We start from the raw sequence: 205,683 nt of genomic DNA on the forward strand, positions 1-205,683 counted from the left end.
GAAGGACCGGCAGGTGAGGACGCACATGGAAACGGTCAAGGTAGCCTTGGAGGACGAGCTTGAGGAGACGTACCGGGGAATAAAAGAGGTGAAGCAGAAATTAGAAGAAGTGGAAGAAGGGATGAGCGAAATTAAGAAGCGACGGAGAGGGGATAAGAAAGAGATAAAAGAGGAGATAAAAGAATTGGTCCAAAGTCTGTGTTTGGATCGTGATGATGTGCTCATTAACCGGATGAGGGATTCGCAGGTGATGGAGGAGAAGCGAAGAGGAAGAGGACCCGGTGTAAGTGGTGACCAATATGGTCGTGCGTATGATGCGCCAGGGGATTTAATAAGCTTGGGGGTCGAGATGGACCCGGGTGTTCGTGAGAGGCCACTGGTGAAGTGTGCGACAGGTCTGGTGTGCGAAAAAGGAGGTGTGCGAGGAAGTCCGACTCTGGGGTGTGTGAGGAAAAAGTGCGTGCCAAGGAGTGAGGGTGCTGGCGAGAGTGAGTCGGTCGTAGCGCGTGTGCGAGGGAGCACATGGAAGCGCGGTGTGGTGAGTGTTACAGAGGGTGTGACGGGAGAGTGTGCGCGAGAAAGGTGTGTGACGGACAGGTGCATGGGGAAAGGGTGCGCTGTCAAAAGTAAGGAAGAATGCACACCTGTGGTGAGTGTTACAGAGGGTGTAACGGGAGAGTGTGCGCGAGAAAGGTGTGTAACGGACAGGTGCATGGGGAAAGAGTGCGCTGTCAAGAGTAAGGGTGAGTGCGCTGTCAAGAATGGAGGTGAGAGTAGTGAGAGTGACAAGGAGAGTGAGTTGGGTGTGACAGGTGAGCGAGGATGTACACATGGAATGGAAGGATGCACACCTGGAATGGTAGAGCGTGAGTGGGAATGCACGCTGGAGTTGGTAGTGAGGCACGTGGTTGGGTGTGCGAATGAGAGCACACCTGTGATTGTCACAGAGGAGGTGACCGAGGAAGGGGCGCGAAGAGGTGTGTTGGTGAGGTGTGCGACCGACGAATGTGTGCCAAGGTGTTCGGTGGTCAGGTGTGTGACCAAGGCTGTGAGTGGAATGAGAGTACCTGGGTGTGTAAGGAAAGGTACGAGGAGCATGGAGACGGCTGGATGTAGGAGCACGAAAGGGGTAGCATATGCGTGTAAGAACCCAGGTGAAGCATCGACGGTAACCAGGTTAGAGGTTAGGTCGACTTTTAGCCGAAGCGGGCCCTCGGTGCGTGCTGGGCCTCGCTTTGAACGGCCGCGTCCGTGTTCCACTAGGCGGAGCGGGCGGCTGGATAGGAAGGGTCGTCATGGCGACCACTTTTTGTTGAGGCATTCCGGCAGGTCGAGATCGAGCCATGGGATGGCTCCACGCCGAGGGGGTGCGTGGGATCTCGGCCCGGGTAAGCCCCCGTCTCTGCACCGAGTGCCGGACGCATCCAGCCGCTGGCACAGAACAACCCGCATTCATGGCTTGGCTTTACGAAGCCGGGCTTTGGACAGGAATTGGCGCACCGAGAGGCATTAGTGAGTAGACTGGGTGATGAGGTTAGTGTTTTGGACCCGAAATTAGAGAAAAACAAAATTGGATGATGGGCAGTGATTGGCAAAATTTTTGATTTATTGAAATTTGATGTGCAAAATTGGTAGTGAGCGATGGGCCCGGTGGGTAAGGCTGGCATCCCTGCCACCCTTCCCATGATGGGGGGGCAAAGGAGCACTAGCTTATGGGGTTTGGCAGTGAAAACTAGCCCGGGTGGGTTAGGTTATATTGTCGGGATCTAGCGAAGAGATTGACATTAGGTGACGTTAAGTTTAGTTAGTGACTGATACCTGTAGTGGGGACGCAGGTAGATTAGTGTGGATGATAATGACGTGGGAGCGCAATAGTTTAAAGGGACGACTGGGAAGCGCAAGTTTCAGAAGGGAGTAGTTAGCTGAGATGATGCCGTGTGTGTGAGAATTGAACAGGTGTGATTGCACAGGTGTGCAACTGGACAGGTGTGTGGAGCAGTGTATGAGTAGTGAGTGTTGTGGATCAGCGCGAATGCGCTTGGGGAGAGAAGGGTGCAGGTGGCACCAGGTGTGAGAGCACAGGTGTGCAAGTAAAGGTGTGTGGAGAGAGTTGGAGTAAGTGGTACGGAGTGGTGTGCATGGTGCGAAGGTGTGGATGGGGGAAGAGTGGACCCCTTTCACGAGTACCCGGGGCGGGTAGTGTAAGTGTTAGGTAGAGGGTATAGGTAAATTGTGGTTGGATATTGGCATTTGTGGTGCGGTTGCAGAATGGTGTTGTGGATGGGTGCATTAGTGTCGTGGAAATGGCTGGGCGTGTAGCCTGTTAGTGTGTGTAGTTGGTTGGGCACTCCACCACTGTGAGGATGTCGGCCAGGTGAGGCCGCAGGTGGGCTCTGGGAGCCGGTAGTTGTGAGTGGGTGCCTGAGGATCCCGGGTGTGGATCGGGCAGCCCAGTGCCAGAGAGGGCACCGAGTGGGGAGAGCGCCAGAGGGCCTTCCCCAGGTAGTTAGGTTAGGGTAAGGAGCAGGTAAGCTCGGAGGCAACTGCAGTGGTGGAGGTGTGCAGGTGGGTAGACCCGCTGGGAGAGGTACACGCCACAGCCCAGAAATTGTGCGAGGGCACCGGGAGATGAATCGGGGGAGTGAGACCCCAAATTGAAAAGCACCACAGTTTGGCCAATGGGAGTTGGTTTTTAGAACCCATAGTGTAAGAGGGCCAATGGTTTGGCCGGAGAAAGACCCCGGGTAATGTAAAGTTGTTAAAGTCATTTAGGAAATAGTTAGGATTGATGAACCTGTCGCACCATACGCAGCCACTTACCTGTGGTGATGATGATGACTCCACACCTGTGTTTTCTTGTTTTGGTGCAGGAAATGAGAATTGCTGTGAGGATTTGTGAGACGCATCACGACGTGGATGAGACATTGGGGTGATTCCATCTCTCCCTCCTTAGGAGGGACTGATGATGAATTGGTAATGGCAAATTTTGATGTTCAGTTGGAGATGGCAAATTTTGATGAGAGTTGAAAATGGCAAATTTGATTGGTTAGGAGGGAGAGAAGACGAATTTGGTTTATGGGAGGAACGGGGAAGACAGTAGGGACGTTTGTTGATTAGTAAAATAGATGTTTATGGGTAGTGTTGTGTTTTGTGGATACAGTAAGGGGTAAGGGAGGGGCCATGTAGGTTACCTGGTGGGGGGGGGGGGAGCGTACGGTAGGAACGTACCTGTCTCACCTGGTTCCCATGTGCCCCTAGTGTGCATTACCTTGTGTTGCGTGCACTTTTGCGCCCTTACCACCTTACTCACTTGTCTGCTTCTTTTGTCTCCCACCTCCGAGGATCTGGCTTTGGGGCAGAGGAGAGAGAGGTGCTGGCTTCGCAGTTGTGGGCCTGCACTTTCGCTGCTTGCTGCCTGGATCGATACACCATATGGACCGCAATGGTTGTGGCCACCCACAATGGACCGCAGTTCTTTTGCGGCCAAGCACCACCCATGGATGGACCTATGGGTCAACGTGGCACCTATGCCATACAAGGTGAACCACTAACAGTTGGCCCCCTGATGGCCACAATAGAGAAATGGACGCGGTTGGCGCCTTTCTTTATTTTTTTGAAAGAGGCAAGAACACCAAGTGCACCACACGAAGGCAAGACCAGCGGCAGAACATCGGCCGGCTGCGACACCACCGGTGATTTATAGACACTTTATTGGTGCACCGGATGGTGCTGACTGTGTGATGGGGTGGTGCTTTTGGTGCTGGGAAGGGGTGCTCTGCACATTATTAAAGGCCGTAGGCCACAGAGCACTCGTGGGTTGGTGTATCGATGCTGGCATGCGTGCTCTCTCTATGCATAACATCTGCATGTGTTCCTCCAAAAACAGGTCCTGGATCGTAGTGTAAATATCAGCGTAGTCTTGTGTAAATAATGCTCCCTACCGGCTGTATGTTTAGTTTGAGAATTCTTTCCGGATTCGGTTATCCTGTGGGTGTGTTTCAGTGAGGAGAAGGGTGCAACGTCGCAGGGGGACATATTTACTCATTTGTGAATATCTGTAAAACTGTCGCACTCAGGGTAGAGTTAATAGTAGAGGGAACTACATCTGAGTGCCACACTAAAATAGGTAAAAATTTATCGGGTCGGGACGCCCCGAGGGTAGAGAAGGGTGCAATGTTGCGGATATGGGACTTGGCCTCAATATCCGCTTGTAAATACTCCCCTATTTCCCCAATACTCCCCAACTATCCCCAATCCCCCATTCCCTAGTCCCATTGTCTGTAAACAACACTCTGTAGAACCGACCTTCCCCTTATTCCCCCATTAAATGTCGTGCCCAGGTCCACCGCATCTCACGTAGACAACTTTCGGACATCTTGCTAGTTATTCTTAGTCTATGTCAGTTAAGGACTCGTTTCCATTAATTCTGACTCTTCGTTGCACCAGAATGTGATTATATGGCACCAGTAGTGAGTTTAGGACCTTCCCATACCTCCTCCCATCTTCTTCCCCAAACAACAACTACAACAACAACTACAACAACAACTACAACAACGGCGCGGCGTGCGGGGAGTGTGCGTCCTCACACCGGCGTGGTTAGCCGCCATTGCCCATGCGCTCCACGGGGTTACCACGAAGGGGCTGGCTGTCAGCTCCTCGTCAGGGGCGGAGCCAGTAACCCCCCCCCCGCACCCAATAAGAAGGGCGGACCGATTCCATCTGGGGCGGAGCTAACTAGCCGAGGGCGTGTCACTCCCCGCCGGATATACGCGGCGACTTGCCGGACGTGACGTCAGATGCGCCCCCGACTGAAGAAGACAAGTCGCGACCTTCCAGCGCTGAGAGCGACTTCCCCGCATCTCTAGACCGGACCGGGTCGATCCTGCCCTGAGCCCAGGTGCACCTGGAGCCATCGATTCTGCCTTTCCTTGCCATCAATCCCCGTGTGAGTCAGTTTTTGTCCTGTTTATCTGTCGTCTGTCGGGGCTATTATAAGAGTGTGTCTAAGTGCCTGTCTTCCTATGCTGTCCCTCTTGTCGTTGTAATCTGACCTTCCGCCCTAATATAACCTCCTCCGGAGGTCTTGAGAACTGAACCCTTGGTGTCGTGTCATTTTAATCCAGCCGTTGTGTCTTTTCCATCATTGATTTAGCATAGCGCGATTTAGTCAACGTTCGAGTATAATCGGGTAACTTGTGCGGACACGGCGGCCATTCCGCTCGGCCCACCCTAACATCAAAGTCGTGTCTGTAACAATATATATACAGTATATATATATATATATATATATATATATATATATATATATATATATATATATATATATATATATATACAGTATATATATATATATATATATATATATATATATATATTGTTGCGGATATGGCATTTGGCCTCCATATCCGCTTGTAAATATTCCCCTATTTCCCCAATACTCCCCAACTATCCCCAATCCCCCATTCCCTAGTCCCATTGCCTGTAAATAACACTCTGTAGAACCGACCTGCCCCTTTTTCCCCCATTAAATGTCGTGCCCAGGTCCACCGCATCTCACGTAGACAACTTTCGGACATCTTGCTAGTTATTCTTAGTCTATGTCAGTTAAGGACTCGTTTCCATTAATTCTGACTCTTCGTTGCACCAGAATGTGATTGTATGGCACCAGTAGTGAGTTTAGGACCTCCCCATACCTCCTCCCATCTTCCCCATGCAACAACAACTACAACAACAACAACAACAACAACAACAACAACTACAACAACAGAGGGGGGCGGCGCGGCGCGGGGAGTGTGCGTCCTCACTCCGGCTCGGTTAGCCGCCATTACCCATGTGCGCCGACGGGGTTACCACGAAGGGGCTGCCTGTCGGCTCCTCGTCAAGGGCGGAGCCGGTAACCCCCCGCACCCAATGAGAAGCAATGGGCCGATTCCATCTGGGGCGGAGCTAGCGAGCCGAGGGCGTGTCACTCCCCGCCGGATATACGCAGCGACTTACCGGATGTGACGTCAGATGCGCCCCCAGCTTGGAGAAAGAACGTCACCTTCCAGCGCTGAGAGAGACCTCCCGCATCTCTGGACCGGACCGGGTCGATTCTGTCCCTGAGCCAAGAGTGCACCTTGAGCCATCGACTACCCGCTTTCCTTGCCATCAATCCCCGTGTGAGTCAGTTTTGTCCTGTTTATCTGTCGTCTGTCGGGGCTACTATAAGACCGTAATTAAGTGCCTATCTTACTATGCTGTACCTCTCGTCTCTGTAGTCTAACCTTCCGCAATATTATAACCTCCTCCGGAGGTCTTGAGAACCGTATCCCTGGTGTCGTGTCATTTTAATCCCAGCCGTTGTGTCCTTTTCCTTCATTGATCTAGCGTAGCGCGACTCGGCCAAGGTTCGAGTATAATCGGGTAAACGTGCAGACGCGGTCATACCAAACCGCTCGGTAAACCAACATCCACAACCGCGTCTGTAACAATATATATATATATATATATATATATATATATATATATATATATATATATATATATATACACATACATACATACATACATACATACATACATACATATATATATATATATATACATACATACATACATACATACATATATATATATATATATATATATATTAACATGTGTTTGGACAAACTTCCAAATACTCAAAGGTGCACAAAAATTGGTCGCATTGAAAACTGAGGGAAATGCTCACACATGCCTCTAACAATAATTCAATCCTAACTTTCAATCAGTAATACAATCATTGTTAAACTTACACAGTAGCCTGTGTAAATAATAACCACACTAGTGTTAAATCAAGTTACACTCAGTTGAACGTACTGGTGGAACCACCAGCGCTCCAAGTGATCTTCCGACGCTTCCAGCAAGGAAAGGCAGGCATCGTCAAACTTCTGACACACATTATCCATAATCTCCACCAGTCGAGTCTCACTGTTAAACAGCATGCACACACAGATGCGACATTTGGTCAAACATGATGGGAAACATATGGGAAACATAGGGATGGGGATAAACGGGGAGGTGGATGGGAAACATAAAAAGGGACAAAGCAGTAGCTGATAAACGAACAAAACAAGAAGATGTCATGCAGAGCACGATACTTCCAAATCCACCCTCCCCCACCCCCAAAAAAGGTTACAATTGATCCAGATAATTGTCCATTTCATCAAAATCAAAATTGACGATGATGATCAAAGCTCGGGTCAATAGGATGAAAAATGACGATTTTAGAAGTTTGACCTAGAGTTGACTTTTGACCTAAAAAATAGTTGGTTTTCCAATTTAGTGAGGCACTATGTACTATGCAAATGCTGTTGAATTTGCAAGTAAATCAGATTTAAAATGGCGATTTTAGCAATTTGACCTCAATAACCTTTGACCTCAATCAATAGGCTTCTCAGTTGTAAAAACCTCTACAACTTGGTGAAGTTTCATGACGATCAGTTTAGAATTGTGACCTATAGGCTGGTGACAAACAAACAGACAAACAGAATAACAACAAGAAGTCCAGCAGAGCACGATACTTGCAAAATCGCCCCCCCCCCTCCCTCCCCCAAAAGGTTTCCATTAATCCAGCAAATTGTCAATTTCATCAAGATTAAAATTGACGATCTTGATCAAAGCTCGGGTCAATAGGATGAAAAGCGATGCTTTTTCAGATGAAAAATTATGATTTTTGAAGTTTGACCTCGAGTTAACCTTTGACCTTAAAAATAGTTTGTTTCCCAATTCAGGGAGGCACGATACAAATGCTGTTCAATTTTCAAGCCAATTGGATGAAAATTGATGGTTTGTCAGATGAAAATGGATGTTGTTGGAGGATTGACCTAGAGTTGACCTTTTGACCCAAAAAATAGTACGTTTCCCAATTTAGTGAGGCAATATGCAAATGTTCGATATTCAAGTCAATCGGTTGAAAATTGACGGTTTTTCAGATGAAAATTGATGATTTTGAGAATTTGACCTCGAGTTGACCTTTGACCTCAAAAAGTTAGTTTCCCAATTTAGTGACTCGATGTGCAAATGCTGTTCAATTGTCAAGTCAATCGGTTGAAAATTGACGGGTTTTAAGATGAAAAGATGATTTTGAAAATTTGACCTTGAGTTGACCTTTTAACCTCAAAAATCGTTCATTTCCCAATTTAGTGACGATATACAAAATGCTATTCAATTTTCAAGTCAATCGGATTTAAAATGGCGATCTTAGAAATTTAACCTCCATGTGACCTTTGACCTCAAAATCAATAGGCTTCTCAATTGTGAGGACCTCTACAACTTTGTGAAGTTTCGTGAAGATCGGTTTAGAATTGTGACCTGTAGGCCGGTGACAAACAGACAAACAAAAAGATGAAAAATCACTCAGAGCGACACTTGGCAAACCAGAACAAAGTAGAATGGCACTCAGAAGAGCATCCTTTTGACCTCAAAAATAGTTAGTGGTTGAATTCAGTTAGCCAATATGTAAATCCTATTCAAATTTCAAGTCAATCGGATTAAAATTGAGGATTTTAGAAATTTGAAAAAAAGTGGTTGACCTTTGGCGTATGTTGACCTTTTGACCTCAAAAATATATAGGATTTTGTCTGCCCACTAACTCTACCATTTGGTGAAGTTTCGTGAAGATCAGTTTAAAATTGTGACCTGTAAGCAAGTATAAGTGAGCGGACAGACAAACACACACAAACCGGAGTGATCAACATACTTGTCAAATAAAAACAATTTTTTTTGCCAAGACAAACAGACAAACAGACAGACAGAATAACAAACGCACCCGACCAATATATTTTAAAAATCGTCGATTTTGCAAGAAATAATACTTTGTGTTCAAACATCCCAATAAAGATATGCTACAAAACCTTCACAATAACATAATGACCACGAACACACTCGACCAACTTCAAAAATTATTTTAAAAGCCAGCCATATTTAACCGGTCATTTTATCCCCACAAAATGAATATGCATTCCCAACAGCATTATTTCTTACGCATGAGAGGTATACGAGTATCGGGCCTGATTGGAGTATCGGTAAAAATGCTAATAATAATACAGATGGTAAACATATTATATAAATGAATAAAAATATTACGTTTTATTATAACAACATCAGTAAGTATTAACAAAAATGTAAAATTTGTACAAACATCAATAAAAGCAATAATTGCCATCGCTCCTACTCTGCTCCCACATGGTAGTGATGGGAGACGAGATGGGGGAGGCTCATACTGCTGCAAAACAAAGGCGGATTGGGTAAACAGCACTGATTGGCTCAGTGTGTGCATAATCGAACAAACACAATGGCGGCGGATAGGTTTACTTGGGGAATGGTGCATGCTGTGGATTTGGTGGGAATTGAACAAATAAATAGGTTACCAAGCACAGGCAATTTTTTTGAGCACATCACAAGATTAAAAAATAATAATCAAGAAACATATCAGAAACAGAAACGGATCAAGAAATAAATCCATCCATTAGTCCATGGCACCCCTCCAGTTCTCCCTCATGACGAAGCTTTTTGTTACCTTGACACTCCCTTCCTGCCCCAACAAGTTGTATTCAATCAATCAAATGTCACTCGTTTGCAATTTCCATTCATTGTTAAACTCCTATGAACATCAGTGAACGTGACAATTACCTGCGCTCATACGGCATTGGACGACGCTCTTCCCATTCCGTATTTCCACCACCAAAGTTCTTTTTAGCAGTTCTGATTAGGCCCTGGAGAAAAAAAATATATATATATATATGTGAAATATAAATATATATATATGAAATATAAATATAAATATATATATATGAAATATAAATATATATATATATATATATATATATATAAAATATATATACATAGATGAAAAAAAAATATATATATATATATATATATATATATATATATATATATATATATATATATATATATATATATATATATATATATATATATATAAAATATATATCAGAAATATATATGAAAAATATATATGTATTTCACAACAAAGACAATGCAGTTGAAACACTCAGATCGATGCTGGAATGTTTGTGTCTTACTTCAAACTGTGGACACCACCACCTTCTGACTGTTCACATTGCAATGTTGAATCGTGCAGCATTTCCAATACGAACGCATGTTGTTGCCTTCGTCGTGTAGTTACAAACTTCGACAAATCACAACTTAAATTGGCTTTGACAACAATATTTCAGTTGTAGCAACTAGAGAAATAAATACCGAGCTACCTTGTAGTACCATTGATTAACATAGAGCATACCTGCCTATCTCCAATTAAACATTGTGTACAACTACATTTAAAAAAAAAAAAAAAAAAGGATTCTTTTTTGTGCAATGTTACTTTTATCTATTTTTTTTCTATGCAATCTATGCAATGTTATGACTGTCGGTGATGGTGTTCCTATAAACCTGCTGCCCTTGTTAGCTTATCTGGAATTGGAATTCCATATGAGGAATTCTAGCCTGGTGTTGGCTTAGCGGTTAGGGTGCCGGCTTGGGATCCTAGGATCCTGGGTTCGAATCCCGGTCGATCGCTGAATTAACGCCAGGGGGGTTGACTCAGCCTGTCATCCTTCCGAGGTCGGTAAATTGAGTACCAGCTTGCTGGGATGAATGATCCCGGTGTGTACCCCGATTTAGAATAGGTACACCGTATCTCTGCGCATCGTAAGAGGCGACCAAGGGTTGGCGTCAGGAAGGGCATCCGGCCATAAAAACATTGCCTCAAACAGGGAACCATGATTGTCATGGGGCCCGCAAGGCTAACCCCCACTCTAGCAGGGAAAAATGGTCTCAAAACGATCATTCATTCATTCATTCATTCATTCTGCTTGTCTATTAGCAGCATATATCAAAGTAGTGGACGAATTCAGACGAAACTTGGTGGGAAGGTTGGATGAATCGATTTCGATTTTGGTGAAGACCCAGTTATCAGAATTCTTTTTTTAATTTTCAAGTGATTCTTCACCATTGAGAGATGGGGCCCAAAAACGATACATAGCACGATATTTCAAAAAGTTACAGATTAGTTATGGCAAAACGAAGTGGATGAGTCGAGTTAGTCAAGTGACAAGAACAAGGAGATTCAATTTTTGTTGAGGTCCGAATCCAGATCCAGCCTATCAATAGGATCCAAATGGTAAGCTGTTCAGCCCGACGGAGATATGCACTCTACCAAGTACCGTTCTAGTTCGTTTTGTTGTTTTTGTAGATTATAGCTGATCAATAATTCGAGACATCAAGGACATTAGGTATGAGTGACATCAGGGTATGCCAATAGTCAGATTCAAGGAGGAGCTCGATATGACTAGAAGCAAGGAGCTATAAAAGGTAGTAATGGAAGGAAAGTGGACAAACACGAAAGAGGCCTTGTTGGGGAAGGACTACAAGGTAGGAGCAATGACGGTGGATTCCAGGTTCAGGAGGCAGACAGAAGGAAAAGGATTACGCATTATTGGAACGTCCTGTGATGAGGCCATAGAACAAGGTCTGTTGCTCTCCCACCTACTGGTCGATGGTCTCCGCTTTATACCATCTATTCTGTGATATAGCGCCCTCTGCTCTGTCGTCTGAGCATCCCCAGAAACTGATGCACGAGTTCTTCTACCAACCTGCTCTTGGTCAAAGTTCCAAAATCCAGGCTGACTGCACACCTCAACTCTTTTATTCCTCACTTCTCCATTCTATGGAGAACGCCTCTCGGAAACGTAAGGCAACGACACCGGTGCCCGGGGAATGGCGGTAGCTGGTTTAAAACGGTTGCTAGAGTGAGATGTGCATGGAAGAAGTTTCGGGAACTGAGTGGCGTGCTGACGAGTAGGGGAGTGTCATTGAAGCTGAAGGGAAAGGTGTACGCGGCATGTGTGAGAAGTGTTATGATTTATGGGAGCGAGACATGGGTAATGAACGTAGAGCAGCAACGAAGGCTGGAAAGGGTGGAAATGCGAATGGTTCGACGGATGTGCGGAGTATCGTTGAGAAAGAGGAAGACAAATGATGAATTGCGAAAGATGATGGGAATAGAGCCTGTGATTGATGCTGTGAAGAGGAACAGGTTGAGATGGTTTGGTCATGTGTTGAGGAAGGATGAAAGTGACTGGTTGAGAAGAGTGATGGAAATGAATGTAGAAGGAAGTAGAGGACGGGGAAGACCGAGAAAGACTTGGCTAAAGATGGTGGAAGAAGAAATGCGGGCAAGGGGGTTAACAAGGGGAGATGCAGAAAATAGCGCAAAATGGAGAAGACCGTCATGGGGACCGCAAGGCTAACCCCCACTCCAGCAGGGAAAATGGCCTTAAAGTGCCTATTGTTGTTGTTGTTGTTCTCCATTCTATGGAACCACCTTCAAGATGCTGTTCTGTCTCATTAATTCCAGTTGAAAGTCAAAATAAATTTTGAAGATAATTGCCCAGGCTAACACATTTTTCAAGATGACATATTACCTCCCATTATTCCACCCCACCCAACGAGGACAGCCACCGCACAACAACAACAACAACAACAATAATAATAATAATAATAATAATAATAATAATAATAATAACCTGTTGGAAGGCGTAGACAAACTTCAAACAGGTGCTGCAATGCAGGTTCTGCACATTGAGAACATACCCCAAAGGTGAATGAACCACAATAACCCCTTTATAATGCATATAACAGTTACAACAAGTCAACATCACCACAAATGTCTCACAGCTCGAATTCAGGTATTAAAGCAACGTAACCAAGGCAAATTCAATGGTGCAGTAACTAAATCGAAAGTACAACGATAACCTGTTGAAATCCAGAAGCCAGGTCAGAGCAGGTGCTGCACTGCTGAGTCTGCACCGCACCCATCCGGGGCAAGAGCCAAGCTAACAGGGGCAAAGGCCACATGGACGGCACGGATCTGCTGGTAGTGGTAGTGGTAAATAAAGCAGAACACCCAAACGCCGCACGAAGAATGGATGGGCTGGGTGGACGCGCTCAGACACACATGCGAGATAGACAGGTTGAGGAAGCCACACACCAGCTGAGCCTCGTAGAAGACCCTTTCCTCGAAGAGAGTTGATTGCTCCTGAGGGAACGAATCGGAGCATATGCAATGTTCGACGCTTGGCGCCTTCTCTTTGGCTCCCTCTCCATACCGGAAATGACGACATTTGGCTGAAGTTGTTTGATGAATGCTTGGCGCCTTCTCTTTGGCTCGTTCCCAATACCGGAAATGACGACTTTGCCTGAAGTTGTTTGATGGACGCTTGCGCCTTTCGCTCGTTTTCCATACCGGAAATGACGACGTTTTACGAAAGTTGTTTGATGGACTGAAGTTGTTTGATGAAGGCTTGGCGCCTTCTCTTTGGCTCGTTCCCAATACCGGAAATGACGACTTTGCCTGAGGTTGTTTGATGGACACTTGCGCCTTTCGCTCGTTTTCCATACCGGAAATGACGACATTTTACGAAAGTTGTTTGATGGACATCTATGGGTCCGAAGGCACAACAAATGTTTGACAACGATAGAAATTTCGTTGAATTTGTAAAATTATTCCTTTAAATACAATTCATGCATTTTTTTAATTGGTAAAAGACGTGCGTTAAAAGGTGAAAAGTAATAAAGCCAATAATGTAAAATCTAAATTGATCTTTCACCTGGGGTGTGTTCCATTACCTACATAAGCTTGCTATCGCTTGCCAAGCCAGCCGTTCCTTATTAACCGTTTCGCTGGAGTTCTGAAGCCACGTGGCGAGCACAAAACAAGCTTATTAGCTCGTCCCCCACGCAGCGGAAGATTGGGTTTTGCAATCATGTGTGTGTGTGTGTGTGTGTGTGTGTGTGTGTGTGTGTGTGTGTGTGTGTGTGTGTGTGTGTGTGTGTGTGTGTGTGTGTGTGTGTGTGTCGTTCGTTGTTATCTCCATGTGTGTGTGTGTGTGTGTGTGTGTGTGTGTGTGTGTGTGTGTCGTTCGTTGTTATCTCCATATGTGGGTTTCAGAAGGTAGAACGGAGCGCTCCGAGGTCTCAAAGTATCCGTGTGTGTGTGTGTGTGTGTGTGTGTGTGTGTGTGTGTGTGTGTGTGTGTGTGTGTGTGTGTGTGTGTGTGTGTGTGTGTGTGTGTGTGTGTGTGTGTGTGTGTGTGTCGTTCGTTGTTATCTCCATATGTGGGTTTCAGAAGGTAGAACGGAGCGCTCCGAGGTCTCAAAGTATCCGTGTGTGTGTGTGTGTGTGTGTGTGTCGTTCGTTGTATATCTCCATATGTATGTGGGTTTCAGAAGGTAGAACGGAGCGCTCCGAGGTCTCAAAGTATCTGTGTGTGTGTGTGTGTGTGTGTGTGTGTGTGTGTGTGTGTGTGTGTGTGTGTGTGTGTGTGTGTGTGTGTGTGTGTGTGTGTGTGTGTGTGTGTGTGTGTGTGTGTTCCCTGGCCGTAACTTTTTACCATTTGAGTTTTGCCATCAAATCATCGAGTTTTCAACAAAGCTTTTATTATGATGGTATGGAGAAGACAAATTAATAATTTTGGCAAAACGTCAAAGGTCAGCATCACTTAAAATCATCAATTTTCATCCAAATGACCTTAAATTTCAATTCGCCATTTGAGTTTTTGCCATCAAGTTTTCAATAAAGCTCTATTATGATAATATGGACAAGGCAAATTAATAATTTGTTCAAAAGGTAAAATGTCAATGTCACATAAATTGTCAATTTTTATCCGATTGACCTGAAAGTTTAAGAATTAGCAGACTGGGTCACAGGATTGGCTCCCCAATCAAAATCTAGATGCCGATTATTATTTTTTTCATCAAAATAAGGGTCAAGGCTGCATGAAGAACTCGTACAGCATTGGGTAGAGCACACACCTCCGCCAGGCTGAACAGTTTGTTTTGTATCCCAACGATAGGCCGGATCTGGATTCGGACCTGAACCAAAATCTAATCGGCTTGTTCTTGCCACCCAACCAACTCATCCACCTAGTTTAGTCATAACTCGTCCATAACTTTTTAAAATATCATGTTATACAGTATATCGCTGTTCGTCATATCACTCAATGGTGAAGAATCACTTACAAAATTCTAGTAGCCGGATCCGAATCCGGATCTTCACCAAAATCTAATCATTTTGTCCGTGTCACATACCCTACCTCTCTGCCAAATTTCGTCCGAATCCGTCCACAACTTTTTGAGATACCGTGTTCACAGACATACAAACAAACGAAATATGTCGTGCATAGCACGGTAAAAATAATTTGTGGTTTAATTCCGTGACCAGATATGCAAATTCTCTTCAAATTTCAAGTCAATCGTATGAAAACTGAGGATTTTAGATATCTGACAGAGGTGGTGACCTTTGGCCTATGTTGACATTTTGACCTTTTGACCCCAAAAACAATAGGCTTCTTGCTTATGACCAACTCTACCATTTGGTGAAGTTTCGTGAAGATCGGTTGAAAATTGTGACCTGCAGGCAACTGACACAGACAGACAAACAAACAGACAAACATACAAACAGACAGAATAACGCACAAGACCAACCAATATACTTGAAAAATCTTCGATTTCCCAAGTAACAAGCAGACAGAGGTGAAAACATAACCTCCATCCACCTTTTGTGGCGGAGGTAATAAAGAATGCCTTCAGAGCATCGACTCGGGCTTACAATCCCCACATGCCTCATAGTGGGCCTCCTCTCCACTCCTTAATTATCCTTTCTGTCCCGTTCACATTACCAGATACAGCGTCTTCAAATATCCCATCATCCACGCACAGGGCTCCACCCAGTCCTCCAGAGACACGAACTGCCTCGTCTGCATCCTTGTTAAGTCCCGCTTGCACCGCCAGTCTTCTCTGCCACGCACTTCCGTCCTGCCCATCCCCCTCGTCGCCAGGGTTGTGGTTTCAGGATCGCCACCAGCAGAACTAAGCGATCTACCTCAATATAGATTGTTGTCTCAGATCTGGAATCAATATACAGACTTGGCATTTAATATGGAATATTTTTTTTGTGGGGGTGAACTTACTTTTCAAGATGACTTAGAACCAAAAGTTCATTGGAATTATGTTGAAATTATTCTAGATTTTGTTAATGTGACCTTTAAAAGAAACAAAAACCACATTTGACATTTCGAAGCAAATAAATTGATCCTTGAAAGTGATGTAAACTGATATCGAACTCGATTCACGGACAGTACTGTGTTAAACTTCTGTACGTTTTCCAGAAGTATCTCTTTATTTTGAACATTAGCCAAAAAAAATTTCAACAAAAACAAAAGCTAAATTATGACTGGGATTACGGACAGTAAAATTACAGATTAGTACTTCGCGTAACCCCCACGAGCATTCAGGAGAGCACGTACACGTCGAGGCATGCTGTTCACAAGATTTGCCAAGGTTTGGACAGGAATTGCTTGCCATGCAGTGACAATAGTCTGCTGCACTTCACACACAGAGGTAGGCTGCTGGTCCAAGTTGTCGATTTGACACGTTAATTCTGCCCACATATCGGATTCATATCCGGGACATGGCAGGCCACTCCATATGCTCTACACCACGGTCAGCAGGAAAGTGTTGGATCATGCGAGCACGATGAGGCCGTGCATTGTCATCTTGGAAGACAAAGTTTCCTCGAAAGGCTGCACGAGCAAATGGAAGCAATGTTTCTTCCAGAATGACCCTGTACTTGAACTGGTTCAGGTTTCCATTCAGAACAACCAGGTCAGTTTTGCCCCCTGCATGAAAAGCAGCCCAAACGGTCACCCCACCACCTCGAGCTTGGACTCTTGGCACCATACAATCTTCGTTGTGGGCTTCATGCACTTGTCTGCGCACTCGGACACGGCCATCTTGACGATAGACCAGAAATCTAGACTCGTCACTGAAGGTCACGTGATTCCAGTGTCCTGGCTGCAATTGACGGTGCTCTCTGGCCCACTGCAATTGGCGCTGGCTGTGTTGTCTGGTCAGGCGTGGCTTTCTCAGGGGACGCCTGGCACGATAGCCTGCTTGAACCAGTCGTTGGTTGACTAGCCTTCTGGATACAGGCACATTTGTCAGTTGCTGCCACTCAGCCCTAAGCCGATTAGCTGACTTGGTACGGCCATTGCAGACTAACCGGTGCAGCTGGCGATCATCTCTCCTTGTGGTTCTGCGTGGACGTCCTGGCCTCGGTATTGGAGTAGGGACACCCCTCTGAGCATTTCGTTTCAGGATCTTTGACACCTGACCTTGAGTGATTCCATACTGCCGAGCAATAGCACGCTGTTTCATGCCAGAATTTCGTAAAGCCACCACTCCATGACAAACAGCATTGTCAAGTTGACGGACCATCTCCAGAGGAAGCGGCAATAGCTTTTGTAGACGTGCAGCAGTTGTTTTCCACTAATACAGAACGCAACAACCCTTATATACCCGATTGTGAAGCCAATCGTCAAATGTACCTGTCCTTACATTTTGTCACGCCACCTGTGATATAATCCTGTTATTGACTTCTTGCTGCGAAAGACAATCAGTGACATGGTTCTTTCAACAAAGACATCACCGAAGGGTAAAAGAAACTCACCAGATTGATATACTGAGTTCAGAAAGTAAACCCAAGTGAAGAAAATATATATATTCCATATTAAATGCCAAGTCTGCATATGTGCCTTTCACTGAGGTGAGGCTTCCATCTGGCCACTCTGCCATAAAGCCCAGATCGGTGGAGTGTTGCAGTGATGGTTGTCCTTCTGGAAGTTTCTCCCATCTCCACACAGGATCTCTGGAGTTCAGCCAGAGTGACCATCGGGTTCTTGGTCACCTCTATTACCAAGGCCCTTCTCCCCCGATTGCTCAGTTTGGCCGGGCGGCCAGCTCTACGAAGAGTCCTGGTTGTTCCAAACTTCTTCCATTTAAGAATTATGGAGGCCACTGTGCTCTTGGGAACCTTCAATGGAGCCGAGATTTTTTTGTAGGCTTCCCCAGATCTGTGCCTCGACACCATCCTGTCTCTGAGCTCTGCGGGCAGTTCCTTTGACCTCATGGCTCGGGTTTTGCTCTGATATGCATTGTCAGCAGTGAGACCTTATATAGACAGGTGTGTGCCTTTCCAAATCATGTCCAATCAATTGAATTTACCACAGGTTGACTCCAATCAAGGTGTAGAAACATCTCAAAGATGACCAAGAGAAATGGGAGGCATCTGAGCTAAATTTCAAGTGTCATAGCAAAGGGTATGAATACTTATGTCAATGTGATATTTCAGTTTTTTCTTTTTAATAAATTTACAAAACTTTCTAAAATCCTGTTTTCTCTTTGTCATTATGGGATATTGAGTGTAGATTGATGAGGGAAAAAATGAATTTAAACGATTTCAGCATAAGGCTGCAACATAACAAAATATGAAAAAAGTGAAGGGGTCTGAATACTTTCTGAATGCAATGTAAGTGATGTGTGGGACCGTTACTCGAAACTTGTAGAAGACTCCAATACCATCGTCACAAAGTCCTTTATTAGTCACAGGGGAACATTCATTGAAAAGGTCCAGACCAGAGTTGGAGACTTTTATCAACTTTGTGCAGCCTAGTGGGAAGTGTTCTGAAAGAGAAACACTGCTGTTGCCATCCAAATATACTGGTGCTGCCATATCTAGACTAACATTAACAGATGAAGACGCCTATGAAATGCTAACAAGGCCAAAGTTTGAGCCAAAACAAGATATTTTCCTCTCTTTGATTCACGTTGCCTTGAAACTTCATGGAGATTTGATGGAAAAAAGCAGGGCACTTAGGCTTTGGTGTAAGTGAGGATAGTGCAAAAGCCTGCATTCCTGACAGCCTTTACATGTTCCTGCGGATTTTGTTTGGTGGCCACTGCCAACTTGAGAGAGATCCAGAAGAAGATGAGGAAGAAGCAAAGAGTGCTAAGTAAGGCCCAGGATATCATTTATTGCATGAGTGGTTGAAAAAAATGGACACCTAAGCACATTGGGTTAGCCAGTACACTTCATCAGGTTACTCCATTGAAAGACCTTGCACAAGTGTTCAACCGAACCGGACATGCTCTTAGTTACCACAAATTACTGCAGATGGATACAGCACTGGATGAAAGCACCCTTCAGTCCATGGACCACAACACTGGTTCTATCATTACCACCTAACCTTCTGCCAAATAGGTTTTTGCACGACACAGCAGATAAATAAGTCGTATGTATAATCTATGGCAATGAGAATGTCGATTCTGTAGATGTAATGCGTACCATCATGTTTCCAAAGTATAACAAGCAGTAAATGTTACCACCAGCCAGTGATGCCCTTCAGCTGCACAACAAGCGTGTGCATTATCATTGAAGGAAGCTCACCGTCTTGTGCCATATCTTCCAGATGCTACTTTTGGATGGAAATGGGATGAGATGGGCAACGTCCAATACTTATGACCCTTGATCCTATTCCAGAAGCTTGTTTGGAAATTGTACAATGTGCCTGTCACTCATGATGCCGAACCCTGCACTGCAAATGTCAAAAAGTAAAGCTGACATGTTCAACTGCTTGGATTTAGACAACAGGCTGATGAGAATAATTGCTTCAACATTAGGATTATGTGACTGCCATATTGTCTCGATTGACTGCAGTGGTGGATTATATAGGCCAGACTGTGGAGTAGGTGTTTCTGTTTATATTATATTTAAATAAAAGTTAGGGTTAGGGTTAGTATCGTGTAAGAATCTACTTTTTATTTCACTTTTAGTGGCCATTTTGTTTTAACACCCAAAAGTACCAAGTTATCACTGTTAACAGGAAACGCTCCTGTATGGAACACCAGCATACCCCAAACAATACCATTAAAGCGCGGCGTTACGCGCGCTGCTTGTGAGCAAGGAGGAAGCGGACAAGCGGTAACATATAAATGTCTTTATTGTAAGACTACACTGTAACACTGTACTGTCCCGGGCTGGGCGCCCGGTGTATATCATGAGGCCACGCCTACCCCTGGTGCGTGGCCACCGCCCGCTTGGTGCGCGGAATGATGTCACCACGCCAGTGGGCTTTTGTGTCCGCCACACGCGCCCCCCCAGAATTCCCGCGCACCTGGAGGGCCAGTTTGCGGGGCAGACGAATGACCCGGCCGAAGCGCCCCCTGGCGATCGGCGGCGTCCGGGGTGCAGGGATGCCAGGTGGGATGCCCCTGGCTGCCCCTGGGATGGGTGCAGGACCGGGGGGCGGCGTGGCGGCGGGGCTGGGCGGTGCCGGGGGTCCGCCCGCAGGAGGTCGGCCCCGACGTGGGGGTCGGGCCACTGGCGGTGGATGGTCCACATCGAGGTGGGCCGGCTTGAGGCGGTCGACCGAAACACGGTCAGGAGTACCGCCGATGTCCAGGGTGAAGTGCTTCGCCCCGGTCTCCAGCACGCGGAAAGGCCCGTCGTATGGGGGCCGCAGTGGTGTCCGATGGGCATCGTGGCGGACGAAGACGTACTCCGCCGTGCGAAGCTCCGGGGCGACGTGCGTCGGTGGGTGCCCGTGGCATGCCGTTGGCACCGGGGCGAACCTCTGGGCGGTCTCTTGCAGAGCGGAGCGCTGCTGTGCCGCGGACCATGGTGCCGTGGAGTCGGGGAGGAACTCGCCCGGCACCCGCAGCGGTTGCCCGAAGACCAACTCCGCCGCGGATGCGCGCAGGTCCTCCTTGGGCGCCGTCCGGAGGCCCAGCAGGACCCAGGGGAGCCTGTCGACCCAGCCGCCGTCGCGGAGGGTGGCCCGGAGCGCGGCCTTCAATGAGCGGTGAAATCGCTCACACAGGCCGTTAGCCTGGGGGTGGTAGGCCGTGGTTCGGTGCAGCCGGACCCCGAGCCCCTGCGCAACCGCCCCCCAGAGCTCCGAGGTGAACTGGGGGCCGCGGTCGGATGAGATGTCTGAGGGGGCGCCGAACCGGGCGACCCAGGTGGCGATGAAAGCCTGCGCGACATCGGCCGCCGTTGTCGATGCCAAGGGCACGGCCTCCGGCCACCGGGTGGTGCGGTCCACCATGGTGAGGACGTAGGTGAAACCCCGCGAGGGGGGCAGAGGTCCCACCAGGTCCACGTGGACGTGGTCAAACCGGCGTTCCGGCACCGTGAACGGGGCCAACGGGGCCTGGGTGTGCCGGTGCACCTTGGCGCGCTGGCACGCGAGGCACGTCCTGGCCCAGCCGCGGACGGCCTTCCGGAGGCCATGCCAGACGAACTTGTCGGCGATCAGCCTTTGGGAGGCCCTCGCGCCCGGGTGGGACAAGCCGTGGATGGCGTCAAACACCTGGCGCTGCCAGCCCGCGGGCACGATGGGGCGAGGACGCCCGAGAGAGACGTCGCACAAGAGGGCCGCGCCCGCGCCGTCGAACGGCACCTCGGTGACGCGGAGGCCCGTGACGGCGGTCCGCAAGGCCTGGACGTCGGGGTCAGCGGCCTGGTCCGCTGCCATCCGGGCATAGTCGATGCCGAGGTGGACTGCGTGGGCGACGGCCCGGGAAAGGCAATCCGCCACCGGGTTGTCCTTCCCCGCAACGTGCTGGATGTCCGTCGTGTACTCGGACACGGCCGAGAGGTGACGCTGCTGCCGGGCCGACCACGGCTCGGTGACCTTGCCCATCGCGAAGATCAACGGCTTGTGGTCGACGAAGGCAGTGAACGCACGGCCCTCGAGCAGATGGCGGAAGTGCCTGACCGCCAAGTGAAGTCCGAGCAACTCGCGGTCAAAGGTACTGTAACGGCGTTCGGGCGGGCGAAGCTGCCGGCTAAAGAACGCCAGCGGTTGCCAAGCTCCACGCACCCATTGCTCGTGCACCGCGCCCACCGCGTAGTCTGAGGCATCGGTGGTGAGGGCGATCGGTGCATCGGGCGCCGGGTGCGCGAGCATGGTGGCGTTAGCTAAGGCGAGCTTCGCGCCCGTGAACGCCGTGTCCATCTGCTCGGTCCAGGTAATGTCGCCTTTGCCCGGCTTACCTCGGAGAGCTTCGTGCAGGGGGCGCAGGAGCTGGGCGATACGGGGCAGGAACCGATGGTAAAAGTTCACCATGCCCAGGAACTCCTGCAGCCCTCTGATCGTGCGGGGGCGCGGAAACCCCTTCACCGCCTCCACCTTGGCCGGCAGGGGGACGGCTCCGTGCCTGGTGACACGGTGCCCCAGAAAATCGATTGTGGTGGCGCCGAACCGGCACTTTGCGGGGTTCACAATTAGGCCATGCTGGCCCAGGCGTTCGAAGAGCGTGCGGAGGTGGCGTAGGTGCTCTTCGCGGGACGCACTGGCGACGAGGATATCGTCCAGGTAGACAAAGACAAAATCCAAGTCGCGCAGGACGCTGTCCATCAGTCGCTGGAACGCCTGAGCCGCATTCTTCAGACCGAAGGGCATGCGCAGGAACTCGAAGAGTCCGAATGGCGTGATGACCGCCGTCTTCGGGACGTCCTCCGGCCTGACGGGGACCTGATGGTAGCCGCGTATGAGGTCCACCTTCGAGAAGAAGGACCTGCCCGCCAAACGGGCGGAAAAGTCCTGAATGTGGGGGACGGGGTAGCGGTCGGGAGTCGTAGCGTCATTGAGACGGCGATAGTCCCCGCACGGTCGCCATCCCCCGCCGGGCTTCGGCACGATGTGCAGCAGCGGCGACGCCCAAGCGCTCTCTGAGCGCCGCACGATGCCGAGTCGCTCCAGGGTAGCGAACTCCGCTTTTGCCACCGCCAGCTTCGTCGGCTCGAGGCGGCGTGCCCGGGCGTAGACCGGTGGCCCGACGGTGGGGATGTGATGGGCCACCCCGTGCTTGACGGCCCCCGCCGAGAAGGTGGGCCGCGTGAGGGCCGGGAAGCCGGCGAGGAGGCGGGTGAATGCGTCCGCTGCCGGAAGCGTACAGCCCAACGTGGCCGGAACCGAATCGTTCGGCAAGCCGCTTGGCAAGCCGCTCGTTGAGCTGGGCAACGCGCAAGCGAGCGAGCTGAACGTCTCGGCCTGGACAAGCCGTCTGCGCTTGACGTCGACCAGGAGCCCATTAGCGCACAGGAAGTCCGCGCCAAGCAGTGCCATGGGCACGTCGGCAGTGACGAACGTCCATCGGAAAACCTGCCCTCCAAACCGCAGAGAGAGGCAGCGTTTTCCGTACGTACGGATGGGCGTCCCGTTCGCGGCAAGCAGCGCGGGGCCCCCACCCGCGGCGTGCTTGTCTGACGTGCCGGCGGGAATGACACTCACCTGCGCTCCCGTGTCGCACAGGTAACGTAGCCCGGAGAAGGTGTCCGTTATGAACAGCAGGCTGTTCGAACGGCCGGCGCTCATCGCCACTATTGAGCGCCGGCCCGGGCGTTTCCCGACCCGTGGAAGGAGCACGGCGGATGACACCGCCGAGCTTCGTGGCCGAACTTGGTGTGGAACCAGCACCAGGTGGTGGAGCTGGAGGAGCGCGGCTGGCTCCGCCAGGCCGGTGGAGTTGGCGGGTTTCCCCGCGGTGGCGGTTTTCGCCGCGGCGGTGGGCGGGGCGTGGCGGCGCTCACGAGGCGCGTATCAGCGTGCTGCTGAACATCAGCGTGCTGCTGAACATCAGCGTCGAGGGCCGTGAAGACCACGCCGACGCTCGCCCGCGTGTCCGAAGCGGCGAAATACCTGTCCGCCTCGGCTGCCAATGCTCGGGGTTCCGTTAGCTCGGTCCCGGCCAACGCAAGGCGAACCTGCGCTGGAAGTTGGCGCCGGAAAAGCGCCCGGAATAGCGAACCGGGGGCTTCGTCGCCCAACAGTGACAGCATATGGTCCATTCGGACCGACGGGCGCGTCTCACCGAGCTCGGGGAGATCCAGGAGGCGATCGGCGCGTGCGTCGTCCGTGAGGCCGAACGTGGCTAGGAGTAGCCGCTTGAGTGTCTCGTACTTGTGGCCGTCCGGTGGGTGGCGAAGGACGGACACAACTCGAGCGGCCGTGCCGGGCCCGAGGGAGGCGACGACATGGCAGTAGCGCAGGTCGTCGTTGGTGAGGCGCCGAAGCTGAAACTGGGCTTCGGCTTGAACGAACCAGACCTCGGCCTGGGCCTCCCAAAACTCGGGAAGTTTAATCGCCAATGCCATGGCGTCGTGTTCGGAAGGATCGCTTCGGCGGATCCAACGTCGAGGGTCACCAGTAAAGCGCGGCGTTACGCGCGCTGCTTGTGAGCAAGGAGGAAGCGGACAAGCGGTAACATATAAATGTCTTTATTGTAAGACTACACTGTAACACTGTACTGTCCCGGGCTGGGCGCCCGGTGTATATCATGAGGCCACGCCTACCCCTGGTGCGTGGCCACCGCCCGCTTGGTGCGCGGAATGATGTCACCACGCCAGTGGGCTTTTGTGTCCGCCACACCATATTGGATTATGCACCTTCTACCAAGTATCTTGGTATTACCATCACCTCTGACATGAAATGGAACAAGGCAACAAGCACATTACAAATGCATTGCCGTGTCACCAGCGATTAAGACCGCAGGATGACGGATAGCCGAAACAGTTTTACTCCTGAAGCGGCAGCCCAAAAATGGCGGTATTTTTGTCGCGCGCAGGATGAAGGAATGTGAAGTGTTTATCTGAACAGAACACACGGGTTTATTCTGAAACCACAAACAAGTAAACATGACAGTAAATTCAACAATAATGATATAATAAAATAGTCTAGTCAAATTTCTGGGAAACGTGAATTCATGAGGCATTTTTGAGTAAAAGCAAGCAAACCACTTTTTCTGGGGTAGTTTTTCGTGCTGAATACGAATCTGTTGTTTGCCAAGCCCAAAAATGCGTAATTAGGTCACTAATCAAGGTCAAAGGTCAATGAATGCAAAATTCAAAATTTTTGAAAAAATGTTTTATTTTACATCACCTATCTGTACATTTCAATTATTTTACAGTATTTTGTCTGGTAAGGTTACTACAGCTTTTCACAATTATGAAAGTAAAGGGAATTGTGAAGGGAAAAAATCAGATTTTTGTGAATATATCCGTAATGAAGCAACTTTTCGTTTTTTGACATACTGTTTTAATTCACTTGAATTGTTGCCTTAAATACCATCAGTGAAGTGGTTTACCTGAGTCCTATATAATAGCAAGATTGTTTTCTACACTAAATGTCAATATTTGACTAATTAGCCACTTAATTAAGGCTAACGGTCACAAGGCGCAAAGTGCACTTACATGGCACAAGGCGCAAAATGCACTTCATGGCAAACATGTTTGGAGTGCAGGCAGTTGATCATTATCACATGTATTCTTAATTAATCCTGAATCAATTGCAGTCTGTCAGACTGATTGGCTGGAAGGAGGAGCCATCCAGGGGAATGCCAATTAGCTTAACTGTGTAAGCTCTGACCCCCCCCCCCCCCTACTTTGGCCTGTTTCGACATGGTGTTTCACTGGCATTGCACTTGCAGGCCTCAGTGCAGAACTGTTTCCCCCACTTCCGACAAGAGCAACTATCAGAACTGCAACCTTTCTTGCAACCACACTGAGTAAGTTCTCGGCATCCCTTTGGAATTGATGGTAAAGTTGTAAGAACCGGTGACAACTTGTCATCAACGAGTTTCCATCCACAATCAGTCGGCGGTGGCAGATCTGTCATTGGATTACTGGCCTCTCTCCAAATGAAACTTTGGTAGTTTGCACGCTCTATGTGGAACTTTGCTGCATCACTAGATGGAGGTAGGGTCTCCGTTGCATGGCATTTGTTGAACAGTTTAATGCGGGCTTGATTACAGTTCTCAGATGGTTCCTTGTAGATATGGCAAATGAACTTTTCAGCATCTTCTGTGACCTTCTTTGATGGTGTCGGAAACTGCTGTTGTTGGATCTTTTCAACTGCTGTTGGTATATCCAACGTTGACGTATTGGATGGTTTGATGTCTCCAAGACCGCTTTCAGCAGATGGCCCCCTCTGCCAGGCAGCTAACTGAGTAGCGTGAAATGTATTTTTGCCATCTAGGGTAGAGTCATTGATGTCAATATTGTCGCCAGAAAAATGCACAAATCGTCCCGAAACCAGGTTGCTGGTAACAACTGCCCCAGTTTCTTGATCAAGCGCTTTCAGAGTGTTTTCAGCCATGGCAGTGTCATACCTAAGAACCCGGTTATAGCTGATTATGTGCCCAGCATTATGGAATAGCTCAACTAATTTCTTTGATCGAGTTGACTGGTGCAGCGTCATACCCATTCCAACGTGTTTAGGCGGTGCCTTCTTGTCTCCACATACACCATAGACCATGTCTTGTCCAATGCTAAGGACCCTTGTCTTCTTCACCCAACCAGTTTCAGACATCTCACTTTCGTCAAACTCAGCATCGACACTACTTTGGCCTCCAAGCAAGATATTCACAAACATGAGTACAGATGGTGGTACACTTGCCAACTCTGCTTTTTCGCTTACATCACAACCTTCGAATGCAGGATGTGACATGATATCACTGCGGAGTTGCAGAGCAACGTGCACTAAAGACAGAAAATGATCATCCTGTTGTCTAAATATGGGAATATAGTCTGCACTGTTCTGACCGCACACCATTTCTGAAAGAGGTATGTGACTGAAATGTCGTGGAAGAAGCAAAGTTTGTTTCTCTGAAGGCGCCAAATTTCTTAGCACAAGAAATTCATAAATGTCCCCAATGCAATTTGACAAAGTTTCTTTAAAAGTCCCCAGTCTACTAAGATACGATGTAGGAATTGTGCCGTCGCACTCACTGGCTAACTCTTTGTACCTCTCGAACACTGCAGATAGTTCAAATACGTGCCCTTTCTCAGCAGAGTGACGCAGCTCTTGACACAACCATGATATCGCCATGTCTGCTGATTTGCTTTCAGTTTCCGCCCTTTTGACATCCCTAAAGAATTTACTAAGACAGTTAACATGGTAACATGCCTCAGCTGAGATTAAATCATTCTCATTTGCAGTACGGACTAAGATGTTATGTACAAATTTAGCTTTTTCCGTAATTTCATTACTCATTTTGAAGGTTGTGACACGACTTGTCTTCTGCTTCTTGTCAAAGTTCTGGCAGAACATACACAATGTCCAGTTCATCTTAGTAGTACTACTGCGTAAAAACGGACATGCTTCAGCCGAAACACTCTTTCTTTCAGGATCTTTTTCGTTTTTCGATTGTTCCTTGGCTAGCTTAGCATTTATTTTCCCCTTGTGTGTGTATGCAGAGTAACATAGCTTATGCCATTTAAGTTTGGGGAGACTTTCTGGAGGCTCTGCAAAGAGAGTCGAAAGCCTGTCCACGGCTGATCGAAATTCATAGTGTCTAAGTTTGCATCGGAGCTCGGTCGCCTCTCTGATGGCAGCAATACCCTGGTTTGTCTGGTTGAAAATCGTATCTTTGACCTGGCTAGTTCCCTGACAAATGATACAAAGTTCAAACGACACATCCTCACGCTGTCGCTTGAGGCTGGCAATAGGTTCCATGGTTGGCCTGAGGGGAGAAACAGAAACCAAACTAAGCACCAGGCACGCATGTTCTGACCATGAAAACTACAACGTTGTATGATATACTGCAACAGCCCTTAAATGATCGAATAAGCGCAGGCAGTGTTGGCCCGGGTTTTAATCTTATTCTCAAAGACACAAAGTAAAGCTTCTTCAAGACAAAACATCTAACCGATATCACTAATTCATTAGTGGTAGATGCATTAGGCACTCATCGTCAATGCCCATGCCCTGCCTGTCTTTTTACTACTGTTAGGTAAATGTACATGTATGTAGGCCTGCCTATGATGTGAGATGTCAAGCATACATTACACATTTGTATGTACATGTATCTCACCAAAGAAGAATGCATTCCTTTACTTTCATTTGATTTTATATTTCATTTTTTAACAATCTTAAAAAGACCCTTACCTGTACTCCTGAAATGTTTAATGCCTGATGCCTAGGGTACGAACTAGATGGCTTATGCTAGGCTATTAGATTCATTCTTCATCATTAAGGGTCTATTGAAGAACCCCCTGCTCTGTCTGAATGGAAATGATTTGACAAACATGGCAAATGCATTGGGGTCAGAAAGATGAAGCCACTTTCACTGTTGAGTGAAAGGGATGGTTTCAAGTGCAAGTAACTGTTACGTCATTGCAAGACTTTCGCACTCATTGACCTTTGACCTATGTTGTTTACCGGTGACATTTAGATTCTGTCTTTATAAAATCTATCTCTAGACCATCAATAGGAGCATAAAAACTCTGCCCCATTGTGCATTTAGAGGTTAAACTGCAAGCAAATTACGCAAAAACTAATTGTCGCCCCTTACAGAGATAAAGGCAAATGAGCATAGATGTGTCCTCACGTTTTCCTTTAAAAATAAGATTTTGAAAAGCTTTAGCAACCTTACTAGACAAAATATTGTAAAATAATTGAAATGTACAGATAGGGGATGTAAAATAAAGCATTTTTTCAAAAAAATTGAATTTTGCACTCATTGACCTTTGACCTTGATTAGTGACCTAATTACGCATTTTTGGGCTTGGCAAACAACAGATTCATATTCAGCATGAAAAACTACCCCAGAAAAAGTGGTTTGTTTGCTTTTACTCAAAAATGCCTCAATCATTCTATAAAGGCACATTTTCAGATTTTTTGACTAGGCTAAAAGGAAATCAAAGAATTAAAATGAAGGCTGAGGTAAAGCTAAAATTCTAACTGAGGTACCTCCACACCCGGACTCAAAAACCGACAAGGGGACAGATAATAAAAATATGTTTTCTTTTCAGTGTCGGCACTTAGCTCTGGCCTCACGAGTTCCTCTGCAAGGTTGGCAGCTGTGGACAAGGCTCAGAGCTCGAGGTCCCTCCGGTGGGAACCCGGCACAAGATGGCAGCCATGTTGCGCTCGACGGTGCCCTTGAACGTGACGTGAGCTGTGAAGACAGCCCTCTTGCTTCTCCACCTCTTTGTCACAATGGCCAGCATCTTGTCCGCTCTGCGCTCCAGGCTCTCCTATAAGTCAACAGTCAAAACCTCCTCACGATGGTCCAGTAAAACGCTCTCCCTCACAAGCGTACCAGAACCGCCAGCCTTCTTCCCTGAGCAGAAAAGCACACTCCCTGCTCTCGAAGCTTCTCGCTCTGACGTCACCCCCGGCCCTCTCGCCCAAACACGACCTTCAGGGGCGTGGCCTGCCGGCTCTTTCTTCCACGCCCATTGTACCACTCTAGGGGCGTGGCCTTTTGCCGTAAGTGTTTATTTGGACGGGGCTTAGTTGCCGATCAGCTCTGCTTGGGTTCTGTCGGCGGTTGTTGTCGTTAAATGGAGGTTTTATTGTGGCCGGCCGTGATAAATGTAAAACGTTAGGGAAAATCACAGAGGAGAAATCACATACTGGGGGAAAACTAACCTTAATCCCTAACTAGTTAACACTGCTTCACCCGTCGTGTGAAGACACATAAACAATCTTAAGCTACAGTTTCCCTACTTTAGTACATCGAGATTTCTCCTACGTGTCCAAGGTCCATGCTATAATTATACAATCCTACCTTTCCTATGGGATCTTTTTACCTACCCACCACAAACGTAACAGTATGTTAGAAGGCTAACAACATCTTATCTTTCCTCAAACGGAACTTGAGCATCAACTCTACAGACGTGAAGGCAAAGGTGTGCAAAGCCCTCGTCAGACATGTGGTATAATATGGAGCTACTGTGTGGGACCCTTACACGAAAAAATGCACACACTTATTAGAAATGGTACAAAGAAGAGCAGCCAGATACACACTAAATCGGTACCATAACACATCTTCTGTGTCAGTAATGCTAGAGCAACCTGGCTGTGTGTTTCTTCAATAACAGAGGGAAAACCTCGGGTTGGTGATTATGTACAAGATACACAACAACCTAGTCGCCTTTGACACGAAACCGTACAATGTACATCAATCCTGTCGGAAGACAAACAAGGCAAGAAATGCACATGGTTACCATATTCCACAATCGAGGACCAATTATGATAAACATTCCTTCTTCCCCAGGACAGTGAAGGCATGGAATGGCCTACCTCTTGAAGTGATTACAGCACCGAGGTCATAACCAAGTTCCATGTACCCTGCCCTTTGCTCTCGAGGTACAGCCTAATGCGTAGCAAAACAAGTTCTAAAGGAATCCTCAGGATTGAGGAAGGCAAATAAGGAAGAAAAAGAAGTAGAGGCCACAGCCTGAGGTATATATGCCACTAGGCCTGAGAAAAACGCTACATCTATGAGCGATTTCAGACATTCAATACAGGTATTGTCATCTAGCATTAAGTTCGCATATCATATTCGTAGTCTTTTACGACTTCTTTCTCTTCTGCCTCCTCGTTTATTTTAAAAGGTGCAAAGCAAAATTAGGATTACTAGCAACGGTACCCGCACTACGGGCGTGGCTTCAATTGAGAGGCCCAAATGAAAAGGTAAAATATCAGAAATTTAAGTTTTTTTTATATTTTAAACGATTTATATAAACATCCGTTAAATCATATCACGCGCAAATCATCAAAATCTAAACAGTATCTTTAGAATTTCAATAAAAGCCACATCACTGTTCATATCAGTAAATATTATTCCATCGTGTTTCAAATCGTGATATCAACTGTTGATATCACGATTTGAAACACGATGGAATAATATTTACCGATATGAACAGTGATGTGGTTTTTTAAATTGAAATTCTAAAAATACTGTTTAGATTTTGATGATTTGCGTGTGATATTTAACGGATGTTTATATAAATTGCGCCTCCAAATTGAAGCCCCACCCTTAGGGCGGGTACCGTTGCTCGTCATATATAATAATAATACAACAATTTTTACCGCTTTGCTTTGAAGAACGGGAATGAAGGGGGGGGGGGGGGGGGGAGTGTGTTAATATGTCTGGTTGAAGGCTTTGGGATGTGAGGGGGTTTGAAGCCAGATTTTAATCTTACAGCCGCCATATTGGTGCTCACCATCACTGTGATGCGAAGCAAAAGATGCCTCAGAGCTGTCACATTCACAATCGCTATGTCGTATGTACTCCCGATACGTGTTTCCTTCATTGTAAAAACTACCAAATCAACAGTTAAAAGGATTTTGAGCCGATAGCTGTTACGGCCTTGGCAAGATCGATGGACAGCGATCTGTTAGCGTATACACCGCCCAAATAGCTATGTGGAATTCTCCCATGTATAGATTAAATGTCGTTTGAACTTTGGCTGAGGTCATTATTTACTTTTAATGATGTTTATATACGAATCGAAAAGAAGATAATTGGTTTTGGGTCATCCTTTCCGCATATCTTGTATGATTGTGAGCTGGAGAGATGGCCATGATGGCAAGGAGGGGGTTGGAATTCTCTCAAGCAGGGATTCAACCCATGTCCTTATAAAAGGTCTTTGTCCGAGGTCACCGAGTCCGATCGGTGCAGCTGTGCAGCGATCGGTGCAGCCATTTGTGCGGCACAAAAACTACCAAATCAACAGTTAAAAGGATTTTGAGCCGATAGCTGTTACAGCCTTGGCAAGATCGATGGAGACAGTGATCTGTTAACGTATACACCGCCCAAATAGCTATGTGGAATTCTCTCATGTAGAGATTAAACGTCGTTTGAACTTTGGCCGAGGTCATTATTTACTTTTAATTATGTTTATATACGAATCGAAAAGAAGATAATTGTTTTGGGTCGTCCTTTCCGCATATCTCATGGGATTGTGAGTTGGAGAGACGGCCGTGATGGCGGGGAGGGGGATGGAATTCTCTCAAACAGGGATTCAACCCGTGTCCTTATAAAAGGTCTTTGTCCGAGGTCACCGAGTCCGATCGGTGCAGCCGTGCAGCGATCGATGCAGCCGTTTGTGCGGCACCCGGGAAAACAACATCGTCACAATGAACGTTATGCGAACGCGAATGTTATGCGGGAGTCCAAACCTGAGAATGATGGAGACCAAAGCTGAAATTGGAAAAACTAAATAGCCTATTTTACCCCTGGAGATCCCAGAATTACCCACCCAAAATATCGTTGCGATCGGTTCAGCTGTTTTTGCGGTGCCTTCGAACGGACAGACATAGAGACAGACAGACAGACAGACAGACGGACGGACATTTGGTGAATTATAGTAAGATTTATAGGCCAAACAATGGCGTCTTCCCCTTTGGTTTGACACAAAATGTATATGCCCACTCGTCAGCTGATTGGCCAGTCTTCATTTCACTGTGCATCCGCTGAGTTTGGCAAAGGGTTAAGATAAAGTTCAAGGTCACTTGGTGTGCACAAAGCCACAACACTTTTGAACAAGTAGTCAACATTTTAGAGAACGTTGATCAAAAATGCACCTTCAGCCCTTTTCTCTTCCATAAGCATCAATCGATCTTGTATAAAAAACATCTTCTTTATGCATCCATCCAGATATTTCTTTTTAGCCTTCTGATGGTTTGCAGACATTACTCAATTCAAATGCGGTGCTGTAGTCGTGCACTCTCACATTTACCAGTAGATTCATAACGAATATCTGGAGCCACAGCATTTATGTTATGGCACTGAACATTCGGTTTAGTGCTGCCAGCTCTTACGTTGATGACATCACTACGTGTAAGGCGGCAGGGTCCTGGTGGGGGAGGGCAAGATACAAGGGCAGTATTATCTTAAAACTTGCATGAGTGTGGAAAGCCCTGCGGAGATATGAACTTTCATATTAATGCCTAGCTCATAGGAATGAATGAGGGAATGGCTATAACTTTGATAGCCATTATATAATTACATCTAATATGCTGACATAATACATTTCAGTGCCCAGTGCATCAAATCTTAAGAGCATAATCGCATGATTTGCTTTTACAGCGGTATTCAGAGGGTCAAGGTTTCAAAAGTCTGAGATAGGTATGGCAAGGGCAGTTGGTAACTGAAACATTGAATTTTGGAGCTATCTAATTATTCGAATATCCTCCGTCGGAGTGGCGACCCATCCAGGATCGTGCCCAATATCCTGGGAAACTGCTTCGGCAGCCCTATGCATTTGAAGATGCAAAATGAGTGGTCTTCTCCCATTTATTATGGATGGAGAAACGATGAAAATACCCCCCCTTCCCTCCTTTAAATCACTCAATGTGCACCTCATTGCCCCCCCAACTCCCAACTACATACACACTATGCAACGTAACTTTCTCCCAACAATTTTATACCACATTGCTTAGGAATTCCCTGCATTAAAGTTAAAAAAAATTAACACCGAGGCTAGAGGTAATGGTCCAGCATATTCCAAAATGTCTAACATTCCTGTAAACGATTAAACACTCATAAACATAAGACGGATAGTCATAGGATTAGGTAAGTAGACACTGTATGACAATGGACAGCACTATGAATCATAGTCCCATTATTAAACATTTATAATATGAAAACTCAGCACTGAGACTTGGTGACGGTTGATTAGGCAAACGTCCTCATGCAGTAAAATAAAGAGGGATGGCCTCAGATGGTCGCTTGCGATGACTACGACTACTACAATGGCCAGGCCTGACATTCCACGGAGGTTGATTTAGGCAGACACTGGCCATATGTTCAGGGTGTCGATGATAACTCGCCTACTCTTCACGAAATACAATGTGGAATCTTTAACATACACCAACTGATATGATGCAAGCAGACGGGAAACCTGGTTTAACATCCTTTGAGGATGGTGCCCTGCCTGCGGAGCACCAATCCGTCCCCTGTTGTGTCGGGAATGTACATTGATGTAAGGGATCTGATAGAGATGATCAACATAATGAAGGGAATGGACAAAATAAATGTGGACGTTTTTCAGCAGAGCGGACAGTGACAGGAGCAGGGTCCACATACAGTCATAGAGTAAAGAAGATGATAATTAGGATGGTAGGAAGGCACGAAAGGGGCTTTCACTCAAAAGAGTAGTTAATGTCAGCCTGCTCCCAATTATCAGCAAAGTCATGGAATCCATCATTGCTTCGGATATCAAATCCTTCCTCTTCTCCAATGGCTTGATCTCTGATTATCAATTTGGATTCAGACCAGGTCATTCTACTCTGGACATGTTGCTTCTGCTGTCTCAACAATGGATGGAGGTCCTCAATGCCAAACAGGAAATTAGAGCCGTCTCCCTTGACATATCACGTGCCTTCGATACGGTCTGGCACCCCGCTCTGCTCACCAAACTCTCCTCCTATGGTATTCAGGGAAATCTCCACGCTTGGCTTGCGGACTTCCTCTCTGGTCGTAGTCAACGTGTGGCCCTGAATGGGTTTCTCTCATCTCCCCTCCTGTTCTGGCTGGAGTTCCCCAAGGCAGTGTTCTGGGCCCTGTGTTTTTTCTGATCTTCATCAATGATCTCTCCGACTCTCTGGAAAATCCTCTCTATCTCTTTGCTGATGACTCCACTATCTGCCGCTCCATTCCTCATCCCTCAGATCGGCAGTCTGCAGCCTCCTTACTCTCTGCAGACCTGGACAAAATCACAGACTGGTCAAACAAGTGGAACATGTCTTTCAATCCTGACAAATCTCACACTCTAACGATGTCTCTCCGAAAAGACCGACTGGAGAACCCTCCCATCTACTTTCTCAAAAATCCTCTCCAAGAAGCTCTGTCGCTCAAGCTTTTGGGTCTCTTTGAAATTCCAACTTCTTTCCTGGAAGTCCTTGCAGTGTCCATATGTTTTATACCTCTCCCACCTCCCCCGACGCCATCTCCCTCCCACAGATGTCTCGATGTCCCTGCTCTCAAATGTTGTGTTTGTGTCCTTCCCCCTCTCTCCCCATCTTGTCTACCGCTCCCCTTATTATATGTTTTATGTATCGGTTTGACTTTTTGTGTGATTAATGCTAGCTCTTTCACGAGCCTCGATCTCGTATGCAAAAACAAACAAAAAAAACAATGCATGGACGTCTCTCTGGGAAGGTAGTGGCAGCAAAAACACCAGATATGTTTAAACTGGAATTGTAAGATACTTAAAATATTTGGGGATCCTGTATAGATATGGAAGGACATTAATATTGCCATAACTTGTGACTGGTAACTCATAGCCCATAAGTATGGATCAGTATACATATTTACATCACAAAAGGAGCACACTGACCCCATGGCTTGACATTGATGTTATATGCATTAATTATGCCAATCAGCAGGGCAAAGACAATGTGCTCTTGTGGTAGATGGAACTTGATATGTGCCCTGCTGCCTTGTCAAATTAGGGGGTTCGATTCATATACAGTACGAGCAAAAGTACTGCAATGCGTGTGTTGCCCCGACATGTGTTGCCCTGAAATGTGTGGCCCTGAATGGATTTCTCTCATCTCCCCTTCCTGTTCTGGCTGGAGTTCCCCAAGGCAGTGTTCTGGGCCCTGTGCTTTTTCTGGTCTCCATCAATGATCTCTCCGACTCTCTGGAAAATCCTCTCTATCTCTTTGCTGATGACTCCACTCTCTGCCGCTCCATTCCTCATCCCTCAGATCGGCAGTCTGCAGCCTCCTCACTCTCTGCTGACCTGGACAAAATCACTGACTGGTCAAAAAAGTGGAACATGTCTTTCAATCCTGACAAATCTCACACTCTTACGATGTCTCTCAGAAAAGACCGACAGGACAACCCTCCCATCTACTTTCTCAACAATCCTCTCCAAGAAGTTCTGTCACTCAAGCTTTTGGTTCTCACTATCTGCCATGATCTTTCCTGGGAAAACCACATTTCCAAGCTGGCCTCCAAAGCCAGTCGCCGACTGGGCATCCTCCGTCCTCCGTGCGAAGTCCTTCCTTGGCACACCTGAGCTCCTCACCACATACAAGGCTTTCATCCGCAGCTCAATGGAGTACTGCTCTCCCCTCTGGGCTGGTGCTCCTGCCTCACACCTAGCTCGTCTTCACGCTGTTGAAACCAAAGCTTTCAGAATCATTGGAATCTCCCACGATGACGCTATCTCCGAGGGCCTTTCACTCACTCACCACAGGCAGGTTGGTGGTCTTTCCGTCTTCTACCGACTCCTCTCCGGCCTTGCTCCCCCAGCTCTCTCTGTGCTCTGTCCCCCCAATATTCCTACAGGTCGCACAACATCTGCCTGCAACCCTCTTATGGTTAAACTGCCAAAATCAAGACTCTCTGCTCACCTTCACTCCTTCATTCCTCTTTTCTCCTGCCTCTGGAACAAACTCCCTCACTCCCTTCAATCCCACTCCACCCTCCAGGTCTTTAAAACATCTGTCCAGCACCATCTCTTATCTTCCCCCATCCAAAACCTTGATCTTTTCTACCCCCATTAATTCACCCCAGATCCACTTTTTTGAAATACCGATTTCTTTCCTGGAAATCCGAGCTGTGTCCATGTGTTTTATACCTCCCCCACCCCGCACCCCGCTTCCCATGCCTCCTCCCCCCAAGGCCTCTCCCTCCCATAGATCTCCCGATATCCCTGCTCTCTACTGTTGTACTTGTGTGCTTCCCTCTCTCTCCCCATCTTGTCTCCCGCTCCCTTTATTGTATGTTTTGTGTGTCCGCTTTTTTTGTGATTAATGTTAGCTCTTACACGAGCCTCGATCTTGTATACAAAAAAAGAGAAAAAAATGGAAGTCGCATTGTGACGGGAATATTAAAGGGGGTGGTGAGAGAGGAGGGGGAGCGAGAGGAGAGAGGGGAGAGGGTAAGTTGGGAGGGGAATGGGAAAGTGAGGAGAGGGGAAGAGGAGGAGAGAGGGGAGAGGAGGAGGAGAGAGGGGAGAGGAGGAGGAAAGGGGAGAGGGGGATGAAAGGAGGAAGGGAGGGGGGAGTGGAGCAGGAGGGGAAGGGGGGAGTGGAGCAGGAGGGGAAGGGGGGAGGGCATGGCAGGAAGAAGAGAAGGGGAAGGAGGAGTGGGGGAGGAGGGTAGGGGAAGAGGGGGAGGAGAACAAAAATAGAGGGGTGGGGGGAAAGACAGAGAGGGGTGGAAGAGAGACAGAGAGGAGGAGGGAGGGAGGGGAGAGGAGAAGCAGGAGGGGAGGGGGAGAGAAGGAAGGAAGGGGAGAGGGAGTGGGAGGAGAAGGAGAGGAAGGGGAAGGAGGAAAAAGGGGAGGGTAAGGGGAGAGGGGGGAGGAGAGAGAGATTGAGAGGGGTTGGGGAGATAGAGAGGGGAGGGAGGAGTGCGGGGACAAAAAAAAAAGAGAGAAATGAGGGGTGAAGTTATAAAGAGAATATACGTTATGCCTATTGACTACACACACACACACACACACACACACACACACACACACACACACACACACACACACACACACACACACACACACAGCCAGTCATTATTATAGATAGATATAAACGGATACCGTACGGTGTATACATGTTGGTTGTGATGTCTGTAAAAGAGTCTCATCAAAGGTGAAGGTGTTTTCAGTGTTCGTTCATTCCCTCGACTGAAATAAAGTCGCTGTTCGACTGAATTAATGAGGTGTTGATGTAACATTTGGCATGATGGACTAAATGTCCTGGTCCTGTGGTAAATTCCTTTGTGTACATTATCCTTGTCCATAATCCCCCAAAATTAACTCCCTCAGTCGTCATCAGCAAGTGTTACCTCCTCAAGTGTGGTTGACAGGCTCACTCGAATCCCTTCACACTGAGGCACCTCTTTATTGCACAGTGGTTTGTAGTCACCACCAATATACTAATCCCTCTTCACAGTCACTCGCCTTTCTACACCCGTAGCCATTGTGACCCCTCAGCAAGTTATGTAGGTTCAGATCAGAGGACGAGCAAGACGAGGAGTTTACCTTCGTACAATCGGTCTAAATAATCCCATATTAGCTCCACCGGGTCTCATCCACTCCTGCACGACCATTGCACACTGCACCTCATCTCGTGGTGGCGTTCGTCGTCGTGTTTGGCTGAGGAGATCTCGAATCAACTCCGAGCTTCAGACTTCCCGCGGAATTGAAAATACATTTGGAGGTGCGAGTGGTGTGCGTGTGAATACACCGGAAGGGATAGGATAGGAGGGTGTGAGGAGGGAGGGTATAGCAAGGATGAGAGTATCTGTTATTCTGTAAAGAGGTGTCAGGATGAGAGGCTCTGTAAACGACGAGGAGGGAAGCGTGGTAATGAGTATTAAGGATGACGAGGTGTCAAAATATGTATCGATTAAGGGATTGCGTAAGGAGGAGCGACAATAATCCTCGAAGGAGGTGTAAGGATGAGGAAACGTGATGAGTAGGTGTAAAGACAGGTAATCACAATATGTATGGATGACTGGGCTGTCTAAGGGGGAGGGGTAAGGATAAGGAATTGTGTGATGAGGAAGCATATATAACGACGTATAGATGAAGAGGTGCAAGCATAAAGAGGTGGGATGAGGAAGTATATAACGACGTATAGATGAAGAGGTGCAAGCATAAAGAGTTGTGATGAGGAGGCATATAACGACGTACAGATGAAGCGGTGCAAGGGTAAAGACGTGTGATGAGGAAGCATATAACGACGTATAGATGAAGAGGTGCAAGGATAAAGAGTTGTGATGAGGAAGCATATAACGACGTATAGATGAAGAGGTGCAAGGATAAAGAGGTGTGACGAGCGTATAAAGATGCTTGGATGAATAGGATATAGTTAAAGAGGTGTGATGAGGAAACATAAAAGGCATGTGGATGAAGAGGAGGCGTATAAAGACGTGTGGACGAAAAAGAGGTTGGATGAGGAAATGTGATGAGGTGTGAAGATGTGTGGATGAAAGGGCTGTGTAAGCAGGAAGGTTAAGGATAAACACGTGTAGATGAAGAGGACACATAAGGAAGAGGTGCAAGGATAAAGACGTGTGATGATGAAGTGTATAAAGGCGTGTAGATGAAGAGGACACATAAGGAAGAGGTGCAAGGATAAAGAGGTGTGATGATGAAGTGTATAAAGACGTGTAGATGAAGAGGACACATAAGGAAGAGGTGCAAGGATAAAGAGGTGTGATGAAGCGTATAAAGACGTGTAGATGAAGAGGATACATAAGGAAGAGGTACAAGGATAAAGAGGTGTGATGAGGAAGCGTATAAAGACGTGTGGATGAAGAAGAGGATGGATGAGGAAAAGTGATGAGGTGTGAAGATGTGTGGATGAAAGGGCTGTGTAAGCAGGAAGGTTAACGATGAAGAGGTGTGATGAGGCAGCGTATAAAGACGTGTCGATGAAGAGGACACATAAGGAAGATGTGCAAGGATAAAGAGGTGTGATGAGGAAGCGTATAAAGTCTAAAGACGTGTGGATAAAGATGATGGATGAGGAAATGTGATGAAGTGTGAATGAAAGGTTGTGTAAGGAGGAGGTGTAATTATGAGTTCCGATGTGTGTGTGAAGGCGAAGCTGCGCGATGTAATTTGCTCCTGATGACCCTTATCATGGCCGATCACGGGGCGGCGCTCTCGGCCCTCAACGCGCTCCTCCTGAGTCCAAGCTTTTCCTCAGTTCCTGGAGCGCAGAGATCTGCGAAGGGAGGATCACGTTGTGTCGCTTTCTAGTTTCTACGCTCGAGAGAGAGGCGCCCGCCGGTTTCGATGTGTGGTGCTTTGCGGTGCTTTGTGGTGCGTTGGATACTTTTACTCGTTCTTTCGTGTCGTGTTAAGTGCCAAAGTGATCCCGCGCTCCACACGATCCACGTCACGCCCTTCTCTCTCCCGCTCACACTCTGAGTGCATCCGTCGGACTCTTCTTCTCTTTAGTTCGGTGCGCGCTTCGTGTAGCATTGTGAGCATCATGGCTCCTCCGCACGGTTAGCCCTCCCTGGACCGACCTCTGTCTTCCGCACCCGTCGCTGTTACACCAAGGGTCGGCAACTCCGTCGTAACCTCCTTGATTCCCGTGATCCCGTCTATCCTCGAGGTACGTGCAGCTCATTGGCTTTTTGATCGCGATCTCCGACTTTCTCAAAGTTGTCTCGTGGGGAGTGAAAGTGATCGACGCGAGTTAATGGTGCAGCAAGCTGTGTGTGTGTGCACATGTATGCTCCATTCAAACTCAAAGAGAATTTTCAACGAAGATGTGCACTCATAATCTGGCATCCTTAATGCCGTACCCTTTAGCTTTATCTCGCACCCTTTACCCCGCACCTCTCTACCGGGGACACTTTTACGTGTCCCGCACCGTACCCTTTATCCCGAACCCTTTACCCCGCAACCCTCTACCCCGCAACCCTCTACCCCGCAACCCTCTACCCCGCAACCCTCTACCCCGCAACCCTCTACCCCGCAACCCTCTACCCCGCAACCCTCTACCCCGCAACCCTCTACCCCGCAACCCTCTACCCCGCAACCCTCTACCCCGCAACCCTCTAACTCGCAACCCTCTAACTCGCAACCCTCTAACTCGCAACCCTCTAACTCGCAACCCTCTAACTCGCAACCCTCGACCCCGCAACCCTCGACCCCGCAACCCTCTACCCCGCAACCCTCTACCCCGCAACCCTCTACCCCGCAACCCTCTACCCCGCAACCCTCTACCCCGCAACCCTCTACCCCGCAACCCTCTACCCCGCAACCCTCAACCCCGCAACCCTCTACCCCGCAATCCTCTAATTCGCAACCCTCTAATTCGCAACCCTCTAATTCGCAACCCTCTAATTCGCAACCCTCTAACTCGCAACCCGCTACCCTGCAACCCACTACCCCGCAACCCTCTACCCCGCAAACCTCTACCCCGCAACCCTCTACCCCGCAACCCTCTAATTCGCAACCCTCTACCCCGCAACCCTCTAATTTGCAACCCTCTACACCGCAACCCTCTACCCCGCAACCCTCTACCCCGCAACCCTCTACCCCGCAACCCTCTACCCCGCAACCCTCTACCACGCAACCCTCTACCTCGCAACCCTCTACCTCGCAACCCTCTACCTCGCAACCCTCTAACTCGCAACCCTCTAACTCGCAACCCTCTAACTCGCAACCCTCTAACTCGCAACCCTCTAACTCGCAACCCTCTAACTCGCAACCCTCTAACTCGCAACCCTCTAACTCGCAACCCTCTAACTCGCAACCCTCTAACTCGCAACCCTCTAACTCGCAACCCTCTAACTCGCAACCCTCTAACTCGCAACCCTCTAACTCGCAACCCTCTAACTCGCAACCCTCTAACTCGCAACCCTCTAACTCGCAACCCTCGACCCTGCAACTCTCTACCCCGCAACCCTCTACCCCGCAAACCTCTACCCCGCAACCCTCTACCCCGCAATCCTCTAATTCGCAACCCTCTAATTCGCAACCCTCTAATTCGCAACCCTCTAATTCGCAACCCTCTAATTCGCAACCCTATAATTCGCAACCCGCTACCCCGCAACCCTCTGCCCCGCAACCCTCTACCCCGCAACCCTCTACCCCGCAAACCTCTACCCCGCAACCCTCTAATTCGCAACCCTCTACCCCGCAACCCTCTACCCCACAACCCTCCACCCCGCAACCCTCTACCCCGCAACCCTCTACCCCGCAACCCGCTACCCCGCAACCCTCTACCCCGCAACCCTCTACCCCGCAACCCCTCTACCCCGCAACCCCTCTACCCCGCAACCCCTCTACCCCGCAACCCCTCTACCCCGCAACCCCTCTACCCCGCAACCTCTCTACCCCGCAACCCTCTTTTTTTTTCTTTTTTTTTGGTATACTGAATCGAGGCTCGTGAAAGAGCTAACATTTATTTCACGAACAAAACAACCAGACAAACAAAATATACAAAAAGAGGGAGCGGAAGACAAGATGGGGAGAGAAGGGGAAGCACACAACCACAACATTTGAGAGCAGGGAGAAGTGTGGGAGGGAGAGGGCTTGGGGGGGGGGGGAGGCGGCGTGGGAAGGGGGGGGGGGGGGGGAGAGGTATAAAACACAAGGGGACCGAAATTAGCGGGGGTAGAAAAGATCAAGGTTTTGGATGGGGGAGGATAAGAGATGGTGGTGAAGAGCTGTTTTAAAGACCTGGAGGGTGGAGTGGGATTGAAGAGAGTGAGGGAGTTTGTTCCAGAGGCGGGAGAAAAGAGGAATGAAGGAGTGAAGGTGAGCAGAAAGTCTTGATTTTGGCAGTTTAACCATGAGGGTTGCAGGCAGATCTTGTGCGACCTGTAGGAATATTTGGGGGACAGAGCCCAGAGAGAGCTGGGGGGGCAAGGCCAGAGAGGAGTCGGTAGAAGACGGAAAGACCACCAACCTGCCTGCGGTGAGTGAGTGAAAGGCCCTTGGAGTTAGCTTCATCGCGGGAGATTCCAATGATTCTGAACGCTTTGGTTTCAACAGCGTGAAGACGAGCTAGGTGTGAGGCAGGAGCACCAGACCAGAGGGGAGAGCAGTATTCCATAGAGCTGCGGATGAAAGCCTTGTATGTGGTGAGGAGCTCAGGTGTGCCAAGGAAGGACTTCGCACGACGGAGGATGCCCAGTCGGCGACTGGTTTTGGAGGCCAGATTTGAAATGTGGTTTTCCCAGGAAAGATCATGGCAAATAGTGAGACCCAAAACGTTGAGTGACAGAACTTCTTCAAGAGGATTGTTGAGAAAGTGGATGGGAGGGTTGTCCAGTCGGTCTTTTCGGAGAGACATCGTAAGAGTGTGAGATTTATCAGGATTGAAAGACATGTTCCATTTGGATGCCCAGTCTGTGATTTTGTCCAGGTCTGCAGAGAGTGAGGAGGCTGCAGACTGCCGATCTGAGGGATGAGGAATGGAGCGACAGAGAGTAGAGTCGTCAGCAAAGAGATAGCGAGGATTTTCAAGAGAGTCAGAGAGATCATTGATGAAGACCAGAAAAAGCACAGGGCCCAGAACACTACCTTGGGGAACTCCAGCCTGAACAGGAAGAGGAGATGAGAGAAACCCATTCAGGGCCACACGTTGACTACGACCAGAGAGGAAGTCCGCCAGCCATGTGTGGAGATTTCCATGGATACCAAAGGAGGAGAGTTTGGTGAGCAGAGCAGGGTGCCAGACCATATCGAAGGCACGTGAAATGTCAAGGGAGACAGCTCTAATTTCCTGTTTGGTGTTGAGGACCTCCATCCATTGTTGAGAAAGCAGAAGCAGCATGTCCAGAGTAGAGTGACCAGGTCTGAAACCAAATTGATGATCAGAGATCAAGCCATTGGAGAAGAGGAAAGATTTCATATCTGAAGCAATGATGGATTCCATGACTTTGCTGATAATTGGGAGAAGGCTGATTGGTCTGTAGTTGCTAGGATCTGTTTTTGCACCTTTTTTGTGCAAAGCGGTGATGTTGGCTGATTTCCAAGCAGATGGCAGATGGCCTTGAGCAAAAGAGAGGGTGAAGAGAACAGAAAGAGGGAGTGAAAGAGCGGAAGAACATGATTTTAGGACCCGTGGGCTGATGCCGTCAGGACCAGTTGCAGAATCAGAGTCGAGGGTTAACAGAAACTTTTCCACCTTGTCAGGAGGAAAGGACACAGAGTCCAGGAGCAGCTGGGTACGACTGGGTACGGTGGGTACAGAGAGGGATGGGTTTGGGACACAAGATTTAGAGGCAAACACAGAGTTGAGGCATTCAGCTTTTTCACGTGCGGAGTCAGCCGTTAAGCCGTTTGAGGTGAGGGAAGGGATGGAGGGGGAACAAACACCAGAAACAGATTTGACCAGACGCCACCAGGATTTGGAAGAGGGAGACAGATAAGAGAGTTCGGTGCGGGACAAAGGGTGCCCCTACCCTTTATCCCGCACCCTTTTTCCCGCACCCTTTATTCCGCACCGTCTATCCCGCATCCTCTGTCACGCACCCTCTGTCACGCACCCTCTGTCACGCACCCTCTGTCACGCACCCTCTGTCACGCACCCTCTGTCACGCACCCTCTGTCACGCACCCTCTGTCACGCACCCTCTGTCACGCACCCTCTGTCACGCACCCTCTGTCACGCACCCTCTGTCACGCACCCTCTGTCACGCACCCTCTGTCACGCACCCTCTGTCACGCACCCCTCTGTCCCGCACCCCTCTGTCCCGCACCCCTCTGTCCCGCACCCCTCTAGCCCGCACCCCTCTATCCCGCACCCCTCTATCCCGCACCCCTCTACCCCGCAACCCTCTACCCCGCAACCCTCTACCCCGCAACCCTCTACCCCGCAACCCTCTACCCCGCAACCCTCTACCCCGCAACCCTCTACCTCGCAACCCTCGACCCCGTAACCCTCTACCCCGCAACCCTCTACCCCGCAACCCTCTACCCCGCAACCCTCTACCCCGCAACCCTCTATCCCGCAACCCTCTACCCCGCAACCCTCTACCCCGCAATCCTCTACCCCCCGTAACCCTCTACCCCGCAACCCGCTACCCCGCAACCCTCTACCCTGTACCCCACTACCCAGCAAGCCGCTACCCCGTACCCTGCTACCCCGTGAAAGCTTTAATTAATTTAATTTGCTTTAATTTGAGCTTTAATTTGCAATGAAAAATATTTGAGCCAAAATAAACGCATTTCAAACTAAAAGCATTTATTGTTGGTTACTAAATTATCCCAGGAAGGAGCATAAACCATACAAATGTGTAATAGTGTATGCTTTTTACTAATCACCACCATGTAGTAACTTTTAGCAATAAAAAGCAAGTGTAAGAGAAAGCATGCATGAGTTCAATCAGCAGAGAGTCTGGTTTAAAGTATTATTCATTATTTCCTGTATTTTGAGTAGGTAGCTGGTGGTAGGGCAGATCGCTTAAAAGTGGACATTGCGGCCAAAAAATACGGTATATAGTTAATAGTTCTATAATTCTCCTATAAATTTATGAAAGTAAAAACTGCTTCGTGTTGTTGCTTTAGTTATACATTTCTGGCATATAGATCGTCAGAATATCGACTAAATTCTACTTACGAATGTGAATTTAGGACTTGGATCTGAAGCCCCAACCAAATCATACCAAAGACTATAACTTAGCCGAGGTTTCAGATGTCCATGTACAGTATGTGAGAGGTGTGAGTGGCAGATCCATTAAGAGCCTTAGATCTTTTATGTTAAAAAAAAGATTATATTTTTAATCATCGTGACATTCTATTATTTTTCAAATTTCGACACTGCAGCATTGGTCTCAAAAGATTGAAAACTTTATGAAGGAACATCACCTATCAGGAAATATATATAAATATATATATATATCAGGACCTAAAGCAAACACCAAAAGTAGGAAGATGATGTCTCGACAGTTAAACAGTCTGTAGGAACACTTACTCCAATTCTTGGCCAGTGTAACATCTAGATGGAAACATTATTTGACGTTGTATGAATTTGTATATAAACAGTTTCAAGGTCAAAATGAGAAACAGCAACCTGCAAAACTGCAGGGAGTGATGCAGGATACTTGGGAACAATATTCCACAATCTTGCAATGATTAAACTCATGGCATGAAATGAGGTTTAATGGTTTTCTGTAAAGCAAAGCGCTCATTTTACAAAATACAAGTGTATTGTGCAAACGTGTCCACTTTTTTATTCTGTTTTATTCTGCCCTTAACATATATCTGGATACACGAAGTGTGCGTGTGGGTGTGGGTGTGCGTGCGCATGTGCAGATGTGCCATCAGAATTTTTTTGAGACAGAGTGTACAATATAAATGTTTAATTGTTTATATTAAGCAGGGTTGGCCGGGTGAAGTTTTTGGCAAATGTTGCATGAACCGGCTGGCCGTCTTTCATAAACAATAAGGTTAGGGCAAGAATTTGTAATCTGCCCGTGGTGGCAGCGATAGCTCTCCGCGAAGGACACCGTGGGTCTTTATCGTTCACTAACTAATCAGAAGGGACACCCAGTTTAATGTCCATCCGAGGGACAGCACACTCATTGATGAATCGCCCTGCGTGTGGCAGTTTACAGGTCGGCCGGGATTCAATCCCAGGCTGGACAGCTTAGAGACGAATGTGCGTCTCGGCCATCTAGCTGCCAGCCCATTTATTTAAGGCACAAATAAGCTCATATTTGAAAATTTTATCTCGGCTTGCTCTGCCAGTATTTGTCGTGGAGCATTTGATATGGAACTAAGGCACAAAGTGGTTGCTCCAAATCTTTGTTATTTGACCCAGCTAACATTGTCAACTTCACTATTGAGCTCATCATAGAGATTAAATTGGCCAATTAAATGGGCTAAAGGTTAAACACTGAAAGGCCCATATTAAAGATTCCTTGCACAGTATATCTGTGTTTATATACACGTGTGAAGTATTGGTGACATCTTGTGCATAGTTGAACACTAAGGATTTTTTTCACTTTCAATTTTGCATTATGGTGCAAAGGCAACTTGTTAGTAATGATGGTCATACATTTTAAATATAAATACGGTCTGTGCCACTGTTTGTCTGATAGGATAACACGGAGGTAGAGCACTTACCTGTGAGCTTTCTCGTCTGAGTGCGATCCTCGACACTGATGCGATTGGTGCATCGCAAGCAGGATGGCATTGCATCACAAAGTAAATCACAAAGTAAGTCCTCTCTATCTCTTTGCTGATGACTCCACTCTCTGCCGCTCCATTCCTCATCCCTCAGATCGGCAGTCTGCAGCCTCCTCACTCTCTGCAGACCTGGACAAAATCACAGACTGGGCAAACAAGTGGAACATGTCTTTCAATCCTGACAAATCTCACACTCTTACGATGTCTCTCTGAAAAGACCGACTGGACAACCCTCCCATCCACTTTCTGAATAATCCTCTCCAAGAAGTTCTGTCACTCAAGCTTTTGGGTCTCAATATCTGCCATGATCTTTCCTGTTAAAACCACATTTCAAATCTGGCCTCCAAAGCCAGTCGCCGACTGGGCATCCTCCGTCGTCTGAAGTCCTTCCTTGGCACACCTGAGCTCCTCACCACATATAAGGCTTTCATCCGCAGCCCAATGGAATACTGCTCTCCCCTCTGGGCTGGTGCTCCTGCCTCACACCTAGCTCGGCTTCACGCTGTTGAAACCAAAGCGTTCAGAATCATTGGAATCTCCCGTGATAAAGTTACCTCCGAGGGCGTTTCACTTACTCACCGCAGGCAGGTTGGTGGTCTTTCTGTCTTCTACCGACTCCTCTCCGGCCTTGCTCCTCCAGCTCTCTTTGGGCTCTGTTCCCCAAATATTCCTACAGGTCGCACATGATCTGCCTGCAACCCTCTTATGGCTAAATTGCCAAAATCAAGACTCTCTGCTCACCTTCACTCCTTCATTCCTCTTTTCTCCCACCTCTGGAACAAACTCCCTCACTCTCTTCAATCCCACTCCTCCCTCCAGGTCTTTAAAACAGCTGTTCACCACCATCTCTTATCTTCCCCCATCCAAAACCTTGATCTTTTCTACCCCCGCTTATTTCACCCCAAACCACTTTTTTGAAATCCCAACTTCTTTCCTGGAAGTCCCTGGTGTCCTTGTGTTTATACTTCTCCCACCCCTCCCACGCTGCCTCCCCCCAAGCCCTCTCCCTCCCACACATCTCCCGATGTCCCTGCTCTCAAATGTTGTGTTTATGTGCTTCCCCTTCTCTCCCCATCTTGTCTATCGCTCCCCTTTTTATATACTTTGTTTGGCTGTTTGATTTGTTTGTGTGATAAATGTTAGCTCTTTCACGAGCCTCGATTCTGTATACAAAAGAGAAAAAAAAAGAAAAGTACACCGTCCCTCAGGTGGAGGTTTATCCGGGGTTCCATCTGCTCACATTATTTGCTTGACATTCAGGATCCCACGGTTTGTTTTGTGAAGAGTAACTGAGTTGTTGCGAGCACTCTCAATCAGCCGATCATCCACCATGTCATGATGTGATGTGGCTACAGCAATGACTCCTCTCCAGATCGCTAGGTCAAGTACCATTCTTCTTGCATCTTCTGCAGATAAGCATAGAGGTTCAAATATCCGTTTGATGATTTATTTCCAGCACGTGCGGGGGTGTCCTCCAAGGTGTTTACATTCAGGTGGAGGGGGCATGAAAAAGGAGGTTGCTGTGTCAATTTGTGGATAACGGCAGAGATCATACCATCATAGCTGAGCTTGGTTATCAGAGTGACAAGGCTTATGTGCTCTGCTTGGCAGTTCAGCTCTCACTACATTGGCAATGTGATCTTGCCATCGGATGTGAAGGATTCATCAGAACGCTTTCATATCAAATGCGCTAATGTGGGCATTAACAGTCGCAGTCCGAGTTCAGCTTTCAGAGCCATATGCAAATATCGGTGTTATCAGTGTGCTATCGAGTCTGAGCTTGAGGAGAGTGTTAACCAGCACCGGATTTAGGACTGTGGTGTGGAGGCCCATGGGCAGTTCAGGACTGTGGAGACCCTGGGCAGCGATTGAACGGTCATCCTATGACAATAGTTCTCACTCCCCCTTACCTACTACAATTTGGACCTCTGAGCATAACACAACTTTTTATCATTTAGAACACAAATATGCATCACATCATGATTTTATTGAGTATTTTAGAACATATGGCTGCAGATACAGAAGTAACATATAAACTGAACGAGCTCGACAGATTGGGGTGGGGGAGAGCGGGATGGCAGAATAGGTGCAGTGCCGAAAGCACAAGCCCTTTTGTAACTGCCCAGTCTGCCTTGCATTAAATCAGGCGCTGGTGTTATCCAGGGGTTTCCAGACAGTAAAAAGCACAGATGTCAACGAGTCACTTTAGCCAAGTCCCAAGTCACCGTAGCATTATTTCAATTTGCGTCAAGTCCCACATTTACTTGTATAACTTGAAGTATAAGCTATGAAGGAATTAAGAAACAAGGCTTCATTTATGGCAATGAAAGTTCTGAAAAGATGTTTAACGAGAATTTGTTTTATCTATATCCTGCTTATCCTGCTATCTATATCCTGCTGTTTAACTACATCCACGATAGCACACTGCAGAGTAAAAGTCGTGTTTAACTAGAATTTTTATTTGTCAACATCATAGAGTGGACATTTTTTGCTTTGTTTCTGGCAAAAATAAATTTATGTTAAATTTACTCCTCATATCAAGTGTCCCTACTTGAACATACACTGCCTTCCATACAGCTAAGTATTGGAACGGTTATTATTGCTATGTACTCAAGGAATTTGAATTTGAGATAAATTTTAAAAATGAACATGAGGTAAGAGTACAGAAGATCAGCTTTTATTTATTGGTATTTCTATGCACATATATTTTATCATCGTAGAACAATAGCACTTTTCTATGTTCAGTGCCCTGAATGTTTCTATGTTTCTATGTTCAGTTCAGTACATCCCTGGTGTTGGGCTAGCGGCTAGGGTGCCGGTTTAGGATCCTAGGATCCTGGGTTCGAATCCCGGTCGATCGCTGAATTAACGCCAGGGGGGTTGACTCAGCCTGTCATCCTTCCGAGGTCGGCTAATTGAGTACCAGTTCACTGGTAATTCCCTGTTTGTCGTTAAAGGCGGCAAAAAGGGTTGGCGTCAGGAAGGGCATCCGGCCGTAAAACATTGCTTCAAAAAGGGGACCAAAAAACAACAACAACCACGGTTCCCGAAAAAGGCCAACCCCCGCTTGCGGGGAAAAATGGCCTCTAAAGGTGGTTTTTTAGTGCCCCCATGTTAGGTCAGCATCGGTACTCTAACTGTGACTGCACTGCCCTGATGAATCTGGGCAGCAGGGAAGAATGGGGAAGATTTGGCCCTCGACCTGCATTGGGGATGGGATGGGAGGGGAGGTACAACCACCACGAGGAGGCATACCCGGTCGTTATACAGAATAGTTGTTGTCAATGTTGAAGGAAAGAAGAAGCTCTCCTCACCCATTCAATGGAATTTTGGTCTTATTCCAGCTGACTTTTAGGCCAAGCATGGATGAATGGTGGTATAAATCCTGGAGTGCAGAGATGAGAGAATCAACTGAGTACCACATCATCAGCAAGGTCCAGGTTCGTGTAAGTGTAGTTTTGACCAACACTTACTGCATAGTTGTGGCTACATGGTTGTAGGGTTTTATTCATAACATAGTCCATTGCTGGAAGGAACAATGTTGGAGTGAGACAGTGGCATACACCTCTATTGAATGAAAGCTCACTCCTCACACTAATACAGCTTTCCTAATTGTCATGGAGTGCTTGAAGAACCACATTTAGAGGCCATTTCCCCCCGCAGAGCAGGGGTTGGCCTTTTTGGGCAACGTGGTCACCTTTTTGAAGCAATGTTCTATGGCCGGATGCCCTTCCTGCTGCCAAACCTGTTGGTTGCCTCTTGCGACACACAGGGAATTACCAGTGAACTGGTACTCAATTTGCCGACCTCGGAAGGATGTCAGGTTGAGTCAACCCCCCTGGTGTTAATTCAGCAATGACCAGGATTCGAACCCAGGATCCTAGGATCCCAAGCCGCACCCTAACTTCTAAGCCAACATCAGGCTTTCATTGAGTGCTTCGATCTGGTTAATTATTTTTGTAGAAACTTTGGATGCTTGGAGCAGAAGCCATAGGCAGTCTCTGTTGAGGGAATCAAATGCCTTCTTTATGTCAGCATAGGCTGCAAAGGTTGGTCTGTTGAACTCTCAGCTCTTTTCAGAAATCTAGAGGACGGAAACTATTTGCTCCACTGTTGAGTGCAGGGGGGTGAATCCTGACTGTTGTGGAAAGCATTTCTTGATGAGTGATTTGTGAATTCTGTTCAGTAATATCCTTGCAAAGGCTTTAACATCAACCGATAAAAGGGTGATACCTCTATAGTTGTTGCAGTCAACTTGCGATCCTTTGCTTTTCAAAAATAAGGCTCTGAAGCCACTACCTGTGAACCTTTTGATTTCACAGGAAAGGTGATGAAGTCGAGAGATTGTTCCATTGTCTGCCTTCTAAGCTCGGGCCCTTTTCCACAAATGCCTGGTTTACCATTTTAACGGTATATCCCGTAGAGCATTGCCATCTAGAACAGCATTTGTCTGTCGGTATGTCCCCTCAAATGTGCACCATGCAGAGCATTGCCATCTAGAACAGCATTTGTCTGTCGGTATGTCCCCTCAAATGTGCACCATGCAGAGCTGAGGATCTGGTCACTTGCTTATGTGCATTGCATGCCATTTGGAGTATGCTGCGACCGTATTGGTTTGAGGACGTCAATGGTAAGATGGTGACAGTCAATGGTGAGCGGTACTGCAAGGTCTTACCTTATCTTATTTCATTCTGATCTCGCTCCACTACAGTCTCCAAACCAACTCAGACTTGCATGGTTCATGCAGGACGGTGCCCCACCGCATACTGCAGGTGAAACCATGGACTTGCTTGCTCCACCAGCTGTTTGGAAATCGTGTCATCAGTGTGGACACAGCACATGAGTGGGATTTGAATCCATTGGATTTTTTATTTTGGAGTGCTGCCAAAGGTCAAGTTTATCCCAACAAACCTCAAACCATGGCTTTCCTGAAGTGGGAGGTGGAGGACTACCGTCAGGCTACCACTCCAGACACTTGCAGACGAGTTGTGGAGAATTTCGGAGTCAGGAGCAAAGCCTGTTTGAACAGAGGCGGAGCACACATTGAAAATGTCAATTGCAATCAGTATGAGTGATTTGAAATTGGCATAGTGTATGCTTTCCATCAATGTACCACTGAACTTGCTACCTTTTGTAATTTTTCTACAATAAAACGTTCAAATAGTCCACTTTTTTTGAAAGACCCTGTGGTCGATGATCAGTTGGACAAAAATGCACTGCTTATATAGACGCATATGTTGGAGACAGCTGTTCAACCGCTGTTTACAACAATGAGGTTTATTTCCTTCTTTGTATTGCCGTTGTTGTTATATCAGGTCATACGGTGAATATTTTTGTGTTGGAAATAAGTTCCACACATTTTCAATCCATAAACCAGGCGTGGTTTAATTAATCTCTATCCATTATCATTTCTTATACCTATTCCATGAGATCCAATTGTTGTGACATCCTGTTCTTTCTGAACCCACTTTTGCGTTGAGGTCTCCAAGAACAAAGATGAGTTCATGTTGGTTGGTTTTTGCTATAACAGCATATATGGCTTGGTAGAAAGCATCATTGTCTTCCTCTGAAGCCACATTGGTTGGTATATAACCTGTTATTACTGAAAGGTGGCCAAGGTTGTGTTTGAACCTTGCGGTCATTAATCGATTGTTTATGGGAAACCATGGTATTATGGATTTTCTTGCCCAGTGGTTCATTGCTATGACAACACCTTCCATGTGGATATTGTCCTGGCAGCCTGAATAGATAAACAAGTGGTTATGAGCATGGAGCATGCACTTTCCTGTCCGCTGAGTCTCCGTTATACCAGCAATAGTAATAGATAGCCGCTATTGTTCTCTGGACATTAAGGTGGCAGTTCCACTTGACATCGTCGTTTGGGTGTTCCATGTTGCAATATGGGATGTGTGGCATAATTGTAAGTTGAGGGCCAGTTTGTGTCAAAGATCCATGAATATTATATGCTGTTCCTTAAAGGAAGCGTTTTTAGCCTGGCTCGCTCTCTAAGCCCGTGTAGGCATAGTTACCTTTCCATTTGATTGAAGGAGGGCATACTGGCACACCACTGAGAATTACCCAATATGACCTTGAGGGTGGTCGATCAGCTGGCCAAAGCCCCATTAGCCTGGCTTCTCACTAAACCAGTTACCAGTTTGCACCACTGAAGGTGGGGTTGACTTGTGTGTCCATGGGTCATCAGAAGGCTACTTCATTCACTTATCGTCATTGCTGACCAAAACTGCTAGGGGCGGTGCCGGGCATGAGAACACACACACCTTTCAGACTGCCGGCAGTGAATGACAAATTTCTGCCGCTTTCAGTCCAACATTAGGCATGGAAAGCCAGCTCGTGAAAGAGTTTGGCCAAATACGTTCCCTGTGCTGACCGCACAAGAAGGCAGGAATAATTGGATCCGTTAAAAAAGTAGCCGTGAGACTATTTGCATCATCACTCTTTTCCATCTGCCTGATTGTTGTTAATTTATTGGGGGCAGTAGTGACTTGTGCATGCTGTTTGTAAGAGACCCCAATGACCTTGTGTTTTCCAGCACCAAAATACCCTGATTGTTGAGAATTTGAACTTATATAATCCAATACTGCCACATTCGGAACAGTGAAATTGTCCTTCAGTTGGTGAATTGAAAAAGGGTGCCTTCAGTTGTTCATTTTGCAGGCAAGGGGTACACAGCAACAATATGTCTCATAGCAACAAAGACAATATGTGTTTCATCGTCCTGTGTCTCATATTTCCTGTTACACCTTGTTCTATGATGACAAATGGCTGAATGCATATGGAATTTGAATCCATCTTTGCCTCTATCACTTGCTCAGACTGCTAGGGCTTTACATAGACCTGGTTGGACTGAGTATATTTTTATTTTTTATTTTTTATTTTTTTTAGGCTTCCGGTGAGGTTCCCACTGGAACACTATTACTCTTGTAAGGGTTATTATTCTCACACATGTTGTGAAGCCCATTCCAATAAAACTGTTGTAGTCAGCTCTACAAAACTAACTCATTATAGATACCAATACTAGAACGGCACTCAGTAGAGAGCATACCTCCGCCTGGTTGGCCATATCACTCAATGGTGAAGAATCACTTAAAAAATTCTACCAACTGGATCCGCATCTGGATCTTCACCAAAATTGAATTGATTCTTCCTTGTCACACACACACAGCCTGTCCAACAAGTTTCGTCCAAATCCATCCATAACTTTTTGAGATATCCTGCTATGTATAGTTTTGGCCCGAACTCCCAATGGTGAAGAATCACTTTAAAAATTCTACCAACTGGATCCGCATCTGGATCTTCACCAGAATTGAAACGATTCTTCCTTGTCACACACACAACCTGTCCAACAAGTTTCGTCCAAATCCATCCATAACCTTTTGAGATATCCTGCTATGTATAGTTTTTAGCCTGATCTCCCAATGGTGAAGAATCACTTAAAAAAATTAAATAATTCTCATATCCGAATCCATATTCAGATCTTCACCAAAATCGAATCGAATCGAATCGTTCTTGTCAGACACCCAACCGGTCCACCAAGTTTTGGCCAAATCCATCCACAACGTTTTGAGATATCCTGCTATGTACCGTTTTTTAACTGATCTCCCAATGGTGAAGAATCACTTTAAAAATTATAGTAGCCGGATCCGAATCCGGATCTTCACCAAAATCGAATCATTTCGTCCTTGTCATATATGCAACATCTCTGCCAAATTTCTTCCGAAACCGTCCACAACCTTTTACGATATTTTGTTCACAAACGGACAGACAGGGGTGAAAACATAACCTCCACCCACCTTTGGTGGTGGAGGTAATAACTTAGTGCATCATGAATTTTGTTTTTGCAATTTTGACTTACATTGGTTGCCAGAGGCCATGATGTCATAAACTTTAAACATCTTCTCCAGAACCTCTGAATGGATCAATGCAAAATTTTACAAATATGATCGAGCCAAGGAGATAGAAGTTTGCAAAACAAAACGTCATCGATCATGTGGTTTGGTGGCCATATTGCATTTATAAATTAAATTTAAAAAATCTACTTCTCCAAAACTGCTTCTCCGATCGATATGAAACTTGAAAGATATGTTTACATACCGATGGGGGGAAAACATTTATGAACTATGATGTCATCAGTCATCAGTCATCAGAAGCTCCACACATATGATTGACTACACATGAGGAATTTTTTTGCAAACTATGACATCATCAGTCACATGGTATGGCAGCCATCTTGGATTTAAGGAAAAAAATTGAGAATCTGTATCTCCAGAAACGCTTAACTGATCCAAACCAAAATTTACAGATATGATCGATTACCCATGAGGAAATGTTTTTGAAAATGATGATGTCATCAGTCACGTGGTATGGCGGCCATTTTGCCTGGAAGCCCATCATCACTGCGATCAGTTCTAGTTAGTTTTGTTTTTAGCTCACCTGGGACAAAGTTCAGGGGAGCTTATGCGATGGCGTGTCGTTCGTCCGTCCGTCCCTCCGTAAACACTTGAGACTTTTTCTCCAAAACCGCTGATGGGATTGTGACTAAATTTGGCACAAATTATATTTGTTGTGCTGTGACGAAAGATTGTTCACGGCATTAAAAAAAATCGGGTCTAAGTGGGTCTACCAGGGGTCATCCTGGTTTAACCACCTAAAATAGGAAAAATTTATGGATTTATTTAATCTGGTGCTGGTGTTGCACAGGCATGATGAGCCAAATTGCCTCCTCCTGTGTCAAATTTCCTTGCTATTCACAAACCAACGCCGGCAAATGGGACACCCAGTTCAACGTCCATTTGAGGGGCAGCCCACACATTGAGGCCTTGCTCTGCATGCAAAACACCAGGATGACAGTTTATAGCTAGGCCGAGATTTTAAACTCAGGCCAGACAGCTCAAAGTTGTGTGAATACCTGTAGGCTATCCTGCCAGCCTAACCCACAAAAAAACCTCGACTGGCAAAGACATGAAGAAAAGATAGCAATAAAAGGAAAAATAAAGTTAGAAAGCAAGTAAAGACTGAAGATAAAGACAAAGGGTTTAAAAGAATTGATGTACAAAAAAATATGGAGAAAAAGATACGCTAACAGTTGACTATTTCAGGCTGGATAATTTTCAAACTCTGTAACAGACCACCTCTGTTTTGGTTGGCCTGCTAGCATTCCCATCTGAATCGCTGGCTCATGATGTGGACCACCCAGCTCGGCTTAAATCCCATATACTACAAGTGTTTGTCCATTGTCAACTAATGCCCTTGTAATTAATGCACAGGTATCCACTGTGAAGCTGTGATGAATACAAAAATAAGGAACTAAATAAAAACTTTCATACTAATGTCAAAATGTCAGCACCTCATCAAGCCAAACCTCCGAGGGCAAAACCATGTGGAGGAGGCAAGAATAAACAGGCTTTTCCACCCGAACAGGATCACACAAATACAGTTTATCAAAATGTAGAACTCCAATCAGTTATTTCAATGAAACTTGATGAAACAAATGAAAAAATGAAACTTTCAATGAAACAAAACAAATGAAACATAATCATAAGACTGCATGGTCAGATAATTCAGATGTGAAAAAGAAAACCAAATCCGTCGAAATAATGATCAACCCAAATAATGCTGATAAAATCACTGATATAAGGTCCATGGCTCTACTTCAGCACTGCGAGACCTTATCCTGCAATGCATCTTTCTCCAAAAAGTAATTTTCCTGGAAGGACTTGTCTCAAGGCCGACGAAAAAGGGAGTAATTATAACTGTTGAAGAGCTAAGTTCAAAATTTCCAACTGTGCACTCCCAGGAAACATAAAAGTCAACATGCACAAAACATACAAGATAACATAGAAAACAATAGCTTCATGATAATATGCTAATCTCTCATACCCACATTACGCTCCCTACCACTTTCGGTCAACACAAGGCCTGGACCGGCGCTGTGGCCAAAACAATCTTGCCGAGTGTTTACTGTGCATATGCCAACTGATCTGATGGTTCAGACTTGCCTTTCGCGCAACTTCAATTGGGACTACATTGTAGCAGTAATTCTTGATTAGGACACGTCCTAATCCTACTATTAATTTGCAATTGGTTACTGGCTTTGACACCGATACAAATTGGTATTTCGGACCCAAGGCATCAAAAAGGTACATATATGGAACCAACAGTTTCAAATGGAGCGCTTTGCCACCATCAGAACATTTTAATTTCATCAGATGCGGAAATACATAGGAATTCTTGTTCCCAGCTTTCCGGCTTGACAGAAGACACCATTTGCATTTTTGCCCGCTCCATCCCTACCCTGTCTAGAATCCCGTGCGGGCATGGCAACTTGCTGAGAAGGTAAAGTGATCAAACAGACAGTCAATGCTAGGAGGACAGCCAAATATCTGCTCAATGCATAGAAGGAATTTGGGACTTGGCCAGGGCAAATTTGGAACTTTGTCAAAGGTAGAATCCTTTAACATTCACATATCAATGGGGGAGGTCTGCTTAACATTTCAACATAGGATGACGCATCATCAGATTGTGTCAGAAATGGACCACAGAACAAGAAAGGTCAGAAGCTATGAAAACTTCTGAGTATTCCATAACTCACTATTATAATAATTATGACAAAATATATGGTAAAAATGTGTGTGCCTTGTATAACCATAGAGATCTGATGACCACTGTAGCAAAATACAAACATAGGAGCAATACCCCTGGTGCTCACCTGGTGGAATAAACAGTATACTGCACTGACTAACGGTATTTTAAACCAATTTTAATGGAATGCTAGAAGACAGGGCAGCATGTAGAATCATACTAACATAATCATAAGACTTTAAACAAACAAACAAAAAAATACCTATTTTTGCAGCAACACCCTCTCGCCCAACCCCATATACCTCCTAAGACCCCAATTTTTCTAATGCCTTGAACAAACATTGGGACATCATGGGTGATGAAGGTTGTGGTGAAGTTTCATCAAAATCGTGTGTGTAGTTTCAGAGGAAAAAGCAAATTCCTATTTTGGAGGGTCAAACCTGGATCCACTTTGACCCCGATAAATCCCCTTACACCCCGATTTTTATTTATTATTATTATTTTTTAATGCCGTGAACAAACTTTAGTCACAACACAACAAATATTATTTGTGCCAAATTTGGTCGCAATCCCATCTGCGGTTTCGGAGAAGAAGTTTCAAGTGTTTACAGACTAACGGACGGACTGACTGACGGACTGACGGATTGACTGACTGACGGACGGACGGACAACGCGCCGTCGCACAAGCTCTCCTGAACTTCGTTCGAGCTAAAATAGGATGTATTTGTCATTTATTCATTTATTTATTTATTATAATGTTGAAGTTTGAAATCCCACGTTAACGATTAAAGTGCATGTTAAAGACCCCACTGTGTTCTTCATGAAGCATAAGTGACATGTTGTCGGCTGCCTGGCCACGTTCCAAATTTCCTACTCCAACCTACTTTGTCAAACGTCAGGCTGGGCCAACTGATTTGTGAAAGACTTGAGCCAAACTTTCGCCGGCTGACCCCACGAGGTGGGAATAATTGTGGCCGTGAAAGAACACCAATATCATCCTATTTGTATTCACGATGTCCTTTAAGTCTTCCCTTTGGCTGCTATTAAGGCTGAACATCACTGTTTGGTCGGTCTGACGTTGATGTGAACTTGTGAACAACCGTGTGACTATTGTCATGCGCATTTTGGCTAGTGTTCCATGAAAATGTCCTCGAAAGACCTCTTTTATTGCTGTTTTTCTGCAGTGTCTAATGCTAATGCGGAGGAGCTCAAACAATGCTAATGTGGTGTTCACAGAGAAGAAGTTATTTCTGACTATATCCTAGGTTTCGAGAGCTGAGTTGTGTGGACAGATCAACGCTTCAGAACCCTCTGGGATCGCAGATTATTAAATCCGTGTGCACTTGGCATATAGGAGTTTGGTCCATCGTATCTGACTGTCTGAAGGCACTAAATTATGTGACTGCTAATTCAAGCACAGAACCAGCGGTATGCGTGGGGGGGAAAAAAGGAATAAAAACGCGCAAGAATAAAATGGTTGATTTCCTACAGATTATCAGTCGATACAACGTCAAAACTTTCCTACGGATCAACTTTCTTGGGGATTCATACTAACTAGTTACCTACAAGTGAGCACTTGTACATTGGGCTTAATGTCTAACTTGAGACAGCGTGATCTTGTGATGCAATGTTCTGTTTGCAAAGCATCAGGATGAAAGTTTAATTTCTCCATCAGATCATATTCCTGTTTTTTTTTTGGTTTGTTTTTTGTATACAACATCGAGGCTCGTGTAAGAGCTAACAATAATGATTAAAAAAAACAAACAAACACATAAGACATAATAAGGGGAGCGGTAGGCAAGATGGGGAAAGAGGGGGAAGCACACAAACACAACATTTGAGAGCAGGGACATCGGGAGATCTGTGGGAGGGAGAGGGCTTGGGGGGAGGAGGCGTGGGAAGGGGGGTGGGGTGGGACAGGAATAAAACATGGACACTGCAAGGACTTCCAGGAAAGAAGGAAAGAAACTCTCTGCTCACCTTCACTCTTTCATTCCTCTTTTCTCCTGCCTCTGGAACAAACTCCCTCACTCTCTTCAATTCCACTCCTCTCTCCAGGTCTTTAAAACAGCTGTTCACCACCATCTCTTGTCTTCCCCCATCCAAAACCTTGATCTTTTCTACCCCTGTTAATTCACCCCAGATCCACCTTTCTGAAATACCAACTTCTTTCCTGGAAGTCCTGGCTGTGTCCATGTGTTTTATACCTCTCCCACCCCCACCCCCCTTCCCACGCCTCCTCCCCCCAAGCCCTCTCCCTACCACAGATCTCCCGATGTCCCTGCTCTCAAATGTTGTGTTTGTGTGCTTCCCCCTCTCTCCCCATCTTGACGACCGCTCCCCTTATTAGATGTTTTATGTGTCTGTTTGATTTTTTTGTGTGATTGCTGTTAGCTCTTTCACGAGCCTCGATCTTGTATACCAAAAAAAAATAAAAAATAGAAGAAGAAGAAGAAGAAGTCGGTATTTCAGAAAACTGGATCTGGGGTGAATTAACAGGGGTAGAAAAGATCAATGTTTTGGATGGGGGAAGACAAGAGATGGTGGTGAACAGCTGTTGGAGGCTAAACTCATAATGTGCAACTTCAGGTTAAGTATAACACCTCTGAGCCAACTTGTCAACATACATGGTATCGAAAACCAAGGCCTTTGTTGCTGCATAGAACTAAAATCAGAAGTTTGAATGAAATTTAAGATTTGACTGAGAAATGAAAGAGAGAAAACAGGAAAAAGCTTACAAGTTAGCCCACCATTTAGACCAATCGCACGAGCCAACTAAATGAAACTCGAGCAAATTGAATCGTTAATACATTTCCAGATGATGATATTTCACAGGTACATTATTGCAAGGCTCAAACTCTGTGTGCTGAATTGCATTGTCAGCCCCTGTACGTGTGGGTGTGGTACATGCGTTCACACATGTATAATATGAATGAGCAGGAATTGCATTGTGAGCCTTGAATTCCCCCTCTGCGTGCTTGGAATTCCATCACGTAGTGGAACTCTAAGCGAGGCCCTGTGTGAGAATGCAGCACGAGCAGGAAGCGAGTGGGAGGGGTGTCTTTAAGGTTGCTTGGGCTTGCCTTGCCCGGAGACTTTGCTTAGACACAAAGGCTACAGGAGGGAACTTACGGCATGAGCAGTTAGTTGGCAATACACAAATGGTTTATTTAAAAATGGTGTAAAATGGCGACCATGAAGGAAGGAGGTGATGACAAATCTGAGTTGTGTCTGAATTTTTCACCTTTATTTCTTAAATATATTTGCATGATGCCATTCTTTCTTCTTGGAGTATACTGTCCTTTTGCACATGTTTTGATTGTTTCCTATTCTTTTGTATTTGTGCCCTGGAGTAGATTGATTCTGAATTTGTTTCTGGGTCAGGTAGTGCCACTGACTGAGCTGAAAAGATGGCCTAAATAAATGTGCGCATTCCCCTCTAAGCTGTCTCACCTGGGTTCGAATACCGACACACCTATAAACTGTCATCCTGGTGTTTGGTGTTTCACAGGCAGGATCATTCACCAATGTGTGTGCCATCGCTCGGATGGACGTTAAACGGGCGTCTCGTCTGCCAGCATTCATTGATGGACGTTAAAGATCCCACGGTGTCCTTTGCGAAGAGTAGTTGAGCTATCGCCAGCATCCTGAACAAATTCCAAATTCCTGCTCTAATTGGCAGAGGGCACTGCATCAGCAGCACAGCTCCACCTTCAACCAATGATGCTACCCCGTAGCCTTGTGCTGCATCTGAACGAAGAAGAAGAAGTGTCACTCACTGTGCATTGGCTAAACAGGCTCACACACTATTTTTTTGTCCTTGGCATAATAATTAGTCAATCTCTAATTGGCAACCTAGCCAAAGCCAGGCTGCTGATTAATAGATCCCATGGCATTCTTCACAAAGTATAGGTGATAAAACAAGGATTGAATAGGAATTTCCTTGTACCAATGGAGCAAGGTTTCGATGAGAATTCCCATTCGGCATGTGATGGTTGGTGACCTTTTATCTAAGGAAGGACAGTTGTATCATGAGGTATTAAATTAGAGTTTGTTCAACAGGTTTCCACTGAAATATTGCAAATATTGCTTCATGTATTATGGGATCTTCATGATTTCTGATTTATGGGAGCGAGACATGGGTAATGAACGTAGAGCAGCAACGAAGGCTGGAAAGGGTGGAAATGCTAATGGTTCGGTGGATGTGCGGAGTATCGTTGAGAGAAAAAAAAAAAACAAAAAAAAAACACTGCTTAGAGGCCATTTTTCCCCGCAAAGCGGGGGTTGGTCTTTTTCGGGGACCGTGATTGTTGTTGTTTTTTGGTCCCCTTTTTGAAGCAATGTTTTACGGCCGGATGCCCTTCCTGACGCCAACCCTTTTTGTCGCCTTTTTACGACAAGCAGGGAATTACCAGTGAACTAGTACTCAATCGTTGAGAGAGAGGAAGACAAATGATGAATTGCGAAAGATGATGGGAATAGAGCCTGTGATTGATGCTGTGAAGAGGAACAGGTTGAGATGGTTTGGTCATGTGTTGAGGAAGGATGAAAGTGACTGGTTGAGGAGAGGGATGGAAATGAATGTAGAAGGAAGTAGAGGACGGGAAGACCGAGAAAGACTTGGCTAAAGATGGTGGAAGAAGAAATGCGGGCAAGGGGGTTGACAAGGGGAGATGCAGAAAATAGGGCAAAATGGAGAAGATAGTCATGGGGACCGCAAGGCTAACCCCCACTCTAGCAGAGAAAATGGCCTTAAAATGCCTGTTGTTGTTGTTGTTGTTGTTGTTGTGTTAAACATGTTAATATGGTAAACGGTCATGTTCCATGTGCCATGGATTTCCGTCGAGTATAGTTTCAGAAGCTGAGGCTGGTTACAGGTATATAACTGATGAACATCCAAATTCTACCTGTAGCCTCAGCTTCTGAAACTATACTCAATGGAAATCCTTGGCTTAGAACGCCAAGAAGTAGCTGCTTATAGTATGCACCAAACTTTGCGGATTTGTATAACTCGGTGCTGACGAGACCACAGAGTTCAGGGGTGACTCCAGGTTTCACTGTGCAAAATCTTGGAACTTCGGGGAATGGTGGACAGATGGATGGACGTGGAGGAAGGGTCAAAATTTCACCTTTGTTGCATTATTTTGTAAATAGCCCCTTTATTGTTATTACAAAATACAAGATATACGTCAAGCTTGCTGATATTTGTTGAAGAAGTTGTTTGCATCAAGGCAAACAAATTGATTGTTTAAACTCTTAAGAGTATCTGATGGGAAAACTTTAATCGTTGCCATTGTTGCATTTTATTTATCTCGTGGTTTTATTTGAATGTACGCAAACATCCCTGCAGAGCCTTTGTGGTCCAAGATGTCGCGATTGCTACAACTGGACCTCATAAGGACTTTGCGATAAACTCGTAGCTTTCTCACAAAGATAAGTGTATGCGATCCAACAAGTGTTCCGAGATCCTAGTAACGGTTATCCATCCAGAAAGAGTTTGTGGCACAACAACGATGAGAGGCAAACTTTGTACAGCTGCAGGGCCCACTCAAACTGGACAAAGCAAGTGGGGGAGGAAAGTTTGCTTTCACAGTTGACTTTCCATTGCGATGCGAAACCGAAACGACGAGATTAAAATTGATCAAATATTTGAACATCATTGCAAAACCGGACACTAGGAGCAGTTTGCATCCGCAGGTGGTACACACAATCCAAGGCCCCATCAATTATAGTGTTTGTTCTTACTCCCTTTAAGTCGGTTCACTGCCTATTGATTCGCTCATTCGAAACGATGTTGCCGTTTATTGTTGCCCAAACGTTCCTGCCAACTGGAAATCTCTTTCTGCTGTGGCTTTCTCGTTTCTTTCTGCAGCTGCGTTTATGAGTAATGGGGAAAAAGGGAAAACAAGAGCTACACTGAGTTTGTGAGTAAATTCTTCAGTTTCTTGTCATTCTTGAACAGCTGTTATTATTTACAGTATCAATGTTCATTGTGTGGTGAATTGGTCGACCAGAATCCAAAATGGTGTGGTTTAATAACTTGCGTCCAGCTGAGTGACAGATTCGATGATGGTACCGGTACAGTATTTCCCTTGCTTTGCGGAAGATCTCCACGGCACATGTGGATGCACTGAACCTTCCCACTCCGTTCGTAGTCCTTACTGGCGAGGGCTATTTGGAGTTTATTTTTATGCCTATGAAAAAAGTTTAACTTATAAAAAGAAGGATCCAGAAACTGGATATAAAAGTATCCGCCTCTTTAAACAGATCCCTGAATGCCCAGATGTGGGACCTTCCACTAACTCTACACACTGATCCATTAACATGATGATTACAATCATGGGATAAAGGAAGACTAAGGCCTTCCAAACTTTCCAATGGCTTCTGATTTTACCAACCAACTGGGCTGTTGCATCCGTTATCATTCCCCGTGATCCTTTATAAACACTTTTTAATGGGACATATATCCCCTGGGTGTGTCCTTTATGAGGTTCGTCTAACTTCCCTTTTTTGTTTGGTATGCCTGAAATGATGTTGGTGTTTTTCTTTGATAGGATGAACAATGGCTTGCTCGTTATGGAAGTACGAGGTAAATTGGGATGGGATTGGTGGAAGGTTTTGGCAGAGAGGGTTGCTGTGAGGCCACATGCAGCAAGGGAGGGAAAACCAACATGTAGTCAGGTTCACTATGTTAACAAATATAATTTCGTTCAAAATTTTGGGATTAGCAAACCTGTACATTTTTGGAATCATCAGAGAATGGAGAATCCGCAAATCAATGTTGGCATTTGCACAGACACTTGCATGGCCGCCATTTTGGATTTTCAAAATGGCCGCCATAAAATACATATTTTGCGTTATCTCGGCTTCTAGTCAACCTCGAAACTTAATGAAATATGCTAATCCTATGTTTTCTGGGTCAAGGAATCCAATAAAGGCCTCAAAGTAGTGCTCAGGATGATAGAAAAGCAACAAACAAAGGTGATTGAAAACCATTGTCTTTATATTTGTGATATTACTGTATTACATAATACATGATATTGCAAGTCCTTTGAAGTTATAGGTATAGGTTTATAAAGCAAGAAAGCAGCCTTGTTAGTATCAGATTGAACTTTCAGTCCTATACACAGGATCTACTAGGTCTATACCGTTCAGGAATATGCTTTTACAGATCTTCATCACTGTCCTGAGTGTCATTTTCGCAAAGGTGTCTACGCAAATGCCAACATTAATTTTTGGATTCCTCATGCTCTGAATATTCCAAAAATGTATAGTTTTGCTAATCTACCAAAATTTTGAACGAAAAAACATCGTGAACCTGACTCATAGCAGCGGAGTGGGAGAGAAACAGTGGTAATGAGAGGCATTCTGGGGAGATGAGACTGGAGACTATAATGGAATTAAGTAAAAAGAGGTGGGGGGGGGGGGGGCAATTAATTGTTCTGATTGTTCACTGCAACTTTGCCTTTTCTAGTACAACTGTGGATTTTATTTCCATTTTTATTCCCAATGAGAGGATTTGTCCTGTTTCTGCCTTGCTTGTCTTCGGTACCAATAATGTAAAATGGTGTTTTCATAAGAATAGGCTTTTGGGCTCATAGGATGACCAATGTATGGATTTTCTACAATATATAATGTTTAGTCGTGGAAAATGACACTGATGGAGGGGTTGTGGACCACAATGCCTCATCAGCGCCATTCATGATTTATAACGGCCAAAGTGATTCCATGAGGCTTTGACGAGCTTCAAGCTTGAGCTCACCTCCTCACGCATCTTGTAGCAGATAGAGATGCCATAACCAGTTATGGAAGTGGTAAGACGGGACGGTTTTGTGTAAGAATACAGGGCCTCAGCTGACGACTCTTGTTCCTTTAATTATGTGAAGGGATTTCTGCAAAGGGCAAATGAGATCCCTGGAAGTCTTTCATATTCTGCTTCATAATGGGGAAGATCCCCAAATATTGATGGCCAGCAAGCATTTTCTTCACATTCCAGTCCTATAGTGAGCCCTTAATTGCCATAATCTTAACAGCATACATCTGTACGTGTCCATTATGAACTTTGGCCATGGAGAGGAAAGGATCGGCCGGCTTTTGTTAGCAGAGAGATTTTTGAGGACATTGGTTCAGGAAGCAACTCATTACTGGAGCCAAACCAAAGGCTGCAAATCGTCAACAGGCGGATTTGGGCCACTGTAAGCCAAAATTATTCCAAAGAGACAGATAGCACTGGATTGTTAGCAGTGTGACTTGTACGACCTTCCTGTTTTCATGCAGTTTTGCCCACTAGCTTTCTTCCTTGTGATTAAACTTTTAATTTCTTCTGTCTGTACAAGAGAGCCTCCCTCATTTCCCCCTCCCACTCATCCCCCGCAACCCATAATTCTCTTCCTTCAATCTCGAAATATTCATTGTCCCACATTCCTTACAACCCCATAATAGTTATTTTTCTCATCACTTATGTAGACTATTTTCATTCTTTCAATACCTTTGGCATCATTCTTTCCTCTATCTGAATCTTGCGGTGTTTATTGTTTTCCGATTGGCTACTTGGCGCTTTGCGGGGAGAAGTGGAATCCGAAGAGGAGGACTCCCCGTGCCTCATCCTTTCATCTCCACTTCTGCACTTTCCAAGGAGATACAAGTAAGGAGGAGGCCATTTGGCCCACCATGCCTGTGCTTCACCCACACCAAATCGATTCAATACTGTATACCAGTCTATTCATCCCATATGTTACAAACCCACTTTGACTCTTTGAAAACACTCCATCAAACTGAACTTTGTTTAATTTGAATTCTGTGCTTACTCAGTTGAATCTTTCTCAAGCTTGTGATTTCAGTGCGGCTCTTCCTTTTGCAGATAGGGGGTGAACACTGGTAATAAAGTTTATGTAAGAAAAGTCCACAGATCTTGCAGCTGAGAATATATATATATATATATATATATATTTAAACCAAATTTGTGGTTTGTGATTAGTCGAAATTTGATGCAGAGGCCTTTGTTTGATGGTGTACAAAACGGCTTATTATTGAATCCTGCATCTTCATGAGGCAGCCTGTATAGTTGCCTTAAGACAGGTGATGATAACTGGAAATAGGCACAACATATATATTTAAAGTTTAGAATCCAGTAAGACAGGGTGGTTCAGGTATTCTTGCTATTGATCCGTCTTGTCTGGGGTTCGAATCTTGATCCTCACTAGAAACTGTAGGTTTGGTGCTTCGCAGGCAGGGTGTTGCATTGTTAAGTGTGCCCTACCTCGGATGAACCGTCAGTCGGTTTGCTCATTTAGTTGTTGTATGTTAGATCTTACGGGGTCTCAATGAAGAGTTGGCGAGTTATTGCCGCCACCCTGGCCAAATTATAATTTCCCACCACATTCAATTGACCGTCAGGCCTGGCCAGCCAGTACATTAATCTTTTGGGTTAAAAAAAAAACAAAAAACTTTCCCTTCTCCCTTCCTAATCCCACAAGAATGATTGTGGCCTTTAAAGAAGTAGTTGTAATTTCCAGATAAAGATTTCCACATCTCTGTTTCTCTGCAAACGACACACATCGCATTGGATAGATATGTAATATGCTGCTAATGCACTTGAACATGTAATCATCTTGCCATGTGATGAGTGATGTTATTAGTTGAACATTGTGAAGGATTTTGTAAATGTATGGAAACCTTGGTTAAGAAAAAGATTGTTTATTTCCGAGCGCAACCCATGAGTGTAACTTCCTCTCATCGTTGCATTTTCCTTCATTGTGCTGTGTCTGCACAATGAGCAGATCCCTTGCAGCTGCAAACATATGGTGTAACAACTGGCCACATGCCGTTCACAGCAGGAATTCTTGGGGCCCTCAGAGCATGATAGGCAGGAAGCTGCACATTGAAATTTGGGGTATGGACAGGAAACTACAAAAGTCTATGGCATTGAAAGGCATTGAAACTATGTAAGGGTTTGGGGAACCTTTACTTTAAGGTGTGCTTATTATTAGGCTGGATTGATTATCCTTTTACATATTTTAATCATGGCTTCTGAGCCACCTGCCCAAGAGCTGTGCTAAAATGTCAAGAAAGTCATGCCAAGAGATACATAACTTTCTGAGGCATCTGGGAATAATGCAGGGGGTTGGGTGAGTTGGTGTAGTGGGATCTGGTATCCAGGCCGAAGCGGGTTGGGTGAGAGGGGTGCCACTGGGGGGGCGTTTAAAGGACACCATCTGAGAGATATGTAAGGGTGGGGGTGAAGGGGTCTGAGAGTCAGGAAGGGGAATGGGGTGTGGGAGCCAAGCCAAGGCTGTGATATTTTCTTTAATGGAGAAAATACAAAGCAAAGAATGACTTTAAAGATGATGCTGTTTGCGGAAAGGCACATCACAGCCTCCTCAGGAAGGAAAGTTGGGAGGCAACTGCACCTCAGCAGGAAATCCAAGTGCCATGGAACAATAATTGCCAGTGTTTGCTTTAAAGCTCATGTGAGGTTGTTGATCCCGGAGCAGTCTGCGATAGCACAAGGCCACCGTGGTCATATGTGATGCCATGTTGAGATCGCACAATGAGAATATGGATTTGAGGGCATGATTTGAACATTTATAAGATCGTTGTGCATTGTTCAAAGTTCAAGCATCATCCACATTGAAAGCGAGCGGGTTGGGTACGCCATGCCTGAAATGCTAGTCGGATTAGATATTACCAGAAATGTAATGGGTTGGAGGTGAAAATGAAATCACATACAACTCTTCAATCTGATTATATTGCTATCTGTTTCTACATAATATACTGTATCTTTGTGGCATAACTCGATGAATAATCTTCTTTACTATAATTCACCAAATGTCTGTCTGTCTGTCTGTCCCTTCCCAGGTACCGCAAAAACGGCTGAACCGATCGCAACGAATTTTTGGGTGGGTAACCCTGGGACCACCTGGAGTAAAATAGGCTATATTGTTTTTCCAAATTTTTTCCAATTTTTTTCAAATGTTTCCAATTTCCAATTTTCCAGTTTTTCCAAACACTATGGAATAATATTTACTGATATGAACAGTGATGTGGCTTTTATTGAAATTCTACAAATACTGTTTAGATTTTGATGATTTGCGTGTGATATGATTTAACGGATGTTTATATAAATCGTTTAAAATTTAAAAAAGCCTTCAATTTCTGATATTTTGCCTTTTCATTTGGGCCTCCCAATTGAAGCCCCACCCATAGGGCGGGTACCGTTGTTAGTATACTCAATGAAAAATTGATGAAACGCCCTGAAACTCGAACATGTTCTGTAACTTATCATAATAAAGCCATGTATCGAGTTTCAGTTGAATATGTCAAAGGGTAAGGGCGGAAAGTCCTGAAAATCACAGGTTGTACCAACAGACGGGCGGACATACTGAGAGCAAACCCATAGTCCCCTCCGGTGAAACTGGTAGGGGACTAATAACAATGGTGAACTTGTGTTTGCAAATATCTTGTTAGCATCAAAATCTCCAAGTTTTGTGATTACCGACGGATACTTTGGAAATGCAAAACAAAATACGTGGCTCCTTTTAGAGACAATAAAACTGATGTGTTTTTCAGAATTTGACAAATATTGCATGCTGTTACTTTTAGGTGATACTGCACAGTGCTGTCACATCAGGGAAGTTATGAAGCTCCCGCAACCGCCCCCAGAGTGTCCCGTCAGCACTTTGTGATCCATCTCGGTCATAACTCCCAGGGAAAGAGAAGTGATACAAATGATTTCGAATGTCCATCAACTGATGCGGCAAAAAGCAGAAAGTTCAGAATAACCTCTCCATATATCAAGGCAAAGCAAAATTTTTTGGGAAAACCGTTGATGCAGCCAAAATCATTCGCCATGCCTTTCATTTTTTTTTTGTTATTTTGGAGAAATTATTGGAGAAAGGAGAACTTTTTGTCCTGATGTAACGAGAAAACAAAACGGGATGCAGAGGAATTTTGGTGATATCACATGCGTTGAAACATTGTTTGAGTTAGAAGGATTAGATATTGTGTAAATGATATCACAAAAATCAGGATTTCTGTAACTTCGTTTTGATGTTTTGCTTTGATTGAGTAGAATGGTTAATGATGTAATTATTGTTGCTATGGGACTAAGAACTTAGAAGTTGCATGATTATTATTGTTTTGTCATGGATATGTTTAATATTTGTAATGCTCAGCAACTAAAGAGTAATGAAATATGAATTAAGTTGATGATTGTTGTAAAAATAATATAAGGTACAGGCAGCATGTAATGCAACTCACCATGAAGGTCAGTAGCAGTCATCGTTGAGCAAAGATTTGCTAGCTCAGGTGGGTCGAGGACCTGGAGGCTGTTGTTTGGAATGTCAGCCTTGTGATTGGTCCTTGAGGGTTGAGCGGTGTACCTGAAATGCTAGACCAAAAATGTGAGGACAGAGGGAGAGGCGTCGAGAGCCAGAGGAGTCTGAGCAAGAGAGAAGAGATTGACGCATGGGGTTAATAGCCTTGTGATTGGTCCTTGAGGGATGAGCGGTGTACCTGAAATGCTAGACCAAAAGTGTGAGGACAGAGGGAGAGGCGTCGAGAGCCAGACGAGTCTGAGCAAGAGAGAACAGATTGACGCATGGGGTTAATAGCCTTGTGATTGGTCCTTGAGGGATGAGCGGTGTACCTGAAATGCTAGACCAAAAGTGCGAGCAAAAACACATGGGGCTAATACGGTGATATCAAGGAGCACATCAGGGGAGAGATGATGGTGAAAATGCTCTGCTAGGTTTGCATTACTGTCCTGCTCAGGGAGATTCCCCCTTCAAAACCACGAAACACTCTGAGGCTGTTGTGAGTTTATCGGAACTCCGACACTCCGACAGGCCGACTCAGTTATCAGGAATATCAATATTGCTGGTGTGCACTGCAAGTTTTGTGTGCCTCTGTCAGGCCTTTCATCATGCTGGAGTTCCCACACATGCTGAGGCTCACATATTCCAAAGCGCTGTGGTTGTCATGGAGACTCTAAACCAACCACTCTCTCTTGGCACAATTGTGCTGCACCAATTTTATCACATCATCCTCTGCTACTGCTTCTTCATCTGGTTCACAATTGCCGTCGTTGTAAATTAGTTGTTTGCCTCTACTGCTCACTGGTCATGGTCACCCTGGCCACTGGTCCATGATCACGGTGTGTACCCCGGTTTAGAATAGGTACACCGTATCCCTGCGCATCGTAAGAGGCGACCAAGGGTTGGCGTCAGGAAGGGCATCCGGCCATAAAAACATTGCCTCAAACAGGGAACCATGATTGTCATGGGGCCCGCAAGGCTAACCCCTGCTCTAGCGGGGAAAAATGGCCTTAAAAAAACGATCATTCATTCATTCCTTCCTCTACTGCTCACTGCACCAGCAAGTCGATCAGCAGGCTGAATACAAGATCGTCTCAAAGTCTCTGCATACCATGACTCCTGTCCTGGTTTCAGAGTTCATAGATTGTGAACTTGTGTATTTTGGGAACTGTTGCTTTTATAAACAAACTTAGTTAAGGATAGGTTTTATTTAATTTGAGTAAATTGTTTAGATTGTAAATAATGAGTTCGTTTTCTATCACCAACATTGTGGCACGAGTCCTGTTTCTTTAATATTTGGTTAATCGGCCTGTTTGCTCCAACCGCCCAGAATTCAGGGTTAAACCGGCTACACGACTTGGTGTGGTTCCCACTGCCTTGGGTGTGGCCGAGGGAGTGAGAGCTCTGGGTAGTCACGACCCCTAAAGCATGCCACAATATGATATATTGTTTTCTCCTTAGTTATGTAGAGACATATATTTTATCTTTACATAATTTTCTTTATGTGCTTATTGTATGAGATTGCAACACAATCTTGTCTCATTTGTATAGGGCTGCCGAGAGCCAGAATGGGCCCAAAGGCAATATTATGTCTGGGCCCCCTTCATCCTTGCCCCCTTCAAAAAAAATTTTCTTTTTCAAAACAACCTATATGGAGGTTTCCATATTTTCATCATTGGAATCACATGCCATACTTAAGGGAAATTGGGGTGTTATTCACTTATTCGTATATGTGGATTCATTTCTCAATCCATTTAATCTGGATGGGGCTTGGCCAACACTCCAATGTTCATTTCATTTACATTACGTCATTACCACGATTATTATTGTGTAAATTCTTCCCACAGTAGCTTATTTTACGAGGGAGGGTGTTACAAAATCTTCCCATTTCTTCCCTGCTGGGGGGCAAATCTTCCCCATTCTTCCCTGCTGCCCAGATTCGTCAGGGCAGCACGGTTACGGTCAGAGTGCCGATTGGTCCACATGGACTCTCTCTCTCTCTCTCTCTCTCTCGCCCCCTGCTGGCCGTTAGCTGTTGGGTGTGGCAAGATGGCAGCCGTGCATGTGTGGTGAGGTGTGAGCTGCTCCAACCGTTGATCTTTCTACCCCCCCCCCCCTTGCTCGTTGTCTTTCTTAATTTCCGTTCTTCCACTTTTCTTCTTATCCTCACGTTTGTCTACTCTCTGTCTGCCCCCACCACCCCAGTTCAACAACCCGCTGCTGCAACTCCTCATCCTACCCGTTTCTACCCTCCCTCTGCCCGCTCCCCCCCCCACACCCCTCCCTTCCCCCCCACACCCCTCCCTTCCCCCCCCACACCCCTCCCTTCCCCCCTATTACATCCCTCGCATGTGTTGCTGTCTCGAGTCTTTCTTTTCTAGCTTTTTCTACTTTTTTCCTCTGAGATACAGAGAGAGAGAGAGCCCACACCTTTCGGTGAGGTCGACGGGTGAGTCGTATTCCTATCGACACTCTAAGGAGTTGCGATGGGTTTTCGCCCCTTTCCTCATTAAGAGGTGTGTTTTACCGCGTTCGTTTTCTCGTGCTGGTACATGCCGAGTGGCGTTTTCTTTGCGGTTTTTTTCCCCCCTTTGCTTTACAGAAAACTGTACCCGACCACTCCTCTTTTTTCCCCCGACCCCTTCCTTTTCCCCGACCCCAACTCGGCTTAGCCCGGGTAATTTGAATTAGTAAAATGTCGACACGTTCCCCGTATGCGGCTTTCGAAGCTCTCACACAGAAGCATGGCGTGGTGTGCGTTCCTCCCGATGAGGTTAGTGTGGAACACATTGTTATTGCTATTGGGAATACTAGGGCGTGCCCGTACGTGGGTGCAAAAAAACATGCGTGCAAACAACAACAACAAAAAAAAACTTTGAAACCACGTGGCAGTAACGACCACAGAACCCCCCCCCCTCTATTTACATGAAATGGTTTGGTCCATTCGCAAAGCCAAAGCGAACGGCTTGCGAGTACGGTAGAACCCCCCCCTCTATTTACATGAAATGGTTTGGTCCATTCGCAAAGCCAAAGCGAACGGCTTGCGAGTACGGTGACCATACCTTGGGAACCACTTGTCCGATTAATTTCAAACCTTGAAAAGGCACATCCTCGGGTCCCCAGCAATATACCTGGCAAGTTTCAAGTATATCGGACCCGTGGTTGTCGAGAAACAGCGGTCACAGACAAACACACACACAGACACACAGAGATTACTGGAATTATAGATAGATAATTGGAATGGAAAAGATCCGTGCAGCGTCACGGATGAATTAACGTATCGTTGTTTTTTTAGCCGAGGAAAGCCTCGTGCATGAGGTTGTCGCGGCTGGTTTGTCCACAGACAATGGACATTTCGTCTTAGTTTCCCCACTCGATACCCCAGCTGTCAAAATACTCCTATCCAACGTCCCCCCGTTTGTAAAAAATGAGTCGCTGTTAGCGGAACTATCGCGCTATGGTACAGTCGTGTCCCAGATCAAGATGCTGCCGCTGGGCTGTCGAAGTGAACAGGCGAAGCACGTCATGTCTTTCCGACGCCAGGCATACATTGTACTTCCCACATCCAACGTGGACAAAGTACTAAACGTGGTAATTAAATTCCGTATAAAAGATCACGACTACCAAGTATATGCGTCAACCGAGACATTAAAATGCTTCACTTGTGGAAAGTTCGGACATTTAAAACGTTTCTGTCCCCGAACTGCACCCTCTGTGATCGAGCAGACAGGCTCTCTGGACAATACTGTGCCCCCTCTACCTCTCAACACTGACGGACAAACTACCCCAACTACTGTCCCAGACCCCCCACTACCTCCCAACACTGACGGACAAACTACCCCAACTACTGTCTCGGATGACATCGCACCAAATTTAACGACCGCTGATAAAACGAACATGAACATCTGGGATGGGTTTACACTTGTTTCCTCATTAAGGAAGAGAAAAACACCCCAGGATTCAGTTACACCTCGTAATGAAAAGGTGGTAGTTTTTCAGTCAAACATTGCGGGAATGCCTCTGTCCGACCAAACTACTACCAGCAACCGGTACGAACTGCTCATGCATGAGAATGTAGATCCCCAGCCCTTACCTGAGACTCCCCCACAATGCAACGGAGGGGAATTACATCCCTCCTCAAGGGAAAATTAAAGCTGTTCCGTGTCCTTCTGTGAATGATGCCGAAGTGCATCAAGACCCGATCGTAAAAATAGGAGGAAACGTGATAGCAGAAAACCTGATCGTACTTCCAGCGGCTCCAATTTCTGAGCACAATGAAAATATTCTAACCCCAGCAGTACCTGTGCTGGCGGTCTTACATAACATGCCTGAGCACATTGGTAAAACTGATGGAGAACCTCAAACTGTCTAACCGGTGACGGTTTCCCCCGCACCCCTCCCACTACCCGAAGCTCCTTCAATTCCACTACCCCCTCCTGCTCCTATTAATATGGAGCAGGATGACACCTGCACAGCACAAGTTACCTCAGAGCCCCAAGAACCAGGAATTGAAAGTTTCCCAGACAGTGGTTCCGACATGTCAGATGAGGAATCTTACGAAATTGAGGAGTTCCCTACAACAAGCGAATCCAACGTCTTACCAGCCCAAATATTGAAATTCCTCAACCACACTTTTAGAAAGAGACACGTAGACATTAAAGATCACTTCTCTGACCTGCACGGGTTTATCGACACGGCAAGGAACATCATCCGCCGGCCTAGCGACCACCATTTCACAGAAGCCCAATGTAGCAGGCTGAAAAAGTACATTGTGAGAGCAAAAGATGAACAAAAAAAATGAGATTTGGAAGCTTAAATATAAATGGTGGCGCGAGTCAGTTGCGCAAACTCCAAGTGGTGAACCTTGCACTACAGAAAACATTAGACATACTTTTCTTACAGGAAACCCACGCTACGCCAGCATCCCATGCAGAATGGAACCGGATGATGAAAACAACCAATTTTTTTAGTGATTCCAATTCCCGAACTGCGGGAGTGGCTTTTCTTTTGAATCCCCATTTCCATCCATTAAAACTTTCCTTTAAAAACATAATCCCGGGGCATCTAGCCTCCCTAGAATTTGTTATTAATAACACAAATTTTACTTTGTTGAACGTTTATGCCCCTTCAAATAGCACTGAGCGGCAACGCTTCTACGCTAGATTAGGGCCTTATATGAGGCAAATAGACCTGCACAGGTGTATTGTAATGGCAGGCGACTTTAACTGCACTCTACAACCAAACCTAGATAGGAACGGTGCGGAACCCCATCCCGGACCAGCTAAATTATTAGCAGAGATAATAAGGGATTTTAAGCTTCAGGATCTTTGGCGGCAACAAAATCCCACGACGCATCAATTTACTTGGAGCAAGATCACAAACAACCAAGTATCCCTAGCTAGGCTCGACCGGATCTATATAAATTCACCATTTTTTAATCTCTCCCCTACCACTGGAATTTTGCCTTCTGGTTTTTCAGATCACCATTTAATTACTGTGAATTACCATTCACATCTGTCCTTGAATCGCCATTCTTTCTGGAAGCTTAATGTCACCATCTTAGAAAACCCCTCCTTTAGGGCTGCTTTCAAAGACGTATGGTCTGTTCTATTAAATCAAAAACACCAGTTTACAGATCAGCGTTTGTGGTGGGACAACATAAAGGCCCAATGTAGAGGATTTTGTCAACAATTTTGTTTCCTAAGAACACAAGAGGAACGTAGAACAAAGGCTACTTTAGAAAAGGAAATTCTACATATTCAAACAAATTAAAAAACTCACTCTTCTCCCCAACAAGAACTGAGACTGAAAGAAAAGAAAGCTTTCCTTAATACAATAATTGAGAACCAAACCCAAGGGGCATTAAAAAGATTACGGTTTCAGCAGCTCAATCTTTTGGACACGCCAACCCGATACTTCTTTGATTTTGAATCGAAGGCTCCTCACCCCCAAATTACTGCTCTAAAACGCCCTGACAATTCTGTCATCACTCACCCTGAAGGAATCAAGAGGGAAGCTAGACTCTTTTTCTCCAACCTTTACAAAACAAAAGAAGTTGACCTAAATGGTGTCTCTCACTTATTTGACGGTGTTTCCACCTTAACCCCAGAGCAAAGGCAGAGCCTGGAGAAACCACTCACACTTGAGGAACTCTCCATCGCATTAAAGAGCCTTGGCAAAGGGAAATCACCTGGCATCGACGTCTACCGTCAGAATTTTTCGAATCTTTCTGGGACCTAATTGGCCCTGAACTGCTATCAGTCTTCCAGGAAAGCCTCGAAAAGAAGGAACTCCCGCTGAGCTGCAGAAGAGCAGTACTTACCTTGCTTCCAAAGAAAGGCGACCCTTTACTCATCTCCCAGTGGAGGCCAATATCACTACTATGTACTGATTACAAGATCTTTTCCAAAGCTATTGCCTTACGTTTTTCACCCTTCCTAAAGAACATTGTAGACATGGACCAAACTTATTGTGTTCCTGGTCGTAATATCCATGACAGTATTTCTGTTATTCGCGATTTGATTGATGTTTGTGATATTCATCATGAAAGTGTTGGCCTTGTTTTCCTAGATCAGGAGAAGGCTTTTGATTACGTTTCGCATGAATACTTGTCCGAAGTCTTAAATCGATTTGGTTTTGGACCCTTTATTTTATCATGTATACATATGTGTTACTCAAACGTATCTGCCCTGCTAAACATAAATAATGAGCTTGTGCCCCCCTTTTGTATTAAAAGAGGTGTTAGGCAGGGCTGCCCACTGTCAGGTGCTTTGTACACCCTTTCCCTTGAACCCCTCTTAAACACGCTTCGAAAGTCTTTGACTGGTTTCACTGTGAGAGGTTTAAACCACACTATAAAGACTATTGCCTATGCTGATGATATATGTGTGTGTATCAAAAACTCTGATGATATTGCTAAGATGATGCATGCTTTAGCACTTTTTAACAGAGCCTCATCAGCAAAAATCAATTGGGAAAAGACTGAGGCACTGTGGCTCGAATCCCTTTCCCACCCCCCATTCTCCCCACCCCCCCCCTTCACCCCCGCTTCTCCCCGCAAATATTGCTTGGAGAAGAGATGGGATCAAGTTTTTGGGAGTTTTTCTAGGTCCTGGAGATTTCATCAGGCATAACTGGGAAGGTTTGCCTGAACGCATTGAACTGCTTTTAATAAAATGGAAAGGCCTACTCCGCCAATTGTCTTACCGTGGCAGAGTATTGGTCATAAACAACCTGGTTACCTCCATTCTGTGGCACAAGGTCTTGGCTCTGCAACCACCTGCTGGGTTAATCGACGGAATACAGAAGAGCGTCACTCATTTCTTCTGGTCTGGAATGCATTGGCTACGACCGGAAAGATTAAATTTGCCGATACCTGAGGGTGGTCAAGGACTTGTCAATGTAAAATGCCGAATCATGGCTTTTCGTCTACGTACGATATGGTCCATTTTGCACGAGCCTGTTGTGCTTTGGAGGCAACTTGCATGCTGCATTTTGGGTCGTTTTGAGAATTTCGGTCATGCTAAGGAGCTTTTCCTAATGGACTTGACAATGTTTGATCTCTCTTCACTCCCCTCTTTCTACCGAAGTTTGTTCAATGCATGGCAAGCTCTCAAAAGCCATCGGGATCGTACTACGTACGAGAGATCCATGTTCTTCAACGAGCCACTGTTTTGCAACTCACTTTTTGAAGGTTTTGGAAGCAGCAGGGCCTTCATTCAAAAGTTTGTGGCTGCATCAATAACCAAAGTGTGCCACCTTAGAGACAATGCAAATGACAAGTGGCTAAGTGTTGCTGCTATTGCCTTGGCGACTGGCGTCAGATCATCTCGCCAACTAGACAGATGTCTAAGGGTGGTGCTTCATGCCTACGGTACCTCCCAACCTTGGTTGGTTCGTCCTGTACCTCCCTCTGAGCCGAGCCTCTCTCCTTTCCCCAACCTTCTTTTGTCGGCCTCTGAAAACTTGGAGCCAATAAATTTTGGCCGTTCCTTTTCCTCTTCCAGTGGTAACCGCAAAACCTTATATTTCCAATGTTTAAAAGCTCTTTTCCCCTCCTTGTCTTCCCCAGCACCTTGTAAGTGGTCTGCAGTCCTGCCACACACTCCTCCTTTCTCCCCAAACTGGGGATGGTATTATAAAAATCCTGTGCCAAAACGTGCTGGTGATCTCCAATGGAGAATCGCACATTGGATAATACCCACAAACTCTCTCATTCACCGCTTTTCACAAGCGACAAGTGATCAGTGTCCCTTTTGTGGACAGAGAGAAACCTTGCCCCATGCGTATATTCAATGCAGTCGTTTAACTCCTCTCTTTGTTTTCTTGAAAGTGCTATTTGCACGTCTTTCCATTGATTTCAATTTTCCAATGTTTATTTTAGGGCCAAGTGGCCCCTTAAACATCCAAGCAACAATTCTTGCAAACTTCTTTATCTCCCAAGCAAAATTGGCAATTTACAAAACCAGAAAATCAAAGATAAAGAATGACTTGTACAGTACAGATACTGTAGCAATGCTCAGAGCTTTTTGCAAGAGCCGGATAAAACTTGATTTTTACTGTTATTCGCTTTCCAGCCAACTTGAACTTTTTGAAAGAATGTGGTGTGTAAAGGATTTTTGTGAAATATCTGAGGGTCATTTGGTGCTTTCTCTCTAGTCTTTATTAAATATCCTTCTGTGTTTTTTTGGTAGCTTAACGGTTTGTTGGTTTTGACTTCCCTGATGGTAAAATTGCATGTAACTGTTTTGTTTATTTTGTTTTGACTGTAAAAAATCTTCATTTTATACTTTTGTAATAAAAGGACATAAAAGTCAAGTCTCTCCCTCTCCCTCTCCCTCTCCCTCTCCCTCTCCCTCTCCCTCTCCCCCTAACTCTGTCAAGGTTTTCGATGGGGGAAGATAAGAGATGGTGGTGAACAGCTGTTTTAAAGACCTGGAGGGAGGAGTGGGATTGAAGAGAGTGAGGGAGTTTGTTCCAGAGTTGGGAGAAAAGAGGAATGAAGGAGTGAAGGTGAGCAGAGAGTCTTGATTTTGGCAGTTTAACCATAAGAGGGTTGCAGGCAGATCTTGTGCGACATGTAGGAATATCTGGGGGGACAGAGCCCAGAAAGAGCTGGGGGAGCAAGGCCGGAGAGGAGTCGGTAGAAAACAGAAAGACCACCAACCTGCCTGTGGTGAGTAAGTGAAAGGCCCTCGGAGTTAGCTTCATCGCAGGAGATTCCAATGATTCTGAAAGCTTTGGTTTCAACAGCGTGAAGCCGAGCTAGGTGTGAGGCAGGAGCACCAGCCCAGAGGGGAGAACAGTATTCCATTGAGCTGCAGATGAAAGCCTTGTATGTGGTGAGGAGCTCAGGTGTGCCAAGGAAGGACCGCACGATGGAGGATGCCCAGTCGGCGACTGGCTTTGGAGGCCAGATTTGAAATGTGGTTGTCCCAGGAAAGATCATGGCAGATAGTGAGACCCAAAAGCTTGAGTGACAGAACCTCTTGGAGAGGATTATTCAGAAAGTGGATGGGAGGGTTGTCCAGTCGGTCTTTTCGGAGAGACATAGTAAGAGTGTGAGATTTGTCAGGATTGAAAGACATATTCCACATGTTTGACCAGTCTGTGATTTTGTCCTGGTCTGCAGAGAGTGAGGAGACTGCAGATTGCCGATCTGAGGGATGAGGAATGGAGTGACAGAGAGTGGAGTCATCAGCAAAGAGATAGAGCGGATTTTCAAGAGAGTCAGAGAGATCATTGATGAAAAAAAAAAACCACCTTTAGAGGCCATTTTCCCCCGCAAAGCGGGGGTTGGCCTTTTTCGGGGACCGTGGTTGTTGTTGTTTTTTTGTCCCCTTTTTGAAGCAATGTTTTACGGCCGGATGCCCTTCCTGCCGCCAACCATTTTTGTCGCCTTTTTCGACAAGCAGGGAATTACCAGTGAACTGGTACTCAATTAGCCGACCTCGGAAGGATGACAGGCTGAGTCAACCCCCCTGGCGTTAATTCAGCGATCGACCGGGATTCGAACCCAGGATCCTTGGATCCTAAACTGGCACCCTAGCCGCTAAACCAACACCAGGTAGAGAGATCATTGATGAAGACCAGAAAAAGCACAGGGCCCAGAACACTGCCTTGGGGAACGATAGCCTGAACAGGAAGGGGAGATGAGAGAAACCCATTCAGGGCCACACGTTGACTACGACTGGAGAGGAAGTCCGCAAGCCAAGCGTGGAGATTTCCATGAATACCATAGGAGGAGAGTTTGGTGAGCAGAGCGGGGTGCCAGACCGTATCGAAGGCACGTGATATGTCAAGGGAGACAGCTCTAATTTCCTGTTTGGCATTGAGGACCTCCATCCATTGTTGAGACAGCAGAAGCAGCATGTCCAGAGTAGAGTGACCTGGTCTGAAACCAAATTCAGAGATCAAGCCATTTGAGAAGAGGAAAGATTTGATATCCGTAGCAATGATGGATTCCATGACTTTGCTGATAATTGGGAGAAGGCTGATTGGTCTGTAGTTGCAAGGGTCTGTTTTTGCACCTTTTTGTGTAAAGCATTGATGTTGGCTGATTTCCAAGCAGATGGCAGTTTACCTTGAGCAAAAGAGAGGGTGAAGAGAACAGAGAGAGTGGGAGTGAAAGAGCGGAAGAACAGGATTTTAGGACCCGTGGGCTGATGCCGTCAGGTCCAGTTGCAGAATCAGAGTCGAGGGTTGACAGAAACCTTTCCACCTTTCAGGAGGAAAGGACACAGAGTCCAGGAACAGCTGGGTACGACTGGGTACGGTGGGTACAGAGAGGGATGGGTTTGGGTTGTTGCAGGAGAGATGTTATTTGTGTGGAGATTCGGGAATGGTGCAGCATGCACTGATGGCATGCTCAGTAGCATTGGCAGCAGGAAGATACAAGTGGCGACATGATCAGGTGCTGGTGGTGGTTGTGCAGATGGTGTAACAAAAGGTGCTGAGATTGCGAGAGAGAAGAGTGGAGAAGGAGACCGATGGGGGAAAGGTGTTGTTTGTCAAAGAGGGCCAAGTGGTAAGAGGTGGAAAGAGGAGGAGGTGGAAAGCAAGAGGGCTGTCAGATGCTTGTGATTGGCAGGTGGTGGCAGACCTAAAGCCACAATTGGTATTCCCAGAGGAGATCTGGGTGACAAGGTTGCGGCCTGACATTGTCATTTGGTCAAGTGCAACAAGACAGGTCATCTTAGGGGAGTTTTCGGTACCTTTGGAAGAGAATATGGAGGAGGTGCACGAGAGGAAGAGAGGAAAGTACAGTGAGCTGGAGGCAGAGTGCCAGGAGAAGGGTTGGCGAGTTTCATGTCAGCCATTTGAGGTGGGGTGTAGAGGGTATATTGGCAATTCCTTTTCTGCATTTCTTGCTCGGCTTGGAGTGTGTGGTACAGAAAGAAGGAGCATGTGTGACAGAGTGGCCCAGGTTGCCTTGAAAGGCTCACTTCGGATATTGAGGAAGTTCATGGAGGCACGTCAAACGGTGTAGGTTGAGGTTGTGAGTGGTGGTTAATTTCAGTCTAAAGGGGTAGTCACGGAGTGTTGAAGAGAAATGGAGGTGTGTGTGTGTGTGTGTGTGTGTGTGCGTGCGTGCGTGTGTGCGTGCGTGCGTGCGTGTGTGTGTGTGTGTGTGTGTGTGTGTGTGTGTGTGTGTGTGTGTGTGTGTGTGTGTGGCAGGAGTGGGTGTGGTTTTGCATGAATGCGTATTTGTTTGAGTGGTGTATGTTTTAAGGGTAAGTGGTCGGTTGGTTAGGTGTGGGTTGTTTTTTTTGGTTTGTGAGTGAGTGGGTGGGAGGCTGTGGATTCTGGGAGTGGAGGCAGTTTTGTTGTTGTAGTCTGTGTTTTGACTGGCTGGGGGTGGGGGTATGTACGCATCTGGGTGTAGCTGCTGCATGTGGAGGTGTATGTGCCCCTGCTGGCCCACCTGAGCTGACCGTATTGAGGATGAAGGGCTGAAACGGGATGAATGCTGAGGACCTCGACTGAGGCCCCGGTCAGTGAGGCACACTTGTGACCAGGTGTGTTGTGAAATTATGTATATATATATACATATATATATGTATATATATATTTCTAGTTTACCATTTGAGCTTTTGTCAATATTTTTCAACAAACCCTTATTATGAGAATACAGAGAACACGAATTGATGTTTTACGGTTTTTTTTTTTGGTTTTTTTCTGTTATTTTTGTCAACTTTGTTCTGAGTACAAAGCGGACGCGAATGGGCTTTGCATTTTGTGATGCTTTCTAATTATTAGTTCCCTACCGGTTTCACCAGAGGGGATATTGGTTTGCTTTCCGTCATCTGTCTGTCCCAACTGTGGTTTTCCAGACTTTTTTTCCCTTACCCTCAAGATATTCAACATATTCAACTGAAACTTGGTACATGCCTTGATTATGATAAGTTACAGAACAAGTTTGAGTTTTGGGACGTTTCGCCAATTCTTCTCGGAGTCATGGTCTCTTTGTGCTTGGAAAATATCACATATTATACATTGGTCAGTTTTCTAGCTTCTTCCCCTTACCTTTTAACATGTTGAACTGAAACTTGGTACATGGCTTTATTATGATAACTTACAGAAACTGCAACTTATTTTGTAGCTTTGCATACCAAAAACAATTTGTCCTCCTGTATATGGCTCGCAATTGCTGAGTATTTGGAGCAAAAAACATTTATTGGGACCAGTAGGAGACATGTATTGCAAAACAATTCTCCCTCTTGTTACTTTCGTTCTTATTGTTATATTCTGTTAATTTTCTTGATGCTGCTTTGACTGTGGATATTTGTCTTTCTTGGCTGCTGGCATAATTTAATCTTTTGGTTCGATGGTTGTGACAAATGGCTGCAAAAAGTTTCTCCTTCAACCTTTGCATTTCTGTGATTTACAAATCCACATTTTTTTCTTGCCGTCTTTAGTTTTCACTCCACACAAGTTGTACAAAGAATTGGAAAAAGTCTCCTCGGAGAAAGTGAGTTCTTGTGAAAAGCATTTTTTTAAATGAAACCTTCCACCACAAATTCCATACTTTTATTAAAATTTGCTAGATAGTTTTTTTCAGCAAACAAAACAGTAGTAGCTAGAAAATAGCAAAAGTAGTAGCAAAACATCAGCTACATTTTATCATCACAATTGTTTTTAATATTCATCTATTGATTTGTTCTGCCTAAAAGTGTCTGTTTTCATTTCTGTCCCCAGGCCTTGTGCTCATCATCAAACATCCCATCAGCCTGCCACTGACTATGTTTCTTTGTTCACAAATATTTTGGCTACTGTTGCTTCCAAATCTATCTTTCCCAATGCAGGCCGGGCCACGATCGGTTATCCGCATCTTTGAAAACACCTCTTTCTACAATCTTGCTGTGGCCTCCACATCAGGAGATATTTTTGTGGGTGCAGCTAATGCTATATACCAGCTGTCTTCGTCACTTGACCTCAAAGGCATGGCAAAAACGGGCCCCCAGGAGGACTCGGAGCTTTGCCTACCACCCTTCGGACAGTCAAGTGGTTGCAAAGACCTTACACTCACAAACAATCGAAACACTCTTTTGCTCGTCGATGCCCCCACGCAACGCCTAATCTCATGTGGAAGCATACATTTTGGCACCTGTGAAATCAGAAACATCTCGGATGTTGGACATTTACTTTACCATGAAAACACTCCTACTTTTAGCCAGGTTGTTATTTCAACAAATCCCAAGGAGCCTGCAGTGGCATTTGTGGGTAGAGGAATCCACCAACACCATCTTTTTGTGGGTACCAGCCCAGGCCAACACAATGTGATGCCTTTCTCAGTACGACGTTTATTAACAGATGCTAAATTGTCCAGTCAGAAGGCTTTCACCATCCTTGATGAGAGTTATTTCCCTGGCGATCCTGGAAGCTACAAGCACCATTTCCTACTTGCCTTTCTCATCAATGATAAAGGATACTTCGTCTTCACCCGGCAGGAAGCACCCGGTGCTCGTGAGCGGTACCACACGTATGTGGCTCGTTTATGCATGCTTGAGAATCCATTTTTATCACACCTCGAGGTGCCACTCGCTTGCAAACAAGGTGCAGAGACATTGTCTGTAGCACGTGCAGGCTTCCTTGGACCTCTTGGTGCTGAGTTGGCTGCAAAACTGCCTATAAGGCAATCCACAATGAATGGAGGATCTGCATTATACATTGAGTTTGGGTCATCGCTGACCAGTGAGCCCTCTGCACTCTGTGTCTTCACAATGAGGCAGATCGACGACAGTGTTGAAGAGATACGTAAGGCATGCTACCACGGTAATGGCAACAAGGCCAGGACAGAGTACGTTCACTCCGTTCCTTGCAAATTGCAAAATCAGGTGAGTCGTATACAGCAGTTTATAATCAAATGGAGAACCAAATCATTTAGCATTTCTTTGTGTTGAGATCAGACAAAATGATTATTGGCAAAATGTTGTCATATGCATTCTATATTTAATCTGCTTGATACATCAAAAGCAAATTGCTAAGAATGTGCAAAGTGCTTAATGCTTTGTACAGGTGTATATCAAGTACATGTGTATGTATATTACATTTTTGCAAAAATAAAATTTGATATTTCTCAAATGTTTTTGAAGAATTGACAGTTTTTCTTTTTCTATGGAGATATCGAGGCTCTTCGAAGAGCAGAATGACAGTGCGGAGGATCAATACATATAAAATAGGGATAACTGTAACAGGATAAGTACATATGGATGCATCACAGCACACAAATAAATATTGTGGGTGAAAGGGGATAGAATTTAAAAGATGGTAGAAATAATGAGATGGTGGTGGGCAGCAGCCTTTTTTCTTTGGGATTGTGGCTCATGGAAGGGCAAGACGATGGAGGATATGGAGTGATAGTGGGGCAGTGGGCCTATAGTTTGACACAATAAGCAAAGGAATTATTGAACAAGAATCGAGGAGAGAGTGGGAGGGAGGAAATGCAACAACTTGCAAGTAAGATGGTTTGGCTAGGCAGGGTGAATGAGGGTGAAAATGATTGTTGGTAATTTTGGGGTGACAAGAGATGGCGGTGCATTACCTGCTTGAATCCCTGGTGGAAAGTGTTAGATAGAACAGCCTCAGGCAGGTGGTTATACAGAATGGAGAAGTGAGAAAAGATTTGCGGATTGCAGTCAGCCTGGATTTTGGAAGTTTAATGATGAGGGGTTACTTGAGGAACGTGTACTTCATGGAGTTGCTGGGCAGGGACCAAGAGAGCAGAGGAAGTTAGAGAGGTGGTTAAAAACAAACAAACATAAGCCAGTAACCTCCCTGTGATGTGACAGCAACAGGTCCTGTGCTTGACCTCATCGTGAGAGATGCAAATAATGTTGAGAGCTTTAAATTCCACATAATCCTGTAGAGATATACAGTGTGTGATGCTGGGGAGACAATCCAAAGCATATAACAGTAGTCCATTGACCTATTGACCAAGGTCTTGTCGACTGTGAGGTGCTCTGATTTTCAAAGGAAAGACTTGGATTGACGGAAGATGGCCAGTTTGTGGTTGGCTTTGAAGGCCGGCTTTGCTGCTTTGGTTGGCCATGGATGATTTGGTTTTCCAAAGCTGTGAAACATTCTGGTTTCTGAAGGACATACTATAGTATAGGGAAGAGCTCAAAAAGCAGAATCAGGAAACAGTTCCATATGGAAGAGAAGAGGGAAATGAATTAAAGGAGCTGACCAGTGTGTAATTTTAAGAGGTAACAAGGATGCAGTCACTGATGACATAAAATAAATGCTTTATTTGCTTTCTCTTGTAGTTTCTATTGCTGAGCAAATTGTATAAAACAATCTTACAAGACTCCATTTGATTGAACCTTTTCTGAATTCCACAGGACGATTGCACACTAAGCTTTTAGTAGTGGTCCATGGCGCTGATTTTTTTGGTATACAAAGTCGAGGCTCGTGGAAGAGCTATAACACAGAACGGATAAGGATGCAACAGAACAAAAGGAGCAACAAAAAGAGAAGGGGGAAACACCAACAACAGGGCCGATGGACAAAATATATGGAGATGGACAAACAATGTATGTGGGTAAGAGGGGTAGAGGTGGATGCAGGGGGTGGACAGGATGGATACAGAAGCAAACTGTCAGGTAGGAAAGACTGTAAATTTGGAAAGAGGTGGTATCAGGGAGGGTTAATGTAGTTAGAAAAGGGCATGGCTTTAGATGGGAGGGGGGAAAGAGAGGGAAAGAGGAACAAATGAGTGGAGGTGATCATTGATTCTGGATTTGGGGAGTTTTACTTGGAGGGGGTTGCTGGTGGACCTGGTGGGTTGCTGTGCCCTGTAGGAACATTTGAGGGACATATCATGGAAAGAGCAGAGGGTGCAAAGGAGGCAGGAGAAGGCAGAGAGACTACCAAGCTGTCTGTGATGGCAAAGTGATTGGCAAATAGAAGCAGCTTAATCGTGGGAGATTCCGATGATCTTAAAGTCCGTGGTGTCTTAAAGTCCTTGAGGAGATAACAGTATTCTATCAAGCTGCAGATGAAAGCCTTGTAGGTGAATCAGCGTTCAGGTATGCCAAGGAAGGACTTTGCATGATGGAGGATTCCCAGTTGGCGGCTGGCTTTGGAGGCCAACTTTGATATGTGGTTTGCTCAAGAAAGATCATGACTGATAGTGAGACCCAAGAGTTTGAATGACTGAACTTCTTCAAGAGGATTGTTAAAAAAGTAGGAGGAGGGTTTGCCAAACATAACAGTCCTTTTGGAGAGAAAGACATCACAGTATTTAGGAGGGAAAGACATAACAGTATTTAGGCGAGAGAGACATAACAGTGAGAGTGTGAGGTTTTTCAGGATTGAAAGGATATATTCCAAGTGTTTGCCCAGCTTGTGATTTTGTCAAGCTCTGAAGAGAGGCAAGAGGCTGTTGCCTGTCTATCTGAAGGATGACGGGTGTCATGGCAGGTCAACAGCAAATAGATAATGAGGATTTTCCAGAGAGATTGTTGGTGAAGATTAGGAATCGGCAGAATGTTTGGAGAGCAAGGCTTAAGAAAGCTTAAGGTATGTCTCGAGAGACAGCCCTGATCTCTTGTCTGATATTTATGTCCTCCATCCATTTTTGGGTGAGTTGGAGCAGCATTTCCAAAGTGGAGTGACCTGGTCTGAATCCAAATTGATGATCTGAGATTAGATTGATTTGAGAAAAGGAAGGATTTCTTATCAACTGTGATGATGGATCCCATGACCTTCCTGATTTTTTAGCTCACCTGGAAAGAAGTTCAGTGGAGCTTATGCGATGGCGCGTCATCAGTCCGACCATCCATCTGTCAGTCTGTCCGTCCATCAATCCGTCTGTCTGTCAGTCCGTCAGTCCGTCAGTCCATCAGTCCGTCAGTCCGTCAGTCCGTCAGTCCGTCAGTCCATCAGTCAGTCCGTCCATCAGTCCCGTCTGTAAACACTTGAAACTTCTTCTCCGAAACCACTGATGGGATTGCGACCAAATTTGGCGCAAATTATATTTCTTGTGTTGTGACTAAATTTTGCTCCCGGCATTAAAAAAAATCGGGGTCTAAGGGGATTTATCGGGGTCAAAGTGGATCCAGGTTTGACCCCCAATATAGGTATTTGCTTTTTTTTCCTGAAACTACCCATGCAATTTTGATGAAACTTGATCACAACCTTCACCACCCGTGATGTACCAAAGTTTGTTCAAGGCATTAAAAAAAATCTGCCCCTTTGGGGGTCTACGTGGGGTTGCCCCCCAAAATAGGTATTTGCTTTCTTTCCAGAAACTACACACACGATTTCGATGAAACTTGACCCCAACCTTCACCATCCGTGATGTACCAGTGTTTGTTCAAGGCATCAGAAAAATTAGGGTCTTTGGAGGTATATGGGGTTGGAGGAGCGGGGGTTGCCCCCCAAAATAGGTATTTTTTTCTTTGTTTAAAGTCTTGTGATTATGTTTGTATGATTGTACATGCTGCCCTGTCTTCTAGCATTCCATTAAAATTGGTTTAAAATAGCGTTAGTCAGTGCAGTATACTGTTTATTGTACCAGGTGAGCACCAGGGGTATTGCCCCTATGTTTTGTAATGCAGTGATGTTGTATGATTTCCAAGAAGATGGAAGATGAACTAGCACAAATGACAGGTTGAAAAGGGCAGAGAGAGTATGTGCAAGAGCAGCAGATCAGATTTTTACGACACATGAGCTGTTACCGTCCTGTCCAGAAACAGAATCAGAGTCTAGGGTTGCCAGAAACCTCTCCACCTTCACAGAGTCCAGGTGAAATTGGGTCCGACTGGGTAGGGTGACTACAGAGAGTGAGTGGTTGGGGACACAAGATTTGGAAGCAAACATAGAGTTGAGGCATATTCGGCCTTCTCACCAGCTGAGTTAGCTATGGTTCCATTTGAAGAGAGGGAAGGGATGGAGGGGAAGCATATGCCAAAGAAAGACTTGACAAGGCACCACCAGGTTTTAGAAGAGGGAAACAAGTTTGAAAGTTAAGTCTTGAAATTACACTTCTGTTATTTATACTTATTGGATATTTGTTTGGATATTTGGACTTCTGTTGCTTTTAAAATTATTTTCTTTTCCCAGCCTAATTTTGACCTGGACTGTGGCGCTGATCATCTCCCTCACCCCATTGCTGGTTTACAACCTATGTTGGCCACATCTCTGCTGACTCACATCTTTCCAACACGTATCACTGCCATTGCTGTTCTTACGGAGGAGCATCTCACTATAGCTTTCCTTGGAGACAGAAATGGCCGCATTACAAAGGTAAAATCATTAATCACAAGTATCTGCAGTTGAGTTGTTGTATTTGGTATTCCAAATGGCTCATATCTCATGACGCTGGATTCCCCGGTTCAAATCTCACATCCCGTGTTGATTTTGACTTTGTTAATCTGTAACTTTGTCAGTCCAGCATTCTTCTATGGTCAAACTTATGCAGATGTTATTTATCATTTTAGATTTTTTTATATATTTCAATTTTCTTTTGAGTCTTTCAGGATCTTTAAAGTATTCAACCCAAATGCCAACCTAAATTTCCATTGATCTGTGGCTCTTGGTGTCACTGAATTGAAGTGTCCTTTCTAGAGATTCTCGTATATCAAAGTTGGCTTCATCTACTCAAACTCATTTGTTTTATTCATCTGCTAAAACATTTTTACTCGATTGTGAACAGCTTACAAACTATTCATTCACAGTTTAATTTCATATGCTTCTCCTCTTTGGACGGCCTGTTGCTCTTCGATCCATCACACTTGGATTCAATTTAGTGCATTGCACTGCCCAAGAGGTGATATCGATCTTGACAAATCTATATCGAAATGTCTCCTTTCGTAGATCTATTGTTGCCATATCAGCTTCTTGTAATGTTTTTGTGGCTTTACCCCACTTCCACTAATCATCCATTCTCCAACTACTGCTTCGGGTAGTATAGAGTTTTCGAAGCGGCAATGTGTTTGTTGCACAATAAATATGGTAAATTATATTATTGACCATTTTAACCTTCCCCCTTTACCCATCAAAATATGCACCATGTATGCACTAGTCTCAAGGATTGCATCTCCCATGCAAAGTATGCATTATAACTATTAAGTACTACTCTGTCAGGGTCCTCTTCTTTTGTATTGAACCGTAAGAGTGGCCTTACGCCCACATTTACACCACATAATGCATCACAACTCAAGTCAATCATTGGATTTTCTTGACTCACGTGTACTAAGAGTTGGTTTTGTGATAGTCTTTTTTAGCTCACCTGGAACAAAGTTCAGGGGAGCTTATGTGATGGCGCATTGTCTGTCCGCCCATCCGTCAGTCTGTCTGTCAGTCAGTCAGTCCGTCCTTCCGTAAACAATTGAAACCTCTTCTCTGAAACCGCTGATGGGATTGTGACCAAATTTGGCACAAATAATATGTGTTGTGTTGTGACTGAAGTTTTTTCACGGCATTAAAGAAAAATAGGGGTCTATGAGGGTTTACCGGGGTTAAAGTGGATCCAGGTTTGACCCTCCAAAATAGGAATTTGCTTTGTCCTCTGAAACTACACACACTATTTCGATGAAACTTGACCACAACCTTCATCACCCATGATGTACCAAAGATTGTTCACGGCACGAAGAAAATCAAAGTCTAAGGGTGTCTACTGGGGTCAAAGTGGGTCCAGGTTTGACGCCCCCCCCCCCCCCCAAATAGTTATTTTCCTTCTTTTCTGAAACTACACACACAATTTTAATGAAACTTGACCACAACCTTCACCACCATGCTGTACCAAAGTTTTTGTTCACAGCACTCAACGAATCTGCCCCTTTGTGGGTCTACGGGGGGAGGGGGACGGGGAGGGGGTTTCCCCCCAAAATAGGTATTTGCTTTCTTCTCAGAGACTACAACCACAATTTCGATGAAACCTGACCACAACCCTCACCACCCGTGATGTACCAAAGTATGTTCACTGCATTAAAAAAAATCTGACCCTTTAGGGGTCTACTACAGGGTGGGGTGTTGCCCCCCAAAATATGTATTTGCTTTCTTCTCAGAAACTACACACGCAATTTTGATGAAACTTCGCCACAACCTTAATCACCCGTGATGTACCAATGTTTGTTCAAGGCATTAGAAAAATTGGGGTCTTAGGAGGTATATGGGGTTGGGGAGGGGGGTTGCCCCCCAAAAGATGTGTTTTGTTTGCTTGTTTAAAGTCTTATGATTATGTTAGTATGATTCTACATGCTGCCCTGTCTTTTAGAAACCATTGAAATTGTTTTAAAATACTTTTAATCAGTGCAGTATTCAGTTTATTTTAGAAAATAATGAGCACCAGGGGTATTGCCCCTATGTTTTAATACCCAGTCTTGTCACATCCCAAATTGTTAACATGTTTTGATTTTTTGTATACTAAGTCGAGGCTTGTGTAAGAGCTAACACAGAGAACATATAATAAAGGGAGCAGGAGACAAGAGGAGGACAGAGAGGGAAGCACAACAACAGTGGAGATCAGGGACCTCGGGAGATCTGTGGAAGGGAGGGGTCTGTGACGGGGTACATAAGATAAGCAAATGGACACTACAAGGACTTTCAGGAAAGAAAACGGAATTCGAAAAAGTTTTATTAACGGGGGTAGAAAAGATCAAAGTTTTGGATGGGGGAAGATAAGAGATGGTGGTGAACAGCTGTTTTAAAGACCCGGAGGGAGGAGGGGGATTGAAGAGAATGTGGGAGTTTGTTCCAGAGGCAGGAGAAAAGAGGAATGAAGGAGTGAAGGTGAGCAGAGAGTCTTGATTTTGGCAATTTCACCAGAAGAGGGTTGCTGGTGGATCTCGTGAGTCCTGCAGGAATATTTGAGAGATATAGCACAGACAGAGCAGGGGGAGCTAGGCCAGAGATGAGTCGGTAGAACACAGAAAGACCACCAACCTGCCTGCGGTGAGAGAGTGAAGGGCCCTCAGAATCGGATTCATCGCGGGAGATACTAATGGTTCTAAACGCCTTGGTTTCTACAGCTTGGAAACCGTGTGTAAGCGTGTAAGGCAGGAGCACCAGCCCAGAGGGGAGAGCAGTACTCCATCAAGCTGCGGATGAAAACTTTGTGTGTGGTGAGAAGCTCAGTAGTGACGAAGAAGGACTTTGCACGATGGAGGATTCCCAGTCGGCGACTGGCTTTGGAGGCCAGCTTGGAAATGTGGTTTTCCCAGGAAAAAGGAGCATGCGCAGCTCATACAAACGACCCAACATAAGCAGTCTTTGAATGACCTGTGTCGTTTTATGCACTTATGACTGCACTAGTTGTGTCAACCAATGAGAGAGCTGTTTATGAACCATGTGATCTATGTACCATGGGAGTACCATGTGATTAGTGATCATAGGACTTGCGCTTATTTCAAAACATCAGACATGACATGGATTTAAGAAGACAAAATATTTGTGATAAATCTATGGCAGGGTTGGGTGTGTCTACGGAGAACTAGATCGGAGGAACTTTCCTGCCGAGGAAGTCCCATGCCGTCACCCTCACCCATGTTCTCTCTAGTTGTTTGGACGACCCTGTACTTGCCTTCATCAGACGGTCTGCACCACCAAAACACTATTATATAGTTTCAGAATCACAATAACCAGATTTGAGAGTGGACGTAATTTTTTGATAGCATTGTACATAGTAGTGCTCAGGTACATGAAATTCCAGGTATAATTTGCTTTCCTTGCATATACAGACTTGGCATTTAATATGGAATATATTTTTTTGTGGGGGTGAACTTACTTTTCAAGATGTCTTAGAACCAAAAGTTCATTGGAATTATGTTGAAATTATTCTAGATTTTGTTAATGTGACCTTTAAAAGAAACAAAAACCACATTTGACATTTCGAAACAAATAAATTGATCCTTGAAAGTGATGTAAACTGATATCAAACTCAATTCATGGACAGCACTGTGTTAAACTTCTGTACGTTTTCTAGAAGTATCTTTATTTTGCACATTAGCCAAAATTTTTTTTAACAAAAACAAAAGTTAAATTACGACTGGGATTACGGACAGTAAAATTACAGTTCAGTACTTCGTGTAACCCCCACGAGCATTCAGGAGAGCACGTACACGTTGAGGCATGCTGTTCACGAGATTTGCCAAGGTTTGGACAGGAATCACTTGCCATGCAGTGACAATAGCCTGCTGCAATTCACGCACAGAGGTCAGCTGCTGGTCCAAGTGGTCGATTTCACACGTTAATTCTGCCCACAAGTTCTCTATCAGATTCATATCCAGGGACATGGCAGGCCACTGCATATGCTCTACATCACGGTCAGCAAGAAAGTGTTGGATCATGCGAGCACGATGAGGCCATGCATTGTCATCTTGGAAGACAAAGTTTCCTCGAAAGGCTGCACGAGCAAATGGAAGCAATGTTTCTTCCAGAATGGCCCTGTACTTGAACTGGTTCAGGTTTCCATTCAGAACAACCAGGTCAGTTTTGCCCCCTGCATGAAAAGCAGCCCAAACGGTCACCCCACCACCTCCAGCTTGGACTCTTGGCACTATACAATCTTTGTTGTAGGCTTCATGCACTTGTCTGCGCACTCGGACGCGGCCATCTTGACGATAGACCAGAAATCTAGACTCGTCACTGAAGATCACGTGATTCCAGTGTCCTGGCTGCCATTGACGGTGCTCTCTGGCCCACTGCAATCGGCGCTGGCGGTGTTGTCTGGTCAGGCCTGGCTTTCTCAGGGGACGCCTGGCACGATCGCCTGCTTGAACCAATCGTTGGTTGACTAGCCTTCTGGATACAGGCACATTTGTCAGTTGCTGCCACTCAGCCCTAAGCCGATTAGCTGACTTGGTACGGCCATTGCCGACTAACCGGTGCAGTTGGCGATCATCCCTCCTTGTGGTTCTGCGGGGACGTCCTGGCCTCGGTATTGGAGTTGGGACACCCCTCTGAGCATTTCGTTTCAGGATCTTTGACACCTGACCTTGAGTGATGCCATACTGCCGAGCAATAGCACGCTCTTTCATGCCGTAATTTCGTAAAGCCACCACTCCATGACAAACAGCATTGTCGAGTTGACGGACCATCTCCAGAGGAAGCGGCAATAACTTTTGGAGATGTACAGCAGTTGTTTTCCACTAATATAGAATGCAACAACCCTTGTATACCCGACTGTGAAGCCAATCGTCAAATGCACCTGTCCGTACATTTTGCCACGCCACCTGTGATATAATCCTGTTGTTGACTTCTTGCTGCGACAGACAATCAGTGACATGGTTCTTTTAACAAATAAATCACCAAAGTGTAAAAGAAACTCACCAGACTGATATACTGAGTTAAGAAAGTAAACCCAAGTCAAGAAAAAAAAAATATTCCTTATTAAATGCCAAGTCTGTATATTGTTGCGGTTTCCCCGAAGCCCGTTCCCGTTACAAAGGGGAGATTTAGCCCCCTTTTTCCCCCCTGGGTCTTCGGGTCTGTGAGACCGAATCACCACTTCCGGGCAAACGTGGAAAAGGGTTTCGGGACAAATTTGCACGTACCTTTGGTACCCACGCCGCAACGGATGCGGGGATCGAGCCTCGCGCGAGCCACGCTTAATCGAGTACGCCCGAGCGGAATGCGTATCATGTGACTCGTGCTGTTACTTTTCTATTGCAACCCGATTAGAGCGGTTTTATTCGTACCATGCGAAGCCAATGATGGAAGAGACAGGACGGTCAAATCAGAAGGAAGAACAGAATTTATTACTATTTACAATGATCCAAATGAAAGGAAAAGGACACAGAGCAGAGCTTAGTCAGTCTTACTTATTCCCAAACAATGGGCCCACTCACATACACGGGGAGATGGAGGAAGAGAAGTTCACGTGCCTGCTTCGGTCGCTCCGGGAACAGCTCACTCGTGGTGTAGCCCTCTGGCGGTCACGGCACGTATCCAGGCGAAGGCAGGCAGGAGGAAATCGCACGTCTGTGGCCCGGCGCGGGTCGTCCTTTACAGCGCGCGATTAATATAGCGCAGAGCACGGGGAACAGGGCACGGGGCAAGTTCGTGTACAACGGCAATTCAGTTCGCTTTGAAAATCCACTCTCGTTCTCGTCTGCCTTCTGCGTTCTTGTGCCGTTCTCACCCCGGTCTCATTCTCATACGTTCTCCCGCGTTCTCATACGTTCTGCCGTCTCCCTCTGAACTGAGGTGGGGGGGGGGGCTCGGAGCAGGGTTATATGGCCCCCGCCCCGGCCCGACTCGAATGTTCCAAACCCCGCCTCTGGTCGTCGTGGTTAGCCACTCCCCTCGAGCCCTGATTGGCGGCTCGTGCTTACCGACTACTCCTCCTGCCCCGCCTTCCTTCGGCCTCGGTCGACTTGTTCAGGCCTGCCGCGTGGTATTTCAGCGCCAAACCAAAAGCATCAAAGCAAAGCGCCAAAAGAACACCTAATCTCACTGGCCTACTCAACGCAAAACTAAACACAGGAAAGGACTACGCTTACATTTACTAAGAAATAACTGAACTATTGCGAGGCTTCATGTTGTGGTGTAACTAACTAAGAGGGGAAATTAACCTTTATTTCAAAACCGCAACAATATTCAGTAGTGTTGCACCTTTTAAAGTAATGTCTTTTTCAAATTTTACACATTTTAGTTTGCTTTAAGACTGGACTGAACATACAGTAAAAAAACGTTTTTTTCAAACAGCGGTAAAACCCAAGTTTTTCAAGTAAAAGTAACAGTAACCACAAGGTTATCAGGTGTTATCAGGTTAACTATCAAGATTATCAGGTGGTTCTTGTTGCTCATCTGTGCATTAATTTTTTGGGCTGGGTGGTCGAAGGAAGCTAACACTTGTTGTTTTTTTAAAATTGGGGACAGTAGGACATTAAAGTTGATTCGTTTTCTGGCATAGTTTCTTGTCCAGGTAGAGTTTAACCACGAGGAACTGCTTTTCTGGTACAATGTCAACAATGATTGGCCGAAAGCACACTCTCCGGTGTTTTGACCTCAACACTCATGATGTAATTTCAGATACCAGCTGTGATTCTACAAGAGTGTTGGTTGTTGTTTGGTATTGAAATTTTTTACTGAAGTCAGTGATGCAACAACATCTGCATTAAACATCTGCTCTACAATAGTGCCAGAATGTACCATATAGAGCACAGTGTGTGTTTGTACATTTGTACAGATGTTTGTCCCACTTCATAAGGTGGAAATCACTCCATTTATGACGACGAAACATCGGATGCCCGAAGTGAAGATCGGTTTCTGAGGTTTGGGATATGGAATGTAGGGACAATGAAAGGGAGATCAGGAGAAGTGGTGGAAGTATTGGTCAGAAGAAGAGTGGACATATGTTGTGTGCAAGAGACGAGATGGAAGGGAAGTGGTGTGAGAGTGGTGAAGGGTAGGCAGGGACAGAAATACAAGTTTGTGTGGCAAGGGTTCCCGGAGGGCGTGCATGGCGTTGGTGTCCTCTTTTCTGAGGAGTTTGTAGACAGTGTGGTGAGTGTGACTAGAGTGAGTGAAAGGTTGATGATGGTGAAAATGATGATTGGAAAGCTCTTGGTGAACGTCATCTCGGGATATGCTCCGCAGGTTGGTCGGAGCGAGGAAGAGAAGGACAAGTTCTGGTGTGCAATAGAGAAGCTGATGGAAAACGTGAAAGATGAGGAAGTTGTTGTGGTAGGAGGAGACCTAAATGGACATGTGGGAAGGAGTATGGACGGTTTTGAGGGAGTTCATGGGGGTTACGGATATGGTGTGAGAAATGGAGAAGGTGAAAGGATTTTGGAGTTTGCTGATGGAGCTGATTTGTTGATTTGTAATACTCAGTTCCACAAAGAATATAATAAGCTTGTTACATACACGTCAGGTGGGTCGACGACAACCGTTGACTACCTGATGGTGCGTAGGCGAGATATGGGGCACCTCCAGGACACAAAGGTGATCCCGGGGGAGGAGGCTGTTTCACAGCACCACTTGGTTGTCTGCGACATGAAGGTGAAAGGTGCGAGGAGAGCTCGGCAGGTGAAGTACCAACCGAGAATGAAAGTGTGGAGGTTGAAAGAGGTGACAGTAAGGGAGGCATTAAAAGAGAGGCTGAATATGGTAGAGAATGATGTGGTTGAGCTTGAAAGTGGTTGGATGTCAATGAAAGACAGTCTGTTGGGAGCCGTTGGTGAGGTATGTGGATGGACAAAAGGACCACCGAGGCACTCGGAAACATGGTGGTGGGATAATGAAGTTGGAAAGAGGATTGACGAGAAGAGGAAGAAGTTCAAGGAGTGGCAGAAGGCGAAGGGTACGGGGGCAGAAAAAGCAGAGCATGAAAGTTATAAGGCAGCCAAGAAGTCTGCAAAGAAAGAGGTAGCAAAGGCACAGGAGGCATGTAGGAAAATGTTCGGAGAACGCTTGGATTCAGAAGAGGGTCAGAGAGCAGTATTCAGGATTGCAAAGCAGATAGCGAAAGAGAGGTGTGATGTGATGGGGGTGAGTTGCTTGAAGGATGAAGTGGGACAAATCGTTGTGGACCTAGATGGAATTAAAGGAAGATGGAAGAGATATATGGAAATGCTGTTGAATGCAGAGAATGAATGGCATGGCAACTTAGAGAGTAACCCAGTTTTAGGATCGGCAGAGAAGATAACTGAGAAGGAAGTTGAGGAAGCGATAAAAGCAATGAAGAGTAGAAAAGCGGGAGGGCCGACGGGAGTTGTGGGAGATATGTTGAAGGCAGCAGGAAGTTGGGGTGTGAAGAGAATGATAGAGATCTGTAATCTGGTGGTGAAAGAAGGCCGCATTCCAGTGGCTTGGGAACTGAGTACCCTCGTCCCTCTATACAAGGGGAAAGGTGACCCTCTGGACTGTGGCTCGTATCGAGCGATAAAGTTATTGGAGCATGGAATTAAGGTATTGGAAAGGGGTGTTGGAGAGGAGGATAAGGAAGAAAGTGAAGATCGACGAAATGCAGTTTGATTTATGCCAGGAAGAGGAACGACAGACGCGCTTTTTATTGTAAGGCAGTTGCAGGAGAAGTACATGGAGAAGGGGAAGAAGTTGTTTCTTGGGTTTGTTGATCTGGAGGAAGCATTCGCTAGGGTTCCACGCGAAGTAGTGACATGGGCATTGAGGAAGTTCGGAGTGGAGGAATGGTTGATCAGAGTAGTGATTGCAATGTACAAAAGAGCTGTAAGGCGCACAGCTGTAAGGACGAAGGACGGGAACAGTGTCGAGCTTGAGGTGAAGGTGGGAGTGCATCAGGGGTCGGTACTAAGTCCACTACTATTTGTAGCTGTGATGGAGGTGCTGGCTCAGAACGTAAAGGAGGGTTTACCGTGGGAGTTGTTGTATGCAGATGATCTGGTGTTGATTGCGGAAAGTATGGATGGACTGAAGGAAAAGATGAACAAGTGGAAGGAATGTATGGAGACAAAAGGTCTGAAGGTGAATATTGGAAAGACGAAGGTGATGGCAAGTGGTAAAGCATGTGGTGAGGTGGAAAGAACTGGGAAGTGGCCTTGTGCTGTGTGCAGGAAGGGTGTCGGAGTGAACTCCATTCAAGGTACAATGTGCGCTGAGTGGGTTCATCAAAAATGTAGTGGTCTGAGAGGGTCATGAACCAGTGTGGCAGTTACATTCAAATGTAAGGTGTGCACAGAGGGAGCTGCAGATGGAGGAAATGTTGAGTTGGATCTTGGAGACGGCGTGAAGCTGGAAGGTGTGAAAACATTTTGCTACCTCGGAGACATGCTGAATGGAGAAGGTGGATCAGACTCGTCAACGGTTGCTAGAGTGAGATGTGCATGGAAGAAGTTTCGGGAACTGAGTGGCATGCTGATGATGAGGGGAGTGTCGTTGAAGCTGAAGGGAAAGGTGTATGCTGCATATGTGAGAAGTGTTTTGATTTATGGGAGCGAGACATGGGTAATGAACGTAGAGCAGCAATGAAGGCTGGAAAGGGTGGAAATGCGAATGGTTCGGTGGATGTGTGGAGTATCGTTGAGAGAGAGAAAGACAAATGATGAATTGCGAAAGATAATGGGAATAGAGCCTGTGATTGATGCTGTGAAGAGAAACAGGTTGAGATGGTTTGGTCATGTGTTGAGGAAGGATGAAAGTGACTGGTAGAGAAGAGTGATGGAAATGAATGTAGAAGGAAGTAGAGGATGGGGAAGACTGAGAAAGACTTGGCTGAAGATGGTGGAAGAAGAAATGCGGGCAATGGGGTTAACAAGGGGAGATGCAGAAAATAGGGCAAAATGGAGAAGATTGTCATGGGGACCACAAGGCTAACCCCCGCTCTAGCAGGGAAAATGGCCTTAAAATGCATGTTTTATAAGGACGATTTGAGGAGGAGGGTTTTAAAGGCCAATCTTTTAACACGACTGTGTATTCACTACGTTGTATTTTTTTAGGATAAAAAAGTTAAACATTGTCTCTAAAAGAGGAATGGCATTTCTTCAAATTGGATTGCAGACAGTGGCTTGCAAACCGAGCCTCAAGGGCGGTGTACAGAAGCTTATTATATAGGTGTATAGACGGGCTTTTCAACTTGTGTTTCATAAATTCCCAAATTTCTGAATAAAACTGTTTGCCTTTCCGACAGGTTTATCTGCAAGGAACTGAAAGTTCAGATGATGGAGTTATGGTGTATCGACTGTCCTCTGCTGTCTCCAGGCACATGATATTTGATTTGTCTTGGAAACATTTTTACGCAATGTCTGAAACACAGGTGGGTAAACACCAGGTGACTGTGCTGAGTTAATGTACTGATTAAAAAAGTTACTGTACTTTTCTGGGTTACCTTTTTTTGGCACACTTTTCCATGTTGCTGGATACTCATTTATCAGGTTACAGTATTATGGAAATGGTCAGGGCCCGTCTAAAGAAAAATGCCAAGATATTTTGCTCAGTCTCTTACACCCACCATTTTCCTTTGTCATGCATTCTGGTTTCTCAAAAAATACTCACGTTCTAGAGATTAAAAAGAAAGGATCAATATATATATATATATATATATATATATATATATATATATATATCTGAACATGATTATAACTAATTAATTGACATATGTGGGATTACACGCCCAGACTGGGAATCGAACCCAGGTCCTCTGGTGAACTATCTGAGCTCCTGTATCTGGGTGAACCAGAGCTATGGGAGTTGATCATAATTGGTTCTTCAGTGTGAGAATTAAGTTGCCACCTTTTAAATAGAGTTTTTTAAGCTTTGAATTTTAAGCCTTCTAAGGTTTGAGTGGAAAAGGTGAGTCAGAAGGTGATAGTGGAGTTCATTGAACAAATACCTCGTGTCCGGCATAAGGCCCTGTCGAAACTTTTGCAAAGATGACATTTTCCCAGAGCTCTTTAACAATGCACCTTTTGCCATTGCATGTCCTTGGTAGATCCATCATCCTTGGAATCATGATAGGGCAACCAACCTTTAGTTTCAAAATGTGTGAGGGCAGGCCAGATATCCTGAGGGAGTTCAGCATCTCAGTTGGGCATATTGTTTGGTGATGCTCTAAGAGGTTTTACAGTTGCTGCCTTTGCTCAGCGGTTTGTTAAAATTTTTCGTTGTCATCAACCAAAATTGTGTCGACAGATTTGTACACAATTTCCTTACTAGGACACTCTTCGATGCGTGTTTGTTTTTGTCAAGGTCCGAAGAGAGGGAAGGGGCAGGTGGTCCCACAAAATGTGACAAAATCAGCCTGATTATTTTCATATTTATGTTGAGTATGATGGTTGGGAAAATCAGTGAGGGGGAGGATAAGGGGGGGGGGGGGGGGGGAGGTGGGGTAATACATTCTTTTACTAATACTGCACATAATTTTCCAGGAGATCACACTGAAAATGCCACATCACATTTATTTTCACTAAATAATGCAGATCTCTATATCTTTAAACACAAATTTTGTGACAAAGCAATTGTTTGGGAATTGAAATGAGGCATATCACAGTTAAATAAAATGTTTACTCCTGTGAACTGAATGATATTTTCAGCGAGAAGGTGAAATAAACAAAGAAACTTCAAAAAGACGAATGAAAATTTTAATATGTAATAGAAGAACATAAGCTTAAAAGCCAACAAATACACAGATTTTTGCTCGAACAAAACAAAATGGAAAATTGAAGAAAATTGAACTTTTCTACCCCCATTAACTCTCCCCAAGCCCACCTCTTACCAACTTTTCTGTTTTCCTTCCTGATAGTTTGCATCTGTGTCAATCTTATTCATCCTCTGTGTCCTCTATTCCTCATTCTTCCTCGCATCCCTATCCTCCAAGTTTTCTCTCTATTTTGTCCATCAACTATGCTGTTGGGTGTTGTCTCCCTCTCCTTCTGCTGTTGGCTTTGTTCTATTTATGCCCTGATCTGTTCTATTTTATAACTCTTCCATGAGCCTCAACTCTGTATATACTGTATGTATAATATATATATTATATAATATGTATGTAATATCACTAATATGTAATATATTATATGTAATATGTAATAATATGTAATATATTATATAATATATATATAATATATATATATATTAATATGTATAATAATAATAATAATAATAATAATATATATATATATATATATATATATATGTATATATATATATATATATATATATATATATATATAATATATATATATAACCATCCCTCCAGTGACAACCGATGAGAGAGGGCCAGTTTGTATGAAAACCATGAAAAAGGGAGAGGGCTCCTCGAGAAGACGCAATTGTTATACCTGGTGTAGCTGTAGCAAAGGGTTGGAACACTATTTTAATAATTAAATATTTCTCTTATTGATTAACATTGATATATTTTTAAAACATTTGCAAACTACAAAGTTCGGAATTTTACCTATATACACTGGCCTTTGAAAATACACTACACTGGACTCGACTACACTATACTGGCTGAGCTGGATTTTATATGAATGAGTATGCAGTTCAACTTTCAATATTTCTGGAGAATTCTGTCATGTCTTGTCATTTATGTCGGCATGTTGCGGGAAATGGCGGACTGACTTTTGTCGGTAGTATTGATTGCTCGTCACATCTTTTGCACATTTTCTGGTGTTCAGGCAGTTTGTGATCTTCATGTTCGCATTCTACTCTTCACAATGGCTGTTTAATGGAAGTTTGACACACGTCTATTAATCTCTTTGCTTGATGGAGCTTCATGGACTTGAAAATGCCTCTTGAATTCTCGTACTAAAATTAGTGTCCATTCACCAAATGCTAACTGCTCACCTGTCCATGTCACCATCCTTACTTTTAATCCCTGGATGTTATTCCAGAGCTCCTCTCACAACCTGCAATGAAAAAAAACCGTTCACTCTTTCGACAGATTGATACCATTTTCAAATGGGTCCAGTGCTTTTGCTACACCCCATAGATGCAGTTAAAGATGGAGTTGAACTGCTGCACAATAGATTGGTAGAACTGTTTATAAAGCCTGTGGAGGATGAAAAAACTCTCTAGCTTGTAAATAATAACTCTGAGCTGGTACTAATTTGCAAAAATGGAGATACATTCACCTAAATAGTTACTATTGAATTAGCATGTTCTCCAATATTTATAAAACGTTCACAAAAAGTCATCAATAACCGACTCATGATTGACCTGGACAGCAACCAATCAGGGGAGCAAGCAGGTTTTAGAAGCATATACTCAACAATCTTTCACCTTCAAATGACAAATCAGCTTCTGAAAATATCAAGAGAAAATATAAGTCGGTATGAAAGTTATGCCTCTTATATTGTATCTCATTGATTAAATTATGACTCCGACATGGAAAATTAATGGATCCATGTGGAACATCTGGTTGTTTTTCCACATATTCCCCATCACGATCAATGCACATTTGCCACCGCTGAACGAGAGCATTCATGCCTGCGTTGTATAACTCCTCGTCAAACTTGCTTAGCCCATTCGTTCAAAGCATGGTTAGAAGCACAAGTCAACAAAATTCAATTTATTACTTGTTTGCTTTTTGTAACGTGAAACTTCAGGTAAAGTGAAACTCAGTTTTTACGCATTAACTCCAACCGAACACACCCCTTTAGGTGCACATTTTAATACAATTTCACTTTTACCTTTAAAAAAACCCATGGAACTCTCATATCCTGCTTGCCTACGAAGTAATATTGTGATCATTGATGGCAAGGCCCGAGCTGAGGATCTCATTAATTGTAGTGAAAATCAGCGGCTTGGACCCGCTCTAAACCATCTCCTCCTACCTGTGTCCAATTAGGTGGTGCGAGTTCCCATCTCCATTTGTGGTCGCTGGACGACATGCACAGACTGCTTGGAGTCTCGAGACCCACATTGTGGTTGGTGTGTGCTTCAGGGCAGGTATGAGATAATACATATTGTAATTAACCACATTAGTAGCTTTGCAACTCGAGATACAATCAAAAGGTTACTTAGTGGATTTTATTGTCAGATTTATGAATCAATAACTGATGCTGAAAAAGTAAATACTATATTGTAATATCTGATGCTGTTGAACACAGGAACTAACATATCACATGATAGCAAATCATACTAGAGCTGGTAAAGCATGTTGTGGACAGGGGTAGGAGGGATGCAGAAACAGCAGCTGATGCCTTATTAAAGATCTAAAATCTTCAGGTTTGCCTGTTTGTTTTTCAACAATTGTGCACCAATTTCATGATAGTTCTGTAAATCCAGATTCAACTCCAATATACTGTGTTGATTTATCCATCAATTTTGACTCCAGTTTGACTTTCAACTGGAGTATGTGGTTGAACTGGAAGCGGTCAAGCTCATGACTGAAGGAGGCGGTCAAGCTCATGACTAGAGTAGGTGGTCGAGTTTGTGACAGGATGAGGCGGTCGAGTTTGCGACTGGAGGAGGCGGTCGAGTTTGTGACTGGAGGACGCGGTCGAGTTTGCGACTGGAGGAGGCGGTCGAGTTTGCGACTGGAGGAGGCGGTCGAGTTTGCGACTGGAGGAGGCGGTCGAGTTTGCGACTGGAGGAGGCGGTCGAGTTTGCGACTGGAGGAGGCGGTCGAGTTTGCGACTGGAGGAGGCGGTCGAGTTTGCGACTGGAGGAGGCGGTCGAGTTTGTGACTGGAGGACGCGGTCGAGTTTGTGACTGGACGAGGCGGTCAAGTTTGTGACTGGAGGACGCGGTCGAGTTTGTGACTGGAGGAGGCGGTCGAGTTTGCGAGTTTGTGACTGGAGGATGCGGTCGAGTTTGTGACTGGAGGACGCGGTCGAGTTTGTGACTGGAGGAGGTGGTCAAGTTTGTGACTGGAGGACGCGGTCGAGTTTGTGACTGGAGGAGGCGGTCGAGTTTGCGACGGGAGGAGGCAGTCGAGTTTGCTACTGGAGGAGGGGGTCGAGTTTGCAACGGGGGAAGGCGATCGAGTTTGCGACGGGAGGAAGCAGTCGAGTTTGCGACTGGAGGAGGCGGTCAAGTTTGTGACTGGAGGAGGCGGTCAAGTTTGTGACTGGAGGAGGCAGTCGAGTTTGTGACTGGAGGAGGCGGTCGAGTTTGCGAGGGGAGGAGGCGGTCGAGTTTGCGACTGGAGGAGGCGGTCGAGTTTGCGACTGGAGGAGGCGGTCGAGATTGCGACTGGAGGAGGCGGTCGAGTTTGCGACTGGAGGACACGGTCGAGTTTGTGACTGGAGGACGCGGTCGAGTTTGCAAATGGAGGAGGCGGTCGAGTTTGCGACTGGAGGAGGCGGTCGAGTTTGCGACTGGAGGAGGCGGTCGAGTTTGCGATGGGAGGAGGCGGTCAAGTTTGCGATGGGAGGAGGCAGTCGAGTTTGCGACGGGAGGTGTCAAGGAGCAGTCAAGTTTTTATAACTAACTACGATGCACTTATTTATTGCCAGAAACACGTTCGTTTGGCTTCACCATGCTACAATGTAAAATGCTTATGCATTATATAGGCATTAATGCATTTTGTTAGGAAAGCCATACTTTATGTTGATAAAGATATATTTGTGAGTATGTTGCATGTATGTTAATGATGATTGCACAGGTGTGTTCGAAAAATGGAGTGTTACGCAGCTGAGAAATCAAACCGATGGGTGTGGAGCTATGAAAGAAGCTGTCCATCAGTTTTGTCTGTTGTGCCAAGCAACATCAGCCGTCAGCATCCACAGAAGGTATAGGTTCCAGTTATTTATCCTGGCGTATTTATCGTTTCATTCTCAACACATCGGTTGAACACCTGATTATATCCATATATTTTTTTGCATTTTTTTATTTTCTATTTTCTTGCATTCCAGTCTCTGCTTCATTAGATTACCCATACACACAATACACAAATATTCGTTTGAAATGCTAAATCACTTGGATCATTCAGTCACCTCTTTTAACTATGAATGAATGAATGAATGATCGTTTTAAGGCCATTTTCCCCGCTGGAGCAGGGGTTAGCCTTGCGGGCCCCATGACAATCATGGTTCCCTGTTTGAGGCAATGTTTTTATGGCCGGATGCCCTTCCTGACGCCGGTCTCGCCTCTGTCTGTCTCGCCTCTGTCTGTCTCGCCTCTGTCTGTCTCGCCTCTGTCTGTCTCGCCTCTGTCTGTCTCGCCTCTGTTCTCGCCTCTCGCCGGCGCCCAAGCCCCCCGCTTTTAACTGATCATTAAAAAAAAAAAAATCCTGAAATAATTTCAAAATATTTTGTGCTATCACCTGTTTCAATGCCACACACCCATTAGTGAATGAAACTGACCACCCATCTCTGAAACAAACAATTCAGCATATCATTTTGTATACATTTGATGGGGTGGCCATTTTCCCCCCATGCCATCCCTACTCCATGATTCACATGTTTTTAAAATTCCTTCAGACTCAAGAAAATTTCCTGTTTTTAAAGCCATTTAGGATTCCTGTATTACATCCTATGCATACATAGTAACCATTTTTAGCCGAGCAAACTGAATGCAAGTCATGAAGTCTAAATTCTCAGTCCTGGATGTCATATATTTTGACATATTGATTTGACTTTCCATCATTGTTTGGTTTGGTTACTGCAGTAATTAAAATGAAATGTAAATGCAAGCAAGAAAATCAGACATTATCAAGGTCTAACAAACTCAGATTAGCACAAAAGTAACTCGAAAAGATGTGACAATTTTAAACACCCTCTAACTCTGATACACACCAGGTTTAACCACCATGCATCTCTTCCCTCTTTCACTCCCCTTGTCAAGTCTATATCAGAGAGATGAGATGCTTGTGCTACAGTGTGTTAGCGCTAGCCCTCAACAGGTTTATCCTAAATCACTGCTGCAAGTACCTCAGGAACTCCACCCGGCCAAGTTGTTATGGGAGGCTCAAAGTGGGTCCAGGTATGACCACCCTCCACGCCCCCCGCCCCAAAAATAGGTATTTCCTCTCTTCTCCGAAATTACAGACAATGTCAATGAAACTTGACCACAACTTTAATCACTGGTGATGGACTAAAGATTGTTCATGGCATTAAAAAACATAGGGGCAATACCCCTGGTGCTCACCTGGTAGAATAAACTGTATACTGCACTGACTAAAGGTATTTTAAACCAATTTCAATGGTTGCTGGAAGACAGGGCAGCTTGGAGAATCATACTAACATAATCATAAGACTTTAAACTTTAAACAAACAAACAAAAAATACCTATTTGGGGGGCAACCCCCTTCCAAACCCCCCCACCCCCTCCAGCCCCCCTATATACCTCCTCAAGCCTCAATTTTTTTAATGCCTTGAACAAACATTGGTACTTCACGGGTGATTACGTTTGTGGTCAAGTTTCATTGAAATCGTTTCATTGAAATCCCCCCCCCCCCCCCCCCGTAAACTGCCTTAGACCCCGATTTTTATAATTGCCGGCAACAAACGTTGGGACATCTCTGCTGATGAACGGAATGTTGTGGTCAAGTTTCATCGGAATTGTATGTGCAGTTTCTTAGAAGAAAGCAAATACCACATTTACCACATTTCAAATCTGGCCTCCAAAGCCAGTCGCCGACTGGGCATCCTCCGTCGTGCGAAGTCCTTCCTCGGCACACCTGAGCTCCTCACCACATACATGGCTTTCATCCGCAGCTCAATGGAATACTGCTCTCCCCTATGGGCCGGTGCTCCTGCCTCACACCTAGCTCGGCTTCACGCTGCTGAAACCAAAGCTTTCAGAATCATTGGAATCTCCCGCGATGAAGCTATCTCTGAGGGCCTTTCACTCACTCACCGCAGGCAGGTAGGTGGTCTTTCCGTCTTCTACCGACTCCTCTCCGGCCTTGCTCCCCTAGCTCTCTCTGTGCTCTGTCCCCCAAATATTCCTACAGGTCGCACAAGATCTGCCAGCCACCCTCTGATGGTTAAACTGCCGAAATCTCGGCTCTCTGCTCACCTTCACTCTTTCATTCCTCTTTTCTCCCGCCTCTGGAACAAACTCCCACACTCCCTTCAATCCCACTCCTCCCTCCAGGTCTTTAAAACAGCTGTTCACCACCATCTCTTATCTTACCCCATCCAAAACCTTGATTTTTCTACCCCCGCTAATTCACCCCAGATCCACCTTGTTTGAAATTCCAACTTCTTTCCTGGAAGTCCTGGCAGTGTCCATATGTTTTATACCTCTCCCACCCCCCCCCCCTTCCCATGCCTCCCCCCCCCAAAGCCCTCTCCCTCCCACAGATCTCTCGATGTCTCCATGTCTCTGTTGTTGTGTTTGTGTCCTTCCCCCTCTCTCCCCCTCTCTCCCCATCTTGTCTCCCGCTCCCGATGTTGTATGTTTTATGTGTCGGTTTGTCTTTCGTGTGATTAATGTTCGCTCTTTCACGAGCCTCGATCTTGTATACAAAAAAACAAAAAACAAACAAACAAAAAAAAACTATTTTGGGGGGTAACCCCTTCCCCGCCCTACCCCCCCACCTGCCCTTAGGGCCAGATCTTTTTTTTAAATGCCGTGAACAGACTTTGGTACAACATGGGTGATGAAGGTTGTGGTCAAGTTTCATCGGAATTGCTTGTGTAGTTTCTGAGAAGAAAGCAAATACCTATTTTGGGGGGCAACCCCACCCCATAGATCCCCTCAGGGCCCGATTTTCTTTTGTGCCGTGAACAAACTTTGATACATCATGGGTGGGCAACCCCACCCCGTAGATCCCCTCAGGGCCCGATTTTTTTTTTATGTCGTGAACAAACTTTGGTACATCATGGGTGATGAAGGTTGTGGTCAAGTTTCATCGAAATAGTGTGTGTAGTTTCAGAGGAAAAAGCAAATTCCTATTTTGGGGGTCAAACCTGGATCCAATTTGACCCCCGGTAGACCCCCTTAGACCCCGTCTTTTTTAAAGCCATGAACAAACTTTAGTCACAACAACAAATATAATTTGTGCCAAATTAGGTCACAATCCCATCAGTGCGGAGAAGAAGTTGCAAGTGCTTACAGATGGACTGATGGACTGATGGACTGATGGAGTGACGGACGGTTGGACTGACGGACGACGCGCCATCGCATAAGCTTCCCTGAACTTAGTTCCAGTTGAGCTAAAAATCAAGGTCTAAGGTTGGTCAAGGTGGGTCCAGTTCCCCCCCCTCCCCCTCCCCAAATAGTTACTGTATGTGCTTTCTTCTTTGAAACTACACACAATTTTGATGAAACTTGACCACAACCTTCATCACCCGTGAGGGACTATTGTTTGTTCACAGCATTAAGAAAATCAGAGTCCAAGTGGGGCTAAGGGGGATCTTGACCCTGCTCCCATCTCTCCCCCAAAATAGGTATCTTGCTTTCTCTGAAACTACACATACGATTTCGATGAAACTTGACCACAACCTTCATCACCTGTACCTGTGATCTACTAAAGTTTGTTGATGGCATTTAAAAAAGGGGGTTGCCCCCCAAAATAGGTATTTACTTTCTTCTCCATTTCATATTTTGTGGGTCATCCACACTTACCAGTGGTTCCCTGGTTCTACCAGGTGAGCCCATGGACATTGCCCCTATTTTCAATCAATAAAGTGGGGCATGTATTCAAAATTTGATGGAGATCGACCAAGCTGTATTTGATTATACAAGGTTCATATGCACGTACACCCTTACATACATATGTACATGCGTGCATACATACATGAAGTGAAACACATGAAAAAAATGATATTTGAACGAGTATTTATATTGTCGTCACTGCTGTCATCGTGGCTCTGATTGTTGTTTGTGTGTTCTTTACAAACTTAATTTGAGAAGTATTACTATATATAATTTTGTGTGCTCCTTCTATGTCCTCCTAAATGATTCCTGCTATCGTGGAATAATAAATGTTAGTTAGAACTGTTGCATTAAATGTTTGATTTTATTTATGAATTTGATTTCTCTTAACGCGTATTCATTGGTTTTCTTGAATAAAAACTTTGATATGAAAATTGTCATATATTTTAGATGTGTCCTTAGCACGTAGGCAAAATTTTGTGGATATTGGCCCAGCGGTTTTTGATTCTATAATTTTATTCAAAATGTTAATAGGACACAAAAAAGTGAAGATGCAACTAACTACAGCTGAGTAAATATGAGTTCCCTTCAAAGGAATGAGGTCATTAAGCCCATCAAGCCTGCACAATGGTTGCCAACCTATGGTTGTTTGTCCATGCTCTATCCTTTTTAAATGCTGAGCATCAAGCAAGGAAGAACATACCTTTTTTTTAGTTATTGGGATGACTCAGCCAGGGGTTCGGGTTTGAACTTCTGGCCTCCTAGAATCAGTTCAGAGAAGATGCTCTATCCCACAGGTCCAGAAATACATGGTCATATCATAAATGATGGAGACCACTGACTACATTTACTTTTTGCTTTTCCACCCTCCATCCCAGGTTGAGCTTCATGTATCAGCCTTGCCATACCTGTCTCCCGACGAATATCTGCATTGCTCCATCCTCGGTCACACTGTTCTTGCAGATGTTCGGCACAACCGCATCCAGTGCACAAACCGCTACCCAGATGACGCAGCATGGCCCAACATTGGTAATGTTGAGGCTGCATAGCTTCTGCCAGTACATGTTTTTTTAAACAATGATGTCCCTACAGCTCAAGATCATGACCGGTACTGGGCTCTTGTTTCATGCCGTGTGTAGGAAGTGTGCAAGCCAAACGGTGTGTATATGTGCAGTTATGCAAGGGCATAGACTGTGTGAGCATGCCATTGTGTGCTAGTTAACTGTGTGTGCTTGTAGGTGTGCATGTGCATGTGCATGTGCATGTGCTTGTGTGTACATAATAAGCTTGAATGGAGCAGTGTATTCCCATGATTGTGTGCTTCCATTGGCGTTTGTGTATTTGTACATGCATTGAGCCATGCGTGTGTGTGCGGTTTTGTGTATCGGCTTTGCATGCACCCAGATGTGTATGCACATTGACCTGCATACATGTGCTAGTGAATATGCATTTCCATGCTTTTGCATAATTGCTCTTTGTGTTGTTTGCAGATCATGTGCGCACGGAACTTAGTGTGCTCTATGGAAACGTCGTCATCGTTTCCACGCCATTTCTGATCTATGACTGCCCATCCTTTTCTCAACTGCATCCATTTGCCTCGTATGATCATTTTGTCCAATTCGTTTTATAATTCCCAGTAGTTGTTGAGGGAGTGATACTAATGGATAATATCATAAGTATCTGTAGCTTGGTCTTTCCAATTGGCGATGTTAGAAGTGAGAATGAGGGGAAAGAATCAGTACATGTATGAGAAATAATAGTGTTACCTCTTCCTAATCAAATCATCATACTGCATCTCCCAACAGATGTGGGGCCTGCACAGCCAGTCGCTGGGAATGTCAGTGGTGTATTAGTGAGCACAAGTGTCTGCACACCGGCTGCAGCGATGGAAACGTCGTGTTCAAAGTGGGTGTCGCTTCATGGCCGTGCCATCGTAACACATATTTTTTTGCGTCATGATGGAAACATGTCTCCATGGCCCATATAGTTAGTTATATGATGCTTTCTGATGTGACCTCAATTTTCACTGAAAAGCTGTGCGACGTTTTTTTTATGTATTAAAGACTAGCGGGAGCACCCGGCGTTGCCCGGTGATGTTCTCATCCTGTTGACATTTTGAAGAAATCATTTTGGGTTTTTAAAATATTTTTGGTGGTGCCTAAAACACTTCCCTACACCCACTGAGGGAAATTTATATTTAATATTATAATATTACACACACACACACACACACACACACACACACACACACACACACACACACACACACACACACACACACACACACACACACACACTAATGGCTCTTTTATAGGATAGATTAAAAATATGTGATGGTCCACCAGTCAAGGTTTAGTAAATCTCTTATATGTTTAGTGCCCTCCAAGCTCATCCTATCCTCCTGGTCTAGTAAGAGTTTTTTAAACCTTTAAGATCATGTTTTGTTTGTTACTCATCATCAATTAAATAATGGACTGTCAGGATCACATCTTGAGGCCAGTTGTATTGCCATTGTGAATTAAGATCGATAACTGTGCTGCGAGGTTCGAGTTCCGCATAAAATGTGTAGCTACAGTGAAAGGTAGATACAGAAATTGTATTTTATACGCAAACATTTGCTAATGTATGATCTTACACTTGTCTGACAGGATTATGCAGAGGTAGCGCATTTACCTTTGCGCTATATAATCTGGATTTGATTACCAACCTGACTATAAATCATCAAAATATTGCTTCACCTGCAGGATGTTGCATCACAAAGTGTACTGTCCCTCAGATGCACGTTAATGTTGGCTTTCCATGGTTAAGCTAGCATTATAATGTGGACGTAAGAGTTCCCACAGTATGTCCAGTCAACTTATTGCTGCCGAAATGAGAGAGACAGACAGAGAGAGAGAGAGAGAGAGAGAGAGAGAGACAGACAGACAGACAGACAGACAGAGACAGAGACAGACAGAGAGAGAGTGACAGAGAGAGAGAGAGAGAGACAGAAAGACAGAGAGAGAAAGACAGAGAGAGAAAGACAGAGAGAGAGAGACAGAGAGAGAGACAGATGAGTAATTGAAAAAAAAAAAAGAAAGATGTTTGGTGTTAAAAAAGACATTAAATGAAAGAAATGGGGAAAAATAAAATTAGGACATGTATAGGGAGAGTATTAAAGGAATATTCATCACAGCCTTTTTAGATGCTGAATTGCAAATAATATACAACTGAACAACACACTAAGAGGAAGATAAAAATGAAAAAAATTCTCACCCTTGCCCTCCCCTCCCTTGTTTCTTTTGAATAAATTGTCTCGGGTATGTATATATATATATATGAGTATGATTTGGATTTGTGGATATAAAACATCTTTGTTGGGAGAGGGATAAGTGGTTATGTTTACTTCCTGAGAGTGGTTTCATTGAAATCCGATCTCAAGTTAAGAAAGAAGGATTCCTGGGAGATCCTGCCCCCTCTGTGCAGGGATAACAAACATCACGTGTTGGAATTTGCAGTTTTGACACGCGTTTTGACACGCGTGTCCATGTTCCCATAAAAAAATCCTTTTTTTTTTGGATCACAAACACTCCCGGGAGTTACCCAAATCCACCGTAGTTGGATTAATTGAAATTCCTTCATCCATTCTCAAGTTATAACACGACAAACAAACAGACAGGCAGATACAGCTCCTTTTATAACAGATTGTATTGTTGGAAGAAAGAAAAGTGATGGTAATTTTATACTAGGTTGTTTATGGATGGTCAAAAAAAAAATCTGAAGTTTTAAAAACCTATTTTACTGTTTGCGTTTATGTGGAATTACCTCCGTCACGGAAGGTGGACAAACGTTATCTTTTCACCCCTGTCTGTTTGTCTCTGTCTGTGAGCAGGATATCTTAAAAAGTTATGGACAGATTCGGACGAAATTTGGTGGACAGGTTGGGTGTGTGATAAGGACAGATTGATTATAATTTAGAACAAGTAAAGATACATTCAAAGTACACTGCCCCCATGCCAAATAATTAAATATCCGACAGCGCGGCATTGCCGGGGTGCCTCCGGCGCCTGGCAATACCGCAGTGCAGCTCATAGAGGCTGCATTGGGAGAGAGAGGTGTATGCTAATTGATTGATTAATTGTATGATTAAAATCAATAAAAGATTATCAGAAAATATTTTCTTAATCAATTGGCTAATAGCTTAACTCAACCACTAGTGCTTCATCCGAAGATGTATCTTTTAGAAATGTAATTAAATAAGTCATTAATAAAAAATTAAATAATTACTTGATTAATCAATAAATAATTAATCAATTAATCAATAAATAATTAATCGATTAAATGATTAATCAATAAATCAAAAATATCCTTGATAGCCACATCACTTGGTCACTGTCATGTCCAAATATTAGCTTCCCAGCTCAAAAGGTTCCTGAGATATTGGCCAAATGAGAAAGAAAATAAATAAATGATTAATAATGAAAATAAATAAATAAGAATCATTAAAAAATTAAATTATTAATCAATTCGGTCACAGAACACATAAACCACCACCATTTCATCAGAATCTGTAATTGAAATTTTTTATTTTATTTTAGTAATTAATCAAATAATTAAATAATTAATCGATTAATTGATTAATTGATTAATCAATAAATCAAAAATATCCTTGATAGCCACATCACTTGGTCACTCATGTCCAAATATTAGCTTCCGAGCTCAAAAGGTGCCTGAGATATTGGCCAAACGAGAAAGAAAATAAATAAATGATTGATAATGGAAAAAAAAAATAATCATCATAAAAAAATTAAATTATTAATCTTCGGTCAGAGAACACATGAACCACCACCATTTCATCAGAATCTGTAACTTAAAAAAAATACATTTTTAGTCATTAATCGAATAATTAAATAATTAATCGATTAATTGATTAATTGATTAATTAATAAATCAAAAACAGCCTTTGCAGCCAAATCACCTGGTCATTGGCATGTCCAAATATCAGCTTCCTAACTCAAAGGGTGCCTGAGATATTGCTCAGATGAGAATGGAAATAAATAAGTACTTAATTAATCGATAATAATTAATCAATTAATTGCCTTTATTTGTGCACGGTGTCACCATGTTATGCATTGTGCTGCTCCATCAGGCAGACCACTTGGATGAGCAAGACATTGTCAGAGGTATGGCAGCATGTCCGCATGTCAAGGCTATGCTGAGCAACTCGCTACAGCCTGTAGGCCAACGTGTTGAACTGCAGCTCCACGCTTTCAACCTCGACCGGCTGCAGGTCTCTTCCCACTACTGGCTTTCTGTGCTCCAGTTAAATTGCATCATAAATCACAACAACATTTGTAGAGCTACCTCAGGGCTGGAGCGATGCACATATCCCTACAACCATCCCTCAGTTTTATCACATGGTTCCTCTGGTCCCCTCTACCCAAGGGTCAAAGGTTCCAATGTGCCGTCCGAGCTGGTTCAAAGGAGTTCATTTCTCCGGCAGAAGTGGAAGCTGGGCACTCGGTATTTGGTGCCAGGACATTGTCCTGCTGGTTCACGGTGAGATGTACAATGATTCCATCCATGTTGCTCTGTGACACTTCGGTTTGCTATAACTGTCTACCGCCAGACTTTTAAAAATCACAGCTTGACAAATTGCTGCACAAGCTTTTCTAACAAGCTGGTAAATGGGGTTTACCTTATTAATTCTGGGACTCCATGACAAATATTGCCTTTGGCCTACAAATTGCATGTGAAGCAAGGCATAGAGTGCAGGAAAGCATCACCTGTGGTTTATAATGGCATCCTGTTAGCCATACCACATGTCTGAAACCACATCCTTTCTTTCAAAAGCATATATTCTGCAAGTTATTTATATATACATTTTCATATCTATAGCTTTATATATATATATATAATGGTATCTGTAATCTGGTTCTCCAACCTAATGAGCGGACAACATGACGTCATCGCCATGCACGCCATCGCCATCATCGCCATGCACAATGGATGTTGTCTAACATTCCAACTAATAAACCTTCCTTTTAGCTTGAAGTTTCTTACCTCTGCCACCTAAAGTGGACAAAGGTTATGTTTTCACCTCTGTCTGTTTGTGAACATCATATCTCAAAAAGTCTCAAAGACCTCATGGCTTGGTTCTTGGAGAACCAGATTACAGATACCATTATTAGTAACTCCCAACCGCAACCAGGTCGACTCCATATGATGAGTGGATACCAGAGATAACGTCACCGCGTGGCAGGCGGTGCTTATCGCTCCCAGCAAGGTGCAGCAGCAGCTGTATGGGACACCTTGCTGGCGGTTCTCCACTGATGATATGAAGGTCGCATAGTGACTGATATATATATATATATATATATATATATATATATATATATATATATATATATATATATATATATATATATATATACACAAAGAATTAAGTTAAGCACCCCTACACAACGAATTAAGGTAAGCACCCCCTAATATATATTCTTTGTGTATATGTATACATTGGCATATATTCTAAGGTATGTGAGATCAAATAATGATTGGTATGACATTAGCAATTATCCATTGATGAAATGCAGATGAGTGCACTCATCTGTGACGCCCATCGCTCGTGCAGCACGTGTTATCATCCACGTGGTCGTGATTTTCTGTAAATGCACTATCATCACGGGTTATTGCAAGTCACGCCTGAGCTCGTGTGGGGGTTACATGGTCATTTTCTCGTAATGGTGGCTCGTAGACGGTTGTCGGACGGAGAACGATGGCGGATAATAGGCATGATCGAGTCCGGAATGTCCAGAAAAGCTGTAGCTCGAACGTTTGGTTACCACCATTCGGTGATCAGTCGGTTGGTGCAGAAACACCAGGAAACGGATGCGGTGAAGGACCGCCCAAGGTCTGGAAGACCTCGCGTGACAACAGTCCGCCAAGATAGAGCGCTTTTGAGACTGGTGCGACGATATCCCTTCGCCTCGAGCCATTTCCTGAAGGACAACTGGCTGCCCAACAGAAGGCTATGTCACCGTACCGTGAGGAACCGCCTGAAATCGGCCGGTTTAAGGTCAAGACGAGTGATCAAGCGTCCAAGGCTACTCGAACGACATCAGAGGGAGCGTTTGGCATGGTGCCTAGCGCGACGTGGATGGAACATCCGGTCTTGGAGGCGAGTTCATTGGTCGGATGAAAGCCGGTTCTTGCTGTACGTGACAGATGGGCGTGTTCGGGTGTGGCGCCACAAAAACACCGCGTATGCACCTAAAAACATTCAACCAACGGTACCCTTTGGTGGTGGCTCGATTATGGTCTGGGGATGCTTCTCCCATGACTGTAAGTTGGACCTGATAACTGTGCGAGGTAACCTCAACGGAGAGCGATATGCCGAGGAAATCCTGAATACCACCGTAATCCCGCACTTCGATGACCACACCCTCGCCAGCAGACCCATCTTCATGGATGACAACGCCAGGCCTCACCATGCGAGACGCGTCCGAGCCTTGCTGGAGCAAGGTGCTGTGACAACCATCCCCTGGCCTGCGTACAGTCCTGACCTGAACCCCCTCGAGCACGTTTGGGACATGTTGGGACGACAAATTGCGAAGATGGTCCCTCCAATAGCCAATCTGGATGAATTGGAACGTCCATTACATCGGGAATGGAACAACCTGCCACAGCAACGCATACGACGGCTTACAGGGTCTATGAGACGTAGGGTTGAGTCAGTGATCCGATCACGTGGGTCCTACACACGTTATTGACGCAAAGATCGCTAGAGGTCTTCTCAGAACAATGACTGTACGTTAGAAAACATAAACGTCATCCACACTGTCCGTGATGGACCTATAGCTCCATACTTAAATTGAGGTGCAAATATGCCTAAAATTCCCAAAAAATTTCACCTTAAATTATTCAGAATAAAATATTGAAAACGGCATGATTGTTATGTTTTTATGTGACCATAATATCACTTCTCCAGAAAATATAGCAATATCATGGGTATATTACACTGTTTTGACGACAACAAACTTGTAATGTGCGAGGTTGTAAAAAAACGGGGGGGGTGCTTAACTTAATTCTTTGTGTATATATATATATATATATATATATATATATATATATATATATATATATATATATATATATGTATATATATATATATATATATATATATATGTATATGTATATATATATATATATATATATATATATATATATATGTATATGTATATGTATATATATATATATATATATATATATATGTATATGTATATGTATATATATATATATATATGTATATGTATATGTATATATATATATGTATATGTATATATATATATGTATATGTATATGTATATATATGTATATGTATATATGTATATATATATATATATATATATATGTATATATATATATGTATATGTATATATGTATATATATATATATATATATGTATATATATATATGTATATGTATATATGTATATATATATATATATATATATATATGTATATATATATATGTATATGTATATGTATATGTATATATATGTATATGTATATATGTATATATATATATATATATATATATATATATGTATATATATATATGTATATGTATATGTATATGTATATATGTATATGTATATGTATATATATATGTATATATATATATGTATATGTATATATATATATATATATATATATATATATATGTATATATATATGTATGTATATATATATGTATATATATATATATGTATATATATATGTATATATATATATATATGTATATATATATATATATATATGTATATATATATATATGTATATATATATGTATATATATATATATGTATATATATATATATATATATATATATATATATATATATATATGTATACACACACACACAGTGCATTCAGAAAGTATTCAGACCCCTTCACTTTTTCACATTTTGTTATGTTGCAGCCTTATGTTGAAATCGTTTAAATTCATTTTTTCCCTCATCAATCTACACTCAATACCCCAAAATGACAAAGAGAAAACAGGATTTTAGAAAGTTTTGCAAATTTATTAAAAAGAAAAACTGAAATATCACATTGACATAAGTATTCATACCCTTTGCTGTGACACTTGAAATTTAGCTCAGGTGCCTTCCATTTCTCTTGACCATCTTTGAGATGTTTCTACACCTTGATTGGAGTCCACCTGTGGTAAATTCAATTGATTGGACATGATTTGGAAAGGCACACACCTGTCTATATGAGGTCTCACAGCTGACAATGCATATCAGAGCAAAAACCAAGCCATGAGGTCGAAGCAACTGCCTGCAGAGCTCAGAGACAGGATTGTGTCGAGGCACAGATTTGGGGAAGCCTACGAAGATTTGGCAGAGTGGCCAGACGGAATCCTCTCCTCAGTGAAAGACACATGAAAGCCCGCTTGGAGTTTGCAAAAAAGCACCTTAAGGACTCTCAGACTGTGAGAAACAAGATTCTGTGGTCTGATGAAAGCAAGATTGAAATGTGTGGCTTCCGTCTGGCCACTCTACTATAAAGCCCAGATTGGTAGAGTGTTGCAGTGATGGTTGTCCTTCTGGAAGTTTCTCCCATCTCCAAACAGGATCTCTGGAGCTCAGCCAGAGTGACCAACGGGTTCTTGGTCACCTCTCTTACCAAGGCCCTTCTCCCCCGATTGCTCAGTTTGGCCGGACGGCCAGCTCTAGGAAGAGTCCTGGTTGTTTCAAACTTCTTCCATTTAAGATTTATGGAGGCCACTGTGCTCTTGGGAACCTTCAATGAACCAGAATTTTTTTTTTGTAGGCTTCCCCAGATCTGTGCCTCGACACAATCCTGTCTCTGAGCTCTGCAGGCAGTTCCTTCGACCTCATAGCTTGGTTTTTGCTCTGATATGCATTGTCAGCTCTGAGACCTTATATAGACAGGTGTGTGCCTTTCCAAATCATGTCCAATCAATTGAATGTACCACAGATGGACTCCAATGAAGGTGTAGAAACATCTCAAAGATGATCAAGAGAAATGGGAGGCACCTGAGCTAAATTTCAAGTGTCATAGCAAAGGGTATGAATACCTATGTGAATGTGATATTTCAGTTTTTTCTTTTTAATGAATTTGCAAAACTTTCTAAAATCCTGTTTTCTCTTTGTCATTATGGGGTATTGAGTGCAGATTGATGAGGGAAAAAATGAATTTTAACGATTTCAGCATAAGGCTCTAACATAACAAAATGTGAAAAAAGTGAAGGGGTCTGAATACTTTCTGAATGCACTGTATATATATATACAGTCATGTGAAAAAGTAAGTACACCCCATGTAAAATTTTGACTTTTTCAACATATTTCAACATACAGCTATTTGATCTTCATTTCAACAATATTGACAGATAAAGGTGATATAATATAACAAATATCATGAAACATTTACATTTTGTAGTCCATTGTATAATTTAAATAAACATAAATGCAAATTTCGCATGTGGAAAAAGTAAGTACACCCTTGGCTCTAATAGGTGGTATTGCCCCCTTTGGCAGAAACAACCTCAAGTAGGCGTTTCTTATAACTGTCTACCAGTCTCTGACATCGACTGGGAGAAATTTTTACCCACTCCTCCATGCAGAATTCTTTCAGCTGTGCGATGTTTGAGGGGTTTATTGCATGCACAGCTCATTTGATATCCCCCCACAACATCTCGATGGGATTTAGATCCGGGCTTTGACTTGGCCATTCCAGAACCCTCCATTTCTTTCTTTTCAGCCATTCCTTGGTGGATTTACTGGAATGTTTAGGGTCATTGTCATGTTGCAAGGTCCACCTTTGGTTGAGCTTCAACTTTCCGACAGATGGCCTCACATTATCCTCAAGCACCCTCTGGTACAATGAAGAATTCATAGTGGATTCTATGATGGTGAGCTGCCCAGGCCCTGATGCAGCAAAGCTGCCCCAAACCATAATATTTCCACCACCATGCTTTACAGTTGGTATCAGGTTCTTGTGGTCAAATGCTGTCTTTGGTTTTCGCCAAGCATGTCTTCTGGTACTGTGGCCAAATAGCTCTACCTTTGACTCATCTGTCCAGAGCACATTGTTCCAGAAGTGCTGGTCTTTGCCGAGGTGTTCATTGGCAAACTTTAGTCTTGCCCTGATGTTCTTTCTGGACAGCAAAGGTTTCCTCCTGGCACACCTCACATGTAGATCAAATTTGTGCAGCCTCTTTCTCGTGGTAGACTCATGCACTTTGACATCAACAGTGGCAAGAGCTACCTGTAGGTCCCGTGATGACATTCTGGGGTTCTTAGAGAATTCTTTTAGCATCTTGCGGTCTGCTCTCAGGCTGAACCTGCTGGGGCGGCCTGGCCTGAACAAGTTGGCAGTTGTTTGGAATCTTCTCCACTTGTGCATGATCTTCCGGACAGTCGAATGATTGATTTCAAATTGTTTGGAGATCTTTTTAAATCCCTTCCCAGACTTGTAGGCATCTATAACCTTCTTTCTGAAGGCCTCAGAGAGCTCTTTTGCATAGGCATGGTGACGCCGCACACTTCAACAACAAAGAGCAAACCAAACTAAATGTCTCAAGTTTATATTAGACTGGTACCTCCAAGATCCTCTCCAACGATGTTATCATCGTCTGCACCTGAGCTGGTGCACCTGATTATAATTTTAGGTATTTGAAGTAGTGACAAATGTAGGGGTGTACTTACTTTTTCCACATGCGAAATTTGCATTTATGTTTATTAAAATTATACAATGGACTACAAAAGGTAAATGTTTCATGATATTTGTTATATTACAGACTTGGCATTTAATATGGAATATTTTTTTTGTGGGGGGGAACTTACTTTTCAAGATGTCTTAGAACCAAAAGTTCATTGGAATTATGTTGAAATTATTCTAGATTTTGTTAATGTCACCTTTAAAAGAAACATAAACCACATTTGACATTTTGAAACAAATAAATTGATCCTTGAAAGTGATGTAAACTGATATCGAACTCAATTCATGGACAGTACTGTGCTAAACTTCTGTACGTTTTCCAGAAGTATCTCTTTATTTTGCACATTAGACAAAATTTTTTTTAACAAAAACAAAAGTTAAATTACGACTGGGATTACGGACAGTAAAATTACAGTTCAGTACTTCGTGTAACCCCCACGAGCATTCAGGAGAGCACGTACACGTTGAGGCATGCTGTTCACGAGATTTGCCAAGGTTTGGACAGGAATCGCTTGCCATGCAGTGACAATAGCCTGCTGCAATTCACGCACAGAGGTCGGCTGCTGGTCCAAGTGGTCGATTTGATGCGTTAATTCTGCCCACAAGTTCTCTATCGGATTCATATCCGGGGACATGGCAGGCCACTCCATATGCTCTACACCACGGTCAGCAAGAAAGTGTTGGATCATGCGAGCATGATGAGGCCGTGCATTGTCATCTTGGAAGACAAAGTTTCCTCGAAAGGCTGCACGAGCAAATGGAAGCAATGTTTCTTCCAGAATGGCGCTGTACATGAACTGGTTCAGGTTTCCATTCAGAACAACCAGGTCAGTTTTGCCCCCTGCATGAAAAGCAGCCCAAACGGTCACCCCACCACCTCCAGCTTGGACTCTTGGCACTATACAATCTTTGTTGTAGGCTTCATGCACTTGTCTGCGCACTCGGACGCGGCCATCTTGACGATAGACCAGAAATCTAGACTCGTCACTGAAGATCAGGTGATTCCAGTGTCCTGGCTGCCATTGATGGTGCTCTCTGGCCCACTGCAATCGGCGATGGCGGTGTTGTCTGGTCAGGCGTGGCTTTCTCAGGGGACGCCTGGCATGATAGCCTGCTTGAACCAGTCGTTGGTTGACTGGCCTTCTGGATACAGGCACATTTATCAGCTGCTGCCACTCAGCCCTAAGCCGATTAGCTGACTTGGTACGGCCATTGCGGACTAACCGGTGCAGCTGGCGTTCGTCCCTCCTTGTGGTTCTGCGGGGACGTCCTGGCCTCTGTATTGGAGTAGGGACACCCCTCTGAGCATTTCGTTTCAGGATCTATGACACCTGACCTTGAGTGATGCCATACTGCTGAGCAATAGCACGCTGTTTCATGCCGTAATTTCGTAAAGCCACCACTCCATGACAAACAGCATTGTCGAGTTGACGGACCATCTCCAGAGGAAGCGGCAATAACTTTTGGAGACGTGCAGCAGTTGTTTTCCACTAATACAGAACGCAACAACCCTTGTATACCCGACTGTGAAGCCAATCATCAAATGCACCTGTCCGTACATTTTGCCACGCCACCTGTGATATAATCCTGTTGTTGACTTCTTGCTGCAACAGACAATCAGTTACATGGTTCTTTTAACAAATAAATCACCAAAGTGTAAAAGAAACTCACCAGATTGATATACTGAGTTAAGAAAGTAAACCCAAGTCAAGAAAAAAAAAATATGCCATATTAAATGCCAAGTCTGTATATTGTAGCGGTTACCTTATTCGCATGTCGCGGTTAAGTTATTCGCATGTCGCGGTTAACTTATTCGCATGTGGCGGTTACCTTATTTGCATGTAGCGGTTACCTTATTTGGTCATAATCGAAATGCACGGGCCTGTGGGGCTTTTGGTTGTGTGGATGTGACGCACGCGCGGTTGTTGGAGCCACGCCCTCCGAAGAGGGTTTTGGCTTTATAAAAGCTGTACGACTTCCGTTCGCGATCAGTGTGCTGGAGATTTCTGTACGAATAAACGAGCTTCGAACCCTACGAAATGGCCTCGTCTTCTCGCCTTCCGAAACTCCTAAACTGGTGACCCCGGCTTCTCCCGAACGGATTCGGGCGCAGTTTCAAACGCAGTTTCGATCGAACTGCCGGAGTTTTGGAAACGACGAGCGGCCATGTGGTTCGTGCACCACGATCGGCTCCTCCTCTACGACCAGAGGGGCGAGCCTGCTCCAGGACCCTCCGAAGGAACGCAGTTACGAGATGTGGGTGGCACTGCTGCTCATCTCTTGCGCGCGCACTGACGTTGGCGGCACGGCTGCTTCGTTACCTTCGCGTGTACTGCTGCTCGCAACCCGCGCAACTACTACTCCTACTCTGAAACCTTGGGAGGCCCGCGAGGAACCTCGGCAGCCTCCCCCGAGGCCTTGACCAGCCCCTCGGTCGGCTCAACCCCACGGCGGCGTTTTTTCACGTGTACCGAGGCCGAGCACTGCTCGAGCCTTCTCGGCACTGCCGAGCGCGCCTGCGAACTACGTACATGCCCGTGAGAGTGCATTCTGGGGGGGGGGGGGGGGGGGGGCATGTAGCGGTTACTTATCGCATGTCGCGGTTAACTTATTCGCATGTCGCGGTTAACTTATTCGCATGTGGCGGTTACCTTATTTGCATGTAGCGGTTACCTTATTTGGTCATAATCCACGTGCACGGGCCTGTGGGGCTTTTGGTTGTGTGGACGTGACGCACGCGCGGTTGTTGGAGCCACGCCCTCCGAAGAGGGTTTTGGCTTTATAAAAGCTGTACGACTTCTGTTCGCGATCAATGTGCTGGAGATTTCTGTACGAATAAACGAGCTTCGAACCCTACGAAATGGCCTCGTCTTCTCGCCTTCCGCAACTCCTAAAATATCACCTTTATCTGTCAATATTGTTGAAATGAAGATCAAATAGCTGTATGTTGAAATATGTTGAAAAAGTCTAAACTTTACATGGGGTGTACTTACTTTTTCACGTGACTGTATATGTATGTTTGTATGTATATATATATATAATTATATATATATTACATGTTGGAGAAGGTAATTAGTGGACTATAGGCTTTAAACTAGGGGTGTCAGCCTTCATGAGAGAATTAAATGTTTGTGCAGAAAGAGGATAGTTTTGTCAAATTTTCATTAACTTTTTATAATTTTAGTTGCTGCAACGTCCACTGAGCAGGAGTGACCTGAAGTTGCACATAAACTCAGTGCTTCCCCTTATTTGCACTTTGTGTTTCACACAGTTTGACTACGAGGAAGAGCTGCCAGAACTCGAAGTCCCTGTTATCTTGCGCTGGCAAGATCGGCCTAACAGGACTGTTGACATGACCAGTGGCATAAACCGTATGTGCTTTACGCTGTTTACCTCTTGCACGCCTCGTCACAAGCAATGGAGCTATAATTACATCTTGTCCTCTGAAAAGTGTTTGCCCTAAAAGTATTCTGCTAACAGGATATGCTCACTTCCTATTTAATTGTTCACATAAATTACAGATGCAATTATAGCTGATCACTGACCTTTTTGTTGTTCGCCCATTTTGTTGGTCAGTGACGCTGTACAAGTGTACCGTTGGTCGAGACGACTGCAGCCTGTGTCTCGCAGTGAAGAGCAGCCTTCACTGCTCATGGTGTGGCGATCCCCTGCGTTGCGTGCACAAACACGGCTGTCCGGCTGACCTAAACGGGAGCACCTGCCCTGCGCCAAACATCCTAAGTGTGAGTCTCAAGGATCCCAACAATAATTGATATGGCATGCTCTTTTAACAGGTGAATCACCTTTAGGGGCAATTTTTCCTCACAGAGCAGGGGTTGGCCTTTATCGGGCAGGTTGGTCCCCTTTTTGAAGCAATGTTTTATGGCCGGATGCCCTTCCTGCCGCCAACCCTGTTAGTCACCTCTTGCGACACACAGGGAATTACCAGTGAACTGGTACTCAATTTTCCGACCTCGGAAGGATGACAGGCTGAGTCAACCCCCCTGGCGTTAATTCAGCGATCAACCAGGATTCAAACCCAGGATCCTAGGATCCCAACCCGCACCCTAACTGCTAAGCCAACACCAGGATTGCTCTTTTAACAGGTGATTCGAAGGTTTTTGTTGCTTTCTTACTGCCTACAGATTGAGCCTACGTTGGGCCCCATGGAAGGTGGCACTCTGCTTACGGTGCATGGATCGAACTTGGGACAGAAGTTTGAAGATGTGGAAATCATCCTTGTTGCTGGAGTACATTGTACCCCTATACGTCACTTGTATCATATTTCAACACGGTAGGCTTTGTGTTGTGCATCACTCCTTTATTAACACATGTATTAACCTCATCCTTTGACATTTTCCGAAGGGATAGGAGAGGGTATTGCAATCTGTGTGTATGTGAGTGAATTAGTGAGTGAGTCTGCATGCAGACAAACTTTAATAAAGTGCCATTGGGTAGTTATTTTAATATTGCACCCCTGATTGGCCTTAAGCACAGTTCAACCACGTTTTCTAATATGTAATCCAACATTTTTACACCTAATTTAACAAGTTAATTTTGTAACTTGAATGTGGATTATGTCAAAGTTATCCACACCCGTTCCTGGTTGTGTGCTTGCTCGGACAACCTGCGGTTTGAGGTATGGTGCAAGGCAAACTGGCTCGACCAGCATGTCTACCTTGCCTTAGGCACGTTTGAACAAAATTTTCAAATTTAACCGCAATATTTTTATGTCTAATTTAACCAGAAATTCATCTTTACCTGATACGTGGTATGAAAACGTGGTATGAGGTTATATAATGTCCAAGTCAGAGAGGATTAACAATCTTGTTTTTTTTTTTTTCTTACATCATCTCTTCACATCATGTCTGTCTGTAGGTCCATGTTGTTGTCAATAAAGAAAGCCATACTTTGCTCATCTATAATTATTAATGGCTATATACAGGTTGAACAACTTCAAGACAATATGTTTTACGGGGATGGGTAAATGCTTGGACATCCCAAGCAGTGATCAATCTACCCTCATATCTACTCCTCTTCAGGGTTGTCTGCGAAACCAGTACCAAGGGCTTGAAAGACAAGGGGTCTGTGTCTGTCACTGTGATGGGGAAGGGGGCAGTGATGTCTACTCAACTTTTTACCTACAAGGTGAGAGCAATTTGTGGCTGCTCATCTGTGAAAAATCAACATGGTGATGTGTTGGAGAGTTAGAGACGCCATTGCATATATATTATAAACTACCAGCAAAAGTACCCGTCCCCAGTGACGGGAAATGTTTAAGTTAATCTTTCAATTTAAATTTTGTTAATTGTGTTGCACTTCTGGTTTCACTCGGAGCCAAAGCTCTGAGCTACTTATACCGCACACTACGAAATGGTGGTGCAACATTGGACGGCTGATGTATGATTTGTCTAAAAAGAAGGCAAAATATAATTATCGATTTAAAATTGTGTGTTACTCCATGAAGAACTAACTGTATTAAATCGACTTCAATCCAGATGTTCATGTTGATTTTAAAGATTACTGGAAGGGACAATAAAGTGACTGACTATATTGCATCAAGAAAAGTTCAATTGAAAGGCAAAATTACTAATCAGCAGCGTTTCAAATGCAGCGTGGGAAGCAGCCACCACAAACGGGAAACAGAGGAGTGCACGGACAGACACCATGGTTCACAATATACATCATTCTCTCTGGTAACAGTCTTGGCTCTCATGCTGCATGGGCAGAGGAATTACAATGTCCAACACTGTTCAGGCTTCTTGTCTGCACTACTTTTGTCAAATCAGTTGTTTTATTCATATATATGATATATATTGTTATGGATCCGGGGGACGGCATTCCCGTTAGCAAGGGGGGGGGGGGGGGGGTTAATCCCCTTGTCCTGTTAAGCTGGCCGTCCGACCGGTCCTGGTACTTGTAACGCTCTCTTGCGGGGTGGGATTGATCAGGGTTATTGGTCAAGGTGTTATCCCGAATACCTTCACCAATCCCTCTGCAAAACAGGGAGACAAGTACCGCTCGAACCACGGACAAGATGGTATTTGCCGAGCGGTTTAGCAATCCGCGGTTCGAGCCGTTATCAATTGACTAAACCCGATTCCGAGCGTTGGCCAAATCGTGCCACAGGTATTCAATCAGGAAAAGACTAAAGCGATCGGGGAAGAATGAAACCAAAAGGGGTAAGAAATAACAGACATTTATTAATTATGTACAACAAACCAAAGGAAGAGAAACGAAAGTAATATACAGGACGAAGAAGAAGAAGATACACAGGGCAGCCTTAAACAGTCTTATATTAAAACACAGACAACAAAAAGGACAGACAACAGACTTACACGACAAGGGAATAGCAGGCAGGAATCACTGGAAGAAGGAGAAGGTCCAGGTGGGACAATAGGGCTGGAAGGTTCGGCAGGGTACAGCAAGGAGGCCCGCTCCAGGTCCACGCTCCGGGCTGGAAGCGAGCAGCCGGCGGCAGGTACACGTATTCGTTTCACGCAGTAGGGCTGTTTGAAGCAGCTTGTCAGAGCTCCGCGCAGCTTCGTCTCTCTCTCTGCCTTCTTTGTCCACCTCTCTTCCAACTCCACTCAACTTCTCGGTTCGGCTCGTCTCTCTCTGCCTTCTTACCGACTCGTACCTTTTCCGTCCAACTCCTTCGGAACCCTCTCACTCAACTCTCAAGCAGTCCCTTGCAGCCCTTTTTATTGCTGTGTTGGAAATCAAGCCACGGCTCCGAGGGCACGCCTACCGGTTAGCTCACCGCGGTGCTGGTTGGCCGGTAAGGGATTGCTGACTCCACCTCCACCGATGCATCGACGTGCCACACCCGTGATCTGGCGGCTCCGCCCCCTTCTTTCTCGGCTTGACCGCATGGCTAATGGCGGCTTGGGGCAATCAAACGAGCCAAACCAAGGGGGCAGCGAATGCTGCCCGACTGTCACTTTGCGGAGACGTGGGTGAGGCGATTGGGGAATTGAAAGGGGCCTATCTTATTTGATTAATGCAACGTAGAGTCAAACTAGTGGGAACAGAGCCTTACCTGAAACACATAATTATGGAATAACTACAGAGAGGTCCTATGGTTCGCTACGTGTTTGTACATGGACTAACTAGGGTGCGATCTTTAACCAGCCAATTGATGGGGACATTTACAGGGGAACATTTATAAGGGATGCATTTACTAAAATTTACGAGTGAAGGTTCTAAAAACCGTAAATATATATATATATGGTATTTGAATAAAGAATATATATAAGAATATATATTTTGGCTATAAAGAATATATATAAATATATATATATTTACGGTTTTTAGAACCTTCACTCGTAAATTTTAGTAAATGCATCCCTTATAAATGTTCCCCTGTAAATGTCCCCATCAATTGGCTGGTTATATATATATAAGGGATGTATATATTTTCTATATATATTTCTTATATATATTTCTTATATATAAGGGTTATATATATTTCTACCATTAGAAAATATATATATTTTCATTCATTCATTCAAGTGAAAAAGTAAGTACACCCCATGTAAACTTTTTACAGCTTACAGCTATTTGATCTTCATTTCAACAATATTGATATATGAAGGTGATATAATACAACAAATGCCATGAAACATTTACATTTTTTAGTCCATTGCATAATTTAAATAAACATAAATGCAAATTTCGCATGTGCAAAAAGTAAGTACACCCCTACATTTATCACTACTTCAAATACCTAAAATTAGAATCAGGTGCACCACATCAGCTGCAGATGATTAGAACATTGTTAGAGAGGATCTTGGAGGAACCAGTCTTATTTAAACCTCAGACATTTAGTTTGGTTTGCCCTTTATTGTTGAAGTGTGCGGCGTCACCATGCCGAGATCAAAAGAGCTCTCTGAGGCCTTCAGAAAGAAGGTTATAGATGCCGGCGAGTCTGGGAAGGGATTTAAAAAGATCTCCAAACAATTTGAAATCGATCATTCGACTGTCCGGAAGATCATCTACAAGTGGAGAAGATTCCAAACAACTGCCAAATTGATCAGGCCAGGCCATCCCAGCAAGTTCAGCCTGAGAGCAGACCGCAAGATGCTGAAAGAAGTCTCTAAGAACCCCCAGAATGTCATCACGGGACCTACAGGTAGCTCTTGCCACTGTTGATGTCAAAGTCCACGAGTCTACCATTAGAAAGAGGCTGCACGAATTTGATGTACATGGGAGGTGTGCCAGGAGGAAACCTTTGCTGTCCAGAAAGAACATCAGGGCAAGACTAAAGTTTGCCAATGAACACCTAGGCATAGACCAGCACTTCTGGAACAATGTGCTCTGGACAGATGAGTCAAAGGTAGAGCTATTTGGCCACAGTACCAGAAAACAGTATTTTAATTTTTTTATTAATCAATTAATTGATTAATTATTTAATTATTATCGGTTTATTAAGTACTAATTTATTTTCTTTCTCTTCCTGGAAATACCTCTGGCACTTTTGTGTTAGCTGATATTCGGACATGACAGTGACCAAGTGATTTGGCTATAAAGGATATTTTTGATTTCTTGATTAATCTAATTAATCGATTAATTATTTATTCATTAATCAATTAATGATTTACTTATTCAAATAATGACTTATTTAATTAATTTTCAAAAAGTTACAGCTTCGGTTGAGACACTCGTGGTTTAGGCATGCTATTAGCCAATTGATTAAGTAATTAATTATTTTACGATTACTATTTTTAATTTACTTTAATTATGCAATTAATCAATCAATTATTGCACACCTCTACCTCCCAATACCGTCAATGCCGCACGCTGGAGGATGTTATTTATTTATTTGGCATGGGGGTGATGTACTTTGAATGTATCTGTATTTATTCTTAAATTTTTCTCTCTCTCTTTCACGGTTAGAGTTTCCTTAAGCCCTGCCCATGTGCACACACAAGATACACCATGACATATGACGTATGGTGAGGACAGATGTGTGACTCAGGGAAAAGCGAAGAAGGTGTTGGCGATCGAAGTGTCTGGGAAAACATTGTGAGATGTCTCAGTGAGTGTGTTGGGCTGGCAGAATGTCCTCAAGGTACGCACTCTCGGTGAAAGTGTTAGGGTGCGTGGTGGGTAGGATGGAGGAGTTAGGGGGTGGGTGGCAGGAAGGGTGGAGGAGTTAGGGGGTGGGTGGCGGGAATGATGGAAGAGTTAGGGGGTGGGTGGCAGGAAGGATGGAGGAGACAGGGGGTGGGTGGCGGAGTTAGGGGGTGGGTGGCAGGAAGGATGGAGGAGTTATTTAGGGGGTGGGTGGCAGGAAGGATGGAGGAGTTCGGGGGTGGGTGGCGGGAAGGATGGAGGAGTTAGGGGGTGGGTGGCAGGAAGGATGGAGGCGTCAGGGCGTGGGTGGCAGGAAGGATCGAGAAGTTAGGGGGTGGGTGGCAGGAAGGATGGAGGAGTTAGGGGGTGGGTGGCAGGAAGGATGGAGGAGTTAGGGGGTGGGTGGCAGGAAGGATGGAGGAGTTAGGGGGTGGATGGCAGGAAGGATGGAGGAGTTAGGGGGTAGGTGGCAGGAAGGATGGAGAAGTTATTTAGGGGGTGGGTGGCAGGAAGGGTGGAGGAGTTAGGGGGTGGGTGTCAGGGAGTGTGGAGGAATTGGGGTTGGGGAGAGCATACCAGATTCCTACGAACTTTTACAAAAGGAGTTTAAAGGTTTTTAAAGGCTCGAAGGTTGGGACACGATAAGTCTATCTCTGGCTAACCTGTAATAATACAATTATTTATGAAAGGGTTTGTTACCTTGGCCACTGAAGGTGGATGGAGGTTATGTTTTTACCCGTGTCTGTTTGTTTGTCTGTCTGTCTGGCTGCCGAACAAAATATCTGAAAAAGTTGTGGACCGATTCGGACAAAACATGGTGGACATGTTCTTTGTGTGACAAAGACAAATCGATTTGATTTTGGTGACAATAATTATATAATTTTTAGGTGATTCTTCACCATTGAGTGATATGGTTAAAAATGATATGTAGCATGATAATTCAAAAATTTGTGGATGACTTGGGTAAGTCACAAGCACAAGCCGATTAGATTTTGGTTTATGTCCTATCCAGGTCTGACCTATCAGTGTGATACAAACCATTAAATGTTTCAGCCTTGCGGAGGTATGGTCTCCACCGAGTGCCTTTCCAGTTTCATCTGTATTAAGTCCTCTTTTGAGTATGTGCTTCATTTCCCCTCTTGTTGGACTGATAATGTTCAAAAGGAGTTTTTGAGGTCGGGGGGGGGGGGGGGGGGGGTCAATAAAACCAGGATCTTGTATAGCATACACCCTGTCCTTCATTGTGTTGTCCTGTTTAGATATTTACATCTGAGCACCTGACTCATGCTGCTTTGATCCCAGGTTCAAATTCCATTTACCGTATTTATTCATAATTTTCCCTTAATGTTGTAATTCCTGCGAAATAATCTACAAATGTCTCCTAATATCCCCATGATGATGTATCAGGTCTTCCATGAGCCATATACTACGTACAGTATGTCCAGTCATGAATGTTTAAAATAAATAAATATAGACTTCTCCATCCAACTTCCCCACAACTTTGCTCCCTTTTGCTACATTGTCCCCTCTTTTACCACCTAAGGCATCACCCCCCATGTCTGTCCATTCATGTTCCTCTCCCCACTGCTTCATAGATGCAGAGTGCACTGTCACCTCCTGTCAACTCCCATTTCCATAAAAAAAAATTCTGCTGGCTATTCTCCACCAGAGAATGGAATACTATACAGTAATATGGTAATTGTGAAGACATTTCATGCATGAACCATTTTCACAATAAAAGCACTTTTCATTACAGGTCACGTTTGTACGTCCAAATGTCTGCTTGTTCCCCTTTGTTTCGGTTCAAAGTCGCACACCCTCTGTATTTTCATTCCTCCATGAGCCTCATTGGTACTTTTTAAATAACTGGCCTTCGTAAAGTAACCAACAATGCTCATGCATCTTCTGTCTCTTGACCATACAAGGCATACATTGGCTCCTCTATGGACACCAACTTAGCAGGGACATTTCTGTATCATACAAGGTGTAAGAAAAGGTCCCATTTGTACTCAGGGCAGTGTATCTGTTTTCTGCTGAACATTCGACTGAGATCCCTTGTGTATTTATTTATTTATATATCACTCGTATATCCCCTTTATTTTGCTTTCCTTCGCTGACAGGACCCATGGCTTGGTTCCTTCTGGCCAGGACAAGGACCCGAAGCCGGTGGTACTCTGCTGACAATTCGGGGCCGCGATCTCAGCACAGGAAATGATGTGAAGGTGTTTGTGGGGAAGGTGGCCTGTAGGTGAGATTTCTATTGATGAATAAGCAAGATTCAAAGTACATTGGCATGGAGGGCAGAGCTATCTATGGCTGATACAGAATAGCAGGGTATGCATGCTCGTTCGTTGTAAAATAAAACGCTGCTTTTACTTAATACTATGCATGTTTCATTCCTTGCACCTTCCTATCTCCATTTTGTTGAAACGTTAGCCACAGAAGTGCTTGAAACTATGCATGTTTAAACGATGCATGCAGTGGTTAAACTGCCAAAATCAAGACTCTCTGCTCACCTTCACTCTTTCATTCCTCTTTTCTCCCGCCTCTGGAACAAACTCCCTCACTCTCTTCAATCCCACTCCTCCCTCCAGGTCTTTAAAACAGCTGTTCACCACCATCTCTTATCTTCCCCCATCCAAAACCTTGATCTTTTCTACCCCCGCTAATTCACCCCAGATCCACCTTGTTTGAAATTCCAACTTCTTTCCTGGAAGTCCTGGCAGTGTCCATATGTTTTATACCTCTCCCACCGCCCCCTTCCCATGCCCCCCCCCCCCCCAAGCCCTCTCCCTCCCACAGATCTCTCCATGTCTCCATGTCTCTCGGTCCCTGCTCTCAAATGTTGTGTTTGTGTTCTTCCCCCTCTCTCCCTATCTTGTCTACCGCTCCCGATGTTATATGTTTTATGTGTCGGTTTGTCTTTCTGTGTGATTAATGTTCGCTCTTTCACGAGCCTCGATCTTGTATACAAAAAAAAAAAAAAAAAAAAATCATGAAACATTTACATTTTGTAGTCCATTGTTTAATTTAAATAAACGTAAATGCAAATTTCGCATGTGGAAAAAGTAAGTACACCCTTGGCTCTAATAGGTGGTATTGCCCCCTTTGGCAGAAACAACCTCAAGTGGGCGTTTCTTATAACTGTCTACCAGTCTCTGACATCGACTGGGAGAAATTTTTGCCCACTCCTCCATGCAGAATTCTTTTAGCTGTGCGATGTTTGAGGGGTTTCTTGCATGCACAGCTCGTTTCAAATCCCCCCACAACATCTCGATGGGATTTAGATCCGGGCTTTGACTTGGCCATTCCAGAACCCTCCATTTCTTTCTTTTCAGCCATTCCTTGGGGGATTTACTGGTATGTTTAGGGTCATTGTGATGTTGCAAGGTCCACCTTCGGTTGAGCTTAAACTTTCCGACAGATGGCCTCACATTATCCTCAAGCACCCTCTGGTACAATGAAGAATTCATAGTGGATTCTCTGATGGTGAGCTGCCCAGGCCCTGATGCAGCAAAGCTGTCCCAAACCATAATATTTCCACCACCATGCTTTACAGTTGGTATCAGGTTCTTGTGGTCAAATGCTGTCTTTGGTTTTCGCCAAACATGTCTTCTGGTACTGTGGCCAAATAGCTCTACCTTTGACTCATCTGTCCAGAGCACATTGTTCCAGAAGTGCTGGTCTTTGCCTAGGTGTTCATTGGCAAACTTTAGTCTTGCCCTGATGTTCTTTCTGGACAGCAAAGGTTTCCTCCTGGCACACCTCCCATGTAGATCAAATTTGTGCAGCCTCTATCTAATGGTAGACTCGTGCACTTTGACATCAACAGTGGCAAGAGCTACCTGTAGGTCCCGTGATGACATTCTGGGGTTCTTAGAGACTTCTTTCAGCATCTTGCGGTCTGCTCTCAGGCTGAACCTGCTGGGGCGGCCTGGCCTGAACAAGTTGGCAGTTGTTTGGAATCTTCTCCACTTGTAGATGATCTTCCGGACAGTCGAATGATTGATTTCAAATTGTTTGGAGATCTTTTTAAATCCCTTCCCAGACTCGTAGGCATCTATAACCTTCTTTCTGAAGGCCTCAGAGAGCTCTTTTGATCTAGGCATGGTGACGCCGCACACTTCAACAACAAAGAGCAAACCAAACTAAATGTCTGAGGTTTAAATAAGACAGGTTCCTCCAAGATCCTCTCTAACGATGTTCTATTCATTTGCACCTGAGCTTGTGCACCTGATTCTAATTTTAGGTATTTGAAGTAGTGATAAATGTAGGGGTGTACTTACTTTTTCCACATGCGAAATTTGCATTTATGTTTATTTAAATTATACAATGGACTACAAAATGTAAATGTTTCATGATATTTGTTATATTTTATCACCTTTATCTATCAATATTGTTGAAATGAAGATCAAATAGCTGTATGTTGAAATAAGTTGAAAAAGTCAAAACTTTACATGGGGTGTACTTACTTTTTCACATGACTGTATCTATATATATATATATAAATTCAAAACACACCTGGTCACAATGTGCCGCACTGACCGGGTCCTCAGTCGAGGTCCTCAGCATCATTCCATTTCGGCCCTTCAACCTCGATATGGTCAGCTAAGGTGGGCCAGCATGGGCACATACACATCGACATGCAGCAACTGCACCTGGATGCGTACGTACCCCCACCCCCAGCCAGTGCGAACAACAACAACAACAACAACACCTCCGCATCCAGAATCCACAGCACCAAACAAACATGGTGGAACACTCAAACACCCACCTTTATACCCTTCACCACTCACCAACAAAACACACCAGATCATTCATACACACCCATACACACACATACACACACATACACACACATACACACACATACACACACAACACCAACCAACCAACCACCTACCCTTACATCATATACCACTCAACACACAAAAACACTCATGCAAAAATTAATTCATGCAAAAACACACACCCTCACCCACTCACTTATATACACAAAATAAGAAATAATAATGGTAACAAAAAAAACAAAAAAAACAAAAAAAACAACCAACCTACACCGTTCGACGTGCCTCCATAAACTTCCTCCATATCCAAAATGAGCCTTTCAAGGCAACCTGGGCCACCTTGTCACACATCCTCCTTCTTTCTGTCCCACACACTCCCAGCCGAGCAAGAAATGCAGAAAAGGGATTGCCAATATACCCTCTACACCCCACCTCAAATGGCTGATACGAAACTCGTCAACCCTTCTTCCGGCACTCTGCCTCCAGCTCACTGTACTTTCCTCTCTTCCTCTCGTGCACCTCCTCCATGTTCTCTTCCCAAGGTATCAACAACTCCCCTAAGATGACCTGTCTTGTTGCACTTGACCAAATGACAGTCAGGCCGCAACCTTGTCACACAGATCTCCTCTGGGAATACCAAGTATGGCTTTAGGTCTGCCACCACCTGCCAATCACAAGCATCTGACAGCCCTCTTGCTTTTCACCTCCTCCTCTTTCCACCTCTTACCACTTGGCCCTCTTTGACAAACCACACTTCTCCCCCATCAGTCTCCTTCTCCACTCTTCTCTCTCTCGATCTCAGCACCTCTTGTTGCACCATCTGCACCACCACCGCCAGCACCTGATCATGTCGCCACCTGTATCTTCCTGCTGCCATTGCTACTGAGCATGCACTCAGTGCAGGCTGCACCGTTCGCACACCTCCACACAAATAACATCTCTCCTCCTGCAACAACTATATACTATATACTATATACTACTATATACTATATACGAAGGGTACTGTACACTATATGACCTGTTGTGTAAAACGTTTTTGCTTTGATGCAATACGTTGCCATAATAATTCTTGAGTTAGTCATGTGTTGGTTATCATGGTGACCCTCAGCTACTGCAGTCAGTAGGATGGAGCTCCATGCAAATTGTAGTTCCTTTATCATTCTCATTCGTGTTATAACCTGATATGGCTGCAGTTTTGTGGTTAATTTATAACCTCAATGGGTGTTGCAGTTTGTGCCGTTGATTCAATGAATGGTGCATGTTCAATCAAGCTTATTTATTTGTGTAACAGAGTCGACACCATGACCAAGGAGAGCATTGTGTGCGAGACTGGGATGGTGCCAGAACCCATCATGAGTTCTGTCACCGTTCACTTCGGGATGAAAGCCAAGAGGTTATTGGCTAATAAGTTTGAGTATCAAGCCAACCCCGTCATCTATGAAATTAAACCCCAAGTGAGCTTCTTCAGGTGGGTTTCCTATTCTACTTATGAGGAGCATTTTATATATATATATTTATGATCAAGGCACCTCCTAGCTTTAATGGTGAGCACCAGCCACGAATTATGTCTCACACGGTAAATACCGCATAACCCGCAAGGAACCAACAGCCTGTCTGCCACACAGACCATCGTTCCCACCAGTGCAAACCAAAACCAGGGGGTGCGGTGCGATCGGCGGGGATAATAATCAACGAACATAACAGCGTGACGAGCGCTGTCCCGATCTCCTGTGGACCGAAGTCCTAGACCATAAATATTTATATATATATATATACGTGTACACACACACACACACACACACACACACGGGTAAAAACAATGATCTCCATCGACCTTCGGTGGCAGGGAGGTGTTTGGCTTACTTGCTGCACTTACCAAGTGCGTGTTGTTGAGAGTTCGCAACCATGGGAATCGGACCCTAATCAGCCAATGGAGAAATAAGAAACAAGTCTTAAACCACTCGACCAAGACAGTCACACAACAAAGCAATGAATGTAAACAAAATAGATGTAATTGAAAATGCTCTGTTTTATATGTGCTTGTTATAGTCCATCATATGGGTCTGGTTTCTCTAATCTAATCTAATCTTAGGATATGTTTAACATGTTTAACATGTTTAATATGTTTAATCTTCGGATCTTAGGATTCTCTGTTTTATAATCACCCCTCCTACTTTTTCAACATTATGTATCTAATTGATCCTCTTTGTCGTCAAAGTTTATTTATCACTGGATTATTTTAGAGATCAGATGAGGACCCATAGAGGTTTGAATGACGTTGTGCTGTGGTGACAGTGGTGGCAGGAATGTAAGTGTGGAAGGAGAGAGACTGGACAGCATACAACACCCAACCATGGCTGTCCGGCTTTTGTTTTCCGCTACCCGGAGTCCTCGAGACCTTCCAGCTCGTTTTGACAGCACCACAAATGTAAGACGAAATGAAAATTTGTCGATTACTATCCATTCATTCATTGTTGCATCCATCCCTCATCCAAATGCTGCAAACATAAACCACACAGTAAATGTTTAATGCCATTCTCTTTAAGATCAAATGCGCACTTGCCTCTGAGCTGTGTGGCCTGGGTTTGAATCCCAACCCAGCTTTAAACTGGCATCCTGGAATTCATCAATGTGTGTTCCCATCCCTCGGATGGACATTAAACTGAACATCCCATCAACCAGCATTACTTGGTCGACATTAAAGATCCCCACGGTGGACTTCACAAAGAGTACGCAGGTTATTGCTGGAACCTTTGCCAAATTAGAAATTCATTTCCTGGTCTGCACGTAGCAAATAGTCTGGTCATCTTGGAGATCCCTGGACACCAGGTTGCACTGCTTACTATCTTAGTGTGTGGTTGCTGTCTCAGCAAGAGCTTCGTCTGCACAATAAACAAATTTTGACCAAGTGGTTCGTATATTTCATGTGAACGGCCTTCTGCAGATACGAATGGCATCCACCATTACCAGGCTGTCCTTCATATTCACTTTTCAGGTTTTTCATAAACTTCCTGTTGCTCACACATTGAATTTTACCATCGCTTCTTCAATTGAAGTATTGAAATCTTTTTAGCCCGTCCCATGCACAACAGGAGACTGAGTTTTGTAATCGTGTGTGTGTGTGTGTGTGTGTGTGTGTGTGTGTGTGTGTGTGTGTGTCTGTCTGTCTGTCTGTCTGTCTGTCTGTCTGTCTGTCTCCGTATCCGTCCCCGTCTCCATGTCATAACTTTTTTTTTTAACCAATTGAGCTATTGACATAAAATTTTCACCAAAGTTTTATTATGATAACACGAAGAAGGCAAATTAATAATTTTGTCAAAAGGTCAAAGGTCAGCATCACCTAAAATCATCAATTTTCATCCAATTGACCTGAAATTTAAAGAATTTGCATATTGCATCCACTGAATTGGTTCACCAATCAAAAGCTAGAAGCTGATTGTTTTTTTTACATCAAAAGGTCAAAGGTCAAGGTTGCGTAAAATCACCAATTTTCACCCGATTGACCTGAAATTTAAATAATTTGCCTATTGGGTCACTTAATTTGTTCACTAATCAAAAGGTAGGAGTCCATTTTTTTTTTTCGATAAAAATGTCAAAGGTCAAGTTTGCATAAAATGGTAAATATTCATTTTGTATTTTTTTTTTAACTGTTTTTGTTATTTTGAGCATACGGAAGAAGAAGAAGACGTCTGAATACAAACGGATGCGCGGACTGGCTTTGCTTTTCAGATGCTTTCTAGTATTGTGTTTTGACTCTTGCAGCTTTTCCCTGGCTGAAATACGGTCCCTGTGGTACTGTACCAGCACAATGATGATTAGGTACTAGCTTACTGGGAAGAATGTGAGTATCCTGCATCAGAGTGGCAACCCATCCAGGATAGTGCCCAATAGCTTTGGAAACTGCTTCAGCAGCCCTGTGTATTTGAGGATGCAAAATGGAGTGGTGGTCTTCTATCCATGATGATAAACAGTCCACAGAACATATCTGTTTATCCTAAAAGGGCTCTCGTGTTTACTATGAACTGATGTCACTTATTTATATGAAAAACATGGCCGGCATACAGTATGATACTCATGGCATATTTGTGTGGTATCTGGCAGATGGCAGAGAGCAAATGCTCGGTGAAAAACACTACTTTCATGATATGCCTCACCCCAAACGCCAAACCTGCAATGCCCTTCGAATACAACGCCGATGTCCGTGCAGAAGTCATTTTCCTGCTGGATGGGCTGCGCCTCAGCATGGCCAACCGTGCTGATTTCACCTACCTACCGGATCCTACATTTAACCTTCTCAGCAGGGATGCCAACTCACCTCACAACTACAAACCTGGCAGCCCCATTACAGCTGAGGTGAGGAACAACAGATACATTTGTAGAATCAGGGTTTGAGGAGGTCTCGTTTACATTGCACCAGTGGAGTTTGGGGGGAGGGGGCAGAGGGGGCAATGCCCCCCCACCTTAATTTTTTTTCAGTAGTTTACAATTAAGATAAAAAAACGTCCCATATTTAAACGTGAGTAACAATAATGAACGTAAACTGTATTTGTGATTTCATGTACACTGCAACTACACTAACAAACGGTAATTTTGGAAGTCAGGCCGAGCTACCCATTATTAACATTAAACCCTTACCCCCCAAATGGAGAAGTCAAACTACGCCTATGTTCCATTGGTCAGGGGAAGAAAAATAAAATTGACAACTTTGCTATGAGTCGGAAAATGTATCAAACACATCGAAGAATTTGGAAAAAAACAAGGTTTCCCAAATTATTATTTCAAACATTTTGAGGCTTGAAATAGGAGCGATGGATTAAATCAACAGAACACTGATTGAGGTATGCCATCTATCATGGGAAGCAATGAGAAGCTGATGTTTCGAGTGTTAACACTTTGTCGCATTTACAGTAGTTCTCTCAAAGTAAATAATATGAACAAACAAAGGAAACTGAAATGGTGAAATGACTTTTTGCTTCGACAAAGGGTGAATGCCCAAAAATGATTCTCCATGCTTCCCACGATGGTTAGAATTCCTCAATCAAGGTTGTGTTGATTCCATTCATTGACCTACCTGAACGCTGATGCAGATCGACACGACACTACGAGAAAGACTAATTCTTCAATTAACTTAAAATCTCAACATTTATAGGTGACATTGAATCTATGAAGGTAAGTTTGGAACTTCTCACACTCTCTCCACGCTAACTCTAGGAGACGGTCCTTTTTATACTCATCCTGCCAAACTCACCATGCATGCCTTATCCCAACAACATTCCCCAAAAGAAAAATACCCCTTGATGAAAAATTTGCAATGCAGTTTATTTCCTGACTATATGTTAAGTGCCATTATTACCTCCACTAACAAAGGTTATGCTTTCGCCCCTGTCTGTCTGTCTGTCTGTCTGGTTGTTTGTCTGTTTGTGAACATAAGATCTCGAAAAGTTGTGGATGGATTCGGTCGAAATTTGGTGGACTGGTTGGGTATGTGAAAAAGAAGAATCGATTAAAGATTGATAGAAAATCAGAAAATCAGAAGATCGATTGAAAGAATCGATCGAAAGAAGAAGAATCGAAGAAAATAGAAATCGATTGTGAAAAGAAGAATCGAGAAGAAAGAGAAGATTCGAAGAGATAGATTTTGGTGAAGATCCGAATGTGGATCCGGATACGAGAATTTTTAAGCGAAGACCATTGAGGGATAAGGAAAAAATTGTGGACAGATTATGACAAAACTATATGGATAAGTTGGTTATGCAACAAGACCAAAGTGATTAGATTTTGTTTCTGGTTTGAATCCAGATCTGGCCTCAGTGGGATACAAAACGTAATGTTTTCAGCCTGGTGGAGGTGTGTGCTCTACCGAGTGTTGTTCTAGTTCACTGCAGCATTGCCCAACCTATCCAGCAAGTTTCATCTGAATCCATCCATAACTTTTTGAGACATCCTGCTCACAGACAAACAAGAGGCATTCAGATAAACAGGGGTGAAAACAAAACCTGCATCCACCTTCGGTGGTGGAGGTAATATAGCAAATTCCTAAAATGTGTGCAAACCAAGTAGGTGTAATTTTATAATATAGTACGAGTTCCATTACAAGGAAATTCGAAGCAGGTAGAGGCCATTAGGTCCATCGATCCTTTGCAATGGTTGCAACCGATGGTTGTTTGTCCATACTCCAGCCTTTTTGAAAGGTGAACATGAAGTAAGGAAGTGACATGTACCATTTTAAATGCCTTTGGTATAACTTAACTGGGATTGCAAACTGTCATTCTCCCAGACTCAGAACAGACAAACTCTGCTGGTTCTTGTCTGACATCCTCATGACTTTACCAAACTCGCCACATTTTGGAGGTTTGATGTGACGAAACATTGAGGTATATTCCATTGAGTTAACTGTCCGACAGCATTCTCGTCCCTCTTAATGTAATTTTCAGGAACCTTCCAGACAGGGTCTTGCCTTTCATTTCATGATGATTATCCCCATGGTTGGTTTAGGGATGGCTGGTCGGTTTGAAATCATAATCCTTGACAGTTGGAAACCAACCATTTCTTGCAGGCAGTTAGTTATGAAATCCTCATCGAAACTCTTTCTGGGACATAATGCTCTGAAGCTAAGCAACAAGTTTGTTCCCTGACTAATTATACTTTACCTGTTGATTGCATTTGCAGTTATGCAAATCGAACACATGAGGGCATTTATCACACCTGGATAAAGGGTGTCCCATAGCTCTTTTGTTGGGTAGCATGTATTTGTCATTTGACAGTTGCTTTGTGTGAGGTGCAGGGTGTTGGGCTTGACAGAGCCATGCAGCAGGACGAAGTTCGTGCATTCTTAGGAGATAAAGAGTGCGACATCAAGACCTTGACAAGAACCCATCTCTACTGCCAGCCACCTCCGGGGCTCCCTCCTGGAAAGCGGCACAAGTTTATGGTACGGATGAGGTTGGGGGTTGCATTGTAGTTGTCACTCGCAACACTTGTCATCACCATTTTCCACACTCTCGGAAAGCAAGCAGGAAAATTATTCTGACTTGCCAGCCATCACCAATTGGAGAAAACATTGCATGTCCAAAACCTCACGATTCCAAATGCGATTACACTTTATCTTCTCATTACCAAACTGCTCCTTCGGCTCCTCTGTAGTCTAAACACTCTATGTACACCAGCACAAGCATGAAGCATAATGTTCTTGTTTCCGTTTGGAATTGAAAAATGCTAAATGTGTACCTTTTGCATGATATTGCATCATTCATGCAGTTATGATGTCATTATCAAGTTGTGCTCATGTCCCATTGAACTGTGAACATGCCATGGTATTGCGTGACAAAAAATAACACTTATCATAGTAATTGTTTCATAGGGAGAGCATCATAATTCATTGTAATTTCTACAAAGCGCAGACTAGAGTGAAGCGTGGCTTGAAATAGGAACATCACTTTGCACTTTTACCGCCTCTGCTCAGGTGGTGATGGGAAACCTGAAGTACAATCTGGGCCACGTGATCTATGCAGATGAACCTGCGACTGCCTTTCCGATGGAAGCGCAGATTGCAGCTGGTGTCGGCACTGCGCTTCTCATTCTTGCAGTCATCATTATTGTCGTCATCTATAGGTAAAGCTTCACCATGATGCACCACAACAGAAAAGTCTAGTTGAGATCTTGCTCCACTCACGAGTACAAGGCATGTTTTGTTCCCTCAAATTTAACATCCACATATGTCGTAGTGTAATAAACGTTCAGTGCTTGATGCTGCCAGTTTGGCCGAATTTAATTTTAAAAAAGTGAAAGAGAGATATGTCAAATAGTAAAATGTGGTCACAGCTGTAATCGCATGGGGCTATGGAATCTTTAATAGTGTAGCAGCATAGCAAACCTGTTGTGCATTTTGTGATACAAGCACCAAATTTGGTACACTAGTAGACTATCATATTATGAAAAGATCTGGATATTGGGCCATCTCAGATTCAGAGATTTGATTTTTGCAAGATTTCGATTCGATTGGGATCGAAGAGAACACCTTCTTCGTCTTCTGTACAGTGAAGTTGCCAGCCCTGAATTCTCTGGCTACATCTGGGTGCTTCATTGGGAGTGCAACCGTGTCCCTCAGGTGAACAGGGACCCACCTGGCATAGTGTGTGTGGTCTAAGGCATGGAACCATGGGACCAGTTCCGTCAGGGCATCAAGGTACGTCGTGAATGAAGCCTGCCGCAGAGAACGCACGTAGACCAGTACCAACATCTCTAGTTCCAGCACAGTTGCCCAGTACTGAAAGTTGGGAATGTCTTCTCCTCTCTGGTGACACCAGTCTTCGAACTCAGGCAGGTCTTCTGCATCATCGGCATATGTCATACAGTGGCGTTCATACGCACGGTGTTGCAGGATGTGCAGTGCCGCTGCAGTGATTTGATGAGCTCTTCTTGTGCGGGTGACGTGGGCAGCTCGTAGGAAGGAGTCGGCCGTCCCTGGCGTTGCAATCTCAGCTTGCAAAATCTGCAAATCTTGCAAAAATCAAATCTCTGAATCTGAGATGGCCCAATATCCAGATCTTTTCATAATATGATAGTCTACTAGTGTGCCAAATTTGGTGCTTGTATCACAAAATGCACAATTCTTTTGAATATTTGGGCTAAGCCGCCCCACTATAACAGCTTCCTGTATCAAATGCATGTGTCGACAGTGAGCACATAGTCATTAAAAATGACTTGCTTACTCTTACGCACAAAGTATAATTGGAGAACTTCCTTGTGGATTATTTTATTGGCAAAGATCATTTACTTATAATTATCCTGTCATGTAAACTAGATAGTAATGACACGATATCTGGTTATCCTGTATTCATAACACTTGTAATGTGCATGCTCATGTGTATAAACTAACAATTGCAAAAAATAAAAAATATTTTAACTACTTCCAGATGTCACAAAGCAAGTTTTTCTCAAGCAACAATAGAGAATACCAAACATTTTGATTTTATTTTGTTCCATTTGCCTTGAGAGAGAATTGAAGGCAAAACAAAGTTTAAAGATTTTAACTTTTGCATTCTTTGCAGCTCAATAAAACATGAAAAACAAGTACTGATACATACAAAGTACACCGCCCCCATGCCAAATAAATAAATAACATCCTCCAGCGAGAGGTATTGCCGCTATGCAACACATAGAGACGGTATTGGGAGGGAGAAGTGTACAATAATTGATTGATTAATTGCATAATTGAAATCAATAAATATTAATCGTAAAATAATTTCTTCGTCAATTGGCTATTAGCACAACTCAACCACCAGTGTTTCATTCGTAGCTGTAACTTTTTTGAAATTAATTAAATAAGTCATTAATTGAAAAAAAAATGAAATAATTAATTGTTTAATTGACTCGTCAATAAATAATTAATCGATTAATTGATCAATCAATAAATCAAAAATATCCTTTATAGCCACATCACTTGGTCACTGTCGTGTCCAAATATCAACTAAGCAGCTCAAAAGGTGCCTGAGATATTGCCCAGATGAGAAAGAAAATACATAAGTGATTAATACCAAAAATAAATAAATAATAATCGTAAAATAATTAAGGTATTGATCAACTGGCAAATAGAATACCGAAACCACCATCGTTTCATCCGAATCTGTAACTTAAAAAAAAAAAAATCTTTTTAATAAGTAATAATATAAGTAATAAGTAATATAATAAGTAATTTAATAAATGAATGACTGATATTAAAAAATAATGTCATGAATCAAATAATTAAATAATAAGTCGATTAGTTGATTAATCAATAAATCAAAAATACCATTTACAGCAAAATCACTTGGTCATTGTTGTGCCGAAATTTCAGCTTCCGAGCACAAAAGATGGCTGAGATATCGCCCGGACAAACAGGAAAACAAAGTAAGAAAACAAGCATCAAAAACCTTTCAGCGCGTGTCATTGCCGGGCCCCTTTCGGTGCCCGGCGATGACGTCTTGCAGCGCCTGGAGATGGAATAGGAAAGGAGCAGTGCACAACAACTATAAATAAATAAATATATATATTTTATATATATACTATGTATATACATATATAATTATATATATATATATATATACACAAAGAATTAAGTTAAGCACCCCTACACAAAGAATTAAGTTAAGCACCCCCTAATCCTGTCCTGAACCTGAACCCCCTCGAGCACGTTTGGGACATGTTGGGACGACAAATTGCGAAGATGGTCCCTCCAATAGCCAATCTGGATGAATTGGAACGTGCATTACATCGGGAATGGAACAACCTGCCACAGCAACGCATACGACGGCTTACAGGGTCTATGAGACGTAGGGTTGAGTCAGTGATCCGATCACGTGGGTCCTACACACGTTATTGACGCAAAGATCGCTAGAGGTCTTCTCAGAACAATGACTGTACGTTAGAAAACATAAACGTCATCCACACTGTCCGTGATGGACCTATAGCTCCATACTTAAATTGAGGTGAAAATATGCCTAAAATTCCCAAAAAATTTCACCTTCAATTATTCAGAATAAAATATTGAAAACGGCATGATTGTTATGTTTTTATGTGACCATAATATCACTTCTCCAGAAAATATAGCAATATCATGGGTATATCACACTGTTTTGACGACAACAAACTTGTAATGTGCGAGGTTGTAAAAAAACGGGGGGGGGGTGCTTAACTTAATTCTTTGTGTATATATATACACACACATACACAGTATATATCACAGAGCTTTCTATGATCTCTTGCTGATGAGAGGGGCGGAGCTTTCTATGATCTCTTGCTGAGGAGAAGGGTGGAGCTTTCTGTGATCTCTTGCTGAGGAGAGGGGCGGAGCTTTCTATGATCTCTTGCTGAGGAGAGGGGCGGAGCTTTCTATGATCTCTTGCTGAGGAGAGAGGTGGAGCTTTCTATGATCTCTTGCTGAGGTGAGAGGCGGAGCTTTCTATGATATCTTGCTGATGAGAGGGGCGGAGCTTTCTATGATCTCTTGCTGAGGAGAGAGGTGGAACTTTCTATGATCTCTTGCTGAGGAGAGGGGCGGAGCTTTCTATGATCTCTTGCTGAGGAGAGAGGTGGAGCTTTCTATGATCTCTTGCTGAGGTGAGAGGCGGAGCTTTCAATGATCTCTTGCTGAGGAGAGGGGCGGAGCTTTATATGATCTCTTGCTGAGGAGAGGGGCGGAGCTTTTTCTCAGCAAGAGATCATTTCTCTTGCTGACGAGAGGGGCGGAGCTTTCTATGATCTCTTGCTGAGGAGAGAGGCGGAGATTTTTATGATCTCTTGCTGAGGAGAGGGGCGGAGCTTTCTATGATCTCTTGCTGAGGAGAGGGGCGGAGCTTTTTATGATCTCTTGCTGAGGAGAGGGGCAGAGCTTTCTAGGATCTCTTGCTGAGGAGGGGGCAGAGCTTTCTATGATCTCTTGCTGAGGAGAGAGGTGGAGCTTTCTATGATCTCTTCCTGAGGAGAGGGGCGGAGTTTTCTATTATCTCTTGCTGAGGAGAGAGGCGGAGCTTTTTATGATCTCTTGCTGAGGAGAGGGGTGGAGCTTTTTAGGATCTCTTGCTGAGGAGAGTGGCGGAGCTTTCTATTATCTCTTGCTGAGGAGAGAGGCGGAGCTTTTTATGATCTCTTGCTGAGGAGAGGGGCGGAGCTTTTTAGGATCTCTTGCTGAGGAGAGTGGCGGAGCTTTCTATGATCTCTTGCTGTGGAGAGGGGCGTAGCTTTTTCTCAGCAAGAGATCATTTCTCTTGCTGAGGAGAGGGGCGGAGCTTTCTATGATCTCTTGCTAAGGAGAGAGGCGGAGCTTTCTATGATCTCTTGCTAAGGAGAGAGGTGGAGCTTTTTATGATCTCTTGCTGAGGAGAGGGGCGGAGCTTTCTATGATCTCTTGCTGAGGAGAGTGGTGGAGCTTTTTATGATCTCTTGCTGAGGAGAGGGGCGGAGCTTTCTATGATCTCTTGCTGAGGTGAGAGGCGGAGCTTTCTATGATATCTTGCTGATGAGAGGGGCGGAGCTTTCTATGATCTCTTGCTGAGGAGAGAGGTGGAACTTTCTATGATCTCTTGCTGAGGAGAGGGGCGGAGCTTTCTATGATCTCTTGCTGAGGAGAGAGGTGGAGCTTTCTATGATCTCTTGCTGAGGTGAGAGGCGGAGCTTTCAATGATATCTTGCTGAGGAGAGGGGCGGAGCTTTATATGATCTCTTGCTGAGGAGAGGGGCGGAGCTTTTTCTCAGCAAGAGATCATTTCTCTTGCTGACGAGAGGGGCGGAGCTTTATATGATCTCTTGCTAAGGAGAGAGGTGGAGCTTTTTATGATCTCTTGCTGAGGAGAGGGGCGGAGCTTTCTATGATCTCTTGCTGAGGAGAGTGGTGGAGCTTTTTATGATCTCTTGCTGAGGAGAGGGGCGGAGCTTTCTATGATCTCTTGCTGAGCAGAGTGGTGGAGCTTTTTATGATCTCTTGCTGAGGAGAGGGGTGGAGCTTTCTATGATCTCTTGCTGAGGAGAGTGGTGGAGCTTTTTATGATCTCTTGCTGAGGAGAGGGGTGGAGCTTTCTATGATCTCTTGCTGAGGAGAGGGGCAGAGCTTTTTATGATCTCTTGCTGAGGAGAGGGGCGGAGCTTTTTATGATCTCTTGCTGAGGAGAGGGGCGGAGCTTTTTATGATCTCTTGCTGAGGAGAGGGGCGGAGCTTTTTATGATCTCTTGCTGAGGAGAGGGGTGGAGCTTTCTATGATATCTTGCTGATGAGAGGGGCGGAGCTTTCTATTATCTCTTGCTGAGGAGAGGGGCGGAGCTTTTTATGATCTCTTGCTGAGGAGAGGGGCGGAGCTTTTTATGATCTCTTGCTGAGGAGAGGGGCGGAGCTTTTTATGATCTCTTGCTGAGGAGAGAGGTGGAACTTTCTATGATCTCTTGCTGAGGGGAGGGGCGGAGCTTTCTATGATCTCTTGCTGAGGAGAGAGGTGTAGCTTTCTATGATCTCTTGCTGAGGAGAGAGGTGGAGCTTTTTATGATCTCTTGCTGAGGAGAGGGGCGGAGCTTTTTATGATCTCTTGCTGAAGAGAGGGGCGGAGCTTTTTATGATCTCTTGCTGAGGAGAGAGGTGGAACTTTCTATGATCTCTTGCTGAGGAGAGGGGCGGAGCTTTCTATGATCTCTTGCTGAGGAGAGGGGCGGAGCTTTCTATGATCTCTTGCTGAGGAGAGGGGCGGAGCTTTTTATGATCTCTTGCTGAGGAGAGGGGCGGAGCTTTTTATGATCTCTTGCTGAGGAGAGGGGCGGAGCTTTTTATGATCTCTTGCTGAGGAGAGGGGCGGAGCTTTTTATGATCTCTTGCTGAGGAGAGGGGCGGAGCTTTCTATGATCTCTTGCTGAGGAGAGAGGTGGAGCTTTCTATGATCTCTTGCTGAGGAGAGGGGCGGAGCTTTTTTTGATCTCTTGCTGAGGAGAGGGGCAGAGCTTGCATGAAGCAAGCAAGCTTGGCTTTTTTAAAATTAAAGATGACAATTTATCTATCTATAATTCCAGTAATCTCTGTGTGTATGTTTGTATGTTTGTATGTTTGTATGTTTGTCTGTGACCGCTGTTTCTCGACAACCACGGGTCCGATATACTTGAAACTTGCCAGGTATATTGCTGGGGACCTGAGGATGTGCCTTTTCAAGGTTTCATATTAATCGGACAAGTAGTTACCGAGCTATGGCGATTTCTTTACCAAACTCCGCAAGCCGTTCGCTTTGGACCAAACCATTTCATGTAAATAGAGGGGGGGGGGGATTGTCACCGTACTCGCAAGCCGGTCGCTTTGGACCAAACCATTTCATGTAAATAGAGGGGGGGGGGATTGTCACCGTACTCGCAAGCCGTTCGCTTTGGACCAAACCATTTCATGTAAATAGAGGGGGGGGGATATAATTTTAGATATATATATAGTACGGGCATGCCCTAGTTTTTAAAAATCACTCAACACGGCTCCATGAAATTGCAGAAATGCGAGAATAAACACAACCGTTCTGAAGTCTTTGCGCAATGCTTTTATATTTTTGGCATCATAAAACCAATCCAGGAACGCTTTGATTGTACCTCATGTTTCAGAGCATTTGCACTTTATATATAGATCGACTCATGAGAAATTTATTCCGTCTTCAGACATTGCAGTTTTGATTAATTTGAGCAATAGTCATTTGGACTTTCAAGAATCGATGTTTTTTTCTTATCTGCCTTGTTTTAACCCTGTTGTCTGACGCTAGACGAAAAAGCAAGAGAGCCCTTCGGAACTACATGAAGGTTCAAAACCAACTCGAGAACCTTGAGATTACAGTGCGGGATCAATGCAAGAAGCAGTTTTCAGGCAAGTGTGGATTGGTCATTTATCCGTCCTGCCATTTACTTCCACTGTCTCGTTCTCGTACACTTACAGATGTAACATGTCTGATTCGGATACTGTAAGCTCTGATTAAAACAAGTGGGCTTTAGGATAGTTACTGATGTTTTCCCTTTTTTACAGCCCATCAGCAAAGCACAAATTATCATAACGTGTCCTCTTCCTTTATCCCTCCTGCAGACTTGATGACTGAAATGGAAGACCTCTCAAGCGACCTGTTTGTTACTGGAATCCCTTTTCTTGACTATAAGACCTATCTTGAACGGATTTTCTTTCCTGGGCAAAGAAACCCCATGGGCCGTGATCTCGAGGTTCCCGTAGGTCGAAAGCACACGGTGGAGCAAGGCCTGCAGTTACTCTCAAATCTCCTTTGCAGCAAACCGTTCCTCACCACGGTACGTGCACACCATCCCATGCATGTCACCATTCCAAAATGGGAAGGAATGTTGGCTAATTATGGAACAAAAGTACAAACAGGACTTTTCGTTTGAAGACCACAACTCAGTGAGCTGTGGTAAGATGTCCCCCTGCCCATCCCTGGTCCCACCATGTATATATGCATCCTCCTCTGTCCTCTGTTCAGTATACTAAACGTATTTTCATTTGAAATTGTCCGCTTTACCATCAGGACTAGGGAGGTAGAGGAAGAGAGGGGGGTTAATTTGATGGCACCTATCCAATTGTTGTGCTTTATGCAGCAAACACTTTCGTAGCTTCAGTGAAACATTTTGCGTATTTTTCTAAATCGACCAAGTTACTCGAACATATTGTACATGTGAACTTTATGGATTTCCTTATGATCGACATACGAACAAGGAATTTCTCAGGAAGGCTTCTGATTTTGCTCTCTCTCTATTCAACCGCTGCTCTATAACCTTTCCCTTCCAATCCCAGTTCATCCATACGCTGGAGGCCCAGCCACGAGTGACGGCACGTGATCGTGGTCATGTGGCCTCACTTCTTACCGTCGCGCTGTATGACAAGCTGGAGTACTACACGGATATCCTGCGTACGCTCGTGTCTGACCTGGTTGCTCATTACGTGGCACGAAATCCCAAGCTTATGCTGCGCAGGTGACCAAGATAGATACCTTTTCTCAAATAGCCAACTCAACTCTTTATCTTCTTCATCAACATTTCATGCCATCCTGGACTTTACTTTGGAAAACACTCAAATGCTCGTACTTTAACTACAAAAGCTAATCATCGGAGAAAGAACGATTGAAGTAGATCTTCATGTGGACTGTCTCTGTCTCTCTCCCTCAGTCTCTCCCTCAGTCTCTCCCTCAGTCTCTCCCTCAATCTCTCCCTCAGTCTCTCTCTCTCTCTCTCTCTCTCTCTCTTTCTCTCTCTCTCTCTCTCTCTCTCTCTCTCTCTCTCTCTCTCTCTCTCTCTCTCTCTCTCTCTCTCTCTCTCTCTCTCTCTCTCTCTCACACTCTCACACTCTCTCTCTCTCTCTCTCTCTCACTCTCACTCTCACTCTCACTCTCACTCTCTCTCTCACTCTCTCTCTCACTACCATCCACCCAAACACATACACACAAACATAGGGGTGGTCTTATTGATTTTGGGGCCCTGGGCAAAAGTCAAGGTTGGGGGCCCCCAACAAAAACTAGAAAACATCTGAAAATGCAAAGCATGTCCTCTTCTGTTTGTATTCAAACGTCTTCTCCTTCTTCCATATGCTCAAAATAACGAAAACGGTTAAAAAAAACAAATTTACAAAATGGAAATGGATGATTTTATGTAACCATGACCTTTGACCTTTTGATCTAAAAAAAATCAGCTTATAGCTTTTGATTGGTGAACCAATTCAATGATCCAATATGCAAATTCTTTAAATTTCAGGTCAATGGGGTGAAAATTGGTGATTTTACACAACTTTGACCTTTGACCTTTTGATCTTAAAAAAACAGCTAGATTTTGATCGGTGAACCAATTCAGTGACCAAATAAGGCAATTCTTAAAATTTCAGGTCAATCACATGAAAATTGACGATTTTATGTGATGCGGACCTTTGACCTTTTGCCAAAATTATGAATTTGCCTTCTCCGTATTATCATATTAAAGCTTTGGTGAAAATTTGATGACAAAACTCAAATGGTATAAAAGTTACGGCCCGGACACACACACACACACACACACACACACACACACACACACACACACACACACACACACACACACACACACACACACACACACACACACACACACACACACACACACACGATTACAAAACCCCGTCCCCTGCACATAATGCTTCCAATTTTCACAATGCATGTCCCTTCAATAATGCACTGCAGTTTGTGATTTGACTTTACTCCATTCTCCAAAACAATACAGTGAAATGTAGAGCTATTAGTATAAAAAAGAAAATTAATAATACAATAAGAATGTAATGACTCTAGATTAATTTGACATCTTGGTGAGTGCATTGTATTGGGCTCGAACAAACAACATCCTCTAGCTATGACAAAGAAAACTATTGGGTTAGTAAGGTAGAAATGTTTTTACCTGTTAGCCCGAACATTACCACTGGAGCTTCATTCTCAGTTTTACTTTTGAGGAAAATGGTAACTTTTTGTAAATTTTTGTAAACATACAATTTATTCTCGGCTTTTTTTTCTTTCTCATTTTTCTGCCCCACTTAGATTTTTTTCGTTTCATTATTGCTGGCTAACTTTCCCTCAGTAGGCCGTAAAATAACGTCAGCTCGATTTATGTCGAGTATGCGTCATTTTTGAAAAAAATGTACGATAGATGAATAGCTCTAGCTCGATCGATCACTTGTCGACGTGGGGGCGTCATTAAAAAAATACAACCACCGAATGTGAGTTTGCGAAGGAAAGGTATATTTCTGGAAGTAGTTGTTGTTGGAATGTTTTCCTATCAGAGAAAAATTGAAATACAGTAAATGAAAGCACTTAGTTTTTTTCATTCTATGCACTGCGTGATGTAATTGATGGACTCTTCAGTAGGTCATATAGTATATCACCCCCACCAGCCTTTGGCCCCTTCCTCCTTCCAGCACAGGGCCTGGGCAATTGCCTAGGCTGCCCCATAGGTAAGAACACACAGCCCATCACAATAGCTTCTCCCATTCCTTTGGGAAGGACGAGGGTAATTATCCATCACCTTCCCTGCATTGTTAACGAAGTTGGTGATGAAAAGATGATTTGTGAATGAATTCCTTCCTCTGAGAGCTTCACTTGGGCTTTGGCAGGACGGAGACGGTGGCGGAGAAAATGCTTACCAACTGGATGTCCATCTGTCTGCATGGTTTCCTCAAGGTAAGCTTCAGTACTGAAGCGTAGATGTCCTATTGCAAGCAATGTAGTTAAAAAGTGGCCATGTCGGTCTAACTGTGTGTTGGTCACAGGATCGTGCTGGAGAACCTCTGTTCCTGCTCTTCAGAGCTATCAAGCAACAGGTTGAGAAGGGACCAGTGGATTCCATCCTGCGAAAAGCCAAGTACTCTCTCAATGATACCCGGCTCCTCGGAGACGATGTTGACTACCATGGAATGGTACGTTGTTACTTCTCTAACCCTTTACCAAATTTCTCAGCTGCTACAGGATTTTTTACCTTATTATACTTTTTCATAAGTATTTAATCAACTTGATGCATTGCTTGAACCATAGGTCAATGGGCCGGGCCTTTATTGTCACCGCTCAGACCTGAGGAGCATAGTTTCTCGTCATGCTCATAAGTCACAACAACTCGAAATGTCTGTCAACATTTCAATTTTACTATCATTTCCAGCACCCACCACATTGCCTCTGCTTTCGCTGACAGTGTTTGAACCACCGGCCTCCCGGACTCAGAGCAGAAGCTCTTACCATTACACGCTGAGAGATTCCAGCCTGGTGTTGGCTTAGCGGTTAGGGTGCCGGCTTGGGATCCTAGGATCCTGGGTTCGAATCCCGGTCGATCGCTGAATTAACACCAGGGGGGGTTGTCTCAGCCTGTCATCCTTCCGAGGTCAGCAAATCGAGTACCAGCGCACTGGTAATTCCCTGTGCGTCACAAGAGGCGACTAACAGGGTTGGCGGCAGGAAGAGCATCCGGCCATAAAAAAAACTGCTTCAAAAAGGGGACCACGGTGCCCGAACAAGGCCAACCCCTGCTCTGTGGGGGAAAATGGCCTCTAAAGGTGGTTCTTTTCATTTAAATAATTCCCCCATGAATAAATAGATGGCTCAGAGCACGTACCTATTAATTATCCTATTAATTATATGTTATTATACCTATTAATTATCCATCGCCATTCCTCTCAAGAGGCAGGACCTGGTCACTCGGCCTCCAAACGAGTCGCACATTGATTTCGTTACATCAGAAGCTGCATTCTCTTCGGAATTTCATAAATCGAATATAAATGCAGTGGAATGTGAGTCCAAGACGAGTCGGATGGACTCGATTACCTCTCGCTAATAAGGTGTGACCATTCTGACGTGAGCATCCCAAACGTGTGACAAAGGTACACAAACCTCATTGTTCATTTCAGGCGTTGAACGCCACAGTGGAAAACTCTGGAGAAGATGGACCCACTTTGGTGCGGGTTTTGGATTGTGATACAATCTCGCAGGTCAAGGAAAAGATTCTCGACCAGGTTTACCGTAACGTACCATTCTCACAGCGGCCACAGGTGGATGCTGTCGACCTTGGTGAGTAGCCTGACTTTGCAGTATTTTTGTCAACTCTACTTGTCTGTTAAAAAGGTTAACTTGATGGTGTCTCACTCTCTCCCACGTGTCTCAGAATGGCATTCACCAACAGCTCGACACTTCACACTGTCCGACGAGGATCGAACATCCGCGTCTCAGAGCTGCTGGAAAAGAATGAACACATTACAGCATTACGAGGTAACATCAATGTGAGACTGGCTGCATTTTTTGTTTTTGCCAATCTCATGCCTCCTTAGCACAATTCCTGTTCCTGTGTTGGATGAAGAATTTGTCTTGCTGGTTGATACCTACAGGACATGTTTACCCTGCTTAGAGTAAGAAGCTTTGCGGTACAAACGAGGCATTACTGCATCGATTTTTATATTAATGTCTCAACCCAAGCAGTTGCCTGGTACTCTGATCATGTTTCCATGTGCCGGACATGAAGTGATATGATAGAAGTTGAACTTTCTATTCCACTAATATTGTTTTTGTGTTGATCAGATCCAGGAAGGAGCGACAATATTCCTTGTTCCCAGTTCCCCAGAGAATCAGATGAATCCACATCCGTACCGGGACATGACCGTGGCGGCCCGTAAGTACTATTTTCTTTCGCATCACTCTTGGATAACCCAGATGCTTATTAAGCGGCTAACAATTCTATTTATGTTCTCTTGTTACTTGCAAAATCAAAGATTTTTCAAGTATATTGGTCGGTTGCGTTTGTGGTTCTGTCTGTTTGTCTGTTTGATTGTCTGTTTATTTGTCACCGGCCTACAGGTCACAATTCTAAACCGATCGTCACGAAACTTCACCAAGCTGTATAGGTCGTCCCAATTGAGAAGCCTAATGTTTTTGGGGTCAAAAGGTCAAAAGGTCAACATAGGCCAAAGGTCACCAACTTTGCCAAATTTCTAAAATCCTCAATTTTCATCCGATTGACTTGAAATTTGAAGAGGACTTGCATATCTGGTCAATTAATTCAACCACCAAGTGTATTTGAGGTCAACTTAGGCCAAAAGGTCAACATAGGCCAAGTTTTTAAAATCCTCAATTTTCATCCGATTGACTTGAGCATTTAACAGCATTTGCACATTGAGTCACTAAATATTTTAGAGGTCAAAAGGTCAACTGAAGTCAACCTTACAAAATCATCATTTTTCATCTGAAAAATCGTCGCTTTTCTTCCTGTTGACCCAAGCTTTGATCAAGATTGTCAATTTTAATCTTGATGAAATGGACAATTTGCCGTATCAATGGAATTTTTTTTCTTGGGGTGGGGGGTGGATTTTGCAAGTATCGTGCTCCGCATGACGTCTTCTTGTATTTTATTCTTTCCTCTGTCAGTAAACATGAATGATAGCCACACACGCATTAACTATGAGTGCGCTTGAGGAGGTCCAACAAGATGGCTCAGAGGTAGTGCACATACGTACCTTTGAGCTGTCAAGTCTGGATTTGATAACTGAGCTAACTACAAACTGTTGGAGTGGTGTTTCCAAATACCACCTTCATTTCATTTTCCTGCTTCTGTGGTCGACCCCTCATTTACTTAGTTTGTTCCTTCCTCTGTGTGCAGCATGAGACTGCAGTTTAGCATCAGTTCATGCAGGGCGCAGTGGTGTTGCTGATGTAAGGCCCCAGTAGGTCAGAGCAGGAATTGGTCATTTGTTTTGGGTGCCAGCGATTAATCTGCCTACTCGTCTCGAAAGACATCGTGAGATATTTAGCATCTGCGACTTGATGCTAGCAGATGGGCCATCCAGTTTATCATCCATCCGAGGAACAGTACACACATTGATGGGTTTTTCTTTTCATGAAAACACCAGAATGAGAGTTTATACCTGGGTCGAGATTCAAACCCAGAGGTGAATGAACACACTTACCTTGAGGCTATCCTTCTAACCCCTCTCAGATTTACCGATCAAACTTCACAAAGCAGTCATCCAATTTTATTGTAATACAGACATGTTCCAATGTCTGTTAATTTATTTATTTTACATATGTGAATTACACGTCCATGCACACGTGAAATGGAGTTTGGTTTTGCACACGTGAAATGAACACGTGAACCTTTACTTCCGGATGATAATGTTGAATGAAATAAGAACGAAGAAATATATGTCGGCATCATTGTTGACGTTTTTGTGATGACTGTCATCAAACGGAAAAGTAATATATCTTAACGGAAAAGAAAAAGCGAATTTTAAATATATGTCGATATTTTGCCGTCTGTATCATGTTGGGCGGTGTATGATACATCGTGACGCGATTTTTTATATATCTCGGCATTTTCCCGTGTGTGCATTAATTTTTTCAATTATTGCTGAAACTGAGTCTAAAACCATCGATAAAAATGAAATACAGACTTGGCATTTAATATGGAATATTTTTTTGTGGGGGTGAACTTACTTTTCAAGATGTCTTAGAACCAAAAGTTTATTGGGCCATCCAGTTTATCATCCATCCGAGGAACAGTACACACATTGATGGGTTTTTCTTTTCATGAAAACACCAGAATGAGAGTTTATACCTGGGTCGAGATTCAAACCCAGAGGTTCACCCACCTCCTCACCATGGTGGACCGCACCTTTCTCACCCATTCCCGGACCCGTGACCACATCACCCCCGTCCTTTACAAGCTTCACTGGCTCCCCATCCCCCAGAGAATCCAGTACAAAATCCTCCTCTTGACATACAAAGCCCTCCATAACCTGGCCCCATCCTACCTGGCTGACCTCCTCTCCAGACACACTCCCACCCGCAACCTCCGCTCTGCTGGTACCAACCTCCTGACCCCCTCCATCCGGACCAAATTCAGATCCTGGGGGGACAGGGCCTTCTCCATCGCTGCTCCCACCCTCTGGAACTCACTACCTCACACCATCAGAGACTCCTCCTCACTCACCACATTCAAAACATCACTAAAGACCCACCTGTTCAGCACTGCATTCAACATTCAACCCACAGCATCTAACCCCTGACTATTTCTTATCCTTCTCCCTCCTTTTGCTTTAAATATTTCCCTATTGATTCTTGTCTTTTTGCAATTGTTGTTTTCATGTATTGTTATGCATTATGTTTTCCACTCTGTCAAAGCGCCTTTGGGCTTCTGGAAAAGCGCTATACAAAATAAATGAATTATTATTATTATTATTATTGGAATTATGTTGAAATTATTCAAGATTTTGTTAATGTCACCTTTAAAAGAAACAAAAACCACATTTGACATTTCGAAACAAATAAATTGATCCTTGAAAGTGATGTAAACTGATATCGAACTCAATTCATGGACAGTACTGTGTTAAACTTCTGTACGTTTTCCAGAAGGATCTCTTTATTTTGCACATTAGCCAAATTTTTTTTTAACAAAAACAAAAGTTAAATTACGACTGGGATTACAGACAGTAAAATTACAGTTCAGTACTTCGTGTAACCCCCACGAGCATTCAGGAGAGCACGTACATGTTGAAGCATGCTGTTCACGAGATTTGCCAAGGTTTGGACAGGAATCGCTTGCCATGCAGTGACAATAGCCTGCTGCAATTCATGCACAGAGGTCGGCTGCTGGTCCAAGTGGTCGATTTGATGCGTTAATTCTGCCCACAAGTTCTCTATCGGATTCATATCCAGGGACATGGCAGGCCACTCCATATGCTCTACACCACGGTCAGCAAGAAAGTGTTGGATCATGCGAGCACGATGAGGCCGTGCATTGTCATCTTGGAAGACAAAGTTTCCTCGAAAGGCTGCACGAGCAAATGGAAGCAATGTTTCTTCCAGAATGGCCCTGTACTTGAACTGGTTCAGGTTTCCATTCAGAACAACCAGGTCAGTTTTGCCCCCTGCATGAAAAGCAGCCCGAACGGTCACCCCACCACCTCCAGCTTGGACTCTTGGCACTATACAATCTTTGTTGTAGGCTTCATGCACTTGTCTGCGCACTCGGACGTGGCCATCTTGACGATAGACCAGAAATCTAGACTCGTCACTGAAGATCAGGTGATTCCAGTGTCCTGGCTGCCATTGATGGTGCTCTCTGGCCCACTGCAATCGGCGCTGGCGGTGTTGTCTGGTCAGGTGTGGCTTTCTCAGGGGACGCCTGGCACGATAGCCTGCTTGAACCAGTCGTTGGTTGACTGGCCTTCTGGATACAGGCACATTTGTCAGTTGCTGCCACTCAGCCCTAAGCCGATTAGCTGACTTGGTACGGCCATTGCGGACTAACCGGTGCAGCTGGCGATCATCCCTCCTTGTGGTTCTGCGGGGATGTCCTGGCCTCGGTATTGGAGTAGGGACACCCCTCTGAGCATTTCGTTTCAGGATCTATGACACCTGACCTTGAGTGATGCCATACTGCCGAGCAATAGCACGCTGTTTCATGCCGTAATTTCGTAAAGCCACCACTCCATGACAAACAGCATTGTCGAGTTGACGGACCATCTCCAGAGGAAGCGGCAATAACTTTTGGAGACGTGCAGCAGTTGTTTTCCACTAATACAGAACGCAACAACCCTTGTACGAGGTGTGTTCAAAAAGTATGTGACCTTAATTTGTCGTGCGTAAACAAATGAAGCTAGGGAGGCGTTGATTGGTGCACGTATGTAGGCGATCCTAATGCGCACGCATGGTATTTTTTCCCACCTGCAGAAGCTGTCATTCGACGGCAGACCACCGATGAGTGAGGAAGTGTAAGTGAGCGCCGTCGGATTTTCGTTTTTGACAAAATGACGGGAAAACTTGAACAACGCTACTGCATCAAATTTTATGTAAAGCTTGGCGATTCCCAAGTGGAAACGATCCGCAAGATTCAACAGACCTTCGGGGACGAAGCAATGAGCACCACACAGATAAAGGAGTGGTACAACCGCTTCAAAGATGGCCGCACATCAGTGGAGAGTGAAGCACGTTCGGGTAGGCCCTCAACATCCCGAAATGAGATCGTCATTGACCAATTGAGGACCCTGGTGATGCAGGATCGTCGAATCACGATCAGAGAACTTGCAGACGAGGTGGGCGTCAGCATTGGATCCGTTCATTCCATTATGAAGGAGGATTTGGGCTTCAGGAGAATCTCAGCGAAGTTCGTACCAAAGCTGCTAACGATTGAGCAGAAGCAACTCCGTTTGGAGATCGCACAGGACATGCTGGAGACTGTGAACAGCGATCCCAGCTTCCTCAACACAGTGATCACTGGCAATGAGTCCTGGGTTTATGGGTATGGCCCAGAAACCAAGTTGCAGTCATCACAATGGAAGTATCCAACATCCCCGAGGCCAAAAAAAGCAAGGCAGGTCCGCAGCAATGTCAAAGTCATGCTGACCGTCTTCTTCGACTCAAGTGGCGTGGTTCATCACGAGTACGCACCACACGGCACAACCATCACCAAGGAGTATTACCAAGAGGTTCTGCGTCGCCTTCGTGACGCTGTGCGACGCAAACGGCCGGACCTGTGGGCAGCGGGCAATTGGCAGCTCTATCACGATAACGCACCCGCCCATTCTTCACATTTGATAGAGTTTCTTGGCCAAACACAACACACCTGTGCTTCGTCAGGCATCCTACTCTCCCGACATGGCTCCGTGTGACTTCTGGCTTTTCTCCAAGCTGAAAATGCCCCTGAAAGGGACCAGATTTCAGTCCAGAGAAGACATCATGCGAAATGCGACGGACCAGCTGTGCGCCATCCCAAAAGAGGCATTCCAGCGCTGCTTCCGACAGTGGCAGAACCGTTGGGAGAAGTGTGTGGCAGCCCAAGGGGACTACTTTGAAGGAGATTAGTGTAAGTTTGTTGTATCTGGATACGAGTATTTTTTATGAACAAAGGTCGGATACTTTTTGAACACACCTCGTATACCCGACTGTAAAGCCAATCATCAAATGCACCTGTCCGTACATTTTGCCACGCCACCTGTGATATAATCCTGTTGTTGACTAATTGCTGCGACAGACAATCAGTTACATGGTTCTTTTAACAAATAAATCACCAAAGTGTAAAAGAAACTCACCAGATTGATATACTGAGTTAAGAAAGTAAACCCAAGTCAAGAAAAAAAATATATTCCATATTAAATGCCAAGTCTGTAGATGGTGAATTCGAGAATAAATCGTGAGGGTGTCTCAATGAATGGGCTTTATTTTACAGGCCTTTGAAAATGCATTTCGTTCTATAAACGGAAACATTCATCGGATTTTCTTCCCGTTTTTTTTCAACCGAGTCTAAAACTATGTTAGCGATTGTGAAAAATGAAATGAGATATCGAATTTGAGTTGAAATAAAACTGTGAGAGAGGGCAAGACACCACGGGCCTAACAAAAGCTATGCGAGTAACCAAAATGGTGGATATTTGTTTTTGAAGCCTCTTCCAGAATGGGCGGAGCTACTCTCTCAACGGAGTAAGCCACACCCCCGGACAGACGTCCGACAGGATCACCTATGGCTAATATAATATAAATACCAAGTTTGACCTAGATCCCTTTGGCTGTTCTTAAGTTGTCGCAGTAACGACAACCTATCATGGACGCACAGAGGGACGGACAAACCTACTTCGTAAGTGGAGGCCTAAAAACATGCAGCCATTTTTCCACCCAAGGTAGTTGTCAAATATGTCAATGCTTTGGGTAAGCTACTTTTGGTAAGCTTTTTACCACACACCAGCTAAAAAGGAGACATTAGTTGTGTGTGTTTGTGTGCATGCGTGCGTGTGCGTGTGTGTATTTACTGATATACTTTGCAAAAAGCCACAGAGATCACAATATAACCAATACGCTGTGATGATTGGCACGTTTTCAAAGCAGGCATGGAGTCTGTGAGTGATGAAGAGGACTGTGTGAGGAAGTGGCACCTAGTAAAAGGAGTGGAGGAAGCAGACACAATGGCGATGCGGAAAGGAAGTGAACAGGAGCGCGGGCAGGGCAAAGTCATTGCAGAGATCTACCTCACCCGCCTGCTTTCCATGAAGGCACGCTCACATTCAGTGCAGCATCTGGCAGGAAACTGACATTCCAGGAGGGGGAAGGGGGTTGAAGCAGGAGAGAGAAATGTAGGTAAGATGGGAGAGGGTAATGTAGGTGAGATGGGAGAGGGGAATGGAGGTGAGATGGGAGATGGGAATGTAGGTTAGATGGGAGAGGGGAATGTAGGTGACATGGGAATATCGGTGAGATGGGAGAGGGGAATGTCGGTGAGATGGGAGAGGGTAATGTAGGTTAGATGGGAGAGGGGAATGTCGGTGAGATGGGAGAGGGGAATGTAGGTTAGATGGGAGAGGGGAATGGCGGTGACATGGGAGATGGGAATGTAGGTGAGATGGGAGAGGGGAATTTGGTGACATGGGAATATCGGTGAGATGGGAATATCGGTGAGATGGGAGAGGGGAATGTAGGTTAGATGGGAGAGGGTAATGTAGGTGAGATGGGAGAGGGTAATGTAGGTTAGATGGGAGAGGGGAATGTAGGTGAGATGGGAGAGGGTAATGTAGGTTAGATGGGAGAGGGTAATGTAGGTGAGATGGGAGAGGGTAATGTAGGTTAGATGGGAGAGGGGAATGTAGGTTAGATAGGAGAGGGGAATGTAGGTGACATGGGAATATCGGTGAAATGGGAGAGGGGAATGTAGGTTAGATGGGAGAGGGTAATGTAGGTGAGATGGGAGAGGGTAATGTAGGTTAGATGGGAGAGGGGAATGTAGGTGAGATGGGAGAGGGTAATGTAGGTTAGATGGGAGAGGGTAATGTAGGTGAGATGGGAGAGGGTAATGTAGGTTAGATGGGAGAGGGGAATGTAGGTTAGATAGGAGAGGGGAATGTAGGTGACATGGGAATATCGGTGAAATGGGAGAGGGGAATGTAGGTTAGATGGGAGAGGGTAATGTAGGTTAGATGGGAGAGGGGAATGTAGGTTAGATGGGAGAGGGGAATGTAGGTGAGATGGGAGAGGGGAATGTAGGTGAGATGGGAGAGGGGAATGTAGGTGAGATGGGAGAGGGGAATGTAGGTGAGATGGGAGAGGGGAATGTAGGTGAGATGGGAGAGGGGAATGTAGGTGATATGGGAATGTAGGTGAGGTGGGAGAGAGAAATGTCGGTGACAAGAGAATGTATGTGAGATGGGACAGGGGAACCTAACTCGTGATGATGCTTTTTTTCCTGGCAAACAAACAGGGCATCCTGCAAAATTTTGTGGACGGGCTGTTTTCCATGGTACTGAATGCCCATGGCTCTGTGCCTCTTGCCGTCAAATATTTCTTTGACTTTCTTGATGAAGAGGCAGAGAAACATGGAGTTGCTGACCAAGAAACACTGCACATCTGGAAAACTAACAGGTCTGTGGGTGTTATCAATAAATGGAAATGAACAAAGCATCGTTATTTTAACTATGTTCATTGGGACACAAACTGATAAGGTGAAATGCCCTGGAAAGGAAATCGACCTGATCTAAACACACAGTATTCTTCTGCCTTTTTAAAGAACCCTTCCCCGTTTATCTACCCCCTGTCCTGTTTATGCATGCCCTGTCCTTTTTATCCATGCCCTGTCACATTTATCCATGCCCTATCACGTTTAGCCACTCCCTGCCCAGTTTATCCATGCCATGCCCACTTTAGCCATGCCGTGCCCAGTTTATCCACGTCCTGTCACATTTAGCCATTCCCTGCCAAGTTTATCCACACCCTGCCTAGTTTAGCCATACCATGCCCCAGTTTAGCCATGCCCTGTCCCATTTAGCCATTCCCTGCTCAGTTTATCCACATTCTTCCCAATTTATCCTCGTCCTGCCCTAGTTAGCCATTCCCTGCCCAGTTTATCCACACCCTGTCCTGTTTAGCCCCGCCCTGCCAAGTTTATCTACGCCCTGCCCACTTTATCCAGACCCTGCCCAATTTAACCATGCCCTGCCCAATTTAACCATGCCCTGCCACAGTTAGCCATGCCCTGCCCCAGTTTAGCCATTCCCTGCCCCGTATAGCCATTCCCTGCCCAGTTTAGCCATTCCCTGCCTAGTTTAGCCATTCCCTGCCCAGCTTAGCCACGCCCTGCCCAGCTTAGCCACGCCCTGCCCAGTTTATGCATGCACTGCCCTGTTTATCCATGCCCTGCCCCGTTTATCTACGCCCTGCCCCGTTTATCCATGCTCTGCCCCGTTTATCCACACCCTGCCCCGTTTATCCACACCCTGCCCCGTTTATCCACGCCCTGCCCCGTTTAGCCACTCCCTGCCCAGTTTAGCCACGCCCTGCCCAGTTTAGCCATGCCCTGTCCCAGTGAGTCATTCCTGCCCAGTTTATCCACGCCCTGCCCAGTTTAGCCATGGCCTACCCTAGTTAGTCATTCTCTGCCCCAGTTAGCCATGCCCTACCCACACTTGTCCATGCTCTGTCCCCGTTTATCCCGACATTGCCTTTATGGAACTTTTGTGAGGTTTTTTTTAACATTAAAATGAACGAATTTAATATTTTTGTTGGTTTTACTTAATTTACATTACATTTTAAAACACGCCGCAAATGTTATTAATTATATCAATGTAATATTCTCGGCCAATCTCCACCCCTCTCAGCCTTCCACTGCGATTCTGGGTGAACATCATTAAGAATCCACAGTTTGTGTTTGACATCCAGGTGTCTGACATCGTAGACTCAGCCCTGACAGTCATTGCCCAGACCTTCATGGATTCGTGCACTACGGTGGATCAAAAACTTGGGCGGGTATGTAGCAATTGTTGAACGGGGGAAAGCATCAACAAATCCACATAAATGCAATGGAATGCTGCATAGTTTTGAGACAACTGTGCATTCTCGGTGTGCTTGTATTGCTAGTCTTCTGAACAAGAACCTATCTTTCCTGCAGGACTCACCGATTAATAAACTCCTGTATGCTCGTGAAATACCACGTTACAAGAAGATGGTAGAAAAGTGAGTTATCACGCATTAATACATCATTGAGGACAGAATGTACACAGATTTGCGAGACATACACTGATTAATGAATGCCATTTTTAAATCAAATTGGTCGATACATTTTAAAATATTTTTTAACTGAGACAGTTTCAATACACCCAACAAATCAGTGCTGTCTCCACCATCTTCCATTTCTTTGCCCACTTCATTGAAAAGGGAATTTATTTCAACACTTGTCTTTGTAAGTATATACAGTACTTGTACAAGTGTCTACCTTCCATTACTGTGATTCTCCATATATATATATATATATATATATATTGTTGTGGAAACGGAGGATGGCGCTCCCCTTAGCGGGGGGGGGGGGGGGGGGGGGGAGGGGGGGTTAATCCCCCTTCTATTTGCACTGGCCGTCTCCGATCCTGAAGCTACCCCGCTCCCTTGTGGGGCGGGATTGCCCGAAGTGATTGGTCAAGGGATTCCCGTACACCTCCGGCAATCCCTCCACGAGGCAGGTGGGCAACTCCGCTCGAGACCATGGGCAAGATGTTCTTTGCCGAGCGGTTTTTAGCAGCCCGCGGTTCGAACCATTAGCAAAGACTAAACCCGATTCTGAGCGTTGGCCAAATCGTGCCACAGGAACTCAATGGGGGACAGGACGAAAGCGATCGGATGGGAAAGAAAGAAGGCAAAGGTAGGAAGAACAGGAATTTATTACTAATTATGTACAAATCAAAGAAACCAAGGGAGAAGGAAAGATACAAAAATAATTACAGAAGAGGAATTAAGACACAGTGCAATTCTAGCTTATCTATACAGGCATAACTTATTCCCCAGACAACACAGACAGACAGACGACAGTCAGACTTACACGAATGGGGAATGAAGGCAGGAACGAATGGCTGGAAGGAGAGGAAGGTTCAGCTGGACGCAGGAGAACGGCCGGGCCGGGAGCGAACAGCCGCCGACTCTCCACCCTCGGGTCCACACCGCCAGGATGTTCGCAGCAGCGCGTCGGAGCTTGACGTGGCAAGGCTGGTTGGAAACAGCGTCGCCCTCACTCGTCTGGCCCCTTACAAATCTCTCCCCCTCAATCATCTGAGGTGGGGGCGTCGCGCCGCGGGTTATATGACACGCCCTACCAAGCCATACCCACTGATTTGTGGTTGGTTGTTTCTTGGCTCCACCCTTGATGACGAGGTGCGTGCCACGCCCGTAATGTAGCTCCTCCCCCTTCTTCTCCGAGGCTTGACCACGTGCATAATGGAGGCAAATGCAGTTGGCAATTGAATGGGGATTTGGGGCAATTGAAAGGGGATTCTACCTCATTTCATTTGGTGCAATGCAATGTCAACTAGTGGAAAACAGAGCCTTAACTAATACACATAATAAAGAAATAACTATAGAGAGGTTCTATGGTTCTCTACGTGTGTGCGATGGACTAACTAAAAGGACGACCTTTGATCTTTACAATTAATGGAGGTATTTACAAGGAATTACTATTATTTACAGAGGGTGATATTTACAACAATTATAATCAACGTGCAGGATTCTCAAATCCGCAACAATATATATATATATATATATAATTATATATATATACAGTGCATTCAGAAAGTATTCAGACCCCTTCACTTTTTACACATTTTGTTATGTTGCAGCCTTACGCCGAAATCGTTTAAATTCATTTTTTCCCTCTTCAATCTACACTCAATACCCCGTAATGACAAAGAGAAAACAGGATTTTAGAAAGTATTGCAAATTTATTAAAAAGAAAAAACTGAAATATCACATTGACATAAGTATTCAGAACCATTGCTATGACACTTGAAATTTAGCTCAGGTGCCTCCCATTTCTCTTGATCATCTTTGAGATGTTTCTCCACCTTGATTGGAGTCCACCTGTGGTAAATTCAATTGATTGGACATGATTTGGAAAGGCACACACCTGTCTATATAAGGTCTCACAGCTGACAATGCATATCAGAGCAAAAACCAAGCCATGAGGTCGAAGGAACTGCCTGCAGAGCTCAGAGACAGGATTGTGTCGAGGCACAGATCTGGGGAAGCCTACAAAAAAAATTCTGCTGCATTGAAGGTTCCCAAGAGCACAGAGGCCTCCATAATTCTTAAATGGAAGAAGTTTGGAACAACCAGGACTCTTCCTAGAGCTGGCCGCCCGGCCAAACTGAGCAATCGGGGGAGAAGGGCCTTGGTAAGAGAGGTGACCAAGAACCCGGTGGTCACTGGCTGAGCTCCAGAAATCCTGTGTGGAGATGGGAGAAACTTCCAGAAGGACAACCATCACTGCAACACTCCACCGATCTGGGCTTATGGCAGAGTGGCCAGACGGAAGCCTCTCCTCAGTGAAAGACAAATGAATGCCCGCTTGGAGTTTGCAAAAAAACACCTAAAGGACTCTCAGACTGTGAGAAACAAGATTCTGTGGTCTGATGAAACCAAGATTGAACTGTTTGGCCTCAATTCTAAGCGTCATATCTGGGGGAAACCAGGCACCGCTCATCACCTGCCCAATACCATCCCAACGGTGAAGCATGGTGATGGGCAGCATTATGCTGTGGCGGTGTTTTTCAGCAGCAGGGACTGGGGGACTGGTCAGGGTTGAGGGAACAATGAACGGAGCAAAGTACAAAGATATCCTCAATGAAAACCTGAAACAGAGCGCTCAAGACCTCAGACTGGGCTGAAGGTTCACCTTCCAACAGGACAATGACCCGAAGCACACAGCCAAGACAACACAGGGGTGGCTTAGGGACAACTCTGTGAAGGTCCTTGAGTGGCCCAGCCAGAGCCTTGACTTGAACCCAATCGAACATCTCTGGAGAGACCTGAAAATGGCTGTCCACCAACGGTCCCCATCCAACCTGACAGAGCTTGAGAGGATCTGCAGAGAGGAATGGCAGAAAATCCCCAAATCCAGGTGTGCAAAGCTTTTCGCGTCATACCCAAGAAGACTCGAGGCTGTAATCGCTGCCAAAGGTGCTTCAACTAAGTACTGAGTTAAGGGTCTGAATACTTATGTCAATGTGATATTTCAGTTTTTTTTTTATAAATTAGCAAAACTTTCTAAAATCCTGTTTTCTCTTTGTCATTATGGGGTATTGAGTGTAGATTGACGAGGGAAAAAATGAATTTAAACGATTTCAGCATAAGGCTGCAACATAACAAAATGTGAAAAAAGTGAAGGGGTCTGAATACTTTCTGAATGCACTGTGTATATATATATGTATATATGTATATATATATAGATATAGATATATATATATATATATATATATATATATATATATATATATATATATATATATATATATATATATATATATACATATATATATATATAATATATATATATATATATATAATATATATATATATATATATAATATATATATATATATATAATATATATATATATATATATAATATATATATATATATATATATAATATATATATATATATATATATATATATATATATATATATATATATATATATATATATATATATATATATATATATATTCAGCTTTTTTTTTTTTTTTTTTTTTTTTTTTTTTGTATACAAGATCGAGGCTCGTGAAAGAGCTAACATTAATCACACAAAAAGACAAATCGACACACAAAACACAAAAAACAAGGGGAGCGGTAGACAAGATGGGGAGAGAGGGGGGAGGACACAAAAGAGAGGGGGAAGGACACAAACACAACATTTGAGAGCAGGGACATCGGGAGGACTTGGGGGGAGGTGGGAGAGGATTAAACATATGAACACTGCAAGGACTCTGGGGTGAATTACCGGGGGTAGAAAAGATCAAGGTTTTCGATGGGGGAAGATAAGAGATGGTGGTGAACAGCTGTTTTAAAGACCTGGAGGGAGGAGTGGGATTGAAGGGAGTGGGGGAGTTTGTTCCAGAGGCGGGAGAAAAGGGGAATGAAAGAGTGAAGGTGAGCAGAGAGCCTAGACTTTGGCAGTTTAACCAGAAGAGGGTTGCAGGCAGATCTTGTGCGACCTGAAGGAATATTGGGGGGACAGAGCACAGAGAGAGCTGGGGGAGCAAGGCCGGAGAGGAGTCGGTAGAAGACAGAAAGACCACCAACCTGCCTGCGGTGAGTGAGTGAAAGGCCCTCGGCGTTGACTACATCGCAGGAGATTCCAATGATTCTGAAAGCTTTGGCCTCAACAGCGTGAAGCCGAGCAAGGTGTGAGGCAGGAGCACCAGCCCAGAGGGGGGAACAGTATTCCATTGAGCTGCGGATGAAAGCCTTGTATGTGGTGAGGAGCTCAGGTGTGCCAAGGAAGGACTTCGCACGACGGAGGATGCCCAGTCGGCGACTGGCTTTGGAGGCCAGCTTGGAAATGTGGTTTTCCCAAGAAAGATCATGGCAGATAGTGAGACCCAAAAGCTTGAGCGACAGAACTTCTTGGAGAGGATTGTTGAGAAAGTAGATGGGAGGGTTGTCCAGTCGGTCCTTTCGGAGAGACATTGTAAGAGTGTGAGATTTGTCAGGATTGAAAGACATGTTCCACTTGTTTGACCAGTCTGTGATTTTGTCCAGGTCTGCAGAGAGTGAGGAGGCTGCAGACTGCCGATCTGAGGGATGAGGAATGGAGCGACAGAGAGTAGAGTCGTCAGCAAAGAGATAGAGAGGATTTTCAAGAGAGTCAGAGAGATCATTGATGAAGACCAGAAAAAGCACAGGGCCCAGAACACTACCTTGGGGAACTCCAGCCTGAACAGGAAGAGGAGATGAGAGAAACCCATTCAGACCCATATGAAACCCATTGTTCCACTGCAAACCAAAGAAATACATATGTAGATACCAAAATATTTTTTTATGTCAACAATTACAATTTTCTGGAAGAAATGGTGCATTATTTGAGAAAAGTGCAAGGGTGCCAATATTTTTGGCCACAACTGTATGTATATATATATATCGCCTCAAACTATGTGAGCCTTGTCTTCAATGTATAAATGACTCATCAAAATAAGAAATCTTTCACTGCAAGTTGTGAAGTCTATTATCAACTTGTAAACGATGTAAAGTATCAACTTGTAAATAACCCTGGTGTTGGGCTAGCGGCTAGGGTGCCAGCTTAGGATCCCAGGATAATAGTAGTGTATATATGTTGCTTCTGGGACACTCTCATTTTCCCATTGACTTACATGTTAATTTTTCCCCTCCCTCATTGCCCCTAAACACCTCTATTTCTCTCACCCTGTTCTTTACGAACCTTCTAACCTTTTGACATGTTATCCTTATTCATTAGACCACTTAAACAATGGTCCTTCTGTGTGAACCTGTGATCCTTCTGACCTTATGGACCTTTTAACCTTTTACTCTTAATATCATCTGGTGAATCATCTTTGACCCACTCAAACAACGACCCTACAAATATTTGTTTATGTGTGGGAAATAATTTAATTCTCCTACAACTCTCCTCACCGTCTAATACATTAACAAAAAATATGTTTGAGTTTGGTTCTTTATCAAGATATTTTAACTGAGCTAAAATAAAATGGTAAACCTCCCTCAATGTTCTTGTTTGAGCGCCTCCAGTGCCACATACCATTTTTAAATTAAAGTATATATTTTCCTGACAACCATCAAAGTTTTCCGTCCACTCAAAAATATTTCCATCTTTTTTACCCAATTCACCGGTATTTAAATTAATTCTCTTATTTGTTTTGTAAATTGTTTTACCAGTTGTCTTTTCAATTATACCTATTTGATATTTTTCACATTCGTTATGTTTACCATTTATATACCAAGGTTGATTACACCTCCACTCTTTAGTCTGGTTGGTACTTGGTTCTATCATTTATATAATAGTAAAAAAGGCGGCGGTAGCCCGTTAAAATCCCTAACCCCCCTTTTTAACTTATCACTTATATACTTATATAACCATAAGGGAGACTATCAATTCCATTTTCTAAAATAAACCTCTTATCATCAAAAGCCCCCAATGCTTTCTTATTCATCTCTTCTGAATATAATTTATGTTTATAACTTCTTATTCCATTAATCTTTCTAAACTCTTCTTTCTTTGTTGTTAAACAGTTATAATAATCCTTAAAGTTTATTGTTTCTTTAATAACATTTTTCTTTACACCTTTTAACTTCTTATCAGTCTTTTCGACGTTATTCACAATGTATTTATAAGCATAAGCCTTAGACCTCAATCCCACAAATTCACTCATGACATTTCCCCCTAATTCATCCTTAAACTTTCCAATCACCTTTTTATTTTTAGAAGAGAACAACTCACTCTCTGGACTGTAATTACTAGTGTCATAGATATTAATGCCCTTTTTCATGTCTGAATAAACATCATCAGTATTAATTTGCAAAATAAAACTATCTGTATCCATATAAAGTAGATTAACATCATTTTGATATTTCTTCCTCAAGTTATTATAAAAGTAATCATACATTAATGACTTTGATAAATCAAGAATTGATGTTCCAATATAAATAGGTTTGTCCATTTCAATACTCTCTTTAATCAAATGGATCGCACAAAAGTTCTCAGTAAAGACCTCAGCTCTAGTAAAACTCGGTCTATTAATTAATTTTGATGCTTGTTTCCAAGATGTTGATAGTCTGATATTTTGTCTTTTCCTCACATTTTCCATGGTCTTACCAAAGACCGCATTATTCATCAATTTATAAAAGTCTTTCTCAAAATCTGTTTTTGACTCTGTTCTTCTTTGTGTATTAAAATCAATGTACCCCTTTAACCAATGACTTTGATTGAACTTTAGAACCCTATGGATCTTCTCTATTCTTAGACCTTTTGATAAATATTGTCGCAAATTTCTTTGGTGTAGAACATAATTTTTCTTGTTATATAATGTAGTAAGTAATTTTTCTGTTGATTCACCTATATTAAATGATTGTTGATAATCACTTAACCACTCCTTCTTTGGACTTTCCTTTTCACAAGCAAATGGGAGATCTTTGTGTAGGTTATGAAGTTCCTCTGGATATTTCAAATTGACCTCAAAATAATAACCAACCTTTGAATCATCCAATTCTTTTTGTGTAGAGATACATACATCTTGTAAAACCTTTTTGTAATCTTTTTCCTTTACCCATCTAAGTTTTCCATAAGGAAGAGCCTGAGACATTGCCCAGCCATACAGGTTGTTCGCATCATAATACATCAAGTAGGAGCTCTCTACCGATGGATCATAATTTGGAATGTACTTGTTATTTGCTTTAGCATATCTCTTTGAACAGACTTGTGAAATTCCTCCTCTCTTTGCCTTTTCAATCATCAAAAGCATATCAACATCGGTTATCAAATCCAAACTTGTTTTGTCATTTTTAACATCGCGCTCCAAGCCAATCCAGGAGCAGTGTAATAGTGAGCAGGATCCAATCCATATCCAGAATGACAGATTGTTCTGAAAGCCTCAAACACATCAGCCAACAAAAGCACATCAGTTTTGAGGTACAAATCGTGATACTCACCAAGATTCTTAATGTTATATTTTTTCCAAACATTTTGTGCGTGTACATAATCTTTATCAGATATATGACTATTATTTAATTTGTTATAGAAATTTTCTTTTAAAGGAAGTTGTGTTTCATTGAATCTCTCAAATGAGTCCATATAGTCATAGGGGTAAATTCCCTTTTGTGTTAGAAAATCTTTATCTAAAAAAATATTCTGAAAGACATGGAAACTCTTTTAGATTTTGAACCAAGTTAGCCAATGGACTTGCCATGAATTTAAATGTATCAAGAAATCTGATATGAGTAATAGGAGATGTGTGAATTGTTTTTGTGAATGAAATGTATTTCTGATCCATGTTTGGAATTGCTGAGATACTTCCAGAAGTCTTTGAGAGTTCCTTGATAAATAGATGTGTATCATAATGAGCGTTGTTATGAAGAAAGACAGGAATGAAAGAGGGGAGTTGATAATTAATATTACAACTTTGATGAGCCGGACCTCTATATTTACCAGTGAGATGACAATGGTCTCTAACCTTTAGACCTTTACCAATTTTCTCCTCACAAATATGACAGACATTGTTTTTTATAAATTCCCTTTTTTCTTTACTTGTTAAGGACATTGGTTTATTGGTTTCTCTCATTATCTTGGTTAATCGAACACAGTCTTTTTCTAGTCGTTTCACAAACTCCTCTGGGGTATTTGAGCCTCTATACATCTCTAACTTGTTATATTTATCACCAACGGATGATTTGATATAATAACAAAAACCACAAGGAGTATGTTTTTGATATTTATTTGTGTATGATTCTTTTGGATCTGGAGAAGCAGTATCAATTTTTTCTAAAATACTTTCAAAATCAGCATATATATCAAATGGATGTTTTATTGTTTTCTTTTCATCTTTGAATGTGATCTTTGAGCCTTTTTTAGGCATGTTGATTACCGTTGATTTATGTTCACCACAATAATTTGAATGTTTATCTAATCTTTCTTGTGTATGGAAGAAGTTAAGACAACGCATACAAATATATATTTTATTTGTTCTTTTACATACTTGTGGTTTTATTAATTTTGTAATATCTTTGATGTATGTATAATGTGAATTTTCCTCTGAATTAAAATATAGAAGATTAATATGAGTTTGTTTACAATTGTCAGAAAGCTTTAAAACCTGAATGTTGTTTGTTTCTGTTTGACCATAAACATTAACTGATAAATTATTCATCTTTTCAAATTTAGGAATATCATTTAAAGTCATCGGAAACTTTAGATCTTTCGTATTTAATGTATTCTCATATTTTTTATAATGAGATACTCTTTCATCATGAAAATGTGGAGGATGTAAGTGTGCTAAAATAGACCAGAGAAAACATTTATTGTCTTTATTTTTGATATTGATAACTGCTTTTCTATTTTTGATAACACTGGGTAAATCAATGTAAGAAGAAGCTTTTAGAGGATCTGATTTAAGAATATGAATGTCTATGTAAATAATTTTTCCTATATTGAATCCACTTCCTACGATTGAATTATCCACATCTTGCTCTTGTTTAATAAGTTCAGCATAGACTCCTGATGTTTTAAAATCTTGATATGAAGATATAAAGTGTGGCTCAGTTCTCATGTATGGTGTATCTATAACTCCTTTATCCTTTGTCATTTCTAATTTTACCCCCATATAAAATTTAAATGGTTTCATTTCTTTTAGTGTTTTTTCAATCAATGTTTGAACAGCAGGTTTGACTATTTCTACAGCATCAACTATAGACTTTGGTTCGGGAGGTTTGAAGTTAAAGATTCGAATCCTGATATGTCTTTTGAAAGCACCATCAGTATTTTTAATAGTAAACAATTTTGACAAGTGTTTGTTCGTTTTAAGATGGGCTTTAAACCCCTTCTTGAGGATGGTTGTTTTACAGACCTTACAATGTTTTGTTTTAGGTGGAAGAGGGGAAAGTTTGTTAAGAATGTTGTATGTATGTTTTGCGGTGAGAATATGTTGTTTATAATATTTTACTTCCTTCTCGCAAGTATCACAATAAACCATATTTATAGCGTGAGAAAACGTGGTGTTTTATATATATCACTGTGCTTAAAATAAAACACTTTTGAGCTTTACAGCTCCGTTTTATATATATCGCTGTGCTTAAACTAAAACACTTTTTCACTCAGAATCATCTAAGTCATAACTATCACATGAATACTCAGAATCATACTCAGAGTCATCAATAAAGCTACTCTCATAACTATCATTTGAGCACAAACTATTAGTATCATAACTATCATCTGTGTTCAATGAAATACTATCATCACCATCGTCCGAGTTCAATGAAATACTATCATCACTATCGTCCAAGTTCAATGAAATAGTAAAATCTTCACTGCTGTAATGACTCATATTTAATTAGCAGAAAAAACCTTTCCATCTATACCAATATACTTTCTTTCATTAACGGATTCAATCTCTACATTTTTAATATCAAAAGTTATCTTTAAATAATCTCTAACTATCATAGAACTAAATGACATTTCACCAGAAATATTAACATCATTCATTTTACTTAGATCTACACCCTTTGGATTATTAAAGTAAATACAAATTTCTCCACGAGTATTGTTGATGGTCTTATCATTCTTTTTCAAAGTATCGTGGTCAATCACTTTTTCAAGCTTTGAATAAATTGCCAGGAGTAGAGGAGAAACTTTTGTTAGATTTACTTTAATGGATGTCTTTCCAGGTATAGTTAGAGCTCTTCCTTTAAATGAAATAGAGGGGCTCATGTTATTTTCCATAACTGGTTTTACCCAAAAATTTCCATATTTATCTTTGTTCAATTTAACATCTTTGACATATTTTTCTATATCTTTCACCGAAGTAGAGATTGATTGAAATTTGTCTTTTGTGCTTTGAAACATTGTATTTATTAATGAATAAACTTGCATTTAGTTTAAGTAAAAATTTACCACATAAATATGATAAGTTCTGAAGGATATTTAGAATTTCCAGACTCTCCATATGATAAATTAGAGAATTGTCCGGCTTGTGATAGAGTGGGGCTTAATGATGAGGATTCATATAAACAATGTTTATTCTGTGATTATATTCTAATTAATGATAATAAGAAATAAAAAACAACATATAACTCTTTTAAATTAGAACCAAAAATGAATTACTTTACAAGATTAATAAGAGAGATGAATGTTAAGCATTATGGTGATAATACACCATTTCTTACAAGGAAAGAGACTCTTTGTATTGAGGAAATGTATAAGGGTTTAATGATATTTATTATTCAAAATAATTTTAATGGAAATGTTAATACAAGATACTACATAAATAAAATAATGAATTATTTTGAAATTAAACCCGAACTCAGGATAAAATATAGAGTTTCTAAAATAGCTCAAAAAAAGTTGGATGACTTGTTTTCCAAATATATAAATGAATGATTTTTTACCCGTTTGGGAAAATAAGATAAAATTTAATAACCATAAAAACATTCCAAATTCATTGAGATGTCTAATAGTTGGTTCAAGCGGATGTGGAAAAACCTGTTTGCTTTTAAAGATACTCCTTACCCCCAACTTTTTAGATTATGATAATATAATAATTTTTACGAAGTCAAGTTTTCAACCCGAGTATCAACTACTCTCACAGGGTTTTAATGCAGGTCTTAAAAAGGAAGACATTATCGGTTTATTTAAACTTCAAAACAAACTAAATGATTATAATATTGAAGATATAATACAATTATTTTGTGATACACAGAAATCAAAATCGAAACCAAAACCCATAACTTGTATTCTCAGTGATAATACGGATGATATACCTTCACCTCAAGATTTAGATAAATCAAAAAAGAACCTCGTCATCTTTGATGATTGTGTTAATGAGAGAAACCAAACAGTAATGGATAGCTACTATACAAGAGGGAGACATTCTTCTTGTAATTGTATATATCTTAGTCAATCATATTTTCAACTCCCTCGACGCTCAATAAGAAACAATGCCAATACTTTTATTTTATTTAAGTTAAATTCAATAGATGTAAATAATTTTTGGAGAGATAATTGCTCTACGTTATGTAGTAAAAAAGAATTTGAAAATTATATGAAACACACGATTGAAAAATATAAATATAATGTTGTGAAACAAGATGAGATATTAAAGGATGTATTTTTATTTTAAACATAATTACATATATAAATGATAACTATTATTATTAATCTTGTGGGTAAATCTGCTTCAGGAAAGAACTTTCATAAATCTAAACTCTTGAATAGTAAAAATGAAAAGATTGTAAGTTTTTTTTAAAAACACCCTATGATTCGTTTTGTGAGTACTACAACCAGAGCAAAGCGACCAGGAGAAGTAGAAGGGAAAGATTATTACTACATTTCAATGGAGGAACATATGCGATTGAGGAACGAAGGTCAAATATTTGAGGAGGTCTCTCTTGGTTCTACAAAATATTCACATTGTAAGAGTGAGTTAAATAAAGTAAAATCTAATGGTCTTGGGATTTTAGAAACTAATCCTGAAGGAATGAGACAAATTATTAAACATTTGTGTGGTGATGGAGTTAAGATTTTATCATTCGGTTTTGATATCGATGAGGAGACTCAACGCAAACGTATGAAAAGCAGAGATACAAGTATTAGTGAAGAAGAAATAACAACTCGTATTAATACCAATAAAGAATTTGATGAAATATTTAAAGAAAAGGATTTATTTCAACACATTTACTATAATGATGAAGAAAAGGAAAATTTTCCCATTGACCTTTACAATTCATTAAATGATATTTTTCAATAAATAAATACAGAAAATGAATACTGAAGAAAGAGCAAGAAAGTTTAAAGAACATCAAGAGTTGGTTTCAAAAGTTGTAAAACAACAGGAAGAGATAAAGAAGAAACGGAGACAGAAACTAACTGGTGAAGAAGCCTTTGAAAGAAAACAAGAGAAATTTTTTAAACCACTTTTAAAAACTCAACACCCTACAGTTCCCACGGTAGAATTTACTCCGAAAAAACTTCAAATGCTCAAAGATTTTAGTCAGATAACAAAACAAGAACTTGGAAAATTAGAATATAATGATGAAGAATTATTTCAGAAACTTGAGGAGGTAAATCAACCCCCTAATTATGTAGTGGAAGCTCTTCAAAACAATGAATATTTGGCAGATTCAAAAACCAGAGCAGGTCTCATTCCAACAGAAGAACCAGCAGTGTTCCATCTTGTGAAAGAAAAGGTATTGATATTTAATGATGAATTGATGTTCTTGAGTTCTACTCAACCAAATGTTAAATTAACTCCAAGATTAATGTTTCTTCTAACAAACCCCGGATTCAGCGGTTCAAAATATTTTGAGGAACCACTTGATATGGAAAGAGAGGAAGATAGGGTATATATTGAGTTGCTAAATGCACTTGATTATGGAGTTTCTGTTGCTGGTAAAAGTAAGAAGAATGAGAAGGAGAAACATATTATTGATGCTTTAAGTAAGCTTGGTTCGGGTGTTAGTTTTCTTCCAAATGACCCATCACAATTAGTTAATAGGCTATTATTGTTGTTAGGTAGTAAGAAGGCTGGAAACAACAATTGTTTTAATGAATCCTCAGCCATTTTAGATCAGTTGATGAACATGAAAATAATTAATAAATGTCAATACAAAGATATTTTATTAGATATTAAATAAGATGAGAAGCACAATTCTTAGTTTTAATTTCACAACGAGCGATTACACAGCTTCATTCCCTTACCCACTACAACTTGACCCCCTTACCTCATATGAGGCATCTTTGTTGTCAATGGAAACTTACAATACCCTTTTTAATATCACAGAGAAAAACAACAAGTTTAGTTATAATCCAGGAAGTGGATATAAAACTATAACCGTTTCACCTGGAGCTTACGAGATTTCTCAAATATCTTCAGAAGTCTCTCGCCTTATGAAAGAAAAAGGTGATGAACCAAAAAATATTGTAATAGATATTCAAAAACACACTTCAAAATCAACTATTAAACTTAAAAATAATTATAAAGTTGATTTCACGATTGAAAATTCGTTTAGAGAGCTATTGGGTTTCTCTTCAAAAAAGTTTGAAAATAACGGACGTTTTACAGTGATAATGTTATCCAAATATCCTCCGGTATAAATTCAGTATTAATTCATTGTGATTTGATTGATGGTGCTTATAATGATGGAATAAGAACAAATACAATATTTTCATTCAGTGCATACTCAACCCCGATTGGTTATAAATTTAATATGGAACCAAAAAATCTTGTCTATTTACCTGTGTCAGGAAAAACCATATACAGAGTAAGTTTTAGGATAACCGACCAAGATAATCGTATGATATCCTTTAATGATGAAATTATATCCATCAGAATTCACCTACGTGAAGTTTTTCAATAAATAAATAATGGTTATTGTGAGAAAACATGAGTTGGGAAAATATAAAATAATTACAGGGGAGGGCATGTACCTTTCACCATACTATACAAGGTATGTGGGTAAAGGATACTATAAACCTAAGAGACAACGAGGTGTAGGTCATCAATTTCGAAATAAAGGAGATGGGATAATTGATACTCTAATGGGTATTGGTTCAACCATCCTTAAACATAAAGACCTAATTGGTTCAACTGCTTCTGCCGTGGGCTCCGTTGCGGGTGCTATAAAGAGTATAAAAGATGCTCAAAAGGAGTCTCATAAATTACAAGCAATCAAAGAAATAAAAAAAGGTAAAACTCAACTATCTTCACAAGAACGACAAAAAATCATTAAAATACTTGGGTCAGGGTTTCAACGATTTTAATACTATATAAATACAAGTATGGAAGCGATTGATAGTATCTATGATTTGGATGATACAATTATCATTTCAAACTCCACAAAAAAGGAAGACTATTTTAAGGTAAATGCTATAACAGGAACAGACTGGAATTCAAACGGAACAAAAAGTTTTGAAATAAATAATCAACAAACTTACTTGAATATAGCTGATAGTTTCTTGCTGTGTAAATTTAAATTCACTAAGGCTGCGAATAATACTAATGCTACACTCGTAAATGATTTCTTCTGGAAAATGTTTGATAGTGTTCGCCTGTATATTGGAACACAAGAGGTTGAAGCGGTTGATTATGTCTCTGCTACATCTGAAATGATGAAATTTACACTACTAGGGCATGCCCGTACTATATATAAGCTAGGACGTGCCCGTACGTGGGTGCCCGTTCCTTGCCAAAAAAAAAAAAAAAAAAAAATTTGTGTAGGGGTGTGTGTGTGTAAACATCCTAGGGCGTGCCCGTACGTGGGTGCAAAAAAACATGCGTGCAAACAACAACAACAAAAAAAAACTTTGAAACCACGTGGCAGTAACGACCACAGAACCCCCCCCCTCTATTTACATGAATGGTTTGGTCCATTCGCAACGACCACAGAACCCCCCCCCCTCTATTTACATGAATGGTTTGGTCCATTCGCAAAGCCAAAGCGAACGACCACAGAACCCCCCCCCCCTCTATTTACATGAATGGTTTGGTCCATTCGCAAAGCCAAAGCGAACGACCACAGAACCCCCCCCCCCCCCTCTATTTACATGAATGGTTTGGTCCATTCGCAAAGCCAAAGCGAACGGCGAACGGCTAAATCGCCATAGCTCGGTAACTACTTGTCCGATTAATTTCAAACCTTGAAAAGGCACATCCTCGGGTCCCCAGCAATATACCTGGCAAGTTTCAAGTATATCGGACCGGTAGTTGTCGAGAAACAGCGGTCACAGACAAACAAACGTACAAACGTACAAACAAACAAACACACAGAGATTACTGGAATTATAGATAGATATTCGTTTGGTGATAGAATGGGTAAGGGAGCTGTTGAAGGTTTTATTCCTGATATGTCAACGGGTACAAACACAGACCCTGGTTATAGTCAAAGGAAGGCAATGTATAATGATGACACAAAACCAGAGAATAGTTTTACCGTAGCAGTACCTCTGAAAGGTATATTTGGATTTTGTGATTATGACAAAGTTTTGTATGGTCTTAAAATTAGATTTCAACTACAAAGGAATGATAATGTAAATAGGTTGCTTTTTGGGGTTGAAAATGCTTTTGGAGACAACAATAAATTTGTTATTAATGATTTGTGTTGGTATATCAGTGAATATACTCCTAATCTTAAAACGGAAGAGATGTTAAATAGAAGACTTAACTCAAAGAAACCGCTAAATGTATCATACCTTAAAAGAAGATGTCAACACGTTAAACTGGAACACACTACCTACACTTGGAATTTGGGTGTTCTTCAAGGAAAGCCACGATACCTCTGGCTCATTTTAAAAAAACCAGATGGAGAGGACGGTACTAATAAGAATAATGCGCTGAGTGATAATGCTAAGGTGAAACAACTTCGGGTTTCTCTTGATGGCACATTTTATCCGCGAGATAGATTGGAAATTGATTGGGAAAAAAATGATTATGTGGAAGCCTACAAGTCCTACCAAAAGGTGTGTGAAAGTAATGGTAATAATGATCCTATTTTGGATATGGTTGCGTTTCAAAAACTTTATACAATCTACGCAATTGACCTGAGTTCTCAAAAGGAAACTATAAAGTCTAATCGAGTGGATACTTCTCTATACATTGAAAGAGGGGAGAGTGAAGAGGTTAATGCATATTGTTTGCTTTTGGAGGAAACAGAATTACAGATTAATACAGATAATGGTGTTATGATTAATATCACATAGGTTTTTTCTCATAAATAAATGGTTGGGGTATATGTTAATCAAATCAATCTTAATAAATTAACATCTTGTATTCAAAATCAAAAGCCTTGTATTATTAATGTTAATACAATTCAAAGAAAAGGAGCTGTAAGAATTGATGTTTTACTCACACACACACATGTAAAAACACTAAATGATACTGGTTCACTTAAAATTAAAATGACAAAACCTATGTTAAAGAAATATTCAATAGACGAGTCAAGAGGAGGATTTCTCCCGTTTCTAATTCCTTTATTTGCTGGTTTAAGTGCGGTGGGAGCATTGACTGGTGGTATTTCAGCAGCGGTAAAAACTGCTAACGAAAGGAAGGCACAACTAAAAGCTCAAAAAGAATTGGAAAGACATAACAAGGAGTTGGAGAAACAAATTAGTGGAAGTGGTGTAATTGTAGATTTTGCTCAAAAACTTGAAAGTCTACCTGATAAAGCTAGATTGTTGGTTAGAGATATGCTTTCCTCTATCGCTCAAGCGGGTGTTAAACTAACTAAACGGGGTAATGGATTGTATCTTTCTCATAAATAAATGGATAAATGGTTTAAACAATTTGGAAAGAATACAACGTCAAATATAGAACTTACTAAGTATTGTAAAACACTAAAAATTGATAATGTGGTTATTTGTATGAGAGATGAATTAATACATATAAATAAGAATACAAAGAATATTATTATGAATTTAGACACACAGAATGGTTCTCATTGGGTTTGTATTCATAATAGTCAGGATAAATATTATTTTGATAGTTATGGTATGCCACCACCTGTTGAAGTAATACAATTCTTACAGAATGGTGTTTATCAAACATTTCAAGTTCAAGAAATTAATTCTAAATGTTGTGGTCAATTATGTTTATATGTATTATTTCAACTCAACAATAATGAAAATTTTTATGATATCATTTTTAATCTAATATAAATGACTTATGTTGGAAAAGATGGTTCTATCTTTGGAAAATCCTCTCAGGATATTGATTTATCAAATTATTATACAAAGGCACAGGCTGAACGACAAAAATATAGTGTAAGTAAAAATATTAATATGAAGAATACTTATAAATTAATCAATTATCCAAACCCTACAGATGCGAATGACTTAATTAGATTAAGTGATTTATCACAATATATATTTTTAAAGAAAATAGCACGTTTTGTTAAACAAGTAAAATTTACAACCACAACACCTGGTTATACTGACCATACACCTTTCCTCATTGAATTTAACTACCTGCTTACAATTGAATTTTATAAAGAAGGACATATAGTTAATATGCGAATTAATAAATGGGGGTATGATATGCCTGATTTAGGGTTTAATTGGTCTTTTTCAATAAACATAGAAGACCTACATGATTTGAATCAGTCTCGTAAAGAAGAATATTATCCACTTGGTGAGGATATGGATTTATGTGGAAGTACAATTAATAAGCAACAAATACATGGTTTTAAGAAAAGAAAAATATATGATAGTATAGCGATGGTTAGCATGACAAAGAAGGAAGGTCATGAGATAAGGATAGAAAGCCGAGGAATACAAACCGATTTGGTAGTGGGAAGATGGGGTGGTATTACCTGTCATAATATTAATCTCACATATATTTCTGATACATAAATGGCAGGAAGAAGACTACAAGAGAATTATAATTTTTGTATTCAAGGATACCTACAAGAAAAGGGTGCTCGGTATTACATACCTTATGATTTGGAGCATATACATGGGAATTTTGTCATAAAAAACTGGCCTTATACTGATATTGTTAAACCCACAAATAGAGACTTGTTTAAAGTATTAAATAAAAATGAACTTCTCAAAGTTATGAAATATAAAACTCTTTTAGAAATCGTCAACAAATCTTATTGGTATCCTATTATGAGAAAAATAATTATAGATACAAGAATATCTCAAAATCCAGATGAGTATATGTATAATATTCTTTGGGGTTTAAACTCAAGGGTAGCAAGGGATGAGGAAGGAGTTGAAGAAGAGAAGGAGAAAAGAGAGAAAAGAGAGAAGGAGGAGAGGGAACAAAGAGAGAGGGAGGAGAGGGAGATGGAAATCAGAGCGATTCAAAAAAGAGTGGATGTATTACAGCAAGAAGATCAATCTCAACTCACCAAAGAGGAAAATAAAGAAAGAATGAATGCTGTGAAAATATTGATATCAAAAATTGCTAAGATAAATGAGGAAGGAGTTAAAGAAGAGAACGAGGAAAGAGAGAAAAAGGAGAAGGAGGAAAGGGAGAAAAAGGAGGAGGAGAGGGAGAAAAAGGAGAAGGAGGAGAGGGAGGAAAGGGAGCAAAGAGAGAGGGAGGAAAAATATAAAAAGATGGAAATCGGTGAGATTCGTAAAAGATTGAGTGTATTACAGCAAATAAATCAATCTCAACGCACCGAAGAGGAAATTAAAGAATTAACAACTCTTATGAAGATAATGGTTTCAAAAATAACAACGTCAATGTCTTCAATTTCAGGGAGGAGATTTAAACGAGAAAGTGGTGAAGAAGAAGAAGAAGAAGAAGGAAAAGGTTATGTGATTGATGATGTTGGTGTCATTGACTTTAGTTAGTTTTTATTTGTAAATAAATGGAGGAGAGAGTGAAGGCATTCCTTAGGATTCTTTATGTTTTAAAAATAAAGATTGAAATGTATATGTTGAAAACCAAAAAGGTTTTGATACTCTGTCGGAATTTTTCTGATAAATAAATATGAGTTATTGTCTCAAATGTAAAAAGAAAACTAAATCCAAAAATATCTCTTATGTTAAAGCTAAAAATAATAGAGTTTATCAAAAAGGAATATGTCAAGTGTGTGGCTCTAAAAAGTGCCAATTCATCTCACCTAAAAGAGGAGGAGATATACAAAAGTTTCTGTCAGGAAGTAAATTTACAACAACTGGAATTCCAGGGGAATTACACCTTCCAGGGTATTCTTTCTGTGGTCCAGGAACAAACCTGGATAAAAGATTAGATGAGGCTGACAATCCTAAACCTTGGTCTAAACCTACAAATAGGGTTGACGAAGTGTGTATGAAGCATGATATTGCTTATGGGAAAACCACTACGTTGACTGAAAAACATAAAGCCGACAGCGAAATGTTGTATAATTTGTCTTTGATACAAAATCCAACGTTGAGAGAGAAAGTTGATAGATTTATTGTGAGAAATTTGATAAATGCTAAATTGAAACTTGGTCTTGGTTATTCCTCAAAAAACTATTAGGCTCTAATGATGTTATCAAGACTGAGGAGCTTTTGGCTGAAGAATTACACAAACCTATAATCACAAAGTTTAAAAGAAGGAAGGTTTATTCTAAATACACCGACCACATATGGTCCGCTGATTTAATTGAATTGAATAATGACAGGGGATACAGGTATGCTTTAACCGTTATTGATTTGAGGAGTAGATTTGCCTGGGTTGTCCCTTTAAAAAATAAAAGGGGTGATACTTTAATGTTAGCCTTTAAGCTAATATTTGATCGGGATAAAAGGAAACCAAAGAAGTTATGGACTGATGAGGGAACAGAGTTCTATAACAAAATATTCATGAAATTTCTTAAGGGGAAGGGTATTAAATTATACAGCACCTTTAATGAAGGAAAGGCAGTTGTTATTGAGCATTTTAATCGTACTTTAAAAGAGAAATTATATAAAAAATTCACACAACTCGGTTCTCAAAAATGGGTGTATTTAATTCAGGATATTGTAGATAATTACAATAATACAGTTCATTCATCAACAAAATCAAAACCATCAGAAACATTTACAAAATTAGAATATGAAAAGGAGATTAATTTGAGAAAGCCCAAGTTTAAAGTTGGTGATATTGTAAGAATATACAAATGGAAAAGTCATTTTGAGAAAGGTTATACACAAAAATGGACTCGTGAATTATTTAAAATCATTGATGTAATGGATACAGTCCCTTGGACCTACAAATTATATGATTTAAATGGAGAAGAAATCTTGGGTTCATTTTACTCGCAAGAATTACAAAAAACACAAGTAAGCAGATAATACCCTTGAAAATAATAAATAAATAAATAAAATGTAATGGGGATACGTTTTTAAATCTGTGAACCCCAAACACAGAATCCCACAACTTTTTAGTTGGGGCTTAACTTTTGTGTGTGTATAATGGGGATACGTTTTTAAATCTGTGAACCCCAAACACAGAATCCCACAACTTTTTAGTTGGGGCTTAACTTTTGTGTGTGTATAATGGGGATACATTTTTAAATCTGTGAACCCCAAACACAGAATCCCTCAACTTTCCAGTTGGGGCTTAACTTTTGTGTGTGTGTGTATGTGTGAGTGAGTCATAATAATATACAAACCCTAACCCAACCCCATCCCTAACCCAACCCCATCCCTAACCCAACCCCATCCCTAACCCAAACCCATCCCTAACCCAACCCCATCCCTAACCCAACCCATCCCTAACCCAACCCCATCCCTAACCCAACCCCATCCCTAACCCAACCCAATCCCATCCCTAACCCAACCCCATCCCTAACCCAACCCTAACCCAACCCCATCCCTAACCCAACCCATCCCTAACCCTCACATTCAAAATCCCAACCCTAACCCAATCCCATCCCTAACCCAACCCCAACCCTAACCCTCACATTCCAAATCCCAACCCTAACCCAACCCCATCCCTAACCCAACCCCATCCCTAACCCTCACATTCAAAATCCCACCCTAACCCAATCCTATCCCTAACCCAACCCCATCCCTAACCCAACCCTAACCCAACCCCATCCCTAACCCAACCCATCCCTAACCCTCACATTCAAAATCCCAACCCTAACCCAATCCCATCCCTAACCCAACCCCAACCCTAACCCTCACATTCAAAATCCCAACCCTAACCCAACCCCATCCCTAACCCAACCCCATCCCTAACCCTCACATTCAAAATCCCACCCAAACCCTAACATAATCTTTCTTTTCTTCTTTTTTTAAATACGTATTTCTTTTCTTTTTTTTTTCCACTTCCTCCAATTCTGTCTTTCAAGGCTTTCAAGTTTGAAGAAGTAGAAATGGGAAGAAAGAATTTTCCAGCATTTTCTTCCTCGAACTTTCTTGATATTGCTTAAATCAAGCGTCATTAAATAAAGAACATTGTTCATTGCTTTAGAATCCAAAGAGTCTCCAAGAGGAACCCCACAGGTAGAGTCTCCAAAATAAAACCAACTTTCCAAGTTCCCAAGGTATAACCACATTCCTGTTGAGCCTCCAAGATAGGTATCACATTCCGAGTCATCAAAACAAAACCCCCATTCCGAGTCTCCAAAAATATAACCATCTTTCCAAGTCCCCAAGGTAGAACCACAATTTTCAGAAATATTGGGGGTTTCCGTGATAAGTCTCACATAGTATAACTGCGGACCATCAGGGAAAACTTCCCTTTCCCAATTTTTTAGGGTTTCTATGATGTGTCTCACATAGTATAACTGCGGACCATCAGGGAGAACTCTCCTTGCCCAATTTTTTAGGGTTTCTATGATGTGTCTCACATAGTATAACTGCGGACCATCAGGGAGAATTCCCATTTCACAATTTTTTAGGGTTTCTATGATGTGTCTCACATAGTATAACTGCGGACCATCAGGGAGAACTCCCCTTTCCCAATTTTTAGAAATTTGTGGGTCTCCAATGTATGACTTGTATTCTGGCTCATCAAGGTAGAACTTGTTCAGTGGGTTTTGTTTTGATAACTCACAACAAGTATCATCATGGTAAAACTCTTTTTCAGGATTTTGTGGATCTCCAAGGTATAACTCTTTGGCTGGGTCATCAAGGTAGAACTCGTTCTGGGGGTCTTGGTTGTTCAAAATGTCTTCAAACAAAAAAATAACTTCATCCCAAGTTGTGTTAAAAGCAGAATTTTCATTTCGTATCTCAGATACAATTTCCTGTGAAAGAAAATAACAATGTATTAATTTAATACAATATTTTTATTTGTATAAATCAAGCTCTATGAATATTAAAATAAACTTTGTTAACTCTTACACGAGTCTCATCTAAAAAAAAAAAAATTAAAATAAACAATTAAATTAATAATTAATTAAATAAATAAATAAATAAATAAATAAACAAACTTACCTCCATTGATAAGAGGTTCGAGTCCAGTTCATCAATCTGAAGGTTGAGTTCTACACAGGTAGTAGGACTCCAAGGAATAGCAAAGTTATCCCATTCCATTTCGGCATAGTAGTCCATTCTCAAGTGAAGCAGAAAGCGTGTTTGAAAAAGCCTGTGTGGTGGTGCCTTTTATAAGGACTGGGTGTGTCATTTCCTGTGGAAATTCCCTGGGCGTGTCTTAACTGGAAATGATGTGATGGGAATTCCCTGAAAATGATGTAATGTATTACCTGGAAATGATACAATGCTAAAGAGTTTATAAAGTGGGTGGGGCTTAGCAAAAGTGGGTGGGGCTTAGCAAAAATGGGCGGGGCTTAGCAAAAGTGGGTGGGGCTTATCAAAAGTGGGCGGGTTTAACAAAAGGGGGCGGGGCTTACCAAAAAGTGGACGGAGCTTAACAAAAGGTGGACAGAGCCTACCAAAAAGTGTGTGGCACTGGAGGCGCTCAAACAAGAACATTGAGGGAGGTTTACCATTTTATCTTAGCTCAGTTAAAATATCTTAATAAAGAACCAAACTCAAACATATTTTTTGTTAATATATTTGATGGTGAAGAGAGTGGCAAGAGAATTAAATTATTTCCCACGCATAAACAAATATTTGTAGGGTCGTTGTTTGAGTGGGCCAAAGATGATTCACCAGATGATATTAAGAGTAAAAGGTTAAAAGGTCCATAAGGTCAGAAGGATCACAGGTTCACACAGAAGGACCATTGTTTAAGTGGTCTAATGAATAAGGATAACATGTCAAAAGGTTAGAAGGTTCGTAAAGAACAGGGTGAGAGAAATAGAGGTGTTTAGGGGCAATGAGGGAGGGGAAAAATTAACATGTAAGTCAATGGGAAAATGAGAGTGTCCCAGAAGCAACATATATACACTACTCCTGGTGTTGGGCTAGCGGCTAGGGTGCCAGCTTAGGTTCGAATCCCGGTCGATCGCTGAATTAACGCCAGGGGGGTTGACTCAGCCTGTCATCCTTCCGAGGTTGGCAAATTGAGTACCAGTTCACTGGTAATTCCCTGTGTGTCGCAAGAGGTGACTAACAGGGTTGGCGACAGGAAGGGCATCCGGCCGTAAAACATTGCTTCAAAAGGGGACCAACAAAAAACAACAACAACCACGGTCCCCGAAAAAGGCCAACCCTCGCTTTGCGGGGAAAAATGGCCTCTAAATGTGGTTATTTTTATATATTTATAAACGATATCTCTGTCAAAATGACTGTTTTTGTCTACCTTGCAGGTACTTTGTGGATGTGAGACAAATGGCACCTGTAAGTGATCAGGAGATGAACACGGCGCTCACAGATGAGGCTCGGGTATGTTTTGTACATTTGAACAATTTGGATAGTGTTTAAAAAGGTTCTGCTTGGTGTTGCAATTAACTCCCTCGTGGGCCAGGTTCGAATATTGTAAATGGTAAATGATTGTTCCTAAGAATGGATATTCTTCGTGGATTAACCAGGATTACGTGTGTTAATAAATGCAGTTTAAGGACACATCTCCACCTGTATTCGTTGATCACCTTTGGTCTGAACACGCTATGCTTCGTCATATTGGCAAAATGGACGTCTTTGTGTTTTTTTTAACAAGAGTGCTTAAAATTAGGAAGAATTGTCCCATGAAAGCTTGGTTTATCAAGGATAAAGTAAGTGCTGTCACGTTTGTGAAAGAAGATGAGTCTTTTAAAGCCGTAATGCCGAGGGAACATGCCCTGGATTCATAATGTGGCATGCATCACAATCCTCTGGGTAGATGCGAGAACCTTCACCCCAATGCATTCCAGCATTTAAGGAAGTCTTGCACTGCAGCATATAAATACTGCTTGTACAAGTTAGAAAAAAACATTTAATAACTGGAATGACATTCGGTAGACGCATACTTCCGCCTGGTGATCAGTTTACGTTTTGTATCCCACTGATAGGTCGGATCTGGATTTGGACCTGAACCAAAATCTAATCGGCTTGTTCTTCTTGTGACTTACCCAACTCATTCACCTAGTTTTGTCATAAGTCATCCACGACTTTTTTGAAATATTATGCTATAAATCGTTTTTGGCCCGATCATTCAATGGTCAAGAATGAATGAATGAATGAATGATCGTTTTAAGGCCATTTTCCCCGCTAGGGCGGGGGTTAGCCTTGCGAGCCCCATGACAATCATGGTTCCCTGTTTGAGGCAATGTTTTTATGGCCGGATGCCCTTCCTGACGCCAACCCTTGGTCGCCTCTTACGATGCGCAGGGATACAGTGTACCTATTCTAAATTGGGGTACACACCCTGATCATTCATCCCAGCAAGCTGGTACTCAATTTGCCGACCTCGGAAGGATGACAGGCTGAGTCAACCCCCCTGGCGTTAATTCAGCGATCGACCTGGATTCGAACTCAGGATCCTAGAATCCCAAGCCTGCGCCCTAACCGCTAAGCCAACACCAGTCAAGAATCACTTAGAAAATTTAAAATTCTCGTATCCGGATCCGTATCTTCACCAAAATCGCATTGAAATTCGTCCTTGTTACACACCCAACCTGTCCACCAAGTTGCTCGTACTGTAGTGTTGCGTTGATTATGATACCAATCATCACATGCATCTAAGGCAGATTTTTAGCTCTTGCATGGGTTCCTGAAATGCCTGTTTAAGGTTAACGATGGAATGAACCTCTGCTCCAGTGACTACTTTGCATTCACTACAACAGCTCCATCCCACAGGCTGCTGTTTCCCTTTTGTCTTGCCACTTTCTATTTCTGACTTGCTAATTTTTTTAAGCAAATACACATCTGCCATTTTCATCAATGGGAATGGCAGAGGCTCTCTCTGCAGGCCGATCAAATTCAATTAAATTCAGTTTTATTGTAAAAATCACATGATGGAAGTCCGAGGAGCAAAGAGTCAGTGTTACAATTTCAATTGAAAGATAATTTGCAGGTTCCAATAGTAATAATTATAAATCAAGATATGAGGAAAAGCGAGTTATGCGAGAATGAAAAGCGAGTTATGAAATGAATACACCAATATAAAGTTGTGTCAACAAATAAAAACCTAAATAAAAATATGAAAAGCTATTAAATATTGCAATTGAAGATACTAAAATAATAACATATCAATCATCATATTAAGTAGTTAAGACAAATAAATTATTATTTGTTAAAAAAAAATACAAATGATAATCATTAACTATAATTATTACAGAAAAACAGAAAAATAAATCAGTAAATCAACATTCGATAAATATCAGTTGTGGTAGAGTATACACCGTGTGGTGCACAGCAAAGGCACCATGAGGTATAGTGAGAAAAAAATATCCTGGACCAAGCCGCTCCGTGGAGTTCAACTAGACCGAAGATGGCATTGGAGGCTGCCACAATGCCCGTCTGCCTCCAGCCCATCCATTCTGGCGAGGATATCCATGGCGTTTGTGCAGAAAACACAAAGACGTCCCATGCACACGCAACAGAGAACACCAAGGTCCACACGCAAACCAAGCAGCGGGCGGAGGGGCACAGGAGCGTGCATGGTGGTGGGTCCATCGACGAGCAGGTAAGTCGTGAGCAGAGGCAGGATGACCATGGCAGAAAGGGAGCGCCAGTCTGTGACGCCAAAGCAGGCCTAAAACATTGTCGGCAAATCCAAGGAGAAGCATGCAGCACGGAGCCAGGAGTGCAACCAGGAGCCAAATCTGTGGAAATCCAGGACAGCTCTCCAGGACAGAAAGTTGGCGACTGGCTTTGGAGGCCAACTTTGAAATGTGGTTTACCCAAGAAAGACCATGGCTGATGGTGAGACCCAGGAGTTTGAATGACAATTGCAGCAGGCCTATGCTCCGCCAATACATACCTGCCTTTCCTGAAAGCTCGTATTACCTCCCTGTCTGTTTTACATAGTACTTTTTACACCACTTCATTTTAGTTCTTGCATTTGTCGCATAATTACCATGCGCTCGCGAAGCGAAAAGCGGGGTTTGGCATTCAGTTGCGTAAATGTGACGTACATGTCTGCATTTTAAAATTCATTTTCTCGGCAACCGTTGGTCCGATTGACACAAATTTTACCATCGGAGCACATCCACCTGTATATTTGTTTTACCCATAATTATGACGTCATAGATCACGTGGTACAGACGCCATCTTGGAAAAAATTTACACCTCTAAATATCCCAAACCGCTCAATGGAAAAAGTTGAAACAAGGCTCATTGTCAAATACTTCCCATGGGGAATAAGATATGTTAATGACGATGTCATTGGTGCCTTCATTATGACGTGATAATTCGACAAGTACAATGCTTGATTCAATCAGTATGAATTTTTTTTTCTCTGCAATTCTTGGTCTGATTGACGCGAAATTTTCACCATAGGCGCACCTCTTCCTGTAGAATATTTGAATGATAATTATGATGTCATAGGTCACGTGGTACAGGCGCCATCTTGGAATAACAGAAAAACGTTACACCTATATATCTCCAAAACCAATCCTTGGAAAAAATTGAAATGTGGCTCATTGTAAAGAACTCCGCATGGGGAATAGTTGTTGTTAACGATGACGTCATTGGTGTCGTAATTATGATGTCATAATTTGACAGGGACAATGCTTAGTCTGATCAGTTTTAAATTTATTGAGCGTGATTTATGCAACAATTATAATAGATTTTTTTTTTTACTAATCTTGTAGAGAAGTAGTGTTCAATAGATGAGGGTGCAAATTGATTTGGGGTCCAAACATCCCGCTATCTACTTTATTTTCGATCATACAGCTAAAGTGACCATGTGAATAATCCGCTTATTGTCGCTCAAAAATTCTATCTAGAGGGCCCAAAGACCCCTTTTGCCTCAGGGCCCAGAATGCCATCAGCCCACCCCTGTGTTCAACCATTATTGTGCTACCCTGTCTGACAAAATAAAGAAGTACAATTTGGTGGTTCAGCAGTCTCCCGCTTTGGTACTTTAGCGATGCATTCTGGCATCTTTGTCAGTCTTGGTAGTGCTGAAAACGCTCGAGAATAAGAGGTATGGTTTAAAATGTTTATGACTTCACCCTATAGCAGCCTATCATGGTATAATTTTGTACACATTTGATGGGGAGGCCATTTTTACCTGTACCATCCCTCCATATGGAGTGCTATGGAGCGAACAAAGGAGAGGTATTTATCTGAACGAAGGTATTTCACCTAAAATTATAACAGACATTTCTTTCTAATGAGATAAGAATCACATGGTTGTTATACACACAAACAGAGAGGCTGACCTGTGAAACATTTCAACCGACCATGTATCCTGCAGAACCACGGCCACGAGCTCAAACCAATGGCGGCCCTGCACGAACTGTACAAGTACATCAGCAAGTACTATGAACAGGTAAGAGATTTTTTTTCTGGCATCTTCTTCTTCAAGTTTGCTTACAAACAAAGAAATGAATGAGGCTGTGATGGAGCTCACCTCTGTAGCCCATATAAGTAATCCTGCAATATTTATCTCCAGATCATCTCCGCTTTGGAAGTGGATCCCATTGCACAGAAGATGCAACTGTCCTACCGCCTTCAGCAGGTGGCAGCAGCGTTGGAGCACAAAGTCACGGATTTGTGACCGTTCAAAGTGTTTGAGGTTTCTTCCAAAGCTTTGAATCTGCTGGAGAGCTGTCATATCGACTCCCATCCTGGCTGTATATTTTGATGTGATGTACCATACTCTACTACAGAGCGTTGGTGCTCCCGAAGCAGTTTCCTGGCACGGGTTATCCTGGGTGGTTTGCCATTGCCTTCCTTCCCAGCTTTGTCTGTGTTCTATCCTTTTAAATGCTGAGCGTCATGCAAGGAAGCAGCACGTACCCTTTTGGTGAAGTCTTTGGTTTGACTCGGCCGGGGTTTGAACCACCGACCTCCCAGACTCAGAGCAGACACTCTATCCATTACACCACCGAGTCTGATTGGCTGTATATACTGCATAATAAATAATAATAATAATAATAATAATATAAAAAATGATAATTCAGTGCTGGTTATTGTCTTGCACTACGCACACCACTATTTATGACGAAAGATGTTTGAAAATACAGGTCTTATTTTCTTATCCTTCAATACCAGCTTCCTTTTATGACCAATTTTGAGTACAAAAACAAAATAAAACAAACAAATCAGAGAATTTTTTCATATGATTAATGCTGTATTTAATATACGTGTTTAGTTTTTTATGTACAGTCAAATTTTAAATAAACGAGGAACTTGATCATTCGGTGACGTGTGATTACTAATCGGGTGCTCGCGTTACCCGATAATGCTCCTGCATCATTGTGATGCCATTTGACCATTTGCTGCTCATTTTAGTTTAACTTTTTCTTTTTTTTTAAACAGGATCTTAGGCCCGTTGTGGAGCTGCCACACACACGTGGACATACAGACGAATGCACGAAATAAAGGACGGTACTGTTAGACGAGACAAAGTACAGACTGAGCTTGGGGGATGTGATGTCACTTTCCAGGGCAACAGCGACGTCACACCAATGGGACCACCTTTCCCATTTGGGCATTTCCTCCTCCACATGGATGCCAACCTATGGCGATTTTCCATGCTCTTATCCTTTTAAATGCTGAGCGTCAAGCAAGGAAGCAGCACGTACCATTTTTAAAGTGTTTGGTATGACTCAGGTGGGGTTTTAACATCCCAGGCTCTGGGCAGATGCTCTAACCATTACACCACAGAGTGTGGTCAAATTTTACTCCATTTCAAGTCATCTAACATAAATAAGCACTTTGACCTAATTCTATACATTTAGTTTATGTCCTTCAAAAGGTAACTCAACACTTTAAAGTTATCCAACACGCATCCCGCACCTCGCTCACGACCAATGCAGCTAAAGTTTGTGCATGCAATGACATAATTGGTAGAAAAAACATTTTAAAAATCTATCAAGTTTTCAGTGTAAACTAACTTATTTTCCTCTCCTGATATAAGAGAGTGTGCTCACACTCTCTATGTCGGAATGGCAAGGAAAAATAATGTTGGTCCCACCTGCTGTATACAAAACGTTGGAGTATATTCTCTAAAAAGAAGTCGCTTAGGCTACATAGAGCCTTCCTGGTCTGGTCAGATCACTTTTCAGCACTCCGGGTTCCTCAGGGTCTTTAAAAAAACAACTAGTAAAGACTTGGTGCAAAGGTCAGTCTTGGAGCATGTAACAGGAATTTTGGGTGTTGGTAAATCCAAGTACAAGTAAAACGTCCGTCAAAAATGACGGGTTGGAACAGTTTATTCAACGGTGAAGCCTGAGTGTGCCAAAGTCTGAAGCCTCGGCCTAGTGTCAGCTGTGCGTATATCTTCTTCATTTATTAGACATCCTACGGACGTAAATTAACACTCGTTTTACGCTGCACTCATTGCACATCACGTGCAGCGAAATTCACCTCCCTGTACCTTGTATTTTTTGTTATTTTAAAATAACAAAAGTATTTTTCATCTTGAGGCTCGGTTTGTAAGCCGCCATCTACAATTCCAATAGACGAGACATAATTACTCTAATGGAAAGGTTTTTTCGAGTTTGTTTAATCCTCAAAAATAGACAGTAGAGAACACACATTCGTGTTAAAAGATTGGACTTTAAAAGCTACCCTTAGGAAGGGGGACAGACATCTGTACAAACACACAAACTGACAGTGTTTTATATGGTAGATGAGGGGGGAGAGACAACACAGTGACAGGTAGCTGAAGGTAAAGCTAAAATGGGTTTAGGTTGTATTTACAGGGGGTCAATTAAAAATCAAGGTGGTGTTAAAACTGTAGAGGAATTTAGTTACACCTTACCTGGAATATTGTGTACAGTTTGGGTTATCACATCTGAGAAAGAGGGCATCTGATGTGATTTCATCATAGAGTGACTAGATTGATTCCGGGGCTAGCTAGACTAAGCTATGCGGAGCAGCTGAAGACAGAACTTTATACATTAACTAGAACAGCGCTCTTCAACTTCGCGACGTTGACTTGTATTTGCCTCCGGCCACATTATTACATCATTGTACATACTTGTACCAAGATTGATTTAAATCCCTTCAGCTGTTCTCAAGTATCACATTTTTATCTGACATGACCTCTGACCTTTGACGCCAAAATTCAACAAGTTCATCTTTGCCTCATAATATATACTTGTACCAAGTTTGAACAAAATCCCATCACTGGTTCACAAGTTAGCTTGGTAACAGAATTTGTACCTAATGGGACCTCTGTCTGACCTTTGACCTCTTGACCTCATAACCTAATCAGTTCATCTTTGCATCATTATACATACTTGTACCAAGTTTGACTTGGATCCCTTCAGCCATTTTAAGTTATCGCAATAACAAAAGCCTATCACGGACGGACAACCCGAAAACATGACGACTCTTGCGACTTCGTCTTCAGAAGCATTAAAAAAGGAGGTGATTATATATGGATGTGATAGATATGTTTACGATAACGACAGGGATAGACAAAATAAATCCAAGGTTTCCAGCAGAATGGACAGTGACAGGACCAGGGGTCACAGTCTCAGAATAAAGAGGTGAGTTAGGATGGTTGTCGGGAAGGGATCTCTCACTGAAAGAGTACCATAGTTAATCCAGGAAATGGTCTCCTTAGATCATGGGACAATGGCAGGCCTCAACTTAAAACCAATATCTTTTCTTTTTTTTTTGGTATACTGAATCGAGGCTCGTGAAAGAGCTAACATTTATTTCACAAACAAATCAACCAGACAAACAAAATATATAAAAAGAGGGAGCGGAAGACAAGATGGGGAGAGAAGGGGAAGCACACAAACACAACATTTGAGAGCAGGGAGAAGTGTGGGAGGGAGGAGGCGTGGGAAGGGGGGGGGGGGGGGGAGAGGTATAAAACACAAGGACACCAAGGACTTCCAGGACAGAAGTTGGTATTTCAAAAAAGTGTAGGATTTGGGGTGAAATTAGCGGGGGTAGAAAAGATCAAGGTTTCGGATGGGGGAAGATAAGAGATGGTGGTGAACAGCTGTTTTAAAGACCTGGAGGGAGGAGTGGGATTGAAGAGAGTGAGGGAGTTTGTTCCAGAGGCGGGAGAAAAGAGGAATGAAGGAGTGAAGGTGAGCAGAGAGTCTTGATTTTGGCAGTTTAACCATAAGAGGGTTGTACGTACATCTTGTGCGACCATTCTCCTCCACCTCACACCAAAAAAAAGCAACAATAAATGGATGAAATAAATTTTAAAGAAACACCATGGTTATGTTCCAGTGCTACCCTCATGTTCACCTCCGCACTCCTCCCTCCCACCTCCCTCACCAAGTGAAATGGAGTAAATAAACTGATTGACTGAATTAATGTGGTGTTGGTAAAACACAGGCGCATGATAGGACTAACGGCCTCCTCCTGTGTCCAAGATCCCTGGATTTTCCTTGCATTTCCTCGTCTCCGACTTCTGCTTTAATAGCCTCGATGAATCCAACCCTCCAGAAGGGCACCCCAATCGTTTTGTTTTCTCTCCCTCCATCCTGAACATCCTCTCATTGCAACCCCACTTAATGTCCCTCTCCACGATTTCTTTCCACTTCAATTTTAGTGTGCCCCTTCTGTTGCCAACCACATACCTCACCTCCTGTCCAAGCACCTACCCAAAACAACACAGACACATATGTGCCTCTCGTGCTTTTTTGCTAATAGTACTCTTAAGTCATTTTCCAGACCTGTCTTAGTTCAAAGCAAATAAGTGACATTTGGTGACAACGTTTTGGGATTACATAAATCCTTCCGATCAAAAAGGTTGCAGAGGTCATTCCTCGGGATGTTGAATTTCCATTGTTGACGAAGCTTTTCATCGATATTTTATAGCCAAGAATACACGAGTCGCATAATCGGCGAAACACAATGCGCCGTTCAGGAATAAACAACCGGACTTTTGATCTTTCAAACACTTATTTTACTGAGATTATCAGTTTTGTCTGTTGGTTGCATCATCACTGAGGCACAGCTCTGTTGCTGATGCAGTGGCCCTGTAGAAATGAATAGGACAGGAAATTGGAATCTGGTCATGGTACCGGAGCACAACGGGCCTACCGCTTTTGTAAGTACCCACAGCTGCCAGCTTCATGCTGTCCAGCGGAGGTCAATGATGCAAGGCCGTGCAAGTGAAGTACCAGGAAGAATTTATAATTGGGTAGGGACAATGGCAGATCAAGGTTGAATGAATGAATGAATGAATGATCGTTTTAAGGCCATTTTCCCCGCTAGAGCGGGGGTTAGCCTTGCGGGCCCCATGACAATCATGGTTCCCTGTTTGAGGCAATGTTTTATGGCCGGATGCCCTTCCTGACGCCAACCCTTGGTCACGCTCTTACGATGCGCAGGGATACGGTGTACACACCGTGATCATTCATCCCAGCAAGCTGGTACTCAATTTTCCGACCCCGGAAGGATGACAGGCTGAGTCAACCCGCCTGGCGTTAATTCAGCGATCGACCGGGATTCGAACTCAGGATCCTAGGATCTCAAGCCGGCACCCTAACCGCTAAGCCAACACCAGGCTCCAAGGTTAGACTGCTCAAACCAAGACAAAGCTCAAAGTTGAGTATGCTTACCTCTCTCTGCTCTCTCTCGTGTCGGTCCAAAAACTCCAACCTGTGTCTTTTATCACCATTCCGAGTAATGGCACCTGACTTCCAAGCTCACATATCCAATATAGCCATGCCGGTTAGTGACAAAGTTTACCACGCCATGGTGTGATGGTAAGCACAAACTTTATATGTGTAATTTCAGAATCTGTCATTTTGTCATCAAAATGTTCAAACCGCTGAGATGTTTCGGAACAAGGTGTTAACCAAATAAATCATCTCTACCAGTTCATCAAGTTTCTTTCGGCCAAACATGACACGTGAATGGTGTAATGGCCACACCAGTCTAGTCACTCGTGCCTGAAGATGGCGCAGGAGGTCATCGGGAGCAGAAACTGAGTCTGAGGTGCAGGTCTCCTCGGATTGAATTATCGACGAGAACGCAAACCTGCATCCGAAACGGTACTGGACCATCAAGTAAATGGGACAAAGGTACCATTAATCAATGGAGGAAAAGCATGACATTCTACATCCCAGGATTGGGAAGGTCGGTACGCAGTCCAAGCAGAATCAGCGTATCCCTGGACGACAATTTGAACACGCCTTGCTCGCTCAGAGCCGCGTCCGCAGTCGGCTGACCGCTCCCATTGGTGGACGAGCGGAGCGTCTCGCGAAGCAACAAAGCTGAACCGACGCTTAGGTTGAGCAGAATGCAGGCCTCCTTCACACTGTACTCACACCCAAAGGAGACAAATAAACACCAAAAGTGAGACATGACCTCTCACCCATCAAACAACTGTAATCGGCACTGTGCACCTGCAGACACCAACCTTCATCAGGAACTCTTGCCACCCGATGGTGATGCACTAGGACTAAGCTGGATTTCATGACGTCTATCAGAATCATCTGCAGATGATCTACGATTGTTTTTAACTCAGGTGTTATTAACAGGGAATCCCAGCCCACTCTTAACACTCTGCAAACAGGGAATCCCTTTCGCAAACAAATTTTTCATCACTATGAATGAGCAGTAATAATTCAAATGTGCTCCACCGAGTGCTGTTCTACTTTGTTTGTTTCCCTTTTATTATTTCATAGGCACAATGTTAATATACACGTCATAAAAATAGAACTCACCGCTTTAAAATGTTTTCAGGTTTTTTGCAGTGCTGTGAAAAAATTGGGAACAGATTCCTGGTTATGTCAAACTGTAGTTGTGCCGCACCACCTTCACCGAAGTGATTGCAAAGAATTACCTGGAGGAAGGGCCATGTGCATGTGGGATAGGAGGGAGAGGAGGAAGAGATAAAGCATGGGATTGTCAGGAGAACAAAAGACAAGGATATATTCCAAAGGTCGAACAAGGAAGCTTAAGCTTTGGCTTTTGGCTCATAATGCCTGTCATATTTACACCTCAGCACTCAACGATCACAGGCAGTACCAACATGGAACTTTATTAAATGACGCAATCTGCCCCGGAATGCTCGGTGAGCATGTGCAGAAACTCCAAACACAATGATCATCAGGGCATGTGAACCTCAATCGTGTGTGCGCAATAAGGATTATTACCTAAAATGGCTTACTACTCTTAAAAAAGCTGAAAATACTTGGAAAAGTACTCGAGAGAAAGCTTGGGTGTGCCTCTGCACAACAAAAGAGGTGGATGGAAACACTATCAGGTTTGGGTACTGGGTAAGACTTGTGAATGCAGAGGCCAAGTTTAAAATCAACTTTTAAATTGATGATATTAACTTTGGGGTGGGGTGGGAGCTGTAAAGGTTGTTATAAATACAGTGCATTCTTTGTTTGGTTCTTATCTGGGGCCACGAGCCTACAAGTTTGGTCCCACACACCCAGGATGGTGCACTCCCACCTTCACAAAGTCAGGGCCACGACAGAGTTAGAGAGAGGGAGAGGTGGAAGAGGGAGGGAGAGAGAGGGAGAAGGTGGAAGAGGGAGGGAAAGAGAGAGAAGGTGGAAGAGGGAGGGAAAGAGAGGGAGAGAGAGAAGGAGAGACAAAACGAGACAGACAAGAGGGAAAGGGCTGGTCCATGGAGTCCGATTTTTCTGAGTTGGCTTCAGGAGATGGAATGGAGATCTACCACATCTCAAAGTATCCACCTCCATTAGCGTGTGTGTGTGTGTGTGTGTGTGTGTGTGTGTGTGTGTGTGTGTGTGTGTGTGTGTGTGTGTGTGTGTGTGTGTGTGTGTATAAAATGTGTAATACGTCACGCACAATGTATGTACACAATATACTATTGTACAACATGTCACGCATAACATGAGTGCGTACACAATACAATATGTGCATAATATGCATATGTGTACTCAACGTATAATACTAGTGTGTGCATACAATAAACAGCACAATATGCCACACACAATAATGTGTGCCCATAATACACAGCATATGATGCAACGCAAAACATGCATATAAACCATAATCGTGCATGTGTACGTGTAAGTCATGAGGTTTTGTAAATGGTAAAGAACAGTTAATTGAGCGCAGTGTGAATGTGGTAAGCCAGGCAAACTTCAGGAATAGCAAAAGTTTGTGGTACGATGGGTGACGTTAGTCAGACCTGTCGACACGACAATTATGGGCTGGCACCCCAGCATCATATGTCTTTCCTAGAGTCTGTGGAATTTAATGATCTCAAAATTATTGGAATCTCCCACGATGAAACCAAAGCACAGAGTCTGATGCTCTCACAGTGCAGGCATGGAGGTAGTCTCATTTTCTACCATCCATGTTCCGATATTGTTCTCTCTGCTCTCAGTCCTCCGACCCTCCGTAACTACCCCAGCATTCTTCCAGTAACCCCCTGCGAGTTAAACTTCCAAAATCCAGGCAAACTGCACATCTCAACTCTTTTATTCTTCACTCCTCCCATCTGTGGAACCACCTTCCTCACTCTTCCTTAAAGGCTTCAAGGAAGCAGTGCACCACCATCTATTCCCATCTGACCAATGTGATCATTGTCACCCTCATTAACCCTTCCGCAACTAACCATCTTATTAGCTGGTTTCAGTGGTTGCTCCCCTCCTCTTTTTCTGTTTGTTAATTCCCTTGATGTTTATCCCATTGTCAATCTTTCCTTGCTCTTCTATGAGCCTTGCCCCATGAAAGAAAAAAAACCTAATAAACGATTTTAAGAACCAAGAACCATTATAACATTATAATGTGGAAGCCTCCCGGTGTGTACCCCGATTTAGAATAGGTACACCGTATCCCTGCGCATCGTAAGAGGTGACTAAAGGTTGGCGTCAGGAAGGGCATCCGGCCATAAAAACATTGCCTCAAACAGGGAACCATGATTGTCATGGGGCCCGCAAGGCTAACCCCCGCTCTAGCGGGGAAAATGGCCTTAAAACGATCATTCATTCATATTCATTCAATGTGAAACAAAATACAGTATATACTCCAAATAAAATACAGATACCTCAACCCCAAACATCATAAGAGCAGCGAGACAAAAAAAACATGCATATGCGGCCTTTAAAAGATAAGATACGTCATGGTTTCTCACTTCTTCATAAAGGAATGTATCCAGGCGAGTAGCTAGGGCCTGCCAGAAGACTCTAAAGGGGGCCGGTGCTAGCTGCCTCTGCAATTGGAGCATGCGATCACGCAGCAGGAGCAGCAGAGGGCAAGCGGAAGAAGACAGAGATGGAGCCAACTGATCACGAGGTGCTGGCAGGCTCAGCCATCTGGAAAAAGAAAACAAAATGGTGTTTGGATCAAAGTTGAATTTGTCTTTAATCTGGTAACAAATAGTTACAACATGTACAGGCAGCTCTGGTTTGTTCCACAACTGTGTTTTTAGATTTTAAGTAAAGAAAATAAAATTTACGCAATTCTTCCCCACATGCAGATTTTATCTGTAATTTTATACCTGAAAATTACAAACTTCCTATTTTTTTCCTCATGGTCCAGGCTCATGGAAGAGCTAGGACACAGAACAGATCAGAACAGAACAGATCAAAACACAACATAACAAAGGGAATAGCAGGAGAAAGGGGAAACACCTACAGCAGGGTAGAGGGAGAAGGTAGATTGAGATGGACAAACTGGGGATGCAGGTAACGACGCGGGATTGGGGAGAACACAAGGGGGTGGAAAAGATGGCTACATAAAAAAGCAAAAAAATTTGGAGGGATGGGCGTGGTTTAATGAGTGTATAAAAGATTATGGTTTTAGATGGTGGTTGACCTAAATATGGTGGTGAACAGCTATCTTGAAGACCGGGAGTGAAGAATGAGACGTGTCGTGAGAAATGAGAAGAGTGTCGAAGGCCTTTCAACAGGGTAGAAAAGAGGAATAATTGAGTGGAGGTGAGCAGTGGTCCTGCAGATACTTGACTTGGGGGTTGGGGGCCTAGAGTACAGAGAGGGCAGAGGCTGCAAGACCAGAAATGAGGCGGAAGAAGACAGAGAGACCACTGACCTGTCGGTGATGGTGAAGTAATAGTAGGCCCATTGACTCAGCTACATCCCAAGAGATTCCAATATATTCTTGAAAGCCTCGCTTTCCATGGCGTCAAGCTGACCAAGATGTGAAGCAGGGGAGCCGACCCAGAATGGAGAGCAGTACTCCATCAAGCTCCAAATTAAAGCATTGTAGGTGGATATAGGATGCCCAGTCGGCAACTGGCTTTGGAGGCCAACTTATAAATGTGGCTTTCCCAAGAGAGATCATGGCTGAGAGTGAGATCCAATAGTTTGAGCGACTGAACCTCTGAGAGGGTTGTTGAGAAAGTAGATGAGAGGGTTTACAGTGTGGTCCTTTCTGAGAGTGTTTGTGGGATTTCTCAAGGGTTAAAAGACTTGTTCCAAGTATTTGACCAGTTTATGATTTTTGTCAAGGGCTGAAGAGAGAAAAGATGCTGCTACCTGTCTGTCAGAAGGATGAGAGATGTCAGAATGAACAAAGAGATAAAGAGGATTTTCCAGGGAGTCAGTGAGATCATTGATGAAGATTAGGAATAGGATGGGGCCTAGAACACTGCCTTGGGGCACTCCAGCCTTGACGGGAGAGGAGAAGAAAGGATTCCTTTCAGTGCCACACGTTGGCTACGAGAATGGAGGAACTCAGTAATCCAAGAGTGGAGTTCGCCTTGCATGGATTCCATAGACCGACAGTTTGGAGAGCAAGGCAGGATGCCAAACTGTAATGAAAGCTCGAGATATGTCCAGAGAGATGGCCCTGATCTCATGACTGATGACACAAGCACACACACATGTACAGAACTCCATTAATCAGTGTCCGTCGTCTATACTAACCCCTCTCTGCTCTCTGTGTACACCACTCCACAACCAACACGGATCACCTCTTACTCATCTGTGTCAATTTCAACTGCCATCATACCATCTGGCGAGGTGGCAGTTCTGCAACAACGAGCCATGGCCTTCTACACCTCTGTGGGTCTGACCCAATCTATAAACTTTCCAATTTGCATTTCTGCAACTGGTACGTCCTCCTCCCTCCTGGACCTGATTATGAATAACTTACAATCCAATCTCTCCTGTTAATCTCATTTCTCCTTCTGACCATGTTTTTGTCAAAGTTCACAACTCTGGCATAAATATGGTGGTGAACCATATTTATTCCATTGTCGTAGCCAACGTGTGGGGGGAACCTCAACACCGCAAAATAAGGCTGTTTGTACAGGCCAACTGGTAGGGGATGCAATATTCCCTCTCTACCCTTTATGCTTCTCCCCTGTGGCTCTACTTGGGCTACCACCTCTTCTCTCGCTTCCACCAATTCATTCTCCATATTCCATTCTTGCCATTCAACTACTCTGGTGTATGTGTCCACTGTCCATGCATTTTTATTTGCCTGACCCCCTTTTACCCTCGGTTAGTCTGTAAAACTATTGCTCCACATTGTTTAGCTTCTCCATAAGCCTTGACTTGTAATATATATATCACAATTCTCATCAATAAAACGAGACATCATCTCAAAATGTAGAAAGCAATAGTCGCAATAATGCACAAGTGAGATGGAAAGAAAGTAAAACGGAGAAGCAATGGCTGCATGACATCTGACCGTTCTTTGCGGTACGCGGTAGCCTTGTCTCGTGCTTCACTGAACACCCAGTCCCCGAGTTTGCCCAGCATGTCCAAGCGCAGGTGGTCCAGCAACTGGGATACGGTGTCGAAAACCGAGGCCTCGAGCGAGGCAAGGCGACCAATCTGGAACTGAGATAAGCCCTGCTCTCCCTCGGAGACTTCAGCTAGCAACGCCTGTTGCAGCTCCAAGAAAAACTGCAAGGAGTAGGCATAAAAATGTCACAAAGAGGTGAGTGAAAGGACAAACACTCAAAGCAGCTGCAAAGTAAAACCACACACACACACACACACACACACACACACACACACACACACACACACACACACACACACACACACACACACACACACACACACACACACACACACACACACACACACACACACAAAAGGTTCTAATCTGTTTAAAATTCCATGCCTGCATCCCATCGAAGTTTACAAAATGTGGGGAAGAGCAACAAGGATTAGGCTTATGCTAATGAACAAGTTCTCAATGTTAAATTATGCAGACAATAAATTGTATTGGTCACATGCTTTGGTAACCTTCAATGGTATAAAATAATTTCTAGAGAGACGTGAACAAGTCAGATTAAGAATATGGTGATGAAAACACACAATGGTACCAAAACACAACTGACACAGATACCATTTGACAAAGGCCAAGAAACGGCAAGAAGAGCAACGCACCACATCATCAGACCAGTCTGCGAGGATGGTCAAGATGTAGCAGACAGCATTCAGGATTGAGCAGTACTTCGTACCGATTGGATCACAGATCTCCTCTTTCATAACCTGCGTGAGCCGCAGTCGGAAGTCATCGAGGAGGTCCAGCTGCAGTCGCAGAAACTGCAATCGCTGGGTCTGGTGTGGCAAAGACCGGTATCGCTCTGGCCAGCGTCAACAAGGAATGGGATAAGGAAGTGGAAAAATAAAGGAGCAATGAAAATGAAAATGTGTGATATTTTGGTGTTCACTCAAAAATGTGTCACGTGGCTGCTCGCCTCCATCCCCCATCCGTACTCGTGATCTTTTCTACCTTCTACCAAGGCACAGTCCTTCCTTTATAGGTTGTTTTTCTCTTCTCTCCCTCTACTAAGCTCTGCTCTTTTGTTCCATTGCTGCTTCATCCCTGAATTTTCCTTGCCTCTATTCTAAGCTCCCATCTTGGTATGCTTGAGTTTGTATCCTGTTTGTTCACCTCCCTCCTTCCCCCATGTCCCACACCCCCCCCTCCTCCTTCCAATCGCCCATTCTTCCGCCAAGTGTCCCTCGACCTCACTGTTAGTGTCCCTCACCATTTCCCTTGTGTTCTAGCTGCTATGTTTTGTTCAGATCTGTGTTCCAAATCTTTCTTGAGCCTTGACTTTGTATATTGTTGCGGTTTTGAGTCTGTAAAGTGAGCCTAATAAAGGTTGAGCCTGTATATATACGATCACACAAGCAACATGTAGCCTCGCAATAGTATAGTTATGTCTTAGTATTTGTGAGCTTAGTTCCCTTCCAGTGTTAAATCTACGTTGAGTACGAGCCAGGGAGATAGGCCCAACTTGCCACCGATTTCCCAGCCACCCTAGCCTCGATCCAGTTTGTTAAGCATTGGGTGATCATTGGCCGAGTTAACACGAGGTAGGCCTAGGAAGGATCGGGGCGGAGTCGAGGTGGAGCGGCAGAAGCAATGACGGTAAGCACGAGCCGCCAATCAGAGCTCGAGGGTGGTGGCGGTGGCGTGGCGTCAGAGGGCGTGGTGAGAAGAGTCTGGTGAATTCCAGAAGGTTCGGGGGGCGTAGCTATAAAACCCGCTGTGCAAAGCCCTCGACAGAACTTGCCGGGAGAGAGAAAGACATTAAGGAGGACTTGCATCGGAGGGCTAAGAGGACTTGACTTGCTGCGAGAGAGAGAGAGAGAGAGAGAGAGAGAGGAGAGAGAGAGATAACAGGACTCGCGTTGTACTGCCTGATGAACTTCACCATTGCACGAGAACGCGCGCGCTAACCAACACCAAGTGTATTGAAGAAGAGGAGTTGGTCGCGACATATACGCGGGCGCAGCCAGACGCGCTGATAACGAATATAGCGCATTTCAGCCGCGCGAGTGAACGAGGCTGAGTAACCGCCGACCGCGATAAAGTCCGCCCTCTACCGTTTTCACCCCATCATCTGCTTGTTCGAGAGATGCGCTACGAGTCCCTGCCTTCGCCTACCGCCATCTTCGCGGGACGTGCCGGGGACCGTGGAGAGCTGGACGAGGACCATCTCTGGACGCGTTGGGGAACACCTGCCCATCTGCAATCCCTGTGTGAGTGTGAGTGAGATTGGCCGTTGTCCCTGGGATAAGTTAAGGCTGCTTAAGGATTGCTCTGTGTCTCTTCATCCCTGAACTGTATATATACGTGTGGGAGTAAATTAAACCCTTGTTCTTTCTTCCTTGATTCAATCGTTTCTGTGATTTCTCCAGTTGACTAAGCGTGGCATGAATAAGATCGCTCCAATCGGGTTCCACTAGTTAAGACTGCGCGGACCACGTGTACGCAATCCGCTTGGCGTACTACCATCACACGTGGTTCGTGCGAGGCTTGTTTCCTCGTTTCCGTGGCGTCACGGGTACTTAGGTACGAGCGAGAATTGGTCCTGAAACCCTGTTTCCGCGCACGCCCGGGAAGGACGTAACAAGTCTCCGTTCCGCCAGGGCCAGTAAAGACAAGGGGATTAATCCCCCCTTGATAAGGGGAAGAAGGCCGGCGAAGAGAACCGTAACTATATATATATATATATATATATATATATATATATACTAGCAGAAGTACCCGGCATTGCCGGGTGGGGGAGGAGAGGGGAGGGGGAAGAGGAGGGGGAGGGGGAAGAGGAGGGGAGGGGAACGGGGGGGAGGGGGGAGGGGGGAGGGGGAAGGGGGGGAGAAGAGGAGGGGAGGGGAAGAGGAGGGGAGGGGAACAGGGAGGGAGGGGAGGGAAGAGGAGGGGAGGGGAAAGGGGGGAGGGGGGGGGGAGGGGGAGGAAGGGGGGGGGAGGGTGAGGGGGGGGGAGGGGGGAGGGGGAGGGGAGGGTGTGGGGGTGCCCCGGGGGAAGAAGGGCCCCTCCCCCCTCCCCCTTCACCTCCCTCCTCCACCCTTCCCCCCCATTCCCCCTCCCCCCCTCCCACCCTTCCCCCTCCCCCCTCCTCCCCCCCCGTTCCCCTCCCCTCCTCTTCCCCCTCCCCTCCTCCTCCCCCTTAACACCAGGGGGGTTGACTCAGCCTGTCATCCTACCGAGGTCGGCAAATTGAGTACCAGTTCACTGGTAATTCCCTGTGTGCCGCAAGAGGCGCCTAACAGGGTTGGCGGCACGAACCCGGGAAGTCGGAACTCATTGTCGTCAAATAAATGTAGCAATGTATGTTTCACTCTCTGTCACATGCCGTTGGTCCCATGTCAATCGGATGAAGTTGAAAATTAACATTACGAAGTTTCTCTGGGACGTACTGATTCCGAATAATGAAGTTGAAAAATTAACGTTCCAAAATACGCTAATTACGCTAACAGGAGCGCTGGCGCTGCGAAGCGCTAGAGGGAGCGCTGCGCTCCCTCCCTTCGATTCCCTCCCTCTTCTGCTAGCGTTTCTGCGCTGATACGCTAATTTTAAAACCCCAAGTTTTTTAAAATTTAAGGTGTGCTGTCGTTGCTCTGAGACGTACTGATTCCGAATATGCCTTTGGTTTTTCTCTGCGATGAGTATTCTCGAGTTATAAGAGGACAAACAAACAAACATACTTTACTGCTTTATATATATAGATAGATATATATTATATATATACAGTGGAACCTTGACTTACGAGTTTAATTCGTTCTGTGACGAGCTCGTAACTCAATTTGCTCGTTTCTCAAATCAAATTTCCCCATTAAAATGCATTGAAATGCTATTAATCCGTTCCAGCCCACCAAAACCACACCAATTTTTTTTAAATATACAGTATATGTATATAAAAAATATCTCGCGCTTTATTATTTCACCTGTATGCAGCATACAAGTTGGCAGGATGGCCTGGACTGGAGGTACGCACACTTGACTCTAAACTGTCCAGCCTGGGTTTGAATCCCGACCCAGCTATAACCTGTCATGTCGGTGTTTCACAGGCAGGGTGATTCATCAATGTGTGTACCGCTAAACTGGGCGCCCCGTTTGCGTCCCATTAGTTGTTGGATGTTGAGGATCTCACCGTGTCTTCCACAAAGAGAAGGCGAGCTATCGCCGGCACTCTGAACAAGTTGTGGCCTGGCATGCTCTTCCTCCTCTGCCGTTATATACGTCCTCCTCGGCATCTTTTTCCAGAAGAGCCCTGTCTCGTCACAGTTGAAGATTTGCTGGGGGATGTATCGTTCGGCTTCTATCAGTTCGGCAAAAGTTATAATAAAATCTTCAGCTGCCTTCACATCCGCCTCACCAAGTCGACAACACGCACACCTCGCTCATGTTTTTCGACGATTGCGTGTT

At 43.6% G+C, this 205,683-nt stretch overlaps 3 protein-coding genes across 12 annotated transcripts in view; 1 reads left to right on the plus strand and 2 right to left on the minus strand.

The window, feature by feature from the left end:
* Positions 1-15,820, minus strand: part of LOC137436542 (cysteine-rich with EGF-like domain protein 2) — a 43,889-nt gene extending 28,069 nt beyond the window's left edge. Inside the window, exons 1-5 of one of the 5 annotated variants that reach the window (XM_078786529.1) lie at positions 13,034-13,152; positions 12,799-12,913; positions 12,570-12,617; positions 9,655-9,737; positions 6,841-6,951 (exon numbers count right to left, since the gene is read on the minus strand). In XM_078786529.1, coding sequence (XP_078642655.1) covers positions 6,841-6,951; positions 9,655-9,737; positions 12,570-12,617; positions 12,799-12,900 — 344 coding nt within the window. In that variant the 5' untranslated portion in view covers positions 12,901-12,913; positions 13,034-13,152. Of the gene's footprint in view, positions 1-6,840; positions 6,952-9,654; positions 9,738-12,569; positions 12,618-12,798; positions 13,162-15,721 lie in introns of those variants that run through there. The other 4 variants (XM_078786531.1, XM_078786530.1, XM_068130418.2 and 1 more) reach the window with 4 other exon arrangements.
* A 23,529-nt stretch (positions 15,821-39,349) lies between these two features.
* Positions 39,350-190,804, plus strand: LOC137436543 (plexin-B3). Of its 6 annotated transcripts, XM_078786537.1 has the most exons (41): positions 39,350-39,760; positions 62,767-62,818; positions 65,466-65,538; positions 67,752-67,792; positions 78,092-78,220; positions 82,126-82,178; positions 82,406-83,544; positions 87,776-87,958; positions 98,265-98,390; positions 101,922-102,022; positions 103,683-103,809; positions 108,502-108,652; positions 109,114-109,222; positions 109,429-109,528; positions 112,752-112,892; positions 113,048-113,161; positions 122,618-122,717; positions 122,923-123,089; positions 123,492-123,640; positions 124,389-124,494; positions 130,545-130,672; positions 134,503-134,679; positions 135,507-135,639; positions 137,313-137,564; positions 139,996-140,142; positions 140,674-140,822; positions 147,461-147,561; positions 147,775-147,989; positions 148,489-148,667; positions 150,820-150,886; positions 150,976-151,122; positions 152,101-152,260; positions 152,355-152,458; positions 152,765-152,855; positions 159,059-159,222; positions 160,422-160,582; positions 161,815-161,962; positions 162,105-162,169; positions 185,829-185,904; positions 189,863-189,937; positions 190,061-190,804. In XM_078786537.1, exons 7-41 carry the CDS (start codon positions 82,450-82,452, stop codon positions 190,163-190,165), a joined length of 5,613 nt encoding a protein of 1,870 aa, XP_078642663.1. In that variant the 5' UTR covers positions 39,350-39,760; positions 62,767-62,818; positions 65,466-65,538; positions 67,752-67,792; positions 78,092-78,220; positions 82,126-82,178; positions 82,406-82,449; the 3' UTR covers positions 190,166-190,804. The 6 variants fall into 6 exon arrangements, with proteins under 6 accessions (XP_078642663.1, XP_078642662.1, XP_078642667.1 ...); XM_078786535.1 differs by lacking the exon at positions 78,092-78,220 and having other exon boundaries at positions 39,694-39,760; XM_078786536.1 differs by lacking the exons at positions 62,767-62,818; positions 78,092-78,220 and having other exon boundaries at positions 39,359-39,760.
* Positions 190,805-195,294: 4,490 nt separating this feature from the next.
* Positions 195,295-205,683, minus strand: part of RINT1 (RAD50 interactor 1) — a 64,762-nt gene continuing 54,373 nt past the window's right edge. Inside the window, exons 9-13 of the mRNA XM_068130421.2 lie at positions 201,888-202,087; positions 201,178-201,395; positions 198,656-198,836; positions 196,263-196,381; positions 195,295-195,853 (exon numbers count right to left, since the gene is read on the minus strand). Of these exons, the coding sequence (XP_067986522.2) occupies positions 195,652-195,853; positions 196,263-196,381; positions 198,656-198,836; positions 201,178-201,395; positions 201,888-202,087 (920 nt within the window). The 3' untranslated portion in view covers positions 195,295-195,651. The remainder of the gene's footprint in view (positions 195,854-196,262; positions 196,382-198,655; positions 198,837-201,177; positions 201,396-201,887; positions 202,088-205,683) is intronic.

This window comes from Myxine glutinosa, chromosome 11 (assembly GCF_964187855.1).
Source record: "Myxine glutinosa chromosome 11, kmMyxGlut1.1, whole genome shotgun sequence".
Lineage (NCBI taxonomy): Eukaryota > Metazoa > Chordata > Myxini > Myxiniformes > Myxinidae > Myxine > Myxine glutinosa.

Excerpts from the sequence above, each read along its gene's own strand:
- LOC137436543 (XM_078786535.1), top strand. The coding sequence starts at position 62,775 with ATGAGTAATGGGGAAAAAGGGAAAACAAGAGCTACACTGAGTTT. Across the intron at positions 98,391-101,921 it reads ACGCAATGTCTGAAACACAG|GTGGTGCGAGTTCCCATCTC; the intron begins GTGGGTAAACAC and ends GTGTCCAATTAG. Across the intron at positions 159,223-160,421 it reads CCCGCCTGCTTTCCATGAAG|GGCATCCTGCAAAATTTTGT; the intron begins GCACGCTCACAT and ends GCAAACAAACAG.